We start from the raw sequence: 288,358 nt of genomic DNA, 5'->3' as shown, positions 1-288,358 counted from the left end.
TATCCAAATCACAAATTCATTTGAAAATCAGTTAAATTTCATGCTTTATTAATAGTATGATAAAATATCTTGTCATTCCAGCCCACTCTGTCCTGGATGTGGAGCATCTCTTTGTATCATATACAATATACACACTACTTGTCTGTTAGGGGCTAATATGATGTGCACACTATTGCCTTTTCAGCATATACAGTGTATATACTACTTGTATTCAAGAAAATTTCATTGTACTGCATACTGGCCCCAAAGTACAGAAGTAGTAATCTGGATGTTGTGGATATGGCAAAGAAAAGTCATAAAGTGCTTTACAAAAATTTTTTTGGAGATAGTGTCTCACTATGTGGTTGAGATTGGCCTTGAATTTATTATGAATCATCTCAGGCTGGCCTCTAAATATTAGTAATTCTCTTGCCTCAGCCTCTCAAGTGCTGGATTACAGACATGCATCACCACATCTGGCTTCATAAAGCACATGAATCTCAACATTCTTAAGAAAAACTACGTGTATGGATGCTGTTAAGTAAGAATGAAATTCCCATCAGTGAAATTATGAAGAAGAAAAAGAAAATTCACGGTATTTTTGCTGCTGTATCTCAAACTGCAAATGTATAGCCACAGAGCATGGTAAGTACTTACATAGTTAAGATGAAAAATGCAAGCATGAGTGGTATAGATTAATGGAAGGTGATGTGTTTAACTTACACAAGGCCCTGGGAGCAATACTCAGAACCAAAATGAAAGCAATAAAAAAGGAAAAGAGGCATCAAATCACCGAATTTGGCACTCTCTGAACTTCAGAAATCCATTGAGGGTCATGGAATGCATGTCCCGTGGAAAGAGGGAAATTTCTGTATTGTATTCTGGGATTTGTTTCAGAATACATGAAATGAGTTTGGACTAAATATTATTTGGACGTCAGCAATGACTTTGGTTACATCTTTGCAGTCACTTGGGATTTGTAGGTTCAAACAGATGCAGGAGAATTCTTTAAGATATATGTTCATAGTGAATGGACAGGTAAAGTGAGAGTGTGAAGTGTGATTCTATCAGAATGACGGGAGTCAAATGAGATAGACAATTCTTTTTAAGGAAGCAAGAGGCATTATGGTAACCATTGTTGATAACCTTATACTCTGTTTTTACATCACGTGCTATGTCTATCCTTGGTTTTGACTGACAGCTTTGTTTTGCCATATTTGACTTTATTCTCTTCAAAAAAAGTAATAAGAACTAAGGAGTAATAAAACCCAAAATGTGTAAATTTTGTTGTAAAAAGAGAGGGAAAAAATGCTCTAAAGGATACAACTGCAAGTGTGTTTAGGGGTGTTAAATAGATGACCATATTAATGTTTTTGGTTGGATCATTGAACACAACTGTTTGCAGTCTCAGTGTTTGAATGTCCACTTTATATGCTTTGATACTGTGTCTTGAGCAACTATCTCTAAGATGATAATGTGTAATCTATTAACTGGTGATTTCTTACTTTCTTTTTGTAGTTCTGTATTACTTGTACCCTTACACCGCTTTGTTTTGTTTTGTTTTTTCTCTTTTTCCTTTTAAATAAAATTTAAAAAAAAAAGAATGGCGGGAGTCAGCTTTGGTCTGTTTGTGTGATTCCAGTAGTCAAGGGACAGCGTTATTGGAGGGCGACTGAGTGGCAGCTCTTTCCTGCAAACACCCACTGTCGTCTTAATATTTTCTGGGGGGAATCATCTGGTGTTTGCTTAGACACCTCTGGTTGTTTTAAAACAAAACAAAAATGTCTTCTCATTTCGTTTCATCTACTCTACGTCCATTTATCTCCTTACTTCTCCTTTTAAGGAGGATGCATGACTACATACTGTCAGGCTATCGGACTCTGATTAAGACACATTTGCTAGTCAGTGGACGAGTTGAGGCTAAGAAATGTGTACAGTTTTCTAGTTCTTTTCCTCTCTTCTTTTCTCAGCACTCCTCTCTCCCCTCTTCAATCCTCCTCTCATCTATCTTTTTCTTTCTTTTCCTCTTGCTCCACTCCTTGCTCACCATAAGTTTCCTCTCACTTTGGATCCAGATCCTTTCTCTCTTTACCTTATGTGAACCGAGCATTGCTTTGAGTTCTAAAAGTGGGCAGGAAGGTCTGATCAAGCTCCAGGTGGAGAATCAGTGGAACTGGCTGGCCCAGAGAGGGTTCTTCTCATGTGTGTTCTGACTCATATTTCCTGAGTTCTGTACACTGGAGAATGGGATACTGGTCCAGCAGTGTAAAAGTTGTCCTTTGATTTCCATTTTGAAACTATAGCCTTCCTATAGCTCCATGGGTAGTACATAGTACTCCTGAACATAATGCTATCAAATTCCTGCAAAATCGCACCTCAGTTTTCAAAAATGAGATGGTTCAACGTGTTTCCAAAGATTTGGAGAGAGAACTGGGGCGTGCCACTCTGGCGGTGCTGGGAGAAGCCTTTCACTGAGTTTTGATTTCGTATGATCCTTCAGACTTACACTTAGCGTCTCTGCCTTGCAGGGAAAGCCCGAGCAGAGAGCCTCAGAACAGACTTGTCATGGCACCTCCCTCACTTATTTTATTACCCTGAGAATGCCATTCCTCCCACCAAGGAGAAGTGTGATTGTTTGCATATGCCATCTGCTCACAAACCCCTGCGAGCAGAAATTCTCCCCCAAAAGGTTTATGTAAGCCCCCTGTGAACTCAAAGCACTATGTTTTGCTCAGCTTAAATAAACATCAGAAAAGTATCTAAGCATTTGAACTTATAATAACATATTTATCCCAACACATGAGGCTACTCATCATTGGTGTATGTGCAATATATAATTGCAGCATGCCGAAAACAAACAGCTCTCGATCAGAGAAGTCTCTGGATCCCACGGGGCACTAATCATCTACCAAAAATAGAGATGGTTGGGGAAAATAACTTATAATTGCATTGGCAATCCACTATTAAAGTATAATTTCATGTTGTTTTCATTTCTAGAGAATAAATAATATAAAAGCTGATTTGAAAAATTGCTCATTGCACTTAGTAGCAGACTGAAACATAAAATCTAAAAACTGTGTATGTATACATATTTTGCTAAGCATGGGTTTTAAAAACCTCTGAAAAATATGCACATACACATATGTGTATGTGAATTTATATTCTTAATTCTCTATTTTATAAGTGAAATTTGGTTTGTACTCTTAAAATTTAAATGTTTTGCAAAATATAAATTTATACTTGTAAACAAGAATTATGAATATATGTATACATAGCTTACTTTAATGATATTTAAATATTTATTTATAAAGACTTAATTTTACTCTGTTTTCAAGATGGAGGAATAGCATTTTAATTCTATTTGCATATATAAAGCAGGATTTTAGGTCAGCTAGCAAGCAGAGATTGAAATTACATAATCGTAACTGAAACTTGAATTATTTGAACCAAAGAATTTATATTAATGAAAAAGAGTAAAAATATATTAAAGGTAGAGAAAATAAATGAAACTTAGAATAATGAGTGATCAAATAGCCATGAGTAAATGTTTTGTTTTTGCTTCTCCTTATTGCTATTTCTCAAAAATTTGTTCATGGAATAGGTCAGAACTGTAGCATGACAGAGAATGAATCACTCATCTCTGAAATATTGTCTACATGTATCTCATTTGAAACTGTTTACTGGCTGCTTATATGTAATGAGGAACCAAAATAAAAGTAAGAGTATTTTACCACACAGAATGAAAAGTAGCTTGCACAATTAAAATAATAACTACAGTTATAATTAGGAGTGGAATTTTATTTTTGCAGTAATTACAATACCTCAGAAAAAAGCAAAAACTTTTTCATGTGTTAGAATATTGAATCCTTTTTTTTTTTTTTTTTTTTTTTTTTTTTTTTTTTTTTTATTGGCAGTTGAACTCAGGCCCTTGCGCTTGTTAGGCAGGGCATTGAATCTAGACAGCCAACAATATCTTTCTATCCCATGTACTACTGTAAAGATTTCCTGGCCTTCTTGATGCTGGAGCATATGGACTGGAAGGAGACCTCACTTTTCAATGGTTTAGAGCAGATATTTTTAATTGCTGAGATGCATGACCAGAAAAACATTGTAATGAGGCGTCCGCCTCAGCCAGATGCTTAAACACAGTTGACTGCTGGGTCAAGGGACAGTTTCAAATATGACTTCAAGCGTTTTCTGTCAATAAGAATGTAATAATTTTGACTTAAATTGTGTTGTATATTGATTTCATTTAGTCAAAAGAAAAGCATACTTCCAAGAATATTGTCTTTTGTGTTTATTGCTAACCTTTAAATAGCTGGATCTGTGACCACAAAGCAGTATGCTTTGTGGATGAACTGAGCAGGTCTCCCAGTGGCTTACACCTTTAAAAGTTAACTTACTAAAATGAACATTGCTTTGTGGATGACAATAAATCAGTCTGTATTTAAATTGGGAAAGTAGAGAGGAAACCCCACAGAAGTCCAATAGAGGTAGAAAAAAAAAAATCTAAGACAGCTAGCTGTGTGGGTTTTATATAACATATAACCTTTTAAAATAAAGTGATCTGCATTGGCTCATGTAGACTGTGGGAAGGCTTGGCGAGGAACACTTTTGGGTATATTCGAGTTGGTATAAATGACTCTCAATGTGTCATCTGAAAGCTGTTAGGATTGAAAAAGGCACTGGAACCAATTCTTCCTTTTGTCTCCAGGAGGATTCGAACAGCCCACTCTTCTGGACTCAGAGTGAAGTCTTTTCACACCTCTTTCAAAGATACTGGTGCTGAAAGCACGCTCTGGGCCATATGCAAGAAGCAGCAAGTGTAAAGACAGCTTGGCTGGAGCATTCCCAATGGCTTTGAAAGGGCAGAGGTAAATTGGTGTGTTACTCTCCTACCTGCTCACACTTGGGAGCATTCTGCTTCTTGCTGGGCTACATTTGGGGATTATGCTCACAGAGGTTAGAGAAATGTTGGGAAGCAGAGGCTCACAACTGCTGGATGTGCTGTTATGAGTTTGACGATCTCAGAATTTTATTTGGCAAGAAGATAACTTTAGAACTCAAAAGAAATAAAACTGGTTCAATACTTGTAAAGTGGTAAATACGATATTTTGGAGCTGATGTAAAATAATGGCTTTTAGAGCTGAGGATATAATTCAGTGGCAAAATGCTTGTTCATCCTGCACAAGGCCTGTGTTCTATCCCCAGCACCCTGCCAAAGATCAGTTTTGAGAAGCAATTGTAGCTTTACTGCATTGTTGAATGAGACCCGTAGCTAGTCACTAAAACTGTGCATACTCTAGCTTTGTAAGACCAGCATCATCATCAGCATGTCAGAATCATACCATTCCAACACAGTGGGCTACTTTGTGGCCCTTGAAAGACAGAATTCTTCCATGTTTTGTTTCATATGTCACCTTGGGGTCTCCGGATTTTATACAAACCAAAAGATTTTTTTTTTTTATTTTAACAGCAAAACAAAACAAAATAAAAAGGATAGAAACAATATAGAATTTTTAAAAAAGCAATAGGAAATTAATAGTAGTTAAAATATCACATATTGTCTTAGAAGTAGTTGTTCAAATTATAAGATTTAGGTATAAAAAATGATCTCAAAGTGATTCTGTCTGGCTCTCTGAGCTCTATGTTGGAACAGTAGTTCTCTGAGGACAGGTGTGAAAAAGGATTGAAAGGCTAGTGTGAAAATCAGGTACCAAACCATTAAATATTTTGAAAAATATTATCGTTGATTCATAATTATTCTTAGAAAATATGGAAAATACAGAAAACCAAGTTAGAGACTGGCACTCAGAGGAGTCTGTGCTCCTGGAAGCTTGATCCTCTAAACAGGTGAGCAGCTGTGTTTTCACCTGTCTTAAACTCTAGGTGGTCTTGAATCCTGCACATAGTACAGAGCCTCTCAGTCAGCCTGAGGTGTCAAAAATCTGCCATGACAGGTATTTAACCAATTTTATGCTACTAATCTTATGTCAAATGTTACAGAGAATTGTGTATACTTTAAGTTTTTTAAAATGGCAGACTTTTGTGAGATTTTAATTTTATAATTTCTCTCCTGTTCAATGTAGTATAATGAGATTGAGAAAAAAGTAAGTCAAATAAAAGCAAAAATATATAAGGGGACTTAATACATATGAATTTATTTTTCTGAATGATTATATTCCTACAAAATATTCATTTCCTTGTACACTAAACAACCTTGAACTCTATACTACATAAAAATACAAATTTAAGAAGTTAAAAATGCTGCCTAAATTTTGTCTAATGTGGATTATTTTTATTGTTGAATTACATTTTTATTGTTAGTTTATATATATTTGTGTGTGAATTAAGTAGTGTATCTAAATTAAGTTTAAGATTGAGGGAAGCTCCATAAATTTTAGGTGCAGTGATAAGTCACTGTTGGCAAATTATATTACTTAATCCAAGCTACTAATGTTAAAATTCACCAACAACAGTAGTGTTTTCTGACTGTTAACTGTGGACTTTCCAATCTGGCGAGGACTTCATAAATCTTGTATTAAATGTATCTCACCCCTCACCTGTCTCTTGCCTTCTCAGCTCTCTTGATGGTCAAATTTATCAATCAGGATAGTTTCCTGCTTCCTGCTTCCTGCTTCTTGCTTCCTGCTTCCTGTTTCCTGCTTCCTGTTTCCTGTTTCCTGCTTGAAACTTCCAGCATGTTACTTTGCACTTTGCCTCAACCTACCTATGTGTACTCTCACATCAGTGAGTCTTAGGGACACAAACAATCTCTTAAATAACAAATTTAAAAATCATTTTATACATCGAACCATTTTCTACTTTCAATAGACATAAAGTTAAATAGTTATTTTTATTAAAAGAAAGATTTAAAATGTTGAAGCAGTTTTTTTTTTCTCTTGGTTCTGGTAATGGCACAACCTCTTGGTTTCTTTTCCCTTCAGGGTGACTTTTTCAGTCCACCTTTCAGGGCTCAATACTATCCTGCCATCCAGTCCAGATGGAAATACCTCAGAGGTTCATCTTGATTTCTCTTCATGCTTTCTACACATTTTTTTCCATGATCTCAACACAGAATGAGGCTTATAAGAACAAGGATTTTTAACTAGCAAACTAGGTACTTTCATTTCATCTAGAACAGTGCCTAGGTCATATTAGGATTCAATACGTATTTTTTTGCCTAAATGGATGAGCGAATGACTCCAGATTCAAAGCATAAGAATCATTTATATGTTGGTGACTTTCAAATGATAACCTCTTGTTTGACTTCTTCAGCTATAAACTCCAGATCTGTATTACAGCTCACTTCTCACATCTACAAAGGTAATTAAAGCATGTTTCCAATGTACAACTCTTGGTAACCTTTTTTTTTGTGTGTGTGTGTGTTCCACTCTTCCTCATCACATAGCTCAGATGCTCAAATGAAAAATAAAGTATTTGGCTTTGACTATCTAGCTCTAGCTTCACAATTTTACCCATAAATAACTCCCTTTAGCATAATTCTGATATATTCTGAATCATTTCTGCAATTACCTTTGGTTAACCTGCTCTTGTCTTTCATCTGAACTAAAAGAACCCTTAGTCCCCACTTTCACACCTATCTCTTCAACTTGATTCATTTTGATTCTGATGAAATGTTTTAGAAATCTCAGCTCATTTCCATGCTTAGTACTTCTTTAATCACTTTCACTGCCTTGAGAATCTGGACCTCACCAAGACCTGTGAAACTTGAATCATCCTATCAACTGCAGATGTGTGTTGCTTAATCTTTTTTGTAGTGCTGGGAATTATCCTGATTGCCCACTTGATTGGATTGACAGATGCGTAGAGATTACTAACTATACTTTGGGGTGTATCTGGGTGAGTATCTGAGGGTGTTTTCATGGTTGGCTGGCAAGTGGGTTATTGAATGGAATGGGGGAAAGCCAGCTGTGAATGTGGGCAGGAACAGTACTCAGTGACAGAGAGACAGGTGAAACAAAATTGGAAGGAGGAAGCCAGCCAGCACTTGCAAGCTCAGTTTTGCTTGAGCAGGTGAACCTTTTGCTGCTGCCGTCACCTGGGAACATCAGACTTCAGCTCCTTCAGCCTTTTAATAAGGACTCAACGAGCAACTCTCCAAGGAGCCTGTGGAACTTCAGTCATTGGTTCTTCTTGCTTTGAAGCTTCCAGCTTCTTAGACTGAGAAGCTAATAAATTATGGCTCTCCACTGTACAGATCAACCATTTTCTCATTCTGCAAGTCAATGAAATATATATATATATATATATATATATATATATATATATTTCTTGTAGAGAACTAATACAGAATGTGAATTGAAGAAGTATATCAGTGTCTGCAAAATTTGGAGTTTGCTTTTTTCCAGTGGAAGGTAGGAGTCCCCCACATAATAGCTGAAGCCCAGGTGAACGGATAATTAGGTTTCTTAATTCCAGATTTTATTGTCTGAAAGTTGATGCTGGTGTTTTCTTGAGACAAAGGCATGATAGAATGCATTTCACTGTTATTAATATAGGTATTGTCTGGGGATATAGCTCAGTGGCACAAGTGCCTTCCTGGCAAGCACAAGGTTCTAATGAAATGATTACTGTAAATGAATGCACTGATTCTTTAATACTTAAAGCAAATGTTAATAGTAAATATTACATTTGATACTTAAAGTATATAAATACTTAGGAAAACTGCAACATCACAGGCTGTTGCTATTTATCTACAATTTGAGGAATAAGATACATTTCCTATTGTACAGTAACTAATTTTTAAAAGATTTTCATTTCATGGATGTATACTGGCTGATTTATTATACACACATACATCTCTGTCTATCTATCTATCTATCTATCTATCTATCGAGAGAAATGTATATGTCTTAATTACTTTTCTCCTTGCTGAGACAAAACATTTGACACAAGTTAAAGAAAAAAGTTATTGTAGCTCACAGTTTGTAGAGTTTCTGCTTCTGTTTGGCTGCTCCAAGGCAGGGTGATACGGCAGCGGGCATCACAGAGGAGAAACAGTTCATGGCATGTGAAGGCAGCAAAGCAGCAAAGCAGTGAAGCATCAAGCGCCGGCAGTGCCCTCTTTCTGTCTTACGTTCCATGCAAGCTATCCAGCCCCGGGTGGAGGACCTTGATCCTGGCACAGCCTGTTAATTGAAGCATCACATGCTTAATCCCAGCATCACACACCCTAAGTCCAGCCACCTCCAAAAAGCCCCACACGTAATCACACAAGATTTTGGGGAAATATTTACACATCGCCTTAAAAGTGTATATTAACATGTATATCTCAAATATGATTCATTTTATGGCTATGTTTTTCTCCCTTGTAGAACTAATAAAGTTTCATTACTTCAAGTTATAAGTACTCTGGGAGAAAACGTACAGAATATGTTATGATTACTTTTTCACTGTACACTATTTTAAGAACTACTGTGATAATCTCTCTTGAAATTCGCTGTTTTATATGTATATTAAATGTTTAAAGCAGACATTTTCATAGACACACATATCCACATTTCTATGTATTTTCTATGGCTTATATTAGAGGCATTTATAGTTCTAGCATGTTAGTTTCATTTCTTACTGTTCTCTGCTGTGTTGCTAAATGATAGACCATTATTCACATTGAAATTGTCAATCTCGTCAAACATTTCTAGCTTACTGTCTCCAGACAGCTTCAGGATTTTGACATGTTTGTGAAAAAAGAACTAAAATTTAAAGAAATTAACTAATCAATTGACTAATCAAGCCTGTCCACTTCATATTTTATGGAGAAAAATTAGCATGCTTTTTTAGAGCTCAGTATCATCTGTTTTTAATTTCAAATATTCATATGAAAAATAGACTTTCTTTTATATCTGAGATTTCTTTCCTAACTATACCCAGTTATTTAGAATGGTTTAAAGGGAAACTTTATATTTGTTGCTAATTTGAATGTCTTTTGAAATCAATACTTTAATTTCCTTTTCTATATGATAATCTTCTTGTCTTTTTAAAACTTTCAGTCAGAATTATACAATAAATCAACATGTCATTAATTCCATATCAACTAATGGGTCTGTAACTTCCTCACTCACTAAAAGAAATTACAAGAAATAATGTTTTGCTTTTTATAAAAAAATAAGCACGTCTACTGCCAGTGTAGGCCAAAACGTGTAAATTCCAAAGGCATTTTTGATTACTAAGACAATGACTCAAACTTTGAATTAATTGTGATAATATTTAACTGAGGGCCCTGTAGAAGGCTGATAAAGAGGCTTGTTGTGAAAGCCAAAGCTTTGTACACTTTCCTAGGAAAATATTAAAATTAAAATTTAAAATATTAAAATTACTTCTAACATGAGTATTAAAATAATCATCACTATTTCTCCTCCATTTCCATGTAAACACATAGGCACTAAAATGAAATATATGTAGGCTAAAAATAAAAAAAACAAGCCTCATATATATCCTTTCCCTGAATGAAATTAGAGTATTGTATATGCTTAATACTGTACAAGAACTCATTTCCTTAAAAACTTTATTTCCCATCTCTATTGAGGTATAACTAAAAAATAAAATATAAATTTAAAGTGGACATGGTGATATTTTCACATACATATTAGATTATTTCCATCATCAGTAACTAACATATTAACTAAAAAGTAACTAACATATTAACTATTATTATCAAAGTAAATAACATATTAACTATTATTACTTTTATTTATTTTTGTAGAAGGGTTACATAAAAACTTCTTTCAGAAAATGTAAAGATTTTTTTAAATTGCCGTGCTAAATTGGTTTTCCCAATTTAATATGTTTAAAATATTTTTTTCAGAAAATTATAAATACATATGAAAATCAACTTGTTTTTCCACTATCAAGATTTGTATTGATTTCTTATACTCTTACTTAGAATAAGTATGGGAGAAAATACATAATATTTTAAATTAAAGTGGGCAATTATTTTTATTTCACAAAGGTAAATGCAAATGATAATTTGAATAGAAATATTGAATATAAAAGCTTATGTGATCAATAAAATATTGCATTAATAATGAATCAAAGTGATATTTTGGAAATAAACATTTATCTGATTGTTTTCAATTTTCAAAATATTAACTTAAATTAGAAAATAAAGAGATTCAACACTATATTTAGTTATAAAATGGTATTTTAAAAATTATATAAATGAATTACATAAGAATACTGATTCCTGATTAAATTATTACACAAGATTTTCACATTAATAATGTCTTATAGTGTTTTGAAAAGCATAGATTCATGTTGTGATATCACAATAGATTGAAATTCTAGAAAATTAATGAAATTCTAGAGGTCAAATTATAACTGGAAAATTTGTCTTTTGAGACTTTCTTGATTGGCAAGTTAGAATTTCTGTGTTTCGTATCTTTTTGGATTATTAAAGTTTAATTTGTGCTAAGTCCTTTTCATGCACTAGGCAATTTATACTTAGAAATTTTGCAAGTTTTCCAATTATTAACCTCCTTTATAAATAAGGATATGAGAACAGGCCAATAAAATAGACAGTCCATCTCTGTCACTGACAGTCATTGATGGAGTATCACATCATGGTGAGTACTATATCTTATTTCTTAAAGATGAAACCAGTCCCACCATTTCTGTCGAGTACAGGAATTTTTAATTGCTTAACTCTCTTAAAATCCTATCAGTAGTCCTAATAAGTAACTGCTATTTTTTTCTAAAGAATAACTATGTACAAGGCTTAAAACCAAGTTCTGAAGGATAGAAACACAGATTGTCCTGTTCTAAAGAAATCTAGATATTTACATAAAAGGTGGATATGCTCACAGAGTTATCAGCAAACTATATCAGCAACAGGGTATATTGTGGTGATTCCACTCTGACACTATTAATGGGACAGAAGACAGAAAAGCCATCAATGTAATGAGTATGACAAAATAACTGAAATAACATGCACATTTAACGTCATATTATATTTTATTAGTATATATACAGGTGCAATATATGTTTACAATTTTTGTAAACTAAGTGTATATACATAGCATAATTTAATTCATTTTTTCATTCCTCTTTCCTCCTCTATAACCCTCTCATTTGAGAAAAATATATCTTCATTTTCTACTGTTTATCTTTTGCTTTAATTTTTATTTATAGTTTGTGATTTTTATGTAAGAGAAGTCGTGTGATGTTTTAGCTTGTGTATCTGATTTATTTCACTTTACATTATGGTCACAAAGTGCATCTATATTCCTACAAACAACTCGAGCTTATCATTCTTTATGGCAGAGTAGTATTCCATTGTGTGTATTACTTTTTAAAGCATTTATCTGTTAATAGACATATAATTTGCTTCTAAGATTTACTTATTGTGAATTATACTATAATAAAATGTCTTTAATTCTTTCACTAGAAGAGGAATATCTAGGTCAAATGAAATTGATAGTTTTAATATTTTGAGGAATCTCCACACAGATTTCCATGGTAGTTACACTGTTCCACATTCCCACCAACAATCTGGATGGGATTCTTTTCCTCACAGCCTTGCCAGTAGTTGGTACTATTTAATTTCCTGGTAGTGGCCGTACTTTCCCAGGTAAAACAGATTCTCAGTGTTTTTCTACTTTGTGTTTCCCCATTGGCCAGTGGCGCTGAGCATCTCTTCATGTATTTATTGCCCAGTAATAATTCTTCTCCTGTGAAGTGTCTATTCATTTCCCTTGTCCATTTTAGATTGTATCTTTTTTGGAGAGGGTCTAATTTTTTGAGGTCTTTAGACATTAATCCTCTGAGGAATAGTTGGCAAACATACTTACCATATTTTAAATTTTATTTTCATTCTCTGTTGTTTCTTTTGCCACAAAGGAGCTTTTTACATTTCATCTGGCCCCATTTGTTGACTGTTGGTACTCTTCTCTGTTCAGAAGGGCTTGCCTATACCTGTGACTTTAAGAGTTTCACCTGTTTTATCTTAGCACTTTAAATGTTTTGGTTTTAAATTTTAGTGTTTTGATCCATTTGATGTTAGTTGTCCTGGCCTGTGGGTAAGTCCACGGCGACTCTAGACGGGGAGGGGGATAAAGAGGAACAAGAGACACAAGGAGCAAAGACAAGAGGAGGTCCTTCCGTTCAAATCTCGTGTATTCAAGGGACGAGTATCAAATATATAGGGTGTTGGGGAGGAGGGAGTTGGGTTCTGAGACGTCAGCAGGTAAGTTAGCAACAGTGGCAAGACTGAGGGTCATAGGTTAAAGCAAATTTTCAAATTTCCCTTAGTGCGGCTCATAAGTATAATCCCTGAATAACAGGCCAGGCCAAACAAGCTAGGCAAGGTGCTGCTTAATTACCAAACTGAACTCCTAGAGGGAATTAAGGTGGTGCGGCCTGCAGATGTAAGGTGGCAGCCAATTCCAGGGCTTCTCACAGTTAGCTTAGTACATGGTGAGAGCAGTGGGCCATAAGGAAAAGGAAGTAAAGAGCAAATGCCCCTGGGCATATTTTTGGGGCAGAATTGTTGGTCAAAAGGAAAATTATATTGTAACAATTTACTCCATTTTAACCCAAGAAAGTTTCAACTACATCAAAATATGAATCTTAAGGGTCAGGTATTTAAGTGCCTGCCTGGCAAGCGTCGAGGTTGTGAGTTCAATCCCTGGTATAAAAAAAAAAAAGAATCTTGTATCTGCAGTTTATTACAATATTGAATGTTGTCTCATTTTTTACTGAGTGCACTCTTTGCAACATTTGTAATAGTTTGTAAAGATTTCTTTTTTAAACATTATTACTATGTAGGTGTGGTGGCGCACTCCTGTAATTCCAGCAGTTGGGAGGCTGAGGCAGGGAAGTTGTTTGCAAGTTTGATACCAGCCTGGGCTACAAAGTGAACCCAAGGCCAGTATGAACTACATAGCAATGGGCTGGGGATTTAACTCAGTGGCATAAGCACCTGGCTGGCAGGCATGAGATCGTGAGTTTGATCCCCAGTACAAAAGAAAAAAGTGTTGTGAACTACCTAGCAAGATCCTGTCTCAAAAAATTTACTAATGCAATTATTAGCACTTTCTCTATTCACATCAGTTAACTATTAACATAATCTATTGGTTCTTTGGCACTATATTTGATACTAAACTAGGGCATGCTGTGTGTATCTGAATGTAGTTGTGGCGGTAGCCACGTGACTGCCTACACACGAATTGTACTGGGTAGTTTCTGTATGTATCTTGACCTTTGCAGTATCTGCTTAAACTTCTGTGTAAGCAGTCACGCATCCAGGGATGAGACTGCATTCAGCTGCTGTGTTGATTAATGAGACAGCGTTGAGTAGAAACAGCACTTGTATACTGTTTCTGGTTCCTCTAAATATATTTTGGTAGCTACAAGGTGGTGCAGAAAATTTGCAGTGCAATTATATTAAACTATATACTAGTATAATGAATAAATTAATGCCAAATTATCTTAATTTATCTGTATAAGTCATTTAAATTTTCTACTTTAGGTAACATTTAGATAATAGTATTTTTACTTAATAAATAATTGTAAACATGTATACAGTTTCTCTACCCATCATTTAAATTTTTTATCTATTTAAGTAAGTTAACATATTTAGATATGTTGGAGGGCTCAAATTAAAAGACTGCTCCAAGTGGCACAAATTCTAGCTATTCTACTGGATGGGAGATATGCATCTGTGTTCAAACTGCTAGTTGTGGATTGCCAGTTTTTCTAAGATTGCTCCTTAAAGAGAATTTCTTTCTTCTAGTATATTTCTTTCTTCTAGTGTATTTCTTTCTTCGAGTGTATTTTTATGTGCCTTTTGTCAAAGATCAAGTAGTTGAATGTGATTGAGGTTGCTTCCATATATTCTTTTCTAATCCGTTGATCTCCATGTCAATTTCTGTGCCAGTACCATGCTGTTTTTATCATGGCAGCTTTGTACCATAACCTCAAATCCTTACCACTTTGATCTTGTATCCAAGATTTCTTTTGCTTCCATATAAATTTTAGGACTGATTTCTCCAGTTCTGCAAAAAAAATATATAAATTTTGTATTTTGATTGGGATTGCATGAAATCTGTATATCAATTTTAGAGGTATGATCATTTTGAGTACTTTTATTCTGCTTTTGAAGGAACAGTGAATATTTTTCCTTTTTCTGATGTCCTATCTGATTTCTTCTTTCATAATACTCTTTCTTTCTTCTGTTTTCTCTTTGAGGTAAAAAGAAAAAAGGACTTTTTCAAAGCTAACTCTGAAGAGATGGGGGGCCTATTTGCCCTCAAATCACAATCAAACCATTTGCAGGTGGGTGGTTTTCATAGTACTTGTCTTTCATATTCTTGGGTTAATTCTTAAACATTTAATTTTTCTTGATGGTATTGTGAATGGTACATTTTTCTATATTTCTCTCTCAGTACATTCCTATTGGTTTACAGGAATGGTATTGATTTTCATGTGTTTATTTTGTATTCTACCATATTAATGAATTTGGTTATTAATTCTATAGGTACATTGAATTTTTGGGTCTTCTGTGTATTTCAGGTCATATGCAAATAATAATAATTTGGCTTCTGTCCATATCTTTGTGTTTCTTTCTCCTGTGTAATTGTTTATCGTAATGTTTTAAGTATTGTATTGAACAGGAGTGGTGATATTGGACATTCTTGTGCTGTTCCTGATTGTGGAGGGAAACTTTTCAGTTTTTTCTCATTTGATATAATGTAATTAGGAGATTTATCATAAATGGCATTTATCAAATTGAGATAGGGTCTTTGTGTAACTATTTTCTTTAGTGTTTTTTTTTTTGTGAAAGGATATTGGATTTTGCTAAACGCTTGTTCTTTGCCTATTGAGATGATCATGTGATTTTTAAAATTCTTTGCTTCTTTTTATGTGATGTATTAGATTTGTTTACTTGAATGTTTAAACATTTTTGCATTTCTGCAATGAGCCTATTTGGGCATGATGGATGCCCTTTTGGATGGATTTGATGTATTCAGTTTGCTGGGACCTTGTTGAGGATTTTTGCATCTATCTTCACAGTACAGAAATTGGAATATATTTCCATTATTTGGGTGGATTCTTGTCTGGTTTTGGAATCAGGGTAATGGTAGCTTCAAAGAATTATTTTGGGTTTAGTTTCATTAAAGAGTTTGGGGAGTATTAGTGTTAGATCATTCCTGAAGTTTTGTGGAATTTAGCAGTAAATCTATCTGGATTTGGACTATTTTTAGTTGGTGTAGTTGTTATTCCTGCTCCAATTTTTTTGCCTGTTGTATTGGATTATTCAAGATTTTTAAATCCTGCCTGGGTTTTTGCAATTCATATGTGTCTAGGAAGCTCTCCATTTCTTCTGATTTTGCCTGTTTGTATACAGGTTTGGGAAGTTCTTGCTAATAATCTTTTGGATTTTGGCTGCATCTATTTCTATTTCATCTTTTTCATTTCTAATTGAATTGATTTGGGGCTTTTCTTCCTTGTTTTGGTAGCTTGGGCTAAACCTTTGTATATTTTGCTTATTAATTAGAAGAACCAGCTCTTTGAGTCATTGATTCTTTGTATTTCTTGTAGACTCAGTTTTATTGGCTTTTGCTCTTGTCTTTGTAATTTCCTTTCTCATGCTTGCTTTGAGTTTGTATTGTTGCTGTTTTTCCAGGACTTTAAGGTTTATTGTCAGGTTATTTATTTGGGTTCACTTCTATTTTGTGATGGGTACATTTACAGTTATGACCTTCTCTTAGGTTGCTTAAAGTTCTTAAAGTTCTGTTGTGCTGTAGTATCATTTTATCCTATTAACAGTCTTATTTCTTCCTTGATTTTTGTCTGTGATGCACTGTTTATTTAGTTTATATAAAGAATATATCATTTATTTTCACATCTTTTCATAATTTCTATGTCATCTTTTCTTATTTCTTTGTGCTATTTGCTACGATATCTTTGATCTGATAATATGCATGGTTTAATTTCAATTCTTTTACATTTACATAAGAATGCTTTATTGGCAAGTATGTGGTCTATTTTCAAGACCGCTACTGAGAAGATTGTGTATTCTGCAGTTGAGTGGAACAACTCATAGATAGGTATTAATTCCATTTGTCTTAAGATTTTATTGAACCCTGATATTTATTTTTGGCCTAGTTGATCTACTTGTGTTAGTGAGGTATTGCAATTCCCCAGTGTAATTGTTCATGTTTATTTGATCTTTTATGTCCAATATTATTTGTTTTATGAAATTGTGTGCGCAGCAGTTTAGTGCATCTTTGTTAATAATTGTTATTTCTTCCAATTGAATTATCACCTTAGCTCTTCCATTTTTCTTGTTTACTTTTGTGTTAAGGCTTTAAAATAGCAAAGCTACACTTAACTTTTTTTTTTCTAAGTTCTTGTTGCATGGACTATTGTTTTCCATGCTTTGATCTTTAGTCTGTGAGTTTCATTTTCAGTCTAATATATTTCTTGTATATAGTACATCATTGGATTTTGAATCTTTTTCCATCCTGCCAATCTGTGTCTTAAATGGGGGGAACTGAGACTATTCACATTGAAATTTACTACTGATAGATGCTGAATTATTCTTGTTCTTGCATTGTTTTTCTGTGGCTGATTCCCTATTTTTCCTTCTAGTTAACTTCACCTTTCCTGGTTCATTCTGTTTGACTTTTTTGCAGTTGTTAGTTTCACTGCTTCATTTTAGGTATCTTTGAAAACTTTTTACAGTGCTAGTTGGTGGCCTTTCTTTAGATGCTCTTTATCATGCAAATACCTTCTTTCTTTAACAATTTTGAAAGATAGGTTTTACAGAATATATGTCTAGTTTGGAAATTGTTTTCTGTTAGGGCTTGAATACACTTCAGTGCATGGTCTCCTTGCCTTTAAGCTTTGTGTTGAGCAGGTTACTGTAGTTCTAATGAATTGACCTTTATACATAATTTGCTGTTTTTTTTTTTTTTTCTGTAATTGCTTTAAAGATTCTGTTGTATTGGAATTGTAAGGTTTTTGCTATGATGTGTCACAGAGTTGCTCTTTTCTGATCATAGGTATTTAGGGTTCTGCATAACTCATTTATCTGTATGCTAAATTCTTTTCCCTTACTTGTAAATTTTTCTGCTATTATTTCAGAAAAGTTTTTTAATGCTATTTTTGTGTATTTTGATTTTTCACTGTCATCATTAGTTTTCTGTGTAGCTGTTGGAATCACTTTTCATGTTTTCCTAGTTTTTTAATATTTTAAAAAGCAAAACAAAAAAGGATAAAAATGATACAGAATTTCAAAAAAAAGTAGGGGATGAGCACTAGTTAATGTATTGCATTTTGTTATGTCAGAACTGTTGTTTTTAAGGTTAATTGTAGTTAATTGTAGTTCTGACCATCTGCCCCACATTGGTCACTGCTGCTGCTCATATTTTTGATATAATTTCTAATCTCCTGAATTTCTATTTGGAGCCTTGTAATAGACTCGGATACTTTTATATGTTGATCATTCATGTTTTGCATCATTTTGTTTTGCTCTGCTAGTTCTTTTATCAGTATTTCCTGTAGACTTGCTGGTATTTCATTTATTTTTATTTTTTGAGTCAATATCACTTACTTATGTCTGAGTTTTCTAAGTGTCTTATTGATCTGTTTTAATTCTATCTCCTGATATTTCAAATAATTCAGGTATGTGACTTTTGGTTTCCTTCCATTCAATGCCCCATGCATCAGCTTTGGCGGCGGGTGGGGGGGCGGGTATAGGTATGCAGTTTGTTGAATTGTCTGCTGTTTCTACCTGTTTGTTGGCTTTTGTTTGAGGTTTGTGGACTGATGATAGTGGTGAATTTTGTTTCTTGTATTTAGATCTCTTTAATTAGTGTCTACTTTTCAGCGGTGTCCTGTAGATGAAGTCATAGGTCTTTACCTCTAGTCTGTATCCTAGGATCCAAACACTTCTGTATAGTTGGGATGGGGGGGGCAGTATATTTGGCTCAGTACTCAGTTCTCTAAGAGTGGGTCACAATATTATTAGTGACACGAGGCAATCCAGACGTATCTAAAGAAAGTCAATTAATAGCATCTGCTATGGCATGTTTGCTATAATGATAAATTCAATAGCATTTAAAGAATCAAATATAAACTGAGTATTGACAAACCCAAAGGACCAATGATGTAATGCCCTTAATTATAGAGAAAAGATAATTACAATATGAAAACTAAGACAGAACAAATGGTGATCTACAGTTCATGTGTAGTAAATGGAACAACTTTATTTCTACTAACAATAGAACTGTATTGAAGAACAATTAAATTATCTATCTAAAAATGAATAAAGTTTGGAAGTTATACTAGTAAATGTAGAGCAGATAGAGAGCCAGAGAATGAAAAAAGCGTATTTTGAGAGATTAATCAATGAGATACAGAATGAAAATAGAAAAGTGAGATAGGATTTCCTATTGAAGAGTAAAAGGAAATTAATAGTGTTAGAAAATAGTATAGGGATAAGAGAAGAAAAAGCATAGAACAAAATACAAGAAATTAAACAAAGGCAAAAGGAAGAGAAAGAATGTGGAAAGGGGTAAAACCAAAGGAGAAAAAAGCAATTAAAAGAAAAAATTCAAGATAGGGAGGAGGAAACCTTAACTCCTCCAAAAATAAAATCCAATAAAGGAAAAATTAAAAAGCATTGGAAATATCAAGAAAATGGTGAGTCAAATAAAAATAAAACCCTATGTTTTTGAATGAGTTATTTAATATTTTTTCAAGATCTGCGATCTTGAGATCAAACCAGTTCTGATTTTACCTACCTTGTTTTAAGCATCCATCTATACCAGCCTGTGATTACCATGCAAACTAAGGAATGTCCTTGTGCTCATTGGTCCATGGGAAATGCAATTAGCCCTCTCATCTCTGCTGGAGGTACCCTGCACTTAGGAGTTCAAATGGACTTTTGTACCTAATGTCAAGAGTTACCATGTCGAGTTGCTCCTTTCTCTCTCCAGGTGTTGCCCTTGTCCAGGTTCAGGTTGGTTTGTTAGTCCTCACCATTTTGGTCCTTTGCCATGGTGAGGCAAAACATAGCTTTGAGTTGGTGAATGGCCTTACCCTCATATCAGAGGTTGTACCATATTTTGAGCACTGGACTGCTTGCTAACGTGGGAGCTAGGGAGAACTCTGCATCCAGCATGGGGCTGCTTGCTCATACCAGGTCAGAGCATTGTTTTTAAAACAATAGGGAATATAATCAGAACATAATGAACAAAAGCCTAAGCTAATTAAATGATCTATTTCCCAAATGCAAAGATAAATGATACTTCTGTTCCTGACCTTGAAACGCATCCACATTAATACAAAAGGGGAAGAAAAAATGCTGTTAAAATGAGTCATGGCACACATATTTTTAAGTTAATTTGTGAAACAGAGACCATTTTCATTCTATCACATAAAGTCAGTGAGACATTTTTAGCAGAGTTCTGGTGAAAACATGTCAAACCTGTGGAAACTTCAAATATCAAATTGAATGGTTGGAAGCTACATGGAGGCGAGGGGAAGACTAAAATAAAGAGCTGATCATGACTGCTTGTTTCTTTGCAAGACTGAAGGCTGTGGCATGACAACGTATTAACTATTTTATATGTTCATGGTGCTGGTTATTGAACTGAGGACCTCATACTTCTAGGTACACACTCTACCACTGAGCTAAATATCCGTCCTAGTGTACCAAAGTATCAAGTTCAGAGATCATTAGTTCCACTTCCTTTCATGTTGCTGGTGTGTTAACAGTAAATAAGAGTTTAAAATTATTACTAAAGATGTGTTACATAGATATGCCAGCTCCCCAGGGGGACTGTAATCATTATGAACTGCAGCTTTGTATTAATATAAAAATAAAAAAGAAAGAAAAAGATTTTCTTGGAAGTAGTGTTTTTGGTTTTTAAAGAATTTTACCACTAGTTTATAGGAAAATAACTCTAACATTTTATTATACTTATTCAGTATAATTGCATACATTACTGGATTTCTCTGTGATATTTATATACATACATATGTCGTGGAAATTTGTTCAAATATACTTTGTTCAGCCAGGCGTGGTGGCACACACTTTTAATCCCAGCACTTGGGAGGATGAGGCAAGAGATTACTGCTAGTTTGAGACCATCCTGGGCTACAAAGTAAGTTCAAGGCCAGCTTGAACTGTATAGTGAGACCCTGTCTCAAAAAAAAAAAAAAAAAAAAAAAAGGAAGAAAAGAAAATCGGATTTCAAATCAATTATACTTTGTTCAAGCATACCCTTCCTAACAACCTTGCTTGACCTACTCTCCTTTCCTCTCTCCTAGTCCTTTTCCTATTAGTCTCTACTTTTTATCTTCTTTTTTTATATATGTGTATTTCCTTATATGACAGAAAACATAAACTTTTGTCTTTCCTTTTCTGGATTTTTTTGCTTATATGATGACTTCAAGTTACATCCACTTTCTTGCAAATAACTTTTCACCTTTTATGTGTGAATAGTATTTCATTATATAAATATGCCGTATTTTTATTATTCACTTATCTCTTCATGGGGCACCTGGGTTGATTTTCTGTGAATAGTGCAACAGTAAACTGGGATAAACAAGTGTTTCTAAAGTATTCTGACTTTAATTCTTTTTGGTGTGTAAGTTAGAGTGATATAGCTGGATCATGTGTTAGTTTTAGATTTTTAAGGAAACTTCATACAGTTTTCTATTAAGGGTATACTAATTTACATTCCTACCATCGGTGCAAGAGGGTTGCTTTTTCTTCACATCTTTACCAGCATTTGTTGGTTTTAAAATAACTTCAAAAATATATTTTTAAGAAACGTTTATCAAAAAGTTACTTTAAAAATCTGGTTCTAGTATTCAGGAAAATTTACAAAAAAGATATGTAAGAAAAATATTTTTAGAATATGGAATTTTTAAGAAGAAATTCTAGACAATATACTGTCATAGAAATAAACATATTGACTTTGATTAACTCTAGGCTGCCTTCAGAAGTTGATGGCTGCTATTAGTATGTCCTCTGGAGAATCCCAGTGATTCAGAAGCTTTTCCTATTTTTCATTTGACTGAACTACAACCCAAAACACACGTTAATAATTAGTTAAGAAATGATGCCTATGGTGACATCAACAAGATGGTTGAAAATTTCCCCAGCTTTGTTTCCCAAAATTCTGTGTGTTAGGAGATTATATTGGGGTCTGGTGTGTGATGAGTGGAAAACTTGTAAGCGGTGGGCCTATGTGAGAAGTGTTAGGTCGTGGTATGTGCTGTCCTTGGAAGAGATTGTTACTGGTGTTATGGAGTGAATTAGTTGCTCCTATAACAGGGAAATGTTATAAAGAGCAGGCTTGACTTAAGACCTCTGTAACTCCTTTTCTTGTCGTGTGATCTTTCCCTCCTATACAGGTTTCTGCTATGTGTCTTCCATAACATTCCTACCAGAGAAAAAAATCCGTGGAGACTACCTCTTCTTACACTTTTAGCCTTCAAAAGTCTAAGCTTTTTTAAAAACAAAAACCCAGCTTCAGATATTTTGTTATAGCAGTGAAAAATGCATCTGCCTTCCCTCTCTTCTATAAAAGTCCAGCTGTTAACTAGCAAGAGGCAAGAATACTGACTTGAATATTCCAGAATATGTGAGTGTGAGTGAAGTTAAAGACACTCAGAACCACAGAACCAAGGAAATCCTTGATCAATGGTAAGAGGAACATTCTGTAAATATGTTACCCTTCCTAGTGCCACACAAAAAGAAATCTTTACATACTGTTTCTACAGTAGAAAAAGTGAATCATACCCCATACCTGATTTTAACTACAGTAACAAAATCCTGTGAATTTGAAGATAGAGGAATTGAGATGATGGAGTGCTTGCAGCATTAAAAAGGAAAGAAAAATCAAACAGATCTCAAATTGCTAATGGACATGACTAAACATACCAAAACATATGTATTGAGGATTTCCTAATGAGAAAGGGAAAGCAAAAAATAAATAAAACTTAAAATAATATGACCTGAAAATGCCACAAATTTAATGAAAAACAATATTCTAGATACCAGAAAGCTCAATGACTTCTAAGAATAATTTAAGGAGTTCTATATCTAGAGACAACATAATCAAACTGGAAAAACCAGAAAGAAGTAAAAATTATTTACAGTAGTAAAGAAACAAGTGTTCTTTTCATGTACAAGAGATCTTATTTTAATTGCCTCTTGTACAATTTATCTGTTCTAACAGGAAATTTCCAAGTACAGTCAGTTGGATGATTTATTCTAAGAATTCTGTATCTGCTAAAAATTATTTTAAAAAATTGAGGATATATTAATATATTAAACAAAAAAAGAAAATTTATTGCTGGACAACTTGCCCTAAAAAATGCTAAAGGTAGATGTTTAGCTTGAAATAAAAGGAAACTAGACAATAGCTTGAAATCTGAAGAAGATATAATAGGCGCCAATACAGTTAACCATCCAAATATAAATAAAAATATTAATATAATTTTATATTAGTTCATTTTTAGTACTTTATACTATACAAAGGAAGTGAAGTAATGAAATAGTTATAGAGTTTTGTTGATGGGGATAGTCATCATCATTTGTATAACAATATTATATGTTGCTGGGGAGTGAACAGAGATTTATAAACATTTTATATTACTGAAATTAACTTGATAGTATAAAAACTTAGATTAAGTTATTATGCAATTGCAGACACCTGGATGCTAAGAAAATAACAAAAGCAATAAAAGACAATATATTAAAGTAAGAAATCTCTATTTGACAAAATGGAGGCAATCATGTAGTAAAAGAAAAGTGAGCTACATGATTCCAGCCACCACTGAGGAATGGCCGGGGACCTTGGCCTGTGCCACCCCATGTTCCCTGCACAACTTGCACTGGCCCTGGGGAATGTGTGCTGCCCTGGGACCTTGGCCCCCACTGCCAAGCACTTCCTACATGACTCCAGCTGCCACTGAGAAACACCATGCTGCCGTGGGACCTTGACCTGTGTGCAGCAGGTGCTCAGACTCAGGACATCTGCTGACCCTCGGGGACACTCCCTACCTCTTGGACTTAATACTGCTATTGATCTTCAGCTCCCACCCTTTCTCCCAGAATCTTGGACTCTGGTGGATTAACTGGTCTAGCTTGAAGGAGATTCATTAACTGCCTCACCCAAACAGAAGATCCCAGCAGGCTCCAGTCACTGTGGTGAATTTGCCCCTAAAATAGTGGTGTACAGTGGGTAAATAGGGCCAATAGTAAAGCTCCCTCCAACTAACTGCAAGACTTTGGTGCATCTGACAAGAGTGTGGGTAACCCCTTCCTCCACACAAAAAACAGCAGGCAAGGTGAAAAGTGTGCCAGCAAGGACTTCCCCAACTTGAAGAAAAACAAAAGGACTTATGAGACACACAGGCACACAGCAGGGAAACAGTAGGGCCTCAGCCCACAAAAAACACTATAGACAGGGAGATTTGGTGATCTGCAATAACCTGAAGATAAAGTAACAGCAGGAACAAAAAGTTGACCTATCCCAATACTACTAGGCTTGTCAGCCCATGAAGAATATAGGACTCACTCAACAAGCCCTGCAGTGGGAAGCCAGTGACTGGCTCATCTATTCATTGAGGGACCCAACAATTGGAAAAACATCAACCTTACATTGGGACCCCAAGATGCACACTACCAACAGTTGACACTAGTGGGACTGAAGGACCAAATATTAACTTGAAAGGGGAAAATGGCAAAATGAAAAAGCAAAATGCGATCTCAAACATCTAGTCCACCAGGAGCAAGTACAGGAGACATTGAAAAAGAGAACTTAAAAAGTAAAACCAGACATCTCTGAAAAGATAGTGAGTCAAATTAAAAAAAAATTCCATGAGGTTATAGAAGAAATCAAATTAGAACTACTCTCCCATGTAAAGATAGAAATAAGAACCGTAGTAAAGGAGTTCCTGAGTACAGGTAAAGAAGACAAAGAGAAAAAAGTAAAGGAGCATAGGAAACTGATTGAAACCTTGTTGAACAATATATAAAACAGGTAGAATTCATGAAACAACTTCAAAGAGACATCTAAGAATCAAAAAATTCTATTCAAAGCTGGCAAAACTGTTTAAATGAAGCTGAGGATAGGATTTTGGAGGTTGAGGATAGGATCCCAATTAGTGATCATGAAATATTAGAACTTTTAAAAATAACAAAGCAACATGAAATGACAATCCAGCAGCTTCAAGATGATGCCAAGAGTAACAATAGAAGATTAATAGGCATCAGTGAAGATGCAGGAGTCAATGCAAATGACATAACTAAAATATTCACAGAAGTGTTAACAGGAAATTTCCCAATTTTTGGGAAAAAACCTGATACACAGATAAGTGAGGCATATAGCATGCCAAACAGTCACAAACCAACATAAATCTACAACCAGACATATAATAATAGAGATCCCAGACATACAACATAAAAACAGAATACTAAAAGCTGTTAGAGAAAAGACACAACTCACCTCAAGGAAAGCCCATTAGAAGCACAGCAGACTTTTCAGCACAAACGCTCAAGTCAAGACAAGCTTGGAGGGGCTGGGGATTTAGCTCAGTGGCATAAGCGCCTTCCTTGCAAGCAGGCAGTCATGAGTTCGATCCCTGGTACCGATAAAAATGAAAAAAAGACAAAAAAAAAATCAAGACAAGCTTGGAGTTAGGTATTTCAAGCCCTGAAAGAAAACAACTTTCAACCTAGACTGATGTACCCAGAAAAAGTTTCATTCAAATGTAATGGAGAAACAAGACACTTCCATGACAAAGCACAACTGAAGAAATTCACTTCCACCAAACCAACTCAAGAAAGAGTATTGAAAGACATACTAGATAAAGATATACATGACCACAATACCCAGAACAACAACAGAAAGAAACCACCAGGTAGGACAAGCAATTAAATAAGGGGGATAAGCAGAAAGCAAACAACTGGAGTATAATATGGCAGTCAAGCCAGTACATATCAGTGATATCCAAAAATGTAAATGGCATCAATTCACCTACCAAAAGAAATAGGTTGACAGAATGGATCAAGAAATAGGATCCCACAATATGCTGTATACAAGAAACACATATGACCCAAAAGGAAACTGATAGATTATAAGTCAGAGGATGGAAAACAGTATTCCATGCAACAGGAACCTAGGAAAAAACAAGGGTAACTATTCTATTTGCAGGCAATGTGAACTTCAAAACTAAAATGATTAAAAGGGAAACAGAAGATCAGTACATACTCATTAGTGGAAAAATTCAAGAGGAAGAACTAACAAATGTAAATATATATGCACCAAATACAGGAACACCCAACTATATAAAACATATTCTAATGGACATGAAAAACCAAATACATAAGAACACAATTATAACAAGGGTCCTCAAGAACCCATTGTCACAAAGAGATATATCAACTAGACAAAAAAAGTCGGCAAAGAAATAATAGAACTGAATCATCCTGTGAGCAACTGGACTTAGTAGATATTTACAGAGTATTCCACCAACCACAACAGAATATACATTCTTCTCAGTTGCATGTGGGACGTTCTCCAAAATAGACCATATAGTATCCCATAAAGCATTCTTAAGTAACGGCAAAGATATTGAAATTATCCCATGCATAATATCTTACCATAGCACACTGAAATTGGAAATTAATGGCAAAAGAAATTGCAAAGCCTGCATAAATACATGGAAATTAAATAACAATCTTTTCAACAACCAGTGGGCTGCAGAAGAAATTAAAAAGAAATAGAGCAATTCCTACAATTCAGTGAAAATGCAGGTACAACACACTGTAATATGTGGGATGCAATGAAAGTGGTCTTAAGAGAGAAATATATAGTAATAAATTGTCATATCAAGAAAACAGAATGAGCATAAATAAACAACCTAATGCTTCATATCAAGGTTCTAGAAAAAGAAGAATGAATTAAACCCAAAGCTCATAGAAGAGAGGTAATTGTAAAGATTAGAGCTGAAATCAATACAATTGAAACTAAAAAAAATACAAAGAATTAATGACTCAAAAAACTGCTTTTTTGAGAAAACAAACAAAATTGACAAACCTCTAGCTAGCCTTATCAAGAAAAAGAAAGGAAAAAAAAAACAAATTCATACAATAAGGACTCAAAAGTGGGAAATTAGAGAGCCCATGGAAATTCAAAAGTTCATGAATACCTACCTTGAAAATCTCTACTCACACAGAGTGGAAAACACAGAGGACATGGACAGATTTCTAGAAATTTGTGAACTATCAAAGCTCAACCAAGAGGACATAGCAATTTTGAATAATCCAATATCAGCTATTGAAATTGAAAATGTAATTAAAAACTTATCAACAAAGAAAAGCCCAGGTCCTGATGTCTTCATGGCTGAATTTTACAAGAAGTTTAGAAAAGATTTGATGCCAATAATCCGTAAACTCTTCAATGAAATTGAAAAGGAAGCAATCATCCCTAAATCATTCTTGGAGGCAAATATTACTCTCATATCAAAACCAGAGAAAGACCCAACCAATAAAGAGAACTATAGACCAATCTCACTAATGAACATTGATGAAAAAATTCTCGATAAAATCCTGGCAAATAGAATGCAGCAAATCATCAAGAAGATTATACATCATGACCAAGTGGGATTCATTCCAGGAATGCAAGGATGGTTTAACATATGCAAATCAATAAATATAATACACCACATCAACAGAGCTAAAAACGAAAACCACATGTTTATCTCAATAGATGCAGAAAAAGCTTTTGATAAATTCCAACACATGTTCATGGTAAAAACCCTTCAGAACTCAGAATACACGGTGTCTACCTGAATCTTTTAAAGGCCATCTAGGACAAACCAACAGCCAGCATTATACTAAATGGACAAAAACTGAAAGCTTTCACTTTAAAATCAGGAACAAGACAAGCATGTCCACTATCACCACTCCTATTCAATATAGTTCTGGAAACACTAGCCAAGGCAATTAGACAAGAGAGAGAAATTTAAAAAAAATAAAGAAAGAAAAGGAAGAAGTTAAATTATCACTATTTGCAGATGACATGATACTCTATATAGAAGACCCAAAAAACGCCATTAGAAGACTGTTACAGGTAGTAAACAAATTCAGCAGTGCAGCTGGATACAAAATCAATAGCATTCCTGTTACAAATAAAAAACCCAACAAGTGAGAAATTATGGAAATATCACCCTTCACAATAGCATATAAAAATGAAATACTTAAGATTCATCCTAAGAATGTAAAAGACCTATATGCTGATAATTATGCTAAGCTAAAAAAGGAGATTGAAGAGGATATTAGAAAATGGAAGGATATTCCTTTCTCTTGGATAGGAAGAACCAACATTGTGAAAATGGTGATATTCCCCCAAAATCATACAGATTTAACACAATCCCATCAAAATACCATTAATATACCTCACAGATCTAGAGAAAACCCTACTAAAATTAATTTGGAAACAGAAGAAACCTAGAATAGCAAAGGCAATTCTGGCAATAACAGCAAGGTAGGAGGCATCTCATTTCCTGACTTGAAACTATACTACAAAGCCACAATGATAAAATCAGCATGGTACTGCCAAAGAAATAGACCTGAGGATCAATGGAACAGATTAGAAGATGCAAGCACATCTACAGGGACACTTAGCCACCTGATATTTGACAAAGGGGCTAAACATGTTCACTGGAAGAAGGATAGCCTCTTCAATAAATGGTGTTGTAAAAATTGGCTCTCCACATGCCAAAAATGAAACTAGATCCGTGCCTATCACCATGTATAAACCAAAGTCTAGATGGATCAAAGACCTAAATATTAAAACAGAGACACTGATTCTATGGTAAGTCAAGGTACGCAGAAGTCTTGGAGACATAGATGTAGGCAGAGAATTCATGAACAAAATGCAATCTGCATGGGAAACACATCAAAGAATCAACAACTGGAATCTCATATTATTGAAAAGTTTCTGCACTTCAAAAGAAATCATGAACAGAATGAAAAGAAAACCTACAGAATGGGAAAGAATTTTAGCCAGCAACCCCTCAGACAAAGGACTTATATCCAGAACAAATAAATAATTGAAAAACATCAAACCCCACAAATTCAAAGACCTTCTCCAAAAATGGGCATCTGAGATGAACACACAGTTCTCAGATTAAGCTATATAAATGGCAAATAAATACATGAAGAAATGTTCACTGTCACTGGTCATTCAAGAAATACAAATTAAAACAGCATTGAGATTTCATCACACTCCAGAAAAAATAGCTTCCATCAAGAAATCAACTGATAACAAATGTTGGCGAGGCTGTGGGAAAAAAAGGAACATTGCTCCACTGTTGGTGGGAGTGTAGACTGGTGCAACCACTATGGAAATCAGTATGGAGAATTCTCAGAACACTATGGTTGGAAGTTCCATTCAATCCAGCTATTCACCCTCCTGGGTATTTTTCCCAGAAAAACTGAAAAGGTCATATCTCAGTGATATATGTGCACCATGTTCATAGCAGCATAATTTGTAATCTTGGAAACACCAAGACACCCATCAACCAGAGTGGATGAAAAAGATGTGGTATTTTTATACAATGGAACATTACTCAGGCATAAAAGAGGATGGTCTAGATGCCTTCATAGATAAATGGAGACAATTTGAGTCTATCCTTATTAGTGAAATAAATGAGAATCATATTTATAAATATTGCATTGTGTCTCTAGTGTAAAAAGTAATAAGAAATGTAGGAGTAATAAAACCCAAAATGTGTAATTGCTATTGTAAAAAAGAGAGGAAAGAAAGTGCTCTAAAGGATATAACTGCATGTATGTTTAAGTGTGTAGGATTGATCTTACTAGGTTTTTAAAAAAATTTATTTATGGAGAAAAACGAAAAAAAAAAAAAACAGAAAAGGGTGCAAGTTATACAGAATTTCAGAAATATTAAACAGTAGGAAATCACTAGTTAATAGATTATATATTGACATCTTAGAAATAGTTCAAGTTACAAAATTAAAGCATACAGAGTGGACATTCAAATGGTGAGACTGCAAACAGTTCTGTTCAATGATCCAATAAAACTCAGTAATATTACTAGGTTTTTGTTGCACCATTGAACACAATTGTTTGCAGTCTCATGTTTGAATATCCACTTTGTATGCTTTACTTTTGTAACTTGAACAACTATTTCTAAGAAGGCAGTATGTAATGTATCATCTATTGATTTCTTACTGTTTATGTTTTGAAATTATGTATTTTTCTACCATTTTTATATTTTGATTTTTTCTCTTTAAATAAAAAAAGAAAAGTGAAACAGATATGAGACATAGAAAATAAATATTAAAGGCTATATGTAATAACAGCATGCCAATAATCACTTTAATCATAAATGGGTTAAACAGAGCAAAATGAACAGAATTAAGAGAAAGATGATTCATCTATACTAAATGTAGATTCAATGTCCCAATTTCCATAATAGAACATTTATACATAAGCTCAACAAAGGAACAGAGTCCTTAAATAATTCTACAAGTCATGGAGGCCTGAAAGACATTTACCTGGCATTTATTTCAATGATGGTAGAATAGAATTTACGTTCTTCATTAATGTATATGAAACCTTCTGTAGGATATACCATCTATTAGGTTAATTTTTGATATATCTAAAAATATTGAAACAAAGTATTTTCTATGTGTGACTCAATTTGGATAACAATTGAAATGAATAACAGAAATCAGAGAAATTAATAAGTGAAAATTAAAGAGTAAACTATATATGTAATCTGTAAACCAAATAAGAAATTCAAAGAATATGCTACAATATTTTTAGTTGGAAATGAAAGCACAACATACAAAATCTTGTGAGATGCCTTTAAAAAAAATGTATTGTAAGGAGAATAAAGCCAAACAGAATAAAACCAAACCAAGTAAAACAGAATAAAGCCAATCAAAACAAAACAATGAAAGTGATACAAGACTTTAAAACAAGATAATAGGAAATCAACAATACTAAAATATACCTTGTCATCTTTGAAATAGCTGCCCGTGCCAGCAGATACAATAAAATCAAACAGAGAAAAACAGAAGAAAACCTAACAAAACAAAACAATTAAAATAACATAGGACTTGAAAACAAAATGATAGGACATAAACAACAGCTGTCACCTTCCCTTTTTGGATATTTCCTGCCCTTTCACTTTCACAATATCTGTTGTGCATTAAGTATTACACTAACTCCTTTAGATTTTTATACTAGGAATGAATGTGATGTTCACCCATGTGAGTCCAAAGCATTTTACTCATGAGCATGATCTCAAGTTGAATTCATTTACCTACCAGAGCCTCGAGATTATCCTTCATAACTGAATAACTTGCCATTGTATAAAAATGCCATATCTTCCTCATCTATCCTGTGGTTTATGGGCAAACTACTACAGCTTTTTTCTAGTTCCCTGTCACATGGAGCATTGCTTTCTCTCCTTTGACTTTCAGTTTAAAAATTTCCTTTGGAGTTAAATGTGTTTCTTGTAGATAGCATATCAGTGGATCTTGCTTCTTGATTCATTAGGCCTGTGTTTCTTTTCTTTGGTGAATTGAGGCCATCTACATTAATGGTTATGACCAACATGCACTGGCTCATCTCTGCCGTGCCATGCTATTTTCCTGCTGTCTGTCTCTCTAGATTATATTTCAGTACTCTTTGTAGTGTTGATTTCAAGGTCATCAATTTCTTTACTTGTTCTTTGTCATGGAAGTATCTTATTTCTCCATTAATTTTGAAATATAAGACTTCAGGGTACAACCATCGGGGTTAGCAAATATTTTCTTTTAGGCCCTGAAATACTTCCTTCCAAGTTCTCCTTGACTTGATAGCTTGTATTGAGAAGTCCATTGTGATTCTGATGGCTTTTCCTTCATGGGTGATCTGTTTCTTTTCTCTATCAGCCTTTAATATTCCGTTTTTGTGCTGAATTTCAGGGATTTTTATTATATGTTTAAATATAGATTTATTTTGGTTATGGGTGGTTGGAGTTTGTATACCTCACTTATCTGTATGTCAAGTCCTTTCGTTATGCTTAGGAAGTCATTTACTATTACTTCTGTAAATAGTCTTTTTATGTCATTTGTGTTGCTGACTCCTGCTTTTTTGCTGACACCTATTATTCTCAAATTATTATTGTTATTATTATTTGGTACTGGAAATCAGACTTGGGACCTTATGCTTGCTAGGCTGGTGCTATCCCATGAGCTAAATCCCTGGCCCTAAATTATTTTTCTTTGCATCATATTGCAGTCACTGAATTGTTATTTCCTGGTTCCTTGTTATTTTTAAGAGATACTTCCTTTTTATTTTTATTTTTAAGGATCTACAATCCTGACTTCATGGTCTGAAAGTCTATCTTAGGTTTCCTTCAAGTGATTTTGCCAGCTTTCAGTGGTGTTTTAAATTTCTTGCATATCTCTTTGAACCTATTTCATGCATTCTAGTTCTTTCTTATATTGTTCTTTCAAGCAGTCAAGGTTTATCTTATTTTCCTAAGCTCCTCATTTTTTTTAAATCTGTCTTCTTCAGATATGTTCAGCAATCCTTTTATTATATGTTATTTCTTCTTTTGCCTGAGATATTATTTCTAATCTGATTTCTTTTACAGCCTCAAGATATTGTTTCTTCAGTTGTCATCATCTCAGAAATTTAAGATGTGTGACTTCTGAGTTTTTCCATGTCTATAGCTCCTGGACTTGTTCTGTGGGGGTTGGGGGCTAGAGATTATCTTTTGTTCCTTCATCTTGACATTTTCCTGGGTTTCTCCAGGAGTCAGGTCCCAGGAACTTGACATATTAGCTGCCCACTCACAGTGCAGGGGTATGGTCCAGGCACCTGAGTTTCTCTGAACTGAGGTTCTCTGGGATGTGGTGGGGCATAAAGCCAGCTTTTCCAGACCTGCAGAGCCTCACCGAGGAGGCGTCTCCAGTGGCTGGTGGTCATGAATGGTGGGACTGAGTTCTTCTTCTCCCAGAGCTGGCTGCTGCTTCTCCCAGCCCATACTGGTTACTTGCACAAAGAGCCTCTAAAGGTCAGCAGCTGGCTTGTGAGACGCTTTTAACACAATGTTTAAAGGCAAATTTATAGCTGCAAATACCTATGTTAAAAATAACAGTGGTCTCAAATGAATAATGTAAACTGTATTAAAATTGCAGAAAAGAAGACTAAACAAAAAAGTAAATAAATGACAGAAATAAAAAAGCTGCAGTGAAAACCATTGAATTAGAGAATAGAAACCAAATAAAAAAAATCAGTGTATCCAAAATTATTTCTTTAGAAAACACTTGCAAATCTTTGCTTAAAGTGATGAAACTAATCCAGAAACTTGAAATTATTGAAATCAGAATGGAATAAATTTCATTACTGATATTATAAATTCAAAAATTATAAGGAATATTATGAAAAGTTCTTTGACAATCAATTATTTTACTTACCTTAAAAGGGTAAATTCCCAGACACTCATGAATTGTTAAAACTGAATAGGGAATAAATACAAAATCTAAGTAGATGATAGATATTGAATTAGTGTTTAAAAATAGTTTTAAAAAATTTCAGAGTCTTGTAGGTTACTGTAAAACATTTAAAAAATTAACATGAGTTTTAAAACACCTTTTCCCTAAAAATCCAAGTGGTAAGTGCAATTTCTAATTCATTCTATAATACTAGTGATATTCTGCAACAAGAATATGATAAGGATAGCATAACAAAAATTACAGACTATTATTTCACCTAAATTTAAACATAAAGAATCCTCAGCAAAATAGGAACAATATAAATCCAGTAACATGTGAAATAGTTTATATACTGTAATCTAATTGGATTTATCCTGATAACACAGAACTTCCTCAACATTCAAAAATCAAGCAATATATTATTCAATCTTAAAGACAGGACAAAACCTACACGGTTATTTCTACAGATGCAAAAAATTAACAAAATCTGAAATCCTTTTGTGACAAAACATTTAAGTCAGGAATAAAAGAGAAATATTTCATGTATAAAATAATTTTTGGTGGCATAATCATTGTTTTTAATTGTGTTTTGCTATACGCCAATATCTGGTTGTCTTTGTGTCATTATTGGTGTGCACTTGTTTTCTTCTCTTTGAGTAGTGCCAGGAATCAACCCCCCGAAGAAGGTAAAATGTTAAGAAGATACTCACATATTAAGATAGATAGATCAGACAGAGTTATAAACACCAAACCATAACCAAGCACAAGGACACAGGGAATCTAACTAAAAGATGACTCCAGAACAGTGATTAAATTTGTCTCTCCTAACTGGTCTTCAACCCATAACTCGAAAGCAATAGAAACATGAGAAACCAATACAACAAGATACTCCTCAAATCCTAGATTTCTCAAAAACTTATCACACAGAGACTAAAGTAGAGGAAGGTATTTGCAAAAACCTCAAAAATGGAATTGTTGACATATTTTAAGAGATTATATAAATTTATATACAAAATATTTAATGGGATCATGGCAGACAAACAAAGGATTTTTATCAGCAAAATATTAAAAAAGCTTAAAGAGTAAGCAAACAATAAACTAAATGAATGAAAACACAATTTCAGCCATGAGTACTTGGTTTAGAAAAGATTTAGAAAGAATTAAAAGATAACAAACACAGAAAGATGATATGAAACACTCAGTGGAAAATATGAGTAGCAGACATGACCAATTTGAAAGAGTTGTCAAAAATAGAAGACAAGGCAATTCAGCTACTTAGTAAGATCGTATTTCAAAATTTAAAAAAATTGAAAAGGATAAGCTGTAACTCCATACAAAGGTTCTGGATTTGAATCCCCAGAACCATTGTAAATGAATAAATGAATGAATAAATAAACTAAGAAGATGAGACTTGACATACACATTGAAAACTTATAAAGCTCTGTTAAAAGAGATTAATGTTCCTAGTAAATTAAAGGGATTCTGTGTTCACAGGTTTGAAGAAAAATTTAAAATGATCATAGTCCTTAAATTGTTCTACAGATTTAATGAAATCTATCAAATTGCAGCTGCCTTTCATTTATTTATTTTTATTTAAAGAAAAAACAGAAATAAGGGTAGCAATAATACAACATTTCAGAAAATATTAACACTAAGAAATCATTAGTTGATAAATTATGTATTGTCATCTTAGAAATTGTTGTTCAAGTTACAAAACCAAAGCATAAAAAAATGGATTGACAATGAAACAATGACAGTGCAAATCGTTCTGTTTAGTGATCCAATGAAAACTTAGTAATAAGGTCATCTATCTTACACACTTAAACATACATACAGTTATATCTTTTAGAGTACTTTCCTTCCTATTTATTTATTTTTGGTACCAGGGATCAAACTCATGACCTCACACTTGCCCAAGGAGGTGATTGTGTCACTGAGCTTAATCCCCAGCTCCTTGTTTTTTTTTTTTTTTTTGGTTCATGGAATAAAAATTCATGCAACAGAATGTTATGGAGGTATATAAGTGATCGAAGTGATTTTTTCTTTCTTTTTATTGATATCGTTGGCTGGAGGTTTATCAATTTTGTTTATTCTCTCAAAGAAGCAGCTGTTTGATTCATTAATTTTTTGTATTGTTTTCTTAGTCTCAGTTTTAGTAATTTCTGCTCTGATCTTTATAATTTCTTTTCTTCTATGAGCTTTGGACTTGATTTTTTTCTTCTTTTTCTAGAAACCTGAGTTGTAACATTAGGTTGTTTATTTGTGCTAGTCCTGTTTTCCTGATGTGACAATTCATTGCTATGTATATCCCTCTTAAGACTGCTTTGCTTGCATTCCACAGGTTTCAGTATGTTGTACCTGTATTTTCATTGAATTTAAGGTATTGTTTAGTTTCTTCTGTAATCCATTGATTTTTCAAGAGGTTGTTATTTAATTGCCATGTGTTTAGATAGGTTTTACAGTTTCTTTTGCCATTAATTTCCAATTTCTGTGCACTATGGTCAGATAATATGCATAGGATAATTTCAATCCCTCTACATTTGCTTAAGAATGTTCTATGGGTCATTATATGGTGTATTTTAGAGAATGTTCCATGTGCAACTGAGAAGAAAGTATATTCTGATGTGGTTGGGCAGAAAACTCTGTAAACACCTACTAAATCCATTTTTCATTCAGTTCTATTATTTTTTTTGCTGACTTTTTGCCTAGTTGATTTATCTCTTTGTGACAATGGAGTATTAAGGTCTTCCACAAAAATTGTGTTATTGCATATATAGTTTTTCATGTTTATTAGTATTATATACTAATATATAGTAAATAGTTGTCTTATATAGTTGGTGCTCCTATATTTGGCACATATATTTATGATTGTTACCTAGTCCTCTTGAATTATTCCCCTAACAAGTATGTAGTGATCTTCTTTATCACTTTTGATCATTTTTGGTTTGAAGTTTACATTGTCTGCAAACAGAATAGCTATCCCTGCTCTTTTCTGGGTTCTTGTTGCATTGAACATTGTTTTCCACTCTTTGACTGTTAGTCTGTGAGTCTCCTTTTGAATCAGATGTGTTTCTTATGCTCAGCATATTGTTGGATCCTGTTTTTTGATCCATTCTCTCCACCTATTTCTTTCTTTTAATTGGTGAATTGAAGCTATTTACATGGGTGGATATAATTCATTGGTAATGGTTCAACTTTGTTATGTAATTCTCCTGCTGTTTTTGGTTTCCTGTTTTTCCTCCTTGTTTAATTGCTTTTTCTGTCTGGTGGTTTCTTTCTGTTGTTGTTCTGGAAATTGTAGTCATTTGTATTTCTATCTAGTATGTCTTACAGTATTCTTTCTAGGATTAGTTTGGTTTACATGAATTTCTACAGTTTTTTGTCATGGAAATATCTTATCTCTCCACTAATTTTCAAAGAAAGTTTTGGAGAGTACATCAATCTGAGTTGAAATTTGTTTGCTTTCAGACTTGAAACACTTCATTGCAAGCTGGTCTTGACTTGAGGGTGTGCTGAGAACTCTGCTTTGATTTTAATAGGCTTTCCTTGATAGGTGAGTTGTGTCTTCTCTCTAATAGCTTTTAGTATTCGGTTTTTATGCCAAATTTTTGAATATTAATTGTTATATGTTAGGATGAAGATTTATTTTGGTTATGACTGTTTGACATTTATCTGTATGTCTCATTTATTTGTATATCTGAGTCTTTTCTCATGTTTGGGAAATTTTTGGCTATTACTTCAGTGAATAGTTTACCAATGCCATTTGTTTGATTCTTGCATCTTTATTGATGCTTATTAGTCTTTTTTTTTTTTTTTTTTTTTTTTTTTTTTATTTAAGAGGAAAAAGAGAAAAACACAAAACAAACCAAAGCGGCGTAAGGGTACACGCAATACAGAACTACAAAAAACAAAACAAAACAAAACAAAACAAAAAAACATAACAGTAAGAAATCACCTGCTAGTAGATTACACACTATCTTCTTGAAAATAGTTCCTCAAATCACAGTATCAAAGAACACAAGGTGGACATTCAAACAGGGAGACTGCAAACAGCTGTGTTCAATGTTCCAAAAACATTGATAAAGTCAGCTATTTAACACCCCAAAACACACTTGCTGTTATATCCGTTAGAGCTCTTTTTCTTTTTTTTTTTCCCTCTCTTTTTTACAACAAAATTTACACATCTTGGATTTTATTACTCCTTAGTGCTTATTACTTTCTTTGGGGGGGGGGGAGAATACAGTCAAATATGGCAAAACAAAGCTGTCAGTCAATACCAAGGATAGACATAGCACATGGTGTAGAACAGAGTACAAGTTTATCAACAATGGTTATCAACGTTGTCCCTTGTTTCCTTAAAAAGAATTGTCTATCTCATTAGATATTATAAAGTTGGACAAAACAGTAGAGAACAAGACCAATAAAACTTAGGCATTGTAAACATTACAGGATTTCCAAAGAAGACAATAGTCAAACCAGAATGGGTATCTTAGTGAATCTTATTGTCTTCAAAGTAGTTGCCTATGTCTTCAAACTTGATACTATCATATAGAATGGAACAGAGTCTAATCAGTCAAAACAAGATCGTGGGAGTACTACAGGACTTCAAAACAAGTTAATAGGAAATCAAAAAGAGTTACTATTTATATATCCTAATTTTTTTGAAATTTTTCTTTAATTAAGACAAACATAAGAAATGAATAAATAATTTTTTTTTGAAACAATAAGGGGGAGATTGAGATAAAACAGGACATAACAATATAACAATAGAGGTCACAGCATGACTGTTTCAACAACTTAGTACTTTACCACCTTATAACCTGACTTAATAGTAGTTACCATAGTGTCTTTTTCCTTGAAATATTTGGATAAAACTTCATATACTCTAGCTTCAAATATTTTCATATCAAGAAGCCCAGAATAAAGCCTTTCTAATTAATGAGTGAAAACTTTATAAGGCTTCAAGGCCACCTAATGGGGAATCATGATTACCACATATTTTTATATATTTGAATCATTACTTACATTAGGGAAACTATTCGGTATTCATACACGCGAGATTGATTTATTTCACTTATGAGTATGGTCTCAAGCTGCGCCCATTTATTGATAAATATCTCAATGTGATCCTTCTTTATAGCTGAATAATACTCCATTGTATAGAAATACCACACTTTTTTATCCATTCCTCAGTTGATGGACACTTGGGTTGTTTCCAAGATCTGGCGATTACAAATTGTGCTGCTATAAACATAGGTGCACATAAATCACTGTGGTATGATGCTTTCAGTTCTTCTGGGAATATGCCTAGAAGTGAGATAGCTGGAATAAATCGGATTTCCAATCCCAACTTTTTGAGAAACCTCCAGACAGACCTCCACAAAGGCTGTACCAGTCTACACTCCCACCAACAGTGCAGGAGAGTTCCTTTTTCCCCACAGCCTCTCCAGCATTTGTTGTTGTTGGTTTTCTTGATCTTGGCCATTCTTTCAGGAGTGAGATGGTATCTCAGTGTGGTTTTAATTTGCATTTCTCTAATGACCAATGATGATGACCATTTTTTCATGTATTTATTTGCCATTTGCATTTCTTCATCTGAGAATTGCATATTCATCTCAGATGCCCATTTTTGGATTGGATCTTTGAATTTTGGAGGTCTGAGTTTCTTTAATTCTTTATATGTTTTAGACAAGAGTCCCTTGTCTGAGAGAGAGTTCACTAAAATCTTTTCCCAGTTTGTGGGTTTTCTTTTCACTATGCTGGAGATTTCTTTTGACATGCAGAAACTTTTTAATAAGAAGTGGTCCCAGTTATTGATTCTGGGAAGTATTTCCCGTGCGGTTTGAGTCCTGTTCATGAATTCTCTACCTACTCCTATGTCTCCAAGGTTTCTACCCAATTTGTCTTCCAATAGATTTAGTGTTTCTGTTTTAATATTCAGATCTTTGACCCATTTAGATTTTAATTTAGTACATGGTGATAGACATGGGTCTAGCTTTAGTTTTCGGCAAATGGAGAGCCAGTTTTTCCAGCACCATTTATTAAAGAGACTGTCGTTCTTCCAGTGAACCTGCTTGGCACCTTTATCAAAGATAAGGTGGTTGAGTGTGTTCGTAGTTGTGGTTGTATCTTCTAATCCATTCCATTGATCTTCAGCTCTGTTTTGATTCTAATACCATGTTGATTTTACTACTGTTCCTTTGTAGTATACTTTCAAGTCAGGGATTGTGATGCCTCCTGCTTTGTCTTTGCTACTTAGAATTGCCTTTGCGATTCTAGGTCTCTTCTGGTTCCAGATGAAATTTAGGAGTGATTTCTCTAGATCTATAAGGTATGTTGATGGTATTTCTATTGGGATTGCATTGAATGTATATAAGAGTTTTGGGAGAATGGCCATCTTCACAATGTTTGTTCTTCCTATCCATGAGCAAGGGATGTCTTTCCATTTTCTGAGATCATCTTCAATTTCCTTTTTCAGTGTATTATAGTTTTCACTGTATAAGTCTTTCACTTCTTTCGTAAGAGTAATTCCTAAATATTTCATTTTTTTGCTTGCTAATGTGAATAGTCCAGTTTCTCTTATTTCCCTCTCTGTGATTTTGTTGTTTGAGTATAGGAATGCTATTGATTTCTGAGTATTGATTTTGTATCCAGCCACATTACTGAATTTATTTATTGTATCTAAGAGTCTTTCAATGGAGCTTAGGGGGTCTTCTATGTAGAGTATCATGTCATCTGCAAACAATGACAACTTAACTTCTTCTTTTCCTATCTTTACCCCTTTTATTTCTCTTTCTTGCCTAATTGCTCTGGCTAGTACTTCCAGTACTATATTAGATAGGAGTGGTGATAAAGGACATCCTTGTCTTGTGCCTGATTTTAAAGTAAAGGCTTTCAATTTTTGGCCATTTAGTATGATGCTGGCTGTTGGTTTGTCATAAATGGCCTTTATTATGTTGAGGTAAAGACCATCTATTCCAATTTTCTGTAGAGTTTTTATCATGAATAAATGTTGGACCTTATTGAAGCCTTTTTCTGCATCTATAGAAATGATCATGTGATTCTTATTTTTGGCTTTATTGATATGGTGGATTACATTTATTGATTTGCGTATGTTGAACCATCCTTGCATTCCTGGGATGAATCCCACTTGGTCATGGTGTATAATCTTCTTGATGATTTGCTGGATCCTATTTGCCAATATTTTATTGAGGATTTTTGCATCTGTGTTCATTAGGGAGATCGGTCTATAGTTCTCTTTTTTAGTTCGTCTTTCTCAGGTTTTGGTACTAGAGTAATATTTGCTTCCAGGAATGACTTAGGAAGGATTGCTTCCCTTTCAATTTCATTGAATAGTTTGAGGAGTGTCGGCATTAGGTCTTCTTTGTATTTCTTGTAGAATTCTGCAGTGAATCCATCTGGGCCTGGGCTCTTCTTGGTGGGTAAGGACTTAATTACATTTTCAATTTCAGTAACAGAGATTGGGTTATTCAACAGTTTTACATCCTCTTGATCTAGCTTTGGCACTTCATATGCTTCTAAGAATCTGTCTATTTCTTCTGTGTTATCAAACTTTTGGGAGTAGAGGTTTGATCCTCTACTCCCAATAGTAGGTGTTGATGATCTTCTGTATTTCTATTGGGTCTGTAGTGATTTCTCCTTTTTCATTTCTTATTGCATGAATTTGAGCTTTTTCTTCCCTTTTTAAAATAAGGTTGGCTAGGGGCTTATCGATTTTATTTATTCTTTCAAAGAACCAACTCTTTGATTCGTTGATTCTTTGGATTGTTTTCTTAGTCTCTATTGCATAGATTTCTGCTCTGATTTTTATAATTTCCTCTCTTCTTTTGGCTTTGGGCTTGACTTGCTCTTCTTTTTCTAGCTGTTTGAGGTGTAGCATCAAGTTATTTATTTGTATTCGTTCTGTTTTCCTGATGTGGGAACTCAGTGCAATAAATTTTCCTCTCAGGACGGCTTTCATTGCATCCCACAGATTCCGGTAAGTTTTATCTGCATTTTCATTTTCTTTTAGGTATTGTTTAATTTCTTCTGTGACCCACTGATTACTCAAGAGTTTGTTATTCAGTTTCCATGTGTTTGTGGGATTTTTGCAGTATCTTTTATCATTAATTTCTAATTTCAGAGCGCTATGATCCGATAACATGCAAGGGATGATTTCAGCTCTTTTGCACTTGTTTAAATATGTTCTGTGAGCTAATATATGGTCTATTTTAGAAAATGATCCATGTACTGCTGAGAAGAATGTGTATTCTGATGTTGTTGGGTGGAACATTCTGTATATGTCTATCAAACCCATTTGTTCACAGGTATGATTCAGTTCTGTTATTTCTTTGCTCATTTTCTGTCTGGTTGATCTGTCCCTTGGTGTCAATGGCGTATTAAGGTCTCCTGTTACAATTGTGTTACTGATAATTTGAGTTTTCATTTCTGTTAATAATTGTTTTATATAACTGGGTGCTCTGGAGTTTGGTGCATATATATTTAAGATAGTTATCTCTTCCTCTTGGAGTTTTCCCCTTACGAGTATGTAGTGACCTTCTTTATCCTTTATGGTCATTGTTGGTTTAAAGTTCACGTTGTCTGCAAACAGAATGGCTACTCCTGCCTTTTTTTGGATTCCTGCTGCATGAAGAATTGTTTTCCATCCTTTGACTTTCAGTCTGTGAGTATCCTTCTGGGTTAGATGGGTTTCCTGTAAACAGCATATGGTTGGATTTTGTTTCTTGATCCATTCTGCTAGTCTGTTTCTTTTGGATGGTGCATTGAGACCATTTACATTAATGGTTATTACTGTTAAATGTTGGTTAATTGTAGGAATCTTATCTCTCTGCTGTTGCATCTTTATCTTTCTGTTCTGTTTAATTATTTGCTTTGCTTAGTGGTTTTTTCCTTTGTGTATCTAAACTGTCTTTCAATATTTTTTGCAGGGTTGGTTTGGTGTTCATGAAGTTCTTCAGCTGTTCTTTGTCATGGAAGTATCATATTTCACCATCTATTTTAAATGATAGTTTTGCAGGATATATCAGTCTAGGTTGGAAATCATTTTGCTTTAGGATCTTGAATACTTCACTCCATGCTCTTCTTGACTTTATTGTTTGTGATGAGAAGTCTGCTGTGATTCTGATAGGTTTTCCTTTATAAGTGATCTGTCTTTTCTCTCTGACAGCTTTTAATAATCTATTCTTGTGTTGGATTTCTGGGATGGTGATTATTATATGTCTGGTTTTATTTTGGTTATGACTATTTGGAGTTCTATATGCTTCACTGATCCTGATGTCAGTTTCTGATCTCATGCTTGGGAAATTTTCAGCTATTACTTCTCTAAATATCCTCTTGATATCCTTTATGTTGTCTCCTTCTTTTTCATTAATCCCTATCATTCTTATGTTATTCTTCTTTGCATCGTCTTGCAGTTGTTGAATTGTTGTTTCCTGATTCCTTGTTATTTTTAAAAGATCTTTCCTTTCCTGTTCACTAGCTGCAATCCTGTCTTCAAGGTCTGAAATTCTATCTTCACTTTCATTAAGGCAGTTTTTACAACTTTCAGTGGAGTTTTTTATTTCCTGTATATCTCTGTGCATCTGCATTATGTATTCTGTTTGTTTCTTATATTGCTCGTCTAGGGATTCTATCTTTTTGTTTAGTTCCTCCAATTTTTTATGTTTTCTTTAGATATATTTAGAATCTCTTTCATTTCTTTTATCATTTCTTCTTTTATCTGGGATATTATTTCGAGTTTGAATTTCTTTAAAGCTTCCTGGAGTTGCTTGTCAACTTCAGTAGCTATTGTGTCTGATATATGAGGTGGATGGGATATATTTTCTTCTAAATACATTCCTCCTAGGGTTTCCTGAGATGGGCTGGAAGTTTGAGGTTGTAATTTGGTCTTTCGTTTTGTCATTTTCCTATATTTCTGTGTTTCAAGTGTTATTTGAAAGCTTCCTCAGGATCTGTTGAAAATCCCCTTCTATGTTTGTAGCTACTGAGACTCTGGCACCACGCTACCCCAAGCCATTGGGCCTGCAGAACCAATGGCACTCCTCTGCTTGTTCAGAACTCCGCAGTTCCAGACAAACTGGGCCTCAGGGACAGTGTGCGCCCACCTGCCCCTTGGAAGACCCACAGCTCTTCAATCGCAGCTGGGTTAGGGTACTCACCACAGGCTGCAGTGCCTCAGGAGCCTGTGATCCCTCCCTGCTTGCAGAGATATCCACAGTCCTCCAGACAAAGGAAGGGGCTTCTGCAGGCACTCCAGATCCGCCCAGCTCCTCCTCTGCAAGCCGATGGCTAGGCGCGGCTGGGCTCGGGCGATAGTGTAGGCCCACCCACCCGTCGGGAGCTCAGCAGACCTCCAAGTGTAGCCGGGATGGGGAAGCGGCTGTAGTGGCCTCTAACCCACTGTTCCACTTCACTGCACCCAGAAGCCTGGGGGGTCTGGAACAGTCTGAGATTTGGGCAGACTGTGCTGGGCACTCACCACAGGCCGAGGTGCCTCAGGAACCTGTGATCCCTCCCTGCTTGCAGAAATATTCAGTCCTCCAGACAAAGGAAGGGGCTTCTGCAGGCACTCCGGATCTGCCCAGCTCCTCCTCTGCACGCCGATGGCTCTGAATTGTCATTTCTTGTCTTATTATTTTTAAAAGCTGTTTCCTGGGAAGATGGAAGATCAATGAGCAGTAAAATAAAGAGCCTTTCTGAGAGAAACAACTCAGATGCTGCAATAAAACATCCTGAAGAAGACCAGAAGGAAGGAAACGGATCCTCTTGACCCAGGAAGAAACTAAAGGTAAAAAAAGAAGAAAGAAAAAAAAAAGGAAAGAAAAATGTGGATGGAAGGCTGTAGCCAGATGTGCTCTCACCAGTGCTGATCCCATTTTGTACAAAACCCTGTTAGAATCCGAAGATGCTCAGTTGCAGTGAAGTTAGGGGTAGGCGAGCCCAAAGATCTTAGCAGGAGGATGTGGTTGTGAAGGGTAGCAGCTGAGTGGAGAACAGCACTGGCTCAGAGATCTGCACCAGCTCACAGTGAGTGCAGGAGCTCTGTCCTCCCATGGGAGGAGGCAATTGGCCAGGTGATATTTTGGAGTCAGGTAGGATAAGCCTGGAACCAGAACTGCAGCAGCTTCATTCAGCCACTCCTAGGGCAGAGCAGATTGGTAAGAATTGCCTGGACTGAGTCCTGCCCCTGTGTGTGATCCAGTAGTCAAGGAGGAGGTCTCCCTGAAGTTATCCCTAATCACCCTGTCTGTGCAGCACACACTCACATGGTGAAGACTCTTAGTGGTCAACTGGCTCAGAAGGGAGGGCCTGCCCCATCCCTGATTTTACCTCAGTGGTCATCAGCAGACCAGGAGGACAGCAATCCCTAGCCAGCATGCTTTAGAGTAATTGTAGCCCATACAGGAAGCACTGGGAATCCACTTCTCTAGTAGAAACCAGAAGCATGATAAGAGGAAGAAACAAAAGTCTCCAGCCTCCAACTGATGAACAGTATTGGCCCGGGAGAGGTAAACACAGAAGAGATCAAGGGTTGCACACCTGCAGTTTCTGAAAAAGCATCATCTGACATAAAGAATTATCTTCATGACATTATAAAATAACTCAGAACAAAAATACTAATACAAGTAAAGGAAGATATAAGAAAAATAATAAAAGAAATGCTAAGTACCTCTCAAGAAGACATACATGGATGAATGGAGGAGCACAGAAAAAGGAGAGAAACCTTCAATGAAGAATATTTTAAAAAAATATAGAACACATGAAACAGATTCAAAGAGATTACCAGAAAATTAAAAACTCCATTGAAAGCTGGCAAATCTGCATGAAAGAAACTAAAAATAGACTATCAAACCTTGAAGACAAGTTTACAATGTGTAATCATGAAGGGAAAAATCTCTTAAAAATAACAAGGAAACAGGAAGTAACAATAAAAAGGCTAGAAGATCACAAGAGGATCTATAAGTTAATAAAAAATGTGAGTGAATAAGCAGGGTAGACACAAATGAAATACTAAGGCTATTTACAGAATTAAAGAAAAATTCCCAAGCATAGGAAAAGGAAATGATATTCAGCTGTATATGAGGCATACAGAACACCAGCCAGCAATAACCAAAATAGATCGACACCCAGACATATAATAATCAAGATCCCAGAAATTTAACACAAGAACAGAATAGTACAAGCTATCAGAGAAAAGAAACAGATCATCTATAAAGGAAAACCCATCAGAATCATGACAGACACAAACCATCAAACCAAGAAGAGCTTGGAGCAAAGTATTCTCAGTCCTGAAAGAAAATAACCTCTAACCCAGATTGATGTACCCTGAAAAACTATCTCTCAAAATTAATGGAGAAACAAGATGCTTCCATGATAAAGAGGACCCAGGGGAGTTTGAGGCTACAAAAAATACTGAAAGACATGCTAGATAGATAGATAGATAGATAGATAAATAGATAGATAGATAGAGAGAAAGACCATGGTTTCAGGAACATCAACAGAGGGGGCTCACTGAATGGGGCAGGTGGCAATGGAATGAAGAGGAAAAGTAGATAACCAACAGCAGAAAATAGCATGGCAGTGATGAGGCAGAGAAGGTTGGCCATAAATGCCAACATCAATGGCCTCCATACACTAATAAAAAGAAACACAGGCAGTGTGGATCATGAGATAGGGTCCATCAAGATGTTCTACATAAGAAATATATTTAACCTGAAAGAAGGCTTATGGACTGGAAGTTAAAGATGAGAAAATAATGCTCTGTGTGACAGGGAACCAGAAACAAGTAGGAGTAGCTCGCCTATCAGTTGCAGATTGGTTGGAAAGACATAACACTTTTATACAATGAAAAAATAATCAGCTATAAGGAAGGAAACCTTGAAGGTCTTGTATTTAAATGAGACCAAGCTCAGGGTAGAAATGTTAGTGGGTTGCTTCCCTAATCTAAAAACTAAAGGAGTTAGTGGGATACAAAATGTACAATGTACCCTGGGAAAGTGAAAGGGCAGGAATTGTCTAAATGGGGAAGGCAGAGGACATTGGTAATCTTGTACCATGATTTGAAACTCATATGGCTTTCATCACTATGTTTAGTTTAGTGATATTCTGTTCCAGTTTCTCTGCTTGTACTAGATATGAGGGCATGGACAACTATTCCAAAGATAGCAGGATATACTATGGTAACCATTTGTAATTTCCTACCAACTTAACCTGAAATGCCTTGTTTTGACGAATTTTATTTGAATCTGTTATGTTTGATGGTATCAAGTCTGAGAGTACAGGCGACTACGCTGAAGACAATAAGATTCACTATGATACCCATTCTGGTTTAACTATTACCCTCTTTTGAAGTCCTATAATATCTCCAATGTTTTGTTTTTATTGATTTTGCTCCACACTGCTATGTTCAATGTTAGTATACCTATGATATGAACAATTCTATTGAAAATAATAATAGACATCATGGTTACCATTGTAGATCACTTTGTACTGTGGTTTTAAATCATGTACTATGTCCATCCTTTTGTTTTGAATGATGCTATTTTTTTCTCATATGATTTTATTCTTTTCAAAAAAAAAAGCTCTTTCTTATCATGATTGCTAGGTAAAATCCTGTCCTCAAGGTGCAAAATTCTATCCTAAGCTTCTTTCAAATTGTTTTGGCAGCTTTCAGTAGAATATTTATTTCTTGGATATCTCTTTGAATTTGTTTCATGCATCTTAGTTTTTTTTGTATTGTTCCTTTAAGATTTATACCATCTTCCTATGTTCCTGTACTTTTAAAAAATCTATATCTTCTCTAGCTATGCTGAGCAAGTCCTTTATTAAGGTTGTCATTTCTTTCTTTCCATGAAAGAGTATTTCTAATATCATTTCTTCTGTAACTTTGTAGATTTGTTTCTTTATTTCACTTGCTATCTTTTCATAAATTTTAGGTGTATGACTTCTAATGTCCTCTGTTTCAATGTCTCCTATACCTGTTTATGATAGACTAGATGTTTTATATTGCATTTTGCTTTTTCATTATGTCATTTTCACCTCTTGGGTTAATATTTTGATCTTTTTAATCCCACTAGTGTCAATTGTCAGTTGTGTGTGTCAGGGTCCTACTTTGTGGTTGATATTTGTTTAATTGCTTGGTCCCACAAAAAAGGAAAGGGACCAGTCACCTGACTTCCTGCTGTACGGTCTATTGGGTGTGTCCTATCTTCTTCCTAGGCTGACTAGCCTAGAAATAATGATGTAAATCATCCCTTAGTTTCTATTGTTACTATGGCTTTAGGCTGTTTCAGGCTTCTAGATCTACCTGGCTATCATGTGCACCTCAGCTGGAAACTTACTGTCTCTGGGTGACTCATAGGCCCTGTTGATTACCTCCAGGTTGTGGGAGGACTTGTTGACACTCTCTTCAACTCACCTGGTGTTCTGTGTATGAAAGAAGGACTCGCCCACACTCTTGCCAGACTTGCCAACGTCCTACCATTGGGGAGAAGTTCACTGCTGCTCTTGTTTACCCACTGAGGTCCTCTATTTGAGAGAGAAACTTATCATACTGTCATAAGCTTGCTGAGGTTCCCTGTGTGGGTGAGGAGTTGCTGAAGATCCCACCAATCTACCAAGGCTCTGTAGATGGTGTAAGGGGTTGCTAATTGTCCATGAGATGCTGTAGTCTTTTGTGTGGGAGAGGTGAGGCCCATGGTCCGCAAACCTCTAGATCTGTGGAGTGCGGCCAATAATTAGTTATCCCCTAGGACCGTGGAGTGACAAGGGGAGAAATGTTCCCATTGAACCTTAGGTCCATGGAGCATGGAGGGGAGTGATGCCAAAGATCTGCCAACTACTAGGTCTCTGGAGCAAAGAGAGGGGCAGGGGTGATGTTCCCAAGACAATTTTTAATTTGATGTAACACTACTTGTATATTCTTGATATTATAACTTTTGCTACTACAGTTCTCTCCAGGAAGGATTCATTTGTGCCTGCGGCTTAAAGTGTTTCTCCTATGTTTTAATAAAAATACAGCTTTTCGATCAAGCTATAATATCCCTCAGTATATTCCCAAAGACATTGAAGTGAAATCTAAATAGTATAGAGATGTCTGAATATATACATCTTTATTATGGCATGACCCACAATAGTTAAAGAAGGAATCCCATCAACAAATGAATGAATAAATATTATATATATATATATATATATATATATATATATATATTAGTATATTTATAAATATCTTCTCTATCCATAAATATATGTAGTACCCAAGACCTACCAAAACACAGTATTGTACATAAGTACAAATTTGTACATGTTTCCTTCTGGGCAAAATGTAAGTCTTTTCAATATTTTAAAATTTTTTCTTGTGTTCTTTTTGCTTTTGCTTCTTAATATAAATCTTATTAAAAACAGCCAGCAGTATCCATGCCATCAGCTGAATATTGGGTTATCTTGAGATTTCCTTTGCCAGGTTAATTAGTTCACTTCCCTTTATTCTTGGCCTGCTGAAACTTCTCAGCACTAAAATATAGACAAATTTTGTGCCAAAGTAGAATAAACGTGGCCTCCAGCTCAAATTTCAGTGAAGTCCTTATTCTCATCTGAAACCTTCTGAGCCTGGCTTTTACTGTCTGCATTCCAATAAGTATTCTAGTCTTCTAAGCTCTGACCAGAATCATTCATCAGGCTCTGCTTATTGCATTCCAGACCTTCTAACCCACATCTCCCAACTCTTCTAAAATTTTCCACCAGACATTTTCCAAAGCCTTCCAAACCACATGGACATGTACAGTCACAGCAAGATCCCATTCCTGCTACCAATTATCTGTATATTAATTTGCTTTTTTATTGATATAACACTCTACCCAAAACATACAACTTAGAGAACAAAAGATTTCAGGAGATGTAGTACCTGTCTGAGTAGTTCCAAGGAAGAAACAATATGGCAGAAGAGGATGGTAGGAAAAAGCTGCTTAGCTAGTAGCAACTGAGAAGCAGATGAGGAAAATAGTGCAATAAATCAAAGGGCGTGTCTGGGTTACTTTTCTCTGGTTTGTGAGACAAAATACCCAATCCCCAACATTAAGGAAGCAAATTTTTATTTAGCTCACAGTTTATGGAGGTTTCTGTCTAAAATCAGTGGGCTACAAAGCAGGGTAGCATTGCAAAAGGGCAATCCTTCATGGCAATAGAAAACAGCAAAAGCAGTAAGAGCAAAAGAAGGGAATGTAAACCTTTTTTCCTCCCTTATATTGTAAGCAGACTACACCCCTTGAGTGGGTGTAGTGCTCACACCATCTGCCCGCCCTCCTCTTGCACAGGCAGAGGATGTTACAAAGTAAGTACATTGGCACCTAGCTTAATCATTTAGTTAAATTTCTGACCTTCTCAATTTGACACAATGAACATATGACAACAGTAATATGGCTTGTCTTCTACACCTCAGGATGCAGAGCTGCTGAGTCACCTAGTTAAGCTTCTAGATCTCTGAAGCTGACACAATATATCAACCACTACAGTAGAATCCACTCCTTGTCAACTTGGCAACCAGACACATTTCTTTAAATCAGTCTCCAGATACAAAGATGCTTATTATCATTTTACAACGTGAGCATTATAACATAGGTTTAACAATCCTTAAGAACCAGCATTGTTTATCAATATCATATTACATTGGAACCATAACATTTTGTCCTTGGACCCACCCCCAAACACTCATGAACATCCCTTTATGCAAAAGGCATTTATAAAGTTCATCTGCAAGACTTGCCAAGTCCTAACAGTTTCAGCATTGCTGAAAAGTCCAAGTCCAAAGTTTCCTTTGAGATGTAAGACAAACTCTTAACTGCAAGCTCCTGTACAAATGAAAAGTTAGACATGCCCAACATTTAATGGCACAAGACAAACATTACCGTTCCAAAAGGTACAGACATGGGGATACAAAGGAATGGGATGAAAAGAAGTCCAAAATCCAGCCAGGAAAGCATTAAGTCCTGGAGTTCCACATTCATGAAGCAATCTGGTTATGAGCTCCAAAAGTCTTGAGTGACTGCCCTCTCATAGAATTTATGGTGGTTTTAGCTCCCAAAGTTTCTCTCTTGGGCTGCTTTTGCTCTCTCCTTACAAGTTTCCTTAGACAATCCACACTCCTGGCTTTTCCAAACTTCTGGGATCTCTATTACTCCTTTGGCTTCGCACCCTAGCTTCATACACTGCCCTCTCAGGAACACACTGTCTGGCCTCCCAGGCTTCTGAAGTTGGGATGGAAGCTTTGTTAACCTCAGAGCTCTGACATTCTGCATGCACCTAAAACCATCACCATGGGGATGTTACGAAATTTGGGTGCCAGTTGGAGCAATAGCCAGACTTTCCTCTCTCTTGGTGTAAGGGTCATGTGCCTGGATCACTGAGCTCTCTGAACATGACTGTGTGGAACACATTCTCTATGCCACTGCCACTCTAGAAACTGTGTGGCAGCCACAATCTTGAACTTCATGTAGCCACTGATGCCATTCTGGAACATACTGTGCCTGTTGCCATTGTGAAACTTGGCATTCTATGGTTCTTTCCTCCAAGCAAAGTTTTTTCCTATTGCAGTTTTGTAGCTGTAAATAAGGAGACATGTCACTTCCTGTGATGCCCGCAAGGCCATCTTTTCTATTTTTTTTTTTTTTTTTTTTTTGTTCCTTAAAAGCAATCAAGATCTTAGTTCTGTTTGTCTAGCCCACAACTTTCCTGGAGCTTCCTTTCTGGACAAACTTAAAACATTTTAAATTATCCTGTTGGGTTCTTTGCTCTTGATTGTCAACATAGATCTAGCTAAAAATCCTGAACAATAGCTGTGCCTCAACATTAGACTACTTTGAAATTTCTTCTGCCAGATTAATTATATGGCATTCAACTCCAACTGACACACCTAGGAGCATTCATTACTTTTTTCTGGGCATTTATTTTTTATCTTTCTATTTTTTGGGTGGGAGGATACCAGGTATCAAACTCATGACCTAGTTCTTGCCAGGCAGGCACTTATGCTGCTAAGCTAAATCCTGGGCTTCTGGGCATTTCTTAAGCCAGTGTTGTTGACATCTTAACATTAATAATTTATATGTCAGCCATAAAGAAGAAAAATATCATTTCCAGGAAAATGTATAGAATTGGAAATCATTATGTTAACTAAAGTAAACAAGACTCAGAAAAATACATATCACATATTTTTGCCATACATGAAATCTAGTGGGGGGAATGTGACATGAAATTTAAAGTAGACTAGTAAAGTAAAGGAAAGAAATAAGAAAGTAGAGGAAAAGTAAATGGGTTGATGAGGCTGGAGATAAAGTATCTTGTGTGCATGTACAAATATATCAAAATAAAACCCACTATTCTGTGAAATTGATATGCACTGATAAAAATTCTGTTTTCTGTCAACTACTAGTTAATGATAAACACAATTCCTTGAGTCACTAGTGTTTATAAGTGTCAGTATATACTATTTATCATGTGTAAGACTATATTATACTTAGTTATGTTGAAAGGTGTTACTGTAAAATTTGAATTCAATATTTTGCGTTTTATATATTTTTGTCCTTGAATTGTTAAACGTTCTTAAAATTTTTACTTCCATCTTTGGAAGTGTCTAAAAGGTAATTTTCTTGTGACCGCTTTTATTCACTAATTAATTATCTCCAGGTAAAAGTATCTCAAGGTCACTGTAGACAAAATCATAGATGGCAACAACATTGCCATATAAAACAATGCTCCATCATTAATGAACTCTAAGACAAATTCAAATGTAGTCATTTTGTTAGGTTAAGCTTATATTTTGACAAAAGTGATGCACTGTTCCTGTATATTAATGAATAGGTGGTCATGAGCTATTTTATTTCAGCAGGGAACTCAATTATCATGCCCAATTATTTGCCAATGTCAGAAACTACTCTGGGTGCCTAAGGAAGGAAACATTATGATATGTTTAGAATTGAAATGGCTTTTTCTTTTTCAGATGACAGAGCTCTGGAGTAGGTTTTGATAGACATTTGGGTAGATTAATGTGGAATACAGCCACATAATATATCTATACAGCAACATATTTTTAAATGGAATAATCACTTCAGTGCATTTGTTTGAGAAGTAGTTTGCCTTAGAGCTGATAAATCAAATGAAATGTTTTCCCATCTGAATAACTTCTACCAATGCTAAGTCAAATCAATTGAATTTAATTTTCTCTTTGTTTTTAAATGAGTCAAAACTTTTAATTGGTAATTTGGGAGATTTTCTTTATGAATTCGATGTATATTTACCTTTACAGATCAGTATATTCACAGATATATCTGTATATTTACAGATCAGTGATCCATTAGTGGATATCATAGATATTTGTAACCAGAGAAATACTAATGCTAATTAAAAAAGTATAATTATTCTCTTGGCTCAAATGTATGTTCTAAATATATTTTTGAGGCAGGATCTTTTTGTATAGTTCAGATCGACCTTGTACTCACTATATACTCTAGGCTGCCTCAAACTCATGGTGATCCTCCTGTCTCAGCTTCTTAAGTGTTAAAATATTTTAAACAACAATAATAATACAAATAGAAACAATATTGAAGTTTTGTTCAGAATGCTATTCATGTACTGATCCCTTAAGTGTTAAATAAGTAAGGCAGAGGTAAGATATTTAACTACCATGAGAATACCTAATCTACTGAAATTCAAATGTTTTTTTTTAATGTTTTAAGGAGAAAAAAGAAAAAAAAAACAGGAAAAGGGTACAAGATATACAGAATTTCTGAAAAAATAAACAGTAGGAAATCACTGGTTAATAGATTACATATTGTTATCTTAGAAATAGTTGTTCAAGTTATAAAATTAAAGCATATAAAGTGGACTTTCAAACAGTGAGACTGGAAACAGATTAGTTCAATGATGCAAAAAAACTCAGTAATATGGTTGTCTATCTTATACACTTAAATATATATGCAGTTATATCCTTTAGAGCACTTTCTTTTCCTTTCTTTTGTACAATGACAATTACACATTTTGAGTTTTATTACTCCCACAGTTCTTATTACTTTTTTTGTGAAGAGAGTAAAACCAAGTGTGACATAACAGAACAGAGTCAGTCAAACCAAAAGGATGGACATAATAGATAATATAAAAACAAAATACAAGGTGATCAACAATGGTTACCATACTGCCTCTTGCTATCTTAAAAAGAATTGCTTGTATCATCAGTTATAATAAAATTGAACAAAATAGTAAAGAATAAAACCAAAACATTGGAGACATTACAGGACTTTAAAGGATGATAATAGTCTACCAGAATGGGCATCATAATGAACCTTATTGTCTTCATAGTTGTTGCCAATACTTTCAAACTTGGTACTATCAAGCAAAGCAGAATAGAGGAAAATTGTCAAAACAAGATGGTGAGGGCAATACAGGATTTCAAATCAAGTTAATAGGAAATCAAAGTGGATTACTGTAATGTATCCTGCTATTTTTATTTATTTTTCCTTTAATTAAAAAGATAAAAATAAGAAAGTAAATAATTAAAAAAAGGAGATTGAGATAAAAGAGGGCATAACAACAAAACAGTGCAGGTCAAAGCATAACCATTTAAGCAAAATAGTGTTTCACCACAAGATATTCTGACATAAAAGTAGTTATCATATTGTCTCTTTCCTTGAAATCTTTGAGTATAACTTCGTATACTGTAGCACCATTGTTCATTTGCTGATAGTTGGTTCGAAATACCCTGTAATACTATTAGTACCAATACTGATAGTACCAAGTTCAAAAGTATAGGCAAAGCTGTGAAGGCAATAAGATTCATTATGATGCCCATTCCAACCGGAAGGTTGACTGTTACCTTCTTTTAAAGTCCTGTAATGTCTCCAATGTTTTGGTTTTATTCTTTACTGTTTTGTTCAATTTTATTATAACTGGCGATTCTTCTTAAAATAGCAAGAGGCAGTATGGTAACCATTGTTGATCACCTTGTATTTTGTTTTTACATTATCTAGTACAAATAGAGCAAATCAGCCTCCACAGGAGAGATACTGTATGTTTTTTTTTCACTGATATGAAATATCAAGACAAGAAAGGTGGTTGATAGGTGCTTGGGGGTGAGGGAATGGTGAGTGATTGCATAATGAGTACAGAAATTTATTTTTTTTTTCAGTAGGAAATGAGTTCTGGAGATGAATAATTATGATAGTTGCCAAAACATGAATGTAGATGATTCCACTAAAATAGTTACATACTTAAAATGGTTAAAGTTGTGTTTTGTTATGTGTAGTTTACACAATTAGAAATGAGAAAGAAAGAGATGCAGGAAAGAAATACAGAATCATGTGATAAATATCCATCTTCTGTGTAACACATGCTTATTTTACTGCTACCAAACTTACTCAACCTACTTACCTAGATCTCTTACTGAATTACCTTCACAGTCTCAGTCTTTAGGCTTGCTGTGTAAGTGTTGGGTAAACAGGAATTTTAAGAGTAAAACAGGTTACTATTAATAATTATTCCAAGATTATAGGCATGAACTAGGACTTTTCTGTTCTTAACAGATAAGCCACAGTGATCTCTGCAAAACATTAAATCATGTTCTACTGAAAACCAACAGCAGCTTCTTATTTCAGATATGGCTAAGGGCTTCCATAGCAGACCATGCCTATCTTAATTATTTAGAATCATAAGCTCGCTATTTTTCTCAAGCTTAGATTTTTATCCAGTTTAAATAAGTTTAATAATTTTCATAATTTACAGTTAGTATGTAATCCCCATGAGAGGCAGGGTGGTATTATTTATTCACAGTTACACTTGTACCACGTAGCCCATCAGCTCGCATGAAGTGAAGTAAGGACTTCACATTTGTTGATATTAAAAACTGATACACCTGTAGTCAAACTTTCTATTTTAAGGCCAGAAAAATATTTATTAATACAGCATAATTTTAATTTATTGTGATCGACACTTTGAAAAACATTTGGACCAAGAGACATAAGTACACCATGAAAACTTCATGATTATGTCAACATTGCTGCTGCATCGTGTTGGAAACGTTAATATATTTTAACTTTGTCTTTCTTTATCTACTACTAAATTTTTAATTTTTACCAAGTGTTTGTCAATAAGCTCATCTTTTCCTATTTTCTACTCTTTGTTAAGTTTCAGTTTGGGGGCTGTGTGTGTATGTGTGTGTGTGTGGTAAAAACTGGAAATATGGGTGGCTATGTTTGCATATGAGTACGTATGAGTGGATCAACAACAAATAGAAATATAAATTTCTCCCTCTTTATACAATTTGGCTCAAGGGAGGAATGTGTAAAATTCTGTTGCTCTGTGTGTGTGTGTGTGTGTGTGTCTATGTGTGTGCGTACACACACACATTAGAGGCCTGCAAGAACCCAGTCCTGAAGGACAGAACTTGAGACCATGGCACAGGAACTTAAACATTATGGTTGTGTTCTGAATAGAGCTCCATCAAAAGCCAAAGGAATTCCAGGTTCATTAAGAACTTTATGGGTAGTGTGTTTATTATATTTATTTCTACATACTTTTTAAAGTCAAGCCCTCAGTAGACTACTAGAAAATCTATTAGAAAAAGAACTAGATTTCCAGTTAACATTTGTCATGAAGCAGTAGCAACCAAAGTTACGTTTCAGTAGAAATATATGGACATTGTCCAAATATATAAAGATCTATTGGATGAATATTACTACAACCCACCAAAGAGTCATAGCTCAACATCTTTTATGTATAATGAAAATATCTTCCTGCTATATTGAACTATTATAAAAGTTTTATTTCTTCATATAGATGAACAATGATGCAAGGCTACTTGCAGTATATTGGAGATCATTCTTATTAGATGGATGAAGAAAATGTTCAAAAGCATTTGAGGAAAAAATTTACTAGGCATTTTTCTGTATGTGACAATTTAAGATGATGAAATGCATGTATAGGTGTGGGTGAGTGGGCACTAGTGTGCATGTTTAGAAAGAAAAGACCAATGGCATAGTTTCTGTGTTTTAAAATTTCATGGCACTAAATTCATAGTTAGCTCATAGGCACACAGAAAACTTAATCTCTTTTTTCTTTGTCATTCTCTTCTTTTATAATTTGTTGTACCATAAAGAGGTCAGAGAAGCCTGTTAAAGTACACTGCCAGGAGAACAGGGGATCACAGAAGAAATCCAATAATTAAACCACTTTGCCTGGCAAGTAACCTGTTGGAAGGCAATGGCTTTGGAGAATAAGTTGGTAGGAGCACTTAATTATTGCTGTCTGCAATTCAGTGTGAGCTGCCTGAACACCAAGAATTTGATCAGTGTGTGTTAATCTATTTAAAATGGGCACTGTTTTCCAAAATAAATTGGGCACATAATGTATGCATCTCTGATACTGGATTTTTAGCAACTCCAAACTTTATAGATTTAGGTAGAATTTCATTTAAAACAAATTACTTGTCATTATTTATAAAAATTTGGCTTTTCTAATTTCAAGATTCTTTCCAAAGTGTTTTTCCCAGTTAAATATACATGTACTGACATACATGCATGCACATGCACATGCACTCACACACACACACACACACACACACACACACACACGCACACACACACACACATCAATGAATGAGGATGGCGTATCATGAAATAAAATGAATCCTCCAAGCCACTTACCTTTTAATCCTCTAGAAATACTGTCCTGCCCATGCACAGTGATTGTGTGCAGTTGGGACCAGCTGCCCTATGACTTCTCTATTGATGTTACATTCTATAAATGACAGGAGCCCTAACCTTTATTTAGCAGGAAAAGCCATTAATCTGTCTTCAGACTTTCCCCTACCTCCCACAGAAAAAACAATTTGCCCTTCAAAAGTTTGTTTGGAAATGAAACCAAATTCTGTGTTTCCTCTACAGATGGTTGACCTCTTTCAGTTGGTGACTGCATTACTCATTTAAACAATTATACAGTCAATATCGTGTAATCTAAATTATTTAGTCTCTTCGTGTTTTTCAGACACTACTGACAGTTGGAGAAGCTCCAGCTGCTGGTTGTACCTGGATTTGAATTCCAAACGACAGTGGAATTTTCATATGAATTTTCGAGCCCATCTACACAGGTTCCTGCTAACCTGCTAGACACTGTTGCCCACTGGTCCTGAGGGAGTTATAATTTAAGCATCAATTGTTCACACATATTGATCTATTATTTTTAGATACAACTATTAAAATACATGTGGTTTAAAAATAATCTACCTGATTTAGTCTTTCTTCTGAAGTTTTAACTTTAATATACCTTTTTTTTTGTTTGTCCCCCACAGGGAGCAATTCAAACCTACCAAATAGACTAGCAAAATATTATGATAACCTTTTCCATCCTAATTTGTACTGGAGGCTGAATGTGCACTAGGATCAACATTAATTACTGTATAACATTTCACCAATGTAGTTCATGGAAATGTCAGGGAGTTAGCTGAAGGGGACCAGGGGTCTTGGAAACATCAGGGGGGAAATAGCAAAAGTGCATGTGCTCCACAGGACAATGAGGATTTATAAACATGGAATTTAGGACTGAGGTGGAAATAAAACCCAGAACTAAAGTGTTAACACCAGGCAGATCCAGTAAAAGTGAGATTTCTTAAGGTAGAGAGGAGGCACAATGTAATAATCTGGTGCATTTTCTACCAGCTTTAAATAATTTTAAAATTACTAAAATTCAGGTTCCGGCAGATAACATAACATCTTGTAAAAGTGATTCTTTATAATAAGAGACCTAGTTTGTTCAAGTTAATATATCAGTTTGAATTAATGAATTTTTAATTCCAATTCCTTTTGCAGCTTGAATTCAGACTAATTACAGGTTTTAAATTGTCACTAGTCGGAGCTCAGCCAAGGCATATTTCCTCTCTTCTTTACTTGTACCCTGAGAATTCATGAATCAATTTTTTTCTGGGTCATGACTTTGCCCCACCAGGAGCAGATAAAACCCTTCAGTGAGAAGAAAATGCAATGGCAGGGATCCCAGTCAGTCAGCATTTGTACACGAATTGCAAGGAAGTAAATGACAGAGGAAATTTCCCAGCTATGAGGGGAAAAAAGCTTAAAGATCACATACATATATAATTGAAACAGTAATGAATTTAGTAAATACTTTTAAGCACAGCAGTACCCACTTTTATCCTTGTAATTTAGGATTATTGAATATTTTAGGAAAAAGACTGCTTTTTGCAAACCTTTCTTTTAAACAGTAGAGGTCACCTTAGTACAAACCTCTTTGGGGGGGAAATGCTTTATGCTCAGTAGTGATAAATTAAGTACTTTAAGCCATCAGCAACTCTTATCATATTTCATTGAAACTAAAAAATGAAACACATATGGTTAGTTGGATTTTCTGAAAAGCTGGAGGTGAAATTATTTTAAAATTAAATTACTTCCTAAATTCATATCCTTCCATTAAAAATGGTTCTTTTCCAAAATGAATGAGAATATATGTAAAAAACTTAAGTATACATATATATATATATAAAATTTAGTATCATATAATGTTACATTTTTAATTTACTTAGCAATATTCCATTTTTCATTTATACTAGCAAAATATACACTTTATCATTCTAACTCACCACTGTCTTATTTTAGAAAACAAATGTATTTATAAAATATAATATATTAACAAAGAATAGCTGAAAAATAGCTAAATAAATATAAAATCTCCTCAAATGTGAAAAATCATTCATTAAAATATCATTTAATTAGTTTAAGTAAGTTGATAATGTTAATTTTCATTTTGTGACTGCTCTAAACCTAAACTATAGTTAATCTTTGTATCATAAGCTAGTGTGCGCATTTGTTGTTTAGATGAAAGACCAGAAGGTTTAAAATGGAAAATTTCTGTTATATTGACTTTTATGTAAAGTATTAGTGGTTTTGAATTCATTGTAATATAGTTATAATGAATAACCATGACTGATTGCATTATATAGTATTTAAATATTTAATCCTATCTTCTAATAATCTCATTTATGAATATAGCCAATTTTTAGCAAATGCTCTCAGTAACCGTTTTTTTTTAACTACATATTGCAGTATATCATTTTAATATTATAAAGAACAATGATAAGTATTTTGACAATAAGAATAACATTTATTTTCACTCTCTCTTTTATCTGCCTTTTCTTTTTTTCCCTACTAGATAACAAACTTGCTATAACTTTTACAATAAGATGAAAACATTTGACATCTTTCAGAGAATGAGGGAGGTAGTTTTCAAAGAACTAAAAATTCCCAGGAAATTCTTAAATGCTATTTTAGATTTTAATCACTTTATTAGATTTCTTGCTTGAGTGATTTGTGCAGAAAACATTTTATCTATTTTGTTTTCCTCTGATTACCGAACTGTGTTAGACACAAAAGTCTACTTGAAACTAGCTTACAGTTTAAAGACAGGTTTAATAACAGGTGAACACTGGAAAATATGCAAACAAGATGGCAGACATGAATGACTTCATTTAAGGCATAATTGCTTCTCATCAACCCAAGAAATCATGCAGAAACAGTCTCTGTTTTACCCAGCCAGGAAGAGACCAGAGAAATCATTCAGGCAGAGATACTAAAAGGAAGGTCCATTCTTGAGCCTCAGCCAGACACCTACCCCATATACAGATCCAAGCTTAAAGACAATAGTCCTTAGAAGCACAGTTCATCATAACAGATAATTATACAGCAAGTAAGACAATAAGGTTTTTTGGCCTCTGAGTATATAGACTAATTGCTGGCTACGGAGCTGTGCCTGGAAGGCACACAGCACAGCCCCTGCACTGTCTTCTTATTATGTGGGGACTGGTATAATTTGGGTGGACAAGAGGGCTAGTGTCTAGTGAATTCCATATGGTGGCTCTTTTTCTTTAGTGAATTATTTTTTCCTCGGAGTGACAAAGTATTCCAAACGGATTTTTTCCTCCTACCTGGATGGAATTTTTAAAGGGAAGAATCTTGTCGAATATTCCAAAGAAACTTGCAATTGATCTAGAAATATTAATAAAAACAGAATGCAAGAAGTTCCAGGCACTTAATTACAGGGTTTGTCATTGTACATTTCAAAATATTAAAATTAGAACATAGTATTAGATTTTATGTAACTGCATGTGGGTGTCAGCATAGTTGATAAGATACGCAAAACCCAGAGTTAACAAACAAACATTGCTTTCAAGTATGCACCTGGAAGGGCCAATGTCCCACTTTTATTTTTGTTTTGTTCTTTTTACCTTTCAGTAGGATTTATGATGATTGCATTTATTTTCTATTTCTCTATCATTAAGAAAGATAAAAATGTAGCTTTCATGACATTGAAGTGAGTTTCTGATAACATAGTCAGGAGGTACAGAGGCAGGTTCAGCGACCCTCCCTGTCTCCTCATCAAAAACAAATATGTCTCTTCAATTTCTGTAGCCCCCAACTCAGCCAATTAACTTGACGTTGAGTTTTGACTCAAACTTGTGACCTTTCAAGGCACAGAGCCCCGTTCTACATCTGGTGTTATTGAACCAAGTTAGGGTAAAAATAATCTCTGCTCTTGTTTTTGTGTGTTGCCTAAAAATAATTAATGCTTTTTAAGACCTGCAGAGGTCTTTAGGATTCCTAAAGCTTTCTACATGATATTTGTATATTTTCCCCTCTTTGGGAGGAAATAAAAAAGAGCTGGAACACAATAATTTTTAGTGAATAAAGTTTGCAGCTCCTGAAAGGCTTTCTGGCTCCCATGTGCAAGTGCTGGCCATTACATCATTCGCCCTGAGGGTTGTGCTAGCGAAGAGAAAAGAAGGCGAAATCAGCAAAAATAAAAGAGTCTTCCTGACTTGAATTGAAAAATGTGCTTGTTTTTTGTTAAACATCACAAATTTTCAGGAAGGCTGGAAAGTGTAATAGCATTCTGAGCATATGCTACCTCAGAGGCACAAAGCTCTGGCTTAAAGAAATACACTCCAAATGTACACTTTGATCCCCAAGGTTCATTAAAATGAAATGGTAGTTTCCAAGCTGTGCCATCTATTTTGAAATTGGTTCAAAATTCTATTAAATTGAATTGAATGTGAACTACCCCAAATAATTTCATTTTATGGTAAATTAATTAAAGTATATTGCAATGTAAAGAAAGCAGATGATATCTTTTGAAATAATGTGAGCTGAGGATGGAAATAGACAGAATAGAGCATTTTGAGCATAGCACTCTCTCTTTTCTTTCTGTTTCATTTCTAAGAATTCAGCTACATTGTGTTACTGGATGTCCGTTATGTAGCATAATGCATAGAGGTATTTCCGACATTATAAGTAATACTAGAGGTTCCTGAAGTGTAAGTGGGTACATGTGTGCTAAGACTTAAGTAATGTCCGCAATTTAATGGTTATTAAGTACTCATGTAATTTCAATCCCATGGAATGCCTATTTTTGTACTGAGATAAAGTGAATCCACTATTTACTTGTGGTATAATTCTCAGAAGAAAATAAAAGCAAAACCGAGCCCAACAAGGCCAATAACTTTGTTACTGAGGCAATATTTTAATGTATTCTTTTATTGTGTGAATATTTTTTGAAAGTATGTAGATCTTAAATATCGTAGCTAGAAAGTTGATATGGTTTGGATTTCAGATGATAAACACTACCAAACGGTGTCATATTGAAATGTAAAAACTATGTGTGCATGCCACAGCCTCTGCCTGCTATGAGTTTGGTTGTACGAATGTTTTTTTGACTTCTAAATCACACATTTGCTAAAATGAGCTCTGCTAGATATCAGTTTGCGCACAGGCACAATGTGTCTCAGTCAAATTCATAAAACAGATAGCTGAACTATACTTTGACTTTTGACATCAACAATCTGACTTCAATATTTCTCCACAGAAAGAGACTCCTGACTCTGTGCTGTTTCAATGTGATGGATAGCTTTTCAGCTGCTGACAGCACTGAACATAATAAATGTATTCATCAGCGTTGGGGGTTGCATATCCTCATGTCTTAAGTTTTGCAGCTCGTGGCTTTGAAATGCCACCCAGAAACACCTGCAGTACTGCCTCGTCTCTGCAGAACTGCAGAGCCACTGTGAAAAAATATTATTATAAAGTTGTCTGTATATCAGCATTTCTGTGCTAAACAACCTTTTAATTGCCTACCCTCTAATTTTTCTTTGCCTTGGAAACACTTGCAGACACATATTTTAATTTAAACTGCTCTGTTTGACTCCTCTGATCATCTGGGTTTTCATTGTCATTGCTTCACAATAACTTAATGTCATATATAATGGCATCAAATTGGGGAAAGTCCTAAAAGCTGCCAATCCAGAGTGATCTGAATATTCCTGCACACAAGTCTAGTTAGGCTTGACTTGTCTGTGCCAATATTATTCATCACATTCTGTGTCTAACTGGGCCAGTGTTCTCTTACATTTTTGAATCCTCTTTCAATATATATTAAGGCTTCCTAACCAACGTGTTTTCCACACTACACTTAACAAAATGGTTGCAGGCTATACATTTGCACCAACAATTTTTTAAGAAGAATATTATGATGATGCTTATCATGGTACTATCTAAACATTTTACCATACTGTTGTTTAACTTGGTTCTTGTTAAACAAATCACATTTTGTTTGCCGCCAGAAGAGGAGCGCTGGACCACTTGTACAATTTCTCGTTTGTTTTAGATTTCCACTTAATAATGTTACAGGGAGCTAACTACTATTAATGAAAACTTATTTGTGAGGCTACTCCAGAGCTATCATATATGTCTTCTTGGGAGGAGAAGAGTTTTATTTTATAGCTAATTAAAAGTTTCTAAAGATGCTGTGGATTTTTTTGTACAAATTAAAATTAATTAGAGTTATTAAGGAGCCATGAAAAGAAGGATTTGAGAAATAGTGAGAAATATTATTTAAACCCTAATGGAATTCAGTGAAACCCACAGGTCTATTACAGGCCCCTGATTTGCCAGGATCACTGCAGGGAATCTAACATTAATAAGCACACTGGTAATTAAATCATTTGTTACTTTGTCTGTAATGTTGTAATGTTTCACTGATACTCTGTCAGAGCTCTTTGTGCAGATCAGAGCTAATCAAAGGTAATCAATTTTCAGCATTTGAGAAATCTGTAAATGATTATACATTCATCAGATCATTTAGTGGAGTGCAAGGAAAGTGCAATGCAATTAATCTTCCTGCATGAGGAGGAATTACCACCACAGAATTCAACAGTTATAATTAATTTCATTGTCTTGCTGTGAATTTTGATTGCTTTTCTTTGGACTGTATAGTACAAATGATGATTCATTGCAAAGTATTTGCAAAGCAAACACACCAGTGTGCTGTGCAAATTAAAGTAGCTGTATAACAGATAGGTTTCAAACTTCCTATTTACTCAGGGTTGTTGAGTACTAATTTGCCAAATAATAATTGCTTGTTAACTTCATACACTCTTCCCCTGAATATCAAGATTGGTAACCAACATAAATAGAAAGCACGTGCTCTTTTTTATCTTATGGTATGTATGCAAAATACTAGTTAGCACTTAAACTTATTCTCTTTCCCAAATAATTTAAGTGTTAAGATGGTTATTTATCTCTGAAATTACTTGCTATTTATTTGCCTTACACAAAATTGATATAAGGAATGTATCATGCATAAAAGTTTGCTTATGTGGTTTTTTTATTATAGCTATAATACTTTAAAGAATTTTTCATTTGAAAAATTAGATATTTAGAATTTGTTTGTATTCAAAATGTCACTGTTTTTTTAAAAAAAATATGTAATTTTTAGTACTTAACAAGGGTGTTATTGAAACAGCCTTTCCCTTAATTTATTTCCTATTGAATCCCTTTCCCAATGGTCTCATAACTTCTAAGTATGGCTATGGAAAGGAAATTGATCAGAAATGGCCTAGTTCAGTCTTATATTTTATGAACTCACTTTAAATAAAATGATTTCAAAAACATGAGGTGGAGTTTATTGTCAAATTGAAAAAAAGGCACATACATTTAACTGTAACTGTTTTACCAAGTGACTGTAATTTCTACAATAGTTAAAATGCAAAACACAAATTTACTCATCACATTGTAAGATCAAAGTCTCTAACATTTTCCCTGAGATTGAATTTCTCTATTAAAATCAGTTCCAGTTCTTCCTATACACTTATATACAAGAACAGAAGTTTTTAATGAACAAGTTGATCTATGCATTTGAATCTCAACTGAATATCAATATAAAGTACCTCATTTCTCTCAAATATATTTTGTGTGTGTTACTAAGAGCTTTGTTGAAATTTATTGAGGAATGAGTAACTTTTCCAACCTGTCAAGTTTTTAAACCTGTGAATTACTATAAATTAGTTCAAATCATTACCTATTCAAGTCATATTGGTTAGTATAAATCTTGTTCTGGCACACACACACACACACACACACACACACACACACACACACACAGAGTAAAAACACTTGAATGGGTTAACTAAGTCAACACATTTCAAATAATGTAAAATTAAAATGTCATGGCATCACTATTTAAAATTCATGGTATGTTAAATAATACTAAGACAGAGACTAAGATAATGCACAAACATAAAAGTAAATGATTGCTATTTTTTTCCAAAAGAATAAATTTAAACTGTCTGGAACAAAATCCAAAGAAATAGTCCAATAAGAAATGAGTCCACAAACCATTACTTTTGCTGTCAAAATCAATAAAACAACTGTGGGAAAACTCTTTATGGCACCAAATCTGTCATGTACTTTCAAATATTTGTCTAATGTGGAGAAGCATGTATGCCTCATTTAAGACTGAAAGAAGAAAAAATATTAAACAAAACAAAGACACAAATCCCTCATTTCTTAACTTTAAATATATCTATATTATTTTTTAAAAAATTGACACCTTTCCTTTTATTTATTCGATGTAGTCCATTTTTATCTTTGCTATTATATTATAATGATTTCCCCATTGTTTCTAGGACTATATTATTCCCATTTTATAAGTCTCTCCAGCTTTCACACTTGGTACACCATGCTGATTTCAGGTATTGCGGCTGGTTCAAAGAATATTATGTGCTGAATGTAGTTCAATTATTTTAAAGTTATTTGAACTGCTAGGCTCAGAAAATTTCTTAATGTCAAGTCTTCTCAATTGATACACCTGCATGCATAAATTCACTGGATTATTTTGACTAAATTTATTGGCCAAGTCATTTGTAAAATTATAGTCCACTTGAGTGAATAAAGGAAATACATATACAAACAATGCTACACTAAAGATGAAAGAAAAAGTTAATATAAAAGTAACATGTTTTCGATAAAGATCATAGACTTTGAAGTAAAAAGATGTCTAAATCAAAATCCTGGTTCAAATTCTTTTAAGTAATGTGATTTGTGAAATTTTCTTTACGTAAACATTCTAGATTTCATCCATAAAATGGGGACAGTAATCTATTTTGCAGGATATTGTTTTACTGGAATTGTCTGTTTAAACAACTGGCACGTAGTAGGTACTTAAATAATAAAAGCAGTTATTATGATACACAAAATTAAAAAAAAGAAATATGTGAAGTCATGGTGGAAATAGTGAAAGTCATAACTCTGGGGCTGGGTATATAAGTGATATCCATTTTTTACCCATCATATGGCTTTCTTTATTATCAAAAAATTAGCAAAAAATATAGCTTCATTGATTAAACAATTTTAATCACATGGTTTAGATTAGAAATACAGATGTTATGGATTTATTTATTAATTTATCTTTTCAGAAAATTTTTCTTTTTAATAATTTACTTGAATTATGCCTGACATATTCTTCATGCTTCCGACTTAGGTCATTTTCATATCTGTTTTTTTAAACTTTGAAAGGGATCTTAAATTATTACTTCATTTACACAGGGACAGAGAAACTTAAAATACTAGAAAATATTTCTATAATTTTAATAGCTTGTTTTAACATTATTTTAATTAACAATAATAAAGAAAATAGTTTTTAAGATTTACTGTTAATCTAGTTAAGCAAAACTTTTGGTTCAGCAGAAGTCATTTTGAAAACTCAGCAAGGAGACAATATAAAGTTGTTAAAATACAACCTGAATATTTTCTAAAGTGGTAAACATATATTTTCATTGTGAAGATTCTCCCCTAATGTTGGCTAGATTTTTTCTAACTCTCTTATGGTATTTTTCTAGTTTGAATATAAATGAAAATCTTTGTAAGTAAAAAATAAAGGTCAGAGCTAGTTTTAAAAGATTGGAAAACCCAAATTTTATTTTGATTCTAATAACTATAATTTCAAGATGTATCATATACCATCCGTCATTTAATTAGAAACTTAACTGACAATGTCTCACCCAGTACAAAATTTAAAGAAACTTTGTGTAATTCGATAAATATAATATTAACAAAATGAGTTACATGTTTGCTTCCACTGGTTATTTCTGTGACCTGTCTACAAAGTCACAGCAACCTTTTCCCTTTTCCTATTTTAAATTTAGTAGTCATAACTTTATTTCAGTGAGTAACCAAGGAGTTTTAAAAAATACCTAATTATAATATGAAACACAATAGGGAAATAAGCTATATATATTTTTGGTAGACTTTTTTTTTTTTTACTCTTTCAAAGCTGTAGTCTGAAATTTTGTTTGCTAAAAGATGGAGAGCAATATAAATAATATGTCTGAATGGAAGGATATGAAAAAGCAAAAGCCTGATAGATTCTTGCACTATCATAATTTATGTGAAACATACAAAAAAAATCATGCATACATAACACCTTCCCTGTCTGGCTTCATCTGTGTTCATTTGTTGTCAAAACAGGTTTCCATATTTAACTTCTTTTTTTGATTATGCCTTTTCCTTTATTTCATGGAGTGATATGTTATTATCTCTGAAGTGTAGATTTCTGCCAAGTTCTATGCACTTCAGTGTTAAGAGTATGGCCCACAACTCTGGGAATCTTTGTTGAAGCTGTAGAAATAAAATGAATAGTATAAAAGCTTGATGGCATCTGTGGATAGGAAACTCATTAAAGGCCCCAGCCCTCTGTTTTATTTCTAACCACATTTTCCCTGTGGGATTTCAATGTCTTGCAGGATGAAACCAGCAGGACTCATTACTTACAAAACAATGTTTAGAGTCCTTTCGTGGTGCTGGAATGTTTCTGCCAGTCAGGTAAAGAACCTAGGCCTTTATCCCTCCAGGGACAATGCGGCCAGCTCACACACTGCTTGGAAAAGTCATGCTTTTGAATGTAACTGCAGGTGTTGCTTCCAAAGGCTGTTGGTTGGTACCCTCCTATGCAATGTACAATGGGATAATAGAAAATTCACTTTGGAATTCAAACAAAGTCTTAGAGAAATAGAAATAATAGAAACACAATTTTGAGACTTCCTTAGTTTTTCCCACGAACTATGGACCATGACTAATACCCTCAGGGCAAAAAACATGCCTCTGCCTGTAAGGGATGTATACAATTCAGTGTTTCAAATAAGTAAGTTTCATGACCTCATCAATTTTGTGGCTCTCATTCATTTCCTAGAAAATAAATTTAAGGAAGACAAGAGAGCCATGTTGTGGGATAGAACTTTAGGACATTCAATCTGATAAAAGATCAATGCAGTTGAATATAAAGTACGACAAATAGTTTCTTTTTCCTTCTAAAAGAAATCATTCCTTTAGCTGGATTCACTAAACCAAATTAGTAAAACTCTGAACTGCCTGTCTCTTTTTGGCAATGTGGCTAGTGGCATTTTGGAAATATTCTTAGAACTTGTAAAATTCCTGCAAGAATAATAAGGACCTTGCCATTGTGGAATCAAAGAGATTCAATCACTTAAAGTAGTACTATAGGCTTGTCAAGTGGAATTGCTTTTACAGATTTACTGAATAACTCATCCATAATGGCTGAAAATTTCAGCCATTTTGTTAAAACATCCAAGGCAGAAGAGATTAGTGCACACTATAGAATAGCATATGTATAATCACGCAGAAGTTTAGAAGACGTCTGCACTGTGAAGTACCATTTAAACATCCCAAGCTCTAGTCATTGCATTATGGAAAACAATGTGAGCTATCTTAAAAAATGAAGTATGACTTGTCCTTTGCTAGCCTGATGAGACTTCAATAGCATTTAAGCTGGGTAAAATGTATTTCTAAACAAGGTTGTTATATTTACAGCTTGTCTTTGCAGATGAGAAGGTCATGGAGAATTACACTAGAGGGAATTTGAAAAACAGTTACATGTGGCAACCATACAAGTTAAACTGAGAGAAGTGCCTAGCCTAGTTGTTGAAGGAATTACTACCAATTAGATTCATATTAATAACAATGAGATAAGTTGACAACAGATACCTGGGTCACTAAAATGAGGAACTATTAAGATTTTCACTTTTAAGTATACTTTGACAATAGAAATATATATATATATATATATATATATATACATATATATATATATATATATATATTATTTGTCAATGGATAACTTTTGGGTAATTTTCATAAGTTTATCTTAATTCTGGAAAGGAAATCAGGAAATAAGTTGCCATTTTAAGCTTGTCCCTCAAATCTGTCGCACATCACAGAAGCTATATGAAAGTAGTGTCTGGGGGTGGGCTAGGAGGAGGGAAGCCTGATTTGAAATGTCAGATTCACCTCTCATTTTCTACGCAGAAAATGTCAAGTATATTACGCTTGATTTTGTATAGTCAAAGGTGCAAATAAACTTGGTGAAGAACAAATATTTTTCTATCTACATTTTGAAATTTGAATTTTGGGAGGTATATTTTGCTTGGGTCATATACCACATTCAAAATAATAAAATCATGTAGAATAAAATTGTGTCCTGATTGAATTTAAATTTATCTGCTTGTTATCTTATTCCAACAATAAAATAGGAAAATATTCACTATGAAACATATTAAAATAACAGTGTAAATAATATCATCTTTCAATTGAATGAAATATTGATGAAAAAAGAGCAGATGACTATCTGAATATCTTTTGTGGAGAGTAAATGCAAAATTAGTAAGAAATTAATAGATATAATTTGTAGTCCCAGTAAAATTAATGCCTTTGGAATAGATATATGGAGCTCATTTATCTTCTCTTTCCCAAGAATCTCAAGAGGCCATACATGAACAGATTATAAATTTGAGTTAGAAAGCCTCAATAACAGTATCTTCTAGTTTTTACTACTTATTATTTACATACTTCTTGGCCGAGATCAGGCAACTTCACTACCAACCCTCCAAACTTTATTTTTTCTCATTCTGTCAATGACATTCCTACAGAATCCAAAACAGTCATTTATGTAGAGATCAGAAAATTCCTCTTAAAATCACAGTAAGCTTTTTGGAAAAAAAAATCAGTTAATTAACCCACCTATTGAGTCATTCAATAGTAAAAATGGGATTTATTGATGTTTTTCAAATATGCCAGTGTTTGGTACCTCATCTTCCAAATGAGAATGAAGTTAGCTCTGCTTAGGGCTTAGCAAAGGCCAATACTCAACACCTAGTCCTTCCTTCTGTAGTTCAGGATAGCTAAAAAACTGGTATTAGATGTTAGGCTGAATGAAATTCAGACTGCCAACTTTATTATTGGGAAGTAAAGGACTGAAGTACAAGTGAATGTAATAAAACATTTCTCCACAGATAAACCACCCGTCCAGTCATGCTGCGAAATACAGTGCTGCAGACATTCCTAGTGAGACTGAGGTGTCTGGACTAACCTGGCGGGACCTGGGCACACTACCTGCTGGCCTGAATAAACAGGTCAGTTTTGTGCTTGGCTTTCTGTCATGAAGACACCCTCCAAAAAATTACTGCTCCTTCTCTGAAGTGAAATAGTCCAAGAGTGAAAGCTGCACAGGCCCCCACCACCTTGTTCTCCGAGGACTTGGAGGGGACATTTCCTTCCTTTTCAGGTAACTCAAGGAGAAAGTAAGCACTCCAAGTGTCACACACATCTTCTAGTTTGCACTAAGCTGAGAAGTTGGAGGTACTGGTTTTTTACCCAACTCTTTTATTTCTTTTGGGTGTGTTTACTTTCCTCTCCACATGTGCATAAGACTAAGTATTATGCTGCTCTTTGGGGTGTAGAGAGAACAGTTTTATTTTTATTAATACACATACCTTCCTCTCCCTCTTCTGATGGTACAGCTCTTTATGACAGAATGTCTGAGCCAAATGCTATAGTTGGAAGAGATCAATGAAATTTCCTTTGAAAGGGAAAATGTCCCTACTTAAGTCTTAATATATCATGATATGCCTCTCCTACACTGTCCTACTTTTGTGAGCTCTTCTGAGTATCTATTCTAAATGCTAAGTGATCTTACTACAATGAAAAAACTCAGTTGATACAGAAAAATAAACTTAGTTGAGAAGCAAGGAGAACCTTACTAGTCCAAAAGAGGTAATTTTAGGTTAAAACAATGCATGCTGTTAGAAGAGACAACAGATAAATCAGATTTCTGTTTTTCATACATAAAATGCCTATTCTTGTTGCTGAAGTCATAGTGCCCAGGTTAGCAGTGCCAGAACCATGGAAAACTACTGGAAGCACAGAACTGTGGGTGCCTCTGTAGCCTGACGGAGCCAGAACCTGCAAGTGACCCACAGACATGCAGACTTTTAGCATCTCTGGTTAATGAATTGTTGTCATCTCTCAAGATGCCCTTGCATCTCAAATAATTTTTGGACCTATGGAGTGGAGGGGCGATAGTGGCTCGTTTACTCCCCACTGCCAGGATACTTAGTCCTGGAGTTTGGACCCTGTAATGTGGAAGGGGTCAGGTAAAAGAGACGTACAGTCATGAGGAACCCCAGGGTACTGATCAAACACTATGGACTGTCCTGAGACCAGGGCTGCCGCAGGTCTTCACCACAAGCCAGCACTGAGCTTCACAACTTCCTAGACCTACCTCTTGTGTGTGGAGATTAGGAAGGTCATATTCACTCTTTAAATTTACATGACTATTGCTTTAGGAATTATATAGTAGGTGCATGATGTGGAGTATGGAAATGATACAGTTTCATCTATTTTTATACAAATGAAAACATTTTTACTGTTTTTTGCAGTCTCAGAATTCCAGCTCTGACCTGTATTAGCCAATGGGGGAGAGGTGCAGGGAAGGAGGTTTGCTCCTCCCTCAGGAGGCCCTCTGTGGTTGTGAATGATTCTTATATTCTATTCTGCTGTGGCTATATCACAATTGGCTCTTATGTGGCGATCACCGACTATTTCCACAACAACTTTACCTTAATACTATCACTATGCCACCTACTCATTGAGTAATATGGAAATACGGTGCAGTTCTACAAGCTGCTCAAGGTCACCCAGTTTGTAAGAGTTCAAAGTGAGAATCAAACCCTGTCATCTTTTTCTGAAGTTCATGTTGTTAATAACTGTTAGATGCAAAACTGAAAAGGTTCAGCTAGTTTCTTTTGGTTTCTATTATCATTAAAAACATGTATTTTTAGACATAGAGTCCAAAATCTTAGAGGAAACAAATTGACGTGTGTTGAAGATGTCATATATTAGATCATGACCTTGATTTTAAAGCGAGTGGTATAATTTCTATCAAGCAGCAATAATTCTTTTAATCTTCATGGTTAAGTAACCTTATATTCCTTATTCTATTGAAAAATAAACAATTCTAGCATCATACACCTCACCTCGAGGGTAATGGATGCACATTGGAAGCATGCTAAGTGAAATAAATCAGACACATAAAGTTAAAAATCACATATATGAGAAATGCGAAATACAAAGAATTTAAAGAGCAAGATAAATGATAGATAATAGGAAGAGAGGTAGAGGCTATGCAGATGGGATGAGAAGAGAGACAGGAGAGAGAAGGGAAGTAAAAGGAATTATTACAAAATGCATATATACCAATCCCTAAGATGAATGTAATTATGTATCACTAATACATACTAATAACAAAATAAACATGAAGAAACCTGGGCCCAAAAATCAATGACAATGGGAGTGAATAAGTCACTTGGATTTCTTTTGTGCTTCTCAGGAGGCTGCAACAAACAACTATTTAATCTTTGTTTATAACAAAGATAACTGTGAACTCAATTTACATTTTGACTCAGCAAGCCTGTTATTTCTAAATTTCATCATGAACAAAGATTATGAAATACAATGTAGTTTCAAAATCTTAAAAGTTTTAAAAAATATACTCACAGTGACACTATTTTTAAGAAAACTTTAAAGACTAAGAGCTTTTCCATTTTGTGAAAAAATAAAACAAAATTTCATAGCAGAATAATAAGAGAATGACAGTTGTAATACACTGTTTATCATCTTCTTCAATCATGGTAGTGGTTACTCAGATTATAAGACACAGGGGAAAACTATTCTCTTACAAAGAAGAAATAGATAATAGCACAAAATTTACTTTTCAATGAACTAAAGAGAAAATAGCAGGGTGAATTAAACAAGTTACAATATATTAAAATATTTTGAAACAACAAATAGAGTGGATAGTTTGGGGATTTATTTGGACTTGTCCTTACTTATATATTTATCTGCATTTTTGCTCTTTATTTGTGTGTCTATCTGTATCTCACTATATTTACATATATTTTGGATTACGTATAAGAAAAACCACTCAATATTTAAATGCATGAGTCTGACATATTCCACTTAGAATTATGTTCTCAAATTGCATCCATTTGCCTACATATATAACAGGGACACATGGGTACCTATGTTTGTAACAGTACAGTTTATAATAGCTAAATCTTATAAACGGGTATATAATCTGTTATAGATGAACGGATAAGGAAAACGTGGTGTTTATGCATAATGCAATTTCCTTATTCTTCCATAAGGAAAGATAGACTTGACTGCTTTTATTGTTGTGTATTTCATTCATTCATTCATACCGTATGTATTACAGATTTTCCTAGATACTGAACCTGGAGGATTAGCAATCAATGAGCGACAAACAAGATGCCTATTTTCAGAGAATTTGTGTTCCATTCAGAAGGAACAGATCTGGTCCAGTGGAGGACAAGTATATGGTTTCCCATTTCATCAATCTTGATCACTTTGAACAAATAACCAAGAAAGAGACTTAAAACATTTCATTTAGTGAGGTGTACCAAAAATAAACTATGTGAATAAAATAATTGGTAGTGGAATTTATCGAGTGAAAAATACCTCATTCTGTTAGTTTTTTTTTTTTTTTATTATGAGTTTCTGTCTCAGAAAATATTGAATCCTGGTGACAAGTTTAATTAACAGTATTATTTGCAACTACGTATAAGGTAAATCAAATGATAACTAAATATAGAGACAGTTTCTAGAAAGATAGCAAAATGTTCAGAAAATATGATATACAACACAAAACAGTACAATTGTCACCTGTTTAAATAACACTTTAATGACTTTACTAATTTTAATACAACTGGATACTTTTCAGGTGCCATTACTTGGTTGGTCAAATAGATGTTTTAATCACCTATATTCTAGCGACAACTTTTGAAGAGAAATATGCCTTGAAATTTTTCAAATTATTATTGTGTGAAAAACTAGGGTTGTACATTGCCAGAAGAAGGTGCTCACAGTTCTACTTCTCATCCAGAACCCTTACATTTTCTATTTTAAACATTTCTTTTCCACTACTTTTGACATTTGAATTCATCATTCACGTCTGTGACATGTTTTCATATTATCATTTAATATCGATGTCAGTACCAAACAGTAATAAGGGTGCAAACATCTGTTGTTTACTCTGAAATGATTAGCTTCCATATATAATAATAAAAATTTACACTAGTTCAATATTTTTTTTTAGAAAACCTTGCAAACATTTTGGACTCTGGTGATAGAAAGGCAATAGAAAATCAGTAATAAAATTTATGGCCTTTACCCCCTTAATTGCAGTAAATTTCTAGATAAGTGATAATAAATTCCATTCTAGAGAATGTTTGAATTAACAAGAACATATATTACAGTTTAGGCCTGCTCAGTGATGTTTCACTATGGCTCAGAGGTAGTGCAATCACAACGATAAAATCACTTCACTTTCCGAGGAGGAAGCCTGTGACTTTTTCGCCCTTTCCCATTTGCCGCCTGCTTCTTTTGTGACATTTAAGGACAAGATACAGTTGATAATATTGCTGACTTTAAAGTGGAGGTTGAAACATCTGGAGAAACAGTATTTCTTTTCCTGAGCAACCTACACGTTTCTTTTGAAATGCTCCTCAGACATCATTTTCTACAGCAAACCTTCCTTAAACCCACAGGTTAGGTAGAGGTTAGCCACCCAGGATACACTGTTAACTCAATAATCACCATGCATTTCTATGAGGCTCAGCTAAGACCTGAAAATCTCTGCTATTAGACTGTAATCAGAAGAACAGCTCTATCAATCTTTGTGTCTCTGGTATCTAGTGCAGGAATACATTACTTGATCACGACAAAGGACCAGAGGTAACATGACTATGGGTAGAGAATAGCTCCAGATCATGTGGTAGGTTAGCACAGGATGATCTGGACAATTCTTTCCTTTAAGATCTAATTGTTTAATAATTTAGACATAAACAAATACAAGCATTAGTGTACAGACCATAGGTATATAAAAAAAAGGAATCTAATCAGCCTACACAGAAGGAAATACCAAAAAATAGTAATCTGGAAGCCAAGTGCTCTGTAATTACCTAAAGTGCAAGGGCAAGACAAACTTGGGGAAACTGCAAATGGTTAAATGTGCATGAGTTTACGATGTTAAGCGTAGAAGATGGTGCTGGGAAACTAGATCAGAGTTAGGAAAGCATCTATGTATTTATGAATATCAAGATCTGAGTTTTTTAACCTGCAATATGAGGAACAATTATGATACTGTTAAGAGGATGGATGACACGATATTATTTAAATAACAATTTATAAAGAGTAAGTGATACTGAGGGTACAATTCATAGAAAGCAAATAATGAGATATCACTCAGAAGTAAGGCAAAAAATTAATGGTAGGTTGAGAAAATGGTATATTGGAAAACGATACATTGGAAAAAATAAAATGACGATGAATTGCAAGGTGAGTTATTGGTAAAATGATTTCAGTTTTTTGGATTGATTAGTCCATAGGAGTGTGATTTATTCAGAGAATTCCTTGGTGCTAATGGCATGCAGTGTTTTTTAAGGAAAAAATATTTTGTGAAGTCTTACTGAAACCCTGCTTATGGTTTGGCACAGCTGATTTTTCTGGTATTTTACCTGTGCAGCCATATTGTCTTCAGGTTTCTGTTTATAAGAGTAATCAGCTCTACGTCCAAACATTTTGGCGTTAGTACTCCTATGATTAGTCCCCCCAACCCTCTCCTCACTCTCCATCTCCCACCAAACACAGGAAAACTTTGGGTCTCCCTTCATTCCAATTTAGGGATAAAAGCAACTGAAGAAAAAGAAGGAGGTCTGCCCATTTTCCTTTGTAGACCTTTTTCCTTTACCATCCTGTAAAGAGTCCTAAGGTAATTCTGAAAGAGTATGGGGCTGGTATTGAGGGGGAGTGGTGAAAGAGAAAAAGTTGACTATGACAAGTACCAGTCATGGTTGAAATGCAAAAGAAGTTCCAATAACAAATTTCTAGCACAAAAAGGAACAGGCAACTGCTATGTGGCATTTTCTTCATCACTGTGCAGTGATAATACAGGGTCAAGACTGGGAGGGGGGGCAGCAGATGAGAGCTGAGCTCAGGAGATGGTCACAAATGTGTGGGTAGAGCAGCAAATGAGCTGCAGAGCTGAAAGTTGAAAATGGAATAATGGAAGAGGATAAGAGAACTGAAGAGTTTAAAGGTGGAGGGATTTGGGGCGATGAACATTTTAATGGGAGGAAAATAGAGAAATGAAGTGAAAACTGACAAAGAGAAGAAGTCAGATTACCAGGAGACGCATTTGAAGCTAACTAGAATAAAGGCTGAGCTTGAGGAGAAGAGCAGGACAAACGCCCAGCTTCTGAAGTGTTCAAAACAGTGAAGAGTTAAATGGAATGAAATACAGATAATGCAAGTGACATCAGAAAAGAGGAGCAGAGCATATTAGAGGACAAAATCTTGAGCAAAGAACAGATGTAATAGAATATGATAATCTGGAATGGAAAACCATCAAACTGGGACTAGTTATCAGTCTTTCTGTCCTGCCCCTAAATCTCCAGAAACTTAAGACACAGGAGGATGGTTCACAGGGGGGAGCCGGCCTTCAGTGGAGATAAAGAGATGGAGGGTTTTATTGGTCAGATTACTCAGCAGAGCAAAGCATCAGAAAGCAAGAATATACAAGAGAACAAGATGTGAGGATGGTTTGCAATTTGGATAATATGCAAAGCTCAGGAGATTGAGAGAGAAATTTAGTTGACCTTTCTGAAGAGAAAGCTCTGGAGAAAATTTTAGTATGTAACTATTTGTAGTTTCTGGCTTAGTTCTCTGAAGTTTGTACACCTCTTAATTTTGTCTCTGTGGCCTTCTGTTTGAATGGGTTTGAGGTTCCAAACAGAATGTTGATTAAAATACATTTTGAGGTATAAATCCAGACTTGTATTTTCGCAGATTATTGTGAATATACTTAATTTTTCAAAATAGAGGTAATATTTATTTGTGGGACAAAGAAGTTGAAATTTTAATGTTAACATACCCAAAACTGAGTGAGTGTCTAGGGTTGTGAGGTGTAAGTAGCAAAAATATTACTAAAGAATTTGAAAATTATCTTTCCCAAAGCAGATGCTAATGATAGCAAAGGAAACAATCATTTCATTTAGAGTCTTTGAATTGTAAGACAGAGTAAGATGAACAGAGTGTCTGAAACTATCACAGCTAAATTTGCCTGATTTTGCCAGTATTCTGTCATCTGTAATTCTTATCTTCTTTACTCATTGTAACAAAATGGAACTCCACATATTAAGTAGGAAACAGAATACAAAATAACACATAGAGCAATTAAAAAAGAGGTAAATGACAGACTCGTTATTTTCTATCATCCCATTTTTCCACAACAGTGGCATCAGGATGGAGTAAGTTTATGTGCTTTTTGCATGTTACAGTCTTGTCAGTCTAGGGCACAGCTGAAGATCTCATACTCAATTTGGGCGCTGGTTTTGCATTTCTGTTCTGTCTTTAATCAGTCATTTCCTGTTTGGTGCGAGTTAACAGTTCCTTCGGTGGATATATATATATATATATATATATATATATATATATATATATTTCTCTCTGAGTCATCTCACTTGATAATGTCAGCCATGGGCTCACTGGCACATGTTATATTGTCAATCTGTGATTCTCACTTTGGGCCATTTCTGTTGCTTGTGTCTCTTCTACTTTCAATTTTCCTTTGATCGCCATCCCCTATTTTGGGAGAACTCAATTCACTTGCAGAGAAATATTATAGGTTAATCACAGCAGGATATGTGAAAAGAAGACCTTGGAAACAGGATGGAACTTGGAGTGTCATAATTCTATTTGGAGAGATTTGATCCTTGCTTACATGGACCGATCGCAGTTGTTGAAAAAAAAATAACTGTGATATTTTCATGGATTCAGCCATATGGCACCGCCCTACCTGAACCATCATTCTGTTTTCCCTTGCAGACACTGAGGAATGCAATATGGACATCCCGTCTGACTACTCAGTATACAAACTCTTTACCTAATGTTGCAGATGGGTTTCATAGATCCAAAGGACTGTTTATTAATGTGGATATTTTTTCTCTTGCTTATTTACATATTGCTCAGAAGCCTGCCTACAACATGAGGATGATTTGCATGCATCTCATTTCTTAGGAGTAAAGCGTACTCCTACACTACAGGGAGCATCACTGCAAGGAGAGGCAAGTCTCTCTGAGGTCCCCATTTCCATATTTTATGGGGCCAGTGCACTACAAGCGCCCTGTACACAAATCACATCCTATAGTTTCTTTGAGTTTTGAATAAATAGAAATAGATACTTAAACACTTGGAAATAGAAGGTTGTGTCAGCAAATACTCTGGGGAAGGCAGTGGACAGAAGAGTGAAGCTCTTGGAATAAGATGGACTTCTAGAATTCCTGTTTTTACTATGTACCACCTGTGTGACATGGAAAAATATTTCATCTGAATCAGTTTGGTTTCTCATATGCAAACAGGAAAAATAAAGTGTACCATGTAAACTTGATGTGAAGACTAGACACCTTATTAAAGTAAGGTTGGCAATGATTGCTATTTATACTTTCAGAGACATATTGATGCTTTCTGGCAGTAAAGATCATTATCTTTAGACTTTTGTTTAAAATCATAGGAGTTTTTTGAAGTGTGTATTCCCAGTACCTATGGAAGGGCTTACCAAGGAGTAGATGGTCAATTCATGATTGTTTCAACATTCTAAAACTGATTCATTTATAAAAGAAAAACATAATATGCCAGTTTTAGGCACAATAAACCTAGATAAGAACAACAGCTAAAGCACAGGAAATGATTAAAGTGAATTTCTTTACTTTAAAAAAAAAGCCCATTTTTATATATTGTTTTCCTTCCATAGAATGTTATCTTACCTGGGACAAACGTTGGCCTGTTTTTTATATGTAAAATACCCACACAGTACTTAAGTCAGGGTCTTGAGCATAGTAATTGCTCCATATTTTGGTACCAGGGATCGAACTCACGACTGCCTGCTTCCAAGGCAGGCGCTTATGCCGCTGAGCTAAACCTCCAGCCCCTTATTTAATAGTTTTAATCTCTTTGCAACTAATACAGAATTTATAATTCATAACTAGGGTTCTGAAACATATGTTTTGATATTTATTTTAGTTAATATCAAAATATTTCTTCTTTTGCTACTAATTTTTCCTCTACACTTTAAGTAGAACTAGGTAATTTACCCAATATCAGAATTTGTTCATCAAAATTCTTAAATTTGGTTTCCATGATAATTACATTAATGTGACTTTGTTATTGATTTCTTTGTAATCTCAGTCATGTTTCCCCCCCCCCCCTTTTGGTTAGTGCTCTGTGGAGTAGACCTCAGAATAAATACATTTTGTTGGAAGAAAAGTATACTAGTTATTTTCTCAGAGCTTTTTTGTTTGTTTGTTTCTCTCAGATAAAATTTCCAGGTGGATGACAGATCACAGAATTACATTTCCTATTTTCTTATAGCACACTGAAACACTTAACTGACCATGTAACGGTCAGTAGCAAAAACAGTATATATCTTATGCCTGAATCTTCTAATTTTCACATTATTATTATTAAAATGTCTATGATCTGAAATTTTCATTCTACATTCACTTACAACTTAGTGTAATTTTAAACTATATAAACTTTAAGACAAGCCTGATGAAAATCAGTAGGTAAAGTTCAGAATATTCCCAGGTCAGTTAGTGCTTTATACTGGAGCTAGAACAGGAGTAAGCAGAAACCAGATTCCTCGCTGTTCTTTTTTTAGGATAACACTGGTTAATATATTGCATATTGTTGACTTCAAATTAGTTGCTCAGATTACAAGATATTGGCATGAAAAAGATGAACAAACAATCGAACAGTGGAAACACAAACTGTTCTTTTTGATGAACTCACCAAGATTAGTAGTGTAGTTATTTATCATATATATGATATCTTTCATCTATATATACACCTTTCCTTCTTTCTTTGTTCCTTTCTCCTATCACAGTTGTTCTTTCCTTTTGAGCAGTTTCTTTCTCCCTCACTTTCACAATATTTATTGTGCATTTCAGATCTTATTTACTCTTTCCATATTTTACAGTAAGGACACAATACAATATTTACACAGATGAATCTGATTTATTTTACTTATGAGTATGGTCTCAAGTTGCATTCACTTACCTATAAAAGCCTCAAGTATTTCCTTCTTTATAGCTGAGTAATGTTCTATTGTACAAAAATACTACATCTTTTCTTATCCATCCCATGGTTGATGGGTGTTTCGATTGTTTCCAAGATTTAGCTGTTACAAATTGTGCTGTTATAAACATGGGTGCACATATATTGCTATCGCATGATGTTTCAATTCTTCTAGGAAAATACCCCAGAAGGAGAATAGCTGGACTGAATAGGAACTCCAACCCTAGTTTTCTGAAAAATTTCCATACTGATTCCCACAGAGGTTTTACCAGTCTGCACTCCCATCAGCAGTGGATGGGTGTTCCTTTTCCCCCACAGCCCCACCACCATTTGTTACTGTTTGATTTCTTGATGGCAGCCATTCTTTCTGGAGTGAGATGGAATCTCAATGTTGTTTTAATTTGCCTTTCTTGCATGATCAGTGATGCTGAACATTTCTTCATATATTTATTTGCCATTTGTATTTCCTCATATGAGAAGTATGTGTTAATCTCCTCTTTCTAATGGGTCATAAAATGCTAAATTGAACACTAGAACAGTCTTAATAATGGAGGAGAAATGTACATTCTAGGTCTCCTTTGTCAGTTTTGCTTGTGTCACCCCGACATTCCTTATGTTTCTAAAATTTTTATGATTCATAAATCTGATAGACTGTAAATTTTTGAAAACTGAATCCACAAGTTGTTAAATGAAGAAAGTCTTTCTATAATAATAAATTACTTGAAATAATAGCAGACTCCTTACCCTAGTTTATATTTATGTGACAAGATATCATGTCAGTAACAGCCCCTGTCTTCACGAATGTTGTTCATCAGTAATACACTTTGAGACAGTCGAAGGATTGAACCATCACTCAGGTTTTGTCGGTTTCAATTTTAGAGAAAACAAACTCTGACTAAAATAGGTTCCAAGGTCTCTGGAAAAATATTAAGTATTAGAAAAACACCAATAGCAAATCTAACAGTTTATGGGTCATAGTAGAGTTCAGGCATGTGTGTGGTTTATCTCTCTGTAGTAACATTTTGACAACAGAGCAATAAGGATATTTAAGTCAAACACTCTTTTTGTGGCAGGCAGTATGCGAGAAATATTTCTGATATATTCATCATGTTTTTGTGTTTCAGGATCATCTTGCTAAAGCACACTTGAATCCTGCTGAAATGCATGGTCCTTCAATTTGAGCTGATAGAATATTATGACTTCATTTGTCTTCTGTTTTGTGATTTTGCCAGTAGTTGAAACAAGGAGAACAATAGAGTACACATGAATAGAACTGAGCATTAGAGAAGGTGTAAAGATCCTGAAAGCTGACAAAAGAAGAACACTAATGAACCTCCAAAAAAACTGGTTTAAATTCTTAAGTTAGGGATATCTATATCTCTGTGTCTTCTATTTTCCCTTACAAAGGACAAATAATTTATTCAACAGGATCTAATTCTTTCACTGAAACCCTTGAATAATTTATTTCAACTCATATGGCGTTTATTTAATATATATCTAAAGGAAAATGACACAATGGTGCTAATCTTTGTGGGGAAAATATCCCAAATACAAAACAATGGGAGCTTGGATACATGTGTTACAATTGTTTATTGATTTTATGCACACATTTTATGTGCAATATGACTCATACTTTAATCCTTATCCCTAGAACCCTTTGAAAGAGATTCAGATGCTACACTGAAATGATTACTCATAGCATATAAATAAGTTTGTCCACGGAATTCAGGCATAGTTGTTTGTGGAGAGTTTGAGATGGTTTTAGATGCTCTGCCAGTATTTCTTAATTTTTCTTGCAGCACCAAGAAAGATGCCTCCTGCTCTCCAACTGTCAACTGGAAATTTTCTACCTGTTCTTGGAATTCTCTATGCTGCCAGTATCTTCACTGAATTATAGCAAGCCATCCACATCTGTGGGGCCCACATTTGTGGGTTCAACTGACCATGACTAAAACTATCTAAAAATGAAGCATACACCAAACGTGTACATAGTTTGATTGTCATTGTTTCTTAAACAATACAGGCTAGCCAATATCATTCACATTGGATTAGGTATTATGAGTAATCTAAAAATGACAAAATATAGGGAAGCACATGCATTTTCTATATGGAAATACAATGCCATTTTAATAAGGGTCTTGAATGTTCGTAGATTTTTGTACCTGTGTGGGAAAGAAGGGTTTCTGGATCCAATCCCCATATATTTTAAAGAATATCTATACTCATTTCTGTTAAATCAATACTCCCAACTTTTTCCCTCTAAGTCAGATTATTAACTTGCGTGTATATATATATATATATATATATATATATATATGTATATATATATATATATATATATTGTGTGTGTGTGTGTGTGTGTGTGTGTGTGTGTGTGGTTTTCATTTTTATCGGTACCAGGGATCAAACTCACAACTGCCTGCTTGCAAGGCAGGCACGTATGCCGCTGAGCTAAATCCCCAGCCCTTTAACTTGCATATATTAATGGAGGCCAATATGTGAATAGGTTTAGCTCCAGACTGATATACATTCTTGTTTGTTCATTTGTTTATTTTGAGATAGAATTTCACTGTATAGTTTAGCCTGCCCCTGAATTTGTGGCAATTTTTCTGCCTCAGCCTTGAGAGTGCTGGGATTACAGATGGGTGGCACTTTGCTGAGCTAATATTACTTTTTAATAGGAAGGAATCTTTATTCTTGGGTATACCTGAATGCCACTCTGAATATGCCTTAAACTGCTTATTATGGTAATAAAACATAACATTTCATTACCTTTAATTACAATATTTGTTGAAAAGTAACTTCTTTGCTAACAAATATTTTGTGAGGTAACATTTTGTGCCTTCCAGTGTTTTACTTATATATTAATATCTACCATTACCTGAGATCCCAGGACAAATGGGTATAACCTAAGAGCACCTTAATTATTTGTTCCAGAATGAAGGTCAGTAGACTTCACCTGTCAAACAGAACAATATCCCCTCAACTTCCTCTGTACAAGTCCGTGTAGTTCTTTCCCAAGGAGGCGAAGAGACTTAGAAAAGCAATTTCAGTTTCTTCATTTGCTTCTCTCTGTTCCAGATGTGTCTTTTTTCTTAGCCTCCCTTTATGTTTTTTCCCCCCAGTTTGATACAGAAATCATGGACCTGTCCTAACTTACTGTATTCCACTGCATATCAGGGGCCACTTGGGTAGCACCCATCTGCCTTCACATAGTGGTCTTTGGTATTTGGTAGAAAAGTCTCTTTCCGTCTATTAGGCAAACATCTTCTCTTTTAATACTTAGAATTTCAGTAGTAGTAGCCTGTGACGATGGGATCAGGAGCTAAGTGTCACTGAGTTTTCAGTTTTATAGCACCAAAAAATTTGTCCCGGGAACTTCATGCGTTCTGTGGTTGCTAAATTTTCCTGGCAAAGTCAGTTCTTAGCCTCCAGCCGTGATGCTTTTACTCTAAGGAAACTGTTTCTGTGTGTGTGGTTCACCTCTTTTCTCTCACTGAGACACATCAGTAACATTTGGACCTTTTGTGACCAGCAGGCTGAGGTTCTCGCCACGGTGCTCACACATGGCACACAGATCGGAAGATGTGACTGTTGACCTCTGCTTAAATTTCTGTAAGCAGATAAAAGAGCCTTGTCTTACGAGTGTCAGCGCTGGCCCAAATAAATCATGTGACACCACATTTCTTCGTTTGGTCAGGCTAATTTATTTATTCAGAGTACAAGAGGGAGAAATATCTTTTCCTCACCGCTAGTCTAAATATTATAGTGGCCAAGATGCTTCTTCTGTTGCTAATTTGGGAACAGTGGTAGAACAGAGGGGGATTAGCATAACTGCATTTTTAATTATAAAATATTAGTTGTACCTTTAGAACGAGAGATAAAATAGGGCTAGCACAACTCTCCCACTATATGCATGATTAGATAAGGAGAAAAAAAGAAAAAAAAAATATATATATAAGGTAAATGTTAAATAATTGTCTTTAGAAATGGAGAAAAATAGAATTTTACAATATTTGAAGATGGAATATATGACTTAGAAATTCAGAAAGTTATCTTTGTGTATGAATTTTGGAAGGAAGATGTGAAGTCAGAGAGAGAATTTTCTTAAATTTTACTCTACTGTGAGGTGAAGGATGGTAGCAAATTAAGAAAGTGGTGTCCTACTGTGCCAGGACTAGGAGAAAAACTTATTTGCACAAAAATAGGGTCCATGAGTAATAACCCAAGTTATCAAGGGATGATAAGGAAAAAAAGTTTTAAATCAGAACTGATGAGTTCTAAAACACACCTTTGTAGCTATTTTTTTATTTTAAAATCCGCATACTCTGAGTTTTCTGCCTACTCATAGGGAAGCTAGTGATTATTCAGAATTCAGCCAGGAGCCCACAAGAGAAATGGACTTTGGAATGTAGAAATGACTGCATCAAAACTGAGATTCCAGGAAAGAAAACACTGATACTAGATTTTGGATGCTGAGATAAGGACTCAGACATTTTGCATAAAAGGGAGGAGCCAGGGTAGAAAACTTGTGTAAAAAATCTTCTATGTACATTGCAAAATTTTTCTTATCTACAAAATATACATGAATTAATTACTTCTATCTATACAGTTTTAATGTGATATGAAAGTGTGCATTTTATATCAGGTTCGGTAAATTTATGCACTTGAATGACCTTACATTTAATGTTGTTAAAAATGGTTAGAAGGCAATAATGACTGCCCCCAAATAATAGAAAACTTCAAAATTTCCATTTACTTGACCAGAGGCAATCAATTCACTGAATTCATTTCTTTAACAATGGTTCCTTCTTTCAGGGCTAAACATTTAGTGGGACCATCATAAATTTGCATATGTGTGTTGCCAGAGAAGACTGCCATTAATAATTAGAAATTATAGGTCAGAATAAAAAAGTTTCAATGAATAATGTTCCTAAAGGTCCGTACTCAGTGAGATATTTTCATAAAACTGATAATGGGGACTTGAACAAAATTTTAAGTGATCATGAGTATGTAAACTTTGATTGTAGCCCCAGTATAATATAATCGGTGTTTCACGCTGCAGGTCACAGTGGTGGGACAACTGCTAAAAGTGTGCCATAAAATTGTACAATTGTTTTCATTCTCTTGGAAGGTTGTGCCACCTGTAATTTGGAAGCCCTCACATCGTACTGATGAGTATTTGTGTCAAGTTGAGGCCTGCAGTAGAGAAAGGAAGAGGAAGGATGAATTTTTTCTCTTATTTCTGAGGTAGAGATACCCTTTGTTATAACTTGTGTCTAAATGTTCCCCCGAAGCCTCATGTAGTCATGGCAGGGGCACTTTTCAGGGGTGACTGGGTCTATGGTGTGTGGTGCTGGGATCAAGGATGTGTGGTTACTAAACGAGTCCACTGATTGGTTTGGCATAGTTCTGACTAGGCCTAAGGATGTAAGTGCTACACCGACCCTGGGCTGGTTAGCTTGCATAGAATACAACAGACAGAAAGAGAGCTAATGTGCTGTACCTTACCTGCTTGCTATGGACTGTTTTTCCTCTGCAGTTTCCCTCTGCCATGCCACTGTGCAATGGAGCCTGCTAACTATGGACCGAAACCACTACAAACTGTCAACTAAGGGAACTTTTCCTCCATTAACTTTGGGCATCTGATATTTTGTCTCAGCAACAAGAAAAGTAACCAGGACACTCTTCTTTTCTGCCTTTAGAGCTCCAAGTCCTCTACTCCTTGGACTCAGAGTTTTCAGTAGTATTCTCCAGGTTATCCTGTTTAAGACCCTAGTCAAGTCATTGGCTCTTCTAATTCTTTGGATTTGGAGAGAACTACAGAACTAGAAAATGGCTTCTCAGCCTCCATAATCATGTAAATGAGGATTAAGGGATTAAGTTCAGTGGCTCAAGCACTTGCCTGGTAAGTGTGAGGTCATGAGTTCGATCCCTGGTACCAAAAAAAAAAAAAAAAAAAAAGTAAGTCATGTGAAGCCATCCCCACAATAAATGCCATTAGTATATTATCTCTATCTCTGCATCAATTTATCTATTTATCTATATATACCATCTATTTATCTACCTTCTATAGGTTCTGTTTCTTGGGAAATTTCTAATGCATGGGACAATTTAATTCTTTGAGATATACATATGTTTAGTCCAATATCATTTTATTAAAGTTTTATAGATTAGTGGCTATTTAGCATTACTTTGAAAACAATCATATTTTAGAATTTTGTTGTATTAATTAAGGAAGGAAATTATAACATGGTATCACATTAGTGGGTTCATTCACAATTTGAAATTTTTCTGCTGACAGTCACATTTTCTGGGTAAACAAAAAGATACATTTCATTTATTTTAAATCTAGAGTAGATCATTTTTTCATTGGTTCATGTTTTACAACACACAATTATGTTCAGTAATTATGATAAAAGAAAAGAGTATAGTGGTCAAAAATTACAGAACAATAAAAAGTTTCTTTAAAATATTTTTAAATTTATATGAATTTCAGTTAACTAGTAATATTAAAAACTGTATAAGTAGTTTTATATCTAATGGGAAAAACTTTTGGATTGGAGTTTATATTAATGTATTAATGTATTTTTTAAAGAAGAGAATTTATTTTTATGCTGTCAGATTAATAACTTTATAATTTCTATTTCAAGTCTTACTTTCTGAAAAATTTTCAGTGACTTTCAACTATCTAAGCTTCATGTATTCATGCTTTGTAGGCAGCAGTCAGATTTTTTAACCTACCATTGCTCATAGAGAAAAAAAATTTCTTTTCGTTTAAAAATTATTTTTCACATTAAACTTGAAGTTCACAAATGGGAAACATTTTAAATACAATGATAAAAATGTCAGAGATTCACAATAATACTTTTGATATTTTTTGCAAATTATAATATTGTCTATGTTATTGAGATCAATTCTATCATATTATGAAAATCTGTGTATAAAACATTGTACTATAGTATGTGTACCAGAAGGGAATCATAAATTTCTGCTACATTGCTTGAAATGACCAAACCTTTATTTTAGCAAAGATCAGTGGATACTACTGAATAATAGTAAACACTGCTATTGTTTTTAGATTCATAGTTTGGAATAGGCACCCAGTTCTTGAGAAAGTGACCAAGGCCTGGTATGCTTTTTTCTTTCTCTTAGCATTTCATACAGTGATAGAACTGAGGTATATTCAATTTTAAATCTTTATAACCTGTATGAGATAATTTGTATTAATGAGTGTGCCAATTTGAAACTTGCACATATATTAACAAGCAAAAGTTAAAACAATAATTTTAGGTCTCACACTAATAAAATATTTTTTCATACAAAACATTTTATCATGGATGTTATTTTAAAATTCCTAACTCAACACACCATATCAGAGGACAATGTTTTGATTGTTTCTGATGCTGTTTTAAATTTTTCTCTAGACAATACACATCTTTAGTCATTTTAAATCCAGTAATACTTATAGCATTGTACTTGATGTCAGTTTTCCCCTATATTTTAATAATTTAAGTATTTTTGATCTTTTAGGTCTTTACAGACAAAATACTATTACACTGTGATAGTGACAATAAACATTTAGACTGTGACTGAAATGAAATTATCTGAGTTGTTCATTATGTAGAGTTCCCATATCTATTTTATAGAAACCTATTATAAATCCAAAGATTCATTTCACTTCTGATTTAGTTTCTCAGTCCTTAATTTTATAAAACAATTTTCTGTATGTGTTGAGACAATCTTTTAGCTTTTCCTTTTAAATATCCCATTAATGACTTTCCTAAATTGAAGCATCCTTGAATTTTAGGGACAAATCTTATTTTTTCATGTTGTATGATTCTTTTGTCTGTTTCTTTTGCTTGTATTTTATTTATAAACATTTATAAGTAGTACCGGTTTAGAGGTTCATTTTTGCATATTATTCTTAGTTTTGATATCAAGGTTACAGAATATAGAATGTTTGTATGTTTTCTTTTTCTGCTGTTTATGGTATTTTTAAAGATTGTATAGGGACACAATAATAGTCTATTTCTTGCAGTCTTGATCTTTTAAATATGTTTTGGAACATTTTTGTGTCTTGCTATCTTTTATCTTTCACTCTCAGAATTCAGTTTGTTTTTGTCACAGTGTGCCTATCTTGATTTTAAAACATAGCTGTGCCAGTCACTTCACTCCATCTCTTGAAAACACAATTGTAATTGTTTTAAAGTTATGAGTGTTTCGTTCTATTAACAGTATTTTTTAGGGGGTAGAGTTTGGATTTTTCTGTGGTAGCTTTGTTTTCTCTCTTGCTGATAATTTTCCTGAAATACCTGTCAATTCTTTTTATCTCATCATGTGTAAATGAGGTTCTAGGTTGACCAGTATTAGTATCTGAAACAGTTTCAAGATATCTTCAGACAGCAAAGACGTTGCTAATGGAATGTGAAAGCCCTGCCTGTCACATCACACTTCTTACTCACCAGCCATGAGAACAAACAGGCCCTAGCACAGTTAGAGCAAAGATTAAAGTGGTTAGAAAGGGGTCACTTCTTTTCAGACCAAAGATACTCATTCTTAAGAATGAAAGTAAGTAATTAGGAACTGTCCCTGATATTTTTCTGTAGTGATTAAATGCAACACAGCTACAAAAAGCTAACTTAAGTCACACTTGGTTTTTATGATTCAGAGAGAATAGGGGCCCAATCATAAACAAATGTGGAGAAGAACTTTCCATTTCGGTTGACAAACACCAATTTAAGCTCTTGCCCATCAGAAAGGAGTTAAGCAGTTTCCAAATTCGCAATTGCTAGAGATAGAATTCCAACCTCTTTGTTACAAATCTTAGCTTACCATCTGTGGTGTGGAACATATAAGGGAGCATTATTAAAATTAAAATTAAGTATTCACCATTTAAAAATAGACCAGGGATTTTCTCCTGAGTTCCCAGGAAGTCCTGTCTTGATTTAGGTAGATGAAAGCCAAGCATGATGAAGAAGACATCATGTGGAGACACCTTCTAGTCAGTCCTCATGGTCCTTGTCAGTGCTGTAGAAAGCTACATGCTTCCTGGGGTACCTGGGATCCACCTTTTCCTCTTCTTGTGGTGCCAACAGCAGACAGGACCACTGAGGAGGAGGCGAAATTGAACTGAGATGCTGGAAAGTTGATGTTATCCTTAGATTGCTGTGAGGTTCACTTTCAACAGTACATCCACAAAGCTTTCTCCTATACTGGCAACATATTTGTGGGTCCTGAGGATTCTGTGTCTTCTGTGGATTCTACCAATGATCTTCTGTGCCAATAAAATTCCATTGGGGTTTTAGTCAAGCAATTGGATCCCCCCTTGGACACAGGATAGTGATGAACAGTGGTATATGCCTATCAAATACTGGCTAAAACCCTTGGACTTCTCATCACCTGTTCTTTCATGGTGAGTTCTTTTCTGGTAGGTTTACGGATTCATTATGCACAAAAATTTTTAACAAGTCTATAATGGTTGTCCTTACACACAAAGTTTTTATAGTCATGGGGTATAAGCAGTTCAGTTTGCCAAGCTTGGAGCCAGACCAAAAAGGAACATGTAAAAGTGAATGGCGTCTTTTTTTTAAATGTGGGGAATCTGGGCAGTAGATTTAGATGTTTATTTTGATCTTATCTTTTATAATTTAGTTAAACATACACATATATTACACTGACAGTTTCAAAAATAAAAGAGGCTACAAGAACAAAATTTTTACCTAGACCCTTTTCTCATCCCAAAAATTAAAATTTGAAATTACTTGTGTACAGACTTAAGATTCTACAAATAAATGTACATAAATGATGGTCAGTTTACATTATATAGCTTAAGAATTCTATAAAATTCCATCCATTCTTTAGACATTCACCTCTGTGTCATATTAGAGCTCAGAATTATTTTAAACTTACCTTCTATGTGAGATTGCTACTTACCTACAGAATCAAGACCAAATTTGTCTTCTTCATTTTAACTGATACGTCCACCTATATTAAAATGACAGATTTGTTAACAGCCAGTTTGAAAAGCATAGTCTAAAGGTTGTTGGGAAAAGCAACAAAAGTCGGTATATTGCACCAGAAGTGCACAGAGCTCTAGTTGCTGGGAAGAGGCTGACATAAGAAAGAACCCAGAGGGTATTTGGGGAAGAAGCCTGCGCACCCTGTGGATCCCACCTCTGCCCTTCCACTGTCATTGCTTTGGTTTCTTTCTTGTTTCTCTGTCTAGATTATTGCAATGGTTTCCTTGTGACTCCCTCTGACAACTTCCCACTCCTTTCCTGTTCATCCTCCATATTATCTTTCAAACACATAAATTTGATCAGTTATTTCTTTTCTTGCAAAGTTTCAGCAGTTATTACATGTAAGAGCAGACATTCTATTAAGTGAATTAAGAATCACCTCTGTGATTCTTCTTTTACATCTGTGATAAATTGTTACTCATCAATCAAGGTTGGCAATAAAATTTTTTCTTCCAGTAATTTTGAAAATTTCTTCCCTCCTTATTAATGGCAGAATATTCATTCTTCCATTATAAAGTTACCAGATATTTTCTTGTAATTCTTTCATGCATTAATGTATTGATTGTATTAATTCTCTTATTGTAATGTTGGTCACATTACACGTAAATTACATACACAGTTTTCTATCCACTTAAATATTTTTAGTTCATTAAGAGAAATCATAGTTATTTGCCCACTTTTTGCCTTAATATCTACTCAGTTTTTATTATTTTTTTTCTGGTTAAACTGGGTTAGTATCTGAGATACATGCCACATGGAACCGATAATAAGTTGGGGAAAAAAAGTTAAGAATTCAAGCTTTTACAGCAATTAGGCAAATTTGAACTGTATCACATGGTTTTATTGACTCTTATTAGAATCTCACACATGGATTGTTGCCCTCTACTGTCTTTGAGCATATCTTACTAAAGATATTCTATTTTAGACCTCTTCCAACTTAACAAAATAAGAATACTTTAAGAAATGGATTGTTTCTTTTCTTCATAGAGGTTTATTAGTTTTTTACATTGCATTTACTAAGACTTACCAGTTATAGATTGAAAACATTCAACATTTAATAAAACAATATTTTCTCTTGTTAAAGGTAATGATTTTCTTTTGTTTCATCAAACTGGTTTTTGTAAACAAAATGGCTAAATCTGAAATTCAAATACAATAAGTCAGTGACTTACAAACATTTCAATTTTAAACTTTCACAGGTTTACTGTGGAATGGCTAATCCTCCAATCACTGTTGGGTTATGAATGTATCTGATTTATGAATATTCTCCCAGAATAGAATTCATTAATAAGCTGGAAACTTAGTGGAATTTACAATTTGTGGTCTTATACTTTTGAAAAAGGTAAAGAAACGAACAAACCAAAGGCGAACAAATAGCTCTTTCTACAAATATACACACAAAAATATCACAGCCAAATCATCAGTAGGAGACACAGCAAGAGTTTGGTGGCAAATCCTTTTGACCTGTCCAGGCCCTACTTTTAGGTCTAGAGAATCGGGAAGTCACAGGATTCACAGGTGGCTTATGGGGGTCCCTTCCTTCTGTCTGCGGTGATGCCCTCTTTAAGGTTTGCTCTCAGTGTCCAATGTCCAATGTTATTGTCTTTCCTTTTTATTAAGAGACACTTTTTCTTGATTATATGATATCTTAATTTGCATATTTTGAAGGCCTATAAGCTTTATTTACTAAGTTTACTGAACTGTTGTTGCTGTTATTATTATTATTGAGGAGGTCTCAACAAATACAATTTCTGGTAAAATCACAAATAAAAGCATCAGTACAAGAAAGAAGATAAATACTGTGAAATCCTTTCTCTCAACAGTTCTTAACAAAGCGTTTAGTCCCATCAATATAATCTCTGTACAAAAACAAAATCCCAGGAAATATTTGGGACCAGTTTCAACATTAGAAACAGCAACGGTAAGGTTTCGCTGATCTTAACTGGTCCATATTCTTAAGAACTCTAAATCTGATGGGGTAAATACAGTTCTGGCTAAACTCCACTAATAATGTAACGCACTAGATGAAGAAGAGAATGTGATATTTTTAATACATCTTTTTGGTATATCTAATAAAGCTCTGTGTTCTCATCTCCCCGAGATGCCTCGTCCTTCCTAGAAACTTTACTGTCATGGTACCTGCAGAGTGATACCACTACCAGACCTGGCTGTTTGCTTCTGAGTAAGAACAGCTGTGCGACAGACTGTCTGAACAGTCCCTGTTTCAGGATGCGGCTCGGCTCTCTGACACCGTGGCAGCTCTGCACCAGCTGGCTCTGCGCTCAGTGCATTGCTATTCCTGGATGGTTTACCTGTTCTCAGTCCTGTCACCTTACTGTTCCTGCCATCTAATTAAAAGCCCATGTTACCAGATTCACTCTGCTACAAATTAGCAATGCTATCTGTGTTCTTTCTGTGCCTAAACTGGCCATTTTTACTCTTATGATACATGATTTATTTTTAAATTCATACAAGACGCTTGATTATTTATTTGTGGTATATTTTAGCTCTCTTGTGGAGTCTCGATCAGAGTAATCCTCTTCTAATGTATTCATATAGCGTGAAGATCTAAATTTCCTAATCAAAATCATGTCAGCAAAAGTAGAGCTGCTCTTAGGATAACATTTTAGTCTAGAAAATGATTTTTCTTTAAAAGGGATTCAATGGACATGATGACATAAAAAGAAGTGGCAAAATTACACACAATCAGTTCACATAATCAAAACAGCAATGTTTTGTATTCAGTGAGGATTTCTTTTTTACTGTAATAAATGGAACAAAATAGTCCTTTTGGAATTCTGCAACTGTATTATGGCTACAAATGGAATACTACTAACTTCTACTGAATTAAGGACAAGAATTATCAGAACTTCAAACAAAATATCTCTTTGAGATATAATCCTTATTTAAATGTTTAGATACTATTTCATCTCTAATACTAATGCTCTCTTTAATTTATTAAGATCTCAGTATTAAACTAACATTGGTGGCTTTTTAAAGTAACTTGATTCATGATTCAGAAAAAATAGTTACAATGTTGCACTTTAAACACAATTTAATGGAAAAAGAATTATTGTGCTACCCAAAAACAGAGCAGCTGGAATTGTATAAGGTACATGGAGCCTTTCTAGATCCATCAGGGAAGGTAGATCCTGTGTTGTGGGACATTCTGAAGATGGCCACTGTGCATATTTCCATCAGTACTGCATTCTGGAAGTGCACATAATTTGTGTTCAGTTTTTCAGAAAGATTGGGAAATAAGTGTCATATCTTGCATACCTTTATAATTCCAGAATATAGCTTGGATATAACATATAGGAGATATTCCAAATGTTATGACTGAATTTATTCACTAATATTTGTATTAACTGAGACTAACTTAATTGCTTTTGTAAGATGTAAAATCATACCATTTTTGTAATATATCATTATATCATTTGTAATAGTTACATTAATTTTATATCTATGAAAAGTAGCCAAATCAGTTCCATGAATAAGTGAATATAATCAAAAGTGTCTTTTGATGTATAATAAAAATTTATACATGTATTTGACCCAGTTAGACAACCACTTTCTGTTGAATAATGAAGCTGTTCTTTGTTCTTTGGTGCACTTTTGAATTTGAGGATCTTATTTATATTTTGCATTTATTCACTTTTTACTGGGAACTCCAGCTAACTATAGAGTTTGGAAGCAGCACTTTAATACTTCAGTGACTCTATTTCATGAGTATACTAAAAGCAATAGAGGAGCTACAGAGTCAAAGAAGTATTCTAGGTGTTCCTCATTAGTTCCCCTGCCTTTTTCATGCAGGGAGTTATAACTTCAATCCAGAGCACAAACATGTGTCACAGTTGTTTACAGAAGCATTTGTCATGAGCCTGGAAATCATGAAGAAATTATAATGTGGGTAGAAGAAAATGTCATAAAGAAAGAAGGCTTCGTTTCCCAAGGGACATTTACCTACACCTTTCTTTCTCTCAGAAGCTGTTATTTCCTGTTTCAAATTGTATGAATTTCCAAGGAGATGTTTCTTTTTATGAAATCAATCTTTGAATTACAGATTCATATATTGAAACAGAGTAGACAACTAATGGGATGCTTTCAGAGATTGCTTTTCCAATTTGTTATAAGTAGTACCATAACTGGCCAAAATTAAACTGGTAAATGTACAGCAACTGGGATCCTAGTCAAAGTGATGAACAAGATGAAAACATAAATAAGCAACAATGTCATTGATGAGAGCATGACAAGGTAGATCTTCGCTTTTGTAACCATTTTTTTCTAAAATACAATACTTTATAAACTACAGACACAGCCCAAAAGTAGTTCAGAGACAATCAACAATGTACACAGCATTGACAATCTATCCTGACAACACCATCTATATATGAGAGAGCGCACACAGTCAGGAAATGCCTGAGGTTAAAATGGTATAGAGTAACGCACCAGTGACACAGGTCTCATGCTGTAAAGTTTCTGTAAACGAAGGGGCAGATCTGATCCCCTTTAGTGCTTACCAAGTAATATCAGCATAGATGCCAAAACTTGGGAGTTTGATTTGAGATTAAAAAGAAAGAGACCAAAAATATGAAGGAAGTAACTACAACTTTGCACGTACTTTTTATGATAATGTGTTATTTTCTGGATGGACCAAATTTGCATGATTTTATTTTTTCTTAACTGTTATAATCAGAATTTGTGGCTTGTCTTTAAGTTTCTCTTTTAATGTTTTCTCAGCTTGAAAAATCTTCTAATGTGTAATTTTGATCCTCTTTTACTTAAAAATTTATATTTAATTATATCATATATCTACTCAAATAATCTCAATTATTTGTACATTATGGTAGATAATTTGAAAATAATACTATATGCATATGTATCTAATTATGTACATATAACAATTATTTTAAGTAGAATTGCAATTAATTATATAATACATTATATATGTTTTAATTACTGTTTATTTTTCTACTTTAATTATGCACACATATTTACTTAGCTATTAATTTAGACATTTCTATAATTAATTATGGAAAATTTTAAAGTGTATTTGTCCTTTAAAAGTATTATTTAGTTCCTGAGCTGATTAGATCTTCACAGGGTTTGAGCATATAAATTTTAATGATCAGCTTCAAATATTATAAACCACACTCCCTGAATTGAGGGAGTCCAAATCAACTTTGAGCATCATCCCCAAACATCTGTCTGAAATACAAGACAAATGATATATACATTTCACTGTCCCTTAAGAAAAAAATGAAGCAATGCATGATGAGTTTTCCTGGAGTTTGAAGACTGTATAGAAGACATGTTTGAAATGTGTTTGACCTCAGCATTGGTGAAGAAAAAGATGGCTATTTTTGTGAGGTCAAACAAAAAACTCAGTAGTAGTCCCAAGTTACAGTACCAGCAGGTTTGTCACTTGGCCTGTGTAATCTGGAGAGCCTGTGTCATTGCTTGTATCAGGAGGGACAGCATTACATGTAGGTTTTATGCAAGATCCAATGGGCAGATTGTAGCATAGGCAGTGAGCATTCCACAGCAACACTTTTCCTTTTGCAGTGGATAAGTACAATACATGCTTTCTAAGAAAATGTTACATGTGGGCTTCTGGTATGTGGAAGAGAAGAGGCTCGCCTGGTTGGCCAGAGGCAGCCAGACAGGACTGACTGACTCTGAAAGTAGTAACCTGTGAGCACTGTCTGCAGGAATGCCGCAGTTTGCCATATTATTCTTTCACTGCTAACCTGACACAAAGACACTTAAAAGGGTTTTATAATATGCTAAATTGAAGCATGAAATGTATGGAATTTTAACACATAAAATGATAACATGTGCTTCAAACTCATAGGAAAAGAGTAAATGACATAAATATGCAATGTCTAGTATTTGCCCAAGACATGATTTCTTCCTTCGATGCCTTCTTTCCTGCCTGCCTGCCTCCCTTATGGCCTGCCTTCTATTTTGTTATATAATTTGATACCTTTTTCCTTTCTAAACTACTACCTTGTGTTTCCACAGTGTACTATATTTTGTTATTTTGTGATTATGTTTCTTGGTTTTGATTATAAAAATTGTGTGGAAATTAAAAACAGCCCTGCTTTCAAATGAATGGTTTAACAATTAAGGTAAAATGGTCTTTTAAGATGCATTCTAAACATGAGGAGCACCTCAATTAATACTGTTTAAAAACCTGCCAGTAATAAAATAAAACACTTAAAATTAGTAAATAAAGGTTTTGCAGGGTTTGAGCATAGTTTTAGTTGGAAGAAAGCCTTTTGGTTCATTCTTTTTTTTATTGTTAAGGTACCCAAAAGGCAGATTCACACCATTTGCTACCTAGAATCACCACTAAATAAATTTTCCTGCCACTAAAAATGCACATCAGGTGCTCAGGCAGAATTGCGGGGGAAGAACTGCCCTTTGTCATCTGGCGAGTATGAAAGTATTTGTGCTGCTCAGTTAAGAAGAATTTGTTGCCAAGACAAGAGGATAAGTTTAAGCACAAGGGGGAAGAAAGGTACATTAATTTTTCTCCATGAAAGGCACAATAAGATCAACTCAACAATTTTTAACTTAATGTATTTGGAACCATTAATATTTAGAGGTTATTTTATTCCACTTTGTTTGCTGTAATAATTGCAGAAATAACTGCAACTAGTGAAAAAATTTAAAAATTTGTAATTTAAGAAACTGATCATAGATACAGCCTTTTCATGTTACTTCTCACAGGACATCAAGAGGTAAAATGATGTAAGGATGAAGAAAGGTACCTTAAGGAATAGGCAGTGCAAGTCTTTATTTTACAAATGAGGCAACTGGCCTTGGGAGGTGAGCTGTTGTTGGTACTGAAACAGAACTGTGATGAGAGTTCAAGTCTCCAATACTCTTGTGCCTAATTTTATTCTATCCAGAAACAAGAGGGAAACATTCAGCACTCGGTAGTAGAGACCACCTTAAAATCAATTTGCCAACTGTTGGGCTCATATGCTCCTTATCAGTGTGTCTATCAGATGAAAAACAATTGGTGCCCCAAGTATTAAATGTACACGGCAATCACTAATTGAGGGTGATACAGACTGACTAGTTTGTGAGGAAATATTTCACCTAAGAAGCAAATTGCTTGGACATTATTATCTTTAGAGAAAAGACAAAATTGATTTCCATTTAAAACATGAGTATCTTAACAAATACACGGAGAGCAGCACAGAAGGAATAAGGATCCTAGAACAATGAACTTAAAAGATGTAATTATTTCTGACATGTTTCCACATTTCTTCAGCTATAAGCCACTTGATAAAAATGACCTGAACAGATTTTTTTAGGTGCTATCTCCTTACTTCCAGTCCTGTCGTTTTAACTAAGAGAAATGCAGCTGATTTGTACTTTTTCTCCTTCTGCATTGGTTTCAATACCTTTTTATATGCTTGCTTTTATCTAGGTGTCAGATTCTCTCTAAATGATAGATTGTAATCTCAGCTACAGAAAAAAATAAAAACTACAAAATGGATGCATTTGAATTTTGGAGATGTGTAGTGCGTTGGCAGCTACAGAGATGCAAGCCTCTAACAAACATTAGTGTTATGCACCCTGTATATTAACCCATGGCCCCATGCATAAAACAGTATTTTGTAAAAAAAAATTCTTTTCTTTAGCATTCCTTAACGTTATTTAATAAATTCTTCTTTATTGAGTCTTTGAGGATAACCCTAAAGCTCTGTGAGTATTAAAGTCACAATATAAAGTATATTTTTAACTATAGTCGATCTGTCTCAATTTAAGTGTACAAATCAGTCACTCGGTCATGTATTCAGTCTTTTTTCTATGTCGACAACTTACCTATGTATTAGAAAGAACTCAGCAAGGTAACTGAGGGGTAGATAACTTCAGAGAGCCTATGATATAATGTGGAGGCAAGGGGGTAAAAAGACAATAATACAGCATGAAAGATATTATACAGGTGTATGTATTCCTGCAGCTAGGTTTTATAAGGCGGAAGTATTTCCAAAAATATGTTTTGGCTTTATAAAAAGAGTTTGTCAGCTGTATAAGCTCTGTGCATGAGCAAGTTTCACATGAACTTAAAATGGAAGTGATTTGGGGGATTAAGGAGTTGGAAAGTATATTAAATTCTGCCAAATTAAATTTGCCACTGTGCTTTCGTTTGCAGTTTTGCAACAGTTTCAGAATATTAGGTGTAAATGTTTACACGGAAATATATTTAATAGTTAAATAAAATGTTGTTAGTAATACAACAAAGCTGTAGCTCCATATTTGAGCATGTAGTTAAGAAGTAATTTTTATATTGGGATGTCCCATGGGATATAATCAGAAACATTTATTGAGAAGTGACTTGTATGCATTAGCGTAAAACCTTGTAGCAATCCTGGGAAGTATATATGAATATTATTGCTATTTTACAGGTAATAAAAATGAGGCCAGAGAAGATAAAGACTTTTTATTGTCTCATATCTAGTTCAATGAAAATTAGACAATTTCTTTAGGGAATCACTTGCCAGTCTCAAGTCTAGGGATTTAAATTTTGAATACATGTATCCACAAGAGCTGTGTTGGACAATGGGCCTGCATGTTTGAAAAGTATTTCAGTAATGTTGTTTCTTCAACTCCCTTTCTACTAAAAAGTCTGGATTTAAATTTCTAAGCTTGTAATACCCCATTTTAAAATGTATTCACTTTTTAACCAGTGACAATAGCAATCCAATGTAGTACCACATGTATCATAAAAAGAATCATTAGATAGAGAATTGGCATATATTTTTCTTTTAGAAAGTATTCTATGATTACTAGTGCATTATTGTTTACAATTCACAGTTATCTTATTCTTTCTTATCACATTTGTATTCATTTGGTTTAATACCTTGTCTTCTGCACTCTTCTCTGTTTCTGTCTCTGTCTCTGTCTTTCTGTCTCTCTCTTTGTCTCTGTCTGGGCTTGGTATCAATCCTTTGTGTACAGAGGCACGTGATTGTATCACTAAGCTGTATTCCAGCTCACTTTTTAAAATTTCTTTGACTCTTGTTAAAAAGTTAGCCTAAAACCCTGCCTGGAAAGAGGCACCAGGCACTGTTTGTGCTGAAGTGGGCACAGCCACACCCAGGCTTCTCTCCTAGAGTCTGTACCATTCCCGGACTGCCTGGGGGAGATCTCTTCTCACTAGGAATCGATTTTGAAAGTGATATCATATCATCTTCATTTTTTGTTGGGCTGGGTTTTATTCTCTTTCATTTTGTTTGATTATGTTAAATCTGATGGCAGGAGCAGTTATTTGAAAGATAACAAGACATATTATGGCAGCCATTTTTGATTTACCAGTGGCCTGTTTTGAAATCCTTTGTGCATTCACTGTTTTGGCTTTATGGTTTATATTCTATTCTGATCTGTTTGATTTTTTACTATGCCCAAAACTATCTGCGGCTCTTCTGAAGACAACAAAAGGCATTATGGTAACTATTGTTGATTTCCTAAGTTTTCAAGTATCATTTATATTGGTTTACTTTTTTATTGGTTTTCTTCTGTTTTATTTCCCTTGATTTTATTATTAAAAAAAAATAGCCTAAAGGCTCTAAATGGGTGTTTTATTCCATGTGGACAGCTTGGGGTCTCCTTTTCAATCTGAGTTACTGCCATTGCTTCTGGGTTAAGATTGTTCCCTTGAGTCTAGGGTGGAGGTAGATAAGAAGGAAGCAAAATGTCCTGTGGGAAGAAGCAGTGGAAGTGTGCATCCTGTAGGTTGCTACGAATAACTCTCTGCCTACGCTCTTATTCCACATCTCTAGCTCTTACGGCAGGCAATGTTTCTTTAACTGTAACCTAAGGTGCCCTTAAAGCAATTTTATTTTAACTTGGTACCCAGACAATGACACCCAATATTCTGATGTTATTTCTGTTTTCTCATTATTTGATAGCAGAGTTGTGACAATGTCTTTGATAACTAGGTGAGACACACGTATTAGAGAACTACTTATTAAGTATTTATCCCAAATGAATAGACATTTCTCAGAATAAGTACAAATAGGCATTGCACACAATAAAAAATGTTTAACATTGCTAGCCATGAGAGAAACGTAAATTGAAATTACTTTGAGGTACTATATTATCCCAGAAAGAATGACAATCATTGAGCAATCTAATTATAATAAATGCTGGTGAAGACTGGGGAGCAGGAATTCTTTTACGTTATTGGTAGGAATGTAAGCTGGTAAAACCAATATGAAAATAAGAGTGGAAATTCCTCAAAAAAAAAAAACAAAAATAAGAATTCCATTTAACCCACGTATCCCATCTTGGTATCTTACTAAATGAGTTAAAAGCATCGTATTATTGGGGTATAAGTGTAACTATGTTAATAGCAAAATAATTTAATAGTTAGATCTTGAAAACAGTGTATATGTGCAATATCCGGTGACTAGATAAGGAAAATGTGGTATTTATACCCAGCAATGCATTATTCCATCATAATAAAGATAATTTAAAGATTTGTCGATAATGGGTACAACTTGAGAACATAATGTTAAGTGAAATAAGTCAGACACACAGCTCCAATACTGCTTGCTTTCTCATATGAGAAACTCGTAATGTGTCTATGCAAATAAGGGATAAAATAGAAGATAGATAAGTAGGAAACAGGAAAAGGCTCAGATGGTTCCTAAATTCCCTATATTGTTGCTTCAAAATTATTTTAATATACAAGCAAGTTTGTTCCATTTATACTGCTAGTATCTGTTTCTTCTTTATAACAGAGACTCTTTTTGGGTCAATTTGTACTCTGAGTAACTACTTTGAAGATAAAGGCACACAGTGTGTTAACTATTCCTATGATATTATTATTTTGTTATGAAGTTGTTTTATTTTTCATAAAAAAATATTTATCCTGAAATTTGGTTGTAGAATTCTACTTGGGGGGTAAACAAAAACAGTAACAGCCTATCGCCTAGGACTCATAAATTAAAAGTATTTTAAAAGCCTCCACAAGGCTGGACCCCACGCCATTGGAAGCCGCGATTTGAGTTTCCCGCCGCGCGGCAGCTGGCTGCCTCTACATCGGGCTCCGCAAGGAGAGAGATGCGAAGAAGCTCTGAGAACGGGAGTCTGCGAACGGAGTCGAAAACAGGACGGGCAGGGAGGCGTACACTGACTTGTGGTGAGGTGAGTGAGAGAAACTGACACTCTACCACAGTTTGACTCCAGTGGAGGACTTTCTGGGCTCGGGCAGTCCTGTAAGAGCAGGGCGCGGTGGCGACTCCAGCCACACATTCCCCTCTCGGATGGGATTGGTGAAAAGTGCCTGGCCTGCGTGACGCTGCGGGTGGACTTGGTAGGCTGGCCTAACCCAGATCCCAGAGCCTGACGGTGGCCCAGAGGGGTGACTCCCGTGTAGGCTGCCTGGTGCGCAACTCCCTGGTGCGCTGCCGGTGGGTGGGAACACCTAGCCAAGCGCAATTTGATCAGGCTCTGACAGGGAGGGAAGCTGGGCCTCCTTTGTAAGCTTGCATATATAAGGAACAGAGAATATGGGAAAAGGCAACAACAAGAAAGGCTCCTCGGCCCCCAATTCTGAGAAACAGGCAATAGCGGATACCGCACCAATAGACATAAAGCACCATATAGAGAGCCTCATAGACCAATTCAGGAATGAAGTTATCAATGACCTGAAGCTAGAAGTATGCAGAATAGTTAGAGAAAAGCTAAGCACCAACCAGGAAAAAACAGATGGTGGGATGCAAGAACAGAAAAAGAGGGGAGAATTGTTTGATGGAGAAAACAGAGAAAGCATAGAGTACATGAAGCAGGTTCAAAGGGACTACCAAGATACTAAGAAGTCTATCCAAGACTGGCATAACAGCTTGAAAGAAACTAAGGACAGACTATCTGAACTGGAGGGCAGACTTGTAATATGGGAGAATGAAATGAAACACTTCTTAAAAATAACAAAGAAACAAACAGCAATAATACAAAGACAAGAAGATAAGAGGAGCCATAACTTAAGGATTAAGAACATAAAAGAAGAAGTAGGGACACAAACAAGTGAACTACAAAAGCTACTCACAGAAATAATCCAGGAGAATTTTCCTAATTTAGCAAAAGGTAAAGATACTCAGATGTATGAGGCATACAGGACCCCAGCTACCTACAACCCAAACAGAGCAACACCCAGGCATATAATAATAAAAATTCCAGAAATTCAATACAAGAACAGAATATTAAAAGCTGTCAGAGACAAGAAACAGACCACCTACAAGGGAACACCCATCAGAGTTACAGCAGATTTCTCTGCACAAACCATCAAATCACAAAGAGCGTGGGGGGAAATAATTCAAGCTTTGAAAGATAATAATCTCCAGCCAAGATTGAGATATCCTGCACAACTGTCCCTGGAAATTGATGGAAAAACAAGGTGCTTCCAGGATAAAGAGGAACTGGGGGAATTTGCAACCACCAATTCAACTCTACAGAAAGTATTGCAGGATATTCTAAAAAAGAAAAATACAAAGAACCCAGAAATAGTGGCGGGGAGGCCACAACAAATAGAGCAGAGAACAAAATGAAGAAGACAAACTGACAGCTACTGACAGAAAAAGAGCTCAACAGAAATGAGACACAGAAGATTGGATGATAGGAAAAGCTATTTTGGAGAAAATGACATCTTAATAGGTAATACTGATTTAGTATCATCTTGTTTTGAAGTCTCATCTAGTTTTTGTTCTTCTGTCTCCAATGGTCTAAATAGGTTGTATCTTATTGGATTTTATTATGTATGATAGTATAAGCAAAAACCTTTTAAAGACAAGGAGATTATACAGAAACCATTGTTCATTTTCTGTTAGTCGATTCTAAATACTCTGTAATGCTGTCATTCTCTTAAAAGGTTTTACATTGTTTTGATATACTTAATGCTACAGTATACGAAGTTGTACTCAAGGACTTCAAGGAAAGAGTCAATATGGTAACTACATTTGGGTCGGGATTATCTGGTGGTGAAACACTATTCTGCTTAAATGGTTATGTTTTGATCTGCGCTGTTTCACTGCTATGCCCTCTTTTATCTCAATCTCCACTCCATTATTTACTTTTTTATTTTTATCCGTTTAATTAAAGGGAAAAAAATAGCAGGATATATTATAGCAACCCACTTTGACTTTCTATTATCTCGATTTGAAGCCCTGTATTACTCTCACCATCTTGTTTTTGACTGATGTTCTCCTATTCTGTTTTGCTGGATAGTATCAGGTTCGAAAGTTTAGGCATCAGCTGTGAAGATAATGAGATTCATTATAACGCCCATTCTCGTTAACTTTTATCTACTTTTGAACACCTACAATGTCTCCAATGGTTTGGTTTTGTCGGTTTTGTTCTTTACTGTTTTGTTCAATTGTATTATAACTAATGATATAGGCAATTCTATTAGAGATAGCGGGAGGCATTACGGTAACCATTGTTGATCACCTTGTATTATGTTTTTACATTATCTATTATGTCCATCCTTTTGACTTGACCGATTCTGGTCTGTTATGTCACATTTGGTTTTACTCTCTTCCAAAAAAGCAATAAGAACTGTGGGAGCAATGAAACCCAAAATGTGTAATAGTCATTATACAAAAGAGAGGAAAAGAAAGTGCTCTAAACTATATAACTGCCTGTATATTTAAGTGTATAAGATAGAAAATGATATCACAGAGTTTTATTGGATCATTGAACAGAACTGTTTGCAGTATCATTGTTGGAATGTCCACTCTACAAGCTTTAATTTTGTGACTTGAACAATTATTTCTAAGATGGCAATATGTAATCCATTAACTAGTGATTTCCTACTGTTCAATTTTTTTCTTCTGTAAATCTGTATAACTTGTACCCTTTCACTGTTTTTTTTTTTCTTTTCTCCTTAAATAAAATTAAAAAAAAAAGCCTCCACACAAGCCATTTGCAACATAAATTTTTGTTTGTGTTTTGGTAGACCTTTTGGTGAAAATCGCTCACTGTGGTCACTGAAAGACTTGAATCTGGGCCGGAAGGTGTCTTTTCCTTGGGTCCCTTGATAGTTGTGTCTCTCCATTGTTTTTCCTTTCTTCTCTCCAGTGATGTAAGTTCTTCCTCAAAATCTTGGTGATTTTCCAGGGGAAGAACGCTGGCAGGTTCTTATTGTTGGTGTCACCTGTGTGCCTCAGATCTCAAGTTAGTCCCACTAATTTTGCCCATTCACTTGTAAAATGTTTCTTCATAAAATTCTCAGAATTCCAACTGAGTATCCCCTCTGTTTCCTTCTGGGATCATCGCTACTACACAACATATTTTGACATCTCAGATTTTCCCTAGTAAGGATTCTAGAGCTAAGGCCTCTGTGAGCACATGCTCAGAGCCCTGAGTTAGAATTGGGAGACATTTGATGCAGCTCTACCCTAGCAACCCACAAAGAGGGTCGACATCCCAGTCTATGGTGTAGATGTCAATACTGTATTCAGTTCTACATTTTAGGGTTTGTTACTGATGCAACGCCATTCTTAGGATCACATTCTGTAAAGTCTGAATTTTTATTTATGGGTAGCAGAAAATACTGACTAAAACAGGCCTAAATATTAAGGAAGACATAAACTAGAAGTACAAAGACTGCCATCGTGGATCCACAAAAATCCTCTGTTACATTTGTATCTTACTTCTTCAGTTTTCTCCCACTGATTTCCTTCTTGTAAGGGTTTTCTTCATGGTTCAGGTCCTTCCTGGAGCCCTGGTCCCTCACTTGTTTGATACTTATGTCCATAAGTGCAGGCTAGGGTGGGTGCATTAATAACAATGGCAACAAAACTATTTTAAAAATTAAGCAAGGAACAGAGATTCCATATGACCTGACATAAAAATATCTAAATGCTGAGTAACTGAATATCCAATAGATGCTCTTATGCTTCTTAAATATTGGATGACAGGAAAACACACTAGGGGATTTGAGTGTATTTTGTTATGACAAAATGGCTTTAAAATTCTTCCATTTTGTGCCAGCCTACACTCATCTTTTCTTCATTTTTCCTTGTAAGTGGTCCTCAGACCAAAGTCATCTTCTTCACGATAACATTATAAAACGTATGTACTGTGTGCTTTCGTAAGAGCTGCAGAGCGCCAACCTTTTAGCTATTGAACACAAAACTATAAAACTCACTTATAGAACTGTTAGAAAGTAACAAAAGACAAGACACTGATGATACAGTTCTGTGCAAAACAGCCTCCACAGCCTCAGCTTTCTCTCTACCCCTACTTCTGTGCATTTCAAGTTGTTTCTCAATGCCTGTCCCAAATAGGTAGAATTATGAGCTACTTCTGTAGTAAAGTTATATGGATGGTCCACTAAGTTTAAGAAATGCTGCATTAAATGCTGAATTACAAATGTGCTTTCATACTTGGATTTTTAGTCCTTTTAATGTGAAAGTCTAAAATGCAAACAGCCATGGCAATAACTTTTATGCAATATTTAGATAAACTTTTAGATAAATTACTGACATCTAAGCCTAGTTATCTTATATTTGTATTCAGAATGTGTCAATGTCTACCTCTTTTGAAAAATTACTGAATTCAGTCAGGAGAATTTAACTTGCTTACTTTCTTCTTTTGAATGAAACATTGCAAAGCAGGAGTGATATGAACCTTGAGACACAAACATTCCAAAACAACAACAAACAACAACATATATCTACTGATGCACTGGCAGTGTTGCATTATGCTTATGATATTGTACTGAGTCCTTAACAGTCTTATGATTAGAAAGATGAGCCCAACATAAAAAGAAATTAAATCTATCAGGTACCGCATGCTAAGTGGTAAATATCATGTAGCAGGTGTTCAAGTTATGCAGTCATCACCAAGGACAGAAAAGGTGAGGAAAGGTTTTTTGAAGAGTGTGGGAGTTAAAATGAAGTTGGAAGGCTGGGTGGGACTTGCGGGAAGTCTGGGTGAGGAGGGCATTCCAGGAGCATGGCCTCTGTGAGAAACAAGATGATTCCTCTGAATTACAAGATGGTCTTTCATTATCAGACTAATAATCAGTTTTGTTGTTTATTAGTATAGATTGAACAACTTTGTTTTTGTAAAAGATATAGAGACCGTGTTCTATCTGAGGAGTTTTAAATATTATGTATAATTTAAAGAGTTCATTATATCAGGATTGGTTTTAAAAAAAAAAAAATCTGTGTGACTTTGGAAATAGGGGACATTGTAGCATTTTGAGGCATTTTGGACCTTGCCAAATCTAAATGACTATTGGAAATCTAATAAGAGTTGAAGTAGTTGTCCCAGATAGCATCTCTTATTGTCATCTAATTTCAGGGTTATTGACTTGGGATAGTGTAAAATCATGAGCACCAAAAATTGTAGATTCTGTAATTTTCTTGCCTTTTGCTATTTTTCTTGTTTTTCTCCACAGCTAAGTTTTCATTTTAAAGAAATACATTTCTTTTCTTCTCAGCAGTATAGATAAAATTCTTTAAAATTTCTTTGAAATTGAGACTTTACAGCTATGCTGGTTTCAATTATGTAAAAATAAATTAAAAAGAGCCTATAAAGTAAGCTGTAATTATTTCTCTTCTGTCTTAAAAAGCTATATAGAATGTTGGATTCTTTAAATTCTAGGTTTTTCTCTCAATATTTTTATGGTTTCATAAGAACTTAGGTAGGGTTAAACATTTAAAATTAACCAGTCACTTGTTAAATCAATGTTCTTAATGAGGCATATTGATTATTCATTAATCAAAGTTGTTGACCCTAGTCACTGAAGTCAGGTCCAATGGTTCATTTATTTCAATTACATATCTTAAAACATATGAATGGGAAAACAGAACTCTTGCCCAAAATCTAAGTCATTAAGTGGAAATCATAAAACACTGGACTTTCCCTAATATTATTAAACAACTCTTTAAAATTATAGCAAGAAGCCAAAAGATGATGAACAAATCATAGACTATAATGTCAATAACTTTTTTGGCGGTACTTGGTATCAAATCTAGGGTTTATTCATTTTAGGCCACTGTTCCAATACCGAGTGGCACATCAAAAAAACAAACTGCTTTTTGAGACAGAATTTCAAGGGAAAATGCTAGCCTTGACCTTGTAATTTTCCTGCCCTCAGTCTCGTAACTTCTGGCATCACAGGCATGTCTGGTGACACTTGACTTTACATCCAGAGCATGGGAAGAGGCATGCTCAATAAAATGTAGAGATGAATCAATGAAAAATATTATACAATTTAACGAGTAAAGTAAAAAAATGTATCAGAATACAAATAAAGGATAATTGTGGTTACTGATCAGGAAATTTCCACGTGGTAAAGAGGAATTTAAGTTATGCCATTAAAAGAAAGTGAACATTTCTATAAGAAAAAGTGGGATCTGAGAAGAAAGGTGCAAGTGACGGCTACCATAAGAATAAAAATAGAGATAAAAAGAGAAGTCTTCAGAAGATAGTAATTTCCATTTAACTGACCAATGCTTGAGTTACTGTAAGGAAATTGCTGAAAGGTAACTAAAGATCATCTTGAAGTGCCTTAGGAAAGACAAGGTGAGAGTCTGCTCTGGCGTGCCTTGACCATGGGAAAAGGATGAAAGGACTTCATGGCCCGCATGGAGAGTGTGTAGATAAAACTGTAGGTAGGCGATTGAGTGTGGAGGGTATTAATTTAACTATAGAGTCTGAGTTTCGTGTAAGACAGAGGATCCACAAAAAAAAAAAATAAATAAAAAAATAAAATAACTCAGTTCAGGTAAAAGGTGACATTTGGATTTGACAAAAAAATTTAACTGAGTCTTGTTCCCTCATTTGAGATATAAAATGTTGACCGAAATTTTCTCTCCCATGTAATTAAATATAAATGTAGGAATAACAGTAGCTTGCTATTCCAAAGACAGCTATTAATGACAATAATTTCTTATAAATTAGAATAATTAATCATTATTATATTTTCATAGAAATCAAAGGTAGATTAAAAATAGTATTTCTTTGCACATTGTAATCATTCTTTTATCCCAAAACCTGCGTTGCTTAAAATCTGGCATTGTTTCCATCTTTCCTGTCCCTTTCCTGTATTTCTCTGAGGATTCAAAGTCATTTTTAAAACATTTGAAGTTGTTCTTAGTGAAGGCAGTATGCAACCTGTTTTCTCCAGGGATCAAACTCACGACTGCTTGCTTGCCAGGCAGGCGTTGCTGAGCTAAATCCCTGGTCCCAGGAGCAGTTTTGAACCTGCCATTGTTTGCTACCACCTTTTCAGTAACTTCATTCTGTCTTTCTCTTCTTGTTCTCTCTTCTTCACTCTGTCATTGGTTGAAGGGTAACCTATAAAATATGTCAATTTATTTTAAACTTCTTAACCATTTACATTCATTCTGCCTTCCCGGGTTTTGGGCCATAATTCATTGCTTTTATATTGTTTTTCGTGTTTTTAATTTAAGAAAAATTTCTAATGGAAAACATAACTTTTGATGGTTTTAAAAACATTTTTAATGATCTCTCTCTCTCTCTCTCTCTAGATATATAAATGAAAATCTATATTTTGAGCTATATTTTTATATTTTAAAAAATATAGAATTGACAGGTAAAATATAGGACATCTAGTTAATATGATATTCAGATAAATGATACTTACCTGTTTGTTTAAGAGTTTGTTCCCAATACCCTATACTACCTGGGATATACTCAGACTAAAAATTCTTTGTTGTTTATCTTAAACTCAAATTTAACTAGGTTCTTTCACTTTTGTGCTTTACTTAATGAACTTGTATACATTTAAATTGCAAAATTAAAAGCAGAACTTACATTTCCTTGAGTTTGTGTGTGTGTGTGTGTGTGTGTGTGTGTGTGTGTGTGTGTGTGTTTAGGTCTAAGCACCTGAGCTCATGAAGACATTGCCACTGTCATTTAGAAGAACACCACCATTTGGGAAGAGCACAAGGAAACACTTTTTCAAATAGCTCAGCTAATATGAACAGTTATTACTTAACAAAAAAGGAATTGGAGTCCTTTTAATAAAATAAGTCAAATCCCATCTAATAATTGCAAATACCTTTGGAGATAAAATAAAAATATGTGCCAATTTCTAATATTGTTTAGACAATTTTACTGTTCTTCCTATACTCTGAGAGTGATTAATTTAAGATTTTTCATTGTTTTTAGGTAGTCCAGATATAGAACTTTGTGATGGTACAATGTTTAGCTTTCAGAAGGACCTTAAAACTTGTGTGGAGGGACATTTATCAGTGTGAGATCATATTCGATCATCCAATTACTCACCAAGATAAGACCGCCTAAAATTCCTATAGATGAAAAATGTTTATTATACTAAGTATACTATCAATAATATGTTATAAATATTACTATGAGCAGTAAAAGTGTTATCTACATGTATTAACTTTTCATGATGAATGTAATCATGTACTGCAAACATGTATTAAGAAAAATAAAAATAAAAAAGAATGTAGATTAACTTCAACTTTTAGAAAGACACCGACTTCCAAGAGTAAAACTAAAATTCCTGGACATGTGTAAAAACAAACATAAGAGCTACCTGAACAAGTACTTCTAAGAAATAGAATATATTAACTAGTGTTAATTTCCTATTATTTGTTTTAAAATGCTGTATCATTCCTGTACTTTGTTTTTTCAAAAAAAAAAAAAAAAACCAAAAAAAACAAACACAAGATGACTGAAAAGTGCACAGAAAACGGCACACAGAAGAGAGATCTCAGGATTCAGCGGAGCTGTTCTGTTTCTTTTTTGCTCTATATATCCTGGCCTCAGAGTCAGTAATGAAATGTCAGTGGATACAGACACATGAAAAGCTCCCATAACAACTTTATTTCTCAGGTCAGTGGCAGTCTAGAAAGACTGAAAACTGTAGACATTAGTTGCTTCGCTTCAGCCAAAGCAGAATGGAGGGCAGATCCCAACACCGTGCACCCAGCAAAAGCCAGCTGGGAAGCATGTAGACTTCCACTCTCAGATCCTCCCAGGAGTCCTGTTGCACAGTGGTAGTTAGAGCTGGTCCTCCAGCAAAGAGTAATGAGCCCTCTCCCAGCCTTCTCCATCCGGCCTCTATGCCCGCCTTATGAGATCAGTAGATTCCCCTAGGAGAAGCTGGACTTGTGGACACCTACCTTGCTACGATGAGGACCAGGCCAGCATCCTTTGCAGACATCTTCGGCTCTCTGTCCCTCACTCCTGTGGATGCCTCAAAGAAGTGATCTCACTCTCCCAACGAGAAATACATCCAGGGAGACAAGTAGAATCCAAGATAGTTGGAGGAAAGGAATGCAATAAAAGCAAAAACTAAAACTGAAACCAAAACACGCATACACAAAACCTCCCTAAAAGAACATAGAAAGAGAGCAAAAAAAGCTAGGGAGAAACCCATAAAATAAAAGTCTGATTCTTTTTAGAATTGGTTAGGATAAAAGAAAAGAGATATCACAACTTGTTAATATCATGAATGAAATAGGGATATTTATGTATCTGTGGACATCAAATGAATTTTAGAAGCATGCACAGAAATTCTATACATCAAAGTTTTAGTACCTTGTTAAACTGAACTAATTTCTCTAAGCAAACTACCATGTGTATCCAATATGAAATTAAAAATGTTAATGTCACATACTCATACTATGAATATGACTACTAAAAAAATCAAAATTTTAATTTAAAAATTCTCAAAAATAAATCTCATGTCTCCTATGTCTTTACTGTAAATAAGGATATTTATTTATAAAGCTTCATTTCCACTTTATCCTTCTGTTTTCATTTTTTTCTTTCTCTCCCTAACTTGCTCCTCCCTCACTCCTAGCTCCTCTTTCCATTTGAACAAATGCTTCCTATTTCACAGTATCTGCTGTACATTTTGGTCCTTATTTACTCTCAATTTTTCATACCAGGTAGATAATGTGATACTTACATGTGTATCTGATTTATTTCACTTAATAATATGGTCTAAAGGTGCATCTGTTTACTTAGAAATGTCTCAAGCTTATTCTTCTTTAAGACTGAGTAGTATTCCACTGTATAAAATACTCACATCTTTTTTATCTTTTCTTCAGTTGATAGACATTTGAGTTTGTTTTTTAAGATTTAACTGTTACAAACTGCTGCTATGTACATGGGTGCACATATATGTTACGATGTTTTTAATTCATCTGGTAGGATATCTAGAAGGAGATAGCTGGGTCAGCTTACTTTGTATTTCATAGTGAAAGCCTGACTGCTTCATTCAAAATTTGGGAAATACATACATTTTTCTCACCATTTTCATTAAAATAAATGGTAAAACTTCTAGCAGTAATAGGACATAAGAATTAAAGACATACAGGTTAGAAAGGAATAAATAGGGATGCCCTCTCAAGTGACATGACTATCTACACATGAAATCCCAAGAAATCAACCAAAATACACTTTGTATCTAATAATTCAGTTCAGTAAGGTAGTAGAATATAAGAGATGCATACAAATTGAGTTGTCTTTCTAAATAATGCTAATGAATATGTGGACAAAAATTTAAAAATGTGGCACAATTTATAATCACTCATAAGACTGAAGTATTGAAAAGCAAGTTTAACAAAACATTTACAAGATTTATATACTGAAAACTGCAAAACTTATGGAAAAATCAAAGATCTATATAGATGTAGAAATATATCATCTTGTCATGTTGCAAAACTTATAATGTAAAGATTTTCATTTTTCACAGTTATATACAGACCTAATCCAGTTTCTGTCAGTCTATCAGGAAGATTTTCTGTATAAATAAATAAAACTATTTAAAATTTTATATGGACTGTAAAAGTGGTTATAATAGATAAACTTTAAAAGAATAATAAAGTTGTGCAAGTCAGTGTGTTAATTTTCAAGACTTATTATATACTTTATATTATGTTTATATTGGTGAAAGCACAGAAAGAGATAAAAGGAACAGAATAATCAAGAAATAGACCCACAGAAATATGCCCAAATAATTTATGAGAGGTATACAATGTAATTCAATGTAGGAAAGATAATCTTTGAACAAATGGTGCTAAGTCCATTGGACAGCTAAAGTTGGAAATATAGCCTTCTCTATGTGTCATGTTTTATACAAAAATTAACTCAAAATAGATTCCTGAATTATAAAACATATTAAACATAATATGAAATGCTTAACATAAAACATAAGGAGTGGTGGGCTGGGAAGAAGACCAAGAAGTCAACCCATCCTTCTGGTGAACCAGGGGCAGCCATGTCAGGCCCAGGAGAAGAAATGAGAAGCCAGTTCACCCTTCCTGTGGGCCAGCCAGTTTGCAAGCTGGGAAACAAGAAAAGTGCCCCACTCTAACACAGTTGATGTGTAGGAACACAGGATGGGATGATAGCAACTGAAGCATAAAGACAACCTAATGCTTGTGGTGAATGACTTTGCAGGCTTACAACTGGTAGTCTGAACATGTGTTTAGTGGATAACAAAGTACAATGTAGCTACTATGGGGAATCTCTCTCTTGTTTTTGAAATCTAATACTGTTCTCACTGTTTTGTTTTGTTCCACTTTATTGTTTTGTTTTATTCCTTTCAAAATAAAATTAAATTAATATTAAGGAAAAATGTTTAAAATTTAGGAATATGCAGCAAGTTATTGAAATTGATGATTAAAGCAAAATAAATAAAGACAAAATTCATAAATCAACTTTCAGCGAAATAAGAAACTTTTGCCATGAAAGATCCTGTTTAGAAGACATAAAAAAGGTCTGAGAATCTACCTTACTGGTGGAGTGAGAACTCAGCACGCACAAGGACGTGAATCTTAGGATCCATTCTCAGGGAAGAGAAAGAGGATACAAGAAAAACACATACAGATTGTAAGAAAATGTTTGCAAAAACCTATATTCCTTCACTACCTAGACTATTTGAAGAACTATCTGAACTCAACAATAAACATAACAAAAGAAAAAAAAAACAAACAAGAAAGCTAATAGGGAAATGTTCAATACAGAAAATATTTTACTGATGAAGATATTGGACAAGAATTGCAAAATTGTAGTTTTGTGTTCTAAAGAATGAAAAGGGTGCAAAGGAAGGGAAAAAATTCTTGCAAAATGTACACAAGACAAAGGCAACTATCTAAAAATACAAAAATCTCTTAGAACTCTCAAAATTTGACAATAAGAAAAGTAACAGCCCATTTTAAAAAGGGAAGAGACCTGAACAAGTTCTCACCAAAGAAAACATGCAAATGGAAAATAACATGCATATGAAAAGTTATTCAAACTAATAGGGCACAAGGGAACTCCAAACTAAAAACAATGCGAATATTATTGGAATAGATAAAATCCATAACACCAACAGCACCAAATACTGATAAGGATGTGAGAAAGAGAAACTCACTCATTGCTGATGAGAATACAAAATGGTGCGACACTTTGGATCACGGTTTGCTCACAAAACCAAACATATAATGGTGTCCAACAGCGTGCACCTTTATACTTACCCAAAGCAGTGAAAATTTATTTTTACACAAAAACTTGCCCACAGTGTTAATAGCAGCTTTCTTCAGAATTGCCTAAACTTGGAGAGGCAAGTGTGGTCCATCCAGAGTACTCCAAATGAAAAAGTGAGCTTTCAAGCCATAAAAAATATGGAGGAAGTTTAAATCCATATCATTAAGTGAAAGAAGTGAGTCAGAAAGAATCACCTGTTTGTGTGACTCCAGCCCCCATGGAACTCTGAAAACAGGAACTGTGGAAATGGTAAAAAGTTTACTATTGTTAGGGGTTGGGGAGAGGGGAGAATACATAAAGCACAGAGGACTCTTTGGACAGTGAAACTATTCTGTACTGCTGGAGAATGTGCATGTTTACAAATTTGTCAAAAGCCATAGATTGTACAACATAAGAATGAGCCCTAACGCAGAGTACAGACTTTAGGTGATGCTAATGTGGCACTACAGGTGCTGCAATATACCATCTTGGTTTGATTAGGTCTATGGTGGGCTAAGCTGTTCATGTGTGGGATAGGTTACACATGGGAAATCTGCACGTTCTGTTCAGTTTTCCTGTGAATGTAAAATTTCCATAAGCGATACATTTTATTAATAAAACACAAGATATTTCTATATGCTGATTGAATAAAACATGAAAGAACAGAAAGATCAAATGAAATAAAAAGATTCAGGTAAATCACTTCTCATATGTTGCAGATAGGAATATAAAATAGAACAGACATCCTAGCAAAAAGCTTGGCAATTATAAAATTAAATGTAAAATACTTTATTAACTACCAATTATACTCCTAGATATTTTTTTTCAAAGAAATGAGCACTTATGTTCAAAACCTGTGTATGCATGTTCAGGGCAATAATTGTAATTTATAATTTCCTTAAATTATAAACAACTGAGATACCCTTCAATCAGTCATTGGCAAAAAAAAAAAAAAAAAAAAAAAACCTATGAAAACTTCCAGATGATGGGCTACCATTCAACAATAAAAGGAAGCAATTATTAACATATCACAACCTAGATGAATCTCTAGAGATTTGACAATCCTAAATCCTAAAGCTTTATGAATCCATAAAGCATTATTAAACTGCCAGAATTACAGAAATAGAGAACAATTAGTAGTTGAAAAGTGTAAGAAGATAGAGGTGGGAGGAAACAGCTGTGGCTGTAATGGGCAGATACTGTGGTGATAGAAACATCCAGGATATTGACAATATCACCATCAACACCCACATCGTGGTTGTGATATTGCACCATAGTTTTGCAAGATGCTACCTTAGAGGGATTAAACGAGGAAAGTATTTAGGATCTCTGTATTATTTCTTAACACTGCAGGTGAATGTGCCATTATTTCCAAACAAATAGCTTCATTAAAAAATGTAGACTCTGAAGTTATATTAATGTGTGCAAGATGTTGTATAGCAAAGAATCTTAACAATAAACCAGTGAATCAGAATCAATAAACTTAGAGGACTCAAACTAAAGCTGTCAGGTGGCACCGGATTCCATTTGCATGTATGTGAACGCCTTCTGTACACTTCTTTAAGGAATATTCAAGTTGTAACCATCACGTTTCTACTTTTGTGACAGGTGTGCTCACCTGCTCTCTAAGTATGTAATTAGGATATTGAGGTGATTTTCAGTTGTCCTTACATTGAGAGAAAGGGGTATAAGTATTTAACATGGAGAGCATTACACAGATCATTTCAAGAAATACACTTTCCTTTCACAAATGTTATTCAGGTGCTCTATCTGAAGAGTCCTATTATTCTTTGCTTGCATTTACAACATGCAGATACATAAACAGATATCATTACTTTTTCTTTTTATTTAGTTTTCCCAACCTTTTTGAAACTGCTTGATTAAGGTTGATTAGGTGCAATCATAGAATGATATTAAAGGAACTGATGGAATCTTGAAAAATTCGGAAAATATTGTCAGTGCCATTGACTTGTCCATTGTTGCTTACTATGAAACAAGATTGAAGTCACAATTAATTTAAAGGTGTAGAAATTATTGAACGTTTATGTGATCCATTCACTTTCTCCCTCTTAAACTTCATCAGCTAAATGTGTATCAAAAGCAGTTGTGTGTTTGGTGATGATTGCCATGACATACCTGCACGATTCATCTGTCATTTTTAAATTTCCATGTTTTTACTTAAATATAATTTGAAGAAGAATAAGAATCAGAATTAAAATAAAATGGAAATCAGCTGTGTTCTTCTGGTGACAGAATCAGCTCATTTACTCGGATTAGCACTAGAGAACCTTTGCTTTTATGTTCCCTCAAAAGTCAAAAACTGAGTCATCCTTTGAACACATGGGGCTGGAAACAGCCATATTGGTTCTTAAAGAGCTGGAAAGAAAAGGCTTGTTTCTACTAAAAATATAAGACACTGAAAATGTTATTGTCTTTTTTGATAGTACTGAGGACTAAAACCAGGGCTTCACACATGCTAGGCAAGTATTCTTCTACTTAGTCACATATGAGTACTTTAAATTTTTATATTGAGAGTCTCTAAATTGCTCAAGAATGGGTTTGGGTCTTCTATCTCAACTCCATGTGCCAACAAGCCTAGCTTGACATGTTATTTTTTTATAAGCATAACTTTTATTTTGCCAAATCAAATATTTTTCTCTGAATTTTTATTTGTTTTCTTATCAAGGTTTGTATCAAAGCTGTTGATGCACCAGCATATTGAATATTTGAACAAATAAGGGCATTCTTCTTAGACATGCCCATGAGCAAAGAGATGATTGGTATGGGAGATGGTGTCCTAGGCAAATCATTTTTCATTCTGGTATCCCACCTGGACAAGTATGTAGATAGCTATTCACAGATATGAGGGCCAACTATGTCAACTTTTGAATTACGTGCTTCATACTTTATAATGTATTATTAAAGCAGCTTCTCTCATCAAAACAAAACATGTTGCATCCTCACTGGCCAGTACGTCCTATCAACAGAATTAGTATTTCTTAAATGTAACAAAACATGTAGCTTGTTTCTGCTTTCTGGTACACAGTTATTTTTCCAAAAACTGTAATAGTCAATAGCTTTATGGATAACCATGACAAACAAGACAGGTGATTAGTTACCTAAAGTGATACTTAGCAAAATGTGAGATCCTTAGGCATAAGTTGGAGGACCCATCAGAGGACTGACTGTTAGAATCCTGCAACTTTAAATTTCTCAGGAATGCCAGGTTATCCTCAGAGCAATGATCTAAATACTGTATTAAGTGGCGCAGATGTAATAGCTCAAGTCTACACCAGTTGTTCACTAAAACATCTCCAAACTTTAAAATATAAGATACAAAAGTTAGATGAACTGGAGTTATTTTGTAAAGAAAAGTGGAGTCTGAGTGACATTAATTGATCTCAAGTAAATTGGTAATAGGAGTAATTTCTACTTCCATCAAGGAAATAATTAGTACCACATAATTTGTCATCCAAACTGGAGTACTTTGCAACTATCAATACACTTGGAAAAAATTGTAGATCAGGATGTATAGTCATGCTGCAAATCATCTCTTCTTTCATTAATTGTACCGATACTCTACTAAGCAGCGGAATAAAACGTGAAGACGTGTCCCTGTTCTCAATGAAGTTCAAGGCTATATCGATGGAACATATGCGTGTTCATTAAAATAGTAGCTAAAATTAACAGATTTTAGGGAGATCAGAGAGGAGATTTTGATTCTTGAGTATGGAAAAAAAGATGCTGTTAAAACTTTAAAAATCAATAGAGTTGAGAAAAAAAATCAGTTTTCTCTCGAATTTGACATCTGGGAAAGCTGCGACTCACACTATTCAACAGGCTAATAACTGATTTGAGGCTGAAGCACATGGTCTCTTGAGTTCTAGTCTAAAACTTTTCATCTCACAATGTTATTCTATGATTGCCAGAAAGAAAGGGTCATATGGAAATGCTTGGAACTTGCTTTACATTTTTCTGGTGACAAAGGATTGCATGAAGCTTCTTTGTGATTTGGTCCCCTCGCACTGAGAGAGTTCTAAATGAACCAACTTAGTCATTTTCTACCTGCTTTTTTAAAGCGTTAGGTTTTTCTTTTTTTAAAGAAAGAATTTTAGAGAGAAGATTTTTTTCTTGAGAGTTGAATATCTTGACAAGGTGAGTTGCAATTTGCATATTGTATACAGTAAGATAACCAAGTCTTTCATTATATAGTATTCTAAATAGATTTTCATTATATTCAAGTATAGCACAAGCAGATTCAGCTGTGTATAACTTACCTCAAGTCCAGTATGAAAATATTTCTCAGAAGCTTTATTGCTTCCCAGAAACATACTTATTAAAATTCTGTACTAGTCTATAATATATGCGTTAGACTTGCACACATAGCTCACAGTTTTAGAGCCATGTTCCTGTTCATTAATTCTCCATTGATTCTCCATTAATTCTCCATTGCTATTCATGCCACTACTCATTAACTTTTTTTTACTCAGTTCATAACGTATGATCAAGTCAATTAAATAAACACAAGTACTAGAAACCCTTAAAAAGTTACTCCTTATTAGTGTAAACATCATAGCACTTTGAAATGTTTACAAACTCAGTGTGTTTACTTTGAAAATAAATGTTAAAATATTAATTATAAAAACCAATAAAATTTCTCATTAAGGCAGAAAATCCAGCACTTAGAACAAGACAATCTCTTCATTTTCTGACTGACAGGTGGATATCACATTAGATGAAAATGATAAGAGATTTAGTGGACTGAGGAATAACTTCCTTTTGACAGTGCCCTGACCCTTGACCTGTGACCTGACTTTTGTTAGCTTCAGTAACACTGGGTAATTGTCACAGGTGTAGGATAAAAGACCTCTCTACTGAAACTGCCAACAGTCAGATATTTATTTCTTTTGATGACTACTAACGTGCTGTTGAGATAAAATCATAAGTTTAGATCTTCTCTGACCTATAAGGATATAAAAACTTACCCACAAGAAAGAAAAACTCCAACTAGTGCTTTCTATTTATGGATTGAAGATCACTATTGTTATAGGGAGGGTGCATGTCTCACCCAAAGGAAGGGCAAATAAGTTGTCATTTCTCTGAAAACACGTTTCACATGTAACTGTGACACAGGTCTAATAAAGAGTTGTCTATTCATAACAGACTTTTTGAATTTTTATAATTATTAGTAAACTCTTACTATGTTATGCTATGAAAGTGCATCCTATTTTGAAATGATCCTTTTGTATTTATATGCTAATCAACTTCTTCAAAAGAAATCAGTTATTTGACACTTATTAAATGTTCTAAGGGAACTATCTTTGAGAGTACTTACAGATGATGTGGTAACAATTGTTATTTCTCATGAAAGAAAATGCCTTTACTTGTAAGAAAATACAGTGTATACTTTTTTTTGGAGCAACACAAGAAATTTAGAAAGCGCAGTGAAGCATAGTATGGTAGTAGACTACTGGAAAGGAAAAATCAAGCGACTGCATGTTCATTAAAGTGAAATCAGTACCGTCAGACAGTCATGATTTGGAAAAAAGTAGAAGAATGAATACTATTGCAAAAATGAAATGACTTCACAGTTTGTTAAAATGAAGCCTAAGCAGTAACCTAGTAGTGTTTTCAAAGTGCTATAACGAAGGAAATGGAGTCACGTTTTTGAATACATGACACAATCAAGTGGTATACTTTATGTGAGTGTGTGTGTGTGTGTGTGTGTGTGTGTGCGTGTGTCCGTGTGCCAGTAGAATCATCCAAATGTTTTCTTAATAGGAAGAATCCATAATAATTTCCTAGTGATCATAGATTTCCAGGATCCGATTTCTATCTGCACTATTATCAAGGCATAAATTACTTTTAAATTCATTGAGGGTTCTGGCTCAAGTCACGAGACTTCTGCGTTAATATTTTAACCATAGCATACATTGATGACACAAAATTGGTATAAGCTTTGGGGTAATGAGTAAGGAAAAACACAAAGATTAGATTTATCTAAAAGTGATACTCTAGGTAAAGTATTTTAGTTGGCTCAGTAGAGGTGTAGCCAAACCCATCTGTTTCCAAAATATCACACTTCATTTTTATTAAATCATAAAAATAAGGGTTTATAATTATGTAACGCATTGTCATGCATACTTGCTATAATAATGCCTACTTCCCAGACTACCATCTTTTCAACTGTGATGAGATCATCAGGTAACAGTGTAGGATATGAAGGCTTAGCATGCTGTGTTGTTAGCACATTAAAAAAAGAAATTGCTGGGATAATTAACAACTACCTATTTGTCTGTGGGATGCATTCATTATGGCTCTACAAATTGGAGGTCTCCAAAATCTGTGCAATAAAATTTACTCTTTGTTCAGAAAGTTCCCCTTGGATTTGGGGAAAATTCTGGTTTGCTGTGTCTATTGTAATTGTGACAGGCAGTTGACATGTCTCATAGTCTAAATGTAGTGGCAAGCAGGGGGTGGTACAAGGATGAAAAAACTGCCATTCATTCTTGTGCAAAGGAAAGGTGTTTCTTAGCATATTCTAACCTATGTTCAGGCTAGAGTTGGGTCTTTGGGGTTGAAGGTCAAATCTGTGAGGTCAAAGCTATTTCTTGTCAATCTTCGTTCACTAATGACACATGAATTGGAAATTAGAACAAAGTAAGTAAAACGAATAGCCAGAAGGTGAGTGTCTGTTTTATTACTCAGAAGAGCTGGGAAATCTGGCCAATTGTTGCCCTATGTGGCTTGAATGACAGTTGTTAAGTTGAAAAAGGGACAGTGTGATGGGAATGCCACTTTAAATCTCAATTACCTCCTCCACTCCAATCAGCTTGGTAGAGCTTTAATGAAGTGCAATTCTCTGTCCTTTTCCTCATACTTCTATCTCTAGAATAAGCCTCACATTCAAGTTTGACAGCAGTACAATCAGTTTTCCATTCATCACTGGCCCTGTTTTAACCCTGCTGAAAAAGGGCCTAATGTACGTGGCAGTGATGGCAATTAGGCAGAAAAGTAATATTAGAAACAGACAAAAGCCTGAGTCTTTTAGCATTACAGGTGTTTTTTTTAGCCGGTTCTAGACATAAAGGAATAGGCAGTGTTGTTAAGTTCCCTTCTTCAGTCTTCTCTTAAGCTGAAAGTCCAACGATTTCAAGATTCAATTAATTAGAGACATGGAGAGCCAAAGAACAAGGTAAAAGCTAAGTCTTTCTAACTGAAGACACACTTAGTAATTGGCCCCTTATTAAAATGGATATCTTCTGGGTGTATGTTTAATAAGGTTGATAAAAACTCGTCATTTCCTCATTAGGATGGCACATGAATACACTCTGTTACATAGAGAAGGAATCTTAAAGAGAACAAACAGGGAAATATCAATCTGTTAAATATTGGAATGTAAAACATAAAATTTGAAAGGCCTGAGAACCATAACTTCGCAGCATTGGGAGGATGTTAAATGCATCGTGTGGGTGTGTGCGTGTGTGTATGTGTGTGCGTGCATGGGTGTGTACATATGAATGTGTGTAAATAAGTATATGAGCTGAGAATTTTTAAAAGATAAGTCATGGCTATTCAATCGGTTAATTTAGAGGTGCAAAATATTTAAGCATTTGAGTTTTATAACCTCAGTCAGTGAAGCTTGTTATGACTTTTTTAAAACCACAAAGATGGATGACACATTTAAATGTCTTTCTTGTATAAAAAACAAGTGAGATTTCCAAATCTATACATTTGTGTTTGCCTGTGTAGTATTCGTGCAATAGTCATGCCGCATCTTCCTAAGGAAAAACCACACATGTGTGTTTCCATGTATTGTTTTATCGAATTGTATTTGTAAATATGTCCAGGCAGTGGGTGAAAGCATAGAAAAGATAAAAGTTCATAGATTTTTGTGCATGTTTTTAATTGTCATATATGTTTTCCTAACGGTTCTTTTTATGCCAATTTTTGAAAATGTCAGCAAGGTTGGGATTTTTTTTTTTTTTTTTTGTTTTGTTTGATAGATTCCACAGGAACATGTGGCATCAGTGTAAGGATCTTGTTTAAGAGAATAGAGGTATGGAGAGGGGAAAAAAAAAAAACAGATGCAGCAATTAGGCGGCTCTTGCTGCTCATTGGGGAGGTGACACAAGTGGGTGATAGTGGCTTTCACCTCTCACACTCCCTTCTCTCCTGCCTGATTCCTAGAACAATCCCTGTCAGAAACACTCTTTGAAAAAGGCTGCATTAGACAATGGCTCTTCACCCTTATTTTACGCTTTAAGTAGTGGAGCAGAATGCTGTAAGGGGCTGAAAACAAGGCGTAATCTGAGAAAGACGCGCAGGCATTGTTATAACTGTGAAAACCAGAAGAGCCCCTTTCAGAGCCGTGACTGAAAGTGCTCGGAAGACCTTTAGTCCTTTGCACTCTCCCAATCACCAATTAGACAAACATTAACATCAATTAAGCTGTTATACGGCACAGGTTCCATATAATTACCTTAATGGGTTGACGCTTTCTTTAGCAGCAATTTCTTAAACAAACTTCATCTTTTGTGCAACAGGCTAAGAAAATTTTCAGCAGGGAGCATTTCCTTTTGTCAAGTTTTCTAAAGAGACAGCTGAATTGTTCTATTTAACAACAAACACCTTCACTAAGGACCCTCGTCTTGTCCCCGTTCCCACCACATTTGACTACTAGGCTCAAAGCTTATTAACCATCAGAGACAAAAAAACGGACTGGCCAGGGGAGCCCAGACACATGCAGGGCGGGCAGTACACAAAGGACCAGTGAGTCTGGCACCGGTTTGCAAGCAGACCCTCGGAGAAAGCACCAATTGAATTAGTTGCCTATTTAGTATCCAAAGCGCCAGATCCGTACTTACCAAAAGCACAAAGAAAATGAAATAGAAAAACAGGATCTTGCTCATAAAACAAGGCAAATCTGTCTAATTTATTTTGTACCAGTAAGTGCTAATTAAATGCAAGCTACTCAGATTCTTCCTGTTCCTGCCTCACCTAATTCTCTTAGAAGCACGACAATGCCAGTCTGATTTTTCCCCCTGTTTAACAAACATTCATTTGAAATGTACTCAAATACAGCTATAAAAATACAACCCTTATATCACTTCTATTTTTACTTTATATAAAGTCCATGTGTTTTTACTCTGTTGTGAAATTATTTGGTGGTGGTGGGGGAAGCTCTTGGCAGAAACAAGCCCTTAAACTATCCTTGTATATCACAAGCAATAAACAACTTGAGATGCATATAATGAACTATAATTGTCCCCCCAACCCCAGAGGATTGGAGATATGTATGTAATCAAAATTCACAGCAATGCATTAAAAGTCAGGAGCGTAACTCTTGTATCTGCCTCTATCTTTAAGAGGCAGAACACAGTTAAGAAATAAAAATTTAAAAATATAGAAAAACTAAATAATTACATCAAACCTGTTTTTATACCAATTTCTCCCTCTGTTCTCCCTTCCTCTTATCTTTCTGTTTCTCCTTCTCTTTTATTCTTTCTTTCTCTATCTTTCGGTTTTGGTAAGCTTACTGCTCATTTTCACACGCCTGACTGTAACGACATCCTCCTGGGGACCAGGCAGTTCATTTTCCAGCTTTAAGGTCAGTACTTGGGCTACAAAAACAAGTGTTTGTTCTGTTTATCCCTGCCCCTGTGAACCCCCAATACCTCTTTGGGTCAAAAGCTTATTGCCACAAAATTAAAAGATGATGATGAGCTTAAGTATAGTTGTGAAATTCAGGCTGTTGTCATCTATGTCTAGCAGACTTTCCAACAAGAAATTCTACACATGGAAAATATTTCTCAGCTGTATGAACATTTGAAAAATATATGCATATGGCAGAGATCAATTTATCTTCAATATTTAATTGGTAAACTGTATGCTAAGGAGCTTTATGATCATGAAATAAAATTAAGACTAACTTTTCCTAAACTTTTCCCTCATAGAAGTAACACATACATAGGGTGAATATTGGCATATAATGCATTACAAATTATTAATTTTGTACAATTTTTATTTTATGCACACAGTGATTTGGTCAAAAGCACAGTTTGACTTTTTCTGGGTTACTAATCTGCCTCTTCATGAAACCACTTTAAATATAAAATCACATTGTTACTCTTTTCTGCATTGCTTATTTGTGCCTGCTACAAATCAAGAATTTCACCAATAAATAGTGAAAATACAAGCAAAGAGCGTCCATCATAGAATTCTGTCTGATAGGAGTTCAATCCCTGCTGATACAGCACGAATGTGTAAGGTTAAATGAAGAGAAGCTTGAAGAAGAGCCAGTGGTATATGCAGTAATCTTTACAAAAAGATGAGATATTTACATTTCTTTGCAAAACACTAATAGATTAATACAAATTTGTGTCTTGGAAGTTTTATATATGACAAATATAATTAGGTATAATAAGGTGGGACAAGATGTCATCCAGTAAAGTCACCTCTTTAACCACAAAGAAAATGTGTGTGGAGTCCAAGATACCTTTTCCTAATTTTCGTGTTGGAAATGGATCTGTAATGTATGAATGGGCTTTTTTCCTCATTCAACAACCAGGAAAAGATCTGAATAATGTTCACATTTTGACACTCATATCAAACTGAAAACACCTCAATCAACTGTTAGATGGATTTGGCATAATTATTGATACACTTTGCAGGATTTAAAGAGTGAGGATTCAGTGCTCACATACCACATTTGAAATGAACACAACTTATCAAGTGGAGTTCTGACATGTGTGACTCTTAGTATCATTTTAGAAGTGAAATAACCTGTCAGATTTAAAAATGTGTTAACAACTGGATGGTTAAATGGCAGGGACATGAAGAGAGGACACGAGCTTGGTTTGAGATCTCATTCTCGAATGGAGGCACTGACTGCCAGCCTAGAAGTCATCACAACAAAAGTTTTCCCCCAGGGGTTCTGATCAAATATTCTATAGTAGAATAAATAAACTAGCACACAGATTATCCTACTAGCATCTGCAATCTCCCTTACAATAGCCATTTGTTGGTGTCTTTCTAGATACATTAAAAGTGTCAGATCACTTACTGGGTGTTTGATAAGTATTTATAACCATTCATTCCATGAATATTTAAGTTTCTGCTCTATCCCAGGCATTCTTTTCTAAGTACATTATCAAAGTCTAACAGACAAAATGCCTAACATCCTTTTTATTAGAAACGTCTTCATTTTAATTGGATTAAGAACATTTACATAGATGGCATAATAAAGTATGCCTCTCACACTGTTTACAATTCTTCATTCTAATTAATTTGTAGCTGGTGACTGACACATAGTGGGTGCTTTACATATCACATTGTTATCTTCAATATTTCAATCCCAATATAGTTGGTGTGTGCATGTGAGACTGTCTAGAAGAAAGAAACCCTCTGACCACTGCCATGGTTCAAGTGCACGTACCTTACTATCATCTACCACAGTTCATTTGTTAAAGGCCCGTAATACTTTTTTTGGGTTTGGTTTCAAAATGTTTTCTTTTGTCACATTCTTTGTGAAAAACCTGAGGAGGAGCTAGTATATAAGGTTGGTGGATGGGTGGTGCCGGGAAGTGGCTCTATATTTATATATTTTTGCAACTAGAGTTTGAGTGGGGAATGCATGTGTGTGTGTGTGTGTGTGTGTGTGTGTGTGTGTGTGTGTGTGTTATACGTCTGAATTCTGCATGTTCTGGACTGTCCCATAATGAGAGAATTTTCAGCTCTTTATGGAAAAAGGTAATGGATTTATTAGCAATAAAACCTAGGCTGGATCCACTTTTCCTTTTGAGACTCAATCTCAATATCTATGTTGCTGAGCATCCATGGGGCTGGTCCACCGCCTGGGTACCACAGGAAGAGATGAAGAAGTAATGAAATATTTAAAAAAAATACATCTGTCCCTGAAAATTTCTTCTGAAGGAATTCAGAATCTGGGTTTGGAGTACCATAGGATACTGAAATCACACTCCTTGAACATTTCTTGCTTCTCAATGAAAATCTGAGGCTATGTTGAACAACTTGCCTTTTAAAAGCTGGTGATTAAGTCCAACTATGAAAAATTAAGTCCTCTGACTCAAAATTACTTAAAAATTAAAAATAATCATATACAGTTAGGAATGTAAAGCCTGTAGACATTCAACCAAAGGCTAAGACGAATTCCATGCACATGTTATTCTCTTAAGCTCCCCACTCTTCCTATGGTGGGGGGAGAGAGAAAGAGCGAGCAACAGAGAGGGAGGGAGAGAGAGAGAGAGACAGAGAGAGAGAGAGACAGAGAGAGAGACAGAGAGACAGAGAGACAGAGAGACAGAGAGACTATATATATGTGTGTGTGTGTGTGTGTGTGTGTGTGTGTGTGTGTGTGTGTGTGGTCTATCTGTATTCTAAGTATAAAAATATCCCTACTAACATCAGCAGAATTTTATTTAAAAAGTAGCATATACATACCCTGAAAGGTGAAAATAACTTGTATTACTATGGATCATTTGAAATGTTGACATAATTTTAGTATTTTAAATAGAATTTAAATACAGTAAATATAAAGAGATAATTCTGTGGAATCTGTTGGAAGAAAATAAGCATTTTCATTCAAAATCTAGAGGAACAAATGATATACCAAAACTTGGATGTAAACATAAAGCTAAATATCGCCATTGAAATTTCTTCCCGATATTTCATAGTCCAAATCAGTGAAGAGAAAGCTCTTATTCAAATATTTTTAAACCACTATAGCTTATTTCTATGACTATCATTCGTATGATTTAAAAATCAAGTGCATTTTTATAAACTTCTTCATCTTTCCTTAACTTCTTTTATAAGAACCATATATCAGATGTAGACTGCATTTACAATTTTAACCTTAATTCTTTTATAATTTACTTCCAATTTTATATCTCCTTTTTGTTAGAAACTAATGAAAACTTAGAGAATTATACTTTTAAAATGCTTTAAAATTGTGTTTCATTTTCCGATGTGTTATTTGAAACAAATTATTGAGAGTAATTCTTTGGTCATCTGTCCTGAAATCTTTGGTGCTTTATTCCAAAATTCGAAGTCCTTCTGATATTCGGTGGAGTAATGTTGATATGCCAGAGTCTTTTGCTTCTTGAAATTAAAAAAGAAGTCATCATAGTCCAGTTCTTTAAAAGAGTCTGTGCAAATGTGGGCGTTTAGAGGCCCATGTGTCAGAAAAGTTAACCTGATTTAGGAAGTTTCCATTTAGTGAACCTGGTATGGTCTAAGTGCCTCAGTTTCCAGAACTACACTCTCATGATGATTTTTTAATGGTTCAGCTAGATCAACAAACACTATTTCCAACCTGTGTATCCAAGCCTATAGCAGAAGCCAAAGCTTTTCATTCAAACTCTATAGAGTTTCCTCCCTTTTGGTATAAACAGGGGAGATTAGGGTCTATCTTAGGCCATGTCCTTTCCCAATGTCCCTCCTCCTTTCTCTGTGCCAAAGGAGTGGCAGAAGAGGAGATTTAAGAAGCATTAGTGTACGAGAATATGGACCAGGGCAGTGTCAATATAAGCAATAAAGATGAAACAACAACATGGAAAGTGAAATGAGGGGATATTAAAAAATAAAATTAGAGGGGCTGGGGGTTTAGCTCAGCGGCATAAGCACCTGCCTTGAAAGCAAGGCAGTCGTGAGTTCGATCCCCGGTACCGATAAAAAGGAAAAAGAAAAAAAAAAAAAAAAAAAAAAAAAAAAAAAGAAAGAAAAGAAAAGAAAAAGAAAATTAGAGACATAGGCATTGCCAAAAAGAGACACTTAGCCATTACATACATTGCATGTTTGTTTTCCTTTTGAAATGGAACAGAATTGTAGTAGGTCAGTTAGAGGTCTTCCAGATCTAAAAAGGGAAAGAAAGAGGAAAAAAAAAAACTCCTTCATAACCGCCCCTTGCTGCCTTTATTTTGGTACAATGCCTCAGGAAAGGATTTTTGTAAGTGCATTATCTTTTCTTATATAAGTATTAACTACATTTGACTTTTGGGGTGTCATACAATTAGCAAATTAATCATTCCTTGGGAGTATTCATCTAGGTTTTGTAGCACTTTCCCCATCCTAATTTTACAATATTGCATGCAAAGGGAAAAATTGCCCTCTTTTTATTGCACCCCTTGAAATCCTCTCTCTTAATGTCAGGCCCTGAAGTTATAGTGGCAGTTAATTCTGTCATCAGAATACCAGCACTTTACATGGAATTTTGAAAATTACAAAGGCACATAGTGGAACTGATCATTCTTTCTATACGCTAAATGCACCTTCATTTGAAGCATACATATTCTCTGTAATACAGTCACCTTTTCAATGCAATTCATTGCATTTATTACAAGTATGAGGTGGAAATTAGAAAGTTCCTCCAAAATTTCAGATCTTTTGTCTGCAATATGTATTGAGTAGAAGTTTTTGCTGCTTTTTATGCATGTGATTTAGTGAATCAAATTAATGTTCTAAGAAGTAAAACTTCGTTTGCACTCGTGCAAGTGTGGAGTGATATTCATGTTCTAAAAATCCAGAAGCAATATAAAGACATATTTCTCACAGTTAAAGTAACTGAATGCTAACATGGTTTATTTCTGAAATGAAATACACCATGTATGACATTCACAGAGGCCCAGATGTTATGCTATATCTTTCTGGAACAATCATATTGAAACTCTTCCAAATGATTATCATCCCTGAGAGTCTAATGAATCTTGGGACATTTGAAGTTGAAGTAGAGGCCATTTTTTTTAAGTTCATTTTTTTCTTGACTTTTGCGATTTTCCCAGTGAAAAGAAATTACATTTACTTTGTAGCATATTCAGGAGCCACTAGCCATGCTGTGGTGGAGGTGGACTCAACACCTTTTCAGTAGCTTACAGATACTCAATAATAGTCCTGGACACCATTCCTGGAAAACTGTAAGAATAATTTGAACATAATCCACACCATTTTGTCCATACACATAGTAAGAGAGTTGTACAGTGAAATATCACTTTTTGATTGGAATGTTTAGCTCTTGGCATCATCATGCATTGGTATTGGGACTTTGAATAAAGTCCTCTTCTTATAGAGGAGCTGGCACTATATTAGTCATATAAATTCATGCATTTCCATCTGTTTCTCCAGATATGGGTGTTTCTTTAGTTGTCAACTCATTAATCCTCTACTTAATATCACACTTAAGCCAAAACCTAATTATACAAGTCTAGAAATGTAGCATAATATTATGAAGTCAAGTGCATATATATTCCTTAATATCTCAGTGATAGTTTTAAAGGTTTATATAACTTGGAATCACCAATTGAGTGTTATTGGTAATGCTATGAAAAGCACTTCTAGGATCAAAACATATCACATGTTAATTTCATAGTAAAATGGGTTTCTGCAACTATGATTAATATTATCTATCTCAATAACTGTAGGTCATCATATAGTTTAATTCACTTATTCTTGTTAAGTAGAGTTAATCCATGGTAGATATCAGTTATCATAATTTGTGGCAACTTACATGGGTTAGGCTTTTTAAAGATATACTGTAAGAAATATTTTATTTAACATATATTTGTAATAAGTTTCAGAACTTCAAGACCATAATTTAGTTTGCTGTGGCAGTGCACTTGTTTATGCATATGCACACACACACACACACACACACACACACACACACACACACTGCAGTTAGTTTATTCTTTCCTACTTTAACAATCAGTTACTGCTTTGGTTAAAGCCTAAAGCTTAATCCATTAAGAGCCTTTTAGAACAAAACAAACAAACAAAGCTTTAACCACTTCAGGGACAACAGTGTAGAACTAACAGGCATTCTTAGAAGACCTTAGCAATCTTAGGATCAGTAGCCTCATACTGGGTGTTACTAAGTGATGAGAGTTAGAAAATTTGTGAAACCAGGTTTTAGAGAATAAAATTACATGGAAAATTATCAGGGAAAGACAATTTGATTAATTTACCTTCAGAACTTTTCATCCAGATTAGAGTGCTGACTCAAGTCCTATCAGTAATCACAATGAAAACAAACTAATTCAAATGTCACCTGGGCTGAAAATTTTACCTATGTGCCCTCAGAGGTGAACTACTTAAATAGCTTTTAGTTGCTCTTCAAGTGCTAGTATTTATGTATATATGAGAAAAATTAAGTCAATTTCTTTAAAAGCAAATCTCACTTAACAGATTCATACAAAGTATTTAGGAAAGCTTTACAGTCCACTTAATTCAGGACTACAACTTGTACAATAAAGCCAGTAAGTACATTTATATATAAGAGGAAGAAAAACAAACATTTTCTTCACAAGATTAAAAGCCTGTTCATTTCCTTTTAGAATTATCCCATTGTATATTGTCTTTCGTGAAAAAAGTCCATTAACTTCTTTCCTACATGCTCGAGTCTTAAAAATGTACCAATATTACACAATATCTTTCAGGAGTAAGATTTACTATAGAAAAAAATGTGTCTCATATATTTTGTATTCATTGCATTTCCCTTTTCAGCTTCAAAAAGCAACTTTAAAATATTCTACATCGCTATACTTTAAAATGTTTTTCTGTTTATACTTAATTATAAACTTCATAATGAAATGGAGACGTTATTTATTATTTATCTCAAAATGTCAGATGCTTAGACTTTACCCATAAATTATCTGGAGGCATAAAATTACATACTTTCAGAGGTAGTCAACAGACACTGTTGGGATTTCCTGTAGTATGTTTACAAGCTAATTTGTTTACTGAGCATTTTGTACTCGTTTATGTTTTGGCTTTTTTAAAACCAGATTCTCATTGAAGAAACATACTTAATATAAAAAAGTTATAAAAGGAGTATTTTTAATTTTAAAACTAAGTATTGGATTAAATGCAAAATAATCTCTTCACTGAAATGCTGTCAAACAGCATTGACCATTAATATTTTATAGATGAAACAAATAAATTAGCCTGCAATATCATTAAAATGCATGATTTTGCTGTGTGTCAGGAACACTGTGCAGTTTTGTCTGGATTCATTAAAGCGCTCACTGCATAAGTGCATTGCCAACCAGAATGTGGGTGGCTAGAATGGCAGCCTGTAGGTTTGTATGGAAAACAAGTATGGCACTGTGAAAAAAATTCTTCTCTCACCCTACAGATACCTGTGCGGAGAGCTTGGGGAGCATTTCCATAGGCTCACTGTCAAATGAGTGCGAAAGCCCCCATTCATTGGAAGCAAAGGTAAGTCCGAAAACTGCATTGAAGAAAAAAGGGAAGGGGTGGGGAGTGGGGTGGAATCACCTAGCACTGAAGCAGCCTAACCAAGTGACAGACACGTAGACAACTCCGATGCTGCCAGAACAACACTCTGCACAGCCCACCAGCAAGCAATTTGTCACAGCGACAAGAATATCCTCCGCAATTTGGCACCAGGGTCCTTGGACAGCCAACTGCGCCTGTACAGCACGAGACGTGCTATTCTGCAACGGGGAAGATGGGAACGAAGGTTCTCCTTATTATGTCCAAATGTGTTATTTTATGAAAAACATATCTTTTGTCATGATCAACATAGAGATAGAGCAGTAGTAATTGATATTAACTGGGTGCAAATAAGACAACAAATTGAGAAAAATATGTCCTCGTTCATTTTGGAGGTATCTTGACTATAGAGAAGATTTTAAGATATTTGCTTGATACGTCTGGCGTTTTATGGCAAGGTCCTACATTGTTTTAGAGAAATAATGAATCCATAGGTACAAGAATAAACTGGGAAACATTTTGGTAGTAAACCTTTTGCTTTTAGCAGAATGTACTCTTTGCTTTGTTTTAGATTTTATGTGTCTGTGTATGATGTGTTGATTAATATCTTGGCTGGCTGCAAATCTTTTCTTACTGAAATGATTTGCAATAAGACAAAGAGCTTAAGGTAAGTTGAGTTATAAATGTGCAAAGGAAAGACCCTTTACTCTGTACGGTGCTGCCCGCATAATCTATTATAAAAGTGCAGTAAGGAGAGATGCCAGACACATAGGATAAAGGTATCTGATAAATAAGCAAGTAGTGTTTCCTTGCCAATTACTTGGCATCTTAGTTTGTAATTAATGCCACCGTAATGAAAAAAGTGGTAGGCACGAAGATTGGGCCTTTTGTGTATTCTATACAGAACCAAACACTCATAAAAATCTAGCTCAAAGCTAGCCTGGTTTGGTTTTCTTCACAATCAAAACTTCCTAGAGAATTAGAATGATACCATGGGGTGTGTGCTTGTGTATGTGTGTGTGTGTGTGTGTGTGTGTCTGTGTGTGTGTGTGTGTGTGTGTGTGTGTGTGTTACTGTGTATTATATGAGACTGACATCAGGCAATTGCAGGATGCCTGTCTCTACTACATTGACAAGGGTATACTTCATTCCTCAGACATGAGAGAATCATGTACCCATTCTGCCAGGAACTAACATCATGGTATCTATTATGTTATTCACTGGTTGTCTTATAAAGCACTTTAGCTAACTGCTATTTAAGTGGCTATAATCACTGCTGTGTAATGCCTGAAGCATTTCCAAGAAGTTTACGTACTTATGCTTTATGTACACTTTCAGGAAATAACTAAAAATATAGAAGAGTTAAATAATGACAGTGATAAAATTAATTGGCATTTAAAAGACTAAAATAACAGTATAGTTTAGACAATTTTGATGTTATTTGAAATATGGTTGATGTTTCAAATTACCCATTTAATACAATAATATTTTATAAAATATGAAAAAATTTTCCTACTTATTCACACACACTGGACAATAGTGAATGGTTTGGAACTGAGAGATTTAGAGAATGAGAGGTTTGCTTACAACGCTGTGTAATTAATTAGTGATGGAGGTGGAGTGTGCTGACTAGCTAGGTACAGAGATCATTGCATGGAGAGATTTAAGTTTTATATCCTTTGAGGGATAAGGTACAAAGAAAAAGGAGAACAGAGAAGTGAGTCAGGTAAGAGTGCTCAGGTTAGAGGGTACAAAATACAGTGGAGCCCATAAAGAAAACTAACCCCATACTTTTCTAAGCTTTGCATGGGGTGTTTTCCTTGCAACTCACATTAAAGTCAATGGGAATCATGCAGCTAAAACCCCGTGTAACTCTTTGACAATTTACTTCCTAGTGTCAGGAAAAGAGTACTACCTACTAAGGGCAATTTACTCATTTTAGTTTGTGCCTCCCATACAAAGATGAATTTGATAGCACATAGCAGGAGGAAAAGAGAGACTGCATTTAAGATTTTGTTATTGCAAAAGAAGTCATCATTGAAAAATGTCACCTAAACTCTCACCTTGTTTAGCAACAGCAATAAACAGAGAAAAGCAATCCAACAAAAGAATATGAAAAGAAGTATGGACTTGATTACAGGAAAAAATGGTGATTGCTAGTATGAGGGTTTTCTTTTTCTTTTTTTTTTTTTTTCATTTTAAATTCTCAAGCTCTGAACACAATCGCAGGATAATAAGAATACAGGAAGATTCTTAAGATGTCAAATTGAAGCTCCTGATTGCTTACTTTTCCTGAGCACCGAAAGTTGTACATATGTAAATACAGCAAAATATTCCCACAAAATCTAAATAATAATAAAAATACAATAAGAGGAAAGCTACAAGGCTTCTAGTTATAGATAGAAAATTCCCTAAAATGACAGGTATCTGTTCTGTTGCAAACAATAATTGATAAATGCATCATAATCTTATAACAGAGAGTTATGAGATTTCTCAAGTTAGAGAATATTTATGTTAAAAAGTACATGCTGTTTACAAAAAGTAAAGTTTATTTCACAAACTTTGAATCAGAAAGTGAATACTGGCTTTTGAAGTCTGTATTTTCATTGCAAGGTCCTATATCCTTAATCTCAAACATCTTTATTTCAGTGCTATATCGCTTTAGTGATATAATTTTTAAAACTGCAGAAACACATAAGCCGCATACATATAATAAGTGGCAATTCTATGTTGGATAATGATAGTTCTTTTATTTTCTGAGCATTCTTTGTTACTTGTTTTGTGACTTGTCCTTTGCAAAGTGAAGGAGTAAGAACCTAGATGGTTCTGCATTTTAGTGCATGGAGGGGCAGGGAAAATCTAAAAACAACAGCTCATGCAAATTGATTACTCAAATTTGATGGTTAAATGAGTGTTTCTTACCATGGACCTAGCTTACACTTCAGTTTAGGTAAGTAAGCAGCCTTGGTACCACTGGTCTCTGATTACACCAATTATCAAACCTGAACTGTACTATCAGAAAAACACATAGCTCCACACTTTTAAATGCCTGGCTTTTGGAAATTAGAGTAATTATGTCACCAAACCTACTGTTGATTTTCAGATGACATCTCAATAATTTTGCAAGAGTAAAAATCTTTTTTGAAAGCACACTGATATTTTTCATAGTGGAGATAATATATGAAGATGAATACAGTGATTTGAAAAGTGAGAACATTTTAGGGAAGAGATACTTTATTTGCTCAGAATTTGGATGTGTTTCTGGACTGAATCCTTGATTATAAATTTATGTTGGATGATATTGACTGTGGAAGAACTTCTGAAATCTGATTTTCTTGGAGGATGGGATTGAAAATTCATAAGTAACACAAATAGTAGCTGAAATAGTTTGGAGTACTAATATAAAATCATACGCAAAGACAAATTTAAAGTACCAAAAGAAAATTTAGTTTAAAAACTCATAACCTGTTCATTCTCTTTCTTATATCCCAGACATTCATGGTTTGTAATTAAATCACAGGCCCTTAACCAAATGCACATTGTAATGTTTCTGTTCACAAATTAAACCTAAATTAAATTTATTACAAAATGATGTTTATCTTTAGAGATATTTTTGTTTTCTTTCTCTTAATTGAATAAAGAGATATTTAACAATATTTTTATACAGAGAGAATAAATTAGTATCGGTATTTAAATTAAATAATGAAAAACAAAAAGACAAAAGTGGCAACGTTATTCACAATGTTACAGAATTTGTTTTCCACCTATATTTCAGTGTCATTGCTTTATTTTGAGTGAGAGCCTGAATAATCATTTACACACATCAAGGAGTTAAAGATTTACATGGTTATATATTCCAGATCTTTTATTTTAAGAATTACATTTTCTATGACCTGAAAAAATTCGATGTTTTAGCTAATTGAATTCTAAAATTAATCTGTTTTTATTTCAGACTTTCTTTAGGAATTTGGTATAAATTTTGATGTTTTTTAGCACAGACATTTAAGGCATCTTTTAATATATCTCTTTCCACTTTGACTTTGACATGATTCATGCAGTGACTCTGATATATATATATATATATATATATATATATATATATATCCTTCCAATATTTCAAAATTACATGTTTAGTTTCAGGATGAGGGTTTACTTACACATACACATACATATGTGCATACACACAGGCACACAATGGCAGCATAATCTCTTAGCTCAATGAGAAACAGTCTGAACGCAATCACAGTACTCAGAAATGTTTTCTTAGCCTTGGGGATGGTGTTTGTTGAACTGATTTTATCACCTGTACAGGGAAATCGTGCAAACATTCTCACTAAGAGGTCTTAAACCAGAAACATCAAATAAGTATATAGTCAAATGAGTGACTAATTATATTCATCAACATGAGTTTCTTTTCATTATTTTCTTTACTTAAATCACGTTTCTGTCTTTCCTGTATCCCTATTTATTTACACCTCCCCAAATGTGACACTTGAAAGGCCTTCTGCAATTATCTTTGGATAGCTCAAGTGTCAAGGGAGGTAATTTTGGAAAAAGGCATGGTACTATTAACCATGTTGATTCTCTGGCTCTAAAGATCTTTAGGGTTTTTCTTTTGGCAAATTTCTGATGCTCTACCCCAAAGATTTGAAGCCTGAACTCTTCTTTGCTACATCCAAGAAAAGGAAGCCTCTGTACAATAGGCTGAGTAGTCTGGAGCAAAAGGTCACTCAACATTATACATGCTTGCCTGGAACCAAAGCCTGGAAAGGAAATCCTCCCAGCAGAGTTAAATTGTCTGTTCTCCTTGGCAAGTGAGCACAATTCCGTTAACACTAAGGAGAGTTAAGCAGGGATATTGTAAGAACAAATGGCTTTATGAGATGGAAAGAGGACTTGAAATTTTTCAAAGTATTTGAAAACAAACAAAAAAAAAAGAAACTCTTTTCAAAATGTAAGAATATTTAAACTTAAAAACGATGCAGAAAGATGCAACAGTTTTTTTTGTTATAGATCAAAAATATGTAAATGAAGGCAACATTTTAGGTGAAATGTGTATAATTTTCATAATTATTTAAATGTGAAAAGCACATAATTAGTACTTTCTTCCAGTCTTTCAAGTGGCGGTTTTGGGCAATGGACGAAAGAGGAAAAATGTTTTTTTCTGGTTATTTAGTTACATTTTATAGCATGTCATTTGAGTGGAGGTTCATATTTCTTCATTAACAAAGAGAGAAAAAAAAAAACTAGGTCCATTTGATTATATGCAATATTCTTTGGTATTCTATTGTTGAATGCTTTTTAAAAATGTATTTAAAAGAAAACAAGTTATAGAAAAGAAAAACAAAAAGCAAACGAGACAAACAAACAACAACAAACCCAATACAATAACCGTGTAGGTTTACAAAACAAGATGATAGGGATTTGACAATGGTTGTAATCTTGTCTATTGTTACTTTCAAAAGGATGGCTTAGAATAACATATATAGACATGTAAAATTGATCTAAGAGATGGAGATTTAGCTAAGCTGTACAAGTGCCTCCTGACAAGCGTGATGTTGTGAGTTCAATCCCTGGTACTCCTGCCCCCCCCCCCAAAAAAAAGGGGGAAAGCAGAAAAGAAGGAAGGGAAAAGGAAAAGACATAAATTTGTGTATTTCTCTCTCTCTCTCTCTCTCTCTATATATATATATATATATATATATATATATATGCTCAAATTCCTATACTACTAATTGTATTAGCTGTTGAATGATTTTTTATTGCAGCTACATTTGTTAAATGAGTACAGGGCAACCATAACCCTACCATATGAATGTAGGAAGTGATGCAAGATTACTTCTGATATCTGATGTTCCCATTACTTCTTGAGCTCTTATTCTCAGATGTATATGTTGTATTTACTATCATGGTTTCATTAATTTACTTAGTTGTTCATTAAAACCTTTCACTGAATCTTTACTAAAGAGCATAAAGACTATGTTGTCTATTAAATAATTCAGAAATCACTAAGATAAAGTTCCAAATCTTAAAATACAAATTGGTGAGTTAAAAAATAAACCAAAAGGAACAGTATCCTATAGAAAGGACTGTGAGAAATAGAGCGTGTGCCTACATTGCTGTGGGAAATCAGAGCAGTTACTTAATTCTTTGCTGCAGAGAGACTGGAAGTTCCCATGGAAGAAGTGATCGGCTAAACTATGACAAAAAAAAAAGTGACTATCTCAACTGCCTGGCAAAAGACAAGAGTGCTGCAACAGAACACAGAACTAGTTTGTGCTTTTAAAGATGTCTTTGTTTTAAAATATTCTGGGATTTTTGCCCCAAATTATATATTGTTGTGAAGTTTTTGCTTCTACCAATTTGTTTCGGTGATGAGTTTTCTTTTTAAAATTTATTTTTATGTTACAAGGAGGAAAAGGGATAACATGAAATGATAAATATAAATATGCAACCTATGATTTTTCCACCCATTCAATACCTCTAAATTTTAATTGTGTTTGAATATGTGTATGGAAAAGTAAATGTAAGTAAGTGTTAACTATGAGAATTTTATGAGATACTGAGAGATAATAGCATATTACTAAACCCAGGAAGATAAACTTATACTCAAATTACTTTAAAAATTTGAGAGTGTTCTAGGGCTTTCCAATAACAGCTGAGTACACAAGCATTCTGTCTTTTTCCATCAGGTTTATAGTGTGATAGAAAGCTTCTAGCAGGTGTGAAAAAAGAAGTGAATAACAGAATGGCTACAGTGAGCATGGTACACAGAAAATATTTGAAAGAAAATCAGAATTTAATGATGTAGGCCAGTGTTTCTCAAAGTATAAATTGGTAAAGAATTTGCTGAATAATATGCTAAAATGTAGTGGACAGGAACCTCAACTAATGACTTTTCCATCTCTTTCTTCTCCTTCTCTTTGTCCTCTTCTCTTCCTTTATCTATTTTTCTTTTATTTTTTTACAAGATCATAAATTATATTGGAGCTGTTGGTTGAGGATCATTACTTTGAGAATAACTGATCTTGCTCAGTGTACTCAGATTGTGTTTTTATGTGAGTTGTTTGGTTCTCGTTAGATTGAAGATACTGACTCAGGAAGCCTGCTGTGGGTGGAAATCTTCGCATACTGAACAAGTTCAAAGGTGGAGCCAATGGGATTGCTCTACAAACCATGAGGGAGAACCAAGACCAAGGGGATTTCCTACTTTGTAAACTGAAATCACATGACATAGACTGGGTGGTTTCAGAAATTAGTGGAATAGAATAAAGGTTTTGGGTGGGCATGGGGGCTCATGCTGTAATTTCCAGTGTGGGAAACTGAAGCAGGAGAATGAAGAGCTCAAACCTAGTCTAAGCAAATTACTGACTGACTTACTGAGACCTTATGTGAAGACCTTCAGTTCAATATTCATTCAGTAATGCAAAAAAGAAAAAAAAATATAGTTCATTTGCTGACCAAGTGAGATCGTATCATTAACAAATGAAACCTATTAACAAACTAATATTTATTGATATTACCACCACAGTAGAAAGCATTTGCTGAAGTTTTACTCTGTGTGAAATAATAGCATTGGTTACTATAAGGGACTTAAGCAGTAGTAGACGTCTTGCTTTGATTTTTAATCTTGGCTTCTGTAACTACTCTGAAACGTTAGAAATGAAATACTACCAATATGGAGTATGCATTAAATTTATTATCTTTCATTAACTCTGATAAGTTATATATAAGTAAGGAAGTAAAAAATAGTTTAATATAACTAAAGAACAAAAACCAATATCTTACAAATAGTGCACTAGTCAAGGAATGTTATTTATCCTCCTTGTCTAAAAGTTTTAGTTAGGCAACTTCTATTTATGTAAGGCAAAAGGTTGAACTAAATCTGGGAAATGAGGTGGAAAATATACTTAATGTCGACCCCATACCAGCCCCTGGTGGGTTGTGCATGTAGGTGTGATACAGCCTTACTTACATGGCTGCCTTCTTCGACCCGCCTTTCCTTAGTAATTGATAATTCTCCATTTCTTTTCCATTGTTTAAACCTTTAAAAAACTAGAAATGTGAATCACAATAATGGTAATATATTAAAGAATTTAAAGTAAAACTTTCTCAGAGAATGTTCTGATAAAAAATACAAGAAGCTCTATTCCCTCTGGCAGTATTTACCAAAGAGAGAGAGAGAGAGAGAGAGAGAGAGAGAGAGAGAGAGAGAGAGAGAGAGAGAGAGAGAGAGAGAAAGAGAAACAAAAACAAGAACAAAAAAACAGCCCACCCCTCAAAAAAATACCCAAAAAAGCCACAAGATCTGTGAAATGCACTTTGGTCAATTTTTAATGATTTTAATCACCCTGAGGATGCACATATTAAACACATCTTTCGAGTACTATGGCATTCTTTAAATTTAGCAATTTAATGACTAAAAATTGATTTTAACATAATTGAGAGTTAAACTCAATGTTTGTTTTTGTTCTATCTTTTTTTGGTGAATGAAGTAAAACATGGGAAACCAATCATGTTAAGGCAAATACTCAAATCTTGAGCCAACTAAAAGTAAAAGTGCTTAAATGTATTAATGTAGCTTTAATACTTATTTTTGCTTGATGTATGTAGTATTTTGTATTATCATTTCTGAGGTCAAGTGATTATTTTAAAGCAATAACCTATAATTAAGTACTTCTGCCATTTATGCTTCTTCTTCCCATTTCCCAAAGGTGTTAATTTCTCATCCATTCAATCAAGAGGAATATTCCAAGCAAATATTTTACTTGCAATATATTTGACATCCAAAAGTATATAGTATGGTTTTAGTTATTATCTATTCAAAAGACGTTTTAAAAATATGATTTCCCAGTGTAGATATTGGGCTAGATTATTAACGCTTCTGAAGTTTTTGGGAAATATGGATCTTCATGGAGGCTGTGACTACTCTTTACAGAAAGTGTTATGAAGCACACACACAAAATTTGTATGCAGAGGACTGTATATTCACAATGCTGGAAGGAAGACTAAGCAACTTTGATCTGGAGGTAATCAAAGTATCACCTTTGTCCTCTTTTCTTACATAGACATTGAAGCCAGATGGATCAATAAACTGCTTTTCTAAATACATGTTTTGTTTGTATGGTGTATACCTTTTCTGGTAAGTAAGCCTTTATACTTATTTGTAACATGGAAACAAGTGGACATCTGGCTTCTGTGGAAAATATGATTCACTCATTTGCATTTTTAATTTCCATTCATTCCGTTTTTGAATAGTTCACTTGTCCTGTTTGCTCTTTCTAAAAGCAACTCTTTTCAAATTTCTTTAATTTTATATACTCACAGAATCTGTGTTTTTTTTTATAATTGGAGATATTATTCCTTTAAAAACTTTCTAATGAAAACCAATATTCAAAGTCTATAACATGAGGAAAACTGCAGTATCTAGGAGTGACAAATTAAGACCCATAGTAATTTTGACTGACAAAAGTAGTTTTCTCATTACTTTATTAATGTTTTGTTTGATTCGAGACAGGCTCTCACTACGTAGCTCAGGCTGGCTTTATACTCACTAGGTAGCCCTGACTGGCCTTGAACTCACAGCAGTCCTCCAGTCTCAACCTCCCAAATGCAGAGATTATAGGCATGTGCCACCACACTGCTTTCTTATGACTTTATATCGCTGTTGGATGATTTACAAATATCTTGCAAAGACCAATTTCAAAAAATTCAGAAGCAGTATCCTAATGAATAAATAATTTTTCTTCAGATTGCTATGAAATTTTTTCAAAATTATTTTGGATACTTTAAGATATTACTATAATTAGTGACATGCTTTAAGCAAATTTTGGAATGAAGGAATATGTTTGTTTGATTGTACATGTGTATTATCTACACTATAGTTTTTTTTTTTTTTTTAAATCGGTACCAGGGATCAAACTCATGACCATGTGCTTGCAAGGCAGATGCTATACTGCTGAGCTAAATCCCCAGCCCCTAAACAATAGTTTTTGTGAATAAAAATTGAAAGTCTAAGAACTCGAAAACTGAGAAGTTTAGTCATTCATCTCCAGGTCTCATTCTTCTTTTTTGTAGTACCAAATATAGAATTCACAATGATTTTTCACAGCACTGAACTCTCACTATAACTAAGAGCACAATAAATTGGAAAAATCTTTTGAAATTTTAGTTAAGAATTCTCACAAGCATTTTATTCTTCATCTTAAGATGATAGACCTATCTAGAATTCTAGCACATTTAAATAGTTAAATAGTGAAATGCAATTTCTGAATATTTTCATATAACCACTGGTCTATATCCTAGAAAAGTATAAGCACATACATGTGTGCAAGACTATGTATGTCCCCATAAATAAAATATTTTCTCCAGTCGGTGCAGCCACATAATGGAAGCCAGAATAACTATGGAAAGCAAAAATGAGAGGATGAGAGAACTCAGTTCACCAGAATCTTCAGCTGTGTAATTTGGACTCAATTCTGAGTATATAACAGAAGCCAGCTTTTCTAAAAATATCAGCATCATGAGTTTAAGAAGATTTACATGAAAAATAGGTATCATGGACAAAATATACATGTATCTTCTCACATCATAGACACGAGCCTTAAGCGGATCATGTTAGTCTATCTAATCTTGGTACAGGCAACCAGAAAGAAAAACAGGATCAGGTGGCTGAAGTTCTCCAACTCCAAGCTTATGTGATATCAATTTATAAATTCTGTTTCACAATTGATGTTATTTGATAATGTTATGCAATTTAGAAAATACCTAACAGACTATACTGGAGTTGAAACTAGATTTGATTAGATTTTCTGGAGTGAATTTCATGAAAGCCATCACACGAAAATAAATAATACTCCCATTCAGGATTTTATTCCAGTATCTGGTGAGAAGAAAAAAAATGACTGTATTAATGGCATGGTCCCTAGGTCTGGGAGAAAATGAGAGGCTTCTTCTAGAGGGTAAAGAATTATACACTTTTTGAGAACAGATGGAGAAGTTTTAAGATAGAATTGTAGTTATATGTTATTAGTAAGTTATATGTTATTAGTTATATGTTACACTAAGACACACTAGAGAAATGGATTGTAGTGTTGCTTGTTCCATAATTAGAGAGGTAACATGATCCTCTGGAAGTAACCAAATGGCCTCCATTGATTATTTGAGAAGGACTTTACTACTTCTCTTCTGAGATGAATGACACTGTGTCATTAGGATACCTGTGAAGTCTTTTGACTAACTGTTGCTAGTTTTGCATCTACTACACAGCACGTCAAAATGAATGTCAAAATCTCTAATTCTTTACAGAAGCAGCAGCAGTTTATCTTTTACTTACTGATACAACTGCAAAATTTCTGCCTCAGGGGAAAGGATGCTTCCTCTTTCTTTGAAAAAAAGTTTAACTGCTTTCCTAGCTAACTAGCATTTAATCTAGGATCTCATATAAATTTTAATCAGAATTGAAGAGGTTTTGAAAAAACAGTTCGGCAAAGAAATATGGGCAGCCATTTAAAATACTTTGTGTCTGCGGAAAATACTCTGGACTTTAACCACCAAGGAGATGCTAAACGTTGATCACTGACCTGAACATGCTTGAGAACGACTAGATTATGTCAAAGCATAAATTTTAAGTCTGAGCTAGTATGGTCAAAAAAGAAATGCTTGTCAATTAGCCTTTTTTATTATAAAATCCAAGAGTTTGGTAGTAGTTTTTATTTCATTCTGCTATCTCGTGAAATGAGACATGCATCAAGTATGCAATACAACAATAATTCTCAGTATTATCGCTTTTCAGGGACCAGGATAACATTCAAATAAAAATCAAAGGGCAACATTCTATTGTGGCATACAGTGTCTTTTGTTTAAGGTTATAATTGTATCATTAGTTATAGATTTAAATCTTAACACCATTTTCCATGAGTACAGTAGAAAGCCAAAGTCTCTTTGAAACCAAAATCAAACCCTAAACTAACACTTTCTTTAAAGAGTATCAAGTTAGTGAAGAGGAGAAAATGAAGCTAAATCTTTCCTTTTGAATACAATTTCATTTGTCGTATAATTTATATCATGGGGTTAAGAAATATATTTTTTGAAGGAAACATTTCAAAGTGTGCCAGTGAAATTTTATATTATTGAATATTTTAATAAAGTATCAATCATATTCAATGAAATCAAGTGAAAGAACCTACAAACATATAAAAACCCCATATTTCCCATCATGTCAAAGGTTTTATTTGCTGTACCATATTGTACACGTCAATATACCAAGTAGCTTAATTTCTACTCTGGGAGGTTGAGTTGGTTACAATTTTTTGACTGCTATCAATCTTCTTGTATGTCTTTAGGACATATAATCACATGTTTCTGGTTTCTGTTAAATATACATGTAGGAAGGGCTGGGGATTTAGCTCAGTGGCATAAGTGCCTGCCTGGCAAGTGCAAGGTCATGAATTTAATCCGTGGTACATATGTACGTATATACATATTCACTGAATATATAGTGTTTATTAGTGTACATAGACACTATATATTCAGTTGGGGTTGACTTGAACAAGCAATTTTCTGAAAAAGTTGTACAATTTATTTACCAGCAATGTCAGATATTGTTACATATCTTTACCTGGGTTTGCTGTTTTCGCTCTTTGGGTAATTTTTGTTGGGATGTGGTGATATCTAATTTTAATTTTAATTGGCAGTCTGACAACTTATGAAATTTAGCCCACTTTAATGTTTATTAGCTACTGGGCATCTTATTTTATTAACAATCTGATCAGACTTGCGATCTAAACTTCTTTTGTCTTCTTTTTATTTCTTATGGTTTAGTACTTGGTACATACAGTATATACATTTTGGGGAGTATATGCCTTGAATATCTCTCTTCCAGACTGTAGATTACCTTTTAAACTTTATTATGAGTTGTTTGGGTGAATATAATCTTCTAGTTTTAATGTAGTCCTCTTTTTATTATTTGTGTGCATATGCCCCACTAACAATGTGTGTACTAATCACAAGGGCATGACAACATATTTGTATTTTTGGAAGATTATTTTTTACTATTAGTTTTTACAGCTATAAAGAATCATTTAATTATGATTTAGATTTAAATGTTTCCCCCAAATTTTGTGTATTTAGTGATGAGACATTTGGAAGGTGATTGGATCATGGAGACATTGTGCTCCTCAGGGGCTTATTCATTGATGGGTTTCATGGATGAAAGTGCTGTTTAGAGATGGGGTGTGGTTGGAGGTGGTCATGTCAATCACGATCTACAAGAGTGAATGCTTGTTCCCTGATCTTCTTTTCTCTCTCTGCTGCCCTGTTGATGTGGGTTGAACAGCTTCCCTCCTCCACGCTTTTTCATTATGTCATTCTGGCCTTGCAGCCAGCCAATCATGGAAAATATGAGCCAAAATAAACCTCTGCTTCTTTCAGTGGTGGTATCAGCAGTGGTAGTGACAGAAAATTGGTACCAGAAAAATGAGGTCAATGCTATGATGATGCCTGACCTTTAGGTTCAGGAGCATTTGGAACTGGCCTGTGGGAGGAACTGAAAGGTTTAGAGATGCAAACTAGAGAAGCTCTAGAATGATATAAATTGAGCTTGATGGTTAATTTTGGTTAGAGTTCTGAAGATCAGAATGTTGCTAGGAATGCAGATGGTAAAACCCAGGATCATGAGGTTTCAGATGTGAATGAGGACTAGATTGGAAAGTGGACTAGACAGTTTGTAGGTTTCATTCAGGTACAACATTTTTCTATAATTTTCCCATTTTATAAAATTTCATATAAGGATGAATACATGAAAGGCATGAAGAATGGAAGAATTATGATGTCTCAGAAGCTTCTACTCAGGTTTCTTAAGAAGACCTTTGGACTAGTCAAAAACTATGTCAGCTGCTGAAGGGGTAATGCTCAACCTCTTAGAGGGTTCTCAGAGGTTCACTAAGGAGCCCAGGAAGATGCATATGACAGAATTATTAAACATCTGCTGAGCACAAACACAGGCAACAAACAAAGCCACTCTCAGAGAGAGTCTATGTGGACTTCAAACCAGTCAGAATATGGGGAATATACTTCCCAAATTCTTTGGAGTTCATATCTCACCGTAGCCTTCTGGATGGTGGGCATAGTTACAGAATTTAGTGTTTGCATTGCTTGGTTTCAGTCTTGTTTTGGTTTGGTTCCTTTTTATCACCCTATCCTTCACTTTTGGAATGGGAATTTTTGTTCTGTGTAATTCTATGTTGGATGTATTTAACATACTTTGTGATTTTCACAGGGGCTCACAGCTAAGAATTTGCTTTGATTCTCAAAGGAGACTTTGTATTCAGATTTTTCTATAATACTGGCACTGCTAAGACTTTGTCAGCACTTGAAGATGGGCAAAATGCATTTTTCATAATGATACATGCTTCTCCCTTTTAAAGGAGAGGGGCAGAAATTTATGTTTTAGATCTAAAAATATCCTCCAATTCTCATATGTACAGAAGCAGGGCTTTAGGATGTGATTAGAATACAAGAGCACTGTATTTATCAGTAGATTCATCAACCTATCAATGATTTCATGGCTAAATGTGCTATTAGAAGGTAATTCCTGATTGGAGATGGCTCACTGAGAATATGTGCTTGTCCTGAGCTCTGTCGTTCTTTCTCTGCTTCCTTGATGGTATGAGCTGAACAACTTTCCTGTCATGCTTTTCCATCGCAGTGGTTTTGTCTTGGAGCCAGTCAGTCATGGACTAATCCTCTGAAAAGATGAGCCAAAGGCCTTCCCTCATTTAAATTGTGAGCTTTGATTATTTTTTCCCACCAATGGGAAAGTGATGAATACAGCACTTGAATTGATTTTTGTGTATGTTGTAAGGTAGGGGTCAATTAAATATATTTTTCTTTGTGTAACAAGTTAATCAGTCTTCACTGAGAAGGTAGTCTTTAAGTATTACATTGAAGTATCATTTTGCCATATAAGTCACTATATATTTGTATAGATCTGTCCTTAGACTCTTGATTAATTTTCTTTAACTCACTGATTTGGTTACTACACTTTGAATGTTAACGTCCAGTATTATATATCTTTTGATTTTGCTCTTCAAGATGATCTTGGTTTTTCTTATCCTTTTGCATACACATATGGCTTTGAAATTATCTTGTTGATTTCTATATTTAGAAACTATCTTCTAGAATTTTGATTGAATTTATACATTGTTTTGGGGAGAAATAGTATTTTTTCAACATTGTATCATGCTTATAAATATGGTTAATCCTTTCACTTGTAGTTTGATAGTCTTAACTTTCTATCAATGGTTTCAGTTTTGGATGTATAGATGCAAATGTTTTATGTTTTAAAATGTTATTACAAATCATATGTATATATTTAAAATACATTTTTCTTTCTAGTTCCATATAAAAATTTGCATCATTTTATTGAGTGAATAGTTTCTTTGCCAAATTCATTTATAAATTCTGATTGCTTTATTGTCAAAGACTTTGCATATTATACAGATTGAGTTATGTCATCTACAAATAATATCATTCTTATTTTATTTCTAATAATTTTTCCTTGTGTATTACTGTGATTTGATATTGAATACTCATACAAGCTTTGTTGCATTCTGAATCACTTGGAGTAAAGTTAAAATGTTTGACTTTTATTTATAATAGTTTCTAGGTTTTAAGTAATTATTAATATATTAAATAAATGTAATCTATTTTATTTTAATGTAATACAAAAATATATTAATAAAGTAAGTATAAAAATTGCTCTTATAATTTCTATAAAATAAAACAAAAACAGCAAAATAACTAGAGAATAGTAATAGTTAATGCATTGTACATCATAATTTTGAAAGAATGTCCAACTGTTACTCAGAATACAAGTCATAGATTTTTTAAAATTTTTTTAAAAAAAGATTAAGATAAAAGAGGACATAACAACACAGGTGAGGACAGAACAATTTGAGTAACATAGTGTTCACCAGAAGACAACTTGACATAACAGTAGTTACCATAGTATCTCTTTCCTTGAAATATTTAACTATACCTTCATATGCTATAGTATCAAACATAACAAAACAGTGTAAAACCATTCAAGAGAATGAAAGTATTACAGTGTATTCAGAACCAACTAACAGAAAACAAGCAATGATTACTATATTATCTCCTTGTCTATAAAAAATTTTGTTTATACTATCTAAAATCCAATAAGATACAACATGATAAAGCCAATGGAGACAGAATAGCAAAAGCTTGGTGGGACTTCAAAACAAGATGATATTAAATCATCACTAGCTATTATAATGCCTTGTTTTCTTCAAAATAGCTGTTCATACCATCACAGATAATAAAATCAAACAACCCAGAATAAATGTCATAGATTTAAAAAGACCCTCTTAAAAGAAGAAATAGTAGATAGCACAAAACTTCCTTTTCAATGAACTAAAAGAAATTAGTAGCATAAATGAAATAAATAAGCATACATATTAAAAATACTTTTCAAACAACAGAACAGATAATCTGGAGAATTAGTTAGATCTCACACTTTTTCCTATTACCTATGTTGTATTTTGCCCTGTGTATAGGTTTCTTGAGTTTCTGCCAGCCATTCCTTTGTCAGAGGACTAACCTAGACACCTAGAATATGCAAAGATCTCAAAACAAAACTAGACTCTTTCAAATGAAAAACCCAGCAAAAAATGGGCAACTGAGATGAAAAGGTGCTTCTCAGAAGAAGAATCACAAATCACCAATAAATACATGAAAAATTATTTAGCATCACTGGACACTAGAGAAATGCTATTAAAACAACACTGAGATAGATATTAATATTGAATAACGATTCAATACAAAATAGCTACTCAGTCTTGATATCTGTCATAAAAAATCAGATAAATTCTGGGGAGACTGTGAGGAAAAAGGAATTCTTTTATATTGTTGATGGGAATTTAAACTAATTATTTATATAGTTCAACCACCATGTAAATAAGTATGGAGATTCCACAGAAAACCAGAAATACAAATTCCATTTCTAGCTATCTTTCCCAAACGGTCAAATTTATAATTGTATATATACATGAATACTCATGTTTTCATTTTTTTCATTAGTACAGATTTTCAGTATATAATGATTACATTATTGTGGAGAATTTGTGCATGTGCTAACACAGCTTAATTCATTTTTTTTTTCCTTCCCCTCTCCTTTCTCCTAATTTGAGGTGATACCATTTGTGAATCTTGGTATTATTTCCTGTCACATAGGGTTTTGCCCACAACTATGTCTTATCTATTTTATCTTCCATCAAATTAAGTGTTTCTGTTTTAATATTTAAATCTTTAATACCTTTTGATTTTAGTTTAGTGCATGGCAAGAGACAAGAGTCTAGGGTCAAACTTTGACATGTGGCTAGCCAGTGTTTTTCTGCACAATTTATTAAAGAAACTAAGTATCTTTCCTCTAGCCAAGGTATTTGGTCCCTTTGTCAAAGGTAAAATAGCTGAGTATGCCTGGATTTGGTTCTACATCTTCTATTCTGTTCCAGTGATTCACAAGACTGTTTTTTTTTCCCCCACTTAATACCATTCTGTTTTTATCACAGCAATTTTATAATTCAAGTATGGGATTGTGCTGTTTCCCTGCCTTGACATTCTTGGCCAGAATTAATTTTGCTATTTTAGCTCTTTTCTTCTGTATGAATTTTAGGATTGTTTTCTCTTGTTCTGTAAAAAAGTACTATTTGTATTTTGATTGAGATTTCATTACATGTATATACCAGGTTTAGAAGTATGAGATTTTCCCTATATTGGTTCTGATTCTCCAGAAACGGGATATCTTGCCATTTTGTTACCTCTTGGATCTCCTTTTTCAGAATACTATAGTTTTAAATGCAGATGTCGTTTAATTACTTACTTAGGTCAATTCCTAACTGTATAATTTTTCTTCATGACGTTGTAGAAGATGTTTTTCTAATTTCTCTCTCAGTCAGTTTGTTATGAGTGTATAGGACTGTTACTGATTTTTAAGTGTTGACTTTGTATCCAGCTATGCTGCTGGACTTGGTCCTTAATTCTAGGAGTCTTATGGTGGAGTTTTTGTGTCTTCTTTGTGGAGGATTACATTAATATCAGGTAAATGATAATTTCATTTCTTCATTTACAATCCATATTTATTATTTTTCTTTATTTTTTCTTGTCTTATTGCTCTTTCCAGAACTATACTGAAGAGGAATGCTAGTAATGTGAATCCTTGTCTTGTTCCTAATTTTAGAGGAAAATCTTCATTTAGTATGATATTGAGTGTTGCTTTGTCACAGGTGCCTCTTATCAGACGGAGAGAAAGACTTTCTATTCCTATTTTCTTCAGGGCTTTTGGCAGGAATAAATGTTGAATTTTTTCAAATGCTTTTTTGGGTCTATTTATATGATCATGTATTTTTTGTCCTTGCTTCTGTAAATGTGATATATTACATTTATAGATTTGCATATGTAGAACCATCATTGTATTGCAGGGATGGATGCTACTTGCTTATGATGTATAATGTTTATAGTGTTCTTGAGGATTTACTGCATTTATTTATCAATGTTTTATTGAGGATATATATTTTTCCATGTAAAGTCATTAAAATGATTAATCAGTAGTTTTCTTTTTTGGTTTGGTTCTTTTTTACTTTGGTTCCAGAGTAATGCTTGCTTGCTTCTAGGAATGACTTTGTGACTGTTGCTTCCTTTTTACTTACATTAAAGCCTTTGAGGATTTGCATTAAAGCCTTTTGCTTGCATTAAAGCATTGAAACTTTTCTAAAGTTCTTACGTAATTTGGCTGTGAATTCTTTGGTGTCTGTCTTTTTTTAGATCACAGTTTTGTTTGTTTCATTTTGATTTGCATCTTCAATTACATTGATTCATGTTGGATTATCCAGGATTTTTATATCATCTTAGTTCAACTTTTGTATTTCATATGCATGTAAGAATCTATCCATTGTTTCTGAATTTTCCATTTTATTAAAGTACAGATTCTCAGCGTAGTTAACAGCGATCTTCTGGATTGCTGGAGAAATGACTAATTTTTGCCCTTTTCATTTCTAATTCCATAGATTTGAGTGTTTTTTCCTTATTTTGATAGAGTTTGATAAGGATTTATCTATTTTGTTTGCTCTTTCAAAGAACAAACTTTGATTCACTGATTTTCTGTATTATTTTCTTAGTAAAGCTCCCAACTCGATGAAAAATAGAGGGAGAAAGAAAAAAAAATGTGTCAAAAGAGGAGAAACAATTCTATGTATTTTCAAGTGAATGTTTTTTTTTTCTTTCAGAACCTATAGTCTTTACATCACAATTGCACTACTCTTTGCTTCTTTTTATAGCCTGTGGTTTTGTGTGGTAATCCCTTAGTTTCAAGGTACTATCATCTTTACACCTCTGTCTGTCACAACTATCCATGCTGTATTTAGAGAGGGTGAAGACAATGGGCTCTAGGTGAAGACTGAAGTAGGTTATAGGCTCCTGGCATAGATTCTCGTGGGCTGGGGACCAGCTCTAGTAGCAAATAAAGAGTTTGGTGGTCATGGGACCAGCTCTGAACACCAGATGGAGACTGTGCAGGTGTAGGACACCCAGCCTAGATGCAAGTGCTCCCAGGAATGATGCAGGGAGATTCCAGGGAGCCCAGAGAGGACTCCAGACAGTGAGTAGACAGACTCACATAGACCAGGATATGGGACAGTCTTGGGAGGCCTGTAACCAGTGCTAGTGCCAAAGACTCCAAAGTGCATGGGACTTGCCTGATGGATCAGGGGGAGACTGTCGATTATGGACAAAAATGTGCCCAGGACTTTTGTACAGTGCATAATGGAGACTCCCACTGTGTTTAGGGAGGAAATGGAATGCTTAGCATTGAGTGGAGTTTCTGACAGGCCAGGGCACTGAGTGGAGATTCATGAGTATTTGGGGTGCCCAGTGGAGATGCTGGTAATCTAGAATCAGTATCTGATGCCACATGGAGCAAGGAAGTGAGAGTTGGAAGTAAGTGCTCAAGCAATCTTGATGTGTCAAGCATAGACTCACATAGGTCCTGTGTCATCTGTAGGTGTCAGATGTAAGTCCTGGTAGGTATGGGACCAACTTGAGGCACCCGACAGTGACTCAGGTACACCTGGGACACTCAGTGGAGTTTGATGTGCCCATTATTGATGCAGGGTGCTAGATGGTGACTAGAACTACAAAGTAGCTGTGTAAACTGTGGTGATCAACATTCACGTATTCCTCGTCTGCTGCCTGGAGTTTGTGGGTTTGGAAGGAGCTTCTCCAATTCTTGGTAAGCACTGGCAGGGATGTTGGAGAGTTGCAGCTTCCTCAGTGGAGAAGAAATTATAGGCCAGGGCTAATGTACTCAGTCTGTTTTGGAAAGCTGGTCCTTGATGTGCTCCTTGGTTCTCTCTGGATTCTTGGAATGATCTTAGAACACAGTAGCTGTTTCCAGGATGTGCAAGGATGGAGATTGTGCCACTGTCCTTGGTAGATTGATTTCCTTCTTTGTAACAACTATCTGGGTGTTTGTATTAATCTACATGTATGTTTTTTCAAATTGATTTTCTGCATCAGGGTGTAAATCTCTCCCCTGATTTAATGACCTAGGCTTATAGTTGAGTGTCTGTAAGCTCTGAGTATCTCTGAATGTGACTTATTCTCTAATCAGCCATTCTGAGACTCTGATAAATATAATCTGATAAATATAAGATATATGATAAATATGATAAATATAATATATATATAATGTATGTTTAATATATAAATAAATATAATCTGATAAATATAATCATCCAATTTTTCTTGTTTATCCAGTAAGACTTTATACTAACTTGTATTTTCAGTGATCCTTCTCTCTTGCTACCAGATAGCTTAGTAATTATAGTTTCCTATAATTTGCAATGAAAAAATAACCCTACAAATTAAAATTTTCATTCTATTTTATAAAAATCTATTTTAAATTTGTACTTCAACCACTTCTTAGAAAAAGCAAGATTTATATAATAGTTTCTCCCCATTTATCCCTTTCTTGCTTGAATTAATACTATCATGTATTATTTTAATATAACATTTCAAAACAAAATACATTACTTTTCTATGTCAAATTAATATCTACTTAGATACATATTTACTTTTACCACTGATCTTCACTTTTCTCTGCATTTCTTACTATTTCTTTGGATTTGTTTTTATTCTGCTCAAAGAAATATTTTTAGTAGTTTATATAAATGTGGTTTACTACTAATGAGTAATCTTAATTGTTTTTTAAGTCTACAGTTTTGAAGGCTATCTGATGTGGGTATAAAATTTAATTCAGTAGGTTTCTTTCTTTCAACTTACTTTCTTCTTTGTGCTTTCTGTTTTTTTTCTCTCTTTGCTTTCATCACCTTAAGAATGTTCAGTGATTTTCTGGCTTTCCTTATTTCTTTTACTTCTTTGAAAAGTAGTGAGGTGACCTTAATGTTTTTCTTACTACTGTTTATTTGGTTTTATGCTGAAGAAACTCGTATGAATTTCTTTAACAAAACATGAAGTTTTGTTTTTGTTTATTCTGCTTAAGGTTTCAAGGTGTTGTGTTTATGTATCTCCCCAAAGCCTCACACAGTCATAGGTGAGCATTTTTAGAGATGATTGCATCTAGAGTCCGAGATTGATTCATGGTGCAATGGTAGGATTAAGGGAGCTCGGAGTATGTGTAGATGATTACTAATCTGTCTATTGATTGCTTTGGCACAACCTTAATCTGGTAACTGAAATAAAATATAAGGGGCAGAAAGAGGCTCGTCATTTCTCTTCCTGGCCCACTTTTGCTCTTTTCTGCTCTCCTGAACTGATTTTATTCACATAAACCCACCACCATGTGCCTCTCTACTCAGAACCAATTGATTATGGACTGAAACCTCTAAAAACTGTGAACTAGATAAATCTTTCCTCCTTTACCTTTGGGTGTTGAGTATCTTGTATCAGTGTGGAGAGAAATATAACTAAGACAAAAGGGCATCTCAGATAATCTTGGCATGTTTCTTCAGTATAAAGAAGTTATGAGTAGTGGTAAACAAGATTACATTTTCTGCACTCTCTCTATGTTGTCCCAGTAGTCAGACTGTATACATGTTAGACTTTTAATCCACAAATATCTTACACCCTTTTCCTGAACTACTTTTTTCTCCTTGCTTCAATCTGCATATTTTCCATCAACTTACAACTTTGTTATACCTTGTCTAGCTCTTTCCAAACTTCTGAAAACTTATATTTACAGTCTGAATTTTACTTAGGATATTTTTTAGATGTATAATTTTTATTTGATTAGTTTTGTAGGTTCCTGTTATGTGCTAAAATATCCAGATTTGTTAGTTTCTTACAACTGACCAAGATACCTAATAGGGTTATTTCTTTTTTCTTCTTTCTATTTGTTGTTGTTTTGAGACAAGGTCTTGCTATGTAGTCCAGGCTGGCCTTGCACTCACTATGTAGCCCAGATTGGCCTTGAACTCACAGCAGTTCTCCTACCTCAACCTCCTGAGTCCTGGGATTACCCCACCAATCCTGGCTTTTTCCTTGCTATTTAATAGTTTATTTAATAACACTATAATTTTAATAATGTGTCTTAGACAATGTCATTGATTGTCAAAATCTACTGTCACAGAAGATTCATCTCCTAGTCTGTCAGTCTATAAAGGAAAAGATCATATTAATTTAATGATGAATTAAATGACAGAGGCTGATATTTTTTCTTCATAAAGTTTGTTTTTGCTATTATTTACTTCTTTCCAAGAGTATAATTTTCCAGGTTATACTCTTCCCGGGACCATGAGAACACAAATATTCTTTTCTGCTTTTATATCTTGTTTCTTACTCTATTATTCAGTATAATTTCATAACTTTCTTGAAGAGAAGAGTGATACGAATTAAGATTCATCCTTTCTCTTTGGATTCTGAGTCTAAAACTTCTCTGCTGGTAGCACAATGCTTAAATTTCTTTCTGATCTCCTTGTGATTTTCTAAAACATCCTGACTTACTAGCAAGTGGCCTTTGCCTGCTTTCTTATTCTCTTACCCTAAGCCAAGAATCTGCTTATGCTTCTCATGGAAATGAAGCATTTAACACTGGGCCTGCCTGGCCAGCTCCTCTTCCTCCACAAGCTTGCCTCTCAAGTCCTGACTCTCTTAAATGTTCTCCAATGCCTTCACACCTATGTATTTTTATGTTATTCTGCTTTTTCTAGTCATTTGTAATAGAATTTATCCACTAAATTCTGCTCGATGATATTTAAAACTTGAAATAACATGATTATTAGAAGGAAATATTTTCTTTAGAGAATAATGTTATAGGACACTTTTAAAAAGATATTCTACATATGAACTGTTAAAAATCACTCAACATACTATTAACTCATGTTACAAGGAGCTCTGGAGTATAACTTTTTGTAAATTCTTTTCTGATTATGCATATTGTTCATCTTAATTCAAATAACTTGAAACTATTATTTAAAATGTATGCATCTTATACTATGAGTGTAATTATATTCTGCAATATTAAAAATTCAGAACTTTGATATGTGGCATTTTACTTACTATGGAATGATCACTAAATAAGAGGAAAATCTCCCTGAGGAAAATATTATCAATGTATTTGATTTAGGGAGTACATGATTGTGTAATGATCTTGAAAGGAATCTTAATAACTAGATTATTTTAGATGAATTAAGGAAATTTGATTCAATAATACAACATAATGGTAATAAATATTGTTTGGATTAGTATTGGAATCACAATTTTCAACTATTGATTAAAAACTTACATTGTAAGTTATAGATGTAAAATATTTCACAAAGTGGCAAGCCTTTGATTCCTTACTGTAGGGGAAGGTGTTATGTTAGAATCTGTGTTAGATGGAGTATTTTTGAAGTTCTATTTTCAACACTGATTTATTTTGCCATATTGTATAATAACTGGTTGCAATAGAGATCCACCTTAGGCACGTGATCAAAATCAACAAGGCTACCATTTCCTTTGCATTTTAGCTTCATTTTCAGCAAGATTTAATTTCACAAAATTTCATCAGACTGCATATCCATCTTTTGAAGACTTGTATGAAATTGTTGATCCAACATACTGATAAAATAACTAGATACATTTTTTCAAGTGAAATGCTCTAAATCTACCTGGCAAAAATTATTTCATTAAAATAAATTTTGAGTATAAAATAATCTTAATGGTATTATGGCATACAAACAATTTCAAAGGCAACATTACTTTTTTGTGTTAATCACTTTTACAAGTCTTTAAATTATACTTTTATTTTTTCTTCACAAACCGATTCCAACATGAAAGGTATGGTATAACAACTGTCATAGTAATTAAGCTATTCTTGTGCTTTGAAGGGCTTCTTTAAACCAGAGGAGCATCTGGTTTTCTTTATTTGACAATGGCAGTCTTTAAGTTTCAGGGATTTTTACATTTTCCTTCAATTAAGGTTTCATGAGTACCTGTCAGATTTCATGGCTTTCATAAAACCACTGAATGTTCTTATTGGAAATTATGCACTTTTATTTTATAATATACTTTTAAGAAGCATGTTGTTTATAAATCTATGAAAAGGTAATCCCATTTTCATTCAAATCTATACATTATTTTATTTCATCCATTTTATAAATAGGGTTTTCTCAATGACGTTTAAGATACATTAAAAAGAGTAAAGCACATGTATTGCCATTTGTATTCAAAAGCCAATTTTGAAGTTTTTATATGATTCGGAAAACAAAATACAAATACAAAAATTAAAATGTTATTATATCCTTCATTACCTCTATCTTCAACTATACTATCCCAATAATATTGTAATGATATATGTACATATTACTCCTTTTTACCTAAATTGCCAGCAACAGACTGATACTGATATGGTCATTATTATTTCATTATCTGTATCATTAAGCACCATGATAAGTAAGTGTGATTTCTAATTAGTGTTATTATAAAAATGTTATAACTTAAAAACATTGAAAATTTCTGGTCGAGCTGCTTTAATACCATGCCTATGAGATATAGCTATATGCCTCTTTTATACTGCACTTATGTTTAAATTTAATGCCAACATTTTATTGCTAAGAAACATGTTAAGTGAGGATAGCGACACCATATTTATTGAAGGGCACATCTACATTGGCAGGTGTTTTCTGACTTAAACATTTGTTTCAGATAATATTTTATTCAGGAGCATCTATCAGCCAAAATGTTTTCTCTTTTTTTTTCCAGTTTTGAAAATTGTAGTTTCCTTACCACATATTCTAAGCTGGAAATGTTTGAGAGGAAATATATTCTTTTCCTTTGGTCCCAAATGCTTGAAAAGTCTAATTTCCTTATTGGAAAATCTTTTGCCCAGGTCTAATATTCACAAAGAATGTTTAAGCTTTTTAAAAATTTTATTTTTAAAAATATTTTCTCTTTACAAATAAGCTTTTAGGTTTGAGCTTATTGTTTGTAGCTGCATAAAGAGTACGTAGAACTCGGGTCAATGTGGAGGGACTTGAGAAGGATCAATTGGAATATGGTCCTTGTCTAGGATAACTTTTATAGCACTCTTGGAAAAAGGAAAGATCAAGGTTCTTGAACCCAGTGACTGCTGACAATGTCTGGAATTAGCACACTTAATTCTAAGTCTGTGCAATTTGACCTTAATTTTTGGAAACAAAAGTTACGCTTTACACTAATTTGAATTGCTGCTACTTTCGTTTTAAATTGGAATTTTTATCACCAACCATCTGTAAGATACCTCCTGTTACTAATTTCTGACGTGAATCTTCTCATTAATATGAGATTCACAATTGCATAGAATAAAAGTTATCTGATTATATCTGGTTCATCCCATGTTGTATCACTCTGTTCCTATATTTGATAGATAGTGATTTAACCATGACAACATTGGTATATAAAGATAATGAGTCAGATAATAACTATTGGAGAAGAAATTTTAGGTTGCCTTTACAGGGTTTTACATTATTAAGTGGCATCTTTTTCCTTAGCAACTTTAATTGATAGAGTAGAAAGTATACTTTTTATTGTGTAGTGTTATAAATAATGACTTATATGTAAATAAGATTCAAGTAAGAATCAAAAGTTTTCCAATTAAATATTGTATATTTCTGAACAATACAATTTTTTTCTTTTCATGGTTAATCAGTTTGAAATCTCTTTAAAGAATGTAAATTTGCTACTGATAACCTTTACAAACACGTAAAACAACACAGAAAATGAACTGTTTTTAAGAATGTTTAAAGATCAAAATGCTGAGTTAATAAGACATAAGAGACCTCTGGAATACATTTCCCACAGAAGGCTATAATTCTTTTAATTGGTTGTTTACATCAAGGACAAAGAAACTAACTTTATCAACAAACATAAGAGTACAGAATTCAAATGCTTTAAGAGTTGGATTTCAAAGCATCTATATACATACAAAAAATTCTCCCTATAATTTCAGACTTGTCACAGTATCTGAGCCCACAAATGCTCAGCCTTGATGCCACTTGGAAACTCATACCACCTAATCCTTTATTTGCTTAAAAATTGGTTATCTATAACTTTTGTATAAAATCTTAACTTTAATAAAACCATGGCTTTATATCAATAGTCATTTATCAAAGGACTGAAGCGCTACTGATATGTTCTGGTTTCTATCATGGCAACCACCTCCATAAGATTGTGCCTATTTTGTCCATCTTGGCCCTCATCTTAACTTATCTTGTTTTTTTCTCCTTAATGTGTTAACTCTGAGGCAACAAGCACATTGATTAGTGCTTGCTACAAATTGTGACTCTGTTTTCTCTTAGGGAAATAAAAGGTGACATCATCTTCCAAATCAGTAGCTATAATAAAAAAAATGAATCTTATGGAAAAGCACAGCCTAGTAGCTTGTAAATAGAATGTGCTAATAAATATTAGTTTATTTTCCTTCTATTATCTTTAGTCTAAATTTATATGGTAGTAATTGGTGCTTTTGATAAGGAGAGGCTTTGGAGACACTGCAGGTCTATTAGCCCCTAAGCATGCAATAGAGAGAATCATCAATACTTGGTAGACTTCCATGATAGTCAAGTCCTGTAAACTCCTCTGTTCCCAACTTTTCTTATATTTACTTTACCTTCTGACTTAATTGGAACCTGAAGCTAAACAGTTAGAAACTCTAAATTATTCTTCACAGCACAGCAAATGCAGAGAAGTGTGAAAAAAACAAGTTAATGTAATGATCCTGTAGAACACAGAGTGTACCATGGCAAACCAAAAAGAACTCCTGTCTGAGTGGTCAGAGCACTGTTTCCTTTCCTTTCTTAAGTGGGGCATAGTGGTAGGGTATTTTAACCTTTGGATAATAAATTACAGTCAGAGTATTAAATTAGACATGGTACAAGATTTCCTTGGAACAATAATACTCTAAGGTACATTAAGAAAGTACAATCAAACATCTTTGAAAAGTGTGCTATACATACAGAATGTACATGTACTACGTTCCACTGTCCACATTCCCAACTGCATAGTAACACAATAGCATTCACAGAATAACTATGAATTGCTGAAAAGAGGAATTGGTTTGATAATATTTATTTCAGATGTTCTGCACAAATCATTATTCCTTAAAATTTATTCTGGAAGACATGATGGATGTTTCTAGCTCCATAGAATGCTGATTTAAAAACATGGGAATTCTTATATTTTCAGAGAATTTTTAGTGTATGTTGGCAGTGCACAGTGATTACACTCATGTTTTGGAACTGCTCCGCATCTATATTGCATTTTGATCATTTTGCCCCCCTTTACCCTTACAGCCCTCCTGCTCTCCTTGCCCAGGTCTTCTTCCCATTTCCACAGTGCCTACCTCCAGGTCTCACTTATTTTGCCTTTTAAATTTTGTGTTTCTCACATTAGAGATATAATTCAATGTTTAGCCTTCTGTGTCTGATTACTTTCAGTATCTATTTTCCAACAAATGACAAATTTTATCCTTTTTGATTGTTAGTCTTAACCATCTATTCTGCTTGGTATAAAAGTAACCTATTTAGTCAAACCCTTAAATTTTCTCTGGAATCTCTTTCTCCACAGAAAGTGCTGGTCCCCTTGCATTTGGCTTATTGAGAGTAACAGAATGACACTAATTATTGCAGAAAGGTGAAAGCAGTGTGATCTGAGTACAGGCAGCCTGTTGCCCTAGAATGCCATTTTCTTTTACCAAATCCTGAAAGTTGAGACATATGCTCACAAAATGGAGATTGCTCTGCCTTATAATTGACAAAGATTTTTTTCTTCTGATGGATCAGATATAAAAATTTATCAGTCTGTATTGATTAAATTAGTACTAGTTTCTTCTGAACTGCTACGTCATGTTTCTTTTGCAATGCACTGTGCTTCCTTCTCTTGGGTCTGGAAAACCTGCAGCAGCATCAGAGGCCTAGAAAGCATGAATGTTTTCCCCTTGGTCCCCAGCATGTTGAAGAGCTTCAGAGGCGAATTCATACTCTGATACCTGGCTGGAGGTAGAATGACTGAGCGGATTTCTCTGCCACACACAGCACAGGCCCTTTGCTGTTTTTGTGTCCCCTTCCCTATGGTGATGAATCAGGTATAACTAAATCCCAGAATGGGTAAGGTCCTGTCACATGTTAAGCATCCAAGGAACTCTTCAGCTAGTTAATAATTCCTTTTCATCGTAACAGAACTGCAGAGCATAATTTCCATCAGAGTTAAGCATAGTGCAGTCAAGCAGAGTTAATTAAAAGGCATCTTATGTTCTGCAGATGAGGGTGAGCCTAGGGATAGGGGTGATAGGCATATTATTGTGGGGTATGTATGTGTTCTCAGATAAGGAAGAAACAAATGAGGACAGCACGAAAAGGAAAGAAAAACATCTGAGAAGCCCAGGAAGGGCAGTGACTCTAACATGGCAGAGAACGGTGTTTCTTTAGAGTGGGGACCATGATTTATAATTGTAATTGAAGGAAGTTTATGTAAAGTGCTGAACTGAAGGAATTTGTAAAGTGCACCTAGTGATGAAAGGTGGGAGTTTAGTATCCAAAGTGGCCGGTGGGAATTGAGCAGTGGCTGAAGCACGTTTTCAGTCTAAGTGACAGGCAGGTGAATATAGTTTTTGCTATTTCTGACTTACAACAATCAATAGTACAAGTGTGCCAGCCAATAAAAAAGGAGATTTAGATTTAATATCAAGTTTCAAAGAGATTATTAAAATAAATACTGCATTATTTTACCTACCAACAAATACAATACAACTTTATTCCCTTTTATAAAAACTTAAAGTCTTGATGGTTGATATTAAATTTGACATTTTGGTTAGCATGAATATCACAATGTTCTCTGCGTTAGGGGCAATTAAATATTATGTGAGAGAGTGTATCTCCCAGTTACAAGGATAGCTTCTTTGATCGATCGTGCAGAAATATCACATATAGAAAACACATATATAATTTGTTGATATACAAGTCAGAAAATTACACTAATCGTTTTAATTTACATTCAACTCTAGCCTTCTATTTTACAGGCAGAAAATTTGTGCTTCCTTTAATTGCACAAGCAATTAGGCATTTACACTCTAAAAATTAAGAGAAAATGGCTAATTGTGTATGCAATATCTGTGCCCACAACACACAGTGGCTACAAACAATCGTGCTACCCAGATGAAAGCCAGGGATGAAAAGCCGGCCTGAGTCATTGCCCTTTTTGAAGCTTGGAACATGCTTTGCTCATAGCTTCAGTGGCTTTGAAAGTTCTGTTTCTGGCAGATGTGAGCGTTAGCCTGTAGTGCTCCTTACAATCAGAAGCACAAATTATTATCATTTAAATAAAGTGGAAATGGTGACAAATTCTGAGCAACTGTATTTTACAATATATTACATTTGAAAATTTCCTATGAAGTGTTTTAGACCAATCAAGTTGGAAATTTATGTTAATAGGAGTGCATGATTCTTAACGTTACATTTCCTGCACTCAGAGCCCACCCAAAATTCATCTCTAGTCATTTTACACCTCTTCAAATGACGCTCAAATATTTACAACCCCAAGGCACCACCGGAATTAACTAAATATATTATGTTCACAAAAATTGTTGCAAAAATGAACAAAGGATGAGTCTGTGGCATTCCACTTAAAATGTCTACTTCGTTTATATACCACTGAATTTAGGTTGCGTTTTTCTCACTGTCGTATGTAAAATATGCTTTCTGTGTTTAATGTCTCTCTTTCAAAGTAAGAGTTTGGACATAAAGAGTGTCCATTTGCTAATGAATGTATTATTCCATGTCTTCAAAGAAGAGATACAGATTTTTGAGACCCTTTACCCAAGTTAAATGCCCTTCATGCAGTAATCAAATTCAGTGATTTAAAAAAAAAAAACCCTTTAATGACAGCTGTTAAACACAAAAATTCATGAGATTAAATTTTGTTATCATCACATGCTGAAAAAAATAGAAAAAACCCTTTCCTCTTGCTAGAGCTATTTAGGAGCCCATAAAAGTATCCAGGCATAGCCAACTAACTCTTAATTCTGCTTTACTCTCTAGTCTGATATTCTAGCCATTATTTTTGTTGTTTTTCAAAAAACTTAACTACCCTTTCACTTATGTCATAAAAAATTCTGCCTTTTTTCCCTTTTTTAATATTTGTATTCAAGACAAACAACAGGAGGTTGAAATCAGGCCATTTAAAAGAAACATCTGCTGACATTTATTCATATGCTACATGTTCCACTTTCATCATTGGATGTAATGATAAACACACACTCCAGTCAATAATGGCAATTCCCAGCCAAGCTTTACAAATGGTCTCTTTAACACCTAAATTGACAGCTCGGGAGATTTTGAGATAGAAGCTAAATATGGTACATTTGGACACTGTTTGCCTAAGTCTAGGATGTCTTGAAGACTTTAATAAGCAGACATGCATTATCAAATGGAAGACAGTCTTGCCTGTGCAGGTACTGGCGCAGTTAAGTTTGACACTTTTTGAGCAGATTAAATGCAGGAGAAATTTAAAAGAGTAAAAAGAAAAAACCTAAAAGCAAATGGCCTCTTCTACAAGTAACGTACAGAACAACTCTGGGTTACAAGGATATAGAAAACAGTTTTCTTTAAGAGAGAAAACAAATTGCATATTATTTGAATTATAGATCATAATCATGGCATGCTAAAACATTAAATATTTATTTTGCTTCTCAAGTTAATTGAAATGAACACTGCTTTGAGTTCAAATTATTGCAAGAACAATTTAATAAAATTATTAAATGTGTTTCATCTATTGTTTCTAATGAGTAATTATGCCAGCTTTAATATGCTAAGGATTTCTTTCAAGACTATGGCATAGATTTTGATGTATGTTTCTAATTTTCTCACAGAAGGGGATATCTTACAGAAAAGCCAATTAACAACACTCAAGGTAGCCATTAGAGATCTCATGATAGCATGGAAATTAGCTTGAGTCTCTACTCAAGGTCATTACTAGACACATTTTATGTGTATCTCTTATGTGTGTCTCTTTAGATTTTACATCAGATTGATTAACCTTATAGCTGAATCATAGACTGTTTCAGTCAAGCGGAAAATCACAGCTTTGCCCAGCTCCATCGTGTGTGAAGAGTTTTTCCTTTCAAAACTCTGTCGTTACTGTGGTTTAAAACAGGTCACTTGCTGCTTGACTGAAAGGAATCTAGACATTTAGCAAACTATCTGTGAAACATAATGAGCAGTTTGTAAAGTTATCTCATACAACACCATCCAAAGAACAAGTCACGCCAATCTATGGTTCTCTGATCAATGGTATTTTTTTCTCTGAAAGCAGCTCAAGTTAGGAGACAGCTTGAAATTGCTTTTTTGTTTTTTGGTTTTTTGTTGCTCAGTGCAGGACAAATGGGATGAAATTTGGAAAACCATATTCCGATGTTTTTATCTGATCCTGAGGCATGTTGAGAAAAATAGCAGATATTATCATACTATGTGGGAAAGTTAAAAAAAAATAGCCTTTGAATTTACATTGCTGTGTGGCATGTGTCACAGCAATAAGAGGCATTTCTTTGTTATGGTACATAAGAGCAGGTCACAAGGACTTCACCAACACAATGACAGAGGTATGGATTGAAATTATAGTTTTTAATGTCAACATTGAAGTTAATAATGAACATACTATAGAAAACCCTTAACATCATAATGTTTGTTTGTATGTTTTGTTTAATAAAATCACCTCTTCCATGAATCTGTTGAAACTAGTTCAATCGGATGTTCCTCCAACCATGCACTTCAAGTCTCTGCTGTGAGTAAAATAACAGTGGATAAACCAATTTGCTCAAGCTTTTGGGCAGAATTTAGAAGAAACAGTTGTTTTCTAATATGCCATCCTAAAAGCTTTTTAAGCGTGGATGTTTGGTGGAAGTGTAACCTAGACCTGCAGCATGTATACCTGAGTATACTTAATGGTGGAAGGAAGTGAAAGTAATATGCACTCTCTCCCAGGCCCCCAAAGCCAGAGCGGAGTGAAGATGGGACGCCAAATAAATCTGCCAGTGATTACGCTAAAGGAAATTATGATCTTGTTATAGAAACCATTAAAGGAAAACCAGAGTTGGTATGTAAATATTGTTGCATCATTATACCACTGAAAAAAACAACCTAGTGCAACATTAGTATGTTATGCAATTAACAAAATGAAAAATGAGCTGCTTGAATTTAAAGCTTTTAATGTTTTTCAAACAGATAATAAGCATTTTCAACACCAGTGTGAAATGTAATAGAAAAGGTCTCTCTCAAAGAGTGACATATTTCATCAGTGCTTACTATGTATTAGAGAGTTATCTACATCTCTGTTATTTATCTTTTAGCTCATCAAACTGTAATTGCATATAAACTGAAGCAGCATGATGATAAAAGCTTTGCTAGATGATCACAAAATGTGTTGTCTGTGATGCTTTCATAGATTGTTGTCCTGTGTGTGTTTCTGATTTTTAGTAAAACAATTCTGATCACTAAATTTGTTTAGGCGAGAGTCAATTATTAAGTGATACATGAAATATTTTCAACTTAGACTTATTTCTAAATTAATAATATAATTGCTCAGAGTTATAGTATTGTAAAATATATTTCACATTTAATCTATTTTTAATATTCTTATTGATTTGGAAAGAACCAATAATTAATTTATATATCCAATTATTCTAATAAAATCTAACGAATAGTGTAGTAGAGTTACTTCATGGAAGGTAGAAAGTAAAAACTTTTTCAAAACAGCAAAATATTCTCATACACTAGGTATTATGTAAATAATATTAAATAATATATAGTATACGAATTGTAACTTTTCATATTATTGTGCTACTATTTATAGCTGAACAAAAAAGAACCCCACGATTACTTACTATTTGAAAGTCAAAGAATTACTCAATCAAAAACAATTTCATAAAAATGAACTTACATTACCAACAATGAAACTATTTATTTTGTAGTTGGTGATGAATTTTCAGTATCAAATTCAGAATAGTAAGGAAATTCATAGGGACACAATGCAACTATTACACATTCTAAATGAATATAATTTACTGTAGGCACTAGAAAGTTAAAATGTTCTCTAAAGATTTCTTTAATTTAGTTGTTGCTAATTTATTCACACTAATACAGAAAAAAATACTGCAAAATTTTTCATAACAAAAAAACTGTGCATATCTCTGTGTTTTAGCTGGCATGTGGTTCTACACAGATGGTTTGGGGCTTTCTTCACTGCAAAACAGATGGGCCTGCACTGTCCCTTACCAATCAAAAGAGAACTTGAAAATATAGGAATATCTTTACCTACGCCGCGTCCTTTAATTCAAGAAATTAAAATGCTCAGAAGTATAAATAACTGCCTATGGAAAATAATTTTTGAAATGGGATGTCATATGTTGAAATTATGCAGTAACCTAGTTCATGTTTAATGCAAAAAACACAAAAAGTTTGGCTTGTATGTGATACTGTTTTTAACATACAACTATTAGCTTAAGAAATTTACAACTATGGAATGACTGTTATCATGTGTTCACCTTGCCTAAAAAACACTGCTGTTTTAAAACTTCAAGTGTAGCTAAGCATATTTCAATTCAAAGTGATCATTCTAGGCAACATCATCCATTGAACGAAGTTAGCAAACACATATGAGTTTAGTACACTTATAACTGACATACTTTGCAACCAAAATAGAAGCTAAAGCAAAGCTCAGAGTTAACCTAAATGCTTGCAGAATTACTTTAATTAGTCACAACGGAAATTGTAAGGTCTTTTGTACACGTAATCAGAACTGTGTCCTACCTGAAAATGTTTCTGTCAAAATGTCGATGCACAACATTCAGGGCTGTTATAAGCACTCTCTTTGTTTTGTATATTTTAGTAAATTTTACAAACTAATGTGGCAACACATGCTCTTTGCATCACTATGTGAGAGACAGACATCGTGGGCTCATGAGCTTAGAATATAGTGTTGCTTATAGGAAGAAATCTTGCTGCTTTTATCTTCAATCCACAAATAAATTTGTCAACCTGTGATTCTGCCACAAATTTTTTGATATTTTGTAAATATGCACTCTAACAAGGAGTAATTTTTCTGAGGGCTGTCAAAGCGACAGTCAGAATTTAGAGGCTTGTTTTCCTCTATGGTATTATACGTAAGGGCAATTGGGCTGTTTGGACTACCTCTACTTACTCTGCTTAATTTTTAAGAGTACTATATACATTTTATTTTACTTAATGTCCAAACAATGCATTTATGCAGTGTATAACCTTTCCACAAAAGGAAAAGTGATGAGTTATTTAATGTTGAACCATAAAAAGAATATGTCTATATATGTTCCAGATTTACATATTCATGCGTATATTCATACATATATTTACATATATTCACAACTATACATAAATAACAGTCTATAGCTATGTATATAACTCTATATATCTGTATCTATAGGTTATAGCTACTTCATGCCTTGCAGATATTTCACCAGTGAAAAGAGGAAGATTTGAGCTGTGCATATAAGCAACGCAACTTAAATTGATTTCATTTTTAACTTCAGTTTCTAAAAAGCAATTATTTTATCTGAGCATTGCAAAATGGCAACTTTGCTTGTATTTTTTCAATTACTTGAAAGCCAGTATCTTTCATAGATCTATGATGAAAGATTCTGCCAGGCTAGTAAATGTAAATAAACTGTAAAATAAATATATTCAAGAAATAAACTGTTCTCAAGCACTTCTAAATACTTTGGCAGTATCTACATAAACAATTGATTCAATAATTAAAAATACTTTTTTCCCACTTTTAAAACAAGTTTCAAAAGATGTCTTCTAGTCTAAACTAGATAAAATTACTGGAGCTAATTAATAGCTATATAATTTTAAATGTTTTACAGTTTTCTATTTTATATACATATGTATTATAAATATATATGTATTGTTTTTCAGTTAGACAGTTTTTCAGTGAAATATGAATCACAAAGTTCTCTGAGTTAACAGTCAGTAAGTATTAATCACACTAGAAAATTAAGGCGTATAATTTAAGTTTGGCTCCTTAAGTTAACAGAATTTTGCAGCATAGTTATGAAAGCAATCCAGATCATTGGAGATATTTTGACTATTCAGGCAAACCAATAAAGGCCCAGGTAAACGTTTAAGGAACTAAGTGAACAATTTATGAATCACTCCTGATTGCTACATATTGCACAGAGGGTATATCTACATAATTCCTTAGCTTTGGAAAATTTAGAGTGTGCCATCCATCACCAGATTGCCTTATAAGCAACTCCTTCATGACCACCTAGGAACAGGTCGAGCACACACAAAAGCAAATAAATATTTGTACTAATTACTTGGAAAGTTATAATGTTCCAGAGCTTCTCTCTCAGTTTAAAAATATTCTGGTAACTGTGTAGCCTAGGCCCAATTTTGTCAAGCCACATTGACATGTACAGAAGCTTAAATTCTCTCATTTGCCTTTTGTCAATAGTAAGACTATGAAATTATGTTAAGTTTCTTGCAAAAAGGTACTCATTGTACTAGGAAGTGAAAGTAACTTCTACTATTTCTCCTCATTTCATCTATTGATAGTTGTTAAAAGGGCAGAGCAATTCAGAGAAGGCATTACTGGTACTTGTCCGGGTTGTAGGTTGTGTTTTGTTTTCATTATTTGCAGCCCCTTCCTGCACCAGAAAGACTGTGCTTTACAGACATGAGGCTTGGTCAGAGGACTTTCTTGTGCCAAAGTAATTTACAAATCTGAACTGAAGCTTTCAAAGTACCATCTGCATTACTCTTTTCTTCATGTAATAGATACAGTAATTTTTTCATATGACTCCTGGAATGGAAGACACAGTAGAATAATGGTGGCCACTAGATAATTTGTAATACGATAAACAGATAAAACTGCTTTGCATTCCTTTGAGATTAAGGGGTTACTTATGACTACTGCATAACATAGAATCAACTGGTTAATAAATAGGAATTAACTTTCCAAAATATATTATACCACTTCAAAACTTTTTCTTGTAGTACTGAAAATTGAACCCCCTGTCTGGTTCATTTCAAATGAACACTCCACTAACAAGTGACATGCACAGAACTTTTCATTTTATTTGAAGCAGGGCTTCACTAAATTGTCCAAACTGATCTAAAACTTCCAGTCCTCACCTCAAACTTTTCAGTAGCTGGGATTCTAGACATGCACCACTATGCCTGACTTCTCCACAGATTTTTGTTTTTTTTTTTTTCCCCCCACAAAAAAAAAAAAAAAAAAAAAAAGTGCCTGCAAGGTGGGTGGGATATGGACAATTGAAAACTACTAACAAAGCACACGAAGAGGAGTGATGTTCCAAACCTGCTACCAAGTTGCTGACAATCTGGTGGGAGAAACACATAAATATGTATACATACATAGCATCTAATATGGAACTCTGAGAAAGGGGAGTGGAGAGTTCCATAAAATTTTATGCAGAAGATGTATATAAGGAGAAAATTGTGTATTATTAAATTAAATTTCATACAAAATAAAGTATATACTATATACTATAGTGTATACTATAAATACATAGTTGTATACTTATACTATACATATACTTATATATATAATATATATAATATATATTATATATATTATATATATAATATATATTATATATATTATATATATAATATATATTATATATATAGTTGTATTGAGTGGGAAGTGAACAGCAAGGAAAAGGGATAGATCATTAAAGTTTTCCTGGCTTACCTAACAGATCAGATTGAGTTACGAAATTTAGTTGTTTTCTTTGAGACTGAAAACATAGTCTCATTTAGTTTTTCTGGAGTTAAACATGCTATTCCTAATGTGCTTTATTTTCTTATTTTAATTAAGACTTGTATTACTTTATTGTAAAATATAAGTATTCTATTTATACAATTTAGAAACTGCCTCCAAGGTCCTGTTTCTTCTGTAGCACTCAAAAAAAAAAAAAAAAACAAAATTCCAAAGATTATTTCTTAAAGGAACCTTTAAACATACTGGTCATTTTTTAGTGTGTACTTTCTTTATAAAATATATTCATTTTATTAAAAAATCATACAATTATACTATTTTATAATTTGACCTTTATATTCGCTAAAAAATTTTGTATCATTAAATATTAATTGTTGAGGCATGTGTGGTGGCATATTCTTGTATTCCAGCACTCTGGAGGCTGAGGCAGGAAGACAGAAACAAATTCAATACCAGCTTGAACAACATAGTGATACACTGTGTCAAAAAAAAAATCAGAAATGAATATTAGCTATATTACATTGCTAGAGTTCCATTTATATACAAGCCAATGCATTTAATGCAGTCTATCAGTGAATAATTTATTTTTTTATTATAAGCAATGTAGCACACTATGATGTTTATAGATATAACATTGTTTATTAACAGTGTTTATAGATATAACATTGGATATATGTAAGGTGTTCCAAATTTACCAGTTATCAGCAGGATATGGTAATTTCTATGTTTCTCAATTAACATATTCTCTAAATTGGTCTCATTTACCAAGCCATAGTCCCTAGAGTATGAACTGTGGACTTCCTATCATAGTGGAGATTGTCTTGATAGGCTATCAGTTGTTTTCTTCATTCTTGAAAGCTGCTTGCCTGCCTTGTACATCTTTCTCTAGTAATCTAATCTGTTTCTGTCAAAGAAGGAGAATCTCATGAGAACACAGTTCTGTCATCTGGCAGGGTGAATATGCCCATCCGTGGAGCACTGAGCTACCCTGTCTGTGAAATGCTCAGCACAAGAGGATTATTTATCTCCACTCAGCTGTATTTGAAAGTGACCATGTTGATGGTCCTGGCGGTGCAAGCTTGTAATTCTGATACTTGGGAAGCTGAGGCAGGAGGATTGTTATGAGTTCCAGGCTAGCCCGGACTGCATAGTGAATTCAAGGCAGCCTAAATTACATAATGAGATCCTGTCTCAATAAGCAAAAATAAAAATAAAACTCGTGAAAAATAATAGCAAGAATGTCCATGCAATCTCCAGGCAGAAGTTTAAAAGCCCATATATGATAGTTTATTTTATTCCTTTGCTATGAAACTAGGTCTGCAAGGTGACTGTCCAAGCAATCTAGCTCTTGAACTGCACCTGTGAATACAATCACAGCTGCCATGCCCAGGATATGTAAGTGAGAAATAACATGCTGCTGTAAAGCACTGAAATCTGATGCATTCGTGATGGCACACTGCTTACCCTACCTGAGTAAGGCAAATAGAAATAGCACAAAACAAAGGCAATGATGGGCATATCATGGAATGGTGGACTAAGCCACGCTCCCTAGGCCGACAACTTGTTTTAACTTCAGAAACAGGGAAGCTTGAGACCACCTTTTCTAAATTTTCTTACCCTCATGGTAAAATACAAAATAATAACTGCCATCATATAATTTAAGAATTGAATGAAATATCAAATGTAGTATATATGATAATACTTGGAAAATTATCAAAGGAGCTCAGGTATTTTTTAAAGTAATATTAGAATTAGTAATTTTAAGTAGAGATCACAGTAGTTAATAAACTTGGGTTTATGTAAAAGATAGCTGGGTTCATATCTCAATTCTTCTATATGATTCGTGTGAATTTGGAGTTTCTGTTTATCCCTCTTCATAATGAAGATAGGAATATTTACTCCATGCATCACTATAGTAATGCAGCAAGCTTGGACGAGTATGTAAAGAAGCCCACTGTCCACAGCAGTAAATGGTGGCTGTTAGAATGATTAGAAATCCATAGCGCCAACCATGTAAAATCCTCTGGATGCTGGAAGGCAATTCGGAAGCTTCATTTGATCTTTTCTCCTGGATATTAGGTTCTTAAATGGTTGCTCCCAAACATGCTGTTGCATTCCTAACTCAATACATCGAATTAAGTATTATGAGCAAATTTCACGAAGCATAGCTCCAGAAATCTCCTTTGACCTGATAAAAAATTCGCTCAGGAAAACGTAGTTGTGCTAAACTATATAATACATGAATTACATAAGTCTAATCATTCATCTGACTAAGTGAAATGATTTCACAAATACTCTGAGAGAAAAAGACCAGACAGAAATGAATCTAACTGTCTTCCTTTACCATGCACACCTCTCTTGACTTGGAAAAGGGCTTCTGGGTGCAAGTTCTTTATCAATGCAGTTACTCTGTGATAGTCCATGGCCAACAAGTGAAGCAGGAGACCTGGAAAGTTTGTATGCTGAGAACCTGAAATGGTAAACAGTTGTTTTAGCATAAAATTCCATCAGAATTTTCTTTTCAAATAGAGAAGTGGGTGGAGACTATCAAGCAAAATTAAAGTCTGAAAGGGGAAATCACCTGAAACCTCACCTCTGATGGCTCCCAGTGTCTTTGAAGTTGCTTTGAAGTCAATACACAGAAAATTGCAGCAGCATCTTCATGAACAGTGAATATCAAACAACTCCACCTTCCATGCCTGTGCGTACATTCTCCCTCTGAGGACTGCTGGACTGTGAGCCTGAATACAATATGAAAATAACCAGCCAAAAATTGCATTAATGTATTGAAGTATTTTCTTTCTCATTTCCATACTATGCAATATTTATTCATTTTCTCCTTCATTTATGTTTTGCTTTCTCTGAAAAAATTACTTTAGAGTTAATTTTCCAAAGTAATGTCCAAAATCAATATAGTATATTCCCTTAAATTTTACATTAAGGAATCTAACTTAAAGGAGATGAGTGCAAAAGAGTCCGCGTGTGCCTGTAGCTCCCGTGCTGTGGGAGGCTAAGGCGAAGACTGCAAGGTTGAGTGTTGCCTGGGCAACTTAGTGAGACTCATCTTAAAATTTGAAAATAAAAAGCATCAGTGATATAGAACTAAAAGAATAAGTATCAGATGTTAATAAATGTGTAAGAAATTGATAGAAGTTTAGTTTCTGTCTTAACGATGCCATCAAACTTCAGGATTCTGCTTTCAATACCTCAAACATCATGAAGAAAAAGAGAAAAACAGAAAGCACCCAACATCCATCCCAGCCGCCAATTGTTTACAAATATTCATATTTTGTATAAATAAAGCACAATTCAAATATGTCAGTCGTATTTGTTAAATATTAATGCTTTTCTCTTCTATTTAGCATTATAAGTAAGTGGAAAACAGGAGAAACACTACAATATTACATAACCATTGAGCAGGAAGAAACCTGCAGACATTGTAATTTCATGGTTACCTAAACAACAAATCATCTTTCAAATGACTTAAAAATTTCCATGCAAACAGGGCTTGATATAGCGGAATGCATTTACATTGTGGACCAACACAGTGGTGCCTATCAGAAACCGCAGCATGTATTTTCTGCATTTGGTACCGGCAGGTGAGGTGTGAAACAGACAACACAAAAACTGAAAGCACAGGGACTAAGAAGAATGTGAATGACACAATAAAAAACCCTGCAGAGCAGAGTGATACATATGGACACTTGCTAAGAATACTTGAGTCTAAGTAAGGGCTGTTAATGAGCCTGGTATACAGCTAACCTGGAGAAGCAGTGCTGGGAGGTTTAGAAAAGTACTGTTGGCGGCTTTGAACATCAAGTCAAAGAGTGAATTCTGTTCTAGAGACACTGGGAACCAAGACAGCTTGCCAGCAAGCGCTGACATAGCAAAGCTGTGGCATGGGAAGATTGATAATCTGGCAGCAATGTGAAAGAGGAAAGTGCACGCAGAAGGTTTCCTGGTTTTCAGATGACAAGGTGTCATCAAGACACAAAGGAATGGGGGGAGGAAATCTTATAGTTTCAATTTTTTCTTTTAAGCTTTAAAATCTGTACCCATAGCAAAATCATAATGTTCAACATTAAGGGATTTGTTTTTACTCTTTAACAAAAATTGGTTGTCCTATTGTAAATCTTTCCTTAAAAAAATAAAAAGAAAAAAATAACCTGAAACAAAGGTTTCTCTTGTGGTTAGTAACACTCATCAAAAGCATAAATTATATAATGATGTAAAAATGTAAAACAGAAAACTACTTTATCCTGAATAGACTTACCTAGTCTCAAAAGCATAAGTTATACAGAGGTGTAAAAGTATAAAGCAAAGAATTACTGTATCCTAAGGAAGATTTACCCACTCTCTCTCCTACAATGTAAAATAGAAAAAAGCAAAACACAAATGCAATTCCATAGTAATTAGGAAAGGTCTATAACAACAAATTTATATAAATGGAAAGCAACATTATTAAAGACTGTATTTCTTTCTAAAGATGTGATATGTACGTGTACCAACCCTCTATCCTCATTATAATAATTATCTATTGCAACCAAGTACCAATAAAAAAAAATAAAATTAAAAGTGCTGAAACAGTTCAGCAGAAAACCCTCTTGTTATTTCACTTACAAATTGATCCTATTCATTCATGTTTTCCTTTGGTATACAAAGTTAAATGAAAACCCATATTGAAAGTCAAATGAAACACCAAAATATTTGCTACAACAATCCTTAACGTAGTTTTGACACTTTAAAATCGAATAAATGTTAGCTAAATTCAACAGATAGGTAATGTAATCTTCACCTCTCCTGAACAGCATCCAAAAGGCAGAAGCATTTCAAATCATTAAGAAGATAAATACAATTATATCCTTTCTTATATCATCAATTAAAACACGTTTAAATTGCCAATGCCTTGTGTGGATTTAAAAGGTATAAAATCTCTGGTACAATTGAGGCAAATGTCATTTCTTTTCTATATGTAACTTGCCTACCTTTCAGAAAACTCCACAAAGAAACATTTTGTCAACTAATAATATAATAAATTTGACTTGTGATTTGAAGTGTTGAAACAAAGGATGTTTTTCAATACAAGTAATGCGAGGGGATTTTCTGCTGAACTGTTTCAGCACTTTTTCTCAGAAAAGAAATCTTATCTAATCCTGTTTCATCCTTTAAAACTGTCTACACACTAATCTCAAGGGACAAATTTAATACTTTGCAACAAAGGGAATATATCCCTTTTCAATGTGAATAGAGGAATTGTCAGGACACCAGTGAGGTATGAATAACATTATAATGCTGCCATTTACTTGGCAAAAGAAAAAGAAAGTTTCTTGTTGCAACCCCCAAAGCAGCCCTTCTTCTTCGGGTTAAATTTTTTGACCCCTGGTATATCCCCAGACACCTATGTTACTGTGCTATTTGGGTCTCCCACCTCTTGCGAAATAAACACTGAGCAAATCTAAGTAAACAGTTTGTTTTAGTTGAAGATAGAAAGACTCCATTTAATTGAGTTTTGATGATAGATGTGCTCCAAATGGTGCAAACAACTTTGACATGGTAAAATAATATTGTCTTATGGCATGTGTAACACTACATAAAGAATCTTAGCTTAGCACTTTCTGAGTTTACAACATTTAAGTGAGAAAATGACAAAAGAAAGCCAAACTGTCAGAAACAGAAAAACCTTTAACAATCCTAAAATGCAGGCTATAATTCTCATCCTCATTCATTTGATTTGGGAAATAATCTTTTCAAAAGAAAGAAGGGATGAGAAGGCAGCCGAGCTTTTGCCAACTGATGAAGCTTCACTATGTTGTGGTCCACTGCAAAAAGCTGAAAATGATGCCACTCTTATACTTGGATGCTGATTATGTGAAGAAGTTGTGGATGAGTAGTTGAGGCAAGTCAACGTGTCACCAAAAGTAAACTCTAACTGCAACAAATCCTTCGTATCCGTTTTGCTTACTATTACCATTTATGGGTTGTATTACATAAAGGTATATTGTCATTCAGTTCATGTGTAGAATGTAAATATTCAACATCTTATAAGTTTCTGTATAACATATATTATTTATTTGAAGTGTTCACTAGAAAACAGTGTTCAAATGGTAAAATATAGGCATTACTAACTTTATAGGAAAACATTTAAATTCTTTTACTTTTGCAATAAGGCTAATTCTGCCAACTCTAGGTAAACAATGTAGGTTGTACAGTCTCACAAAATACAGGTTCTATATTCATCGTATAGTATTTAAAAACAAATTTTTGACCTATAATGGTCATTGGACTTAATTTATAATTTTTTGTATATGTACTACTTTGAATTCAAATGACCAAGTGGTCCTTGTTAAACTGCAGACAACAGTTTCTTTGAGAAAAAGATACAAACTATCATGCAATTTCAAAATGATCTGTAGTACCAATGTATTTTTGAAAATTATGCATTATCTTCTGGGGTTTTCTAGATGTTTTCAAAGTTATGTTGTCAGTTTTAAAATCAGAATATTTCCAGAATATTCTGAATCAGAATAAAATCAGAATATAGGCTTCCCTAGCAAGATTAGAAAAGTAAAAATGTCAATATTGCAATATTAGTCACAGAAGTTACAATTTTCATATGCAGTTTTCACTTGAACTTACGTTCCCATTTATGTTTTCAACTTCCTCACACCTGATTCTTGGTTTCATGCATTTCAATGTTTTCATACTCTCATGAATTCCAAAATCTTTTGGACAAACACTTCACAAAAATATATGAACAACTAGTAAGTTCATAAAGATGCTTCCATATATTAATTATCAAGGAATGAGAGACTAAAATTTTTTTTTGTCCTTTTTCCTTTTTATCAGTATCAGGGATCAAACTCATGACTGCTTGCTTGCAAGGTAGGCGCTTATACCGCTGAGCTAAATCCCCAGCCCCTGAGAAACTAAAACTTTAAGCTCTAGAATTACTAAAATTAGAAAAGATAGAGAGTTCAAAAGGATATAGACTACATGGTACTCTTACAAATTCTTGGTGGGAAAGCAAAATGATACAACCATGTCCAAACAATTTGGCACTTTTTATAATGTAAAAAGTACACCTAAATTATAATCTAATAGTCCTAGAAAAAGATAGATTCATAAAAAGACTTGTTTAAGAATAAGAAACTCAAATATTCATCTACAGATGTATAAATAACAAATAGGTAATACAGTTATTCAATGAAATACAGTTAGCCCTAAACCGTGCTTCAACAGTGATTTGTTAATTTCTTGGTGGTGTGGCAGTGATACTCATTCAGTAGAAACCAGGCTTCAGGGTTTTCAATTTTGATTTTTTTTCTAGGCTAGCAATATGGGGTAGGATATTTTGGGCCAATGCTGGTCAGCGGCAGTGAGCCGAAGGCCCCAGTCAGCCACACAGCTGTGAGGGTTACAACCCATGCAACACGGTTTCTTGCTAAACCGCGGTGCTCAGTGGGTAAGGTGCTTCAAGTGCAGTGTTGTCTCTCAGTGACTTGACTGTTAGCAAGTAATCTTGTTGTAAATCAAGCAGCACTTGTGCTACTAAACAACCAAAAGCAACCAATTGCTCATACGTACCACAAGTTGTTAAATCTCAGGAATATTATGTTGAATGAGACAATCTAGGTGAAAATATTAGGTATTTCTGTTCATATAAAAGTCTAGAACTGCAGGATATGGTGGTGCACACTTGTAATCCCAGCACTCAGGAGGCTGAGACAGGAGGCTCACTGTCGGTTCAAGGCCAGCCTAAGCTGCATGGTGAAATCCTGTCTCCAAAAGACAAAAACAAAAACAAAACAAAATGAAACAACCCAAGCAAACAAATAAAAACAAAACCAAACTAACAAATAAACCCAAAAACCAAATCCAAAAAACAAAATTCTAGAATGTGCAAATATAATCGTTGGTGGCACAAATTAAACTAGCGGTTTCCTTGAGAAACTGACTTGAAAGAGGTGTGAGGGAACTGTGTAGGGTGCAGGATTGTGTTATACATTACATAAGGTTGTGATTACAAGAACGTATCATTTTTCACTATTTTAGTTTTTTTTAAGTGTATATTCAAACCCTGCAAATTTTCTTGTATGTAAGTTATAACCCAAAGAATAAAAAAAAATTCATTTCCTCATTCATCTTCAGTTAAAATCATTTTTTTCACAAGTCACACTCTTGAATAAATTTCTTCCATTTCTATTCTCCATTTCCTAGGCCAGGGATTTAGCTCAGTAGTACAAACGCCTGTCTGGCAAGCACGAGGTCATGAGTTCGATCCCCAGTGAAGTGTAATCTATTTTCCATTTCATTTCCTTCACTCAACTTTAAATTAATTTTTTCACTACAATAATGGCTCTACTCAAATGCTATTCTGTCTGTCAAAAATAGTCTTTCTTTGAACAACTTAGCCTGACTCATGTCCACTTTCCTTAGGATTCAGACTGAACTCACTGTCTTGGGGCGCTGTGGATCAGTTGTGTGCTGTGAATATGTATTTTCTCCTCTAGTTTCATGAAATAGTATTTGGTATCCCTTCCTAGGATTGCATGCTTAAATTACCTTTCTTTACACAAAGTCTTGTTTGTTTATTTTGTTCTTTCTTGAATACTTAGATACAAGTGAGTGCTTGGTGCCTAACATTTGAAATATGATATATCCAAAAAGAAAAATGATGCATCAAATCAATCAATGGATCAATTAATTGGTAATAAATCAATCAATAGATCAATTAATTGGTAATTTTCTTATATCTAACAATGTCTTACTATCACTCTTCCTTTATTTCTATTTTCTCTTGCATAATTCTAGTCTGAGACTTTAGTGTCTCTTACCTAGGGCTCTATAACAAATTCCCAACAATTATCTCTGCCTTTTTTGGTCATGCCTTTTAATCCAGGATTCCTACTGCCGCATGAAATATCTCCCCAAAATGTCTGTTAGTCAAACCAAATAATTTTTTCTCTTTTCAATATCTTTAATTACTTATTAAATAAATTTAAAACTTGTGATATACTTGATCTTCCATGTTAATTCTCTTGATAGTTTTTTCCAAACATTTTTATTTATCTGTCTCTTTCTAGAACAGAAAGCCTCTTACCTGGTTTACACTTTCAATGCCTTTTCTTATTACTGCAGCTTGCACAGAAAAACAAGCATTTTCTCCTCCTAAAATAAATTTGATTATATCTCTTTAGAGTTATAAAACTTTTTTTTGTCTACTATTCTCTACGAAATGGTATTTCTTTCTTATTTTTGAACTTTTTGTATTGTGGCTTTTAGAAGCATTTGAACATACCTTTATTTTTCTAGAATGACCATTTCCCTAAATACTCAATGAAATATCACATATTTTGTGGCTTCATGCTTGGTTAATTTCTCTGCTAGTTTTTATGTTACCTTTCAGCTTAGTTTATATTTCTGCCACATCCCTTCCATGTTGTATAGTGATTTTTCTCTCTTTCTGTGTTCCATTTCTCTTGTTACAAATACGTTTTCATTAAATGATGCAACACTTTGTTATTATTATATTTTTCTCTATCACTAATATACAGACTGGGATAGAAAGATGACCAATAAATCAATAAATCTCAGTTTGCTAATGAATGGCGAGTCTATATGATTCGTAAATGCTTTTAAACTTTTCAGGAAATGTGCTTTTGCTTTTACAGTTTACTCAATCTGGGTGGTTATAACTCTGCAATTAATTAAAATATACATCTCTTAAAAAATTTTTTTTTAGTTTTTTAAAAATTTAATTTGTTAGTGTATGATTGTGATTTTTTATTAGTACATGCTTGTTATGTATAATACTTGCTTCCATTTAGGGATATTGTTGCATATACATGTCTCATTTTAATGGTTTTTATTTTCTCTTCCCCTACAATCTCTCTCACTCCCCAGATTCCCCAAATACTAGTTCATCTGATTTGTTTCATGTGATGTTCTTCCAACCTCTTGCATAAGAATTACTTTTCCTTTCTGTGTTCTCCAGGTGACTGTGACTTAGTTACCTGTTACTTAACTTAATAAATATGAAGACGTGCTCTGACTACAAGGTTGCAGTAGGTAAACCTGCGGCTAACTAGCAAACTTAGCCTAGTAGCTATCATTGGCACATTCACATTATAGTGGAGAGATGTATTTGTAAATATATAGATAAACTTCAATCTGTTAAATGCTATAATCAAGGAAGAATAAAATGCTGTAAGATTGGAAAGCTTGGAAGAATTAATTTGACATGATTCCTAAGCAATGATTCACAGGGTGGTTGAGATTTGAACAGGTACTTTGAAAAGGCACAGGAGTTTGACAGGCAAATGGGTAGTTGTAAAGATATTCCAGGCAGAAGAAACAGCCTTTGTACATGCACAGGATCGTGAAAAAGGATTCTGGCAGTCAATTCACTTTCTTTTTCCTCCACAATGATCTTCTAAACTACTTGTCCAGACATGTAACACTTTTGAACTTTAGCTAACAATTTATTACCTCTCAGCACTGCAGACTCCAGTCAACCTCTCCATGACTGTATATTAGATTTGGTGTTACCTAGAAGTGTGAGCATTCTACAGTTCTTAAATATATTTCCATATTCACAATTGTCTTAAATATTTTCACTATGCCGAATTCCTGTGCTTGTTGTGACCTTATGACCCCTTAGCTCATATCACGTGTCTTTGTGTCCCCCTTCTTCAATTGATTTCCATAACAAAATTGTATTGAAAGAATGGGTTTGTGATTTTGTAAAAGAATAGTCAGGTTACTTATACTCTTACAGTAAATCTTATTGTAAACACTTGAACACTGTAGTGTTTTATTTTGGAGCTTGCCTTTTGCCATATTTAGGTGTTTCTGAAGTGGTTCCAGTTGGAAAATCTTGGTTTTGGTAAATACAGCCATAAAATTTTCCCACCATCATAAGATAATTCTATAGTCAGCAATGTCCTGGAGACTGGGACCAAATAGTGTTTATAACAGCACAAATAGGACTTTCTGGGCCCCCTATGGGAAGTCATATACTCAGCCAACAAAGTGCTGAATAAAAAATGAATATGCCTTATTAGATCAAATTTGTCTCACTTAACTGGATGATTCAAAAATTTTCAACAATGGAAAACAATGTTACACACACACACACACACACACACACACATATATACATACACAAACATATATATGTTTATGTATATATTAAATGCCATGTAATGTGTCCTTAATTAGCTTTAAATTTTGTGACTACATGAAATCACTAAGAAAACACATTAAAGGTGATCTTCCAACACTATAAATAGCCTATTATTGTAACCTAGTTTGATTTAGTGCACACTGTTAGTATCATGGCAAGTATTTTACAGAGATGATACATTGGAGTGAACTGGGATTTAGTATGAATGAGCCCATCAGATTACTGATCTTGGCTTTACCATCAACAGTTTTGAAGATTAACTAGAATCCTGAAGTCATGAAAGCTCTGCCAGTTTGTACCTGTGTTGTCTTGAGCATGTTTCTCAACCTCTGTGAGCATCAGAGTCCACATATCGAATTATGATATAGAGGCATTGTCTAAAGATTTTTACAGATCTTATAGTATATAAATGATACACTTAATACTTAACATTATTCTTAGCATGTGATAAATTCTTCAAAAACATATTACTTACCTTCTCTGTTGCTGTGTCATAATACCTAACCTCAACAACTTAAGCAAAGGTTTGACTTGGTTCACAGTTTCAGGGGATCAGTGCATGGTTAATTGCTCCAAGTGAGAAATATAGCAGAAGTGTGAATCAGAGAAAAGACGGATTGTTCATAATGATTGAAAAGCACAGCATGGCAGCCAAGGCAGAGAGGAAGAGACCAAGAACCATATAGAGTAGCCAATATCATGCTTTCATGGCTTACACAGACATACCCATAATTTTACTCTAACAATCCCTACATGGCTACCTCACTAATCAAATTGCAAAATCAAATGTAACTTTTACATGTCATCTGCTGTCAATTTCACAACCAACCACATCTCCTTAAGCCACTTCATCTCCAAATACAGAAATAAAAGTTCATAACTGTACTTAAAATGTTGTAACTATCCTGAATACAACAGATAACACACTTGCATCTTCCCCAGAATCTCAAATGTTCCTGTTTTAAAAGTCCCAGTTAAAGTACCTTCTGAGATTCTAGGTAAACCCTTAGGAAACCGAGTATAAAAATAACTTGCACAATCCAAATATAAAATGCTACGGCATAAACATTCAATTTCACAAAGAAGAAATAGGGGAACAGAAAAAAATTGGACCAAAGCAAGATTGAAATCCAGAAGTGAATACAATGCATCCTTTAGCTCCTTGTTTATCTATCACCATGGGTGATATAACTGTGAGACTTAAATTCCAAAAAACATTGGCAGTTGCTAACCCCAAGATCTCTGTTTTGGGCTCGCTGGACTTGGTGGCTGCAGACATACTTGAGAAATATTCTATACTCCAGGCATTTCTACCTTTCTGGAGTATCTACTATAACTTCATTCCCACAGTTTCACACACTGCCCTCTTAGGAGCTCCTTGCCTGGCCTCTGAATCCCTTCCTTTGAAATTCTTGTATTCTGCATGACATTAAAATGATCAACACATAGACAATGTTAACGTCTGCTGTCATTGGGAGCAGTAGCCAACCTGGCTCCACAATCCTGCCTTTGCTTGGTTGGATGAGCACAGTGAATTCTAGGAAACCAGTTTCCTGGGAGGCATTTTTGAGTAAGGGCCCCAGGAAAGCTCTTCCCAAATGAAGTATTTACACTTTGATAACCCACAGTGAGGGGCTGATTTCAGAGTTTTCCTCAAGACATCTTCCTTGTTCTCATACAAATACTGATTTCTTTTTAACGGCAATAATCTCTTCACCTACACCTCTTTAACTCCAATTTGTACATAGTTCTGTCTGGACCAGAATTGAACATTTTCAAATTCTTGTCTTTTCTTTTTATCCACAATTCTATCTTATAAATCTGGCTAAAAGAGGTTAGCAGTATCTATTCCTCAATATCAGTGTTGAGTTGTTTTTGAATTTCCTCCACCAGAGCATTAAATCACCACAATAATCTCAGATATCTGTGAAATTTCAGGACAAGGGTGAAATGTTTATAATATTTTGCCAGTGTAAAGCACATAAAATTTTAATCAAATTGCTAACGAACCCTTTTTCCCACCTGAAAATTCCTGCTTCTGACACTCTTAACAGTATTGTGGTCTGATTACGCATCCAGCTCTTCTTACAGCATTTTAGGACTTTTGTAGTCTGCAACTCCAAACTTTTTTAAATTCTACCACCAACCAGTTTCAAAAGCTTTTTAGTGGCTGGATGCAGTTACAGCAGCAGAGTCATTTTTCTGGTACCAATTTCCTGTATTATTCCACTTCTCATTTTTGGGTCCCAATATCTGATACAACTTACAGGAGCAGAGGGTTAATTTGGCTTGCAGTTTCAGGGAACTCAGCCCATGGTCAGCTGGTTCCAGTACAGCAGCAGAACAAAGACACTTAGTTCATGGTGGCCTAGAACAGTGCCCAGGGGTAGGTGAAGCACCAGAAACAGCACTCTAGGTCACACCTCCAGGAACCACCAGACACACCTAGAATTATGCTCCTCTTGTAATACTCTTGCATCTTCCAAGCCAACTAAGCTAACACAAGCAAACTTAAACGTCTGGCTTTCATTGTTACTGGGGTAAAACATAAGACAGCAACAATTTAGGGAAGGAGAAATATGTTTTGGCTCACAGTTTAAAGAGATCTCAGTCCTTAGTTGGCTAGCTCCAAGGTAGGATGATGAGATGATGGGGCATGGCAGATGACAAACAGCCTACGGCCTGGTAGTCAGGAAGCACGAGAGCAATCAAGGCATATTCTGTGTGACCTACCTTCACTTTCCAAAGTCACATCTAGCTGTAAACTCACCTACTGATGAGGATCATACACCTGTGATCCCAATCACCTCACCAAATCCCCACCTATTAGCACAGGGGTTTGGGAGAACACCTGGATACAAAACACAACACAACACAATGTATTACTCTTGTTTTGAACTCATCTGTGCTACCTCTTTTAGCATAATTATTTTAGTGAAAATTGAGCTATACTGTAAGAAAGAAATTATAAATTTCAAGCACTTTGCCCAAATACAATTTTATTTTAATATTTATTTTATTTTTATGACCACATTTAAGCATATATTACATAGTCTTCCCAAAATTCAATATTTCCAAATGTTTCAGAATTTTAAAAAATCCCCCACATTGCTCCAAGTATTTGTTCATGAACTTCTGAATAAAATCATAGTATTAAAGTAAAAATTTTAAATTAAAAATATCACTTTTTGTTTGAAATGTAGTGAGAATTTTGCATGAAATTAAACCTAGTTTTAGTTGAGAAATGCCAGGTTTCAAGATAAACACATTACAGCTCACTAGGATGTTACTCTATAAATTATTCCAATGTATTATTACTGGTTTAGCTCCATAATGGATCTACTAAATGGAAAGTGAGATGGTGTTAATGGGAAAGGAAAGGAAAAAGGAAAGAAAGAAAGAGACACTTTTTGATTCGAGGGGAGAGAATAAAAATGGCTCTTGGTATTAAGAGATAGAAGAGAAATAGGAAAATCAGGATAAGGCCATATTATTTTGGGGAGAGAGGGGGTGAATTTAACATATTAGTACATCATCATTACAGATATGTGGAGCTGGCAGTGCTCTCTGCAGATCGCTTTTTCTGTCACGGTTGGCATCAGCTAATTCAGCTCAAAGATCTGGGACTGGAATCCTCTGAAGGCTGGCTCAGTTATTTGTCTAGGAGATGCTTGCTCTCACTTGCAGTCACAGCTGAGGTTGTTGGGAAGAACATCCATAAGGAGCTTTTCCATGTGGCCCTGGTGTTTTCACAGTGGAATGGCTGAGCTCCAAGGGCAAGGTCCTATAAAGCCACTTATAAAGCCCACTTCCTTTTACTATTAGCCTTCAAAGTCTCAAAAATGCCATTTCTGTCACATTTTGCTCACCACACAGTTACAAAGTCACATTCCAATTCAAGGCAGTCACACCCTGCCTCTGGATGGGGAAAGGAACTGCTCTGGAAGAGCAACTGGAAATATAACTATGACCATATTTGGAAAATGCAATCTGCCATACTCATAAAGACTGCCAAAATTTTTAGCTGCAAGGAACACATTTTGTTCTCTTGGTTGAGCTAGAGCTGCAGTATAAAGGGAACTACACAAACTTCGTACTTCCACATTTAATTCTGTACATAATTTAAGAAGTGAGATTTTTATCTCCAAATGTCAGGCCCATTTCTGATTCTTCAGTGAAATAGAAAATTTTATAACTTTTCCTATAGTCAAAATATTACCGATATGTGTAAGAAAATTATTATTCTAAATTTATTCCATTCATAGTCAATTTAAATCTTTCAAACTCTTTTCAACTATTGTCTACCTGGCTTTTCTTATTTTCTCATATAGCCCATGCAGTCAATATCCAAACTCAGATAAATTTTACCATCTATATTCTAATGGTAGTTTTTTCCAGAAATTTGTCCTCACGGTTTTCTTCACTATATATTTTATCCATGCTTCATATTAAGTAAATATCCTAACAATGCCTACATTTGTACTCCTGTAAACTTAAAACCTTTGTCTTTACCTTGTAATTTACAAATATGTATGTTCTCCAGAATAGAGGAGCTAGCTAATCTCCATGATTTGTTCAAAGATAACTCATTTCCTGCATTCCCAGATATGCCTTTTGTATCTCCTCCTCTGAGTTGCTCATTTCTAAGAAATCTGGGAGTTTTCCTTTTCAATGTAACTTCCACTCTCTATGACCCACCATGATGAGCTGATTCTAGCTCTGTCGTATATTTCAGAACGGTGTTCACCTTCCTGTCAGTGTAGGCACTAGAGCTTCTTTAATCGTTCCAAATGCTCCTCACATTTTTCACCTGAGCTGTTTTTGAATATATAAACCTTCCCACATTACTCTTTTAAAAAATTGTGATAAATTCGCATCACTTTCTAAATAAAATCCAAAATTTGTATCACTTCAAATAGGCCTCTAAATTTCTATATTCTAACTCAGCGTCAGCTGTATGCTGCTGGTGTCACTGCAGTACTTCCTACATCAACGTGCCGGGTTGGACTCCGGATCTTTGACAAGGAAGGTGACTTCTGAACTTTCCCTGGTAACTCCAACAGTTTTTACTTTTGATATCTCAAACATTACTCCTCCCAGGAAAACTTACTAGTGTTATAACTTGACCTGTGTGCCCCTATCTGGCTCCTACAGAAGCTGATGAAAGTGTGTATCAATTGAAACACCATGTGCTAATCACTATGCTATTTATGAGATTATTTAACAGTAGGAACTGTACATCGTAAGTCTTATTTCTGTAGTACCAATTGTACTTTCTGTCCATTATTGCAGATTGACAAGTGTTTTTAAATGAGTGAAGTGGTGGATTATTCCATCAAATATCGCATCATTTTTTTCTATTTTAACTAAATATTTAGTAAGCTTTATTAAACTTTTTTCTCTGTACCTTGTATGTTTTCCTAAAATATTTTTATTAAAATATTTAAACCTGTCATGATGAAAAAGTAGGTAATAAATGCAGAGACTAAGTGACACAGAGCAGTAAATATTGCTCACATATCTTGTTTGATCCCTTGTGTTGCACTACGGTTCTTATATGATCTTGCTGTATGTGTCTATAGGTGTTGGTAACTGCTAGCTAATTTAGTGTGGCCTCAGGTGTTATACTGGAGCATCTCAACCTTGATACAGGTGTTTCTGTCCTCCATCTAGGATTTTCTGGCAATATTTTTCTAATGGAGCTTGCAGACATATAAGAGAATAAGCCCCCATATATAAACTATTTGGTGATGACACCATGCTCACATTCTGTTGGCCAGTGCCTGTTATATGACTAGGTTTAGGGAAGTTAAAATCCTTGCCTTAAAAGAGAGCTTAAAAATCAGACAGAAAAGGATGTAAAGGAAAAATTTAAAAATTGTCACCAGTATCATAATCTATCATATTCTAGTCAACTAGCTGGCTCACCAATAACTATTAACTCATATAAAATATGAGGGAAAAAGAGGAAAAAGTGGGAAATCCCCCTAGGGATTCCTGCATCTTTTTGGAATATAAATTTTAAAAGTATATTACCGATGAGAATATTTGAGGAACAAAAGATATTTTGTTATTGAAGAAGACCATCATCACTAGCAATAAAAGCCATTAAAGTTCTGGTGAAGCAGAATTGAGAGCTAGATGCAGAAATAAGTCTGGGACTTTGAAAGAAGATAAAAAATTTCACAAAGAACAATTTCCTTTCCATTTCTTTTCAGGGACATTACTTTATTTCATAAATTGACTAGAGTTCTCTATATGGAAATTTGCAAGCATCATTCTTAAATTGGTCCCGATTTGGGGATTGGTGCATTACAAGTGGATAACAACAGTAAATAATTCATAATCAAATCTGCCTTGAAGACATAAGTATACATGTAAATAACTATAATAAATTATAAGGGAACAAGATGACTTTGATTTGATTGACAAAATTACGTGAAGCTTTATCTCCAGGGAGACAGCATCAGACAGGGTGCAGATTCTTCACTGTAAATTAAAATTGCATGCACAACATTGTTCTGAAGCTCAATTAACTCTGAAATTTAAAAATGATTTAGGGAGGTGGTTTAGGTTGATGACAAGGAAGTTATTACTTTTAACCTCAAAATGGGATATTTTACAAGCTATGAGGAAAGTCTGAGATAAACCAAATGAAACTTAGTTACTTCAGAAAGTTACTAAGGTATAAAAGAAAATGATGATGATCTCATTCATTTTGTTAAAAATTTAATTTATTTCTTTGTTTGTTTTTGTTGTTTCATTTCTAGTTTTACTTAACATATTATATCCATGTAGCTTTAGATACCTTTATTGCCATAAAATTTTATTTTTGCCAATAATAGATAAAAAGCAACTAATTTTCATAGAAAACTGTGTTTATAATTTACAAAACAAGTCATAGTGAACTAATCTTTAAATAAGAATACTTTTCAGGAATAAGACAATTATGCTCATTATCACCACTCCTGCTTAACACAGTGATAGAAACGTTAGCCATAGTAATCAGACAAGAGGAAAAATAAAAGGGATACATATTGGAATAGAAGAAGTGAAAGTATTATTATCTGCAGATGACTTGATACTGTACATAAAAACTATTATGTCTTGAATTAAATGTTCCCCAAAACCTCATGCAGGCATTGGAAGGGCTTTTCAGTGGTGGCTAGATCTAGGATGTGTGATGTTGAGATTAAGGAGTATATTTGGCACGGTTGTAGGTGTGAAAAATGGGAAGGCTCGTCCTGAGTGTGAGTGGCACCAGCCATGAACAGGTAGCCTGGAGAGATGAAAGGGGTGGGCAGGCTGGCATAGCTTTTCTACTTTGCTGCTTTAGTGCTCTGCTACCTGCCAAGGACTATTGCTCCTCTGGGATGGCCTCAGCCAGGCCACGCTGCCATGGACCCAGCCAATTGGAACTGAAACCTCTACAAGCTGAAACCTCTACAAACCATAAACCTCTAAACTTTCCTTCTTTAACTTTGTGTATTAGATATTTTGTCTCAGCCACCAGAAAAGAAACCAAGACAAAGACCCAAATAATACCACCAAAAACTGTCAGTATTAATAACTAATTTCAGCAATGTAGCAGATTTAACAATCAAGACACAATAACTAATACCATTTATACCAGTAGTGTTGATGAGAAAAGAATTAAGAAAATAATACTTTTCACAGAAAAAAAAATCAAGGAAATTTAAATGCCTAGGAATTGGCCCTACCAAGGAAATGAAAGTCCTCTACAACAAAAACTACAGTATTCAGTAAAAGGAGAGAGAAGAGACCATTAGAAAATAGAAAGTTGACCTCTGTTCTTGAATAGGCAGAAGCAATGTTGTCAAAATAGTCATACTCTTAAAAGTGATATATAAAATAAACACAATCCTAGTCATTATACCACATTTCTCACATGACTTGGGGAAATAATCCTAAAATTCATATGGAACCAAAAGAGGCCCAGAAAAACACAAGCAATCCTGATCAACAAGAGCAAATCGGGAGGTTTCATAATACCTGACTTCAAGTTGGATCACAAAGCAACAATGATACTAAAAAGCAAGGTATTGGCAGAAAAACACACATAGTTCAGTGGAAGAGAAGAGAGGATACATAAAAATTCGAGACATAGTCAACTATTTTATCTTCAACAAAGGGTCAAAACATATGATGGGGGAAACATGATCAATTCAGCAAATGTACTGGGAAAACTGGCCATCTCGGCAGATGAATGAATCTAGACCCATTTTTTTAACCATTTACTAAACTAAAATCAAAATAGATCTACATACCAAACCAGAAAGAAGTTATTGGGAGATAAAATAGGTTAAAAAAAAAAAAAAAAAAAAAAGCAACGGGAAATCACTGGTGTGCTGAAGAAGTTTCTGAACTGGGCTCTAATTGAACAAGAAATAACAGCAAGAACCAACAAATGGAGTTGTATCAAATTACACAGCAAATTGCACAGCAAAGAAAATAACTAGTAGAGAAAAGAGACAACCTACACACTGGGAAAATTTTTGATATCTAGAATATATAAAAAACTAAAAATATTAGACCTCCCAAAATAAAATTCTGAATCATAAACTGGGCCAGTAAAATGCATAAACATTTCTCAGAAGAAGATGCACAAAAATCCTAACAAACACATGAAAAAGGGATCAATGCTCTGGCCACTAGCGAAACATATTACAACAATATTAAGATTTCGACTTACACCAGAAATAATGGCAATCATAAAGAAAATAAATAATAACAGATTTTGGCATGACTGTAATGAAGAAGGGATCCTTCTACGTTTGTTGGAGAGAATAAACAATTATAAACACTATGGAAATCAGAGTGTAGATTTCTCAAGAATTAAATAGAAAGTCTATTTAACCCAGTTATTTCCCTTTTAGGTATCTTTCCTAAAAGAGCTAAAATCATCCTATTATAGTGATACATGTATATCAATATTTATAGCAACACAATTTATAGTACATAAATCCTGGAAGCAGCATCTATGTCCATTGACAGACAAGTGAGTAAAATGTATGGTATCTATGTATAATAGGCTATACTCTGCTATACAGGAGGGTAAATTCCAGACATGTGTAGAAAAAGGATACACTGGAAAACATTATGGTAGGTGAAGCAAATTAGATACACAAAATTAATACTCCATAGTTCTCTAATTTAAATAAGGCAAAGTACAAATAAAGAACAAAATAAAGTGTTGATGGAAAGTAATAGGGAAACCAGTCTTTGTTCAGCTGGGAAGGGGATTAGAGACCAAGAGAAGGAGATGGGAGAGGGGACGGTGACGCAAGAAGACTTAAAATGTGTCACATATCACACGGACCCCATACTAGCGCCCACATGGATTGCAAACACCGTGTGCCATAACATGAACTAAAAATGACAGTAATAAAGTGGATGGGATAAAGGGATTTCCAGGTGAAAGGAGAGAGGACGCTGAGGAAGGAAAGGAAATTTAGAAGGAATAGAGATGTGTGACACACGTCGCTGCTCCCGAGAATCCGAGTAAACTTCACGTAGCATAACATGTAATATCATTTAAAAAAAGCATTCTTTGCTTTTCTCTCCACTTAATTTTAAGCCTATCTTAAACATTTTGTCATTTCATTTGTGAATGTGTTGGTGTTAGTCTCACAAAGCCAAGATGAAAAAATTTACACTATTGTAATCATAAGTAAAAATTATTTCTATCACTCCTTTCTACCACCCTGTCTAATTTTATCTTATATCTTACTTATTTTCCGTTTCACTCTTCTCCCTGGGAAATGAGCCTTTTTATAATTGTGGTTGAAATCACATAGAAGCCACTGTTTACCTTTTATCTGTTCCCTTGGCACCTGAAGATGCCAAGCGAACATTAATCTAAAGAGTACACTGCGTTTTGTTAATCAGAGAAGATGTTAGTAAAACAACAGAGAAATTTATTCAGTTTTGACAGCTGCTTTTCCTGGAGAGAGAAGTGACTGACCCAGCAGCAGCAGCAGCAGCACCAACACTCCCAGAGTTAGTTCCTTTTTACAACTTGCTTTCGAGGTTACAACACACTTCCATTTATATGATTAAGAAGCATCACATTCTACAAATGCTTGTCTTATTTATAAATAAACATCTGGAATAATACTTAACAGGAGCAGAAAATACTTTGGATTCAAAGATAGTAGAAGCACTTCGGATAAAAATTTGTAGCATCTGGATTGTAGGCCAAATTGTGTCCAGCTTTAAATGTAATTTATGAGTTGCTCAGCTTCTCTGTAAATTTTCTTCAAAGAACAATAAAGGCAGCAAAAAACACAGCATGTTTGTCATAGTGTGATTATGAGAAATGAACATTCTGATGAAAATACATTTTTCTTTTTATTTAATACACTGCAGTGGGAGATTTCATATCCATCAACACAGGAGGAGCAATGTGAAGGAGCCATATCAATCATGATGAAAATCCCATAGATCGCACCTGCTTTAAACTTTTCAGTGAACTAAGGCTTCCACTGATGCATGTAACCTCCAGAATCCAGCCAACTCCCCCAAAGCCCCACCTATGAATGTAGGAAACTTTGGGGTACTATTGAGACATAAAACACAGCAGATATAAAATAATATGATTTCTTACCAGTTTTCTCTCCATAATTATTTTAAGCAAACCCTCAACATTTTTCATCCATGAAACATTAGCATATATCTGCAAAAGCTAAGATCTCATTAAAAATCATAGTATCATCATCACAAGTAAAAATCATTAAAGAATAATTTAACATATCTAAAGTAGTAACAATACACTAAATATAATGTTCAAATTTCCATATTGGACAATAAATTTTTATAACACTTTGATTAAATCAGTAAAGCTATATACCTAAACATTAGAAAGACATTAGTGACTGCTGTTATAATTAAATTATAGTAAGAAAGTCTAACGTTCTCTGGCACAGTAGGGTGAATATATAGAATGATGATGTATATTTCCAAATCTCATAAAATAGAAATAGATATATGTACCATGATTTAAATAATATGCATTATGTGTATATTTGGAAGCATATGATACCTCACATACATGTAGAATTTTACATATCAATGGAAAATAAATTTAATTATAAAATTTAAAAACTTGATTATGCAATCATTAAAAATATAGTACCTAGAATGTATATCATATTTGTTTCTTTTGACAGATTGAGTAATTGAAACACATTTAATTATGTATCTATTTTACAATGAGTCAGAGGCTTGGCAATAGTGCTTTGATTAATTTTGCTTTCAACAAACTTGCTAAGCAAGATAAACTATATCTGCAGTAAATTTTTCTAAATTATATTTAATTGTAAGTTCTCAAGTGCCTAACATAATTATGGCCAAAATGAACAATTAGGGTATCGTTATGTTTTTCTTAAACTTGTCTGTAGATTATTGGAAAATAACCTTTAAAAAAAGATATGAGACAGGAAAGAAAAAATCATCATGGCAATTTGGAACAAATGAAGTTGAGCCGCACTCCAGAAACATTATATACAGTTAACACAATTATGCTAAGTGAAATCAATATATTTACATTGTTTTATTTAAGAATTATCAAGTTCCATTATGAAACAATGAAATGCAATTAATACATTGTCAGTTCATTTTTCTTTGAAAAATGCTAAAGCATGTTTTAGCATATCATTTTTAGAGTAGCAAATAACTCTAATGTATAACATTAATAAACGGTGATAGACTTTACTATAAATATTGCATCTGTTGCCAAGAAAAGTTACATACAAAAACAGAATATCGCAAACAGCAGTTGAGTAATCCTTTCGGTAGTACAGACATAGGCCTGTATCATCTTAAGTAGCTCTGCACTAGGTGACCCTCCGTACTTTGAGAATATTGGTTTTATACTTCAATAGTTTGCTGGGCTTATGGGACTAACACCATATATGTAGTGTTGTGAGAGACCAGAAAACCAAACTGAGCAGTTTTCCCCCCTTGTGTTTTATTTGAGGGAGAGAAGATGAGGACCGAGGAAAAATTGTGACACACTTTCATATGCATTGTCTTTTAGCCATATGTTCTTACAAAGTATAACTAAAAATCAAGGAGATAAAATACTGAGATGTAGCATACACAGAGACACTTATTAACTAGTTCTATGAAAGTAATTATCTTTTAAAGTTTTATTCAAATATTGTTATTTGAAAATAAACATGTGTGTAATAAATTATATAAGAGTTCAGAATACATTGTTTTCTGGCATCAGACGTCATGTCTAAGCAAAACCTGGTTTTATTTGTTTAAGTAGTTCTGTCACACAGTTATGAGAGTACACTCTACTTTTCTCTGGTTTTATATCTTGTTTCTATATTTTTTGTTAATTCCAAAGGAGACAGTTATTGGAAAGTTCATAAATATCATCAAATCAGAAAACCAGATCATATCCTGTTTTCTCCTGTCACCTTTTTTTATTTAAGCTTAAAGGAAACATAGTAAAATATTATAATTTTATTTTAGATTAGAGGAGATAGAATATTTTCTATTTTATTTAACTCAGAAATGAGCCAAATAAGAATGTCTAAATGCTATTTTATTGACTTATTGATCCTAGGTTGACTCTAGTGCAACATATTACTTAATGTGTGAATACCAAATTTCTGCAAATATTGAATAAAATAGATCACATGCAGTGGGTGAAAGAGATGAGGGCTCTGAGTCTTGTAGAATAAAGTGACTCCTGTGCCATGCATTAGGAATGCTGATGGGCATTCCTCCTCGCTTCTTTGATATCTAATTAAACATATTCCTGTATTATTGACTTACTAACTCTTTCTTCATTTATTGGAAAATTTTATACTATATGCTTAATGCTTAATAAGATGAATGCTTATTGTTGCCATTTTAATGACAACTATCATTTTATAACACTATTGTTTCCCATTCAGGCTCAATAATGGCACCAAAAGTTCTGAGATACCTGAACAGCTTGCTGTTTTTTTTCTGACTTTACTCATTTAATTTTGGTTTTAATTAAAAACTTTTGAATTTATTTTAAAGCACAATCTTCAGTAGGTTAAGTGAGTCATATTCTTTAATACATGACATATTTTCATCATTACTGATATCTGAATGGTGCTTCTTTTACTTATTATATTTAATCCCCATGTTTTAATTCTTTTCTTCATTCATAATAGACTTCATTCTTATATATCTAATGTGTATCTATTTTTGTACGTGTTATTCCAAACACATATATTGTCTACGCTTATGTGTTTCATTTACCTAGATTGCAGCATGTGCATTTCTCAGTTTCCTACTTTTTGAAACAAAGTGATCCATTTTTATGCTCTGTGTCACTTTGTGTACATGTAATCTGTTGCTCCCTACTGATGATTAAATACAGCATAGAGTATCAAACACACTTCACCTGCCTCTTTTCCCACTGCTTGAAACCCAGTATGCCTACAATTCCGCATCTCACAAATACACTACATAGAATCTCCTTATGCATACATTTTGACTTGACTTCAGCATCTCTAAAAGAGGATAGCACCAGATCCTAGAATACAAACCCTTACTGTCCTGTGTAGAGTCAGATACTTTTCACTGTGACCTGAGCAGGTTGTGCTTCCATCAGTGTCACTTGTCATAGTCAGCATTCTCATTTTTACTGATCAGTTAGACATCAAGTGATACTATATTCTGTTTCAATTGTCATGCATCATATCTCTGTAATGCTGTAATTAATTTCTCTATATACTTGTTATCTTTCTGTGATTGACTTTTTCAAATTGACTTTTTATAACTTTTGCCAGTTATTCTGTAAGAGAATTCTGTTTGCTCTTGTTGTTGGTTTATAAGGTTTCTCCATTTTTAAAAACCAATTGTTTGAAAGTATTAATGGTTCTATTTGTCTGTCATTATTATGATAACTCTTACATTACTCAGATTTCTTATTGCTGAGACAAAATACCTGAATCTTGTGACTGAATGAAAGAGAGACTTAGTTTTTAAAATTTTATTTAAAGAGAAAAAAAAACCAGAAAAAGGGTACAAGTAATACAGAATTTCAAAAAAAAAAAAAAACAGTAAGAAATTACTAGTTAATAGATTACATATTGTCATCTTAGAAATATTTGTTCAAGCTACAAAATTAAAGCATACAAAGTTGACATTCAAACAGTGAGACTGCAAACAGTTCTGTTCAATGATCAAAAACTCAGTAATATGGTTATCTACTGTCCACTCAGATACAGAAGGAGAAAACGTTTATCCATAGGTTTATACATATGCATTTCCTGTTTGTGCAGGAAGGAGAACTTGTCAGGTTGCTGTAATCTTTTGGATAAGAGCAAGAGGCACCAAATGCAAAGTGCTTTCAAGTCAAACCTGCAGAATCGTATTGTCTCAATAACACAACAAATAAAGACAGCTGAGAGGATGATGTAAAGCAGGGCACAAAAGCTATTGCTGTTTAAATCTAAATTGCTCCCCACAAAACTGTGTGCAGCACTTTGGAAGATGATTGGTTTGGGAGATAACATACTCATCAATGTGTTAATTTATTGCTGAGTACATAGCTAAATGTACCATTAGTAAGTGGCATCTGATTAGACAATGTGACACATTTTGAATGTGACCCAGAAGAATATGTTCTTCCCCCGAGCATTCTCTGTCTCTCTGTCTCTGTGTCTCTGTCTCTCTCTGTCTCTCCATCTCTTTCTCTCCATCTCTTCTTCTCTTTTCTTTCTTGCTGCCATGGTTGAGTAGCTCTCTCCTGCCCAGTTTTTCTACCATGATTTATGCTTTGGAGTCAGACCAACATGAACTGAACTCAACAAGACAATGAGTTAAAATAAGTCTTTCTAGGAAAAGAAAGTGCTCTAAAGGATACAACCGCACGTATGTTTAAGTGTATAAGATAGATGACCATATTAGTAAGCTTTTATTGGATCATTGAACACAACTGTTCTGGAACATTAGAGGTCCTGTCTGGATTCAGTAAGTATAGTTTTTCATTGACTTAAATCACAGGATGTCATAATACAGACACTGCGAATGCAAAAATCTGGATTCAAGTGTAGCACTTTGGAGAAGTGATTGGATCTTGAAGGAAAAGTGTGCTATACTCAATAATGATTTGATACATTGATTAGTTTAATAACACTTGTGCTGGTAGGAAGTAGATTCTGGTTAGAAGGCATGTGCCCCTGGAAGTGTGACTTTGAGTGACATAACTCCCACTCCTGCTCCTCCCTTCTTATCTGCTATACAGTAGAGTGACTTTCCTACACCATGCCCTTCTACCATAATGTTCCTGCTTTAGTGCTTGCTGACCATAGATGGAATGACATTGAAACATGAGGTAAACCAAACCTTCCCTCCATTAAATAATGAATATTGAGTGTTGAGCCTCAGTGATATGAAAGCAGATTAATACATTGTTACCCCAGAAGTGGTGCCATTGGTTTGATCTTACCTGACTATGTGGTGCAAAAGTCTTTGGAACTGGTTTGTGAGAGGTGCGTGGAAAAGCTTGGAGCTGCTGGATAGAGAAGATCTGCATTGATGCCAGTAGCAGCTGATAGCAATTTGTGGTGGAGCTCCATAGATCAGAGTGCTTATAGTAAAAGGGAGAGTAAAATCCAAAATCATGGCATTTAAGTTGAGAACAAGGATTCCACTGACATTTGCATTGCGGGCCATAGGTGTTACACACTGGCAGAAAAGTCATCCATATTTTTGCCCATTTCCTGAGATTTTCTCCTCTGATTAGGATAGTGTACCAATTGATCCCATTGAAGAAATTTCAAAACAACCCAACATTCTGAATGTAACATAGGTACCATTGACTGTTTTAACCAGATTTACAGTGAGAATCAGGTACAAAACACAGAGACAAAAGATGTAAAAATTTTTCCTCCTGGCAAGAAAAGGAAGTATGTGTGGAGTCGGGCATTTTCTTTTTACTGAAAATGTTAGCATTTTAAAAAGCCAAAGATTTTGCATCAAGATAATAAGATGTCCTGAATGTATCTTAGGAAATGGCCAGACATCACCCAAAAGAAGGTTTAAGGATGTTAAAGATTAATAATGCTAAAATCATTGTTTTGAGAAGAGAGCAACAGGGCTTTGTGCTCGCTCAGTGCCTCCTAGGGAAGCATTCCTTGAAGTTCAGTTATCCTGTATTCAGAGACCACTGCAGTCATGGTCCAAAGTGTCAGGTAGGAGAACGTGGTGCTATCTATGTGATGTTGTTTCTTCAAATCTTCAGAATGAAAGAGTTATGGGGTGAGGAAGGCCTCAATCCTGGTTTAAATGAAGGCCTGGGAAACCAAACAATATTTCCCCAAGAAGGCAGTATGTGTGGATCTGTAATAGTGAAGCCAATAGTATGGTGAAGACCCCAGAAAGTTACAGATTCTTAGAATGTGGAACATCTGCTTAGAAAATCACAGGCAGATGTGATTTGAAACTAGTTAGGCTATAGTGGATTAACTAACTTCCCCAGCCCTTCTGTAATTCAGATCTCAACACAATCTTCTCTAGGTGCTTTACTTGGTAAAATAAGATTTAATGTTTGTCCTATTGAGTTTTGGTCTTTGTATTGGTTCAGTTTCTATTTCCCTATACCTCCCTTTTAGAATAGGATTGTTTACTTTGTGTCATTGTATGCTGGAAGTGTTTAACTTTCTTTTTGTCATATTCACAGTATTTTTCCTTTGGAGGTAAGACCTCTGGGTCAGGAGAGAATAGTGTTGTTATAGGGGTAAAAAGCCATACTTTTGGTGTGGGACCCTTAGGGCCTTAATGATGGTACCACTCCTACTTTTGTCCTATGATTCTTAAACCTGTGAATCTTGGCTATGAGAGAAACAACAGTATGTATCATATGCTGATTGTGAGCATATATATACTCTTGGAGAAAATGCTCCAGTCCTGGAAGGAAACATAGTTCTGTAAGTGAGTCTTCTAAAGGTCATTACACTTCTGTGACTTTATCTGCTTTATGATAGCGGAGGACATGAAAGATCAGTGAATTCTAACATTATGGACTTATTGCCATACTTTGTTATGATGTGAGTTTCTAGAGAAGAAGCCAGGTAATGTGGAATAATTTTATAGTAGATAAGGCTAAATATTCTATCATGAAGATCTCTCTTCACTACCTATTTTTAGGAATGTCTAAGAAAGGAACTGAGGAATTGTGGTCCACTTTGGGTTGGTATTTTCCTCTTATATAGAATCTATTCATTCATAAACTAGGCCTATGTCTTGGGAAGTCATGGAGTAGAAATGTGGGTCATGAGCATTTGGGACACTTCACATAATTTGTTTGTGTCATTAGAACTGGTCAGACCTGACCACATATCTGCTTCTTCCATTTGATGATAGAAAGGCATGTACACTCAAACTTATGGTTTGATGGATTAGATAGCACATTCTTCATTATCTGCAAGAATAGGTTATATGATAATACAGTGGCCCATTTTTACTTTTTCTATATATTGATGCTAAATAGTAGGACGATAGCTCCTTTTTATAAAGAAAATAATTGGCTAACAGTAGTAGCAGGCACAGGGCTCTGAGTTGGATCTCCAGAAGTACACACATAACGCATACACAAACACAAGCGTGCCTGCACACACACTCACACAGAAAAAGAGAGAGAGAGAGAGAGAGACAGAGAGACAGAGAGAGAGACAGAGAGACAGAGAGACAGAGACAGACAGAGACAGATGGACAGAGATAGAGAGAGACACAGAGAGACACAGAGACAGAGAGAAACAGAGCTGTTAGGGCCAAACTGAATCATAGCTGTGGTTCACCTATAAGATTCTGCCAAATACTCCAAACTGGATCCCTGTCTGCCACTGACACTTCAGTCACTGTTGGATTTTCTCAACCAAGAGACTAAAGTGGCAGAGAAATTTACACAACAGCCTGGACCTTCGCAGAACCTTTGTCTGTTTTGGTTTGTAACCTAAACTAGCAGCTTTTGAGAGAGTTGGAACAGAGGCCAAAATAACACATGCAAATGAGGCACATTTTGCGTCTAACATCCAAAAATGTCCTTCTATGTGTTGTGCTTCTTATTTTGTTTGTAGGGAGCGTTAGAAGAGATAATTAATCCTTTACCTTAAAAAGTATTTCTTAACATATATATCACGAGACCCTTTAGAAAATTCACTAAAAATAGAAGGTCCCCAAATTTCTGTCAGATTTATTTCTCGCCTTCTGATAAACAGATATCTTGTCAGTAAGTCTAGATTAACTGCTATTTCTTACTCATTTGATAAAACTAGCCCAAATTCATGAGTGTGAGGGGACAATCGTGATATGTTGAGATGGGGAGACACAATCAAAACTTCTGAGAACTAAATTTTTCCATAGGACTGGAAAATTGGTCTACCTTTGAGATAGGGCAGTAAATGTGCCTGTGTGGTTCTTGGAGCTGAAAGCAACTTCTTTTAGTCTTCTTTCTTAACAAGTATGGAGAAAAAATACTTGTTAATTAGTAGCTGCATATCAGTTACTATGGAATGTTTACTTGTTCAAGTAATAAAACTACATCTAGCACTGCATCTATAATTGGACCACCTGGTGAAGCTTATAATAATCCACTGCCATTCTGTAAGATCCATCTGCTTTCATTCCAGGGAAGTAGATGAGTTGAATGGTGATATGGTGGGAATACCCACTTTTGTGTTTCTCAAATCCTTGTTTATGGCATTAATCTCTTCAATCCCTCCAGGAATGTAATTCTGCTTTTGGACTCCTAGTCACATAAGAAGAGAGAGTTTTAGTAGATTCATTTGATCTTGCCCACCATAACGCCTTCACTCCACAGGTTAGAAAGCCGATGTGTAGATTCTTCTAGCTGCAAAATGTATCTATTTCAATTATAACTTTAAAGCTGGAGGCATAACCACAAGATGGGTTTAAAGATCCACTGGTGCCACTGTAAGTTAAAACTCTATTGCCCTGTTCTCTGGAACCCACTATTCTGAGCAATGGGCTATAATAATGTTTTAGACCTCCTAGAATCAATATTTGTTTAGAGACAGTATCTATTGGTCCCTGAAGTTTCTGGTTATTTATTTTTCCCAAACGCATAATCACTCTAGGAAAAGGCCAAAGACATCTTTGGGCATGTCTGGCAGAAATATTAACAGTATAAATTTTACTATTTAAAACACTCTTCCTCAAAGAGACCTTGAGAAGTCTTGACTCTCTTTCAGGTTACAATTTTGTTCATTTGATTTAACGTGTTTCTGCTTATACATATCAAGTAACTGGGTTCTTACCTATAACATTTCTAACAAATTTATTTTTGATTAGCTAACATGATACAACTATGTGGATCAGAATATTTTTATTATTGATTTAGCTTTATTGCAATCAGCAAATCAATGTCTCTTTCTTTGTCTGTTGGGGCTGCTGTACATAAATGCCACTGGCTGGGTATCTTAAATGCAGGTATCTCTCACATATCTGGAGACAAGAAAATCCAGGATCAGATAATCGACGAATTGGTTTTTGCTAATGGGCCTCTCCTTGCTTTTAGGTGGCCTGATTCTCTGTTTATGCTTGCATGGTTTTGCCTGTGACTTATACTCAGAGAAAAAGAATTTGTATCTCTTCCTCTTCTTATCCGAGCATCCAGGACATCAGGTGATTTCCACTCTCACAATCTCATCTAAATCTAATTACCTCCAATTACCATACCTCCAAATAGCATCATTTTGGTGCTAGAGACTTCTAAATTATATTTGAGAAGAATGCAAATATTCAACCCAGAACTATGCCTTTTTGATTATTAAATCTAGAATTCTTTTGGTGGAGTTTTTGGTATCTTCTGTGTGGAGTACCATGTCATCTGCAAATAATAATTTAACTTCTCCCTTTCTATTATTATTACTTTTATTTCTCTTTCATGTCTAATTGCTAAGGCCAATATTTCCAGAATTATATTGCATAGGAACAGCAATAGTGAACATTCTTGTGCTGTTCATAATTTTAGAATGAACACTTGCAATTTTTGACCATTTACTATGATATTGGCTGTGGGTTTGTCATAGATGACTTTTATTATATTGAGATAAAAATGATCTATTCCAATTTTTCTTAGGGTGCTTGTCCTAATTCAGTATTGGCTTTTATGATTGCTTTTTCTGAATCTACTGAGGTAATTCTGTGACTTTTTATGTTTTCCCACAGAACTAGGGAAAACATTGCTAAACTTCACTTGGAACCAAAAAAGATCTAGAATACCAAAATCAATTGTAGGCAAGAAAACAAGGCAGGAGACATCAGAATCTTTGGCTTGAAATTTTACTACAAAGCTATTGCAATAAAAAAGCATGGTACTAGAAGAAAAAAAAAAAAACAAAAAAAAACAGACTCAAGGATCAGTGTAACAGGCTAGAAGATGCAGAAACAACTCAGCTAGCTGATCTTTGACAAATAAGCCAAACAGGTTAACTAGAAGAATGATTGTCTCTTTAATAAACAGAACTAGAAAAACTGGCTTTTTATATGGACAGAGTAAAACTAGACAATCATCATGCACTAAATGAAAATAAAAATAGATGAAACATCTAAATATTAAAAACACTAAATATCCTGAAAGATAGAATAGGTAAAGCTCTGGAAGACACAGTGTAGGCAAGGAATTTATGAACACGACCTTGATTGCACAGGAATTATCACAAAGAATCAAGAACTGGGATCTCATTAAAAAGGCTTGTACAGCAAAAGAATTCACCATCAGAGTGAAAAAAAATTATGCCTTCTGTTCTTGAGGCAAAGGACTAATATCTAGAATATATAAACAATTGAAAAAAATGAGACCGACCCTCCCAATCCAAAGACCAATCCAAAAATGGAACACTTCTCAGAAGAAGAAGAACAAATGGCAAATAAATATATCAACAAAATTTCAACATCACTGGTTACTTCAGAAATATAAATTTAAAAAATGTTGAAATTCCATCTCACTCCAGAAGGAATAGCTATTTTAAAGAAAGCAACCAATAACATGCTGACACGACTGTGGGGAAAAGGAGCTCTTATCCACTATTGATGGGAATGTAGAGTGGTGCAACCACTGTGAAAATCAGTGTAGAGTTCTCAAACAACTAGAGTTACCAGTTCCATTTGACCTGCTATTTCCCTTCTTACTGTCTTCCTGGAAGAATTAAAAAAAAAAAAAACAAAACAAAAAAAAAAACAAAAAAAAATATCACAGTGATATATGTGCTCCCACAGTTTTAGCAGCATATTTTGGAATAGCTAAATCTTGGAAACCACCCAAATAGTCATTAACCAATGAATAGGTAAAAAATATTTTTATATAATAGAGTATTATTCAGCCACCTTGATTTAGACCACAATCATAAGTGAAATAAGTCAGACACATATATAAATTTCTGGAATGAGAAACTGTAATGCAGTTAAGAAAAGAAACATATAATAGACATTTTGAAATAGCAAGAGGCTGTTCAAAAGGAAAGGGTATCTAGGGAGGGGAAGGGGAAAAGGAATAGAGAGAAAGAAAAATGAGAAAAGGATAAAATGAAAACCAAGTTTTGTGAATGAGGAGTGAAAAAATGTTTGAAAGGAAGACATGGGGGTGGGAAAAGAAAACAAGAATCAAGGTATATCGTATACAGATTTGCATTCCCTGTAATGACTGTGGTCATTATGTATACCTAAATCATAGCAATAAATTTACAATAAATAATTCCCCCCAAAAACCAAAGACACAAGAAAAAATTTTTTTTTCCTCACAGGTGAGAAGAAAGATATGGCTTTGGAATCCTCCTAGATTGGTAAATTGGTTTTAAATGATAAATCCACTCCAAAATTCCAGTCTCCTTGAATTTTTGAATCTCTTCTTCTAGCATAAATGAAGCCAAGTTTGGCATTTGTAACCCTCATCGTGGGCCATTTTTTGGTTCATGTTTCAGTCAACCAACAAAACAAATGGATAGAGCCAGTTTTAGTTCCTCATTAACATTAACAGTGAATGCAAGATCTCTATGTGCTGACTTTATATCAATAAATTCAACTTGACCCAGCTTCATGTTTCTTGCACCATTATTTCATCTCCTTACTGTTCATTTCCACACATACTACTCAGGTTTATATCTAGGTAGTTATAAAATCAAGTAGTTCTTTTGAGTAAAGTGCACCTTCTCATAAGTAATATATTTGTTATTTTTTATGATGCATATTTGGCATACATAATGACCACATTCCCCATGGAATTTTGTATCTGTACATAACATATTTTAATTTTTCCCATCCCCTTACCCACTACCCTTTTTCTTCCTCTCCATTTAGAAAAGCTCGGTTTCCCATTCTTTGCTTCAATTCTTTTCTGTTAATCCCTTTTCCATTCCTTCCCCTCTCCTCCTTCCTTTGTTCACCCTCCCATGTGAATAAATTCTTCCTATTTCCCCAAATTTATACTCCATTTTGCTCCTTATTTACCCTTCAGGTTTCTCACATAAGAGCAATAATGTAAGCCACTTTGAGGGAACTACTGGGACTTGAATCTAGCTACAGATCCAGATGCAAAGAAAGATGCTAGGCTCGGGTTCTGATGAGATTCAGCACTGTATGTCAGTGGAAAACACATCAAGGGGTTCATCACATTTTCACTGGGCAATGCATAGTTATTAGATAATCTGCTTTTACTGGAGTAGGAAGATCTCTTCCAGGCAGAGTAAAGAGACTGCTTCCATTAACAAAGAAAATCTGTCAGAATTAAGGAACCAAATATCCCTAGCTTCATCCAGAGTTTCTACAAACCTCATTCCAGTTTTCAATATTGCATTTAATGCAAGTCACTGCCCTCACTTTAACAGGACATGCTGTGTGAGGCTGACAGTCACTTGTAACTCAGTCAGTAGTAGCATGAGCTTAGGTTTGGTTTTAAGAAGTCAGCTCTGGAGCTTCAGAAGATAACGGTGTCCTTCAGGTCACTGAAGCTTTCAGGCCATTTATATAAGGTGTTTGGGCTGATAAATTAAATTTCTGTTCTCATCCTTTTCTCATTTTGTCTAGTGATATTAGCACAATCAGCTAATCTCATTATATTTGATTATATTCATTAATTTGACAAAGATGTTCAAAAGTAACATATGCGTAGTTGCTCATTCTTGCTTCTTGTATGTGGTTGATCAAGGATATCTAATAATGTTATTTGTATCTCTATTTGCACAAAACACCCCACTCTCTTTACTAAGGGAAACAGAGTCATTAGCATATTTAATTAAATGAAAAATTCAATTTTAGATCAATTAACATTCATCTTCAAAAACTGTTGGTAGCAATAATGCACTACACATTTTAAAGAGCTAGAGAAGAGATTTTAAGCTTTCACTTTAAAGTAATGACAAATATTTGGGAAAGTAGATATATAAATATTACATTATATATAGATGTATTTAAATATCATATTACTACATTAATATGTATGATTCACACGTTTCTGGCATCACTTAAAATAAATGTAACTAAAATTCTGTTTCTCAAGAACCACTCTTGGTACCAAAATCTGTACTATCCAAGTGTTCTCCAGAGATGCAGCACCGATAGAATGTACATACATGTATACATATTATGAAAAAGTGACCTGCAAAGTTATAGGAATGAATAGATACTTAGATCTCCTGGCTGAAAGGGCAAACTGGCCATGGACTGATTCCAAGGCACTGTTCCAGGCCAATCCAATTCCAACATCTGGGAAATTAAGGAAGTCAATAGCATAATTCCATTCTGAAGGTCAGGAGGCTAGGGAGAATCAATATTTTACTACTGGGTTGAAGGGAAAAGCCAGTGCTTCACTTCAAGGATTGTCAGGTAGGAAGAATTCTTTCTTACTCAGAGAAAGGGCAGCCTTTTTGTTCTATGAGGATGTCAAGTGATTGCATGAGGTACACTCATGTTTCAGAGAGATATTAGCTTTATGCAGTATATTCATTTAAATATTAGGCTTAGCCAAAAATATTCCCACATAAATAAGCTGAAAATAGTTGGTTAATATCTGTGACACTGTTGAACTGGTAAATTATCCATCACGTCTGCCTTGGGTGGACAATTTTGAGAATTTCTACACAGCTCTTTGAAAAGTCCTAATAGCTTGCAGCCTATGACATTGCCTTATTCTGGGAGTCCCTATTTTCAGCTTCTCTCTTCTTAGTAATCCACTCCTTCTTGTTAGATAACAGAATAAACTGTGAGTATAACAGCTCTTGTACCAAAGTCTCCTGTGTGAGAGGATCCGACACAAAGACAATCCATTAACTTTTCTCTGCTGTCCACCATTGAACTGAATCACCTTTAAAGAAGTACATAATTGGATTAGTTATTTTTCTTTATGTATTGTACTTTGAATTTTGTTGAGAGTCAATATGCAACTCATAATTTTTCTTATATTTTAAATTAGTCTTTAGTTTTACAGTTTAATCTTTCACTGCCTTCTTTGTCTGAAGCAGTGGTGAGAAACCTATGACACACACGTTATTGTGTTTTTTCTTTTAAGAAAATAAGATGTTACTGTACGAGTTTTTTTTTTTTTTTTTTAGCTGAAATCTCAGTATTCAGGTGTAAATTCAGTGTAGTTGACACTTTGTAATGAGTAAATGAGTTTGGGTTGCTGTTTGGGCACTTTGTCTCTCAAAGATTCTCCACCAGTGGTCTAGAGTCTATTTAAGTAAATTAATATATAGAATTTCAGTTGCATACTTCTTCCTATGGTGAGCATCCTGTGATATAATCATCTAAGTGATTTGTCTCTCTGTATTGACTTATGATACCAACATTATTGTAGAGTAAGTTTCCAAATATGTAATAATGAGCTTTCTCTTCTGCTCCAAACAGCTATTATTAGTCACCATATAAAAACACAGTATTGTTAGTACCACAGTCATATATTTTTATTTTTATAACAAGAAGTCACTAGATTTTCCTATTTGCACAATTTATTGAAAAAAAATTTTGGAATTTATTACATATTGCATAAAGAATTCTAATTACACAAAGGCCTTGAGCTCAGTGTAGGGTCCTGTGCAAGTCCGTATTAAGAGGCCAAAGTGTCTGTGTTGGAAGCCTGAAGGCTCCGTGCTGGAAGCCAGGAGACAAAGTTCAGTGTGAAGATCAATACTGGAGCTCCTCTAAAAACACAAGACAGCACTCCTTCTCCGTTTGCCCTTTGCACCATCAGGCAACAAGCTGCCCTAGATTGGGCCTTTTGTCTTCAGTAAATTCCCTCAACCACAATCAAACTATGCAGATCCAACTTAGTTGGTCATTTCATGCGCAACTTGACACAATGAGTTAATTATCATAGTTTCCATAAGCATTAACACAGTAATTCGGTGTGCATTCATCCTGTTTTTTTATTCAAGCAGATTTACACACACACACACACACACACACACACACACACACACACACACACGTGATTTATGTTAGCCATTGACAGTAGAGTCTTCTAAGAGAAGAATACGTCTTTAGGCAAATTTCTTAGAAAGTTCTCAGGTGCAAGTTTAAATCCAGGGAAGGGCAGTCAATAAGAAAGTAAGTAAACTGAAAGGTTCCCAAATTTCAGGATATTAAAGTGAAAAGAAATTATCCAATCAAGAATAAACAGGACAAGAAAGATAAAAATGATTGTAAAAAGGTGAGAAGGGATTAGAGGGCTAAAGAGAAATTAGAAAGTCAGCCAGGCACTGCATGTGGGAAAGAAGCTAGTGAAAAATCCTCCAAGGTGGGGAGTGATTTCTGCAGATAGCAGAATTGTATTTGGTTCTCTGGAGAGCTACAACTGGGCTCTACAAGGCTTTGAGAACCGGGAGCAGTTTATTTCCATTTTTGTAATTATCTTTATTCTCCATTCCTTTGAGTTACTTCCTTCTTTATGATGACTCTTTGACTTTAGTTCTTGCTGCAGTGAACTTACCTGCTCAGCGAGTCTGTCCCCAAATCTTGACATGGAAGTTGGTCCCCGTCTAAGTGTGCTGTAGGAATTAGTGTACTGCCAACCTTTGGTTCTGTTTTTACCACTCACCAAATCCTCTAACCTAGAGAAGGAAGATATTGATTTCACAAGATTAAAGCAGAGCACCTTGGATCACAGAAATTGAGGTTGGGCATTGGTGGATAAGTTTAAATACAGCCTTTACTCACTGCATTTAAACCTTTATGTTGTAATTTTTATATACTAGTCTAATCCCACTTGAATGTGAATCTCTGAAGGCACAGGAATGATTTTAAATTTAGTGGAGTGGCTGGTATTCAGTGATTGGTGAACAAGCAAATGAGTAAGCTAATGAGGAGCAATTCATGTTCTGCTAGATTTGTTTTATTTGAAGAGTAAAGGACTAACAGACCTACAGGGAAAGCTTGCAGTTTCTCCCATTTAATATAATGTTGCCAGTCAGTCTGTCATATATGGCTTTTATCTGATTGAGATGTTTCTTCTGTGCCTATTTTCTTAATTTTTTTTTTTATCATGAGGGAATGGTAGATCCTTTCCAAGCCTTTTCCTACATCTACTAAGATGATATAATGTTTTTCCTTCTAGTCACGTGATGTATTATATTTGTTGATTTGTGTGTATTGAATGACACTTACATCCCGGGAATGTACAAAAAAACTAGAAATTCCATTTGACCCACATATTCCCCTTTTAGGTATCATCCTGAAAGAGTTAAAGACCTCATATTCCAGTGACAGATGCACGCCCATGTTTATAGCTATGCAATTTATCATAACTAAATCTTGGAAGTGGGCTATATGTCCTACAATAGAAGAATGGATAAAATGTGATATTTATATACAATTGAATACTGTTCTTTTATAAATAAGGATAATATTGAATTATTTGTAGTAAAATCAGTGGATTTGAGACCATAATGTTAAGTGAAATAAACTACACATAGAAGTTTAAACATTGTATGTTTTCCCATACATGAATAAATATATGTATGTATAAGTAAAAGGCAAAATAAAAAATAGATAATGGGAAATAGATAATTTTTTTTTTTTTTGCAAATAGAATGGGGACAAAGATGTGGGGGTGAAGGGAGAAAGGAAAGGGGATAAAATATCATTTGAGATATGGGGGATTCCTGGGAGGAGTGTGACCATTATGTACCATAAACACGTACTCATAAAAAATAAAAATTGAACATAAAGAAAAGACTAACACTTTTAGTTGTATTGCTGCATCACTCCTGCAACTTCTAACAATGATGCTCAAGGTGCCTGAGACAGCTCTTCTGTTTCACTAACTTAAAATATTAGCATCTTGTAATGTCTTGTACTTTCTCCAACATTTTCATAAAACTATTACTGGTTACTCCTGCCTTCAGTTGAGCTGTTATAACATGGATCTTCTACCACATACTATTGTATTTAAATACATTGCATTGTGTGTTCATAGTTGTCCCACAACTATGTAACCTGAGCATCTTTGCATTTGATTGGTGAATTTAATAGCTAATTAGTTTTTCCTTATTTATGTAACTTCAAGACTTCAGTAGCAACTCTGTGGAGTCTTATCTACAGGGCTCCAAGCTTCATGGTAATGTGCTCAAGATCAAGACTGTTCAATTCTTCTGTGTTAGCCACTTGAGAATTGTATCTCAACATAGCTGCTACTGCCATAAGGGATCCTCTCAATGAAATGGCACACTTTCCTTTACTGTTTTGTCAAGCAGATTTCTGTTGATAGAGTCTCTGTGATTTGAGTAAGTCAAAATACTAGCAATATCTTAAAACAATAAGGGCAAAAAAATGACCTAGTCTCTCCAGCTCTACATCAAATTACAATATTTACCCCATTCTCACCCATGCTATTACTTTATCCCTAAGTCTCATACAATCTTGCTTGGAATTTTATCTGAGGTCTCTATCTCTAATGTCACTTCCTTACAAGAGCTCACAATAGCTGCTTCCAGAAATTGATGCTGTATTTCCTCTTTTCTCCTATCCTTTCCTTGTAAATTTGGAGTCAAGTAACTCTCACTATCCTGATCTTTCTTCTTAAATGTGATTACTGGGTGTTTCAGATAAGTTAATAACTAATAAAAATGAATAGTGGCATATATTGAGGGAAGAGAGTGGCAAATCATCCACAATATTGCCATTCAATGTTCATTTTGGAAAGTATACCATGTATTTCTGACTTTACTCCCATATTGGATGACAAGCTACTCAGATGAAGGGCTCTTTACCCTAGCCATTAATGTCCTAGCAGAACACTCTGCAAAGGGAAATGCAAAATAAATGCTATACTTTAAATGACTAGAATGAGACTCTTTAAAAGTGAGGACACTTTTAAATATTAAGTGGAAATTTTTACAAAGTAGGAGAACTATCCAACTTAGACAGTTTATTAACATATGAATTTTTGCTGAGTTTTCCAAAATTAACCTTGCATTCACTATTGACAGAGATCCCATGATAAAAATCCATCTCATATAAGGCTTTGAGATTCACTAAACTAAGGAGTCTCACCTTGATTATGCAACACCTCGAGTAACTGGTATTTATTTATTTATTTATTGCTGCATCATCATGATGAAAACAATGCACATTTTCCACATTACAGAGGCATAATCCAGGATATAGGGTTCTCTGCTATCAGTACCAAATCTGTTTGTTTTTATAAAAACAACAACAACAGCAACAACCAAAACACTGTGTTGTTTTAGATTACAAAGATGGTAGATAAATTTCAGTGACCTCTGAATGTTCCAAAACATGAATGTGGTATGTCGGAACCAGAGGCTGGGCCACTGGGAATGAAGGCCAAAAACAGCAGTGATGTCGAAGATCTGGAAAGCTGTGTTTGGCAATGATTTAGAATTTATAACGATGACGCTCCCTGTCATATTAATAGACCCTCAGTGTGTGCATGGTGTGTGTGTGTTTCAGAATGACTACATTTACCTCACTCATATTATGCAGAGTAATCTCATGGTTAATCTATAGTCCTTTGATCTGACAATATTCAACAAGTAGGTTTATGAAATATGAATTATGGTATTTTTCTTTAGATTTTATTGTTATTTTCTGTACAGAATAATAAAAATACCCTGGCCAGCTTTTCAAATGGTACTTTACCATGTAAGTAAGAGAATACATAAATCAACCTGAAATACTTTGGAAAGCGGTCCATTACTGAAGGATAGTTTTAATAAGACCAATTTCTTGTCACTTTCTTCATTACTTACACACAATACCTGCCTTCCACAGTTTAATGCAGGAGAGGTTCTTTTCGGTTATTACTTCTGTAAATAACCTCTTGATATCATTTGTGCTATCCCCTTCTTTTTCATTTATCCCTATCAATCTTATGTTGTTTTTCTTTATATCACCTTGCAGCTGTTGAATTGTTATTTCCTGATTCCTTGTTATTTTTAAAAGAGCTTTCTTTTCCTGTTCACTAGCTGCAGTCTTGTTTTTGAGGTCTGAAATTCTATCTTCACTTTCATTGAGGTGGTTTTGACAACTTTCAGTGGAATTTTTGGTTTCCTGTATATCTGTTTGAATCTGCTTCATGTATTCTGTTTTTTTCTTACATTGCTTATCCATGGATTGTATCTTTTTGTTTTGTTCCTCTAATTTTTGCTTTTTTTTTTTTTTTTTTTTTTTTTTGTCTTTTTCCTTTTTATCGGTACCGGGGATCGAACTCACGACTGCCTGCTTTCAAGGCAGGCGCTTATGCCGCTGAGCTAAACCCCCAGCCCTGTTCCTCTAATTTTTTATGGTGTCTTCTTTAGATGTGTTCAGCATCTCTATCATTACTTTTACCATTTCTTCCTCTTATCTGGGAGTTTATTTTTAGTTTGAATTCCTTTAAAGCTTCCCAGAGTTGCTTCTTTATTTCAGTTGCTATTATTTCAGGTATTTCAGGTGTATGGCATATATTTTCTTCTATGTGCATAGCTCCTAGGCTTTCTTGGGATGGGCTAGAGATTTGAGATTGCATTTTGGTCTTTTATTTTGTCATTTTCTTATATTTCTGTGTTTCAAGTGTTGTTCCAAGGCCTCGCCTGGGCGTGTTGAAAATCATCTCTTATGCCCTCAGCTCCTGGGACTGAATGTAGCTTGGTAAGCATGGTCCAGTCAGGCCCACAGAACCTCCCATGCCACCTCCAGTGTTCCAGGGAGATGGGCTGGCACCTAAGCACTGTGCGTGATGGTCTAAAACTCTCCCTGGGCAAGGACCAATGGATTGGAACTCATGCCACATGCTCTCAAATCGCCTGCATGAAGAAGGTTGCTCTATGTAATATAGTCAGGCTGCAAAACTTCCCAAGCCTAGTCTAGTGTGGCTGGAAGCCAGGCACGTCTTTGACCACTGGGAGTGATGATCTTAAACTCTCCCTTAGATTGGGATGTTGAGCTGGAACTCACCCCCCTGGCAGCCAAGTTCCTTTCTCAGCAGCACAGTTCCCTGGCATGACCCAAGCAGGCCTGAAACCTGCAGATCCCAGTCTAGTGCAGCTGGAGCTGGACGCATCCTTGACCACTGGGAGCAATTATCTTCCTGTTGGACCAGAGTCCAGAGGAGGCAGGGAACCCCGCCCAGTCTGGCGAACTCTTTTCTTTGCCTGGGGGCCAAGATCCGGCTTCCTGTGGGTCGAGTGAGCCCAGCGGAGGCCTGGAACTTTCTTCTTCACCTGGGGGCCAGGCCCTGGTTTCCTGTCAGACTAGTGGGTCCAGCAGAGGCAGGGAACCCCGCCCTAGCCCAGCAAACTCTCTTCTTCGCCTGGGGACTAGGATCCGGCTCCCTGTTGGGACAAGTGGGTCCGGCGGAGGCACAGTACTCTTTTTCCCCTTGGGGCTAGGATTTGGCTCCCTGTTGGGTCCAGTGAGTCCAGAGGAGGTAGGGAGCCCCGTCCCAGCCTGGCAAAGCTCTCTTCTTCACCTGGGGACCAGGCCTGGACTTCCTGTCAAGATCAGTGAGTAAGGAGGGGGCAGGGAATTCCGTCCCAGCCTGACTGACCTCTCTCCCTCACCTTGGAACAACACTTGAAGCTCGAAAATATAGGAAAATGACAAAACAAAAGACCAAAATGCAGTCTCAAACATCCATCCTATCCCAAGAAAGCCTATGAGCCATGTGCATAGAAGAAAATACATGCCACATAACTGAAATACCTGAAATAGTAGTAACTGAAATAAAGAAGCAACTTTGGGAAGCCTTAAAGGAATTCAAATTAGAAATAATCTCTCAGGTAAAAGAAGAAATGATAAAAGAATTGGAGGAGATGCTGAACGTACTGAAAGAAGATGCAGTTAAAAAAATGGAGGAGATAAACAAGAAGATAGAATCCCTGGGTGAACAATATAAGAAACAAACAATATATAAAGCAGATGCAAAGAGTTATACAGGAAATCAAAAACTCCATTGAAAGCTGAAAAAACCACCTCAATGAATGCGAAGATAGAATTTCAGACCTCAAAGACAAGATTGCAGCCGGTGAACAGTAAAAGAAAGATCTTTTAAAAATAACAAGAAATCAGGAAATAACAATTCAACACCTGCAAGATGATGCAAAGAGGAACAACATAAGGTTAATAGGGATAAATGAAAAAAAGGGAACAACATAAAGGATGTCAAGAGGATATTTAGAGAAGTAATAGCTGAAAATTTCCCAAACATGAGATTGGTAACTGATATCAAGACCAATGAAGCATACAGAACTCCAAGTAACCATAACCAAAAGAAAACTACACACCAGACACATAATAATGGCCATCCCAGAAATCAAACAAAAGAATAGAATATTAAAAGCTGTCAGAAAGAAAAGACAGATCACCTATAAAAGAAAACCTATCCGAATCACAGCAGACTTCTCAGCACGAACAATAAAGTCAAGAAGAGCAAGGAGTGAAGTATTTCAGATCCTAAAGGAAAATGATTTCCAACCTAGACTGATATACCATGCAAAACTGTCCTTCAAAATGGATGGAGAAATAAGATACTTCCATGACAAAGAACAGCTGAAAAACTACATGATCAGCCAACCCTGCAAGAATACTGAAAGACAGCCTAGATACATTTAAGAAAAAAACACTAAACAAAGCAGACAATTAAACAGAACTGAAAGATAAAGATGCAACAGCAGAAAGATAACACATCAACAATAAACCAATATACAACAGTTATGACCATTAATGTAAATGGTCTCAATGCACCAATTAAAAGAAACAGACTGGCGGAATGGATCAAGAAATAATATCCAACCATATGTTGTCTACAAGAAACCCATCTAACCCAAAAGGATACCCACAGACTGAAAGTCAAAGATTGGAAAAAAATACTTCATGCAACAAGGACCCCCCAAAAAGCAGGAGTGGCTATTCTGCTTGCAGACAATGTTAACTTCAAGCCAATAATGATCAGAATTGATAAAAAAGGTCAACTACATACTGGTTAGGGAAAAACTCCAAGAGGAAGAGATTACTATCTTAAATATATTTAAGTAACCAAATAATATATTTAAGTAACCAAATTCCAGAGCACCCAGTTATATAAAACAAGTACTAACAGAAATGAAAAACCAAGTTAACAGTGACACAATTCTAAGAGGAGATCTTAACACACCATTGACACCAATGGACAGATCAACCAGACAGAAAATTAGCAAAAATAAAAGAACTGAATCGCACCTGAGAACAAATAGACTTAATAGACATATACACAGTATTCCACCCAACAACAACACATTCTTCTCAGCAGTGCATGGGTCATTTTCTAAAATTGACCATATATTAACTCACAAAACATATCTAAATAAATGCAAAATCCCCTGCACGCTTTCGGACCATAGCGCTATGAAACTAGAAATTAATGATAAAAGATACTACAAAATTCCCACAAACACATGGAAACTGAATAACACACTCTCAAGTAATCAGTGGGTCACAGAGGAAATTAAAGAAGAAGTTAAACACTACCTACAAGAAAATAAAAACACAAATACAACTTACCGGAATCTGTGGGATGCAATGAAAGCCATCCTCAGAGGAAAATTTATTGCACTGAATTCCCACATCAGGAAAACAGCATGAATACAAATATATAACCCGATGTTACACCTCAAACAGCTAGAAAAAGAAGAGCAAGTCAAGCCCAAAGCCAAAAGAAGGGAGGTAATTATAAAAATCAGAGCAGAAATCAATGCAATAGAGACTAAGAAAACAATCCAAAGAATCAATGAATCAAAAAGTTGGTTCTTTGAAAGAATAAATAAAATCAATAAGCCCCTAGCCAACCTTATTTAAAAAGGGAAGAAAAAGTCAAATTCATGCAATAAGAAATGAAAGAGGAGAAATCACTACAGACCCTATAGAAATACAGAAAATTATCAACACCTATTTCGAAAACCTCTACTCTCAAAGGTTTGATAACACAGAGGAAATGGACAGATTCCTAGAAGCATATGAAGTACCAAAGCTAGGTCATGAAGATGTAAAACTATTGAATAAACTAGTTTCTATTAATCAAATTGAAAACATAATTAAATCCTTACCTACAAAGAAGAGCCCAGGCCCAGATGGGTTCACTGCAGAATTCTACAAGAAATACAAAGAAGACCTATTGCCAACACTCCTCAAACTCTTCAGTGAAATTGAAAGGGAAGCAATCCTTCCTAAATCGTTCCTAGAAGCAAATATTACTCTAGTACCAAAACCTGAAAAGGACCCAATTGAAAAAGAAAACTACAGACCAATCTCCCTAATGAACACAGATGCAAAAATCCTCAATAAAATAATGGAAAATAGGATGCAGCAAATCATCAAGAAGATCATACACTGTGACCAAGTGGGATTCATCCCTGGCATGCAGGGATGGTTCAATATATGTAAATCAATAAATGTAATACACCATATAAATAGAGCCAAAAGTAAGAAACACATGATCATTTCTATAGATGCAGAAAAACCTTTTGACAAGGTCCAACATTCATTCATGATGAAAACCTTGCAGAAAACTGGAATAGATGGTCATTACCTCAATATAATAAAGGCCATCTATGACAAACCAACAGCCAATATCATACTAAATGGCCAAAAATTGAAGGCCTTTACTATAAAATCAGGCACAAGCAAGGATGTCCCTTATCACCGCTCCTATTTAATATAGTCCTGGAAATACTAGCCAGAGCAATTAGACAAGAGAAAGAAATAAAAGGTGTAAAGATAGGAAAAAAAGAAGTTAAGCTATCATTATTTGCAGATACTCTATATAGAAGATCCCCAAAACTCCATTGAAAGACTGCTAGATGTAATAAATAAATTCAGTAATATATCTGGATATAAAGTCAATACTTAAAAATCAATAGCATTCCTATACACTAACAACAAAGTCACATAAAGAGAAATAAGAGAAGCCACACCCTTCACACTAGCAACCAAAAAAATGAAATATCTAGGAATTATTCTCATGAAAGAAGTGAAAGACCTGTACAAGGAAAATTATAATGCACTGAAAAATGAAATTGAAGATGATCTCAGAAAATGGAAAGACATCCCTTGCTCATGGATAGAAAGAATAAATATTGTGAAAATGGCCATCCTCCCAAAACTTTTATACAGATTCAATGCAATCCCGATAAAAATACCATCAACATATCTCACAGAACTCAAGAAATCACTCCTAAAATTCATCTGGAGCCAGAAGAGACCTAGAATAGCAAGGACAGTTCTAAGCAGCAAACTTAGAACTGCTACTTAGTTCCCACATCAGGAAAACAGCATGAATACAAATATATAACCTGATGTTACTCCTCAAACAGCTAGGCGGTATCACAATCCCTGACTTGAAGTTATACTACAAAGCAACCATAGTAAAATCAACATGGTACTGGAACCAAAACAGAGCTGAAGATCAGTGGAATAGATTAGAAGATACAACCACAGCTACAAACACACTCAACCACCTTATCTTTGATAAAGGGGCCAAACATGTTCACTGGGAGAATGATAGTCTCTTTAATAAATGGTGCTGGAAAAACTGGCTCTCCATATGCCAAAAACTAAAACTAGACCCATGTCTATCACCATGTACTAAAATAAAATATAAATGGATCAAAGATCTAAATATTAAAATAGAAACACTAAATCTATTGGAAGACAAATTGGGTAAAAACCTTGAAGATATAGGAGTAGGTAGAGAATTCATGAATAGGACTCAAACCACACGGGAAATACTTCCCAGAATCAATAACTGGGATAACCTCTTATTAAAAATTTTCTGCACATCAAAAGAAATCTACAGCATAGTGAAAAGAAAACCCACAAACTGGGAAAAAAAATCTTAGTGAACTGCCCTTCAGACAAAGGATTTCTGTCTAAAACATAAGGATTAAAAAAAATCAGACCCCCAAAATTCAAAGACCCAATCCAAAAGTGGGCATCTGAGATGAATAGACAATTCTCAGATGAAGAAATACAAACAGCACATAAATATATGAAAAAAAAATGTTCATCATCATTAGTCATTAGAGAAATGCAAATTAAAATCACACTGAGATTTCATCTCACTCCTGAAAGAATGGCCAAGATCAAGAAAACAACCAACAACAAATGCTGGAGGGGATGTGGGGGAAAATGGAGCTCTCCTGCACTGTTGGTGGGAGTATAGATTAGTGCAACCATTGTGGAGGTCAGTCTGGAGATTTCTCAGAAAACTGGGACTTGAAGCCCCATTTGACCCATCTATACCACTTCTAGGCATATTTCCAGAAGAACTGAGAACATCCTACCACAGTGATATATGTGCACCCATATTTATAGCAGCACAGTTTGTAATAGCCGGATCTTGGAAACAACCTAATTGTCCATCAACTGAAGAATGGATAAAAAAGTTGTGGTATTTTTATACAATGGAGTACTACTCAGCTATAAAGAATGATCACATTGAGACATTTATAAATAAATGGACGCAGCTTGAGACCATACTCATAAGTGAAATAAATCAAATTCACATGTATAAATATCGAACAGTTTCCCTAGTGTAAGAAATGATAAGAATACATGAAAGTATGTGGTAATCATAATTCCCAATCATATTGATTTGAAGCCATATAATGTTTTCACTCATTAACTGCAAGGGTTTTAACCTGGGTTGTTCGATTTTAGTATCTATGATAGTACAAATAGCTATTTTGAAGAAAACAACAAACATAAAATCTAGTGCTGATTTAATATCATCTTGTTTTTAAGTCCCATCAAGCTGTGGTACATCTGTTTCCACTGGTTTTAACATGTTATGTCTTACTATATTTCACTATATGCTATAGTATAAACAACATTCTTTATAGGCAAAGAGAAATCAAGAAACCATTGTTTGTTTTCTATTAGCTGGTTCTAAATACCCTGTAATTCTTGCATTCTCTTGAATGGCTTCATGCTGTCTTGATATGCTTGATGTTATAGCATATGAAGTTACACTCAAATAATTTAAGGTAAGAGGCACTATGGTGACTACTATTATGTTAGATTATCTGGTGGTGAAACACAGTGATGCTTGAATGGTTTGGTTCTGCCCTGTGTTGTTCTGTTACAATGTCCTCTCTTATCTCAATCTCCCCCCCACACCTTTTTAAAAAATTAATCTATTTTCTCTCATTTTTTTTTAATTAAGGGAAAACTAAATTAAAAATAGCGGGACATATTATAGTAACTTTCTTGGTTTTCCTATTAAACTGATTTCAGTATTGCTCTCCCCATCTTGTTCTGTCTGATTATTCTATATTCTATTTTGTTTGATAGTATCAGGTTTAGGGGTATAGGCAACCACTTTGAAGGCAATAAGATATACTATGATGCCCATTATGGTTTGACTATTATCCTTTTTTTGAAGTCCTGTAAGGTCTCCAGTGTAGGTTTTATTGGTCTTGCTCTGTACTGTTTTGATCAATTCTATTATACCTGATGATATAGACAACTCAATTTAAAAATAGCAAGAGGCACAATGGTAACCACTTTTGATCACCTGGTATTCTATTTTTGCATCATGTGCTATGCCCACCCTTCTGTTCTGACTCTGTTTTGCTTAGTCACATTTGGTTTTATTCTCTCCAAAAAAAGTAATAAGAACCGTGGGAGTAATAAAACTCAAAAAATCTAATTGTTATTGTAAAAAAGAGAGGAAAGGAAGGTGGACTAAGGGATATAACCGCAGGTACGTTCAAGTGTGTAGGATGGAAAACCATATTACTGAGCTTTTGTTGGATCATTGAATGGAACTGTCTCCAATTTCACTGTATGAATATCCACTTCATATGCTTTAATTTTGTAATTTGGACAACTATTTCTGGGAAGATAATATGTACCCTATTAACTGGTGATTTCTTACTGTATGTTTTTTCTTGAAATACTATATTATTTGTACCCTTTTACTTTGTTACTTGCTTTTTTTTAATGTCCTTTCTTTTTTTCTCTCTAAAATAAATTTTAAAAAAGACAGTGTGTCACCATATAGTCCAGCCTGGCCTCAAACTCACTGTGATCCTACAGCCTCTTGAGTGCTGGAATCATTGGCTTGCCCCACATTCCGTCACCCAGATTATTCTTAAATGAAGAAATATCAACACTCAGTGTAATATGCGACCTATTATTTAATATTTTCCAAGCCATAAAAATGATTTTACAACATAATTGTCCTTCTATTTTAGTAGGCATAATTCATAAATATATGCCAGATACTGTACAATATCTACATGTTTAGATTTTTATAATAGTGAGCCTTTACTTTTTTGCAGCAAGCATACTGCATGCTCTAATCTGCTATCACTCAACTGAAAGTTTCAGGAGAGAGAAGATGATTAGAGCAGCAACCCCAAACTTTACAATAAGTAATTCTGAGTTAGAATCACTAACATTTATCTATTCTTTATATTCTATGACCATTACGAATCACTTTTGAAAGAAGCACTTGTATTAGATTCTTACGTACTTTATGCCAGTATAGAAAGTTTAGATTAATAGGTGAGTAATTCCTCAATTGATAAAATTAACTCAGAGTGCTTCTTTCATTTCTTTTCTTTTCTTTTTTTTTTTTCCCCTTTCCTGTTTAGGTAAAGCACGCATACGGATAGTTGTTAGACGCTGGCGTTCTTCATGCACATGCTGTATGTGCATGAAGCTGGAGGGAACACAAATGTGTGTATTTTCATCACTTGTTACAGCAGAGCAAAGAGTTCAATGAATTATTAAAGAAAAACTGCAACCACCTGGGCCAGAAATATGGAGCTGAATAAGAATGAAACCAGAGAAGACAAGAGCAAGCAACGGCTATCCAAGACAGAAGTGTGGAAGGGTGATGTGGATAAAACGTATTGAAAGTATTTTCTGAAATAGACATTTACCTGTTTTTAGGGGAAGCTCAAACTGTCCAACATATTTGGCATATTTTTTTATGTTGCAGGAAGTGACAATTTTGATTAATGCCTACATATAAAAACTCACATGTTCTTAGAAAGAAACATTTTTATTAAATTTCTAATTGTCATTTTTTCTGTTGCTAACAAAGTGATATTTAAATTTCTTTTGTGTTTTTACTCAAATCCCCAAACCTCTCTATTTTATACAGAAATTTTTATATTGCTGAATACGAGATACTTTGAGTTCAGAAATTTCTGGTCTTTTTGCATAGATTTCAGGATGATCAATTATACTTGCTTTATTTTTCAGAATTCTCTTACCAGCAAAGAAATTTTCTGCATCCTATTACAAAGAAAGCCAGTTCTTAGCTGAGTGTGGTGGCATTTGCCTGTTATCTCACCACTCAGGGAACAGAGGTAGGAGGATTGAAAGTTTCAGCTCAGCTGGGACAACTCAGTGAGACTCTGCCTTAAATTAAGCAAAAACAGAAAGAGCTGTGTATGTAGCTCACTTCAAGGACCCACGGCTCAATCCCAGCACTGTGGAAACAAATGTTTTTCACTTAACAATAGACAAAAATAATATCTATTTTTATATTTAAATTAAAATTATTAGATTAAATAAAATTAGAATCTGAGTCTCAGTTGCCACAGTTTGAGCAAAGCTGTCACCCATAGATTGGGAGTGACAATCAGTGGATGACAATCTCAGTTCTCGAGGACTGAGAATTGGCTGATGGCACTGTACAGATCAGGTCTCAAGGACAGGTAATTGCCAACTTCCAAGCTTCCCAACAGTTGGGAAGCAGACCACTGAGCATCACTTCTCCAGGTTTCCCACCATCCCCTTAGAATTTATGAATACCTTAAAATGAAGATGTGAATGATTTTCTCCACAGGTGAAGTTATTTTCAGCTTGTCTTTGGTGGGTTTTGCTTCTTTGCTGAGGTGTCTCAAGTTCATCTGGTGTAAGCTTTAACAATTCAAATACAGTGTTGAATACTATGTCTTTAACAGTTTGTTCACTGACACAAACACATGGTGGCATTTCACAACCTGTTATTGGCATTTTCCATCCACACTGCTACTTACAATGATACTACAAGCACGCGGGCCTTTCATAGTCTAGATACTAAACTATGCTTCAGGAAAAGCTAACTCTCTAATTATCATAACACGGTGAATTATAATCGTACTCTATAATCAATTATATACATTTTATATGGAGACTTGGGACCGGGATCTTTGTTTACCAGGTATTTATATAATTCTGCAACATTTTTATATAACCACACTTTTGTTTTATCAAGAATACAAAGTTTGTATTGGCTAACAAAACATATTTTGATTTGTTTGCACTGAGAATCATAAATCTGAATTATGCTATGAAATATAGCCATCCATATTTTTTGATCATGTGGTTGAAAATCATTTACTTTAAAACAATGTGGCTAGTTTTTTAAAGAAAAGATAGATTCCTGGGTTTTCCTAGAAATGTTCTAACTTTTTAAGTATGAAGGACAGTAGTTAGTGGTCATTAACCTGGGGTATTCATGTTGCAGTGGGCTGTTTGTTATCATTTAAAACTCTAAAAAGGTTTGTTACCACTCATGAGGTTCATCTTTTCAAAGAAGATCTCAGTTCCTCTCATATACATCAAAGTTTAAACGTAAATATGAACGCTATTTTAACGCCCCATTGTAACATTCAGAAACGTCTAATATAGTGGGTATTTAAAAATCTTACAGGAGTTTGAAATTTAAACAGTGTTCAAATTTCTATTTTTATTTCATTCAATATGCAGGGTTGGATTTCCACTTCATGATTTTTTTCTTTATTTTATGACCAGGTGACCTCTTTTCCTGAGGACCCAGTTATATCTGTGTGTAGAAATAGAGCAAGCAAACATTAAAAGCGTATTAAAACCTCATTAATTGGCATTTTAATTAGTTACATTGCATGATCTTAAGAAATTAAACAATTTAAAAGGTAAATACTGGCCCATTACATGTTTTAGTAGAAAGAAATTTCAGCCAAAGCCTGACATAATTCTATATTTAGACTGCACAAAGATTTCTGCTTTTTATTTGAAATTTCCTACTTGCGCATGTTTATTTTAAAACTGAGACACTTTATAAGGTAAGGTTTTTTTAAAAATTTATTTTAGGAAGACCTTCATTTTAATTTATTTCATTTAGTAAATAATGTTAAAATGAGTCATATTCCATTTTCAAATTTACTTATTTTAATTAACTCAACATAATTCAATTTAGTGCTATTTACATGGTTGCTTATAATGTACATATCCTTGTTCAAATCTCATTATGTTTTTATTGTTTTGTATTTATCATTTCCACGTTTTTATCTGCATATGTTAAATCTGGAAGTTTTGCCAAGAGGAAAGCGTAACAAAGAAAATAAAGCATATTAATTATAGAGAGAATATTTAATATACATATATGCACTGAATGTAATTATCTATGGACTTTCTAAGCAATGCCTTAAAAGGCTTGCTGTGTATGATTTATGTAGAGTTTTTTTCCCATTTTCTGTGAAATCAATGTATGCCTTATTTTTCTTCTCATGCCTCCCTTCACTTAAATACCATCTACTTTCAATCCTTTTTTTACTCACATTATGACTCATGGAGGAAAATATAAATGGTGCATGAAACTAATTCTCTTGTGTTTTTAACAAACAAAATAATGTACTTATATCTATTGACATGTATTGTATTTATTTCCTTATATTAAAATATAGGTAATGTCTTTTCTCTAAGGAAAATTTCTCTTGTGATTTTGATCCTGTACAGTTTCATCTCCTTGGGGATGTGACCCCCATTATTAGCTTTATCTCTCATGAGACTTAATCCTTTCTTACATATAATCCCACCTGCTGGAATATTGCTCTCTGCTTTTAAATACTTGCCTACATAAATAGGTTTCACTTTATCCTTTCAATATTTTCTGATCATCTTATTTAATTACAACGTTCGTTATTCCTGCTTCACCCCAATTATTTCTCCATCCAAAAACCCATTTTCCTCTCTATCTTCATGCATCATGGTTCACAAGTAGTTATCTATCTTATTTTTCAAATTATAAGCTCTACTGAGGGCAGGGACCAAATAAAACATCATTTTATGTCCCTAGCTCCTAAACGATGCCTGGTCCATGATAATTTCTCAAGAAGTACTTATTAAACAGTCAAAAAATTTCTCCTAGGTTGATATATTTTTATATATCATAGCATTATTCTTCTGTACTTGAATAATTAAATTTCTTCCAATTTTTCTATTGCAAATAATACCTCTTAATATGTTTATGTGCCCATATGTCCATTCTATAATTTCTGAAGATGATTGTAACCAGTGTTGCTGGATCATGTCACAAAGAATAGTCATTTAAATTATTGATATTTGAGAATCAGAAGTTTAATATTTATTAGATTGATCCTAAATATAATATTTGTCCAGTCCAAATCTTTTTCTTAAGCTTTCTATTTTCTTCCCCTTCCAAGGTATTGATTTTTAGTGTCAGTTATGTATTCTAATTTGTGGGCAGTACTTTGTTGCTCCAGCACAATAGTTTTATGTGACTATCATTCAGTTGACTATTGCATGAGACTTTGATGCCTTCTTACATTTTCCTTCTATAACTATTGAATTGATTGATTGATCAATGATTGGATCAGTTACTTAATTATCTTTATTATATACAAACAGCAATGGGCTGATGCTTTTTCTGGTCCAGAGATGAGTCTTTTTTCAACTGGTACTCCTTATCTGTATTTCTTCTGCCATGATTAACACCCTTTGTTTGTGCATTATCAATATTTGTTTAAAACGCTCCTGGTGGAAAGATAATTTGCTGTAAAAAGTTTTGTCTCAAGACAAATGTCCTGTTTTTCAACTTTTAAGAAGGATCAGTATATTCTGGAACTTCAAATAATTTGAAAATATTTAAGTTCATATCAAATCTAATACTCTCTGATGCTCTCTGTGTTTTTCTGGTACAATGTTGTTCCTGTTTCTCTGGGATCTTTTGCTTTCTATATAAATATCTTTTTCTCTCTAACTGTAAACCAAAGCATTTTTTATTCATTTTGCTATACTTAAGTAGCTTTTCTAATACACATTTTGTGATTATGGACATAAAAAATGACAATGTTTTATCATGTGTCTTTACCTGACACAGTCTAACCTCTGTGAAGAAAAGGACTATCTGGTCAAAAACATCTAATTTTGCAATCAATGACATCTGAATTTGAATTCTTTCTTACTACTTTCTAGTTGCAAGACTTGGGTAAGGCTCTTTAGCTTCAATTACTTTATATATTCTTCACATATTGTGAATAATCAATAATATAAAGTTTAAAGTGTATTTAAGGGATGAATGGCATCTTTTATCCCTCAATAAATGCTAACTATTGCTACAACTGTGAACTGTAGTGAAGTGTACTTCTTAGATCTCAGAGAATCTTTTGGGATCTGCAATAATTTCCAGCATTTATCTGAAGTTGCATCTCCCATGGGCTGTCACAGCCAATGCTTCTGGTGTAAATACCAAGGCAAGCTCATTCTCAGGAAATATGAAAAACCTGGTTTCATCTCCAGGAGTCCACCGAAGCTTCTTCAGAATTGCGCTGCTGTTTAAGGTTCTTGTACCCACACATCTTTTGCTCACATTCTCCTTCAAAAAGATGAGACCTTTATCACAGCCTGAAGGCTTTGCAACATTCTAATTTGCAGCTCAGTTGCTAAATATGTTACCAGTGATGACCTAAGAAAATGGCCCTGGAGGGAAATGTCTTAGAGTGTAAAATGGTAGAGGTATTTAAAAGACATGGTGAAACAATGTCAGTAAAGACAAGGATGTAACTGCTAAACTGTACTGCAGAGAGACAAGGATCAGGGCAGCAAGCAAGCAGCTACTGGCTAAGTGTGGTAGTCAAAAGGCCCCTCTCATACCTTATAAAGAGGCTTCTACCATTTGCAATGGAAAAGTTGATGTATTTGCATAGCAACCTGAGGATATTGTTAGTATTGCAGTTTCACAGAACTTTGAATGTTCAGATGCGAATATGGGCTGAGCACAATCTTTCTTAAGAGGAAATTCTACATTAAGTTGGGCACTTGACTGATAGCTCTTGATGATTTTAATTTCTTTTTTTTTTTTTTTTTCCCCTTTGGGTCTTTCCAGGGATCCAACTCACGACTACCTGCTTGCAAGGCAGGCTCTTATGCCGCTGAGCTAAATCCCCAGTCCTGATGATTTTAATTCTATAGAAAGTGCTTTGCTTTAGATTTAAAAATTCTCCCAAAACTCTGCATTCAGAGTTTAGGGATGATTAAAAGGTGCATGTCATGGGAGCATAAAGATTGCATTTTAATCCCAGTCTTTGTGACTCACTCTCTTCTTGGAGACCATCAAGCAGTGAACAGTTTTCTTCTGCCATGCTGCTTTTGCCTTTGGAGCTGGCCAACCATGAACTGAACCCACGGAAACTGTGAACCAAAGTAAACCTTTTCTCCTTTACATTGAGGATGTTAGGTATTTGGTCCCAGTGATAAGGGACAGTGACTAACAGTAACTCATGACCCCCTTGGACTACTAAGTGGTCTTCCTTTCCAAGTAAAAGATAGTATTTCCTCAAGCTGGATGCTGCTACAGAAACTTTTTTTCCCACAAAATAAAAGGCATCTGCAATCATTCCCAGCATTTAAGCTGAAGTTTCTGTTATGACAGTTTCTTGGGATCTGCTTTCACCTCTTATCTTAGTTGACAAAGTGTTAACTAGAATTAACTCCTCAAAAAGGCTAAATAGGGATGTGTTGGACTGATAAATGTAGAAATATATTATATACCAAAGAAGGTGCAAAAATTTGTGAGTGTGTACCTGCAGGAACAAGGAAAGTATATTAGGGAATGAAATCCAAATAAATTCGATGAAAGAGGCAGAATGTAAGAATTAATTTAAAATAGTTAACTTAAGGCCAGTATTCTTGGGTCACAGCATTAAAATCCTACTGGAAAGTCAATGGGAAAAGAGAAAAAATTTCTCTTGGTTTGGTTTTAGAAGTTTGGGGAAAGTTATATTCATCTATCAGCAAAATGAAAAAAAAAAAAAAAAAAAAACTAAACTAGACTAAAGAGCATTGAAATGAGGAATATAGCACCTGAGAAAAAGAGGCATACCGGAATAGATATACTATATATAGGCAAAAGGCCTACTAGAAGACTATGTTCTATAGATGAAATCAGAGAATATTGCAACTACCCAGGTCATCAGAAACATGTAAGCGAGATGGGTGTAGGTTACAGAGAAGCCCAGACTCCCAATTGGAACCATGGTTTAAGAGTTGGGTCCATTAAAATCTATGGAAAGATAGCACTCTAAATAAACAGTGTTTAGTTAGTAGAGCTTTAAAAAGTTCTGTGGCACCCTAGCTGGAAGGTGAGTCTTGAGGGAGTTCTGCATAACAAGTGGTTCATGATGGACCCACTGGGTCAGTGAACCCATTCAGTAGTACTTACCCGAGTTGATAAAAAAGCTTTGTTGTAAGAAGCATTTCTGATCATTGGAGCAATAATCTCATTGGTTCTGCAGCTGATGAGATAAAAACTATCACAGTGGTGGTTGGAGGAAGAGTAATGCATCATTAAATAACTAAAAGATGCTGTTATGGCAGTTTCTTGCTTTATTTCCATTTGCTTTCTCTAGTTTAGCCACATTGAAACCCCATCCTAAGTCAGTTGGTTACCGCAAACTTAGCCAAGCAGTAGTCTAGATCACTGTGCTTTGGCTGGAATAATATTGTTGAAGCACATTACTGATGTTTTAGGTATATGGTTTATGACCAGTGATTTGGGAAATGCCTTTTTCTCCATTTCACTTTGATCAGAAAGAGTTTAAATTTATACCTTTATTTAAATTTATAATCATTATTTAAAATTTTGTCTCTCAGATATGTTAACTCATAGTTCAAAGCGACCTGAACTGCATAACCATTCACAGAATGTCATGTAAATTCATTATGACAATAACATTATATTGACTGAGATAGGGAGACAAGAAGTGACTAATATGCTGGAGTTGTTAGTAGGACACTTACCTCTGAGGGTATGCATCCTAGAAAGTTACAAATACTCAACCCTTTTGTGAGTTTATTGATTGAGTGGGCAGAGCTGTGCTGAGATATGTTTTCATTGTTTAGGAAATACACATCCTTTCCAACAAACAGAGAAACACCATATATAGTAGATCTTTGTGAGGTTCTGAGAAGACGCATATTTCACATCTAAGATTCCTGCACTAACGTAATATGAATGACTTGAACAGGTGCCAATTTGATGTCAAGCATGGATTTAGATGTGGTCTTTAAAAGTTCTGGTCCACAGAGTGTTACCCATATCTCTTAGCAGATTATATATTGTAGGAACTGTCAAGTAGTAGAAAAATAAACAGTGGGCCCAGGTATTTAGTTCAGTGGCAAAAGCACCTGCCTGGCAAGTGCAAGGTTGTGAGTTTGAGGAATAGTGTAGAAGTTATGGTCATCCTCATTACGACCATTCAGGGTAGGTCCTGGAATACTTGAGCAAAACCATGCTACTTGTAGCAGATAGGATAGTCTTTGAAAAACAGATTTTTTTTTAATATTGTTTAGTACATGTTTGTGATATAAAATGGCTACAATTGTTATGGGAAGTTGGTACATGTACATAACACATCTTAATTCTTTTTATGTTATTACCTTATACCCATCTCCCTTCCTCCATCTCTTGTTTCCCATTCAATTTGCAAAGGATCTGCCACCCTGTTTCCTCTTAAAGTAAGTCCCTGACTCGTAAACATTTGAGTCAGAAACTTTCACAGATACGAAGGACCTTGCATTATGAGCATCTGTAGATGCAAAAATTGCAGAAGTGGCTTACTGTGTCTGCTGGTCATTGTCACAGTTGTGCTGCTATGTACTTAGTGCACAGTGCAATGGTGTGAAATAGTACAGCACAGTTAGGGGTTTACTGTATTTTTGTGTGTATATTTGGTCTTTTTATGTTTTTCATTGCATATTTGTGTTGAAGGTATAAGACTTTTTCAGACTTACCAATGTTCTGGAATGGAGCTCATTTTTAACTTGGTAAATACTATATCTATCTTCATATTGCTCTTTGATTTATTTATATTTTTATTTCTTACACAAAATTTAGACTTGTGCATCTGATTAATTTCACTTAACATTTTGGTCCCAAAGTGCACTCATTTTCCTATGACTTGAATTTATCTTGATAGCATAGTAGTACTCTGCTGTGCATAAATACTACCACACTTGAAGTTGTCTCTACCTGGTAAAGATAGCTTTACATTGGATCAAACACAAAGAAAGTGATCATGCATTGGGAAATAAATATTATAAGCTCAGCTCTATCCAACTTGGTAAATCAAAGTATGATTACTGTGCAACATGCCTTTAGTAAGACAGACACATTTACACCAACCTCAAGTAGGATCAGATATGCAGTTAGCTACATGAACAGGTAGCTATGCCTCAGCTCACTCCTCATGATAGCACAGTGCTCTAATTCAGTTAGGGTCTAGGTGGGGTCATGTACAATCAGCTCAGAGTATAGAATATGTAAGATCTAGGTACATTTGCATGGATTACCGGTGCAAGAATAAGATGCTTAGGTTAAGCTTCTGCCATTATATTTGTATATAATAATTATTATATGTGTTCTATGTCTGAAATTATTGAGGCCAAGTGAATTAAATAAAATTCATTGTCCATAGGAAATAAACATGGTAACTGGAAAACAGATGTCCTGTCTCAGATTATTATGTGCTTTCTATAACACCATCCTGATTTTTCATGTTTCCCACAGGATGTTTTCTTCATTTTGGAAAGAAAATCAAGTTCATTATTAGAAATTAAATTCTACCACAGTTAATGTTCCTCATTTAAAACACTTCAAATGCCATGCCCTGTTTGCTAACCTAAAAACTGGTATTCACATATGTTGACTCATTTTTTTCAATTACTTGCAAAAATGGATAGAGATTGGGAGGGGTTGTGAATTTATGCATACTAATGAAACCTTAAAATAAAATGTTTCCATGTGCAACTTCCAGTCTTGTTGGATAACTTTACTTGATTGAAAATTACTTGAGAAAGATGAAATCATAAATTACCTTAAATTTACTGAAAGCCTGTGAACCACCTATATTAAGTATGAAGCTGATGAGATTTCAGCTTGAATGAAAATAAGTTTAGAAAACAACATAGCTAGCAATTCAGGTAACTCTCCAGAAAGAAGACTGATGTTTACTGTGAATTTACCATGCAATGTGGTAACACTGGAAACATATTTCCACTCTAATTATAACTGATAAAACTCTCTCCATGTATTGCTTACTTTCTCAACACTGGAGCAGAATACCTGACACACTCAGGTATAAGGAGAAGTTTATTTTGGTTTATCGCCAACAAGCTGCTGGCTCTACGACAGAAGCAGAATGGTGAGAGGAAAAGGTGGAAGAAAAGAGCTCAACTCATGGTTACCAGGAAAGGGAGGTAGACAGAGTAGGGGAGATGGGATAAATGGGAGAGGAGGAGAGAGGCAGGGGAAAGGGGGGGGGGAGAAAGAGAGAGAGACAGAGAGAGAGAGAGAGAGAGAGAGAGAGAGAGAGAGAGAGAGAGAGACAGAGACAGAGAAAGAGAAACTCTTCCAGATCATGTTCCTTCCAGGACATACTCCTCCAGTGCAAGCCCTGCTTCCTAAAAGTATGTGTATGTTTAAAATACAAATCAACAGATTTATCAACAATGAGTATAGGATCGCATAATACAAAAGCTTTCCAAGTACATGGCACTTTAGAGGACAGTTTGGATTTAAATCCTAACAAGACTCTTTTAGAAATCCCAAATTTCTACTGGCTCTACACTTTTCCTCTTGTATGTATTTATTTTGAACTCTTTGTGATTTTTTCTATCACCACTGATTGATTGATTCACATATTCCTTCATTTAAAAAACATCTATCTTGCCATATATTAGTTTATATGTAACTGAAAAATAATTTTATTCATATTATGAGATGATACATGAATAAATTCACATATTGTTAAATGAATGTAAGGTTAGATTTTATACACAAATAAAATGTGGCAAAGTCTTGCATAGCTACTTTGGAAAACAGCTGGATTAAAATAGGAAATCTGACACTAGAGTTCATCCTTTTACTACTATACATTTTTTCACAAAATTCATAGCATTAGATTACTCTGTATCTGTCTTGTATTATTCAAATGTATACAAAATTCCCCCAGAAAAGAAAAAAAATAATTTACATACCTGTTACATATTCTAGTGTGGCTATGGCAATTATTGGGGCTACTGTAAATGTTGCTTAATTAATAATATTATTTATTTTATGGTAGACCATTTGAAAAGAATCAGATAGGTATTGTGTCTCAGTCAATTCCTATAGAACTTGACACTCTACCTGTGAATCAGTTCTGATGTGCCTATGTATGTTATTTAGTAAAGGAAAGATATACTAAATGAGCAAGTGAACAGAAATTAAATCACATGTAGCAAAGTTGTTTTAAGAAAAGATGCACAAATAATATAATGGAGAGTTACACTGGTAAGACTTCTTTGTTTTTTGGTCATTTCCATGTATTTATAAAAACAATAGGCAAACATTTTTAAAGCTGAAAGTATTTATGGAATGTATAAACATTATTCCTTAAAAATACCACTTCCATAAAAGAGAAGCAACAACAGAGCAATCACAGATAAATAAAAAAAAAACTGACCTCAAGAATGGGTGAAGATACATGAAGCATCACTGAGTCCAAAGAAATACTGAAAAAGACTAAATAACTTGGGGGGGGAGGGCAGAGTAACGAAACAGAATGCAAATATTGCGTATCTTAGTGGATAAGAACAGGAATAATAAGTGTAGGGGTAGGGGAAAGAGGAGGAGAGGGAAGAAACAATTTTAATGTCCTCATGTTTTACAGCTGATGTCAACTGATAATGCTGAAAAACAATGGATATAAAATCTAAATGTATTTCATAGTCTTTTCCCTTGCTTAATGGGCATGTAATATTTTGGGGTGCATAGCCATTTATCTGAAGTTCCACAATTCCTTTCATTTTACTTCATATTATTTTACTTCTGTTAAATTGATGTAAAGTTAAATGTAGGATGTGTAATTAAAATGTTATACATAGTCTGTCCAAATGTCATAAACTCATTTCTGAACATCTTAGCTTGAGTACCAGAAATGGAGTATAGTTAGAACAGAACTTTTGACCATTTTTCTCATGTAAGAATAATTTGGAGGACCTTATCTGAGTGCAGAGCTGGAATGGAGAACCAGAGTTTGCATTCGTAATGAGCCCTTAGGAGTTGCTGTTGCTGGCTGATGGACCAGATTAAGCAGACAGCACGTGTGGGTTGTGAGCCCACTCTGGGCCCAAACTACCTCAGTTAGATTTCTGATGATACTATTGAGTGGCTTTGTCATTTTAAGCAAATTCTACACTTGAATTTCCCAATTTGTAGACTGAAAATGATAACAGTGTTGTGGTTTAGGTCAGATGCACCCCCCCAACACTTATGCAATCATGGATGTGGCCAGATCTAGCATTTGTAATTGGTTCATTCTCTAGCACTCAAATTGGTGGTGTTAGTGTTACACCTGCCCGGGGGGCAGCCAGCATTCAATATAAAGGCAAGAAGAAGGTATCTCTGTCTCTTTTTGCTATCGGTGCTTGCTGTTTGTGCACCTATGAATGGCTGCCCCACCATGCCACCCTGCTGCTAGGAGCCAAATGAGTATGGACTGAAACCTTCAAAATTATAAGAAATAAACCATCTGTTTCCTAATCTTGAGTGTTAGATATTTTATCTTGACAATGAGAGAAAAGTAACTAAGACAAACAGTTCCCCATAAAATGCTCAGAATAATACCTGACAACAGGTATTATTCTCTTCTAGGTCTCTTCTGGTTTGGAATGTTTTCTCTAATTCTGTGAGGTATGCTAATGATAGTTTGATCAGGATTGCATTACATCTGTATAGTGACCGGAGCCGTGAGTGATAGAGGCGAGACGATAATGGGTCGGTTCTCAAAGTTTTATTGCGTACAGCTCAGCCAGACCTAACAAGGTCCGCCGCCCTCAAGCCTTCTTCTTCCTCTGTTCTGGGAGGAGATACATGAGTTTATATGGCGAGAAGCAGCCAATCACAGCATAGCAGGAACTCGGATAGCAATTGGTCACAACCGACTGTTGCTAGGCAGATGATCACTCTTGGCGGGTTAATTACATGGCAACACGGGCCAACAAGAACCAGGAAGCAGGAAGCGGGCGCCATCTTTGGGGAGCGGCTCATGGCCCCTAACAGTATAGCAATTGAGAGTATGGACATTTTCAATGTTAGTTCTTCCTATCCGTGAGCAAGGGATAGCTTTCCATTTTCTGATATTCTCTTAAATCTTCTTTTTTCAGAGTACTATAATTTTCAGTGTACAATTTTTAAAATTTCTTTTGTTTGAATGATCCCGAAGCATTGTATTTTTTTGGATGCTATTGTGAAGGGTATGGTTTCCCTAATTTCTTTCTCAGTGAGTTTATTTGTGTACAGGAATGCTGTACTGATTTTGTATCCATTATGCTACTGAATTTGGTTATTATATCTAGAAGTCTTTTGGTGGAGTTTCTTGGGGTTTTCTATGTAAAATATAATCTCATCTGGGAATAATGATAATTCAGCTTCTTCTTTTCATCATTATTCCTTTTATTTCTTTCTCTTCTCTAATTGCTCTGGCTAATGTTTCCAGAAATGTATTGAATAGGAGTGGTAATAGTAGATGCCCTTTTCTTTTACCTTATTATATATAAAATTTATGTTATGATAAAATTATTTAGAATTCGTTATGGGAACAGTTACATCTAAGTTCAGTTATAAAATAAATAAAATTTCCATTAACCTAAAAATATGATAATGGAATTAACTTGTGATTTTCTATCGACAAAATATTAGTATGATTTTTTGGAATGACATATTTTAGTCCTTCCTGGTTTTTCATAACAAGCTTTTAAAAACATACAGATTTTTTTAGTGAATGTAAGGTTGTATATATATGGAAAATTAAAATCTCCTATTGGTTAAGGTAAAAGAGATCTTACAATGCATAGGACTATAAACAACTGGAAACTTTCCTTTATGAAGCAGAAATAATCTCAAAGTCCCACCCAGGAACTTTTGCTCTTTTGAATCACTGTATGGGGGGTGCTTATAACCTATAACAATCTTTGACATTAACTTAATAAACTGAGTTCAGTAAGATAAAAGATAAACAAAAAGTCTGTCACAATTTGGATTATCCTAGATGGGAACTGTGATTATTTCCAACTGGTCCCGGGGTTTTATTTCCCAGCTGTGAGCATGCAGGCCCATCTGCTTCCATGGCATGGGGACAGCTGACACTCTCTGGAGGCCTGACATGCCTAGCTAAACTGTGGTATCAAGTCAGTGTTCAAAGAGAAAACTTTTATACTGGGTTCTGATCTGTTAGCATATTCCTTTCATTTATTCTATGTATGATAATAACTCTTTTTTGCTTAGGCCCATATTTCATTTATTTATACAATTTAAAATGTAAAGTTTTATTTCTAAATTGATTTAGATTTACAAAATAAAAGCCGAGATAATTCAGAATTCCCATAAACCCAAGGCAAGTATACTCAGTTATTAGCATTTTATAATAGTATGGCAAGGACACAATTAATGAGCCAAGAATGATACACTAGTACTATCTAAAATGTATAATTTTTTAGTCTCATATATATATATATATATTTTTTTTTTCTTCAGGACCCTACACTTAGTGTAGGATTTTAGATTCCTCTTGTCTATTAATGTCTTTAAGACTATTGATAGGTATTTCGTAGAGCAGGAGCTATTGGTCATACCACCATGATTAAACAAAGGTTATGACATTTGAGGAGGAAGAACACAAAGGAAGTACTGTTTTCGTCATATCAAATTGTGTGTAGAGACTATTAGCATGATTTACCATTGTTGAAGTAGCCAGTGATTAACTGTCATGAGTGTTTATAGTTTTGGTCATGTTTCTCTACTTTATTGATACTCAATTTGCCCATTATTGTTCTATATTTTTTGGGACAAAGAAGCCCACATATAAGAATTGGGGTGTTATCTTCCACCTTCTTGTGGGGAAGATATCTACATAAATTATTTGGAATTCCCTTGATGTATTTATGCCCTAATTACTTATACATTCATTTAACTACGTGAGTATGGACTAAGATTGTTCATTTTGTACTTTTGCTAGAATGAATACAAATTCAGTTTGTGCACTAGTCTCACCAATTTTGGCCAGTGTTAATTTTTTAGTTGATTCTTACATCCCTGTGGCATATTTCTATATTGAAGTTTGTTTTAAACTTCCTTGTTTTCTGACAGTAAAACATACTGTATCCTTGCCATTTATGTTTCCCGAGCAGTCATAGGAACAGCCATCTTTCCATGGCAATACACATCCTTTTATTCAAGAATGGAGTTAGAAACCAAGATCTGAGAACAAGTGATGCACACTGCTACTGAATGCCATTACTTTTAGGCCATTTCAACTGACAGTGCAAAAATATATACAAAATAACATCATATATATGTATCTGTGTCTATATATATATATATGTATATATCATATTTAAAAATGCATATACAAACATATATATATATATATATATATATATATATATATATATATATTCACATCTATATTAAGTTCAAGAAATGCTTCAATTCCAAGCCATCACTGTATAAATTAAGTCTTCACCTGCTTGTTTATAACTTTTCACTCTAACACTGAGAACGTGGCCATGATTCATCATTTCTCTATTCATTTACCTATACAATTTCAGTGTAGAATTATAGTAGTTTTACAATTTCACACCTTTATCTTCATGTGAAATGCACTCATGTCCTGGTTAAAGTACAGATGTCAAATTTCTTTTACATTTACTCTTTCTAGGTATGTAGGTTGGCAACTATATGTCATGCTCATGTGAAATTTTTAATTTGTAATTCAGTTAGATATTTTGGTCATATTTTTGTACTCCATTCTATGATGCTTTAATTTAAAATTTTTAAAATGTGCTTATATTAAGTATCACTCTTTTTTCCATGAAGTTCTATGGGTTTTGATAAATGCAGTTATGTATCCCTTACTGTATCATAGTATCATATAGAATTCTTCTTTTACCCTAAAAATTCCTTTTCCTTAATCTATTCAATCCCCTTTCATTCCAAAAAATTATATTGGCTATATTTTAGCTTAAAATATCTACATATAAATATGATCTAAATCTCAATTTCTGTTAGAGGTATAGTATTAAAATGTAAAGTCTTCCTATGTGAAGATCTTACCTTTGCCTTCTTGGGCTGAGACTGCCAGAATAATTAAAGAGTACTTTGAAATAGACAGTTTTGGTCTGTGAGCACTAAAATGCAAAGTAAGATAAAGAATTGCCATTATGTGAAGTGCAGAATGCTGGTATTAGTGGTTTAAGCATAGCGTTGCTCATATCTATTATTAACAATCCAGAAGCCTACATGAATTATTGAATTTTAAGGTAAGGTACAAGGTAGGATCTTTTAAAATCTGAAACCTAAACAAATGGTGGATCAATCTTCTATTTGCATGGAAACTAATAAATCTTAAAGGGAAGAATAGATGAAGGATACAAAGAGAGCATTGAATCTAAAATATCATCTGCCTCATCATTCTTGCTCTTTGGATGAGGAGACTTAATTTTTTTTCTTTTTATCAGTACCGGGGATCGAACTCATGACTATGCACTTGCAAGGCAGTTGCTTATGCCGCTGAGCTAAATCCCCAGCCCCAAGGAGACTTTATTAAATTCATGAGAATTAAAAATCAATTCTCAAGTAAATAGTTTGATATGTGAAGGTAACAGTAGTAACTAGTGCTGGAAAAGGGTGCAGAAAAAAGACAGTTACTGTCTGGGTATTAAACTTTATTCCTTCATGTTGACTAGGATAAAATGCTCAGGAAACTATTTTTGTGACTAAGCTATAGACACATGATTATCTTCCATTTTTGGTAAATTGGAATCAATAGACATTCCTTGGATCTGAGTAAGAGTCAAGCCAATGTCTTTATCCTGAATATCAGTGATTCTTAATCATTTGTTTGTAGGATGGAGCCTTAAATTATAATGCACAGTTCAGATTAAGGAATTTGGCAGCAATGACTTTTATCAAAACCTAAAAAGTAGTACCGTCTTAGAGTTAATTTTTAAATTATATTTTTTAGTATATACTATGGTCAAGAAATATGACCTGGAATAGTGGGGCCTATATTCTCAGGTACTTGAGAGATCAAAGTAAAAGGACTGTAAGTTTGAGGTCAGCCTGGGGAAATTAGGAAGATCCAGGCAGAGACAGAGAAAAAAGAGTGTGTGTGTGTGTGTGTGTGTGTGTGTGTGTGTGTGTGTGTGTGAGTGTGTATGTGAGAAAGAGAGAGAGAGAGAGAGAGAGAGAGAGAGAGAGACAGAGAGAGACAGAGAGACAGAGAGACAGAGAGACAGAGAGAGACAGAGAGAAAGACAGAGACAGAGACAAAGACAGAGACACAGAGACAGACAGAGAGAGAGAGAAACAGAGAGAGAGAGTCAGAATGAAATAGAGAAAAGAGTGAGAAAGAGAAAAGGAAGAAAGCATAAAAGGAAAAAAGATATATAGATTTCTAAGAAATACAAATGCACATACAAATTATTCTATGTATCAGTGTGAGCATGTATATGTATACATAAATGTGTGAAGCATTATCCAGTTGCATATTGACTAAAATGTCATGTGACATGCAACCTTGTATCTACACATACCTTTGTTTGTTTGTTTTTTTACTGTGACTTTGTATATCTAGATATATGTAGGAACAAAATACCATTGTTACAATTCCCCACAAAATTCATGCCAGTGACATGCTGCCGGGGTTTGTAGTCTTGAGATAACAGACTCTGCCACAGACCCTAGGTGTGCAGTAAGGTTTCTGTAAAATCGCTCTAGTATGTTTGTACAGCAACAAAATCGTACAGCAACTGACTCATTGCTCCGAATGTTTCTCTGCCAGCAGCACATGACTCTGTGGGTCTGCATCCATTTAAAAACCTATTAACTTTGGGTTCCAGGATTGAATTTATGAGAAATTAAAAGAGGCTTAGTGTGTAGTATATAAGCAAATTAACCTTACAATTCACATTCATTTGCATTTTAGTGAAATATAGAGTATATTTTGATAATTAATTACACTGCTTTACTCATTAAATTAACTATTATTGAAGCCTCACAAATTGGGAGAAATCAGTGACCTTATATTACCAAATGGTTAGTGCTAGATGTTTAGTAGATGGGTAATAGCTCAAAATGTATAGTAGGTACCAGAACAAAGCTTATTGATTCATATAAACATTTAGATCAAATTTTCTTTGTATTCTATTTTGGCTTCACAAACATAAGCTTTGACACTTGGATCTCATTTATTTTTTAGCACTGCTTTTTTTCCTACTGACACCAGGAAAATATGTCTGTTTACTGTAGAATAAATGTGGTTTTCTTAAAACATTTAAAAAACATGCAAAAGTTCATGTTTTATAATTTTAGGAGGGTTTCTTTAGGTAGGAGTTCTGCATTGCAGAGGAGCCATATATGACACAAACAGTGAACAATTGGGAACACTAGCTGATAATGATATGATCATTTTTGGCAGGCTCCTCGCGTAGCTCTGGCACAAGTGCAGTGATGCATTAGTCATTTTCACAGAGAAGATACTGGTCTATGCCAGTCTCTTATTTGGGGTGCCATCTGCACTAGTTTTTTGTCAGTAAATTTGAACAGAAAATATATCCATTGGTGGTTACTATTTCTATTTTTTAATCATTGTTTCACACAAACTATACCGTTTGTAGAGTATAACAAATAGTACACAAAAATTGATTCTGTCTCTTCTTTATTAACTGGAGTATCCATCTCCAAATTGCTCCACTAATCACTAATACTTCTTTTGCTTTAAATTGCCCATAATTTACTATCCGTGGAGATCTTGATTAAACATTACAGGAACAGTGAATTCTACTTTTTCCTGTATTAGTAATGATATGATCTCTTGACCATCAATGTTCTGGCTCCTTTACCTATAAATACGATGGCGAGGACTTTCAGTGTTCAAAATGGTGGACTATATTTCTCTTAAGGCTACCAAAAATTCAAGTTATTCTGGACTTCAAGTCAGTTTTCACATAAAAAAAACAGCCATTTCAACATTTGCTGACTACCTTTGACTAAGTGGATAGGTGAATAACATACATAAAATGCAGTTCATAAATTCTACAGGATAAGCGTTATATTCCACTCCTTCTTTGAACATAGTGAAAATTCAATAGATATTTGCTATGTGCAACTGAAGCACAGATGGACTTGCTATAATGATTTAAGAGGTACTTCTGTCACAGCCAATGAGTGGAGTTAGCAGCATACATTTGTGTAAAATACAACTCTAAAGAATGACTCCTAAGTGTTGATTTCTGGGGGCATAAGAAAAAGAAACTATTACTACCTCAAGGTTTGTCTGAGAAATTTTGTAGATTTGCTGAATGGGTTAAGGATCATGGCAAAAGAATAATATAAATGTAGTTGAATTTTCCCAAGTGATGTAAATAAAGAATATATTAATATTAATCACATATTAAATACTAAGTCCATTGAAACCTGCTTTGAAGCAGGCATGTTATTTTAGCACTGTCATCTCATAGAATCCTCTAATAAGTGAGATAAACACAATTCTTATTTTATGGATAAGTTGAATTGTGACATATTTTTACACTATTAGCAAGCATGCAGTGGATAACTTTTGAGACACACTTTATGTTACAAGCACGTGAGTGTAACTGTACTTTGCTAATGTGCATAAAATTCTTTTACTTGTTTGCCCAAATCTATCAGTAAGGGTCCAGATGTTTTGCCTGTGAGTAAGAATACATGAAGTACTGTGAAATGGTAATATCCTTTAAATAAGAATATTCGACAAAACAGCTTTTTTAGTACTTTGTGTCACAACAGTGTGACATTTCTAAACTTGTAGTGAAAATTCTGTGCCTCACTTAAAAAGGTCAACTTTCTTTAATTTTCATTTTTTTATTTGTACGTTTGCAGTGCATGTTGGAGAGTTCCATGTATGTCACACATCCTAGATGTTTCGTCTTCTTCCTCTTCTTTGTCTGCTCCTCTCCTTCCCCTTTTTCTCCTTCCTCCTCTTCTTCTCCTTTTTTGTTGTTTTGTAACCTTAACCTCACTTCCTTTGCTCTTTCCACCCCTTGAACGTCTTCCCTTTTACAAGAAATCTATCTTCCTATTTCGTATTATTTAGCTTTTATTTTCCTCTTTATCATATTTTGAGTAATTTCTGTAGATTCAACATGTGGCTTCCTCTACTGTTCAGTCTCTAGAACAAGCAGTTGAGAACATGGAAAAGAATTAGAAGGTTGAATGGTAAAGCTGGCATGGTGGCACATTCCTGTAATCCCACCACTCAGGAGGCTGAGGCAAGAGAATATTTGTAAGTTCAAGACCAGCCTGGGCTGCAAAGAGAGCTCAAGGTCAGCCTGAACTGTATAGTGAGATCCCGTCTCAAAAAAAGACAAAAAAAAAAAAAAAAAAAAAAAAAAGAGGGAATGGAAGAAATACATTTCCTAGTTATGAGAACAAGATTACAGAGAGAAAAAAAGGCTCATTGTTTTCTAAATTAGATGGGTCCTGGAAAAACAGTAGCATGCATGCTAATAAATATCCTCTGTGTAGTTGCATTTCTAAGATAGATGGATAGACACAGAGACTGATATAGACTAAAGTTGAATTATGCATATTTCCCAGAAGGCCCTGGAAATAGGCGCACTAAAAACACATGCATCTTAAGTGTTTATTCCTTAAATAGTAGGCAGATATTAACAATATTTTCCCCTCGTAAATATATAATTGATAGGAGCTGCAGGGGGAAATCGGCTTTTGGTAAAAGTTAAAAGGACAAATCTAAGTTGTAAAGCAATTGTATAGCCTTGGAATTGAACTCAGGACTTTGCGCTTGTCAAGCAGGCGCTGTTCCGCTGAGTTATATCCCGGCCACAAACGTTTAAAGAGAGAAACCACAAATTTCAATCTTACTATAAGTTTTTGAAGATCACAAACAGAAAATGATTGATATGTTTTAATTACAAAGTAATAGAACAGCAAACTTTTCACCGCAAAAACAAAAAATCTTCAATTATACATGTTGCCACCATTAATTAAATAAATAATTTATTTTAATTTTTTTTTATTTTAAAGAGATTAAGATAAAAGAGGACATAATAAAGTACATCAGAACAGAGCAATTTAAGCAACACAGTATTTCACCACAAGACAACCTGACATAACAGTAGCTTCCACAATGTCTCTTTCCTTGAAATAGTTGAGCATACCTTCATACACAATAGTATCAAACATAACAAAATAGTATAAAACTGTTAAAGAGAATGAACGTATTACAGGGCATTCAGAACAAAATAACAGAAAACAAACAATGGTTACTATATTATCCCATTGTCCATAAAAATTTGTTTATGCAATCACACATGATAAAATCCAATAAATACAACACATTAGAACCAATGGAAACACAAGAACAAATGTATGATAGGACTTCAAAACAAGATGATATTAAATCAACACTGGCTACTATAATGTCTCATTTTCTTCAAAATAGCTGTTCATACTAAATCAATAATTTAAACCCTAGTTATTTGAAAACATTTTAATCAGAGTAAATATTTCATAAATTCTTTGTGGGACATCTCAATACTGAGATTGTTTTTAACTATATGTCACATCTTTTTAATGGTTATTTTAATACATATTGTAACTCAAGGATATTTCAACATACATAAATATGAATCAAAGCAAAAAGATATTGGGAGATATATAAGTTTTGCTCCATTAAATAATAATTATGAAAACTAGTTTGTAAAAAAATTCAAACTACATTTTATATAGTTAATCTATAGCTAGAAGCATGAGAATCAGAGTACTCCCCACATTTGGAGAGTTCAAATAAACTCCTACTCAGATGTTGCTATTAGAACAGAATCATCTGCACACTGTATGAGTGTAAGACTCAAGGTGAAGTACTACTTAAGTACTGATGGTACTTAGGTTCTCATAGTACTTAACTTTTGAAGCCAGCAGAATACTGTAATGCAAAGTCTGTATCTGACAGAGGTAAATTGAAATCACATTCATGAGGCTGTCTTGTGGTTGCCAGTCAAGGCCTGCCATTCATCTAAATGAAATAATATCCTTAAAAAGTTAATTAGATGTTACAACCTGATCAATATTGAAGAGTTTTAATGCATACGTTTCTGTCATTTTCCTGAAATGTCCTCATGAGTTTCTAGAAGATAGCCACACAACGGTGCAGCATTAAAGTGCCAGACTGTTGCACGGATTTCTTTGTAATCTTAAACTACATACCTATGTTTAGATGGAAATCTTGTGAATATCTCATTGTAAATAATTTCTAAAATATCAGTAAAAAATTAATTTGGGATTTACATCAGAGAGTTCCATTTCTTGAGGATGCATATTACTTCAATTGGATTTTTTCGTGTTGACTTTATTTAGGTCAAATCAGATCTATTTGTGATATTCTGATAAGAAAAGTCTTAGCTTTAACTATCACTATCATTAATAGTTCAGTCTCCCATATGATTAAAATTCTTTAATTTGCAGTTCATCCCCAGACCTCAGGTCTCAGATGTGTAGCCATCTTGGAGGAACTAACACATTAGGCTTCATTTTTCATCATTTTTCAGTATGAATTAATTGGCCAAATCCTCCTTCATGAGTAATTTGGAAAGGGTCTCTGATAGGATGAGTACAAAGCAAATGTGATTTACTTCTGATAAGTATTTAAAAAAATAGACTAAATGGGGAATGCTAAATGTTTCAGAACAACAGCAAAATAATATAAAATTCCTTTCATTTGGAAATTACAGAGCATATTCATGACAGATTATTTTACTAAGATCCATATAACTTAAGCTCAAACTTGGTAATTTGTTTTCTACTTCTGCAATGTGATAAAATTTTAAAGTTTTCAGTAACTGACTGTTGGAAAAAAAAATCTGGATACATAATTTATTTTTTTCCCTTAGGTTGACTTTTAGAAGGTGCTTTAGAAGTGACTGAAAAATAAATAATACTACTATGAGACAGGGAAAGAGGGAGAGTGAAAGAGACGAAGGGAGATACAGAGGGAAAAAAGGCAGAGGAGAGACAGAACACTTGTATGCAGTTTTCCTTTTAAGAATATTGGCAACTTTTTACAATAAAAAATTCTTAATCTAATAGCTTTTGGTTCTTATAAATACATGCTAAATTGTTTATATTTGGACATTCCATAGGTGAGATTTTCCAAAGGGCGATTTAAGCTGTTTTTTCTAAGTTTTCTAACTTTGATGTCCTGTGTTCTGGTTTCTGTCCCCGCCACTCCACTGAAGCTGCTCTTGGTGTTGTTACTGCTGACTTCTATCTTAACAAATTCCAGGATGTTTTCCAGTATCATTTCTGCACCATTTAATATGGTAAGTTTCTCTCTTCTTAGAATTATCTCTCCTCATCTATTCTGTAACTCTCTTTCAGTCTCATTTTCTCTGAGGTTTTTTTTTTTTTTTTTTTCTGCCTAAAAGACTAAGCATCAGATTCCTCGCTGGTCTCCAATTTCTCCACACACACATCACACACAGGTTTACCTCAGAATCTCATTTGTTATTTTTCTCATTCTATCTATATATTTCTAAATGCTCATGCTGATTCCTAAGATTTATCCAACATCATCATTTATCATTGATTGGTCCAAACACAAAGTGATAGAGCTGACAGGATCAGTCTCACTGAGTCCAAGGTAAAGACTTTCTAGTGATTGAAGCTACAGAAGTGGAGACAGTGTAGGTTAGCGGTGCATCATTTCTATATCCTGTGACAGAGCGTGCTTCAGCCCATCATCTTTCCCTGCTCTGTGCCAAGCATTTTAAGAAAAATTACACATGGAAAGTTACACAAAATAAATCACAAGTCCTTATGTTCTCCTCATCTAGCATTAATCTACCATTAGAAGCGATTGAATAACCATTTGCTAATTGTTTGGGTCTTTTAAACAGGTCATAGAAAGTTCATGTGGTCTATCAACTTCCTAGTCTTACTCAAGAATAATAATAATCAAAGAGACAAGAACAGATGCTGTTGTCGCGGTCATGCCAAGAAAACGAAGCTTTGAAGATTTTCATATTCCTGTAACTACCACCATTACCTCTTCAAATTTCATATTGAATCTTTGCCTATATTTATTCAAGTCAGAGAGATAAACTTCTCATGCAACAAATCTTTCATCATTTATAAGGATGAATGACAAAGACATCTTGGAATATTCTTTTTAAGGTAAAATTTTAGGAAATTAGCTCAAAATTATTTTGTCTGCATGTGAACAGAGCCCTCGTTAATGAAATGCACATTGTGACCACTCAGATTGTGTCCTTCCATGGTCTACAGACCAGTAAGGAGCTGTGGATCAATAGGAGCAAGCTGTTTGTTTCTCTTAAGACTCAGAGAACCCCAGAAGCAGTGTTAACTTAGGAATGGATGTAATATGACATGAGGATATATACCTTCCCTTGGGCCTCAGAAATAAATAAAACAAGTAGTAATAGCATTTTTATTGTAAATTACTAGACTGTAATAGACACTTTTACTCAGAAAACTGGACTCCCTTCCCTGAACTTTCTCAAACATGTGTCTTGTTGTCAGGCATGCTTTCTATGAGCGTGTAGTTTTCCAACAACTATATGCTATGCATTGCTGTCTACCTGTGACTGCGTGGGCCAGACATACTCAGAACTGTCTGCATAAATCGAGAAGAATCAAAATAGAAAAACTAGATTTACAGAGAATGGGCCCTTATGGTCTTTCTGCCCAGTGTCCATGTCTTCTATGATGCCTGGAAGTTCTACTCAATGTGATTTTTAAAAAGTGTTGTTTTTTTTTCAGTAAAAACCCTACTTTGCTTGGACTGCCTTATCTTGGAATATATATTTGTTTCTTGTCTATTACTTATCTATCTAAAACCACATTTTATCTGAGAATAACTTGCTCCGTCTTTTAAATTTTATTCTTGTCCCCTGATCCTCAATTTTACTCTGCTCATTTAATTTCTGTGGAAGATATTTTATTTTTACACATACTTTATGATGGCTGTGGTGGACTATTCCAGATGCTGGCACCTGGCCAGGGATACAAAATTGTAGCTCTTCATTGGTAATTTTATTGTGGGAATAGAGAATACATTAAGCTCCTCTCTTTCTAGCAGCAAATTTTCAAGAACCTGGAAAACTGCAGTCATGTTCTCCATTAGGGTGTAAAATAAAGACCATAAAGCTGACACATGACACTCTAAAAGAACAGAATGCTGAAGGTGTTTGCACTGTTGCTTATAGCTGTCCCTGTACTAGGTACATGGTTGAACTTTTGCCTGTTTAAGGAAGTTATTCTAACTTATGTCAAACTTGTTTGAATTGGGTCTCAATTACATTTGTTACATTCAGCAAATAAAAATGTAGTATGCCAATTGCGTATAAATATATTTACAATGATGTTATATTGGGCTCATATTTAAAAAGGTGAGCTACTTTTTTTTTATGTTCAGATATAACAAGTTATCCTGTATTTTACTTGAAATCTCAGTTTTGTTTGCTATAAACAAATGAATTTGGTTGCTTTGTGACCACTCAGAACTATTTGATGTATCACTTTAAACATTTCTATTCAAACCCCAAAATATATGGGTAGTACATTTTTGCTTTCTAGAAAGTTCGGTATGACTCCTACAGCTCATCCTACAGCTCAGATTCTTCCTATCCGATTTTGGACTTATCTCTCTAGAGAGCGCACGTGCACTTTACATAGAGCATCTGAGACTCAGTAATTTAAATGTGTTTTCACTTAAAACTCTGAGAATTGGATTTAATGTTCTTTCAAAATTGAAATTCAGGATCCTTAGACAGCTCCTGGACAGCTCACTTAATCTCACTTCCTCAATCTCTTACTTTTATACTGTAGGCAACACTTCTTTCCAGTCTTTAAAATGTGTCACAGCGATGAAAATTTACGGAATGCTTTTAAGATGAAAATTCTATATATATGCATAGAAATTTGTGGTACCTGTGACAATGTAGGAAAACACATGTTTTGCAGTTTTAATCATTTTGATAAATGAAAAACAAAAATCTCCATTCTACATTAACTTGATAGTGTTTTGGTATCACAATAGAAAAGGTTATTCTGAAAAAAAGAAGTAAAAAAATGTAAATATTTCTCAATATTTAGACTATCAGTATTTTTTCTTCATAAACCTTCCATTGTTCTAAATCACAAATGGTCAACTGTTTTCTTTTCAAATGAGGCCTACCATTAAGATTGCTTTTGAAAGCGTGCATTAAGGTGGAGAGGTGGGAAGTTGCTATAATTTTCAGTTCATGTTACATCTTGAGTACTGTCACTTCTCTCTATAAAGCTATAGAAAGTGAACATTAGCCCTTTAAAGGAGTCATATTTCAAGGATCAGGTGGGAAAGACAGAAGTGTTGGATGCACCTCAGTGTACTGCTGTTCATCCTCAACACTTTGCACAATGTGAGAATGTTTAATAATTCCAACCCAACCTCCAGATAAGAATCTCGGGTGTCACATCCCAACTGACAGTGCTGGTGTGAGATTTGCAGTAAAACAATATTCCAGCTGTAGCTTTCATTTACAGAAATAAAACAGCAGAAGTGGAGGGAAAAAGGCCAGGAGAAGATAAACAGTTTCATCTTGCAACAGCACTGACATGAAATTATAAAAGCTATACTAAAATAGGGAGAGAAAAGTCCAACCTCAGGATCAAAATCTGATGTGTATCCTCTCATTTGAAATCTGTTCCTCTGTCTATATTTTACATTAGCCAGTTAATGTTTAGTTATCCAAGGAGACCTCCAAATATAAATAAGCTCTTTTTCAAATAAAGTCAATGGCAACTGCGGGACAGGCGTCCTTATTTTTCTCCCATTAATCACCAGAAACTTCACACGGCATGAAAGTCTCAGGGGATATTTCTGGCTGGGAAAAAGATCCTCCCTCCTCAGTTCTAATCAGTCCATCCCATCTGTAATGGCTTTAGAAAATTGTTAATGACATAAAGTGACAGTCGAAGGGCTTTTTGGTCTGTCAGTGTAGGGTTACTTTGAGCTCTCTAACCAGCTACTACATGCAGGCCTCAAAGCTGCTGGAAAATGATCTGGATTATGAAGGAATAAATTTGATATGTTAGCAATCACAAGCAGGAACTGAAAAGAAAGGCTTCCTTAATACAGTTCTTTCAGGCTATAATGGGAAATACAAAGATAAATCTGGCTCAGAGACAAACCCACATAAGACTGCTGCAAGCATACAGAATATAGATCTTGGTTATGAGATGTGTAAAACACACAATGGCCCGAATAAGGAGCTAAGTATATAAGTGCAAACAAACCCATTTTTATAGTTAGCATGGCATTTTGAATGGAGTTTAAAGCCTAAAGGACACTATCCTACTTGCAGATGAAGATGGGAAATGTAACAGTAAGTACTGTGTTTTTATATATAGAAGTCTAATAAGAAAATGTTCTAGAAACCTATGAACATTAAGCAAATGAAACCTGAATTTGGTTTTCCTCATAGTACTGGACAAGATTTTCGCCCTAATTTAAAATATTGATTGTTTCTTTCCAGTTCCATTATCTTCTTTTGGATTTATGGAAATTTTGAGCCGTGATGTGCAAATGACTACAATTTGAAGCATCCGTTAAATACAGCAACATGACATCACAAGGTATAATCTCATTCCTCATATTATATAAAGTTCTGTACAGAACTGATAAATAAATGAATGCCTGGGAACTTGAGTCAGTTAAAAGTAGGCAGATAATAAGATGTAAATGGAAATTTGGGAGGTTTTTAAATAGAAAAAATATATTAATGCAGTAAAATATTTCTTTCATGTATTTTTTCAGTTTCTAGAATATTCACCTCTGTAAGGTGTCATAGAAAGTTACAATATCAACAGTCAGTTTTCCACACATCTCTGTAGGTGTAGATGTGCTAAGGGGTACAAAAATACTATATTTGATAATTCTACAGATTTTGAAAGATTAAATGCTTTTAGTGGCTTATTCAGAAAAAAAAATTACTTAGTGGTAGAGAACATACATTATTCCAAAATCCTACCATATTCTATAAGATACACAAAAGAGAATTATACTATAAAAACTTTTCCGTTTTAGGGAAAACTTGTGAAGACCTTTAAAAGTAGAATAAATTCTTAGTAGATGAGATAGTGTAAGAAGAGCTGTACCTCGCAGCCTCCATTTTTCTAAAGAAAACTTCCAATTCTGTTTCTACAATTAGCCACAATTTCTCTTAGATGGATATAATACAGCAGAAATAGATAACCAGGGAGTAGGTCCTGAGCTAGTCTATAGTTGCGCATTAAAAACAGAGATGGAATAAAAAAAGAACAAGACTACTTCCTCAACAAGTAATTCTGGTTGAGCTAGGTGGTGGAATTTCAACTGATTTCTTCATTTGTCAAATGTAACACATTCTCTCTGAGAATTACAGTTAGAATTGGGAAATCACTGGCGTACTGGGAGTTCATCGTATTAGGTTTTGGAATGGGGCATAGATTTGGGATACCTCCACTAATTCTTTCAGAATATCAGGAAGCCCACTCATAAATATCTATTTCACTGCTCTCAAATGATTAAATGACATCATGATGACCTGATTTAAAGAAAATGTTACTTGGGGTCCTTGAATGATACCCTGGTGGCCTAGAAGAGTTAATGTACTTTTCTTAAGTGCTCAATTCAGTCTTAGTTTGCAATGTAAGAACAGGGAATGTGTCTCAATAACTCACTGATAGTTTCATCTAACATAAGTATATTAAGGAGAGATAAAGGAGTCTATCAAAGAACAGGTAGCAATTCTGAGTAATTCAGCTCTGCTCAAGCAGGAAAGGTGGGGAGCATTTTTTCTTTTACATACAATGAAGTGTAGCCCAATTCTAGATTGAGAAAAAAAAGCCAATTAAAGTAATTGATATCATAGAAATGATATAATAAAGCTATATAATACATTAAAAAACCAGGCAGCATTTAGAAACTGACCATTTCCATGGTATTATAAGGCAAAAGTTGTCACACACATGCATTTTTTCAAATTTTATTATACGGACAATATTGTTAGATAAACTTTGTGATAATATTGGGCACAGGAGATAAGATAGTGTGAGAAGGAAGCTGAACAGAAAATGAAGGAAAATAATTTTGCGAGTAAAAGTAGAAAGCATTATCTATGATTTAAAAATAATTTGGTCAAATAAATCAATTAATAAAAGTATAGACAAAAGAACTGCCAGTCCATTAATCATCTTATAATTACTGTACATATGCATGTACTGCTGAGTGCTGGTCTAAGTTGTTAATCATCATACTTTTATTATTTGAGTAAAACATTATAGTGTTCTTGGGTTCCCATATTGACAAATTCTGAAGTAAAATGGTACCCATACTGCTAATTTTTGAAAACGAACAGAAGACAATAAATATAAACTATTTGGCAGAATATCCAGCTCATAGCACATCACAATAAATACTACTTTTGGGATTGTTTAATAAGTGGTAACCACACAGGCAAAAATGTTTATTATTTTCAAATTTATTGGTATGTTTTATATCTACATAAAAATAATGTTCATCATAGGGAATTTGTATCTGTACATGATATATCTTGCTTCTTTTTTTACCCCATTCTCCTGTCACTTGAGCCCCACTTCCCTTCCTTATTTACAGGTGTTAGTTCATTTAGCTTCCCTGGTGTTTTATGTAAAAGGTTTTTAAAAAACTAAATGAATTAGAAGGTTAAATGTTATAATGGCAAGTATACAATGAGAAAAGAGAATATATCTGAATGCTTATAATAATGTCAGTGGGGGAAATCCAGAAAAATAAGAAATACACCTATGAAAGGCAGATGAAAAATTCAAAATATGATGGAATTAAATGTTTAAAAATAAAGGCACATGGCATATGAGAAAAAATATTTGCAGTATATAATAATATAAAGGGTTATTATAACATACATGAAGAGATTCTACCATCAACTTTTCTAAAAGTAATATTTAATGAAATGGGTATGAACAGAAACAGATGACTGGATTCTCATTTCAATGCTCTTTCTATGCTGAGAATCTTAAACTTTATCTTGGGTAACGTCTCCCCACATCTCTGGTTTGCAATCTATGTCTCCCTAGATTTCTTCCCTAAAAATTTATCTCTTTTCATCTTAGTCAAAATCTGACAATGGGAACAGGGTGTATATTGTTTGTGGTTTCACACCTTATCCCTTCTAAAGAGTCCAGACTGCCAGATCAAGGCACTTAGCCTTTACATGTAAGATAGTCACAATTTCTATGTGGAATAAATCCTTCTTGAGCTTCAGCAAAAGATAAAATATGGAAGCCAAGAGGTTCATTTTCAAAGTTCAGAACAACCCATGAGTCTGTGAAGAGTTAAAATAAGGAAACTTGATAGAGATAGAAAGATGATTGTAAAGATATTTATGTAAAATTTGACAGTTTTAAATATAGCTGAGTGTATATACAGAGAAATAATAATGATAAAATTTGACTCTAGATTTTAGATCAGGTTGTAAACTCCTAATGTTAAATGAAGACATTTGCAATTGTTTCTGTAAGCAGTATAAAGTCAATCTTAAATTTTGAATAGAGAATTTTTTTTTGGTTTCTTGTCTGTTGTACGTTTTAAGTCATCTTGCCAATGTAGTTTACATTATTGGGATATATGGGTGATTTCTAAGGAACAAAGGAAAGTTGAATTTTCAGATTTATTAGTCACTACATTCTAATTCCACCATGAATCACTAAAATCAAGATCACTTTAATAAAGAAATTTTAAAATCCTGAAGACTGTTGCCAAATGAACTTCCTTATCATTTTCATCTCCATTACTAGTGCCAGTAATAATAATGGCAGCGATGACAACATCAACAAACATTTACTGAACAATTATCTGTTAGTAGATGTTTGAGTGCAGAGAAATCTGACATAGTCTCTGACATTAAACAGGGAGAATATATCAGTAAATAACATTAGTCATGTAGCATAGTCTACAATAAAATGCCTGTTATGAAAGTCATTGCTTCTGCAGTTTGAAGAAAGAGTTGTTCACAGACTGCAAAGTCTTTATGACTTTCATGGAGGAGGTAAAATTTGCACTAGTATTTATAGAAAGAATAATTTAGGATAAACATAAAGACAACTACTCAGACAGAGGTTACTGTGAGAGCAAGAATTGAAATTCTATGATTTTCAGAGAGATAGGTCAGAGAGATAGGTCAGAACATGTGGTAAGGTACATTTGGTGTCAGATTGAGAATGATTTATTTTGAAAAACTTTAAATGGTTTACTCTGAGGTAGCAGAAAACCACTTACAAGGTTTGAGTGGATTAGCTACTTGTAGAAAGTTGTTTAAAGAGTTTAAGAGAATGAACCTGCAGGTTAATTCTAGCGGTTAAAGTACAGATTGGTAAAACCAGTACCACGTTAATATTTTAAGAGCAAAACATGAGAATCTGGTTGATGAAACAAGAAGGAGGGAATAAGACAAAATTCTCAGGTTTCAATATGAAAAAATTCAAATTAAAATGAAGAGAATGCAATGAACATTTAAATATTAATCACACAGCTTCAAATTACTAATTCAAGACAAATCATATTTTATCTTCATGTTTAACTTAAACTCCATTTAAAAAAATTTTTTTTGTCATTACTGGGGATTGAATCTGGGGCCTTTGCAGTAAGCTCCACATCAATCTTTTTATTTATTTATTTTGAGATGGGTTCTTCCTCAGTCATCAAATTGCCCACGCTGGACTTGAACTTGTGAACTTTCTTTAGCCTCCCAGAGTGCTGGGATAAGTGCTTCTAAAATATAAAACCCCTTAAAAACCAGAATTCCAAATTTATAGTGAGCATTCAAGTGTAGATAATTTTATATGAAATTCTTTGCAATTAATTTCCTTAAATCACCATCCAAATAAGTGAAATTCTTTTTTGTTTATTGATGTTTCTGAATTTTAAAAAAAATCTTTATGTTTTCACCTATTTCTTTCTTTCTTGAAATTTCTTAAAAAGACATATTTTATATTTTGCTAACTGAATAATGATGGCAACATTTAAGTGCTAGTCTGTCTCCTATATTTCCTAGAATATGACCATATGTGTGTACACACACACACACATATATATATATATTATATATACAATATATATATATATATACTCATTATATGGTGACTATATATATATATATATTTATAACATCTATGCTACTGTTACATTCAAATGAATTGTCAAACTATGTAATTATTTTTCAAAAATTTTGTCTAAGTATATTCACAACTAAGTATACATGGTCAAGTAATGGTGTATTAAGGTCACTATAATAGTTTCCCTTTTTATATCACTTGTCATTTTGATATGGGGGAATGAAACTCCTGACCTGTACATGTTTGTGTTCTCTAAAATCGATGAATTTAGGAAAAACAGAGGTTAACAGTGGAATATATTTATTGAGAGAAAGAAAGCTTCTATCTGAGAGACAGAAAGGGTCCCTAGCAGGTTGCCAAAGACTCTATCTTTTCTAGGGACTTTTATAGAGTAAAACATTAGGTTAGATGGATCCAAAGTGGGGAAAAATGGGAACTCCCAAGGTGGGCATAAGGTGGGACAGAACTGTGGTCCACCAATAAAATTAATTGCTCAGGTAAAATTGACCAACTTCAGGAGCAATGGGAAAGTGAGTCACATAGTAAGGGGCCGTGCTTAACAGCAGTGACCTTTCTGTAGAGGGTGGGATGCTGACTCCTGACTTCCTCAGGGTAATAGAGGACTATTTGGACTGTGGATCCTTAGGATGTGGTTGCATTTGCTTTGCCTTTGTCTTGAGATCTGGCCCACAGCAGGAGGTGATTGTCTCCTCCAAGGCTGCAAGTTATCTGAAATTCTTCTCTGGCTCCTTTGAGGGCTCAGCTCTGTCTGATTGCCTATAATATTTCTAACTAACTCAGTTGCCTGAGCAATTTCAAGCATTCATTGCATTGTTTTAATAATAAAAGTTTTATATTTGCTTCTAAGGCTAACTTTATTTTCCTATTTTTAAAGGTTATCCTTCATCAGAGTATTCTTACTCTTTCCACAGTTGAATTCTGTTTAGTTTCAGGGGGAAAAAGTGTATTTATGGAAGTTTCATCTATCTGATATTGTCATCTTGCCCAAGGGAGTACAGTCATATGTATTTCTATTTGTTCACTTTTATTTTTGTGTCTTTCAGGATTATTTCAAAGTCTTTTGGAGAGAAGAGGCATAATGAAACATGAAAAACTAGGATTGGAATTAGGTAAAAATACAGAACACCATGGTTCCAAACTTATAAGTGTTTTTTTTTTTTTTTTTTTTTTTTTTTTTTTTTTTTAATAGAAGCAGGCGTATCAAGTTGTCTCACTACTGTGAGGAACTGAATGAGTAAATAAGATTCAAAATATAAAACATTATAGTCAGTCAGACAGGACTAAGCCATCAAAGGAGCCAGTGCAGAAGATTAGATACCTTGTTGCTATGGGAGAGACAGACATCTCCTGATGTGGGCTAGGCCTCAAGACAAAAGATCAAGCAAATACACCCACATCCTAAGGATTGATATTCTAAATAGCTCTCTCCATCATGCTGAGGAAGCCAGGAGTCACCATTCCAACTTCCCACAGGAAAAGACACTGCTCTTTAAACATGCTTGCTACATGACTTGCTTCCTTATTCATCCCCATTTAATAGATTTTATCTGAGCAATTGATCTTATTGGTTAGCTGTTGTCTATCCCGCCTTATGCCCACCTTGACAGTTTCTATGTTTTCCCCACCTTGAACTCTTCTCACCTCATGGTTTTACTCTATAAAAAATCCCTGGAAAATACAAAGTCTTTGGTAACCCACTCGGGACCTCTTCTGTCTCTCTCTCAGACAGAAGCTTTCTTTCCCTCAATAAATTATTTCTGCTCTTAACCTCTGTTGTTCCTAAAAGTCATTCTTTGATTTTAGAAACACAAACTCGTACAGGACATATAGTGATTGGGAGATTCGTTCTCCTATATCAGTATCAGGTACAAGTTCTCTCTCAGCTTTAATAGAGACTAAGTTTATCAGTAAAACTTATTTACAAATAAATATCCTTGAGGGAAATTAGAAGTAATTCCTGAAATAATAAGCAATAATGTATAATTCACTCTACTTAGCCACATGCCATGAAAAAGTGTATCCTATAGATCAGACAAAGTTCCAGGTGAAACTGAGGGATTTTTACTTAGCTTTCTCATCTGTTGCTCACAGGGTAGCACGGATTCATGAAAATATCCTGCTCCTAGGAGTCTCCTGCCTGATTCTGGATATGAATGCCAATTTTATACTGTTATCTTTTAATCACCTCCTGTGTTAGAAATCATAGAGTATTAGGCTCAAACCCTCCCTGCTCCCATCATTAAAATCACTGAAACCCTGTTGAATTTAATTTCTTTAAAATGTATTTTAAGAAAATCTTTCTCCTCTCCATTTTCATTGCCTTTGGGTCTGTATTGTTTGAATCATCAATTTCCTACCAATGAGATTGAAATTGACTCTTCCATAGTCCCGCTTGCCCTGTCCCCTTCCTTATATGCTAAGATGTGGGAATATTTTTCCTTTTTATACTACCTACAAGTCATATTTTTCACTTCAGAGTAACTTTTAAAATTAGCAATTAATTTCATTATTATCATTATTTTATTTATTATTTTTATGTCTGTGACACCCTCATTGCATAAAGCAAATTCTCAACACATATTCTAGAAAATGTCACTTTTAGAAGAATCCCATGGTGAATTATCTACAAAGGGGTTCTTCCTAGCAGAGAAAACTACTTAAATGTGTTCAGCTTAATAAGAACAGAATCACATGATCATAGAGTATTTTATACATTTATTATTTTTTGTAAATATGTTATATTGAAAAAACTATTGAGCATTAGATTATATTGACTTAAAGATTAATGTCCAAAAATGTTATGATGTATGATCTTAGTTTTGTCCTGGTCTCCTCTCCCACATTTCCCTCTTATCCCTAGCAGTCCATTGTAGGAAGATAAAAGTTTAGAAACAAGATGCATAACATTAGGTAGAGGACAGTGAATGGACATGAAAAAAAATGAGAGGAAATTTTTAAAAACTGACTTTTCTTCATATGCCTCCAAGTAACGAAGTTAAAGTGGAAAATTATATAAATTTTGCCTGCTATTCTGGTTTTGATATACATTTGCTTGTCTGATAGTAACAAAATTTCCAGGACTTCAACTGTTGGGGGTATGACAAAGTGTTACAAAAGGATAAAGAGCTTTACTTTGAAAAGCAAGTAGAACTGAAAAATGTTTGCTAGGTTGGCGGGAAGAGACAGAGGAAAGGAGCAATGGCAGTAGACAGGAGATAATGAGTGGGGCAGAGCCCTTGGAGAAGATGTTTGTATATTTATGTATTATGTGTATGTGGGCTGCATGTTCCTGGAGTGGTAGGACTGAGAAGAGAGATTGAATTTGAGTAATGTTTTGATTTTGCATTCATTTCTTAGAATAATAACTTGATTTGATAGTCCACTAATTGTTTATATCTCTTTATGTCTCTCTTGAACACTGACCAAAACTATATTTCTTTTCATCATAAAATGTTACACATTTCATCTGTGTTATAAGGATCTAACAATGTAGGCCTTTGATTGTTGAGAGAGAATTTTCTTAAGATTATTCATGGCAAAGAAAAGATTATCTTTTCTAACATGTCAAAATTATCCCTACAAATGGAAGTACCCATATATGGTTTTGATGCTCCTATGAACAAATCTAGTTTACTCTCCATTATTTTAGGATACTGGCAAGATGGATATATATTTGTGAGTGAACAAGCCCAGGAGGAACTTCTCAGAAAGTTAAATCTTCCAGATACTATGGTACAATTCACATAATTCCCCAATCTGACACCAAGCCCCAAGAAATACAAAGTCATATATTTTTTTTCATATTGAGATAATCATAATATTTTGATATTTTTAGTAGAAGACAACATGTTTTATTACATCAAATTGTTAAGGAGTAGGATACTTGTGTCTGCATAATTTGTGAAATGAACTTTACATTGAAGTAATGGAAAGGCTCCTTTTTATGTTAGCACCAAAGTGTATCAAAGACTTACCCTGCTGGAAGGACCTCTTACATATGAGTCCTGTGCTATACCTTGCAACCGCATATAGGAGAATCTCAGTTCATTGTCAAAGCATCCATTTTCCTGCAATGACCTCAGTTTAGCATCTGCTCATAGGATGTGTTGCACATTGTTGGAATTTTATAGTGCCTTATATATTCTCATCCAGGAGACCTTCATAGACCTCAGAAAAAGTTACATTTTTCCATCTCTATGTGTGAAAATGATGCTTCCTATTAATTTTGTTCTCTTGATGAAATCTCTAAGCAAAAGCCTTCTGTTGGAAGCAAAATAATATAGTAACAGCATAATTTTTTAACATTAGAATGAGACATATTATGGTGTATATTTCACTACTTTTAAAAACATCAAAACAAAAACCTCAAGAGTCATGATGTCAATTTTATATTTTAAGTGTGAAGATTTCAAGAGCCTTGAGAATGACCCCAGGACAAGTATGACCCCCCACACTCCGCTAAGCAGGGTTTTCTACTGTAGTAGCCCTGTTAAAAGCACGCCTGTCTATGATGTTTGCATTTTTGAGAGTAAAGACTTGGCTGTTTAATCCAGTGCAATAAAATATTACAGAAATTTGGTCTAGGACAGTACTTATCAGTAATCATGTTTGGGAAAAATGTGATTTTTTTTGTAAATGGTGTCATAATTAGATGATTTAAAAACTCAAAGAAAAATCAGACTTCTGACTTCAGCTTTTCATGAGTTATGGAGGTTGTTCAAAGAATAGAACTATACATATATAATCCATTAAAATATATATAATAGCAAATATATACATATTTATATATAAGTACATAAATATATAAATACATAAATATATTTATATATAACTAATATTAAATAAAAGTATAAATATGTAATATATAAACATAAATTTATGAGCATGTATTCATATATAAATATGTTTATATATATGTATATAATATAAATTTTATAAATATACATTTATATATAAATATACATTCATATATTTATATATAAATTCTTTATATATGAATGTGTATATACATATATATGTGTATATATATATATATATATATATATATATATATATATAATTACTCTTTCTCTTAATATAAGCTAGAGAACCAAGAAAACCAGGAGCCAGCAGTCTAAATCAAGTCTGACATCAAAGCTTTGAAAACCATGGAAGCCCCCCACCAAAGAAAGTAATAAGCACTAAGGAGTAATAAAATCCAAGATGTGTAAATTTTGTTGTAAAAAAGAGAGGGAAAAAAAAAAAGAAAAAGAGCTCTAACGGATATAACAGCAAGTGTGTTTGGGGGTGTTAAATAGCTGACTTTATCAATGTTTTTGGAACATTGAACACAGCTGTTTGCAGTCTCCCTGTTTGAATGTCCACCTTGTGTTCTTTGATACTGTGATTTGAGGAACTATTTTCAAGAAGATAGTGTGTAATCTACTAGCAGGTAATTTCTTACTGTTATTTTTTTTGTTTTGTTTTGTTTTGTTTTGTAGTTCTGTATTGCGTGTACCCTTACGCCGCTTTGGTTTGTTTTGTGTTTTTCTCTTTTTCCTCTTAAATAAAAAAAAAAAAAAAGAAAACCATGGAAGCAGACTGTAATTTCTGACCTGAATCTGGAATCCTGTCCTGAGTTCTGAATGTGATTTCCTAGATTGAAAACGGTGAACCTTTTATCACTATCAATAACACAGACCACTATAGCTGCGTGCCATAGGTTTACCACCACTGTCCTAGATCAAATAGATATTAAATTCATCCCATTTAGCTCATCTCTCTGTGGTTTGAATAATGCCTACTTATGTTAGTGGGCAGATTTTTTTTTTTTTTTTTTTTTTTTTTTTACTCAATCACAGAACCAAGTGTGTAAGTCAACTTCTTTAAACACCTTCACAGACACACCCAGAAGTAATGTTCTGCCAGCTATTTAGGTATCTCTTTGTCTAGTAAATTGATGAAATATTTAGCATCACAACTCTGACATGTTAATAGATTGGAAGTTGTCGCTGGAATTTTTACTAGCAGAAAATTTTTGCGTACATTGAAAATCATAGACAAAATAAAAGTAGGATCTGTTAGAAAACTGTGGTTTCAGGGAAAACAGCCAACGTCACTCCAGAAAGATAGAAAAAAGTAAAGTCACTGCCTTCAATTCCTCTCTTAGGGAAACCACTGGGATCATAAACTGGCATTAATACTTGAATGATAATTTTGATGACTTGTTGGAGACTGAGTAGAAACTAGTGTGAGCGAGAAGTTGTTGGGCTCACATATCGGATGCCTGCCTCCTATATTGTTTAACCTTCAAAAATTGTGAAATACTCCTCAAGTGTACTCTGCAATAGAGGGTTACTCCTTCAGGGAAAATGGCAGGGTTTTCCCTAAGCAGAACAGCACACCCTCCACATCAGGTAGCTTTGGTTTTTTCTGTAACACCTAAGGGGACAGAGAGTGGTGGAAACTAGTGGCTCTGTCTTGCAATGGTTGTAATCTTGATCTACAGACTCACTTACAGAATAAAATTTAATTATGCTATTGTAAAATAGATTCCTTCCACACTCTACCACCACATCAGTAAGAATCAGGTGTGGTATCAGTATAATGTAACTGGAGAGCAGACTTTTTAAAAGAAATACTCTTTTTCTTTAGATACCAAATATAACATGAGACAAAAGCAAGAGCACTAGAGGAATTTGAAGTAGATAGCTTTACATCTATAGCAAACCTCTAACATTGCATTATCCTTATCCATAGTAACATAAACTTTGAACAATAGGTCTCTAATATGGCCTGGATGTCCCCTCAAAACCCCAATTAGTCAGTGGGGGAGAGAGGTACTCAGAGGCTGCTGAACCTAGAGCATTCCCTTTTGCTTTTGTTCTTTTTTCTGTCTTCTGCCACCATAAACTGTTGCCCCTCTACCATGCCACCCTGACTAGGGGTCAGCTAATTATGGACTGAAATCTCTACAAACGGTGGGTAGTAAACCTAAGTAAACCTTTCCTTGTTTAACTTGTGGGTGTTGGGTATTTTGTTTCAGCAAGGAGACAAGTAACTAAGACAGGCTACTTACTTCATTTCTTAGTATGTGATACATCATATCCAACTTTCCACAGAAAAGTTATAAGACATGCTAAAAGCCAGGATAAAAGAGTCTAAAGGCAAATCAAGCAACAGGCTATACTCACAAATGACATGTTTTGTAATTATCCAGGACTTTAAAATAACTATCACAGACATGGTCTGAATTCTGTGAAAATGTTGATAGCATAAAATAAGAGATACGTAATTATGCAGAAACAGGGAAATTGATGAAAAGTATTAAAGGGAAATGATAAAAATCAAAATCACTGTAACCAAATTGAAAAATAACATAGAGGGGATTATCAGTTCAGAAAAAGATATTAACTTGAAGAGAGTTCACTATAAATCTTCACAGCAATAAAAGGAATAAAATCAATAATGAAAGTGCCAGAAAATATAATTGGAATAGAATATTAATGAAAAGTGTAATTCTACATGCAATAGGAATATCAGAAGAGGAAAGGATCTAAAGAAATATTTGAAGCAATGACTGAAAAAATAGCAAAGTATATTATATATACACCATTATATAATTGTGGGTATAGGAATCTCAGAATGTACCAACTGAAAAAAATATAGGCATACTATAATCAAATTACATTAAATCAAAAAAGATAAAATTTTTAAAGAAGCCAGAAGAAAATAAGAAAGTCATAGAGGAAAAGGAATGTAGCACATTTTCTTTTTGAAATGTTAACAAAAAGAAACTTATGTGAAGTCCCAAAAGAAAATACACACTGTAGTCTACAGTCCTATGTGCAATGGAATTATGTTTCAAAATTTCGGCAAAATAAATATTTTTCTCAAATAGTGAAGGTCTTAATCATCAATAAATGGGTCTTCCACAAAAACTTTAAAATTAGTTAAGGGAAAGAAAATGATATCATTAAGAAATTCAGGATCTATAAAAGAAAGAGCATCAGGAAGGAATATATAGAGTTTTAAAATTAAATATTTTGCTTCTCTTATTTTTATGCAATAAAGATTTACTTAAAGTGCTAATAACAATATTGTGCTATTAGTATAACACACGAAATGAAGTGAATGGCTGCAGCATCAGAATGGGAAGGAGGATATGAGATCTCTGGAATGCAAATTGATATTGTTACTAGGAAACAGGCACAGTTTAGTTAAAAGTCTATATGAAAAATTTATTGTAAACACAAATTTAAGAATATATATATATATATATATAGTCAATAAACTAAGAGAAAATGACAATGAAGTCATGTAAATTGCCAAACAAAAGCCAGAAGAAACAAGACAAAAAAGAAGTAGATATAAAAAGATGCTACAAGTGGAAAACATAAACGTTGCAGTTGTTTTTAACCAACTATATAAAAATGATATTACATTTGAATGGTCTAAATATACCAATTAAAAGACAGAAATTAGTATCCCTATCAAAGTAACAATAATATTCACAAAAAATAAAGCTAAAATTCATATGAAACTGTCAAACTCTGAATAGCCACTGCACTCATGAGAAAAAATAGTGCGACATGAGGCAATACACTCTTCAAGTTCAAACTATACAACAAAGCTGTATTAATCAAAATAGTATGACATTCACATAAACACAGATGAATAAATTAAAACAGAATATAAAACCTAAAATATCTAAATGCAATTTATCCATAAATGGGCTTCTGAGATGAATGCACGCTTCTTAAATGAAGAAATGTAAATAGCAAATAAACATAGGGGAAAACGTTCATCACTGATCTTTTGAGAAATAAAAAAAATTGAACAAACACTGAGATTTCATTTCATCTCAGAAAGAAGAGCTAACATCAAAAAATCATCCAATAACAAATGCTGGCAGGGCTGTTTGGAAAAAGGAACACTTCTCACTGTGGGGGGAATGTAGATTGCAACTACTATGGTAATCAGTGTGGAGATTTCTCTAAAAACAAGGATTAGAATCCCATTTGATCCAGCCATTCTCCTTCTGGGTATTTTTTTCCAGAGGAATTGAAAACATCATACTACAGAAATATATGTGCACTCATGTTTATAGCAACACAATTTGCAATGGGTAAAACTTGGAAACAATTCAAATGCCCATCAATTGAGGAATGAATAAAAAAGTTGTGGTATTTTTATTCAATTGAGTATTATTTAGCTTTTAAAAAAGTTAAACTCGAGACTTCTTTAGGTAAATGAATGCAACTGGAGACCATACTCATAAGTGAAATAAATCAGACTTCCATGTGTAAACATCACATTGTCTCGTTAGTGTAAGAAACTGAACGAATAAATAAAATCCAAAAGGTACAATAGATATTGTGGAAAAGAAAGAAACTGCTAAAGGAAAGAATAATTGGAATGAAACTGCTTGAAAGAAAAGAACAACTGGGATGGGGGAAAGGAGAAAAGAAGGAAGGGAAAATATATGTATATATACACACAACATAGCTAAGATAATTGTACTGCTCCTTCTATTAGTTCAGTGAAAGGAACAGTTAGTGCTTATATTGTTTGATCAAATTTGCATGCCCCTATCTGGTAATTTAAACAAATATTTTGACGATATCAATATAGAATATAATAACCATTGTTAATTCCCCATAATATTGTTTAGAAATTCTGTATCATTTTTAGTTTTTTATTCTCTTTAAAATAAAAAAAATAATTAATGCAATTTATCTTGACAAAGTTTCTAAGAACACACACTGTAGTTTCTAAAAACCATAATTGTTTCAATAATTGGACATGCACATACAGAAATAATGAGACTAGACCCTTATTTCTCAGAAGTTAGAAAAATCAGTTCAAGTGTATTAAAGACTGAAATAAAACACTTGCGGCTAATAAAAGGAAAACATTTCATTGGAATAATTGGTGTTTTGTTTGTTTGTTTGTTTGTTTGTTTTTTGTATAGTCCCACAGAGGCTTACAAAAACAAAAGTAGACAAAAGAAATTATATCAAAATAGAAAACTTTCTCACAGAAAATAAAATAATTACACAGAGTAAAGAGACAATTTACAGAATGGGAGAAAATATTTCTAAGTTGTTCATACTATAAGGAGTAAAATTTAGCAAGAGTTTTAAAAAATTTAGAAAAGAAATAAACAACAACAAAAAAGAAAACCCAAAGTATCCTAATAATCTTATTTTTAAAAAATTAAAGGAGAAATAACAAAATGAAACTAAAATTGAAATAGTAATCTTATTAAAATGATCAATAGATATTTCTTAGAAGTCATAAAAACGACAAACAAGTATATGAAAGAATACTCAATAGCATTAATCATCAATGGGATGGAAAAAAACCACAATGAGATATCTCCTCACTAAATTAAGAATGGTGATTACCAGAAAGAAAAAAGACAAGTGCCCAAAAAGAATGGGGAAAAGGGAAACCCTTGCACAGTGTTAATGGGAATGTAAATTACTACAGCCACTATGGAAAACAACATTCAAAGTTAGATTTAAAAAATTATAGTGTTCTGCAATATATGGTCATTATATGGTCAAGTAATTCCACTATAGGAGCGTATCCAAAGGAAATGAAATCAACTTGTCAAAAATCTTTCTCTGTGTCATATCTATTGTAATCACATAGTCAAGAAATGGTAGCAAACTAAATTTCCATCAACTGATGCATAAAGAAAACGTGATATACAGAATGGAATAATATTCAGCCATTAACAGAATGCAATTCTGTCCTTTTGAACAATATTGATGAAAGTGGAGTTCATTATGTTAATCAAAGTAAATCAGACGTAGATGAAATATCACAAGATCTCACTCATGTAGGGTCTGAAAAAGTTAAAATTTCACAGAAGCTGAGAGTAGAAAAGTAGAGGGAGAGTGGGGAGTGAGGAAGATGGGAAAGTGTGATCTACAGGTGACATCATTTGGATAGGAGTAGGAAGCCCTTGGATACTCCTGCATGGTAGGAATGATTGTGGGTTACAATAATATACTATGCATTTCAAAAAGTTAAAAAAAAAGGATTTTGAAATGTTTCACCAAAAAGAAATGAGAAATGCTTGATGATTTCAATATATTTCACCCAATTTGAAAATTACAGTATATATAGTAACATTTCATGACATGTCTTAGTATTTACAATTTGTATTCTTCTATGCAATAACATGAATTATTTTATGTGTATAAAATAAAAACATAAGCTGAAACAGACATTGGGAGCACATAAATGTATGAAAAATTAATAACTTCAATTATCGTTAGGAAATTCAAATGAAAACAGTGAGATACATTGTACACATATTAGAATGAGTAAAAGTAAAACAAAATAAGCATTATCAGCTGTAGCAAAGGTATGGAGAACATGAAAACATTCCTAAACAGTAGTAAGGGTATGAAGCAAAAAGGAATCTATAGGCAATTCCTGTGGGAATGCAACAGGGTTCAGTTACTTTGGAAACCAGCTGGATAGTTTCTTAAATTCAAGTTTTCATCTTTATCACAAGATACAGCAAGTATACTCTTAGGTACTTGCCATATCAATTGGTCTGTAAATGCAGGTCCATGCAAAATAAATTATAATTTATTTCATTATCATTAAAGCCTAGAAGCTACCAAGATGTTCTTCAATAAAGAAGAGATAAATAAACCATCACAGATCCATCTTACTTGGTGATAAAAAGAAATGAACTATCAAGTCGTAAGGAGATTGTATGAATCACACATACTTATTTTTTAAGTAGAAAAATTAGTCTGAAAGTTTATAGTCTATTCAAGTTTAATCATATAATTTACTTGGAAAGACATAGAAACCATAAAAAAAATACTAGCAGTTAACAGACACTGTTGAATAGAAGAAATAGAGAGAATTTAGAGTATAGTGAAACTCTTAAGTAAAATGTAATATTGGATATATAATATTATGTATTTGAAATATCTAAATGAGATTAAAAAGGAAGATAAAATAACACATTCAATGCTAAAACATCATCTGAGTTTCTAAGGTCTCATGTCAAAATTTATTGTGTGATGACAAACTTACATGTATTATCCAGGGTTCCCTAGAGAAACCAAACCAACAGAAGATTTTCTTACTGACTCAAAGACTAGTATTCTCACAATGGCTGTCGGCACATCATTTATCTGTAGCGCAAGATAAACTAGCAGTTTCTCAGTGGAAGGAGCTGGAAGCCTCAGAACAAGAGGGACCAAATGATGCCACTGCAGTATGAGATCAAAGGCCTAGAAACTTCCTGGAGAGTTGATGATACTGACTCAACATTTTAAGGTTGAAAAAGCTGGAGTCTGATGTCCATGTGTGATGCCAGCAGTAGAGGATGCAAGAAAATACGGTTTCCATGGAGTGATTGCCTTCCTCCTTCAGGCTTTGGGACAGTACTACCCACACTCAGTTCACCAGCCCATGTGCTAATTATTTTGAAAATGCCCTCACAGGAACGCCTGGTGACACCTGGACGTACTGTACTATTTCCTAGGCCTTGATGATGAAGGTTAATTACCACAATCACCTTGAAAAAATATGAAACAACATCGCTGAAGCTGATGGGAAGAAAGGGATGCCGACAAGTAGTTTAGGAAATGCGCGGTGTGTGAGCCTGAATGCAAAAGAACTAACGAACAGTCATTAAGCTCTAGCTGTTAAAATTGAGTTAACAGTACATAGGCCATTATTCACATGCATGGGAATAAAATAGTTCAGTAGATAATGCTGTTGAGATGAAACTTTACAACTAAACAAAAGGAGGAAAGTAAAATAAATTTGACAGTGTGTTAGTGTTGAGACATCAGTATAAATTCATGTTTAATCTAGTATAGATATGGATGGTTACATATAGGAATCTTAAACATAGCTGTGAATACACAGATTAGTATGCACAGATTTGATTGATTTGTTCTTTGAAGAGGAAATTCTTTTTTTTTTTTTTTATAAGAGAACATTTATTTGTCTATTACTAGTACTCTGAATACCATTTTGGCTATTCTTTTCAGCATGTGATACAGCACACATTATTCTCTAATTATTGTGTCTTTTTTCATTCTTTCATAGAAGTCAAAGGAGTTTTGTATGTATTGTATTAAAATACAAATATAAAAAATATTTTTAAAAAGTAAAATTCCATTAGAAAAACAGCACACGTGGTATCCAAGTCATGGTTTCCAAAAGTATTCACCAATAAAATGAACTATAGTTTCACAGAAGGATGATTTGTTTTGGGCTTAGAGTAGAAAAATTATAAGATGCACAAAGGTCAATTTATAGCAGACCAAATCAGGAAAATGCTAAACACACATGTACACACACACACACACACACACACACACACACACTGAAGCTAATATATCAAAGAGGCATAGAATTCATCAGAATGACTTCTTGAAGAATAATGGGAAGAGCAATAAATACAGATTGGGTTTAGCAAAGTAAAAATTAGGCACCAGTGAGTATGGTCTGATTATAAATGATTGAATAAAGATATGAGAAATAAAAATGAAGCTACTTTGCAGAGTTCAAGTAATTTATGTTTGTTTCACTGTCCAGCACAATTCCCAGTATTCTAATGAAGGCTATGCCTAGTGATTGCCTTGTAAAAAGCACAGGATGGAAAGGGACAAAAATATTCACATTCGAGTGAAGCAGTCTGACAAATATTACCTAGGTCAGATCATCAGGTCACCATCAACACAGAGAAGTCATGCTGAGAGTACACAGGATGAACAAAAACTATGGTGAATAATTAAAATTCAAAATCTTACTATGGTAAAAGACACAATTCAAAAAATGATAGGATGAGTGTTTTTGAAGAAAGGGGGAGTATTTTGAGTAATCTGAGAGGGAAGAGTGACAATATGTATTTAATATCATAAGTTTTTAAAAAATTTTATTTAAGGAGAAAAAGAAAAAAACAGAAAAAGTGTACAAGTTATACAGAATTTCAAAAAAATAAACAGTAGGAAATCACTAGTTAATAGATTACATATTGTCATCTTAGAAATAGTTGTTCAAGTTACAAAATTAAAGCATATAAAGTGGACATTCAAACAGTAAGACTGCAAACAGTTCTGTTCAATGATCAAAAACTCAGTAATATTGTTATCTATCTTATACACTTAAATATGCATGCAGTTATATCCTGTAGAGCACTTTCTTTTCCTCTCTTTTTCACAATGACAATTACATATTTTGGGCTTATTATTTTTACTGTTCTTATTAAATTTTTTGAAGAGAATAAAACCAAAAGTGACATAACAAAACAGACTCAGTCAAAGCAAAAGGATGGCACAGTACACAACGTAAAAACAGAATACAATGTGATCAACAATGGTTACCATAATCCCTCTTGCTATCTTAAAAAGAATTGCTTATATCACCAGTTATAATAAAATTCAACAAAACAGTAAAGAATAAAACAAAACATTGGAGATATTACAGGACTTCAAAAGAAGATAATAGTCAAACCAGAATGGGCATCATAATGAATCTTATGTCTTCACAGTTGTTGCCTATACTCTCAAAATTGGAACTATCAAGCAAAATAGAATAGAGTAAAATCAGTCAAAACAAGATGGTGAGAGCAACACAGGGTTTCAAATAAAGTTAATAAGAAATCAAAGTGGTTTATTATAATATATCCTGCAATTTTTTATTTATTTTTTCCCTTAATTAAAAAGATAAAAAAGGAGATTGAGATAAAAGAGGACATAACAACAAAACAGCACAGGTCAGAACATAGCCATTTATGCAAAACAGTGTTTCACCACAAGATATCCCAACATAAAAGTAGTTACCATAGTGTCTCTTTCCTTGAAATCTTTGAGTATAACTTCTTATACTGTAGCATCAAACATATCAAAACAATGTAAAACCATTCAAGAGAATGACAGTATTACAGGGTATTTAGAACCAACTAACAGAAAATGAACACTGGTTTCTGTAGTATCTCCTTGTCTATAAAATTTTGTATATATTATCACATATAATAAAATCCAATAAGATACAACACGTTAAGATCGATGGAGACAGAAGAACAAAAGCTTGATGGGACTTCAAAACAAAGATGATATTAAATCAGCGCTAGCTTTTATGATGTCTTGTTTTCTCCAAAATAACTGTTCATACTATCTAACCTTTTCTGCCTCATTTCTGTTGAGCTCTTTTTCTGTCATTAGTTGTCAGTTTGTCTTCTTCATTTCACTTTCTGCTCCATTCATTGTGGCCTCTCTGCCACTGTTTCTGGAATCTTGGTATTCTTCTTTTTTAGAATACCCTGCAGTATTCTCTGTAGAGTTGAATTGGTGGTTGCAAATTCCCCTACTTCCTCTTTATCCTGAAAGCATCTTGTTTCTCCATTAATTTCTAGGGACAGTTGGGCAGGATATATCAATCTTGGCTGGAGGTTAGTGTCTTTCAAAGCTTAAATTATTTCGCCCCAAACTCTTCATGATTTGATGGTTTTTGCTGAGAAGTCTGCTGTAATTCTGATTGGTGTTCCATTGTAAGTGATCTGTTTCTTGTCTCTGACAGCTTTTAATATTCTGCTCTTATATTGGATTTCTGGAATTGTGATTATTATATGCCTGGGTGTAGTTCTGTGTGGGTTGTAGGTGGCTGGGGTCCTGTTTGCCTTATATATCTGAGTATCTCTACCTTTTCCCGTATTAGGGAAGTTCTCCTTGATTATTTCTGTGAATAGCCTTTGCAGTTCACTTGTTTGTATCTGTGCTTCTTCCTTTACATTCTTAATTCTTAAGTTATAGATCTTCTTATCATCTTCTAGCCTTTTTATTGTTACTGCTTGTTTCCTTGTTATTTTTAAGAAATTTTTCCTTTCATGCTCCCACATTACAAATCTATTCTCCAGTTCAGATAGTCTATCCTTAGTTTCTTTCAAGTGGTTATGCCAGCTTTCAAAAGAGTTTTCAGTTTCCTGGTAATCTCTTTGAAGCTGCTTCATGTATTCTATGTTTTCTCTATTTTCTCCATCAAACAATTCTCCCCCTTTTTTTCCTGTTCTTCCATTACACCATCTGTTTTTTCTTGAGAGGTGCTTAGCATTTCTTTAACCATTCTATGTATATCTTGCTTTACCTGGTTAAATACTTCACTTTTGTACTTGTCTATGAGGTCCTGGAGATATCGTTTTATGTCCATTGGTGCCATACCTGATATTGCATGTTTTCTGTCCTCATTCTCCTTTGTATTTACCTTTCCTGGATCAGTGTTCTCTGCATTGGGAACTAAGGACCCTTTCTTGTTGCTCCCTCTTTCTATTCTTTTTGTTCCTTCCACACAAGCATATATAGGAGGCCCAGTTTCTTTCTTTGTTGGTTACAGTTTGAATCATGCAGGCTAGGTGTTCCTGCCCACTGCAGTGTACTAGAAGACACAGACCTGAGCAGCCTCTGCTGGGCCCGCCCCTCCAGGTCAGTCAACCTGCTATAGGCTCACTGCATTAGGGATCACTGCCAGGTGCAGGGACCTGGTTTGGGCTAGCCTACTGGGTCTTAGTCCATGGTATCACCCAGGTCAAGTGCTCCCCACCAATCCTGCTTGAGAGGGGAATATGTGATTGAAGTCACTGCAGCATCCTGTTCCAGCTAGTCTGCCTGGTCCCAGAATGTCCTCTGTTGGAGCCTTCTTATCTATGGAAGGGTCCCCGTTCCTCTCCCTCACCACAGGTTGATGCAGCATTTCTCACCAGCTCTGCTCTCAGTTCTCTTCACAGATTTCCACTCTCGGAGCTTTTGCCTCTCTATCCCCGCTGTGCCAATTCAGATGCAGCAGTGGCAGCAGGAAAATCAGGCCGCAGTTTCCAGAGGCATGGGTTCCAGCTTCGGCCCTGAGATGTTAGCTGTTCCAGTCATAGCACCAGGATTGCATTTCCAGTTGGTTTCTCTCAGCTTAGTTTGTTCCTGGGTCAGCAGGGTATATCTCCCCTGGCTCAGGACTCCCCATATCCTACCATTCCTGGAATCTAAGCTGGTTATCTCAGAGAGCCTTAGTACCTGCTGTTATCTATCTGCCATGTTCTCCTAGATGTCCTATCATAAAATTTTTATTTAAATATAAACTGTATATTGCTTACTTCTCACTGATCAAATATTTGCTGTAGTACTTCTCAAGGCAAAAAAAACAATTTAATCCACCTTGTTTAGTGCTTCTTGCACCATTGGATGTTTGGCTGTTTCCCAGCATTAAAATGAGTATGAAAATTAACATTTTGAATCGATCAAGATATTGAGATGATCATGACGGTGATTCTACTAAAAACATTCAGGAAGGAAGATTTCCACAACTGCTTCATACAGTGGCAAGAATGGTAGCAGAGTGTGTCTGAAACCAGAGGGAATATTTTGAAGAGACTAATGGCAATGCATCTTTTTCTGTAGTAGTATTTGCCATATGTATTGATCACATGCATAGATGCTATTGATATGATATGAAATTGCACTGTACTTCTATGGCCTTCCCCCAAAGGCATGTAATCACAGTCTAATGATAAGATGTATATTAGACAAATGTTGCTAGAGGAACAATTTATAAAATATTTACATTGTACCCAAAACATCCTCAATCATAAAAAAAACAAGCAAATGATGAATGTCAAAGTGAAGGGTACCTTAAAATGAATGACAATAATGTGTTATAATTATTTGGATGGAATTCTAGACCAAAAAATATGATGTACAAAAACTAAGAAAAATCTGAATAAAATATGGACTTTGATTAAAATGATTATATTGATATTGACTTACTCATTATAACAAATTTACTGTTTTATAGTAAAAACTTAATAACTTAATAACAGTGACAACTTGATAAAAAACTTTATCAGAATTCTCTAAGTGTGATTTTTGTAAATCTAAAACTCTGTAAAATGTCCTAAAATGAAATTTTACTTAATTCTTATTAAATAGGAAAAGCACTCAAAATAACCACTGTTCATAATTTATTACACCAATAAACAATAAAAATATAAATATAGTTTAAACCATTCATCTGATAAATAAATAATTTTAGGAGTCCTAATTATAAGAGAGACAACAAGAAGATTTCACATTTATTTCTTACTAAGATTAATAAAACATTTTTACCTTTAATTTTACTATGTAATTTATATTTTTAATCTCCAGGATCGTAAAATAGTCTTTGTTTTAAATGTTATTTCTTCTTATAGAATTAACACATATTCACCATAGAAATTTTAGAAATTATCAAAAAATATAAAGAAAAACCACAATTATTAACAATCAAAGGTAGCAATTTTAAGGTTTTTGTATTTAAATTTCTAGTCATAACATTTTATTTGTGCAATAAATATAAAATTGTATAGGAACAACATTTATATATTAACACAATATTTTAAAAATTACTGAACTTCATTTAGGTCATTCTGGTACAGACTGTTTCCCAGAATTTTGATATAGTGCTTTCATGGGGTGTATATTTCTGGCAAGTGCAAATAACTTTACCTATAATCATAAGAGTAAAAATATCATGTAAATTATACTTATGTAGTGACATTTTGATTGAATATATGAAATGTGCTACTGGGGAGAATAAAGAGAAGCCAGGTAGGAAATGAGAAGGTTTGTTTAGAGCACAAAGGCTGTCTTCTGGTTGCAGCATCTTAGAGGGTTAGATTTCTTCCAAACAAGAGGTATTCTTTGAATTTTGTAGTTAGGTAAAATGACCAATGCCAAAAAGGTAAGTAGTAAATGTCAGTTTGAAAATACTGCAGGATACTTTGATGGAGATCATTCCATGAACAATTTAATTTCAAAGATCCTATCTGTAACAATTTTCTAAGGGACATGGAAATTATTTAAAAACCATGGTGTTGTAGTCAGGGGTTGTACACTGAGAACAATTAGGATCAAGACATGGAGTTTATAATATTATTTTTATAATGGTCACTGGGAATTAACACAGGAAAATGCAAGAAATCTATCCACAACACCAAAGACTAGATTACTTAGTCAAGAGCCTAAATCCCATGGCAATGTCCCACATGAGTCCAGATAAAAACCCATAGCTCAGGACAATGCCTACCATGAGTCCAACTGGAGGTCCAGAGCCTACTAGAAGGACTCATGCCAGTCTCTTTTACAGATCTGTGCCAGGAAGACCCAAGGTCAGCAGTGGAATCCAGAAAGTCTATGCCAGCAGGATGAAGGAACTGTGCTGGTGTGATGAGGGTTTTACCCAGGAGCTGAGAAGTCACACTCACAACAAAGACCAGGGCTATCCTGAACGCCACCACAGCCATCCTCAGTGACACAGAGGCCCTGAGCTCCTCCAATGACAAGCACAGTCAAGTACCAGCCAGGAAGCCAGCGTGATGAGTTCATCCTGAAGACCAAGCGGCATGTGTCTTCCCCTCCGGACCCAGGAAGCAACGCTCAATGTGAGGACCAGAGCATCTCTAGGAGAACCAATGGCTCAAACAGCAACTCGTGGGAGAACCCACAATGCCTCAGTGCAAAAATGCATTAATGCCAAAGCACCTTAACAACCACCTTCTCCTTCTCCACCTATTTACCCTGGCAACTTTGCTCAGCTGGAACATCTTCACTCAATGCCATGCTGATGTAATCCAGCTGGCGTTAGTTGACCACCAGTTCTTAATACATATCGCATGGCATCTATAAGGATACTACATTCCTTGTGACTCTTACCAGTGAAACCCCAACAGCAAGGAGAAAATGCCTAATTATCATCATGCATTTCAAAATTAAGACAAAAATGCATTGTCTTTGCTGTAGCTCTATGTTATCAATTCAGTCCATTAGAGCTCTTTTCACCAGATTTTCTGATGTCTTGACTAGGAAACTGGACTTAATTTCTCTAAATTTATATCTCCAAAAGCTTTTCCACTTTGCAGCTTTAGCAGCAAATGTATTTTGATGAGCCTCAGTATACTTTTATGTAAAAAGAAAATAATGTGGCTTCTGGTCTCACAGGTAAAAAGCTTAAGAATCACCTCCTCGTCCTAATAAGCAAAAAGCTAAATAGACTAAAAAATACAACTTATTCATTTTATCAGAAAATTGAGGTCATAGGCAAACCATTGTGCCTAAAATTGGAGAAACAAGCAAATGCATGCATAACCAGAGCTGAATCTCTGAAGAAAAACTTCAATGGGATAATCCAGGGGAGGGAGACCCAAACCATATTTTACAAATTGCAAAGAACCAACAAGACTAAGACAAAAAAATACTAGAGAAGAATCATCTAATGCTTCCAGCAGAAGAAGGGGAAAGGGAACTATTTCAAGATATTTCAGAGCAATTTGTTCTTCCTGATAAGGTCCGACCTCAAGAGGAAGATTGTTTTACCCGAACCTAAACTACTGGGTTGATATTAGAACCTAAGTCAACTGGAGAAAATAAGTACACAACTCTAGCCCTCTGTAGCCATCTTGGCTTTCATAAAAGGGGAAGATAAACTGAGAAGCACTATTCAGTTCACAGTCCAGGGGCATATGCATATCAAATGACTGAAGCCTAGTCCTAGAGGGCTTCCATTTCCCCTCTAATGATACAGAAAAATCCTTAATATATATGTGCCTAAAACAGAAATTTACAATAAAGTAGACAAAAACTACAAGAGAAAATAGATTCCTGTACTATTACAGATGGAAATTTTACTATTCCTCTATTCATACATGGACAGATCTAGTGGGCAGAAAATCTGTAAGCATATAGCTGAAATCAATGGCACCATCAAACAACTGAATATAATTGGCATTTCTAGATTTCTTTGACAGTAGTGGAATATGCATCCTTCTCAAGCTTTTATAGAACATTTATGATGAAAGGTCAAATTTGAGCTACAAGTCACACCCTAAGAAATTTAAAGTAATTGTAATCATACAACACCTGCACACAGACCATCAGTTAGAATAAATTCCAAAATACTTGGAAATTGAACCACATATTTCTACATAGCAACTAGATCAAAGAATAAATCTCAAGAAATTCAGAAGTATTTTAAACTGAAAAGAAATACATCTTATCAAAATGTGTATCATAAAGTGCTAAGAGGAAATACATAGAATTGAGGTAATTCACGAAATATGTGTATATTAGAAAATAAGAAAGATTAAAGAGCAATTAAACTATCACACAAAACTAGAAAAAGAAAATTAAATTCAATGTTAGAGGAAGAAATAAAAACTAGAAAAAATGAGATAAAGCAGCAATAGAGAAAATGAAATTCAAATCTGATTCCTTGTAAATTTTAACAAGGACAATTAGAGAATAAAGAGAAAAGACACAAAATACCAACAACTATATGTAAATAACCTAGATGTATACAGATTTAATAACCTACATTATAGAAATCAACTCCTCAAAAGGCATCTGCCAAAAGTCACAAGGATAAATAAATAATTTGCATACTTCTGACTCTATTAAAGAAATGTAACCACTGATTAATATCTCTACAGAACAGAAAGCACTGAGTCCAGTTGGGCTTACTGGTGGATTACCAAGTATTTATATTTTAATTCTCTAAATTTTTTCCAGAAGATAAAAACTGGGTAGCCAGCAGTGGTGAGCAGTGAGGTGGCTCATGAGGCTCTGGAGGCAGCAGCGGAAGCCCATGTGGCAGCAATGGATGGGAGTGGCAGGAGCAGGTCTGACCCGGCCCTTGAGAGGTTGCCCAGTGGCAGCTGTAGCAGATGTGCCACTTGCTGCTCGCCACACTCTTCTCTCTCTTGTCCTTGCCGCTCTACTTTGTCTATGTGGCACCCCACATAGGGTCTCACTGTGCAGTTCAGACTGGCCTTGAATTCACTTTGTAGCCCAGGCTGGCCTCCAAGTTGCAGCAATCCTCCTACCTCAGCCTCCCAAGTGCTGGGATACAGGTCCAGCTTGTACATTCCTTCATAGAAGGAACTCACATTTGGAGAACAGGTTGAAATTACAAACTGGAGTTTCCAGTAAAGATGGCAGATAGATAACAGCAAGCTACAGAGGCTCCCTGAGATAGTCAACTTAGATTTCAAAATAATACCACATGAGGAGCCCCAAACAGAGGGAGATGAATCCTCGTGACCCAAGGGGAGAAGAACCAATCAAATATACAGTCCTGGTGCTACTATTGGAACAGCTAAAGGCTCGGTGCTCCTGCTGCAATGCCAAAACTCCCACGGCTGTGACTTACTGAGCCATCTGAAATCCCGCCACTATGACTCACTGAAACCACAGTCACACTGAGGTTGGGAGTCAGCGAGCCGAACAGAGAGCTGAGTTGTTGGGGAACCTGCAGTGATGCCAGGAATAAAACCATTCCACAGAAAAAGGGGCTCCAACGGATGACATTCTGGGATTGGGCAGGACTGGCAAAAACAAGGAGCAGCAGTGACTTCAGTCAGTTGTTCCCTCCCCAAATGGGATTGGTGGGATGGGCTTGGCCTGGGTCATGCCCCAGGCTGAGACCCAATAGGTTAGCTCAAACCAATTCCCTGCACCCAGTGGCACACACTAATGCAGTAAAGGCCTCAGCAGGTTGACTGACCCAGAGGGGAGGGTCCAGCATACACTGCCCCTGTTTGCACCTTAATAGCACACTGCAGTGGGCAGTACCATCTAGCCAGCATGCTTCAGAAGAATTATAATCAACAAAGAAAGAAACTGGGGCTTCCTATATAAACACTTGTATGAAAGAAACAAAAAATATGAGAAAGAAAACAACAAGAAAAAGTCCCCAACCCCCAACCCTGAGAACATTAATCCAAGAAAGGTTAATACAAAGGAGAATGAGAATAGCAAACATACAATATCAGACATGGCACCAGTGGACATAAAGAGATATTTTTGGAACACCATAGAGTTTCAAAAGTGAAATATTCAAAAATGAAATATTTAACCAACTAAGGAAAGATATAAATAGATTAATAAAAGAAATGCCAAACACCTGTGTCAAGAAGACACAGATGGAAGAATGGAGGAGTACAAAAAAAGGGGACAATCATTTGATGAAGAATATAAAGAAAACATAGAATGTATGAAGCAGGTTCAAAGAGATTACCAGGAAATTAAAAACTCCATTGAAAGCTGGCCAAACTGCTTGAAAGAAACCAAGGATAGATTATCCAAACTGGAGGACAGGTTTGCAATGTGGAATCATGAAAGGAAAATAACAGGGAAACAAGCAGTAAAAATACAAAGGCTAGAAGATGACAAGAGAATCTATAACGTAAGAACAAAGAATGTGAATAAAGAAGCAGAGGAACAAACAAAGAACCACAAAGGTTATTCACAGAAATAATTAAGGAAAACTTCCCAAGCATAGGACAAGGAAATGATTCAAATGTATGAGGCATACAGAACTCCAGCCACCTAAAACCAAAACAGAACTACACCCAGGCGTATAATAATCAAGATCCCAGAAATCCAATACAAGAACAGAATATTAGAAGCTGTCAGAGACAAGAAAACGATTACTTACAAGGGAAAGCCCATCAGAATTATGCCAGACTTCTCGACACAAACCATCAAATAAAGAAGAGATTGGAGCCAAGCATTTCAAGCTCTGAAAGAAAATAACCTCCAGTCCAGATTGCTGTACCCTGAAAAACTGTCTCTAGAAATTAATGGAGAAACAAGATGCTTACAAGACAAAGAGGAACTGGGGGAATTTGTGACCATCAATCCAACTCTACAGAGAATACTGCAGGACATCCTAAAGAAAGAGAAAAGTCCAGAAACAATGGCAGAGAAGCCTCATGAATGGAGCAGAAAGCGAAATGAAGAAGACAGACAACTAATGATAAAAAAAGAGCACAACAGAAATGAGGCAGAGAAGGTTAGCTATAATCTCTAATATAGGTGACCTTGATGTGTTAAAGTTAAAAAAATAGAGAGAGAGAGAATCATAGGCACAGTAGATCAGGAGGTAGGGTCCATTTTATAGGAAATATAATTAACCTGAAAAAGGTTATATGGACCTAAAATCAATTATGAGAAAACAATGCTCTATGTGACAGGGAACCAGAGAGTAACAGGGGCAACTAGACTAGTATTTGAGGATGAGGGGTTGTTGTAGTCAGGGGTTGTACACAAAGAACAACTAGGGTTAGGACATGGAGTTTATAATATTTTATAGTGGTCACTGGAAGTTAACACAGGAAAATGTAGGAAATCTATCCACAACACCAAAGACATAGATTATTTAGTCAAGAGCCTAAACCCCATGGCAATATCCCACATGAGTCCAGATAAAAACCCAGAGCTCAGGACAATTCCTCCCATGAATCCAACTGGAGGTCCAGAGGGCACAAGAAGGACTCACGCCAGTCTCTTTTATGGATCCGTGCCGGGAAGACCCAAGGGTCAGCGGTGGAAGCCAGAAAGTCTATGCCAGCAGGATGAAGCAGCTGTGCTAGTGGGATGAGGGTTCTATGCTGGAGCTGAGAATTCACACTCACAACAAAGACCAGAGCTGTCCTGAAAGGCACCATAGACGTCCTCAGTGACATGGAGGCCTCGAGCTCCCCTGACAACAAGCACAGTCGGATACATGCCAGGAAGCAGTGTGACGAGTTCATCTTGGAGACCAAGCAGCACATGTCTTCCCCTCCAGAGCCAGGAAGCAATGCTCAATGTGAGGACCAAAGCTTCTCCAGGAGAACCAACAGCTCAGACAGCAACTTGTAGGAGAACCCACAATGCCTCCTTAATGCCTCAACCTCTCAACATCTCCCTTCTTCTTCACCTATTTATCCTGGCAACCCTCCTCAGGTGGAACATCTTCGCTCAATGCATGCTGATGTAATCCAGCTGGCGTTAAGTAGACCACGAGTTCTCAATCCATAACAGTGGATAAGGCAGGCTTTAATAGGTAAAGAAATACAACTAGAGATCAAGTCCAGTAGGGAGAAGGTTCGGAACCACTTAGGTAAATAATAGGTTGCTCCTCAATTTAAAACCGAGGGTGTTAGTGAGACCCAAAAATGCACAGTATACCCTGGGGGAGTGAAAGGGGAGGAATAGTCTTTAAAAAAGACAACAGAAGATATTATTGTTAATAGTGTACCAGGAATTAAAGCCCAAATTACTCACACTGCTCTGCTTAGATAGAACTTATTCTGTCCCAGTTTGTCTACAAGCACTAGATCTGAGGGCACAGACAGCTATCCCAAAAATATCAGGATACAGCACAGTAATCATCTTTAATTTCCTATGAACTTAATTTGGAGCCCTGTATAACATACTGTTATATCATGACTGATCTTAGTTAAATCTGGTTTGTTTGGTTGCTGTTTGGCATCGACAGATTTTATTCAAAACTGTTATAATTGATAGTTTCAAGTCTGAGAGTATTGACAACTATACTGAAAATGACAAGATTCACTACGATACCCATTCTGGTTTTATTACTACCTGTTTTTATAGTTTTACACTATCTACAAAGTTGTGTTTCTATAAATACTATTATGTACTGATATATTCAATTATACTATATCTGGTGATATAGCCAATTCTATTGAAGGTAACAAGAGACAATACAGTAACCATGGTAGAGCTCCTTGTATAGCAGTTTTATGTCTTTTTCATTTTATGTGTCTATAGGAATATGTTTTGTTCTGTCCTGCTTTGTTTTGTTTCCCCCTCTAATATAGAAAGGATACAAATAAATGTTAAGACTCATGCATGTGTAGAACCTATAAACACCTTACAAGAACCGATCTTACGACACATGAACAAACACTTTGAATGAAAAAAGACACTACAGTACCTAGTACTGATCCCAGAGTGTCATGAGGCAAAATCCAGCAATACTATTATTCTACGTCCAGAGTGATTTTAGTCTGCTTTGGTTTGTTTAATCTCAACATAAATGAAGACATGGATAACTTCATGTGTCTTTAAGTTTATAGGATTGATAACCATATTACTAAGTTTTTATCAGATAGTTGAATAAAACTATTTGCAATCTCTTTTTTTTTTGTCTTTTTCGTTCGCTGTTTGAATTCCCACTTATATATGTTCCACTTTTGTATCGTGAACAATTAATTGTAAGAAGACAATACGTAAGCATTACCTAGTGATTTATTACTGTTTAATTTTTCTTTGAAAGTATGTATTATTTCTACCTTTTTTCTGTTTTGTTTAGTCTTTCTTTAAAAAAATAATTATAAAAAAGATTAAAAACTGGAGGTACAATTTTTAATTAATTCTATGAAGCCAAGCAAGTGTCTATTTTTAAAATAAGACAAAAAACACTATAAGTAAACTATCAACTACTATTTCTCATAAACATAGGTATGAAATTCCTCAAAAGTATTATCAAATCAAATAATTTATTAAAATAATTAGACAATATGACCAGAGAAATTCATTGTAGTTATAGAAGGTAATCAAAAAATTGAAAATCAGCTGGAATAATTCACCATAATCTAAAAATGTCACACAATCATAACAAAAAATACAGAAAAAAACATCTGACAAATCTAACAATTTAATGAGAGATATCAGTGAACTAAGAGTAGCAGGGTTTTGCTCAACCTGACAAATAGCATCTTTAAATATCTTGCATCCAGCATCTTGCCAAATGGTAAGAAACTCAAAGCTCTCTCACTAAGATCAGAAGCACAGAAAGGCACTCTTTCTCATGCCTGATTTGCAATATTGCAGATTGCATTATAGATAATATAATAAGAACACAAAAATTAAAAAAAATACACACTCAGAGGAAGAAGAAATAAAAACTGTCTGACTGAATGTGACATGATCACCTATTTACAAAATCCAAAATTTGACTAATATTCTTAGAATTAATAAGAATTTTAAAAAGGTTACCAGATACAAGTTTTATATGTAAAAGTCAAGTGATTGCTAATCAAGTGAAAAAAGTAATATGAAATTTAAAACATACTGGCACTTATATTAGTATTAAAAATGAAATGCTTAGGTATAAATCTAACACATAACACACACACACACACAAACACACACACACACATATATATATATATATATATATATACACACACATATATATATGTATATGATCTCTATAAACAAACTGCAAAGTTTTAATGAAAAATACAAAGAATTAAATACATAAAGAGATATTATGCATTCATGAATAGAAAGACTCAGTATTTTCAAGAGAACAGTTCATCCCAACTTGGTCCATAGACCGAATGAAATCTCAGTCAAAGTCATGGGAAATTATCTTTCAGATATTTGTTAAGTGTTCCAAAGTTTACATAGACCAAAGAGTTTATGTAATGAATGACTGACTATTAAGGGAAATGATTAAAGAAAACTGACATTCAAATTCACAAGCCCTAACCTTTAAACTACATTAACAAAGCATATTGTGATTACTGGAGTCAACAATAATGTGCTGTATATTTTAAAAAATTAAAAGACAGGAATTGGAATATTCTTATCACAAATGATAAATATTTGAGGAAGTAGATATTTAAAATCTGTTTTAAACATTACACAGTGTGTGTATATCATATGGTATCCTATAAATATGTACAATTTTTATGTATTGGTTAAAATAAATTTGAATTCATAACATATAAAATAAGAAAGAATGCAATGTTACTGAAAGAAAAGACAGATCAATGAGACCTAATAGAGAGCTCAGAAACACGCCATTATAATCAGCTGATCCTTAACAAAGGGGTAAAGGCAGTGGAATCCAGGAAGCAATCTTTCCAACAAATAATGGTGGAACAACTGGGTATATAAACCTGTATCCCTCACAAAAATGAACTCAAAATGGATTAAAGATCTAAGAGATTAAAGAATAATGGAAAACTCTAAAATTCTTGGAAGATAACACAAGAGAAAACTTAGATGACTTTGATAATGGCTATGTCTTTTTAGATAGAACACAAAAAGTATAATACATGAATGAATAAGAAGTCACATTTCATTGAAATTAAACATTTTTCCCTATGAATTAAAATTTAAACAGAAGAAGAAAGAAATAAAAGACAGAGAAGATGCAAAAGAAGCATCTATATTGGATAAATGGCTGTTACCCAAAATACACAAATAATTCTTAGAACTCAGAAATAGGGAAACCAACTACTGGAATCAAAAAATGCCAAAAGACCTAAACAATTTTCACATGGCAATTGATGTTCACTATCATACATTGTAAGGAGTCACACTTTAAAATATTAATGTAGAAGCCACTACACATCTAGTGGCTAGATTCAAGACTTTGACAATATCACAATTGGTGATATTGCGTGGTGAGGGTGGACAACAAGAGCTGTAATTCCTGGATGACAAGAATACAAAATGACATTGTAGAAGGCAGATTGGTGGCTTTGCTCTTACCATAAAATTCTACAGTTGTGTTCATTGATGTTTGATCAATGAATAAAGCTTTTTATGTATGTAGAAAACTACACAAAAATGTGAGTAACAGATTTATTCACTGCTGCTCAAACCTGTGATAAAATGTGGTACATTCAGATAATGGAATTCTTCTAATCACTGAAAAACTAAATTGTCAAACCATGAAAAGATATGGATGCAGTAAGAGTATTTGCTAAGTAAAAGAAACAACACACTGCAATGTCATATATTTGGAATCACATAGTACATACAATCTTATATTTGGAATCACATAGTACATACAATCTTTAATTAATGATGTGTTGGCATCATGCTCTATGAAAGGAAAAACTACATAGATAATAAAAACATTACTCTAAGACTTAGTTGGAGATAGAGGGATGAATAACTGAGGCTCAGATTTCTAGAGCAATTAAATTGTTTTTGCAGTCCTCAAATAGTGAATACGTACCATTATTTACCCACAGATTATACAACACCAAAAGTGGCTTATAGTGTAAACTGTGAACTTTGGATGACATAAACTGTGTCGCTGTAGGTTCACTGATTGAAACATATGAACCACTGTAGTGGGGAGTTTGGTAGTGGGAAAAGTTAGATAAGTGTAGAAACAGGGGCTAAAGATTACCTTTCTCAACTTTCTGCACAATTTTCTTGCGAACTTGAACTTTTTGAAAAAGTTTATTTGTATTTAAAAATAAAAAAACCACTCCATTTTCTAGCATTTTGTAAGTTATTTCAATTTTCAGACTTTTTAAACCTACATTGCCATGAAACTATGAAGTACCATGGAAAATTCCTCAATTCATATATCTGATCACCCACTCAGTGATTATTTATTGTGTTCTAGAATGTATTATTAAGCAAAAGAGTTACTCTGTCATAGAATTTACTGTTCATTGCAAGAGACAGATATCAGTGTTATAATGATCCCCCATGATAATGGCTAGAAAGAGACAACTGCAAAGGTTTACAGTAAGAATTTGGCCTAAGGAAGTCAGGAAAAGCTCTCTGAGGACATGAAAACCTAGTTGAAGTCAAAGGTGAAATAAAAGTTAACTGCAAAGAAATGATAGAAAAACAAAAAACAAAAAACAAAGAATTCTAGACAAAATATATTTAGTTCAATATTAAGCGCACACAGGTCCTAATAGGAGTTTACTGTGAGCATAAAACAGTACAAAATAGAATAATTGCTTACACAAATGCTCCTTCTGATGTTGATCTAAATATATAGTTTAAACTCCAAATTATTGAACTGATTCTATTAAGAAGATGAGGTCATGAATTGGTCTTTTTCTTTTCTATTTTTCTAAATACAGTTGAAATAATTTAAAATGATAGAAATATTGCACAAAAACAAACAAAACAGTTGGATTACCACCATTGTGTTGTACCAAATAGCTTCTACTTTTGTTCCTTTATTTAAAAATAAAGTTAGCATTCAACACCTTATCTTTAATTAATGTAAGTCGATTTTTTCTCAAAAATATTTATTTCATTTAAGAACTCCCATTTTTAACCTACCACTCTGAACACAGAAGACAGCTTTATAAAGGGAAAGGGGTGCAGTAGCCCCAAGGAGACCTCTTGACCAGTCAGAATGCTCATTATCAGCCCAATTATCCCCTGATAATTGGCCTGCCCATGGGGATAATAGGCTGGGATCACTTAACTCAGTGCTGACATATTCTCAGCATCCCAAACACTCATTCTAAATGCCTTAACTTTTACATTTTAAATAAGGGAAAATCTGATTCTGGTAATATACTTTATTTGCTTATTAAGTTTCTATGAATACTGACGGGCCACTCTACTGAAACCAGGGAATATTCTTTTTTTCTAGTAAACTTTGCAGTCCTGGCAGTAAATCTTAAAGTCCAGCTTTCTCCTTTTGTCTATGTACAAAATTGCCCACAAAACAAGTCTTCTTAGACTCTGAAATTTACTCATAAGATAAGACCCTCAGAATGGCTTGTTAATACTCACCAGCATTTCAGCACTTCTAGCTGGCTGGCTCATGTCCAAATGAGTCTAGGAAATGGCCAAGGAGAGAAATAGTGGTGGAATTTTCAGAAGACAGGGTATTTGCTTTTGTGTGTTTCTTGAAATAATTAGGTTGAATTAAGTTAATGCTGATAGTCTAGTGCTTTAAAGTTTCCAATTTGAGGCTCAAATGTTCTCATTTTATAGGTCTAGTGCTCCTGAAAACTTGTTAGCAGGATAAGGATGCTTGGAGGCTTTGAGTTTCCTTTTTCAAAGCTGTATAAATTTATCTGTTTAATAAAAAGTTTGCATACTGGCCAGAAACCAAGTGGACAAACTGTACTCACTAACCCTTTAATACTTGGCTCCTTTGTATAATGACCCAGTCCATTATTAGATAATGAAAGAGTGTATGAGAAAGTGGGAGATTATTTATGATGGAAACAAAATGAAACTAATGGGACAAGATTTGAAAGCTGTGATGCATGAAAGGTGCTATGCAGGCAGTGCTGGCACCATGACAAACAGAGATAAAGGCTCAGTGGGAAGCAACAGTGTGAACATGACTATGAAGAAGAAAGAATGGATTTCCTGAATGAATCCTTGCCATCTGGTGTTTGTTTAATACACAATGAAGGTCAAATGGCTACTGATCCTTTTTTCTATAGTCCAGTGAATACAAGAATGAGAGGAATCAATGAGTTTATCGATATGTCTGGAAATGACTCTCCATATGATCTGATTGAGTCAATAAAACTCAACTAACTTGTCATTACTCTTTCAAGAGTGGTTCAGATCATACAGCTACAATCCTGTCTTTTTTTTTTAAAGCCAATTTGTTGGATCAAATGCGGAAGTTACACTTTTCAAAATTAATGCTATGAATCACTTAATTTTATATGTATGCATAATTAATAAGAAAGTCTAGAAGGAACCTCAAAAAGCTGAATGTTATTCCCGTCTTCAAATAAATGTGCTAATCATTTGTTTCTGCTGAATAGTGGTAGATTAATCTTTTCTTTCCACTGTGCCTTTTCTATGTATGAGATTGATTACACACCTATTTTATATAATTATTCCCAGGGGACATATTAACTTTGGTGAAATATGTTTGTTATGCATTATGTGTAAACAGCATACGCTTTGGGAAAGTCATACATAAGTAGAACATATTATTTTACATAGCATTCTCTTTCCCAAAGGTTGGTCCATTAATGCACTTCCACAATATAATCTGAAACTCTCAGCCTCTATTGCTGAAGTTGCAGGGTTTTCTGTTATTTTTCAAGACTAAAATAAAAGATAATTTTTCACAGTAATATTTCTCAGCTGCCATGAAAACAGGGATAGGAGAAGCCAAAAATAGAGAAGCCAGCTGTGAGAGGCTGCTTTTATTTTTTTCAGGACAACTCAGAAGTCTTTCAAATTCATTTCATGAGTGTGTGAATGCAAACACTGTTTCATATGCCTGCTTGCTGTAGTTTAGAGACTGATACACACTCATCTATGGTAGAATGTATGTTACCTGTTGTGCAGGTAGTTGAGTCATTGAGTTCATCGCTGAAGTAGATGCTTTGACTAATCTTGCGTCTCTTCTTGTTTTGAAGAAGAACACTAACTTTACGGAAGCTAGCTAATTAAAGTAGAAGTGGAGTAATTATGAAAAAATTCACTTCTTTGAGTCAACTCATTGTGTTATATCCAATGCCAAACATTTTGCTGGCGTTTTGATTTTTTTCTCCCAGAGTGTCAAAGTATTTCATGCTCCCATGAACATGTTAAAAAAAAAAATCATCCATCATTCTCCCATACAGAGGCATCATGTCAATATATTGATCTCCTTTTAAAATTATTTTTCTTACATAATTTTGACAATAATGTAAATAGAATTTCATAGCTTGTTGCTTCTTGCTTAGTATTTTATCCAAGTATTTCCTGTCCATGATGCCTCCTTTGAAAGCCACATGAACTGGCTGCCTTCTACTTTCATTCCCATTGTATTTATGAGACTGTATTTTAACACAGTGCCTTTAGTTTGGCACTTATATAGTTTTATTGATCAGCTGTAAAACCTTTAAAAATTAGAACTTACTCTTTATATATCTTTTGCGATACAAAAATACGTAAGTCATGATTAAACCTAGGATAACAGTAGGTAATTTTCCGCCAGTTAGAAATTGTCTGTAGACATGGGCCAGGGAGTTAGCTTAGAGGTGTAAGTGCCTGCCTGGCAAGTGTGAGGTTAGGAGTTTGATCCCCAGTACTCCCCCGCAAAAGCCTATCTACCAGGAATTTTAAGAAAAACAGTTACAATAGAAACGCTATGGAACTACAATAGCCTATTATATAACCTAATGAGACCTATGAAACATCAAGACACAAATATTCTGTTGGATTGAGAGATTGCCACATGATCAACATATGGTTCATTTTCTGACTAAACATTCGCCACTTAGAAGGCCCTGGAGCTCTCCAATTGCAAGTATCACGCATGTGGACTGGGAGGCACAGAGCTGATGAGGTTTGCTTATATTTTGAGTTAACTCAGAAGGTCTTGCAAATTCTGCATGTAAAATGACTTTCAGACTACTTCAGATTTTCTCAAGGTAAAGATGCAACGGAAATCTCAAAATGTGATGACTATGATTATATTTCCATTATCAACCTATAATAGGTTTCCTTTTTATAACTCATTTATTTGAAAGTTGATATAGAAATAAGATACAGTTTTATGTTTAAACTTTAAGCAAAGAAAAAGTAAATTTGGGACTGGTCCAAAATAAATAGACTTAATCATATATATTTTCTTTCAGATCCATGAATCTTAATTGTGTTCCTATTTTTTCTGTTGTTCTTTTTTTAAAACAAAAATATGTGGGCATATTGTTGTTTTAACATAGGGATGTTGGGATTATGCAAATAACTAGTAATTTTAACTGTAACAATTCTTTATCTGTTTCTACTCTGTTTCCTTGCATTTTTTAGGATGTGATTAATTTGGTTAAACATTATCCTTTATTTATTTTTATCATTTTACCTTTGAATAGTAAAGATTTATATTTTAAAATTTATCCATAAAAAGAACTTGGTGTCATGACATTTTAACTAAAATTTGCCTGTTTATCAAAATATATGATTTGGCACATTTAAAGTAATAGACAACTTTCAAAATCTTATAAAACAGCTCTGTTATAGAAAACTATATATAGTTCAAATAAAATGCTTGTGTATGTGCATGCATCATTGTATCTTACAATGTTAATATAGTATTTTATAATGTTCCCCTAGATAGTAAACTGAGAACTTTTAGAACTTTATGAGTAACATATTTTTACTGGGAACCATTTAGCTTATACAGAATATATTGAGGGCTTCATTACAAGGGGTGGTAAATTTAATTTTAGAGTAAGATTTAAATGAAAGCTATTTCTCTCTCTCTCTCTCTCTGTCTCTCTCTCTCTCTCTCTCTCTCTCTGAATATATATATATATATTCAGTATCTAAAAGATAATGCTTTTTGTTTGCCCAACCAGAGTCCAACTAATGGGCAAGCAACAAAACAATTCAAAGGAAATGCTAATAGCACAAAGGATTTAAAAAGGAAGATGCCTAGAGGATCAAACAATTAACCTCAAGAAGTTGGGTTCAGTGCCTTTATTGGAGGATTAGAGAGACAAAATAAGGTCATTTCTCTTGTAAAAAGAAGATAGAGAGGTCAAGAACTGAGAAACATGGACAGCAAAAAGAAGAGAAAGTACATGGTGGTACCCTTTATTTCTTGCTATGTGACAAGGGTCAAACTAATGGCACTTTCTGAACTTTGAAGGCATGATATTCCTTTACAAAGATTTGTGTCCCAAACTTGTACTCACAGAATTTCCTTCAAGAAGCAATGGACATTTTAGGATGAACTTCTAAAGCACTAGAGACCTTGACTCCATCCTAAAACTTTCCCAAACTAAGCAGGGGTGAACCACACTAGATAATCCTTTAGAGCTCAGTTATATTAAACAATATGGCTAGATGAAGAGATAAATGTTAAGACTTTATCTTTTGGATATAGATGTCAACATATCTATTACAACCAAAAATAGCACGTGCATATTTTCAAATATAACATCTATTCAACAAAGACTAGATACTTAAATTTTGAGAACAATATAATTTTTCCCTGTTTGACAAAGCTAGTTTGCCTACAATGGCATAGATATTATATTTTGGTCACAATTGTATAGAAATTGAACTGTTTCATACAATAACTGTTGTTTCCTAATGAGTATCAAATGGACATGAATGTAAATCAGAATGATATACAAAGAATAGCAGATTTGACTTAAAGATCCAATCATTAATCTATTTGGTCTTTAAAGCCGTCTTAAAGTCTTGCCAAAATCTCGTCATGGAAAATCTCTGATAATTTTCTAAGACCTCAGAAGTTATTCTTGTTAGTTTGTTGTTTAGTTTTTCTTACCCTTAAGTTAACATAATTTTTCTCACTGTTTCTTTTTCTCTTCTCTCATTTATCTATATCTATGTCTATATCTGTCTATGTGAAAAGATTTCAAGAAAAGTTTTGAAAATTTTGGAAATCACAGGATTGAGGTAATATTTTTTCTTACCAAATTGGTAGGAAAGACAAGCTTAGAAATTGTTCATATATTTGAATTTGCAATGAGATCAGCATTTTTTCCCATCTTATTTGGGGTATATGCAAACTGGGATAATATAGTTCATCATTGTTCGCAGGAAAATCTTATGACTTAATTTTTAGAAGTGAACTCAAATCTGACCATCCATTAACTGAGTGACTAAGGCAGTGACTTTACTGTATTTCGGATGAGGATAAAATATTGATGAGTTAGAAAGGTTTCATGAATGCACACATGTAATTCTACTTAGTGACTCACCTGGACTTTTCTTTCTCTGCTTACTTGAAGTGTTTAATTCCCCCTCACTCACAGAAACCACAATGGAGATTGAAAGAGTATAGATGTATTCATTTTAACTATGAAAATAGGCAAGAAATTCAGGACCTTACAAGGGATTTTTTTTCTTATATGTGATCTGTCACAGAATTTTCTTTTTCTACTTAAGTAATAAAGCCAAAATCGTTTTCAAGTCTCTACTCAGTTTCACAAAGCTGTACAGGAAATGGATTGTGGTAAAGTCAGATGGCCAATTTTTGCTTCTACTAATACTTCTGAGGTATTTACTGAGGTAGTTTCTGTGCGTGGACCAGCCTTCTATCTTGGCTTAATAGAATCTCACAACTCAAGTTGGCTAGTATTGAGGTGAATCTGGAATCTGTGGGGTTATATGTGGCTTAATGATGAACAATTTATAATAATCTTATTCAGAACAATGAGAAATTTTCTTCAATTTTGGCACACTTGCCATGCTTTGAGAAACACTGTAAGTCCCAAAGTAAATGGCCTAGTTCCCTTTTATAATCAAATTCTGACCTATTCATAAATTATACAAATAATTTAGCTTGCCTATTCTAAAAAATAAGAGTGTAAGTCACTAGGATAGGTCTTATTTCATATTTTATGTCATATGGCATGATTAGAGGTGAAAATATTGTATTTAAGAGTGTCAGGAAGAGTGTATTTGGCAAGCAATAAGATGCTTCTGAGGTTTACGAAACTGTGATTTGCATTACAGATAACATAAATAAGAAGATAATAACACTGGCCCTGTTTAGTTGTCAGGTCCTGCTGACAATTACAAAACATCCTAACCTATAAGATTGAAATATATGCATTGAGAATTCATAAATTTTTATTCTATGAGAAATAGATATACTGAATAACTTCTTTTCTATTATAATAATGACACATCCTTTTAGAATATATAAAAAGAAGATAGAGATACTGATATTCTTTGAGGTCAGATGTAGCTTTCAGAAGCACAAATACCTAAGGGGAAATTTATTTTAAGAGAGAGATTTATTTATATTGTCAACACCGTAGTGTTTTTGTAAAATTGCAGTCATAGCTATAGCATAAAATTTCGCCAAGTAATGGAGTTCTGAAAGGCATAGAAAATCCTCTAGTAATACAGACGGAAATATGCAAATCAACTAGACCCAAGTGTATGCTAATTGCCCAAAACAGCTCTCATTTAACCAACAGTGAGCTATTCCACATTATCTGGAAATCAAATGGATGACTGTGTAGGTGTAAATGCATTTCTAAATTAATTTTCCAATAATAGACAATCTCTAACAAACAGAAACTTGGAAAAATAAACAAGCATAAGGGCAGAAGGATATTTTGTGTGTGTGTGTGATTTTAATAAGTGCGATGTTTTTTGTGTTTAGATGCTGCGGAATTTCATCAACCACACAAAGCACAACAAAAGTAAACTTTGACTAAGGTTTCCTACACATGAGCTTCTGTGTCACTACAAATAATTCATTTACTTCTTAACTACTAACTACATTGTGTGAAGGGAAAAAACATCAACCCTGTGTTTTACTAAAAGGGCATTTTTTTTTCCTACAGTCATATCACATCTCAAAGTATGGCATATATTTGCTTATATACTGTTTCCATTAATAAAGTATTAATTTCCATTATACAAATTTCATTAATAAAGTATAAAGAAACTATTGGACACATTAAAGGAAATAGGGAAGTGTGATTTTGTGATTCACTTATGGTATAGCTGCTGTGCATTCATATACTCATAGAGCTTAAAGTGCACTTAAAGATATCTAAATAAAATCTGTCCAATTTATATTGAAGGAAATGGCAGTAAAACAACTTATCTACTATTATTCAAATAACTAGCTACATCTGGATTTAGAAAAATAATACAGTGTTTTTAAAAGAAGTTTTATGTGGCACATAACACATCTAACAAAATTAGAAACAATTTAGAACCAGTGTTGTTTCCAAGATGAAATATTACCAAAACACTGGACATAACTGACAGAGCCATAGATCTCACTGATTTCTTCTAAATGTGGCTACGTTTTCTACTCAAGAATATCATAGAAGTCTAAGAATCAATAAATGCATAAATTATATGTACTCATGTTTTTTTTGCTCTTATATCAAACAAAATTTTACTTCAAAATTCAGTATTTTAAGATAGAAAGAAAATAGTAGTTCCAGGTTATACACCCTGTGCATATTAAATTTTATTTTGTGTTGAACTCTTGCACTCTTGTATTTCTCATATTTTAATTTACATAGAATCCAAAGAGGACATGTGAATTGTTGAAAACAAATCATTAGACAAAAATACAAGAAAAAGAACAAAGAAACAGACATTTGTTTTAGTAACTTTACTAAGGTTAGAATTAAGAATTTCATGTCTCTAATGTCTTATCTTTCATTTTGGCCACTTTTTTATGAGAAGTTTCTGTGCTGTTGAGTTTAATATCTCTAGCTTCTTACACAGAAAATCTGTTAGAAATGACAAGAGTCCTGGTACAGAGAGTACATTTCCTGGTATTAATCTTATTAATATACATCAAGTAATAGATATGCTCAGTGAGATAATTATATTATGAATAAGCATAGTAAGAAATATAGTTCTTGAGTAAATAAATACCACGGTACGATTCTCTCTCTTTAAATTCAGTGCAGACATGTACCTGGAACATTAAAATTATTTGTAATGACGATTAACTGCTATGGGTGTTTGTAACCATAGAGAAATTGGAAAGTATCAAGTGATTTTTAAATGGCACTTACATTGCGACAAGTGGACTAAAGAATGTATTTACTTTTAAATTGCTTAAATATCAAGGGCAAACTGGTTGGCAGATGACACAACAGATGTTAATTCCATTTCTCTCTTCTTTCATCCAACCCAGAATTGTCACAGCAATTGGAAATCTGAGGGTGCTGTAATAGTTCAATCGATATTAGGTAGTTATGTGTAGCAGCTAGGCACAAATTGTTTCTTATAATATGAATAATTCTTTTAACAGAAACTTTAACAAATTTAATATGTATGGAAATATTTATTGGCAATAATATTTTTATTTGGTTAGAGGCAGGCAGAGGACTGGTGAGCATCCCATAGATTTTTATCACTGCTAATATACTATCTTAAGAATAAAACATTCACACTTTAAATGTCATTCTTAGATTAAGTCTGAAAGCAGTCTTTTTGCTTACACAAATACCCTTAAAAGAGGGTAATTAGTGACCAGTGGCTAAGAAGACCCCTGTCTTGAGAGGTTATGGCTAAGCCTCTTGAAGATTCTCCATGTAAACAAGTCAGACTGCATCACTCATTATCCCTCCTTTGTTTACTTGGAAAAAGGTTCAAACTATTTAATGAGAGGATTACCCATACTTCAACTCTATTGAAATAGATTAATTGATATTTTCCTGTTGGAGGTTTCA

The 288,358-nt window shown here is 34.3% G+C and overlaps 1 long non-coding RNA gene across 1 annotated transcript; it reads left to right on the top strand.

The window, feature by feature from the left end:
- The first annotated feature begins 130,935 nt into the window (after positions 1–130,935).
- On the top strand, positions 130,936–254,300 carry LOC134475500 (uncharacterized). The gene is made up of 5 exons (XR_010046644.1): positions 130,936–131,119; positions 240,705–240,788; positions 241,365–241,641; positions 245,004–245,103; positions 250,686–254,300. It is a non-coding gene; the product is annotated as an uncharacterized LOC134475500 (long non-coding RNA).
- Positions 254,301–288,358: the final 34,058 nt, after the last annotated feature.

The sequence above is a fragment of the Cavia porcellus genome, unplaced genomic scaffold (assembly GCF_034190915.1).
Source record: "Cavia porcellus strain 051 isolate PalLab524CR breed Dunkin Hartley unplaced genomic scaffold, mCavPor4.1 scaffold_1, whole genome shotgun sequence".
NCBI lineage: Eukaryota > Metazoa > Chordata > Mammalia > Rodentia > Caviidae > Cavia > Cavia porcellus.
The sequence above is the reverse complement of the archived record's forward strand: the minus strand, read 5'-3'. Positions and strand labels throughout refer to the sequence as shown.